General features: G+C 42.7%; 1 protein-coding gene and 1 long non-coding RNA gene across 8 annotated transcripts; both read right to left on the reverse strand.

The window, feature by feature from the left end:
- Window positions 1-9,315: 9,315 nt before the first annotated feature.
- On the reverse strand, window positions 9,316-86,391 carry LOC106580135 (uncharacterized). Of its 2 annotated transcripts, none has more exons than XR_001322811.3 (4): window positions 85,090-86,391; window positions 48,346-48,436; window positions 14,749-14,826; window positions 9,316-9,772 (listed from the first exon to the last, which is right to left on the reverse strand). It is a non-coding gene; the product is annotated as an uncharacterized LOC106580135 (long non-coding RNA). The 2 variants fall into 2 exon arrangements; XR_001322810.2 differs by lacking the exon at window positions 85,090-86,391 and adding an exon at window positions 82,091-82,373.
- Window positions 86,392-95,642: 9,251 nt separating this feature from the next.
- mef2cb (myocyte enhancer factor 2cb) lies at window positions 95,643-194,380 on the reverse strand. Of its 6 annotated transcripts, XM_082966194.1 has the most exons (11): window positions 183,997-184,491; window positions 156,394-156,583; window positions 140,156-140,359; window positions 119,834-119,893; window positions 119,476-119,613; window positions 113,971-114,145; window positions 113,112-113,159; window positions 101,774-101,949; window positions 100,378-100,507; window positions 99,601-99,736; window positions 95,643-99,379 (listed from the first exon to the last, which is right to left on the reverse strand). In XM_082966194.1, exons 2-11 carry the CDS (start codon window positions 156,445-156,447, stop codon window positions 99,037-99,039), a joined length of 1,464 nt encoding a protein of 487 aa, XP_082822320.1. In that variant the 5' UTR covers window positions 156,448-156,583; window positions 183,997-184,491; the 3' UTR covers window positions 95,643-99,036. The 6 variants fall into 6 exon arrangements, with proteins under 6 accessions (XP_082822320.1, XP_082822319.1, XP_045558909.1 ...); XM_082966193.1 differs by lacking the exons at window positions 119,476-119,613; window positions 183,997-184,491 and adding an exon at window positions 194,129-194,380 and having other exon boundaries at window positions 113,971-114,148; window positions 119,750-119,893; XM_045702953.2 differs by lacking the exon at window positions 119,834-119,893.
- Between the last annotated feature and the right edge of the window lie 93,978 nt (window positions 194,381-288,358).

Consider the following 288,358-nt stretch of genomic DNA (forward strand, 5'->3'; position numbering starts at 1 on the left):
AGAGTGCCCCCACGGCTCGCCTGTTCCTTGAAAAATTGTTAATCAGGGTAATTTAATATAGTTTTCAATATGCCTCATCTCTCATCGGGAAAGCATTCACAGGCCCCTCGTACTCCTGCCCAAGAAAAGCCCCCCTTATTCAGCCAGGCGAGACGGGCAGCTGCAGGCCTTCTAGCCCCCTGAATTGAAATGTTCAAACATCAACAACATGGAGACCTGAGAGCCTGTGTGTGTGGTGAGGAGGGGTGATGGGAGGTGTGCTGGTGTGAACTGGTTCTCTGTCTGTCCTCCAAACTTGAACGTGAACAGCCATTCATCCATGTCTAAATCAACACACACACCTTAACTTGGCTGTGGACAAGTGGCAGTGACAATAGTAGCAGAAGTCGTTTGTGAAAATTGTTGCGCACAAAATGTAAGTTTTGATATCGGATTGCGTGCCGTACAATATCATGTAAGCAATTTGGATGAGAATGTGACTTTGGTAAATAAAAGTAGAGGTAGATACCAATTGTCAAACAAATGTATCAACTGAGTAAATATTTTCACCTTTATTGTTGTGTGACTAATAGTATGAAAATACAATCCAGGATATTTTGACCATTATTATAACATTTCTACAGTTCTTAATCTGAATGACTCTTCATCGGCCATCCTGTGTGTTCAAAGTCCTTGATCAGAGGGAAGTCACGTCAACCATGCTACTGCAGCAGTTCCTTGATTGGTTGGGCTGGACCCTTTTCCTATTCTTCTCCAGATGAGGCAGCCTCATTGCTGTCTGCTCTGACATGACACATACTGTAAGCGCAGGCCGTATTTTAGCCTGGCCCAGAGTGATGTCATCTCTCTGGGCAGTAACTCTGTGTGTTCGTCTCATCCTGGGGATGTCATCGCTGGGCTGGCGTGTTCAGTGTAGATGGTGAGTCACTGGACCCCGGACTGCTGAGTTTGACTTACTGTGTGTAGAGGAGAAACCCAGGGCCTACTCTTGACTCTAGCGTCTATAAATACTACAGTAATTGAGGATGACACAGGCCCTCCCTTGACTCTGTGTGTGAAGGACTGGGACAGAGACTGGGCAATGACGGGCCCTTTTGTAGCTGAATAGGTGTGTGGTGTGTGCTTGCGTGCGTGCGTGCGTGCGCTGGTATGTGTATGTTAATGTGTGTGTGTCATGTTCCATTATCATTAGCTTTAGACATGTTTATTTTAATTGTTTTACTTTCCCATCTGCACCTTTAGCTGTCAGTCAGGCATCATCGTTTCCATGACCTCCAACCAAACTATACCACAGCTTGAAAATGTTGGCCAGTTGCATTTTCTGCATTTTCTGCCATTGATACAGTCTTCAAGTAGTAGAGAAGAGTCTTCTGGTTCCCAGCTGATGTAGTAAAGAGACGTGCTTGGTGCGGCAGCCTGTGGGCTTCTGATAATAATAGAGAGGGGTGCATATTTTGCTGGGTTCCATAGAATTTCTGTGAGGATGTGTTACTGGGTCTCGTTGAGTATAGAATACTGCATCTCCTTTACTCATTGGAAACAGCTATGATGATCTCAGGTGTTTTTCTCCACACTGTTAAAATGGTGTGCTTTGTAACACCAAACTGAGCTGGCACCAATGCAAAGAAGACGAAACCTTAACGGTTTTATATCTGTTCAATATGATCCATTACACCTCATGGCACAACAAGCTTAATACTAATGTAGAAATATACTTTTCTTTCTTCAAACATGTATGCAACATTGTGTGAAATAATAAAAAAGTCAAAAGATTTTTTAATTAACCACAATCCTCTAAAATCTGAGTCATGTGGCAAGATATGTTGATTTAAACCTTCCAATGATCAATCACTCAATTTTCTCTCTCTTTGTTTAACCTCATGAAAAATACTTTCATTTTCAGCAACATATTTAGTTGGATCTATTCTTTGATTATTTTGGTAAAAGGAAATGAACAAATCTTTGAAACAACATGCATAAATGGGTGTTTTGACACTTCATTGAGACAGTTATGAATTGACAGAGGGGATACAGATAGGTGGGAGAAACAGATTGAAGGGTTGGAGCGGGGAATTTAACCCCGGTCTTCGGTGGGGAGAGGGTTGACGTGTCCACAGGCTTTGCATGACTTGCATACATTTTTATTAAGTGTATATATATATATATATATATATATTTATTTTTTTGGTAAATTGCAATTCACCCAAGAATAATTTCTTACCAGTGGTTGAGTGGGTAAAATTCAAATGAAATGTACCTTACTGCCACTCCTGTTTTCTAATCTTTTTAAATAATAAAAAAAGGTGGAATTCCCCAAAATATTTTCCATAGGCCCTTATCATAAATCAGTGTAGGCAAAAAACATTTGCATTTATAAACCATTGATTGTATGAGAAACACAGTTTTTGTGTTTTGATGCTACCTTTACATGCACTGAAACCTTCAAAAAGTGTTTTCACAACTCTTAAAAACACCAATGTTAAGGTTGAAGAACCACTTTGGGTGTACTTGGGAGTACTTAATTTATGTCGTAAAACACATTCTGTGCATTAAAACTCTTACATTAAACACCCTCCAAACACCAGATCTACTTTTCGTGGTTTGATTACACAATCATTGTGTTTTGGGACTTTCTATTTTTACGATGCAGGTGATAAGGAGAGAACCGGGAATACACGATTGACTAATGAGAAGATGGGCCTTATTCTATTTGGTTCATCATATTTTACCATTGTTATTACTACCATACTTTCCCCTCATTGCACATTTACAATAAACACTTCCACTTTGGTTCTGGACACTAACTGTCATTGTAGCGTATCATAAACATGGATAGTGTACGGTAAGTGTCAAACTCATTCCACGGAGGGCTGAGTGTCTGCGGGTTTGCGCTCCACCCTTGTACTTGATTTATGAATTACGGTCACTAATTAGTAACTCCCCTCACCTGTTTGTCTAGGTCTTAATTGAAAGGAAAAAACTAAAACCAGCAGACACTCGGCCCTCCGTGGAATGAGTTTGACACCCCTGGTGTACGGCTATGCTATTCAGGCTATTGAAAACACTGTTATATTATTAGAGACCTTTCTAATTTATCTGTCTTCGCAGAGTTTGACATGGGCCCATATCTCAAGAGTGAAAATATAGCATCTGTGAATTTACTGAGATCAAATCAGAGGCAGAGTGTCTATTATTGACTCACATAAGAATTCCGCAGCCGCTAGACGGCAGCTCATTTTGACAGCCATAAATAGTAATGTTGTATATCAATAAAAACATCTAAGCAAGGGGGAGAAGCAACAGTAGAGAGGCGGGTAAGTAGATTGAGAGGAACAGGCAGAGGGACAGAGAGAATGAGAGAGGGGGCAGAGATGGAGGACGAAATCAAAAAGGTAGAGTGAGAGGATGTTCGTCTGTTTCGGCCCTGTGGTCTCGTGCCTCATGGGATACCCGGACACTCTGTCAAGATTCTACACTTCATAATCAATCACTATCCACCGGTTTAAACACACACATTCTCTCTCACACACATACACACACCGAATGTGTTTGAGAATGTCTTGTCCAGCTCCACCTGAGCAGTCTCAGTATGTTATGTCAGTGTGATAACATGAGATGTGATTCCCTGTGAAGACAGAGAGATCTGGTGTCTGGGCTGGCCATGTCCTACAGGCTGTCCACTGTCCACTCATACCTGCATTTCAGAGACACTGAGCAAATACAAGAGGACAAGAAGAGGACATTAAAGGGTAGTAAAGATATATATATTTTTTTAATCTAGTTTCAGTACAAAGTATTCAATACAATTCATTAACACTTTAGTAATTTAGCAGACGCTCTTACCCAGAGAGCGACTTACAGTTAGTGCATTCATCTTAAGATAGCTGGGTGGGACAATCACATCACAGGCATAGTAAGTACACAGCAGGGCCTATACGTTCCAATGTTATGTTCCGTCATATGCATCATACTGCCTGTAAGATGATAGTACAGTATGTCTGTTTACCTCTCTACCATTCTACAAGCATGCTACTTCACATTACCTCTCCCTACAGTTTCTCCTCTTCTGCCTAGTTAAATAAAGGTTAAATATAAAAAGAAATACAAAAATAAGTTTCTCCTAGCAGCCCTGCTTTACTTCTCTTTCTTCTGGGGGAGAATTGCGTGGAAAACACTACAGTACATACAGTTATATGTAATTTTTCTTGCAGAGAAGTTTCCAAACTTAAAGAATTGTGTTTATTATCTGGCCACCCATTGGGATCATGAGGTGGATGGTACTTGGGAGTGTTCTCCCAAACCAAATAAGATAACAAAATCCTGTTAACTGCAGATAAAAGTGAAATATTGTGACTTTAAAAAAAGAGAGGATAAAAGCCTCTCTCTCAAACATAATGGAGTTTAGAAGTTAGATACTCCTCGCCTGCCCTACCAAGGTCAAAAGAAACTCTCCTGAACATTTTTCCTTCAAATGACGTGTCAACAGTGAAATTCTTCACTGTTTACTGGGGATCAATCCTAAGTGACTCCAGAGCAAGGCCGGCAGAGCTTTTTGTGGTTCCCAAATGCTCCTGGCTCAATTCAATTGTGCTGAAAAATGTAGAGCCCAGCATTACAATTCCAGGAAGAACGGTTTACCCCGTCTTCCATGACTTCAAATGTTGCATCAGTCTTCATTGGATTTCAATAGACATTCGTCAAACAATCAGTCTTATAGAATTTGATCCCAGGCATCCATTTTTTATTGCTAATGCTGGATTACGTATGACAAGAAATACTTAATCTGAATGTTTACACTAAACCATTTCTGATGAATAATCAAATTATATTCTCGTCAACTATAGAGTAGTCCACGCAGGGGTATTCAACTCTTACCCTACGAGGCCCAAAGCCTGCGGGTTTTCTATTCTAACTGAAAATGAATTGCCCCCACAAGGTGTGCCAGATCTAAATCAGACCCCGGTTAGAGGGGAACAATGAAAACAAGCAGTGGCTTCAAGGTCCTGAGTTATGATTGATGGAAGGTTACATTTTGTATTCTCTGTTCTATCTTTATATTGGTAATAGTAAAGGTCATGACACATGTCTGGGTCAAATATTTGAAAAAGTTGGTTAAGGATAAAACACACATAATATTAATATACATAAAGTATATTTAAATCTGAGGAAATGTGTTGTGTACTGCGGGAGGAACCCGTGTGTCCCCACTGCCAAGGTGTTATGGGTAGTGTCGTATCATTTTCAGTGTGGCCACTTTCCTCACTTTTTACACCAGGGATGGGCAACTCCAGTCCTCGGGGGCCGGAGTGGTGTCACATTTTTGCCCGAGCCCCAGCTAACACACCTGACTCCAATCATCAACTAATCATGATCTTCAGTTTATAATTCAATTACTTTAATCAGCTGTGTTTGCTAGGGATGGGGAAAAAGTGTGACACCATTCGGGCCCCCAAGGACTGGAGTTGCCAGTCCCTGCGTACACTCATAGAAAAAAAGGTGCCATCTAGAACCTAAAGGGGGTAATTTGGCTGTCCCCAATGGAGAACCAGGTAGAACCCTGTTGGGTTCCATGTACAACCCTTTCCACAGAGGGTTCTACATGGACCCCAAAATGGTTGTACCTGATACCAAAAAGGGTTCTATCTGGAACCAAAAAGTGTTCTCCTATTGGGACAGCCAAATAACTATTTTGGAACCATTTTCTCTATGTAACAGTCTCAAACATATTTTTTGCTTGTGTTGCAACATTGTAGGCTTGGGCGATATATGTTAAATAAAGGTTAAATGAAATCAAATTAAAATAAACCATTTATTCCGTATACCGGGATATTTCGAAATACCGACGGTATGATTTTCAATACTGTAAAAATAATAGAAAAATAATATTAATACAATAAAAAGACATTTTGTAATGCAGAAAAGAGAGACTACATGTGTGGCTGTTTTATGAAAATCTGAGAATATGTGGCCATGTAAACATTTCTGGTGGGTTTCAGGGAACGTAAAACTGTTAGGAAGGGAGACTTTTGAAACAGGATGGAATGAAGTGGCAGTATATACAGTATGTTGAATGAGAAACTAATGAGCATGGAGAGCTTCACAAGTTTTATGATATCTTTCACTCTACCACGCCTATTTACTTACTTTTGTAGCTGGCTCTTCGTCAGAAGCACATTTTTTGTAAGTAGTTAGGCATAACTGTCCTCTCCAAGATTAGCTGGAATTTAGGATTTGAGAAATGGTTGGTTGACGATAGGCCTATGACGTTGGCCTCCATCTCATCTTGCGCTGAGCCAAATATCAGACCTCAACAACAATTGGAGAAGTGTTTAACATCACCAGTACCACATCCTTATATACACTGCTCAAAAAAATAAAGGGAACACTAAAATAACACATCCTAGATCTGAATGAATGAAATAATCTTATTAAATACTTTTTTCTTTACATAGTTGAATGTGCTGACAACAAAATCACACAAAAATAATCAATGGAAATCCAATTTATCAACCCATGGAGGTCTGGATTTGGAGTCACACTCAAATTTAAAGTGGAAAACCACACTAAAGGCTGATCCAACTTTGATGTAATGTCCTTAAAACAAGTCAAAATGAGGCTCAGTAGTGTGTATGGCCTCCACATGCCTGTATGACCTCCCTACAACGCCTGGGCATGCTCCTGATGAGGTGGCGGATGACCTCCTGAGGGATCTCCTCCCAGACCTGGACTAAAGCATCCGCCAACTCCTGGACAGTCTGTGGTGCAACGTGGCGTTGGTGGATGGAGCGAGACATGATGTCCCAGATGTGCTCAATTGGATTCAGGTCTGGGGAACGGGCGGGCCAGTCCATAGCATCAATGCCTTCCTCTTGCAGGAACTGCTGACACACTCCAGCCACATGAGGTCTAGCATTGTCTTGCATTAGGAGGAACCCAGGGCCAACCGCACCAGCATATGGTCTCACAAGGGGTCTGAGGATCTCATCTCGGTACCTAATGGCAGTCAGGCTACCTCTGGCGAGCACATGGAGGCCTGTGCGGCCCCCCAAAGAAATGCCACCCCACACCATGACTGACCCACCGCCAAACCGGTCATGCTGGAGGATGTTGCAGACAGCAGAACGTTCTCCACGGCGTCTCCAGACTGTCACGTCTGTCACATGTGCTCAGTGTGAACCTGCTTTCATCTGTGAAGAGCACAGGGCGCCAGTGGCGAATTTGCCAATCTTGGTGTTCTCTGGCAAATGCCAAACGTCCTGCACGGTGTTGGGCTGTAAGCACAACCCCCATCTGTGGACGTCGGGCCCTCATACCACCCTCATGGAGTCTGTTTCTGACCGTTTGAGCAGACACATGCACGTTTGTGGCCTGCTGGAGGTCATTTTGCAGGGCTCTGGCAGTGCTCCTCCTGCTCCTCCTTGCACAAAGGCGGAGGTAGCGGTCCTGCTGCTGGGTTGTTGCCCTCCTACGGCCTCCTCCACGTCTCCTGATGTACTGGCCTGTCTCCTGGTAGAGCCTCCATGCTCTGGACACTACGCTGACAGACACAGCAAACCTTCTTGCCACAGCTCGCTTTGATGTGCCCTCCTGGATGAGCTGCACTACCTGAGCCACTTGTGTGTGTTGTAGACTCTGTCTCATGCTACCACTAGAGTGAAAGCACCGCCAGCATTCAAAAGTGACCAAAACATCAGCCAGGAAGCATAGGAACTGAGAAGTGGTCTGTGCTTACCACCTGCAGAACCACTCCTTTATTGGGGGTGTCTTGCTAATTGCCTATAATTTCCACCTGTTGTCTATTCCATTTGCACAACAGCATGTGAAATTTATTGTCAATCAGTGTTGCTTCCTAAGTGGACAGTTTGATTTCACAGAAGTGTGATTGACTTGGAGTTACATTGTGTTGTTTAAGTGTTCCCTTTATTTTTTTGAGCAGTATATATATATATATATATATATATATATATATTTTTTTTTTTTTTTTTTTTCGTAAGCGCAACGTGACTGCAAGAGACAGGTTGGATTGTCTGACTGAAATACGGGACATTGGACCTTTTCTTAAAAAATTGTGCTGTTTGAATATGTTAATAAAATATGGGACATAACAACAGTTTATCGCAGCTCCACTCTAGCTTGGTTAGTACACACCGGTGGAGGCTGGTGGGAGGAGCTAAAGGAGGACAGGCTCATTGTAATAGCTGGAATGTAATAAATGGAACGGTATCAGACAGATCATACCATATGGAAACCACACATTTGACGACGTTCCTTTGATTCCATTCCAGCCATTACAATGAGCCCGTCCTCCTATAGCTCCTCCCACCAGCCTCCACTGGTACACACACTGGTGTGTGTGTATGTGTGTGTGTGTGTGTGTAAGGGAAAGATCGAAGCCATCTTTCATCTCCAGCAGTGTCCAGGTACTCTATATGATATGATGATACAGGCCCAATTAAGGGATGGGGCTGCGTGAAAAATGTGATGACAGGGCGAACGGAAGACTAGACTGATCTGCCATCTGAAAGAGAGTGAAAAGAGGGAAGGGAGAGAGAGAGTTGATAAGGGAAATGAAAAGGAGGGAGAGGGTGAGGAAGGAGAAAGAGGGAGAGGGGGAAAGGTTTAATGGGAGAGACAGAGTAAAGAGGTGTATCCAGAGTGACTTACAGTAGTGAATGCATACATTTTTCTTACTTTTTCGTACTACTCTGATGAGACACACTTCTCTCCCTCCTTTCCTCCTCATGGACTGTTGCGCCGTGGCCTTTCAAGCCATGACTTCTCCCTCTCCCTTCCTCTCTGATGATACCTAGATTATGAATGCTTTGTTAATGCCAGTGTTGCCTTAAGCTTATGCCTTGTATGTGATTTAAATGTATGCTTTGTATGTGAATCAATTTATTTTAAAATGTAATTAAATCTATTTGCCTTTAGTATTCCATGTCACATGTGGGGTATGTAGGAGAAACATAGAATATTCAAACACTAACCTGACATGTGGCTATCGTACAAAGTTCTCTCTGGTTGACAAGGTGCTTCGGGTAATGAGCATAGCTAATATCTTATCCATTTTCAATTTTACAGTTGTGTGTAATTTGACATATGCTAACACATTGACAATGTAGGAATACATACTGTCTTTGTACTGTATGCAAGCTGTATGTTTCTCAGCATGGTCAGGGTCCATCAGAAACAACTACAGCCATGTCATCAACCGTTCTCCTTTGATACCACAGAGGACCTAATTATGTCAAAGGTATACAGACAAGGCTTACTGTAGACAGAAGTCATGTGGGGAAAATGAATACTTCTCAAAAATATTACTGAATATACTTTATTCCATTTATTGAGAAAATACAGTGATTTGAGAACGTACAAAAATATCATCTTTGTGTACTGTTTCAATCAATTCATATTTCAGATAAAGAGCAAGTGCACTTTGGGTTCCATTTGGGTTCACTTATATTCAATTCTAAGGACAGATTCACTTGAAATCTAGTATAGCAATACAGACTTTTACAATTCAGAATAAATTATGTTGTACTTTTACAGCCCAGTAGAAGGTAAACAGTTTTGCAACTGATTTTTAAATCACAATGATACAGAAATGACTGGGTGCTGACTATGCATGCTGATAAGAAATAGTAGTTTGCTGTATCCTTCTTCATCAGCATACTGTATCTTGACTGTTGTTGATGATCAGACGGAGATGACAGTCCATGCCCCTCTCTCCACTAGAGACAGCTGTAGAGAGTCACCCAGATAGATGCTCCACCTAGACAAGAAAAACACACACTATTAGTTTAACAATATAAATCTCTGTCCAAGTGATCATTCTCTTCATGTTAAACTCTTGTGTCTTGGGTGAACTTGGAACTTTGAACTTGGAGGGGCATTACTTTCATACCCCAGGCAATGAATAGTCTTTTCCTTTTGTTATCCAATGGACAGCTATGTGTTTACAGTGCCTTGCAAAAGTATTCATCCCCCTTGGCGTTTTTCCTATTTTGTTTCATTACAACCTGTAATTTAAATAGCTTTTTATTTGGATTTCATGTAATGGACATACACATAATAGTCCAAATTGGTGAAGTGAAAAAATAACTTGTTTAATTTTTTTTTATTTAAATTAAAACAGAAAAGTGCATATGTATTCACCCCCTTTGCTATGAAGCCCCTAAATAAGATCTGGGGCAACCAATTACCTTCAGAAGTCACATAATTAGTTAAATATAGTCCACCTGTGTGCAATCTAAGTGTCACATAATCTCAGTGTATATATACACCTGTTCTGAAAGGCACCAGAGTCTGCAACACCACTAAGCAAGGGGCACCACCAAGCAAGCGGCACCATGAACACCAAGGAGCTCTCCAAACAGGTCAGGGACAAAGTTGTGGAGAAGTACACATCAGGGTTGGGTTATACAAAAATATCAGAAACTATGAACATCCCATCGAGCACCATCAAATTCATTATTCAAAAATGTCACCACAACAAACCTGCCAAGAGAGGGCTGCCCACCAAAACTCATGAACCAGACAAGGAGTGCATTAATCAGAGAGACAACAAAGAGACCAAAGATAACCCTGAAGGAGCTGCAAAGCTCCACAGCGGAGCTGCAAAGCTCCACAGCGGAGATTGGAGTATCTGTCCATAGGACCACTTTAAGCCCTGTACTCCACAAAGCTGGGCTTTACGGAAGAGTGGGCAGAAAAAAGCCATTGCTTAAAGAAAAAAATAATCAAACGCATTTGGTGTTCACCAAACGACACGTGGGAGACTCCCTAAACATATGGAAGAAGGTACTCTGGTTAGATGAGATTAAAATTGTGCTTTTTGGACATCAAGGAAAACGCTATGTCTGGTGCAAACCCAGCACCTCTCATCACCCCGAGAACACCATCTTCACAGTGAAGCATGGTGGTGGCAGCATCATGCTGTGGGTATGTTGTCATCGGCAGGGACTGGGAAACTGGTCAGGATTGAAGGAATGATCGATGGCGCTAAATTCAGGGAAATTCTTGAGGGAAACCTGTTTCAGTCTTCAAGAGATTTGAGACTGGAACGGAGGTTCACCCTCCAGCAGGACAATGACCCTAAGCATACTGCTAAAGCAACACTTGAGTGGTTTAAGAGGAAACATTTAAATGTATTGGAATGGTCTAGTCAAAGCCCAGATCTCAATCCAACTGAGAATCTGTGGTCTGACTTAAAGATTGCTGTACACCAGTGGAACCCATTCAACTTGAAGGAGCTGGATCAGTTTTGCCCTGAAGAATGGGCAAAAATTCTAGCGGCTAGACTTGCAGCTGTAATTGCTGCAAAATGTGGCTCTACAAAGTATTGACTTTGGGGGGGGGGTGAATAGTTATGCATGCTCAAGTTCTGTTTTTTTGTCTTATTTCTAGTTTGTTTCACAATAAAAAATATGTTGCATCTTCAAAGTGGTAGGCATGTTGTGTAAATCAAATGATACAAACCCCCCAAAAATCCATATTAATTCCAGGTTGTAAGGCAACAAAATAGGAAAAATGCCAAGGGGGTGAATACTTTCGCAAGCCACTGTATGTTACAATACAGTTTATATTTTGTTTCAAACCAACTGTTCATACAAACATATGACTTACAAGTACAACACAACAAACACACATACTGTAGCTACTGTCAAAAACATGAGGAATAGCACCTTTTCTTCTAAGAATGTACCATATAGAACCTAAAATGGTTCTTCAGCCGTCTCCCTGTGACTAACTCTTTATGGTTCCAGCTAGAACTATTTTGAGTTCCAGGTAGAACCCTTTCCACAGATCCAAAAAGGGTTATCCTGTGGGGACCGCAGAATAACCCTAAAATAAATAAATCTTTGCTTTTTTTTGTTGAGTGCTCCAACTCCTTTCTACCTTGAATTAGTCCTTTTGGAAGTTTTTCTTGTTAAGCCCTCCTTGTGATTTTTGTCATTGTTGTTGAACACCCCTACTGTCTTTTGTTTGCTGAAGCACGAAGGCCCACCTAAACCCTTTTGGAACCTTTTTTCTAAGAGTGAACTTTCTACTATACATTTTGCATACATTTCACCACATACAAACTCCAGGCCTGCAGATGAAGAGAACTCTGAGTTCAAAGTTCCCAAGGTACTCGACAGCAACAAAGGGCCACAACAATGGCTCCTGACATGAGTCTCCCTCATATCACACTGCACTTTCCACGCATTGTTCCCCTGGCCTTCTCACATGTATTGCCTTACATTATGTTCTTAGAAGTGGATAAGACAGCCAGGTTTTGTGCTGGGGACACAAGGCCTGGGAGTGTCTATGTGTTACAGACGCTTATTATTCTCTCATAGGGCGATGGGGCGATGGAGCTGGGGAACGCCTTATCAGATCCCCCTTACACTCACCCCAACCTGGGTTCAGATCCTCTGTGCACCCCCCCCCCACCCCCCCCACCCCCCCGACACTCCCTCCAACAAGGTATTATGCTATCACGTTTCTCAAAACTATAGAGGCTGCTGACAAGCATGGAGACTCTGGTAGCCTTTATGGGGCATTATGAAAGTATATACCATGTTGCTACAGCAGCTGGGGCTACTGGAGTTTCAACAGAAATACCGCTGGTTATTACTTTAAATAGTGTAAAAATGATTCAGGATAAATACATTTTCTATCATCTTGATACTTTGCTGTCCAGCAGTTGACTTTTTGGTGGTAAGCACAGCAGTGTATACTACAAGGTACTTTATGTTTTGTGCAGGTATTTGGAGAGCACTAAAATATATTCTGTAGCTGCTAATACACAACTGGTTTTCAGTGGATGGGGCCCCACATCCAACTTTGCATCTCTCCTTGCCTCGAACAACAAAACCCAAACGGAAGAAAGAACAGAGCAGAGTTCAAAGGGCACACCTCCTTGCTTGCACACAGCACCTTAAGGGCACTCCCTGCCTGCCTGTCACCCTCCCTCCCTGCCTACCTGCCTCCCTCCCTTCTTGCCTGCTTCCCTCCTTCCTTCCTTCCCTCCCTCCCCTCCCTCCCTCCCTCCCTTCTTGCCTGCCTTCCTCCCTGCCTCCCTCCCTTCTCACATGCCTGTCTTCTGGCCGTTTGTGGCAGGCAGGTTCTTTTTTTTCTTTCTTACATCCTACTCTCTGCATCCTACTCCCTTTGAGTCTGCACTTTTACACATCTATCTGGAGCTAAAGCCGCGTCAAACTACACACATGTTTCACGCACGTGTGTGACTGTCTGTGTGTGGGCGTGTACATTTTTGTGTGTTAAACACATCTCTATCCCACCACTGAGTGACTGGGCGTTGCTTATACCTATCCCAGAGTTCTCAGTTACCTCAGATGGGCCCTGTGGCTTTCTATGGTGGTACAGGCGACTTAGTGACACAGCCAGATGGAGGGGGCTAATGGTTGACTACACACACACACACACACACACACACACACACACACAGCTTTGTTCCTTTTTCTGGAATGCACATCCATTTAAGCAGTACCTTTGTCCTCCAAAAATCAACTCGAAAGGTACATTCTTGATTTAAATGACTTTTCAAGGCATTTTAAAAGCAAAGACAAGTATTTAACATATTTCAAAACTCATTTAAAGAATGAGATGTATAAATGCAATTCATTGTCCAGATTTTACAGTAAAAACCAGTCGAGATATTTCGTTAGAACATTACACTGAGTATACAAAACATTAAGAATACCTGCTCTTTCTATGACATAGACTGACCAGGTGAATCCAGGTGAAAGTTATGATCCCTTACTGATGTCACTTGTTAAACCCACTTCAATCAGTGTAGGTAGGGAGGAGACACGTTAAAGAAGCCTTGAGACAAATGAGACATGGACTGTGTATGTGTGCCATTCAGAGGGTGACTGGGAAAGACAAAAGATTAAAGTGCCAAAGGACATCCAGCCAACTTGACACAACTGTGGGAATCATTGGAGTCAACATGGGCCAGAAACCCTGTGGAACGCTTTCGACACCTTGTAAAATCCATGCCTCGATGAATTGAGTCTGTTTTGAGGGCAAAATGGGGGAGGGGGGGATTCAACTCAATTATTTGAAGCAACATATTGCGATTGATTTATTCTGAACTGTTTAGGTAAAATGTAATTAACAAAAATTTCAACAACTTACATACATTTTTATTAAATATGTGTTACTATTTTTTTGAAATGGTAACAATTTCAATTCACCTCAGAATAATTTTTACAGTATAAGGCTATAGAAACCTTAAGGAGACATACTTTTGCATATGTCAGGTTGGATGGAAACAGACATGATCAAAACGCACAACAAAAGCCTTTCCACCAGAGGAGGCTATTTGTTTTGTATGCTTGAAACATTGCATTATCTCCTTCAGTGTTGCAGTCAGAGAGTAAATAATGTATAGTCTCTCCTGCTCTGTGAAAAAGCCCAGTCTTTCACTTCAGGGATCATCCAGGGTTTACCTTTATAAATGGGCTTTCAGGGTCTTCAGAGAAATGGATAGCACCACAGAATGTGGGTCAGACCATTTAATTTGCACAGCGTTTCTCTTTGTCTCATTCAATCAGTGTTTGACAGATGCAATGTCACTCATCACATCTTAGGGACATCTGGGGCCAAAACTATTTCAGACTATGAATTGGTTGAGGTAAGGATTATTTGATCCATGATAAGAGGTTATTGAGACAGATATGGCCCAGCTAACGAGAGGACAAGAACAGACCTATGTGAAATGTCAGATCTCTCACTCACCTCTTCGATATGTGTGCCATACTTAACACATGGACAAATCAGTCGCTATCCTCTTCCTCTCTGTCTGGCTCCTCTCACCTGAAACAAAATAACATAATGGGATGTTAGAAGTGTTTCCCACTGACAATGCAGGGGAAAGTGTTCAGACCACTTGACTTTTTCCACATTTTGTTACGTTATAGCCATATATTAAAATTGATTAAATAAATATTTCTCCTCATCAATCTACACACAATACCCCATAATGACAAAGCCAAAACAGGTTTTTAGAAATACCTTATTTACATAAGTATTCAGACCCTTTGCTATGAGACTTGAAATTGAGCTCAGGTTTATCCTGTTTCCATTGGTCATCCTTGAGATGTTTCTTCAACTTGATTGGAGTCCACCTGTGGTAAATTCAATTGATTGGACATGATTTGGAAAGGCACACACCTGTCTATATAAGGTCCCACAGATGACAGTGCATGTCAGAGCAAAAACCAAGTCATGAGGTCAAAGGAATTGTCTGCAGAGCTTCCGAGACGGGATTGTGTCGAGGCACAGATCTGGGGAAGGGTACCAAAAAAATGTCTGTACCACTGAAGGTCCACAGGAACACAGTAGCCTCCGTCATTCTTAAATGGAAGAAGCTTGGAAACACCAAGACTCTTCCTAGAGCTAGCCGCCCGGCCAAACTGAGCAATCGGGGGAGAAGGGCTTTGGTCAGGGAGGTGACCAAGAACCTGATGGTCACTCTGACAGAGCGCCAGAGTTCTTCTGTGGAGATGGGAGAACCTTCCAGAAGGACAACGATCTCTGGAGCACCCCACCAATCAGGTCTTTATGGTAGAGTGGCTTGATGGAAGCCACTCCTCAGTAAAAGGCACATGACAGCCTGCTTGGAGTTTGCCAAATGGCACCTAAAGGACTCTCAGGCCATGAGAAACAATATTCTCTTGTCTGATGAAACCAAGATTGAACTCTTTGGCCTGAATGCCAAGCGTCACATCTGGAGGAAATCTGGCACCATCCCTACGGTGAAGCATGGTGGTGGCAGCATCATGCTGTGGGGATGTTTTTCAGGGACTGGGAGACTAGCCAGGATCAAGGGAAAGATGAACAGATGAAAGTACAGAGAGATCATTGATGAAAACCTACTCCAGAGCACTCAGAACCTCAGACTGCGGCGAAGGTTCACCTTCCAACAGGACAATGACCCAAGCACACAGCCACGACAACACAGCAGTGGCTTCGGGACAAGTCTTAATGTCCTTGAGTGGCCCATCCAGAGCCCGGACTTGAACCTGATCGAACATCTCTGGAGAGACCTGAACATAGCTGTGCAGCAACGCTCCCCATCCAACCTGACAGAGCTTGAGAGGATCTGCAGAGAGGAATGGGAGAAACTCCCCACATACAGGTGTGCCAGGCTTGTAGCGTCATTCCTAAGAAGCCTCGAGGCTGTAATCGCTGCCAAAGGTGCTTCAACAAAGTACTGAGTAAAGGGTCTGACTACTGTTACTTGCTTTGTCATTATGGGGTGTTGTGTGTGGAATGATGAGGGGGAAAAAACGATTTAATCAATTTTAGCATAAGGCTGTAACGTAACAAAATGTGAAAAAGTAAAGGGGTCTGAATACTTTCCGAATCACTATGTTTCATGAGCGGACCGCAGTGACACATACTTGACTTCTCTTCATATGACTTTGGGTTTGGGATTATTGACCTATTTTTACATCCCTGTTTGGTTCTCTTGTAGAAGCCTTTGACAGTAGAGTCGCATCTTAAGTCTGACTATTGTAGCACCACAACATAACTCTCTTTGGCTCCCTTCCCCTTCTTTCCCACCAGTTGGAGGTACATTGAAAGAGTTTCAAAAACTCAAATATGTATTTCTGTTCACACCTTTAACCCCTCAGCAAATGCGCTGGCTGTTTGGGTTAAAAATATACGCCCCGGGGCTCTGTGTATCTATGTGGCATAACACACACACTTGTGCCTGCGAACACATACACGTGTACTTGGGTGTTTAGTACATGTGTATGTGTTCGCAGGCACAGGCGTGTATGTTATGTCACATACATACTTTTTTGCAATACTTTTGTAAACAAAACAAAAAGAATTATGCGCTGCGGCTTGGTCCACTAATATAGTAAAGGCTCTGTGCACTACTTTTGTGAAGAAAAAATAAATATCTACATATTTCAAAAATACATATTATTATAATCTATGTGAGACACCATGAGGTCCCAGATGGTATTATTATAACACAGCTTGATCTGTGTGTGTGTGTGTGTGTGTGTGTGTGTGTGTGTGTGTGTGTGTGTGTGTGTGTGTGTGTGTGTGTGTGTGTGTGTGTGTGTGTGTGTGTGTGTGTGTGTGTGTGTGTGTGTGAGATGTATTCACCTGCCCTGTCCTATGTTCTGTACTCTTTGCCCTGACTGAATGTGTGTCTGTCTGAGTATACATGGTGTTAGTACAGTCACAAAACTTTGCAAAGCAAGCCATTAGCAGCAACCATTGTTGGGGCTACAGCTGTATAAAACCCCTAAAACACAACTGAATACATGCACCCCCATCCCACACACACACACGCACACACACACCACTACGTCCACCACCCCTTAAACTCAAAATAGAAGCTAAACAAAGACACGACAATGTGATGCTGTTCTAGCAACAATTACATTCTGGGTGAGTGTGAATAAATTGGACCAAATCCGTGTTGAACTGATGAATCAAAGAGCATTGCGGCAGATGAAAGGTGTGGGTAATATATGTATGTCTGCACACAGCTAACTGGCTCTGGCTTCAGTCTACTGTGTGTGAGTGAATATTAATGTCACCGAGATATGTGGTTCTTAAAGGATCTCCATGCTCTCCCCCCTCTCCCCCTGTCTACCCCCTCTGCCCTTGGCCATGTCGCCGTGGTATCTCCCTGGCATGCTGAAGGGTTGTCATGGATACCACCAGACACATCCGCCATACCATGAGTGGGGGACGCTGAGCGCTTAGGTGGGACCGGCGCCGAGACCCCCCCCACCTCCCTTCCCCCCTCAACCCGTCAACCCCCACCCAATCCCCTCTTTCCCCCTTCACATATCACAGCCCAAACCCCCTCTCTATGGCTCTTTTTACCGTTTTTTTTTTTGCTGGCTAGGCCTGAGACTAACAGCAGCTATCCAAACCCCATACCAGGGCCCTGTCTGCCTTTCAGAGGAGTGATAATGAATTCATGGCATTCTGAGTAGGAGGTACAGGGGAGACAGACACATGGCTGAACCAGGAGTAACACAATAATTAAATAAGACACCACAAACCTGCACAGGTGTATCTCCGGGGCCAACGCCTTGAATGAGCTGAATGCGACAATGAAATGTGTGTGTGTGTGTGTGTGTTTGCTTGAGGCCTGGATTCAACTTGAGGTTCATCCTGAAGAGATCCTTTTCATAAGCCACTGTCAATTATTCAACAGTGCACTTGCTTAAATGCTCTGTGTTCAAACTCTCCACTCTGCCTAACATTCGCCACTTATGATCTGGGCACTTTTCTATTGAGGTGTGTTGATCGGTTCAAACGTTCACACTCTTTTTTTTAAACTATGAACATTTAATACAATTGCTGACACGCAACATGGTTATGCACAGTCATAGTTGCGTTAAATATTTACACCAAATGAAATATTTTCCGCAAAAAATGCATAAAATCCAGTCTCGCAAACAGAAGTAAAGGAGTTCATATATTATGACATCTCCTAGCGCTCACCCTACCCTCCCTTTAATATTTTCCAATATGACAGCGCTCTCTTCTTGCACGTATGCTCAGGAAAAATAATCCTCTGTGATTGGAAAGCTAATTTTAAGTGTTAATTATTCTTATGCAAATGCATGTGCAGTTTCTCATGTCTGAAAAGGTTGGGAGCACAGATGGGTGCAGACACAAATCTCCCTCCAAAAAACACAGTGTCTTCCCGTCTGCCTCTTTATTTGTACCTCCAGGACAAGAAAGCTCCCAGACAAAGAAAGCTTGCATAATGGGACCATGATATTTGCATGCTTGAATGTCCATGCTGAACACCAAACATATCGCAAATTGACGATACAATACTGGAACTCTAACTGTGGCCTAGAAGGGCCATTCAACACCAACACAGTAAAGATATTGTAGGCTATGCCATTTCATAAGACGTATAACTCGCCAGATTAACTAGCAGTTGTGTTCTATGTAGTTGACACCTTATCCGAGCCAGAGCCTCCACCAAGAGACAGAGAGACCGAGAGCGAAAGAGAGGGCTAGAGAGAGTGAGAGACAGAGAAAAAAAAGAACGAAAGAAAGAGAGACAGAGATCAGGGGTAGAGCAATACAGGGGGGGGGGGGGGGATAGAGTCTTGTTCCCTGACCCTCTCAGCTGATATGACTTTAAAAAAAAGCCTTTTCAGGCTCAAACAGGATCAAACAACCTGCTGTAGAGTCCGGTTACACCACAACAATGGTCTCCATTCACCCTCCGCTTCAACACAACAGCTTTTTCCCACAAGTAATCTTTTTCTGTATTATTAGCGCAAAGGGTGGAGAGAGAGAGTGGGTTGAGGAGGAGGATGCGGGAGGAAAAGGGAGGGGGGCTGTGTAGCGATATCTTAGACGATAATGGTGTTTCACAGATTAGATGATATCGGTCTGCCTCCAGCCACTGAGATCTATACCTAGAGCTGGACTAATTCACACTCAGAATACACAAGAGAAACTTAGGTAGCCCTTTACACTCGTACAGGTTGAACATTTGGGCACTGATAAATGGCTAGATCGGAATGCATTGGCTGTACAGTAACATGCTATACATGACATCAGAGATTTATAGCGCTGTGTGGGTTTTGACTGACAGACGTTCTGAACACCTCGCGTGACAAGAAGTTGCCCCCATCCCTCCCGCTAATTGAGCAAAATGGTTTGTTGTCTGAGTGAGGGAAATGCTGTAAATTAAGATGACTCTATGTATTTTGAAAAAGGAGACATTGAGGATTATAATAAATACCGCTTTGATGTCATACAAGCAAGCCAAACACCCATGAGTCCGAATGTGCACTTCACATTTCCATATCATAAAACTCATGTCATACACAGTGTCAACATTTATGATCACTATGTTTGATGTACAGTCACAAGATGACATGGTGTCATACCCTGGGTAGTTCTGAGCCTATGTTTGTCTATTGTGAAGAACATTGATGCGTCACATACACCTGAATACACTCATGACTCCTTCATATGCGCACCAAAATGATGATCTGTTTCCCTGAATTGCATTGTGAAAGCATAACACTGTAAGATCGTATGTTATAACTTAGTTAGTCATGTTGGCAATGGAACGGGCTTTCATATTATGCCCACCTGACCCAAATTGAGATTTGTAATGGACCGTTTTTGGATTGTGTAAACAACAACAGTAAATTGTGTGATGGCGTGGATGCAGGGCTGTGTTCCAAACGAAACAATTGCAAGTGTGCTTGCTCTAGTTCCTGTAAAATGCACATGAAATCAACATTATAATGCTTGGATTCCGTCTTGTGTCAGTTGAACTGTTGTGTCCTCCCCTTTGGTCTAATACATTTCCCATAATCTCCAAACTGTTCCCTTTCAATTGCTACAATGGTTGTGTATATGCTTTTCATATTTCTTCTGTAAGACATTTTTCAATTTAGCCCTGTCGATATAGGCCAATTCACACAAGTGTAGAGGGTTGAAGCCCTCAGATAGCTGAAGCTGCCAATATAAACTGGTGAAGAAATATATATTGAGGACAAGTGAATTAATGTCTACACAAAGTACTCAAATTAGTGAAAATACCAAAAACTTGAAGTAGTACGCTTTTAAGTGTATGTATGGTTACTACATCTCTTTTATGATAGGGTTCAGCTTGGTTTGTACACTGAGTGTACAAAATATTAGGAATACCTTACTAATATTGAGTTGTACCCCGTTTTGCCCTCAGAACAGCCTCAAATCTTTGGGGCATGGACTCTACAAGGTGTCGAAAGCGTACCAAAGGGATGCTGACCCATATTGACTCCAATGCTTCCCACAGTTGTGTCAAGTTGGCTGGATGTCCTTCTGGTGGTCGACCATTCTTGATACACACGGGAAACTGTTGAGCGTGAAAACCTTTTAACAGGTGACATCAATGAGGGATCATAGCTTTCACCTGGATTCACCTGGTCAGTATGTGTCATGGAAAGACAGTGTAGATCTCCTAGTCTTCATATAGACATGCTGAGAGAGATTAGTCTTTGGTTTTCTCTGGCTGTTCAACATGATAGCGAACTACATCAGCACTATAAGCAGTCCACAACAGAAAATCTGATAAAAAATTGCCCTACAAAAAACAACCAACACCAAAGCCTCAGTATCTCTTGTCAGATGAAAGAATAAGTACATCACATTGTAGAGGGTTGTCAGGAAAGTTAGAGAAACCTCGTTGGACACATTAGGTGGATCTAAAATCATGAACAACTTTGACAAGGAACTCGATGTAAAGACAAGGAGCAAACAAAATGGCCGTACATATCCCATCGCAAAAAGTAGTTCAACAAACCATGAATGACAGCTGATAACAGACAGGCACTTTTTCTCTCCTTTTTTTCCCTCATTCTCTCTTCCTGAAGTGTGTGTCATAGATGTCAAAATGGTAAGGGGAGTCTTTTTGAACAGGCAGGCAGCCTGCTGGACCACAGAGCGAATAAACATCCATGTGAGGAGAAAGCGATCCGGGCCCTCTCACACTGAGCCTCTCCTGGGTAAAACACTGCTCATACAATTGATAGAAGAGGCCTTTTATTGAGTCCCTGTGGGGCTAGCTCCGGATCAAACACACACATATGCGCACACACACACATATATAAGAACTCTACACACATACGCACCAGCGCACAAACACAGGCATTTTACATCCGCCTAAACTCGGAGTGACTGAGTTAACATCTTCACCCCTTCAAAAGGTGGTGAGGAGAGGAATTTTTGAAATAGAAAAATAGATTAGGTGTCTAAAACAGTCGTGATTGTATGGGTTAGGGTCCGGCTGGTTACCCACAAGGACAAACTTACAACCCTGTCTAAAGCAGATGTGTGTGTGTCTGTGTGTGTGTGTGTGTGTGCGCGCGTATGTGAAGGTACACTGTATGTTGGTGTTGTGTCATCGCTGTCCAAGCACTGTGCTGATGACGGCACGATATGGGGAATCTAGGCACAAGAAGAAAAAAAACTGCAACACCTTTTTCCCTCCCAAGAAACTATTTTAAGAAATGTACATCCCATTGACTGCCTCACTCCAGGCCGGCAGCCCCTCATGTAGAATCTATGGGAATCCTCCTCCTAAATGAGCTCACACGGCTTTGCCTATTCTTCCCCTGTCAGAGACCCTGCTTTCTCTGGGACACCCCCTTTTCCAGTCCTCCATGTTCCATCAGACCCCTCTGTCCCCCACCCCCAGCTCTTCACTCCCTTTACCCCCTCACTTTCAACTCCAATTTGGGCACAATGAAGTTGTTCTGGCTGACAGTTTGGCCAGGAGAATAGGTGCTGTTTGAGCCTGCTGTGTGGCCCTGGAGTGGGCCCATTCTCCCCCTCGCCGGCTCAGTTACCTAGGGCCTGGCTGCCGGGACACATACGGCCCCATCCCCATGCTCCCACCCTGACCCAAACAATTAGCCTCAAACTTCAAGGAGGCAAATAGAGACTCCCCCTCCTACTTCTACCAAACAACCAGCTCCTACCAAACAACCAAAACACCCTCTAGTCCACCTCACTGCACATCATCCCAAATCCCCAAACGTGTGTGTGTGTGTGTGAGCGCGCCCACAGCCAGGTCGCTCAAGATAGACTGCGAAATGAACCGTCCATCCAGGTAAGCAGGAAGTTGGGAGATGAATCAGGGGCAATGGTGAGCACTATTACTTACCATCAAATAGGCTTGGGTTTTGCTAGGGCGTTGTGGATGGGGATGGAGGATTGGCATAAAACGCAAGCTCCAGCTCTAATGTTTCGAACACACCGACTGCGTCGTTGCGTTTCGATACACCAGAAGTACATTCATTTCCAATGGAACGCTGCGTTTGCCTTGCAGCATTGCGTTGCAGAGGCAGTTGCAGTGCGTTCTGTGTGGTGCATACGTTCGATTTATCGAACGTATGCATCAAATTGTATGCGTAGACTTGACAGAAAGTAGCAAAATGTGAATGTTGAATTTTTGTTGCACACATATCCAGTAAAAAAAATGTGGGGATTACATAGTAAAAACAGTTTGACTGGAGAATTTCATTACATTTTTTATTCATTTATTTGCCAAGTATATTACTTATTCGATGACATCCACAAATTAATTGTGAGAGCCTATAATATAATTTCCCTCCAAAATGCAGCTTTGGAACGAAATGCATAATAGTCAAGATAGCAGAGTCGGCTCTTTCAAAAATGAGACCAACGTTGAGGAAGATGGTCTTGATCGCGCTGTTGGGCCGGGACCAGCCCCGCCAAAAGCGCAGGTCTGTGTGGGTCCAGAGATGGTTAAAGTCCCGAAAGCAGGCAGGGGAGCTCCACCGTCTCATTCAAGAGCTTCGACTGTTTGGAGAGGAATTCCGAAGTTACTTTCGTCTGGACCGAAGCCAGTTCGATCACCTGCTCCAGATGGTTGGAGCCAGGATCATCCGGATGGATACCAACTACCGGGAGTCCATCAGCCCAGTTGAACGCCTGGCGATTTGTCTCCGGTAAGATACATTCTAGTACATTTTGAAAGCCTTTGATACCATAATTGATTGATATTTGACATTGTTTTTATGTGCAACCTAGCTAGCTAAAGGGCTCTCTAGTTAATAGTCCCTATTTGACATCAGATGTACTTTTACAGAATGTTCAGTAGGACTATAACTTTTCCCAAAGTTGGTTTAGAATCCTTTTTTAATTATGCAATGTTACCAAATGAAAATAAAATTGGGGTGCCTTCTGCTCTGATGAAGGTAGGCTAGTCTTCTCCAGGACCCATTGTTGTGGGTCACGTTAACTAGCCACATCTAGCACAAGCTCACTACTAAACTGACCTGGCAATCCTACTATCGTGGACACTTGTCTCCAAGCAGCATTTTTTGTGTTTATGTCCCTGTAGCTGTCAGCAGTTGTGTCAAAAAGACACGGTTTTGAGGATACTGCGAAAATGATTCTCTCCTCCATGTGTCCAACCGCATGCGACCATCTGCAAAAGATACCTGCATCAGTATTGTTGCCTAGCTGCGCAAAATGTTACGTAGCAGTGATGCAATAACGCAGTCGGTGTGTTCGAAGCGTAAGGGTCGTATGTTCAATGTTAGGCACTTGCTTAACTTTTTTTTAAACTATGACTGTCAAGGTTAACGTGTTAATCGGCATACGTTTCTTTGCCGCTTTTAATCGCATCTCCATTTCTTCACCACACGGAACCTTTTAAGCGCACGTTTCCATAAGAACACAACACAGAACAAAAAAGTATGACCAGTATTTTTTTTATATATTTTTTTTTTCATTGTTTTTTAAAAACTTTTATTATTTATTTTTTTTTCTTCATTTTTTTGTTTGTTTTTACAGTAACATGCAAAACATAAACATAACAGCCAGAGGGATTCCAAAGAAATGAGAAAAAATCAAATACAGACATATAGCGAAAACATTTTTTTTTACATTTTGTTTTGTAAGACTCTAAATAGTTTTCCAAATCAGATTAAAAAAAATTAAGAAAAGGGTCTTTTTCTTCATAAATTTTGATTTGTGTATGAAATATTTTCCTAATAAAATAAAGAGATTTATGACATACTCACGTTCAATTGTGGAATCAGTGTAGTAAAATAATATGTCAAACTTAGAAATTTCAATGGTTGTATGCAATTTGAGGCCAAGATGTATTTTTACATCAGTCCAGAACACTTCACTATATAAACAATTACAGAATAAGTGTTCAATAGATTCAGTTTCTAGTTCACAAAAACTGCATTCACTGGTAACATCAAGTATATATTTAGAAATCAAGCTATTACACCGATAGAATCGATGGATTCTATCCGTGTATTATCTTAAAGGAGATCTCCTTTACTTTATTGGTCTCCATAAATGTGTGTGGAGTGAGCCAAGCACGGCGCCAGTTTACATCAAACGATGAAGCCCAACAAAATATCGCAGAGGGAATAGACTTCCTGTAGAAAATATCCCTTAATCAACGATTGTTGAATTTCGTATCTAGTAGATCAATGCCATTCACCTGAATATCGCTTACAATCGGAGATATTCCAAAATATGCATTATTCTGAAGTAAAGTTTTTATCCCACTAGGTATAGCTTTAATAACAGTGTCATATTCCTTGCTTTAAACCTCAAAGTTGTATCTTTCCATAAATTCTCTCCGTGTAAATAGATTCCCACTAATATTAACTAATAGGCTGACAAGGACAATGTTTTTCGAGAACCATTTATGGTTAAATAACTTCTTGTTTCTATATAATATCGACCTATTGTTCCATATAAAACATTTATGAGGTGAAAAGTTGTGTTTATACAACAAAGCCCAGCACATTAAAGCCTGCTTGTGAAAATCTGCCAGTTTCACAGTTATGCCCAGTATTACCGGAGCTATTTTTTTTTCTTTCTGCCGCGGATTCATGCGCATGTCGTGGGCTGTTTTAACTACTCGCAATCCGCTATTTTGGTTTGATAGCAAACAACATTGTTTAGCTAGCTAGTCATGTTACCTAACTAGCTAGCAACCTGATAACTTGACCACTGACTATGTTATGCACAGGAAGAACAGAATAAGAATAGGCTACTCAGAGATGCCTCAAAGATAGGCTGCATATGCAAGAGGGGGGGGGTGAATGATTGTGTGTGTGAGAGGATGCATGTGAGAGCGGGAGTAAGTGGGCAAGTTCGTTTTGCATGGCCCGGTTCCCCGGATGGGTGGAGATTTCACATATGGACCAATGAAATGGCCTAAACTGTACAAAACCCGGGGCAAAACGAACTCGCCCGGAGATAGTGTGTGGGAGGGAGGGAGAGTGTGTAGACCTATGTGTGTAAAGTTATCTGAACAGTACAGATGGTCACACTGTTTTCATAACATTGTTGGACAAGTTTAAAAGCTCCTTGTTCTTTGTATCCATAGAGCTGGTTATTTTTCCTATAGTCACACTCATTTAGAATGCCGGAAGCTTTAAACAGTACTTAAGCACTTAAAGTGTGTGTGTGTGTGTGTGTGTGTGTGTGTGTGTGTGTGTGTGTGTGTGTGTGTGTGTGTGTGTGTGTGTGTGTGTGTGTGTGTGTGTGTGTGTGTGTGTGTGTGTGTGTGTGTGTGTGTGTGTGTGTTTAACTATTCTTGTGTGGACCAGAAGTCCCCACAAGAATAGTAAACACATTTTTTTTTTTTTTACCAATGGGGACATTTTGTTGGTCCCCACAAGGTCAAATGCTATTTCTAGGGGGTTTAGGGTTAAGGTTAGAATTAGTGTTAGGGAGGGCGAGAGCGAGAGAAAAAGAGAGAAAGTGTGTGTGTGTGTGCGTGCTGTGCCAAGTGTTAAAGTTCAAGAACATTGATAAGAGGGAGTAGGCCTACTTAAACATTGGAAGCATTAATTGTTGATGGTGAAAATGCTATTAAAACATTCCAATGTAGAGCAATGTATGTTTCCGTCCCTTACAATCAAAGCATAGTATACTGTAACACATATTTCAATGGAATAAGTTTTCTTTAAGGCCAAATTTGAGCAAATAAAAAACTATTGTGATTAATCACAATTAACTAATGCCATTAACTCTATTAATTACTTTAGTCTTTTGACAGTCCTTTTAACCGTATCCCAAACCTTAACCCTAAACTTAAAGGAAAGATTCATCCATTTTGAATTTGATCATTTGATGCAGAACTCGTCATACTGGCTGTATTTCTGCCTGCTTGAACGGCAATAGCTCAGATACACATGAAAACATCAAAATACCCCAGGAATCGATAGAACATTGCTCAGAGATGCAAAAAAAACAATATAACATTCAAAATGGGTGAATCTTTCCTTTAACCATTTGGAAGTAATGCCTAAACTTAATCATTGAAATTTGAAGTTTATGGAGAAACGTCGAATTCTGCAGTGAGACTGTGAGAGCGTGTGTGTGTGTGTGTGTGTGTGTGTGTGTGTGTGTGTGTGTGTGTGTGTGTGTGTGTGTGTGTGTGTGTGTGTGTGTGTGTGTGTGTGTGTGTGTGTGTGTGTGTGTGTGTGTGTGTGTGTGTGTGTGTGTGCTTGCTTGCTTGTGTGAATAACAAACTAATCTGACTGTAACGTTTCATTGTGTATCAGTTATTTCTGTCTGACCGCAGCTTGCCCGATTTTCAGTTATTTGTTTGTTTGTGAATGTATGTGTCAGACATGATTCTGTTTCGTTGAGAGAGGTATAGAGACAATGCCTTCAGCTCTCTTTTCAGCCCTGTGAGAAGGCTTATGTCGCTTTTACTGAGCATCATGCAAGATACACCAAAACATGCACCTCTGGACACAAATAGAAACACATACAGTGCACACACACAAAACAACACACACACACACACACACACACACACTGCAAAGTGCATGTGAGAAAGTGTCTGGGAGAGGTCCTGATGGGGAGGGCACCATATGTCCAGGCGTTGTATATCACCCTGCCAGCCCCCCAGCACTCCGCCGGACCACCATAACTTAGTTTGTCTTCCGCACAAAGTTTGGGACAAGCTTGGCTGGGCTCATTAGGAGCCCTTTCTCTGGAGCCAATGAAGCGCGGCAGACCTCCAACAAAGGAGCTAATCACAGGGGCTCCCTGTCTCTCTCTACCCCTCTCTCTCTCTATCTCGCTTTCTCCTCCGACTGGACCTAGACTTAGTCAATCTTTTCCCAACCACCTCCCATATCAGGCCCCTGCAATCTGACTGGCTAGCAGAGCAGCTAGTGGAGAGGCTAGCTTAGAGAGTAATGTGTTGGTTATCTATGTTTGTGCATTGTAAAACAAAGGTCAAACTATTGTATGTGTTCAGATAAAGGCATGCATTAGATATAGACACATATGTAAGTCTATGTAGAAAAAACAGTTTGGGCACACAATGTACAGGACAATTTACATATGTCAATGTCTTACAATCACATATAAATTCAGGCTACTAATAATTAAAATGAAGAGTTATATTCCGTTATTTTATTGTTTTATGATTTAACATCTGATGTGTGTAGACCTATACTGCAGGTGTGTATAAATGAGTGAGGATGTACGGAAGAAGGTGTTCACACCGATGATTGTGTGTTTTGAGGTTGTGTTATCACCTGATAGACAGTGTACTGTCTCTGTTTAGGCTCTTTAGAGAGAGAGAGAGAGAGAGAGAGAGAGAGAGAGAGAGAGAGAGAATGAGAAGGCAACAGAGGGGGAGGGAACTAGGTATGTGCATGTGGTGTGAATCTGCCCACCTAAGTGTGTGAGGATGTGTGTGATGGGGTTGTTGTGCACAGACAATGAAGAGCCCGAGGCAGCTGAATACTAGCAATGACCTTGAACCTCAGCATTCTCGATTCCCATGGCTGCAGGGACAGTGTGTGTGTGTGTGTGTGTGTGTGTGTGTGTGTGTGTGTGTGTGTGTGTGTGTGTGTGTGTGTGTGTGTGTGTGTGTGTGTGTGTGTGTGTGTGTGTGTGTGTGTGTGTGCGGGTTTGTGTGTGTGTGTGTGTGAGAGATACTTTATAATGTACTGTATCTCAGAATAAACATGATAGGCAGATAAAAGTTAAATAAATCAAGGGAAACCAGTGAAGAATGCCTACGGACAGAGCTACTCTGCCCTCACATCTTAGCTTCCCGTTCAGACAGTTCACTACAGCACATCAGAAGGAGACTGCTGATTGGTGAGTGGGACTATTTGTTCGCCAGTGGTTGACTGGAGCGAGAGTTTGCCTAGGCTTGCTCCACAGTGTGTATCCTGCTGTGTAACAGGCTAGAGAAGAGCTGAACATGGACACAGCCAGGATAAAGGGGCTGTAGCTGGGGGGGATGGGGTTGAGGATCCCAGCTGGGAGATCGGGGAGAGCGCCAGGGCCCAGCAGGAGGTGGTAAAGGCCATGTCAGTGGGACCTGCACAGCCACAAATGTCACCAGCATGGCCACCTTCATGTGGACCTATCAGTGTGAGGCCCTAAGACAATCAGGGATGTAATGAGCCAACGGATGCTAATGATTCACATGGAGACATACCCTCAGTGTTAGTTGCAGGTATATGACCAAAATTATTGTTCAGACTAAAAGAAGCTAATGGACATTAACTAACAGAGCAACAGAGAGCACATTTTGCAGATACAGTAAGAAGCCACTTAGAAACATTATGACTGAACACATGCAAGTAGGTTGTTCTCCAAAGCTAAAGGCTTTTCTAAAAGGGTTTCTGTCACTGAACTATATTCAGCTGGCTGATCCCATACAGGGAGTCTCCAGTCACACATAATCATTAATACACACCAAACCCCCACTCCTGCTCCCACTGTATGAAATATTGAACATTTCAAGTTTCAAGTGCAGAGACTGACAAAGCATTTAGTATTTAGTATTTTATTAGGATCCCCATTAACCACAGCCAAAGCTACAGCTACTCTTCCTGCAGTCCACACAAAAAAAAAAAAACATAGACATTTACAGCTGAAGGACATAACTACATGAAATGACATAATACATAACATTAAACAGGTACAGAACCACATACAGTACATTTCAAATAAGAATAGACACGTTCATATTCTTATGCCTTAGCACACCATGAAACATGTACTCAGAATAACGGCTACACTGCAGTCATCCATTTTGTTACAGTTGCTTACTGTTACAATTGCAGGTCCTGATCCTAATCTCTCAGAACCAGTTGTTCTGTAAACACTAGCGAGAATCTCACAACATTAGGAACCACCCGTGTCCTTGGTTCTCCCGTTTGACGTCAATACTATTCATAATAATAATGTGATTATGTGATTACAATGTGATTACAATGAATAATGATTACAATTAATTACAATGATTACAATTAATAATGTGATTACAATGAAAATGTAACAATTCCTTCTGCCCCACTCAAACACAGACACACGCACACGTGCATGGGTGCGCACACACCTGCACAAACGCACACACACACACTATGGTCGTACTGCCTTAAGATGGTTGGAGCAAAACATGGAGTGTTAAGAAAATGATGGCTAAATGCTGGGTTGTGGTGGAGATGTGAGGCAAGTAAACAACACTAATGCAAACAACACAAATATAGCGTAAATAGTTGCAGAAATACTCATATACGCTATAAAAGAGAAGCAGAGTACGATTCGGGGGTGACAATGAAGGAGATTCAATACATTATAGATCGCTGTAAGGAAACAAAGGCACAAATAAAGAATACATTTGATCATTTTCTAGCTCAAGGGCTATATATAAAAACCTCTCGTCTATGGATCCAGAAGCGGCGCTCCTAGTGAACGGGGACTTTAATGCAGGGAAACTTAAATCAGTTTTACCTCATTTCTACCAGCATGTTAAATGTGCAACCAGAGGGAAAAAAACTACAGACAACCTTTACTCCACACACAGAGAATCGTACAAAGCTCTCCCTTGCCCTCCATTCGGCGAATCTGACCATAATTCTAACCTCCTGATTCCTGCTTACGAGCAAAAATTAAAGCAGGAAGCACCAGTGACTCTGTCAATAAAAAAAAGTGGTCAGATGAAGCAGATGCTAAGCTAAAGAACTGTTTTGCTAGCACAGACTGGAATAGAATCTGGGATTCTTCCGATGGCATTGAGGAGTACACCACATCAGTCACTGGCTTCATCAATAAGTGCATCGATGACGTCGTCCCCATAGTGACTGTACGTACATACCCCAACCAGAAGCCATGGATTACAGGCAACATACGCACTGAGCTAAAGGATAGAGCTGACACTTTCAAGGAGCGGGTCTCTAACCCGGAAGCTTATAGGAAATCCTGCTATGGTCTCCGACAAACCATCAAACAGGCAAAGCGTCAATACAGGACTAAGATCGAATCGTACTACACCGGCTCTGACGCCGGATGTGGCAGGGCTTGCAAACTGAAGCACAGCCGAGAGCTGCCCAATAACACAAGCCTACCAGATGAGCTAAATTACTTCTGTGCTCGGTTCGAGGCAAGTAACACTGAGAAATGTATGAGAGCATCAGCTGTTCCGGGCGACTCTGTGATCACGTTCTCCGCAGCCAATGTGAGTAAGACCTTGAAACAGGTCAACATTCAGAAGGCCGCAGGGCCAGACGGATTACCAGGACGTGTACTCCAAGCACGCGCTGACCAACTGGCAAGTGTCTTCACTGACATTTTCAACCTCTCCCTGAAAGAGTCTGTAATACCAACATGTTTCAAGTGCCATAGTCCCTGTGCCCAAGAACACGGTAACCTGCCTAAATGACTACCGACCCGTAGCACTCACGTCTGTAGCCAAGTGCTTTGAAAGGCTGGTCATGGCTCAAATCAACGCCATTATCCGAGAAACCCAAGACCAACTCCAGTTTGCATACCGCCCCAACAGATCCACAGATGATGCAATCTCTATTGCACTCCACACTGCCCTTTCACACCTGGACAAAAATAACACCTATGTGAGAATGCTTCCCAAGAACACTAAGGTAACACTGACTACAGCTCAGTGTTCAACACCATAGTGGCTTCAAAGCTCATCACTAAGCTAAGGACCTTGGGACTAAACACCTCACTCTGCAACTGGATCCTGGACTTCCTGACGGGCCGCAAGGGTAGGTAACAACACATCTGCCATGTTGATCCTCAACACGGGGCCCCTCAGCACAGTGCGTGCTCAGTCCCCTCCTGTACTACCTGTTCACTGATGACTGCATGGCCAGGCACGACTCCAACACCATCATTAAGTTTGCCAATGACACAACAGTGGTAGGCCTGATCACCAACAACGACGAAACACCATATAGGGAGGAGGTCAGAGACCTGGCTGTATGATGCCAGGACAACAAACTCTCCCTCAACGTGATCAAGACTAAGGAGATGATTGGGGACTACAGGAAAAGTAGGACCGAGCACACCCCCATTCTCATCGACGGGGCTGTAGTGGAGCAGGTTGAGAGCTTCAAGTACCTTGGTGTCCACATCACCAACAAACTAACATGGTCCAAGCAAACCAAGACAGTCATGAAGAGGGCATGACAAAACCTATTCCCTCTCAGGAGACTGAAAAGATTTGGCATAGGTTCTCAGATCCTCAAAAGGTTCTACAGCTACCCATTGAGAGCATCCTGACTGGTTGCATCACTGCCTGGTATGGCAACTGCTCGGCCTCCGACCGTAAGGCACTACAGTGGGTAGTGTGTACAGCCCAGTACATCGCTGGGGTCAAGCTTCGTGCCATCCAGGACCTCTATACCACACGGTGTCAGAGGAAGATCCTAAAAATTGTCCAGCCACCCTAGTCATACACTGTTCTCTCTGCTACCACATGGCAAGCGGTACCGGAGCGCCAAGTCTAGGTCCAAGAGGCTTCTAAACAGCTTCTACCCCCAAGCCATAAGGCTACTGAACATCTCATCAAATGGCTACCAAGACTATTTGCATTGCCGCCATCCCCCCTCCTCTTTTGCGCTGCTGCTACTCTCTGTTATTATCTATGCATAAGTCACTTTAATAACTCTACCTACACTACCGGTCAAAAGTTTGGGATCACTTAGAAATGTCCTTGTTTTTGAAAGAAAAGCATCCCGGAGTTGCCTCTTCACTGTTGACTTTGAGACTGGTGTTTTGTGGGTTCTATTTAATGAAGCTGCCAGTTGAGGACTTGTGAGGCATCTGTTTCTCAAACTAGACACTCTAATGTACTTGTCCTCTTGCTCAGTTGTGCACCGGGGCCTCCCACTCCTCTTTCTATTCTAGTTAGAGCCAGTTTGCGCTGTTCTGTGAATGGAGTAGTACACAGCGTTGCACGAGATCTTCAGTTTCTTGGCAATTTCTCTCATGGAATAGCCTTAATTCCTCAGAACAAGAATAGACTGATGAGCCTGTAATCGAACCCACAAATGCCAATGCCCCAGATGCTCAACTAGTCTAAAGACGGACAGTTTTATTGCTTCTTTAATCAGCACAACAGATTTCAGCTGTGCTAACATAATTGCAAAAGGGTTTTCTAATCATCAATTATGCTTTTAAAATTATATACTTGGATTATCTAACACAACGTGCCATTGGAACACAGGAGTGATGGTTGCTGATAATTGGCCTCTGTACGCCTACATAGATATTCCATAAAAAATCTGCTGTTTCCAGCTACAATTGTCATTTACAACATTAACAATGTCTACACTGTATTTCTGATCAATTTGATGTTATTTTAATGGACAAAAATCTTTTGCTTTTCTTTCAAAAACAAGGAAATTTCTAAGTGACCCTAAACTTTTGAACGGTAGTGTACATGTATATATTACCTTAATTACCTCGACTAACTGGTGCCCCCGCACATTGATTCTGTACCGGTACCCTCTGTATATAGCCTCGCTATTGTTATTTTACTGCTGTCCTTTAATTATTTGTTGATTTTATTACTTATTTTTCTTAAAACTGCATTGTTGCTTAATGGCTTGTAAGTAAGCATTTCACTGTAAGCATTTCACCTGTTGTATTCGGCTCATGTGAGAAATGCAATTGAATTTGATTTGATTCTAGGAATCTGTAAGTTCATAGGGAGCTCAAGTGCACTGATGGAACAATTGCTACAGTATATACTGTACAAATATATATTTCTTGAATACTCATTTCTGATTGGCTTGAAGGGCATTCTAGAGAGTAGAATTCAATGGCTATAGTACATTCTTACATGTCCTATGTTTGAGCTGCTTTTGAAAGCAAAAGTCTTGTTGAATTCGATTTTCATAATAGCAAGCTAGGACAGATAGTTTGGGTAGCTAAACTAGCAAGTCTGTTTGTTTGGTTACCAAGGCAACTAACTACTGTAGCTATCTACTAAACCTGCTAGCCACTTCAGTGGATGTTGAACACATTTCTACCTGCAAATGAAGACATTTCTAGCAGCAGATGTGTTAAATTATAGCAATGGTATAAAAGGGATAATCAACTCGGGGGCTCTATGCGTTCTAATGGAAATAATGCAACTCCGTGGAAGGTCAGTTCCATTCCGCTAACACGCTGTGGAACACACCTTCCATGTTGTTCATTATTTTCCATAGAAAGCATAGCCCCTTGTTGATTATCCCTTACATAATTTGAGTTTTTTTCAGAATCTTCTATTGAAGGCACACACATGCAAATGCATGCGCACACACATGCACACACATTTAAATTAGTCCCTCTCTGTGATGCATATGGGCATATCAGAGACCTGGAGCCATAGCAACCCAGCCTCCTGCCCTTGAACAGGAGGCCATCTCTCTCACTGTATTAATTGTATTTTCTCTCTTTCTTCTTTCTTCCTTTCTTTTGTCTCATTGAACTTCTAAAAAAACACTTAGATCACAGAGTTCCTTTCGTGAAAGTCTATATGTTATACTGATTGCCAACATCCTCTCAAATCCTCCAGACAGACATGATTTGTGCCTGTGTTGGAGCTGAAATGCCCCTTGCCTTTCTGGGTACAGATTGCTACCATTACCGGGGCCATTTCTCTGCATGGCGGTCAAAAAAAAGGAAAACATGAAAGAAGACAGAGGAATTTCTCCAGACTCTGTATGAATCGCTGATGGGACTTGAATGACAATTTTGTATGCAATTGTCATTGTCACTCAGAGACATTGTCAGGCCGGATTCTCATCTCCTTAAACCACAGACTTTCTTTAGAAGTGTCAGAATACAGTTGGAATTCAGGGAAACCAGCCGTCTTGCTTTTTCTCTTTCCTTTGCATAGTTCTGGAGAGCAAGTGAGGGTGTACTAAATAGATTATGGTTGTGTTATCTATTTTGTATTTGTTTGTCCATATGGTTGAGGCTTACCCATATGAACATAAGTATAAAAGTTCAAAAATACATGTAATCTGTTTAATCTGCCGAAATTAGTTTGCATGCTCATGCAGCGTTCACACATGCACGTACATGTATGCATGCACACAGGCACACACACGTACGCACACACACGCACATCCAAACCATTTGTTGTAGAGGAACATGACTAATATTTCCGGGAATGTGGAATGAATGAATGAATGAATGAAGGAAAATGCATATGCAACACTATGTCCTCCTTCACATTAAAGAATCAAATCTGATCTTATGTGGGCATTGGGCATTGAGGGTGGGAAAGTGGCGAGGCGGAAGCATTGGTTTAAGGTGTGAAAAAGATGGTGCCCAAGTGAAGTCAGATGGTGTGCTGTCCCCTAATTGATTGCCTAGGCTAACAAGAGCTTAATGTATTCTATTATGCTCATCATTCGTCCATGTTCATTAAGGCAGGAAACAACATGATCTTTTTTGTTTTGCCCCTTTCTCCCCCCCCCCCCCCCCCCCTCGCTCTCTCTTTCTGCCTCTTTCTCTCTTAGTGGTTGGGGGATATGACAGGCAAGGCATCCTCTACCGCCCCAAATGGCACAGCCAGGATAACAATGGGAGGATGAGAGGAAGAAAAGAGAAAAGGAGGAAATAAGAAAGTGGTAGGAGGATGGAAAGATGAGTGAGAGAAAACAGATGAATACAGCAAGGAAGTAAGGTAAGCAGATGAGAGGAATGTAAGAGAAATAGGTTGGAGAGGGGCAAGGAGGGTGAGAGGAGGTAGCCTAGCGGTTAAGAGCGATGAGCCAGTAGCCGAAAGGTCGCTGGTTCGTAATCCCCGAGCCGACTAGGTGGAAATCTGTAGTTGTGCCCCTGAGCAAGGCACCTAAGAATGTGAAATGTCAGAATATAGTAGAGAGAATTATTTATTTCAGCTTTTATTTCTTTCATCACATTCCCAGTGGGTCAGAAGTTTACATACACTCAATTAGTATTTGGTAGCATTGCCTTTAAATTGTTTAACTTGGGTCAAACGTTTTGCGTAGCCTTACACAAGCTTCCCACAATAAGTTGGGTGAATTTTGGCCCATTCCTCCTGACAGAGCTGGTGTAACTGAGTCAGGTTTGTAGGCCTCCTTGCTCGCACATGCTTTTTCAGTTCTGTCCACAAATTTTCTATGGGACTGAGGTCAGGGCTTTGTGATGGCGACTCCATTACTTTGACTTTGTTGTCCTTAAGCCATTTTGCCACAACTTTGGAAGTATGCTTGGGGTCATTGTCCATTTGGAAGACCCATTTGCGACCAAGCTTTGACATCCTGACTGATGTCTTGAGATGTTGCTTCAATATATCCACATAATTTTCCATTCCTCATGATGCTGTCTATTTTGTGAAGTGCACCAGTCCCTCCTGCAGCAAAGCACCCCGCACAACGTGATGCTGCCACCCCCGTGCTACACGGTTGGGATGGTGTTCTTCGGCTTGCAAGAATCCCCCTTTTTCCTCCAAACATAACGATGGTCATTATGGCCAAACAGTTCTATTTTTGTTTCATCAGACCAGAGGACATTTCTCCAAAAAGTACGATCTGTGTCCGCTTGTGCAGTTGCAAACCGTAATCTGGCTTTTTTATGGAGGTTTTGGAGCAGTGGCTTTTTCCTTGTTGAGTGGCCTTTCAGGTTATGTCGATATAGGACTCGTTTTACTGTAGATATAGATACTTTTTGCTGTTGTTCTGGGATTGATTTGCGCTTTTCGCACCAAAGTACGCTCATCTCTAAGAGACAGAACGCGTCTCCTTCCTGAGCGGTATGACGGCTGCGTGGTCCCATGGTATTTATACTTGCGTACTATTGTTTGTACAGATGAACGTGGTACCTTCAGGCGTTTGGAAAATGCTCCCAAGGATGAACCAGACTTGTGGAGGTCTACAATTTTTTTTTCTGAGGTCTTGGCTGATTTCTTTTGATTTTCCCATGATGTCAAGCAAAGAGGCACTGAGTTTGAAGGTAGGCCTTGAAATACATCCACAGGTACACCTCCAATTGACTCAAATTATGTCAATTAGCCTATCAGAAGCTTCTAAACCCATGACATCATTTTCTGGAATTTTCCAAGCTGTTTAAAGGCACAGTCAACTTAGTATATGTAAATTTCTGACCCACTGGAATTGTGATACAGTGAATTATAAGTGAAATAATCTGTCTGTAAACAATTGTTGGAAAAATTACTTGTGTCATGCACAAAGATGTCCCAACTGACTTGCCAAAACTATAGTTTGTTAACAAGAGACTTGTGGAGTGGTTGAAAAACCTGTTTTAATGACTCCAACCTCAGTCTACGTGAACTAAGAAAACGAGAGGAAGCTAGAGAGTGAGAGAGAGGGAAAGGATGATGCCTCTACCCCCCCACTCCCTGTTCCTGTCAGCTTCCTAGTCTCTCCATCTACCCCAACCACCCCTCCTCTCTCCCTACCTTCTTTGCCCCTCTTGCCCCTTTCTCTCCCTAATGAGAGCTGGCGAGACAATGGTGCCATTGTTGGCAGCATTTGGAACCCTGCGCTGAGAACAATCGCTGTTTACCCAAGCAGTGGCACAGCCCAAACCCTGTCCTCTGATTAAGTCTGCTCCCTCCGCTATGCAAGCTGCTACAAAGGGCCATTGAGCCAACCACTAGGACCCTTCGTCTCCTCCTCTCCTCTCTTTCCATCCCCTTGATCCCATCTCTCTCCCGATATCATCACTCTTTCCTCCATCTTGGTTTGTTTCTCATTCGCTCGGTCTCAACCTCGTCCCTATTTCTGATGTGAACAGCATTCCCTCTCTGATTTGCACATGGTTCATCAAGGTCAGCAAGGTTCATCAATGTCCACACATAACCACACTCATGAGATTGTAGAGGAAGAATGAGAGAGAGGTAGATAGAGACGGGGAGGAAAAAAGAGGGAGTGCAAAAGAGAGAACAATAGAAAACAACTTATGTCGATATATGAAAATATTATGGCTAAAAGAGAGTTAGTGGATATGAAAAATCCTCTCTTTCAGAATGACCTTGATAATCCAGGACAAAGCTAATTTCTTTGATACAGATTAAATGTTGCGGGCATGTAGAGGCTATACCACTACATGCAAAAAGCCTTTCCAAGCGCTCTCGAATCACAATAAAATGTACATGAATGAAGGGAGTGTTATCCAACCTACGCTTGTGAGGAGACACAGTGAATCAGTGGATTCCGAGCCTTTTGCTCTGACACATCGCTGGATCGCGGTGCCTCGCTACAGACCATGATACCTGCGCCATGCAAAGCAGAATCATGAATATGTGTAATTAGGTGGGACTGGTGTAATTTTTCTGGGTTATGGGATGTGACATTTGTGGGGCAGGAGCATACATCAGCGAAAGCATACATGACAAATGAATAATCCATTTCTCCACATTACAGCGTTTTACAGGGCTGTCGCAATACGCAAATACACATTCATACACTCTTAGAAAAAAGTGTTCCAGAAGGGTTCTTGGCTGTCCCCATAGAAGAACCCTTTTTAAATCCCCGGTAGAACCCTTTTTGGTTCCAGATAGAACCCTTTTGGGTTCCTCTGTGGAAAGGGTTTTACATGGAACCCAAAAGGGTTCTACCTGGAACCAAAAGGGTTGAACCTGGAACCAAAAAGGGTTCTTCAAAGGGTTCTCCTATTGGGACAGCCAAATAACCATTTTAGGTTCTAGATAGCACCTTATTGTACACTCATAGACACTGGAATGATGGCTGTCACAACACATGCACATTTCAAATGAGTGTGGCTTTTGACATTAAAATACTAATATTGCATGATTTTCTATAATTGTATTTATTTCATATTAAAATAGTGTGTCACTAACTCCAGCATAACAATATTGACTGATCATATAAAATATATACAAATAGTGTGTTGATTGTTTCTCAAAAAACAACAGTATTTTTTTTTTCACACAAAGAATACAAAAAAAAGATGCACACCGTAAATGAAAGGGACACGTACACTAGACATGAGGATTGTCAGAAGCACCCAATTACTCAATGCAAATAGGGGGGGCTGGGAAAGAAAATCAACAAAACCTCAATGAATATAGCAAGAGTCCACAGTGGCAGAAAGAGACAAAGACTGCCATCAGAAGGCAACACAGAAGCTAGAAATCCTACATGAGAAGCGTTATGGAATATAATAATAGAGCATAAGCATGTTTGAAAGATCACATGTAATGAGTGACATTAGTGATAGGGTTATGTTTTAAATCAGCTTACAGATAGGACACTGCTGATGAGAAAATGCACTCTAAACTGCACATTGCTCTAACACACACTCATGGACACATACGCACAGAGAGACTCACACAGACACACACACAGAGGTCTTTGTGGTCGAGTATGAAGATGAGAGGCTGTGATAATGATGGAACAGTGAGATATCATTAGTTAATGGCCAGGGTCCATGGGTCAGCTCCCTGTAGCTGAAATATAGAAAGATAGCATTCTGATTGGTCCCCTGATAAGGGACTATTCTCCTTAATGAGGGTGGAATGTGCTCCACATGATACCATAACAGGTTAGTTTTGTGATATCATTGGCTGTAGGTGTAGAATTCCAATAGGAAAACACACTTGAAATGATTATTGAAAATAATACTGCTGATAACTTGATAACTTCAAACAGAAAATCCATAAATAACTAAATAATCATGTGGAATAGCATCAGACTGAAGCAAGTACACCTGCAAATACTTTCACGTCCAGAAACAGTTTTAGAAATATAAGTGTTCAAGGGAACACGTGCATGCATACATACACACTCAATGAACACCAAAAACACAACCAGTTACGCTTTGTATGTACACACATACACACAACCCGCCACTCCGGCGCTTCAGAGAGAGCCAATTTACAAACACTAGTATACTGTACTCGCCCCCGCCTCCACACCTCTCCTCTTCTCGCCTCTCTCCTTTCCTCGCAGTGCCCCCTTCCCCCACTCACATCCTCGGTGCTGCCACACACACCCAAGGGGAGGACACACCGCTCATGGCACACAGGAAATTAACTTGACATTTGATTCAGAAATACAAAATACATATTTCGAGTAGGAAAAAAACAAAGTGTACCCAGGCAGAGATAGGGCCTAGTAGGCTATAAACCAAGGCCCCCTCACCTAAGCCCGGAAACGCATTCGGGGGGAATTCAGTGATCTGCAATCCAGATGCCACGGGTGCCCACAGAAAATGACCTTCATTTTTCCCAGTCCTCGTCTGGAGACACTGCCTGTCTTTCCCCATCTCCGTTTTGTATCACTTCCTTCAGTTTTGATATCCAATCCATTATCTTCTGTGTTTATGTATCGTTCTACGTGATGGGAGGTTTAGAGTGATAATAGACATTGGTGAAGAACTTGGTGATGTGTATGCTTACACTCATAATTAAGCCCCACCCCTTTGACACAATCTTAGTAAATATTTAAATGAGATCAAATGAAGGATTTATTCGTAGAAATGCAACCTATTCGGTTTTTACTGTGGATGTCATATAGCTTGCAGCACATTGGTTTTGTTTGGACACACCTACTCATTCTAGGGTTTTTATTTATTTTTACAAATGACTATTTCCTACATTGTAGAATAATAGAGAAGACATCAAAACTATGAAGTAACCTGTGGAATCATGTGGTAACCAAAAAAGTGTTCTTCAAAGTAGCCACCCTTTGCCTTGATGACAGCTTTGCATTCTCTCAACCAGCTTCATGAGATAGTCACCTGGAATGCATTTCAATTACCAGGTGTGCCTTGTTGAAAGTTAAGGTGGGGTTGGTATACAGAAGAAAGCCCTATTTGGTAAAAGACAAGTCCATATTATGCCAAGAACAGCTCAAATAAGCAAAGAGAAACAACAGTCTCATTACTTATCCTCTGCTGTAGAGTTAACTGCACCTCAGATTGTAGCCCAAATAAATGCTTCACAGAGTTCAAGTAACAGACACATTTCAACATCAACTGTTCAGAGGAGACTGCGTGAATCAGGCCTTCATGGGGAATTGTTGCAAAGAAACCACTATGAAATGACACCAATAAGAAGAATAGAATTGCTTGGGCCAAGAAACACAAGCAATGGACATTAGAGCGGTGAAAATCTGTCCTTTGGTCTGATGAGTCCAAATTTTAGATTTTGGGTTCCAACCCGCTGAGTCTTTGTGAGATGCAGAGTAGGTGAACGGATGATTTCCGCATGTGTGGTTCCCACCGTGAAGCATGGAGGAGGAGGTGTGATGGTGTGGGGGTGCTTTGCTGGTGACACTGTCAATGATTTATTTAAAATTCAAGGCACACTTAACCAGCATGGCTACCACAGCATTCTGCAGCGATACGCCATCTTGTCTGGTTTGCGCTTAGTGGGACTCATTTTTTTTTCAACAGGACAATGATCCAAAACAGACCTCCAGGCTGTGTAAGGGCTATTTTACCAAGAAGGAAAGTGATGGAGTGCTGCATCAGATGATCTGGCCTCAACCCAATTGAGATGGTTTGGAATGAGTTGCACCGCAGAGTGAAGGAAAAGCAGCCAACAAGTGCTCAGCATATAGGGAACTCCTTCAAGACTGTTGGAAAAGCATTCCAGTTGAAGCTGGTTGAGAGAATGCCAAGAGTGTGCAAAGCTGTCATGATGGCAAACAGTGTCTACTTTGAAGAATCTCAAATTTAAAATATATTTAGAATTGTTTAACACTTTTTTGGTTACTATATGATTCCATGTGTTATTTCATAGTTTTAATGACTTCACTATTATTCTACAATGCAGAAAATAGTAAAAATAAAGAAAAACCCTTGAATGAGTGCGCCTGTCCAAACTTTTGACTGGTACTGTATATTCATAAACATGCTTAGTTAACAAACCCACACACGCTCACGCACACACATGCAAGATCTTCCATAATTTTTGATTGGATTAATGCTTTAGCCAAAGGTTCTCAGTCACTTCGGCATGGCACCCAACAAATGTGAGCAACCTCTGTAGTACACCCACCAGGCCACAATTAATTAATCTTTATTAACTGTTGCCAGACATACACATGCACACCCACACACACACACACACACACACACCAAGACGACGGCCTAGCCATTGTCTGTCTCAGTCCCACCTCTATTAGACATGCAGGAATGTTAACATCATTATGCATTATTGTAAGTGTCTGTCTATGCCTTCCCCCTCTTCTCTCGCTCGCCATGTTGTGGCTGAAGGGTAGTCCAGTCTCTGTGTGTGTGTGTGTGTGTGTGTGTGTGTGTGTGTGTGTGTGTGTGTGTGTGTGTGTGTGTGCGTGCGTGCGTGTGCGTGCGTGCGTGCGTGCGAGGTGTAATTATTCCAGTGTTCTTTTATATGCTACTGCACACAAATCACTGATCATTGTTTAAATATGGGCAGCTCAGAGCACTATGTAGACATATACACACACACAGTCTATGCCTTTTTCACAGTTATAAATACTATTATAGTATATCTAGCTATATTAAAATACAAAATACTGTTCAAAATTAAAGTAGTCAAAGTTATCTTAAATGTGTGAATTATATTGAAATTAAGTTGAAGGTTGAGTACACCATCCCTGGTTAGATGTACACAGAATGGCATACCTGTAATCTGCCAGCAGGCTATCTCCCATTTGAAAACACTGAGCAGTCGAAAGACAAATTGTATTTCAAATTTTCACTGTAAAAATGTTATTGAAAATGTTTTTACACATACAACCTGCATGACCAGAGTACAATTTCCTCATCCGAAGTATATATAATACATTACAAACAAATCTCAATGTGCATGGTGTACACTGATTTGAATATCCAGGAATATAATGTGAATATGTGATTTGTGAAAAGGGCTAAGGGCAAGAAAAGGGCGGGGGTGGTTGTCAATCCCTAATCCCCCTCGCTTGGGCTTAATGAACGTACTCAGGAAAATGTCACATTTTTGATAAGGTTGAAGTGTCGGCTGGTTTTTAGTGAGCGGATGGGGGATAAGGGGGAGACTTTCATTAGCTGTGGTGTTAGTAATATATGTTTTGCATTTCTCTGATGCTGTATAGGGCCATAGCAGCGTTGCATCAGCCAACACACGAAGTACTGCCCTGCCCTCCCTAACCTGGTCTCTTCCATCAAAACACAAGAGACACATTTTCATTTCAATTCACTGCATTCAGCTGATGAAAAAAAGGATTGAGAATAGATTATCTAATTCTCAAAAAACATTTATGCAAAATGTTGCTAAGGAGTGAAGGGAGGAGAATAAGGAGTAACAGGGAAATGACACATTCAAGATGTATCTTGTTTGGGCTTTGCATTGTCTTGCAACCTTGAAATTGGCATTTGGAGAATCTGAATTCAAATTGGTCCATCTAGGCCCAAAGGAGGGATATTCAAAAACACTTCTGTACAAATCTACAACTAAAAAGAACGGTTTGGAATAAGACAGAGATAAATGAAGCAGTATTTTTTGTCCATCTACCCCTTTTGTCAAAAAAGCTATATCTTAAATTGTGCAGGGCATGAGGTTTGCCTAGCGAGGGTAAGTACCAAGCCTTACCACTCCTCTTGGCTTCTGCATCTCCCCTCCCTCCTTCCACCTTCCCTCTCCTCCTTGCTGCCAGCGATTTGCATTCATTTGCATGATTTTATTATGCGCATATTCTTTGTTCTTGCTGTAAAATGATGATGCAGGAGAAACCCTACCTACGCAGCGCTATTACACACTCCACTGATGGCTACTTGGATATTAAATGGAGAAAAAAACAGCCGTTTTATTCCTTTTAATTATAAATTGATAACTGATGTCGTCAAGCCCCCACCCCACCCCAAATGCCCTACTCCTGGTAATTCCACGAATCAAAATGAGAAAAAAATATGGAAATGTTACGGTTTTGTGGGGGGGAAAATGCCGGAAAGAATGTGCTATCGCTAAGAGGCACAAGCCTCAGCAATATATAGCATGGTGGAAGGATCGCACCCAGGCATGAAATATGGAATTACATGATGAATAGGAAATAGGAAAATTATAGTTGGAAAATAAATAATTTTAATGAAATAGCAGCTTTCATATAAATACATTTAGCAAATGACCTATTTTCTTTGGTTAATGCTTTAACCTTGCTGCTTTATTACCACTATCTACTATTTGTTTATTATGCATTTATTGCATGATAATAAAGACTTAATTCATATTGTAGATTTCTGCTTATGGACTTCTGAAAGCCGTGTTGTACGCTGGCACCTATTGTCATCTGTGTGCCAAAGCACACGCACGAACACACACAGATGCCACACACACACACACACACACACACACACACACACACACACACACACACACACACACACACACACACACACACACACACACACACACACACACACACTGTACCTCTCTTTAATCATGCAAACACATGCAGGGGACTTCATTATGTCCTGTGGCCTAGTGTTAATGACATGGAGGCTGCATGCGGTTATATTCTGAAAGGTCTACTTAAGGCAAACGTAGGCTGTGCCTTGTGAACATCAACACCTAACAACCACTCTCTGTCATATTTCCACAGGTTTTATTTTAGATAAACATTAGTGCTAAATTGTACAAGTAATGCTGTGTCATATAAAAGCAATAGGATATAAACATGCGTGATATTTTGCATTTTCATGGTTGCTATTCTATGAATAAAATGTATATATATGTGTGTGTATATATATATATATATATATATATATATATATATATATATATACATACACACACACACACACACACACACACACACACACATATATATATATATATATATATATATATATATATATATATATATATATATATATACACACACACACTACCGGTCAAAAGCACTTGTTGGCTGCTTTTCCTTCATTCTGTGGACCGACTCATCCCAAACCATCTCAATTTGGTTGGGGGGTTGTGGAGGCCAGGTCATCTGATGCAGCAGATAGTCCCACTAAGCCCAAACCAGATGGGATGACGTATTGCTGCAGCAGAATGCTGTGGTAACCATGCTGGTTCAGTGTGCCTTGAATTCTAAATAAATCACAGACAGTGTCACCAGCAAAGCAACCCCACACCATAACACCTCCTCCTCCATGCTTTACGGTGGGAAATACACATCCAGAGATCATCTGTTCACCCACACTGCATCTCACAAAGACACGGCAGTTGGAACAAAAAATCTCCAATTTGGACTCCAGACCAAAGGACAAATTTCCACCGGTCTAATGTCAATTGCTCGTGTTTCTTGGCCCAAGCAAATCTCTTCTTATTATTGATGTCCTTTAGTAGTGGTTTCTTTGCAGCAATTCGACCATGAAGGCCTGATTCACAGTCTCCTCTGAACAGTTGATGTTTAGATGTGTCTGTTACTTGAACTCTGAAGCATTTATTTGGGCTGCAATTTCTGCGACTGGTAACTCTAATGAACTTATCCTCTACATCAGAGGTAACTCTGGGTCTTCCATTCCTGTGGCTACTGCACTTGAAGAAACTTTCAAAGTTCTTGAAATTTTCCGTATTGATTGGCCTTCATGTCTTAAAGTAATGATGGACTCTTGTTTCTCTTTGCTTATTTGAGCTGTTCTTGCCATAATATGGGCATCTTATACCAAATAGGGCTATCTTCTGTATACCCCCCTACCTTGTGACAACACAACTGATTAGCTCAAACGCATTAAGAAGGAAATAAATTCCACAAATTAACTTTTAAGACAGCACACCTGTTAATTGAAATGCATTCCAGGGGACTACCTCATGAAGCTGGTTGAGAGAATTCCAAGAGTGTGCAAAGCTGTCATCAAGGCAAAGGGTGGCTACTTTGAAGAATCTCAAATATAAATAATATACTGCTCAAAAGAATAAAGGGAACACTAAAATAACACATCCTAGATCTGAATGAAAGAAATAATCTTATTAAATACTTTTTTCTTTACATAGTTGAATGTGCTGACAACAAAATCACACAAAAAGAATCAATGGAAATCCAATTTATCAACCCATGGAGGTCTGGATTTGGAGTCACACTCAAAATTAAAGTGGAAAACCACACTACAGGCTGATCCAACTTTGATGTAATGTCCTTAAAACAAGTCAAAATGAGGCTCAGTAGTGTGTGTGGCCTCCACGTGCCTGTATGACCTCCCTACAATGCCTGGGCATGCTCCTGATGAGGTGGCGGATGACCTCCTGAGGGATCTCCTCCCAGACCTGGACTAAAGCATCCGCCAACTCCTGGACAGTCTGTGGTGCAACGTGGCGTTGGTGGATGGAGAAAATAGTAAAAAAATTGTAAAAATAAATAAAAACCCTTGAATGAGTAGGTGTTCTAAAACCTTTGACCTGTAGTGTGTGTATCTATACATAAGTCATTTGAATTTCAGAAGGCACATGTACCCACTGCCCACTGCGCATGCAGCACATTTAAACACAAAAGCAATTATTGTAATTTGGATATGGTCAGGGGAGTATAACATGGGAGATAGAAATGATAGGCTGCATTAGACCTGTTTCCAGGGGAATGTTTCAGGAGTGTCACTGCACATCTTTATCTGAGAGTTGAAAATAGCCATCCCTTCCTGTTTGGGCTTTAACCCCATGACCCCAACCATGCACTTACACAGGCAATGGCTGATGGGAGGTTAGACACCAATCTGACTCTTAAAAAGCGTAGTGTGCCAGTTATCTTCCATTGCAGTCTACCTAAATGCAACAGTGGATATAGTGGTCTAATGACTAACACAGTGCTTTTAGGATGGTGACATGGATGCTATGGTATTGTTGTAAAACATCCTAAACAAGGTGGATTTAGTATTTTGGAGAGGACCATGGTTAAAGCCCGCATTCATATTTGATAAGCATTTCAAATATAGAATGAACTCAAACCAATGGCCCGATACTGAAAGACTCCAGTTAACAATATCCATCTACCTTCCTCCTGACTTACAAGTCCACCGCACAACGCGTTCCTGAAGACACATATAGTAACATTTACCCACATAATGGACTGGAGTTTTTTTGTTTAGTTTCAATGGAACACCAACCAGACGGACAATAGCGTATGATCTTGTCAACAGCCAACACTGGCAACAGCGTAAATTGCATCCCTCCAGAGAGAGGTATAGTTAGATTTGAATTACAATACACACAATATAACCATGCCAGGGTGCTTCTTACTATTTAATACCAAAACTCTAAACCACATTCTCAGTCTGAGAAATTTGTATTTTTGGTATTTTTTCACAAATCCTTGGCCTTGACTGTATCAATGGTTTAAAAATAAACTAATGATTTGATAACAGTGCTCCTCTCTATGACAGCTAAAGGTCTTGGAGTTTAAATGGCGGGTAGTGACTCTGCTGCTGACTCTCCTGCCTGGCGACTCGGGCTGCCCTCCCTAATTGGCCCTTCAGAGCACTCCACCAATTGACAAAGAGTAGAGGGAGTAATTACAGTGGGTACACTACCAGACGCTGAGGCCCATGGGTGCTGACATCACTCTCACTCTCTTGAACCCTTGATTTCCACAACTTCACACAAGAAATCAGCTTTACTGGAATACCAATACATACAAACAGCCTTTTGGAGTTGCCAGAACATTCGGTCAGAATGGTACTAGGGGTAAGCGCTTGGTATTTGTACTGTTTTGAGAGTGAGTGAGAGGTCGGTATTTTTAGCTATCGGAATTTTTTTGCTGACAGAGTTGTATGTCTACTGATTTAGCATATTGTGCACAGCACACACATTCAATATCCCAGGAAACTAACATCCTGTCAATCTCTCCAGCTGTGTCTGAGATAGTTATACAAAGGTTAAGGTCAAAGGTCCAATCAAGGATAAAATAAATGCTGAGGAAATAGGCCATAAAAATATCACGAAACAAGACCTTCTGCAACACATCACTAAAGCAAGCTAATTGTGTAGTCCTCTGTCATATTAAATGTCATAGACCAACCAATGTGGCAGTACAACTACAATGCTACATCCACACATCATGCACAGATCATGTGATGAATAATAAGGGGATGTTCCAAATAACCTCCCCAAGAACCCTGCCTGTTTGTACATCATTTGCAATGACTATAGCCATTTGTATTACCTTTTTATGGGTTCCACCTTTTAGACTGTGAGGTTGTGCTGATGGCAAACAGTGAACGCAAGCCTCGGCCCCCCTTTGACTCATGTCTTTGGTACGGACCAGAGGGCAGAGGAACGGGTCATTGGATTTGATATTGCCTATGGCCACGTTGTATGAGTTCCCCTCAAACCAGTGTTTTTTTCTGTTTACTGTGTTCCCTGGACCGCTACTAATATCCAAGGGTTTACTCAACACAGAGGCTAACTTTGCTGTGGGCATGCAGAGACACACGCTCAAGCACACATGTACAGACGCTCACATGAACAAGAACAGAGTGCACGCACATGCACACACACACAAACATACACACACACAGCATGGTCAGTTGAGCATTTGCTTCTTTGTGTCTTTTGACCCCTTTGGCTTTCTAACCCGAGCTCACCTCATGTTGGTTTAGCAGTAGGCAAAGTCCCAGACATCTCCATTAGGCCTCTCTCCGATAGCAGGGGAATCAGGGCCATATTCCTCCAACCCTACAACACAAGGAAAAACACACACAGAGGCAAAAGTGTAAATGTAATGCTTTTCCATGCAGCCAGAAACCTTTACATGTCAAATATAGTTTCTAGAATAAATCACAATTAATATGTTCCAGAGGAGAGGCATATCGATGATCACATGACGCTTGCGAGCAGAGGTAGCATTTACCAGCGCTAAGTTTGCTCTACAGAATTCAAATTGGTAATAACTTCACACTGCTGAACCTTTACACACAGCCACAAATAGCAGCTCTAACACCTTGATGTCATATGACTGCTTCGCTCCACTTAGAAACATTTTTTTTTAAATATATTTCAGTGAAATCATTTCAGCAATGTCAATTGACTGAAGATATGTGCTATGTGTGATGAAATTAACCCACAATAGCCTACTCTGATATGTTCAACATTGTTCTTTAGAATGGCGGATAAAAATGAATAGCAGCAGCAATGGTATATGAGTAAGAAGTGTTATCCCAAAGCCTGATAAAATATATTAAAACATATGAAATAGCTAAATACTGTATGGCATGAATTGTAGCCCAGACTGCCTTGTCTAGAGCTGCTTGTAGAGGTGTTTCGGTGCATACCGATGCTCCATGAGCTGCCATGTCCCCCTGATCCCTGACCCCACTCTGTGGACAGAACGGGGCTGTGGTGGGAGAGTGGGGTCTAGACCCTGTTCTTGGGAGGACATGGCCCTCTGGGGTCAAGGGTTAACTCTGCAACCCACCAAGAAGAATCTAATTTTCTTTTCAGAGACAACAGCATCACTAGTGATGGCCTCCACATCACAGAGAATGGATTAGTCCACAACCAATGGAGAACAATATATGAAGCCTTCCAATCCATATCTCTGTAATAGCGCTCCATAGAGAAGGTCACCATTGACAACTGTATCCAGTCAACCAAATGTGTTGACATTCATATTACAATTGAGTGAAGCCAGAGTAACATAACTGGTCCCCTTACTCTTGCAAAGTTAATTTGAGTGGCTACCAATGTTCTGGTTGATCAAGGGACGTGATTGATGAGACGTTGTATAATGACAACACATACAGTGCCTTGCAAAAGTATTCATCCCCCTTGGCGTTTTTCCTATTGTTGCACTACAACCTGTAATTTAAATTTGATTTTTATTTGGATTTCATGTAATGGACATACACAAAATAGTTCAAATTGGTGAAGTGAAATGAAAAAAATTACTTGTTTAAAACCTCTGGGATAGGGGGCAGTATTTTCACATCTGGATGAAAAGCATGCCCATAGTAAACTGCCTGCTACTCAGGCCCAGAAGCTAGGATATGCATATAATTAGTATATGTGGATAGAAAACACTCTGTAGTTTCTAAAACTGTTAGAATAATGTCTGTGAGTAGAGCAGAACTGATTTGGCAGGCGAAACCCCGAGCACAATCCATCCAGGGAATTTGTTTTTTGAGGTCACTGTGTTTTCCAATTGTTTTCTAAGGGAGACCTGATTTATTAGGGCCCAGATTGCAGTTCCTATGGCTTCCACTAGATGTCAACAGTCTTTAGAAATTGTTCTATGTTTTTCTTTTGAGAAATGAAGAAGTAGGGCTGTTCTTTGTAGGTGTCACTCTGAAGGGCTTTAGTCTTTTGTTGCGCGTGAACTGGAGCGCGCTTCACGTTGTTTTTATCTGGTATTAGAAACAGTTTATTCCGTCTTAAATTTTATCATTTATTTACATTTTAGGATACCTGAGGTTGGATTAGAAATGTTGTTTGAAATGTTTGGACCAAGTTTACAGGTAACTTATTAGATACTTTGTAGTCATGTTGGAACTGGTGTATTTCTGAATCAAAATAAAATTAATTGACATTTTGGGGATATAAAGAAGGAATTTATTAAACAAAACGACCATTCATTGTGTAACTGAGACATTTGAGATTGCAAAAAGAAGAAGATCTTCAAAGGTAAGGCATTTATTATATGGCTATTTCTGACTTTTGTGTCGCACCTGCCTGGTTGAAAAATTATTTTCATGTGTTTGTATGCGGGACGATGTCCTCAGATAATTGCATGGTTTGCTTTCGCCGTAAAGCCTTTTTGAAATCTGACATAGCGGCTGGATTAACAAGAAGTTAAGCTGTATTTTGATGTATTACACTTATATTTTCGTGAAGGTTGAATATTGATATTTCTGTAGTTTGAATTTGGCGCGCTACAATTTCACTGGATGTTGTAAAATCTATCCTGCTAACGGGATTCGAGCGGGATTCACGCTTAGGGATGCCTAAGAGGTAAAAAAAATATATAATAATAATAATAAATGGAAAAGTGGTGCATGCATGTGAATTCACCCCCATTGCTATGAAGCCCCTAAATAAGATCTGGTGCAACCAATTACCTTCAGAAGTCACATAATTAGTTACATAGTTAGATTGCACACAGGTGGACTTTATTTACGTGTCACATGATCTCAGTATATATACAGCTGTTCTGAAAGGCCCCAGAGTCTGCAACACCACTAAGCAAGGGGCACCATCAAGCTAGCAGCACCATGAAGACCAAGGAGCTCTCCAAACAGGTCAGGGGCAAAGTTGTGGAGAAGTACACATCAGCGTTAGGTTATAAAAAAAATATCAGAAACTATGAATATTCCACGGAGCACCATTAAATCTATTATAATTAAGATTATGGCCCCACAACAAACCTGCCAAGAGAGGGCTGCCCACCAAAACACATGGACCAGGCAAGGAGTGCATTAATCAGAGAGGCAACAAAGAGACCAATGATAACCCTGAAGGAGATGCAAAGCTCCACAGCAGAGATTGGAGTATCTGTCCATAGGACCATTTTAAGCCGTACACTCCACAGAGCTGGGCTTTACAGAAGAGTGGCCAGAATAAAGCCATTGCTTTAAGAAAAAAATGTGTGAGACTCCCCAAACATATGGAAGAAGGTACTCTGGTCAGATGAGACTAAAATTGAGCTTTTTGGCCATCAAGGAAAATGCATTGTCTGGCTAGTTATGCACGCTCAAGTTTTCTGTTTGTTTGCCTTATTTGTTTCACAATAAAAAATATTTTGCATCTTCAAAGTCGTAGGCAAGTTGTGTAAATCAAATGATACAAACCCTCCAAAAAAATATTTTAATTCCAGGTTGTAAGGCAACAAAATAGGAAAAATTTCGCAAGCCACTATACTATTATTTATACCAGTACCAGTCAAAGGTTTGGACACACCTACTCATTCATGTGTTTTTCTTTATTTTGAGTATTTTCTACATTGTAGAATAACACTGAAAATGATTAAATAACGCATATGGAATCATGTAGTAAACAAATAAGTGTTTAAAAAAATCGAAATATATTATATATTTGAGATTCTTCAAAGTAGCCTTTGCCTTGATGACAGCTTTCCACACTCTTGGCATTTTCTCAACCAGCTTCACCTGAAATGCATTTCAATGAATGCGTTTGAGCCAAACAGATGTTTTGTGACAAGGTAGGGGTGGTATCCAGAAGATAGCCCTATTTGATAAAAGATCAAGTACTTATTATGGCAAGAACAGCTCAAATAAGCAAAGAAAAACGACAGTCCAGCATTACTTTAAATCATTACTTTAAGACATGTCAGTCTAGGTCAGTCTATCTGGAAAATTTCAAGAACTTTGAAAGTTTCTTCAAGTGCAGTCGCAAAAACCATCAAGTGCTATGATGAAACTGGGTCTCATGAGGACCACCACAGGAATGGAAGACCCAGAGGTAACCTCTGCAGCAGAGGATAAGTTCACTAGAGTTACCAGCCTCAGAAATTGCAGCCCAAATAAATACTTCAGAGTTCAATTAACAGACACATCTCAACATCAACTGTTCAGAGGAGACTGCGTGAATCAGGCCTTCATGGTCGAATTGGTGCAAAGAAACCACTACTAAAGGACACCAATTAGAAGAAGAAACTTGCTTGGGCCAAGAAACACGAGAAATGTACATTCGACCGGTGGAAATCCATCCTTTGGTCTGATGAGTCCCACCATGAAGCATGGAAGAGGAGGTGTTTTGGTGTGGGGGTGCTTTGTTGGTGACACTGTCTGTGATTTATTTAGAATTCATGGCACACTTAACCAGCAATGGCTACCACAGCATTCTGAGCGATACGCCATCCCATCTGGTTTACGCTTTGTGGGACTATCATTTGTTTTTCAACAGGACAATGACCCAACACACCTCCAGGATGGGTAAGGGCTATTAGACCAAGAAGGAGAGTGATGGCGTGCTGCATCAGATGACCTGGCCTCCACAATCACCCGACCTCAAATCACTTGAGATGGTTTGGGATGAGTTGGACCGCAGAGTGAAGGAAAAGCAGCCAACAAGTGCTCAGCATTTGTGGGAACTCCTTCAGGACTGTTGGAAAATAATTCCAGGTGAAGCTGGTTGAGATAATGCCAAGAGTGTGCAAAGCTGTCATCAAGGCAAAGGGTGGCTACTTTGAATAATATATTTTGATTTGTTTTACACTTATTTGCTCCCACATGATTCAATATGTGTTATTTCATAGTGTTGATATATCTTCACTATTATTCCATATTGTAGATAAAAGTAAAAATAAAGAAAAACCCTTGAATGAGTCGGTGTGTCCAAACTTTTGACTGGAACTGTGTATATATACCGTAATTTCCGGACTATTAAGCGCACCTGAATATAAGCCGCACCCACTGAATTTAAAAAAAAATATATTTTGAACATAAATAAGTCGCACATGTCTATAAGCCGCAGGTGCCTACCGGTACATTGAAACAAATGAACTTTACACAGGCTTTAACGAACATAAATAGGCTTTAACGAAACACGGCTTGTAACAAAAATAAATAGGCTTTAACGAAACACGGCTTGTAACAAAAAATAAAAAATTAGCAGTAAGCTTTAGTTGTCTTTTTGCACTGAGTCAATTCCTCACGCTGCTGTTTCCAACGTCTTATCATCGACTCATTAAGACCAAGCTCCCGTGCAGCAGCTCTATTTCCTTTTCCAACAGCCAGATCAATCGCCTTCAACTTGAAAGCTGCATCATATGCATTTCTCCGTGTCTTTGCCATGATGAGGGCGACAAAATGACTACCGTAATAAGTTTCAGAGCGCTTGATTTAATTTTAAACAGTAAACAAAAAAGTTGTTTGACCTTAACCCGTTCGGCAATTTCATTGGTCTAATGAAAGCTTCATGCCTCCAAAAAACTAAGCACGTCACAGAATGTGTTTTTTGGAGAAAAAATAGAAAATTGAAAGCGGGAAAAATCCATATATTAGCCGCGTCATTGTTTAAGCCGCGAGGTTCAAAGCGTGAGAAATAAGTTGCGGCTTATAGTCCGGAATTTACAGTATATATAGCCTTTATCTCAATGGCTAAAGATGTCTATTTGGCAAAACTGGAATGGTTATTTTCATCCTGACCTACTGTCTAAACACGTGTCTTGTGTGCACTTGTGATGGTAGGCTTTACAATGCTTGTTATCTTTTTGTCAAGTATCTTTCCACTGTCTCAGAGAGTTTCTGTGGTGTGCCCATGTGTGGCCTTCCTGATAGACGTCAACAGGAGACTGACAGCTGCCACTTCTTATTAAGCCTCCATGTCAAACTAGGATGAACGCACACACACACACAAATACATGTACGCTCGACTGTACACACTTAGATTGTTGACAACATGTACTATATTTAGTCTCCAAATATTTATTGAAAACATAAATACATTTGCACAATGAGCACTTGTCTCAAATACTGTTATCTAGCAAGTTTTAGCCATATTAGCATTGACATGATATCAATACCAAGACAAAACTAGCTGAAACGAGCCACCTTTGATTCCCCAGATTGCAGCTTCTTGCGATTAATGCAAATTTTGTCACCGTTTAGAATCATAACAAAGTACGGCTTCTGGCCCCATCGATGCGTGCGCATCGTTTTCATGAAGTTGTCTGCCAACCAGTCTATAATAAGACCAATAAAAGTGTGAAAGAGTACTACATCCCTGCATCATTGAGTGCACTGAAAATGCTGAATAAAGCATGTAATTTCAGAAAACATATCAAAGGACTGAATCTACACTGAACAAAAATATCAACGTAACATGTAAAGTGTTGGTCCCATGTTTCATGAGCTGAAATAAAAGATCCCAGAAATGTTCCATATGCACAAAAAGCACATTTCTCAAAAATGTGTTTACATCCCTGTTAGTGAGCATTTCTCCTTTGCCAAGATAATCCACCTGACAGGTGTGGCATATAAAGAAGCTGATTAAACAGCATGATCATTACTTGTGCTGGGGACAATAACACACCTCTCTAAAATGTACTGTTTTGTCATACAACACAATGCCACAGGTGTCTCAAGTTTTGAGGGATCGTGCAATTGGCATGTTGACTGCAGGTTTGACCACCAGAGCTGTTGCCAGATAATTGAATGTTAATTTCTCTACCATAAGCCGCCTCCAACGTCATTTTAGAGAATTTGGCAGTACGTCCAACCAGCCTCATAACCACAGACCATGTGTAACCAAGCAAGCCCAGGACCTCTACATCTGGCTTCTTCACCTGCAGGATCATCAGAGACCAGCCACCCGGGAAGCTGATGAAACTGTGGGTTTGCACAACCGTAGAATTTCTGCACAAACTGGCAGAAACTGTCTCATCTGTGTGCTCGTTGTCCTCAACGGGGTATTGACCTGACTGCAGTTTGGCGTCATAACCAACTTCAGTGGGCAAATGCTCACCTTCGTTGGCCACAGTCACACCGGAGAAGTGTGCTCTTCAAGGATTAATCCCGGTTTCAACAATACAGGGCAGATGGCACACGTCGTGTGGGCGAGTGATTTGCTGTGTTGTGAACAGAGTGCCCCCATGGTGGCAGTGGGGTTTATGGTATGGGCAGGCATAAGCTATGGACAACGAACACAATTGCATTTTATCAAAGGCAGTTTGAACGCACAGAGATACTTTAACGAGATCCTGAGGCCCATTGTCATGCCATTCATTTGCCGCCATCACCTCTTGTTTCAGCATGATAATGCATGGCACCATGTTGCAAGGATCTGTGCACAATTCCTGGAAGCTGAATATTTCCTAGTTCTTCCATGGCCTGCATACTCACCAGACATGATGTCAACCATTGAACATGTTTAGGATGCTCTGGATCGACGTGTACGACAGCGTGTTCCAGTTCCCGTCAATATCCAGCATCTTTGCACAGCCATTGAAGAGGAGTGGGACAACATTCCACAGGACACAATCAACAGTCTGATCAACTCTATGCAAAGGAGATGTGTCGTGCTGAGGAAAATGGTGGTCGCACCAGATACTGACTGGTTTTCTGATCCACGCCCTACCTTGTTTTTTAAGGTATCTGTGACAAACAAATGCATTTCTGTATTCCCAGTCATGTGAAATCCATAGATTAGGGCCTAATGAATACATTTCAATTGACTGATTTCCGTACATCAACTGTAACTCAGTAAAATCTTTGAAATTGTTGTATGTTGCATTTATATATTTTTCACGCTATGATTCATTAAAAACGTATTCGACATGCACACATACTGCTCTCTCTCTCTCTCTCACCCTCTTTGTATGTGCACTTGTATGTTCTTGTGGTTCTGTGGTTAACCGAGTCTGTCTGTTCCTAGCCCTACGGCAGGGTTTAGGGTAGCTGCTTGGCACCCCCCACCCTGTTCCCTTTGAGGCTTGTGTGGCTTGTCTCATCGCATCTCTCTCCTGGGCCCCCCATCCCCCTCCTCTCGCTCTGTGGCTTCTGGCCTACATGCAGATAATCACTGTGCCACAGAAGCTCAAGTACCAAGTCTCAACCACTACAGACACAGAGCACAACAGCACAGGTAGACACGAGCTTGAATACAAAACTCAAAGCTCAATTCAATCTGTAATGCTGAAGTGTTACAGATTCTGCAATAGAAATGTACAGATAATTTCCAATAGAGGTGACATAAAGCTAAAATGCTGAATTTCCACGATGCGGATTGAATAGAGCCCATAGTCACATTCAAACTCTTTGTGTTCTGTGGCCACTAATAATTCACTTCAATTAACTTTCTTAATATTATGATGTTGTGTAAATGCTAGTAACACAGCAGTAATGTTATCAGAGTGTGACTTGTGTTGGCTGTCTCACTTCCTCGCGTTAACAGTCCATTATCAGAGGCCAGGCTCAAACACGCAGTTGTTTAATTATCCAGACTTCTCTAGGAATACGCTGGGGCATACCATGCATCACCAGGAAGAAGGGTGATGAGAGAGAGAGCGAGAGAGAGAGAGAGAGAGAGAGAGAGAGAGAGAGATAGAACACATTTTTTATATGCCTAAGTTGTGCAATTTTACATCTAACTAAGATGTTTGGTGCAGTTTTTCTCAAGTGGAAAAATGTGCACGGAAACTAGTCGCCTCTCGTTGAATGTCAACAAACACTTTATTGAAGAATCCCGTACATAGTTCCCACTTCTACTAGGAGTAGTACTGTTGACCAATCACCGACAAAAGAGAGAAGACTTTTCCTGACGAACTTTGACCTTTCTGAAGTCTTGTGCAAACAGCTGAATAAAAAAACACACAAAAACAAACAAAAACGTAATGACATTTCGTGACAATATACAGTGCCTTCAGAAGGCATTCACACCCCTTGACTTTTTCCTTATTCTGTTGTATTACAAAGTGGAATTCAAATAGATGTAATTGTTATTCTGGGTCAATGATCTACACAAAATACTCTGTAATATCAAAGTGGAAGGATTTTTAAAAAATGTATGAGAAATTAATGAAAATGAAAACACTAACATATTGATTAGATAAGTATTCACCCCCCTGAGACAAGACATGTTAGAAACACATTTGGCATTGAATACAGCTGTGAGTCTTTTTGGGTAAGTCTCTAAGAGCTTTGTATAGCTGGATTGTACAATATTTGCACATTATTCTTTTTAGAATTCTTCAAGCGCTGTCAAGTTGGTTGTTCAAGCTGATGTAAGTAAAATCTCTAACTAGGCTACAAGAAACATTCAATGTCATCTTGGCAGTGGTGGAAGAGGACTCAAAAGTAAAGATAACTTAATAGAAAATGACACGCAGTAAAATACTACTTGAGTAAAACTCTAAAACTATTTAGTTTTAAATAAAATTAAGTATCAAAAGTAAAAGTATAAATCATTTAAAATTCCTTATATTAAGCAAACCAGATGGCACAATTTTCTTGTTCTGTATTTATTTACGGATAGCCAGGGGAAAACAACCAACTCTCAGACATCCACCAGATCAGAGGCAGTAGCTATGACCAGGGATGTTCTCTTGATAAGTGTTTGAATTGGACAATTTTCCTGTCAAAATGTAATGAGTACTTTTGGGTGTCAAGGAAAAGTACATTATTTTCTTTTGGAATGTAGTGAAGTAAAAGTAAAAGTTGGAAAAATATAAATAGTAAAGTACAGACCCCCCCCCCCCCAAAAAAAAACCGACTTACAGTTGAAGTCGGAAGTTTACATACACCTTAGCCAAGTACATTTAAACTCAGTTTTTCACAATTCCTGATATTTAATCCTAGTAAAATTTCTCTGTTTTAGGCCAGTTAGGATCACCACTTTATTTTAAGAATGTGAAATGTCAGAATAATAGTAGAGAGATTGATATATTTCAGCTTTTATTTCTTTCATCACATTCCCAATGGGTCAGAAGTTTACATACACTGAATTAGTATTTGGTAGCATTGCCTTTAAATTGTTTAACTTGGGTCAAACATTACGGGTAGCCTTCCACGGTGAATTTTGTCCGGTTCCTCCTAACAGAGCTGGTGTAACTGAGTCAGGTTTGTAGGCCTCCTTGCTCGCAAACGCTTTTTCAGTTCTGCCCACAAATTTTATATGGGATTGAGGTCTTTGTGATGGCCACTGCAATACCTTGACTTTGTTAAGCCATTTTTCCACAACTTTGGAAGTATGCTTGGGGTCATTGTCCATTTGGAAGACCCATTTGCGACCAAGCTTTAACTACTTAAAGGTTGTCTTGAGATGTTGCTTCAATATAGCCACATAATTTTCCTGCCTCATGATGACATCTATTTTCTGAAGTGCACCAGTCCCTCCTGCAGCAAAGCACCCCCACAACGTGATGCTGCCACCCCTGTGCTTCATGGTTGGGATGGTGTTTGTCGGCTTGCAAGCCTCCCCCTTTTTCCTCCAAACATAACGATGGTCATTATGGCCAAACAACAGTTCTATTTTTGTTTCATCAGACCAGAGAACATTTCTCCAAAAAGTATGATCTTTGTCCCCATGTGCATTTGCAAACCGTAGTCTGGCTTTTTTATGTCGATTTTGGAGCAGTAGCTTCTTCCTTGCTGAGCGGCCTTTCAGGTTATGTCAATATAGGACTCGTTTTACTGTGGATATAGATACTTTGGTACCTGTTTCCTCCAGCATCTTCACAAGGTCCTTTGCTGTTGTTCTGGGATTGATTTGCACTTTTCGCACCAAAGTACATTCATCTCTAGGAGACAGAATGCGTCTCCTTCCTGAGAGGTATGATGGCTGCGTGGTCCCATGGTGTTTATTCTTGCGTACTATTGTTTGTGCAGATGAACGTGGTACCTTCAGGCGTTTGGAAATTGCTCCCAAGGATGAACCAGACTTGTGTAGGTCCACAATTTTTTTCTGAGGTCTTGGCTGGTTTCTTTTGATTTTCCCATGATGTGAAGCAAAGAGGCACTGAGTTTGAAGGAAGGCCTTGAAATACATCCACAGGTAGACCTCCAATTGACTCAAATGATGTCAATTAGCCTATGTAAAGCTTCTAAAGCCATGCCATCATTTTCTGGAATTTTCCAAGCTGTTTAAAGGCACAGTCAACTTAGTGTATGTGCACTTCTGACCCACTGGAATTGTGATACAGTGAATTATAAGTGAAATAATCTGTCTGTAAACAATTGTTGGAAATATTACTTGTGTCATGCGCAAAGTAGATGTCCTAACCGACTTGCCAAAACTATAGTTTGTTAACAAGAAATCTGTGGAGTGGTTGAAAAACAAGTTTTAATGACTCTATCCTAAGTGTATGTAAACTTCCGACTTCAACTGTAAGTAGTACTTCAAAGTATTTTTACTTCAGTACTTTACACCACTGCATCTTCGAAATCAGCTAGATTTGGCTTTGTGTTTTAGGTTATTGTCCTGCTGAAAGGTGAGTTAGTCTCCCAGTGTGTAACGGTTGTCGTCGGGGATAGAGGACCAAAACGCAGCAGGAATGTGGATGCTCATCTTGTATTTATTTTTAAATCAAGAGAACACAAAAATAACAAAACGAAGAACTCACAAAGAACAAAACAGTCATGTCAGGCTCATACAGGCAAAACAAGAAACAATCTCCCACAAACACTTAACCAAACACATACATAGGACTCTCAGAGGCAACTAGAAAACACCTGCCTCCAATTGAGAGTCCAACCCCAATAAACTAGACATAGAAATACAAAAGACTAGAGACCACATAGAAATACAAACCTAGAACATAACCCCAAAAACCCTGAATTAACTAAACCAACACCCTACTAAATAAATCACCACCCCGAACCACATAAACAAAATATCCTCTGCCACGTCCTGACCAAACTACAGTAACAAATAACCCTTATACTGGTCAGGACGTGACAGTACCCCCCCCCCCCCCCCCCCCCTAAAGGTGCAGACCCTGGATGCACCTCATAAAAAACAACAACAAAAAAAACAACAACAACAACAACAACAAAATCCCCCTAAACTAAAGGGAGGGAAGGGAGGGTGGCTGCCGTCACCGACGGCACTTGTGCTACACCCCCCCTCCCCAACCCACCTATACAGGAGGTGGTTCTGGCTCCGGCCTAGTGTCCTCCAGAATGCAGACAGACTTGCTCAGTTTCGGGCCGTAGGCAGACTCCCATCGTTCCGGATCGTAGGCAGACCTCTTCCGTTCCACACTGTAGGCAGACTCATTTGATACACAGTTACTCATATTTAGTTCCGGATCGTCAATAGACTTACTCAGTTCCGGGTTGCTGATAGACTCCCTTGGTTCCGGGTCATAGACAGACTCACCCGGCTCTGGGTCACAGGCAGACCCTTCGATTCCGGGTCGCAGGCAGACCCCCTCAGTTCCGGGTCGCAGGCAGACGCCCTCGGTTCCGGGTCGCAGGCAGTCTCCCTCGGTTCCGGGTCACAGGCAGTCTCCCTCGGTTCCGGACTAGACACTGTTGCCGGATACTCTGGACTGGACACTGGTGCCGGATACTCTGGACTGGACACTGGTGCCGGATACTCTTGACTGCACACTGTTGCCGGATACTCTGGACTGCACACTGTTGCCGGATACTCTGGACTGCACACTGTTGCCGGATACTCTGGACTACACACTGTTGCCGGATACTCTGGACTGCACACTGTTGCCGGATACTCTGGACTGCACACTATTGCCGAACTCTCGAGGCTGGGCTGACGCACTGGAAGCCTGATGCGTGGTACTGGTACTGGATGTGCCAGTCTGGGGACAAGCACCTCAGGGCTAGTGCGGGGAGTGGGAACAGGCCAAGTCGGACTGGGTTGACGCACTAGAAGCCTGATGCGTGGTGCTGGTACTGGAGGTATCAGCCTGGGAACATGCACCTCAGGGCTAGTGTGGGGAGCGGGAACAGGCCGAGTCGGACTGGGTTGACGCACTGGAAGCCTGATGCGTGGTGCTGGTACTGGAGGTATCAGCCTGGGAACACGCACCTCGGGGATAGTGCGGGGAGCGGGAACAGGCCGAGTCGGACTGGGTTGACGCACTGGAAGCCTGATGCGTGGTGCTGGTACTGGAGGTATCAGCCTGGGAACACGCACCTCAGGGCTAGTGCGGGGAGCGGGAACAGGACAAGTCGGACTGGGCTGACGCACTGGAAGCCTGATGCGTGGTGCTGGTACTGGAGGTATCAGCCTGGGAACACGCACCTCAGGGCTAGTGTGGGGAGCGGGAACAGGCCGAGTCGGACTGGGTTGACGCACTGGAAGCCTGATGCGTGGTGCTGGTACTGGAGGTATCAGCCTGGAAACACGCACCTCGGGATAGTGCGGGGAGCGGGAACAGGCCGAGTCGGACTGGGTTGACGCACTGGAAGCCTGATGCGTGGTGCTGGTACTGGAGGTATCAGCCTGGGAACACGCACCTCAGGGCTAGTGCGGGGAGCGGGAACAGGACAAGTCGGACTGGGCTGACGCACTGGAAGCCTGATACGTGGTGCTGGTACTGGAGGTATCAGCCTGGGGACACGCACCTCAGGGCTAGTGTGGGGAGCAGGAACAGGACATACCGGACTGGGCTGACGCACTGGAAGCCAGGTGCGTGGTGCTGGTACTGGACGTGCCAGACTAGGGGTTCGCACTTCAGGGCTAGTGCGGGGAGCGGGAACAGGACGAGTTGGACTGGGCTGACAAACTGGAGGCCTGGTGCGTGGTGCTGGTACTATCTTCACCAGACAGCTAGCACGCACCTCAGGACTAGTATAAAACGCTAACTCAGGTGATATCATTAGGACACGCTCTGTAGGGCGAATGTCGTGCCTAATACACCAACACAGTAGCTCTCTCATCCTTTTCTCCTCCAATTTTCCCATCAACTCCTTTATACTCTGTTTCTCTCACCTCCAATTTTACCCCGACTAGCTCTGGTTCCATCCTCGGCTCCGCCGATCTGTCCGTGTGCCCCCCCAAAATAAATTATTGGGGTTGCCTCTCCGGTTTCCTCGCCAGTCGTGTACCCCGGTAGCGTTCCCGGTCCTCACCAGACTTCTTCCATGGGCCCTCTCCGGCCAAAATCTGCTCCCACGTCCATTTCTCCCGCCAGTCCATATCGAATTCCCCTTGCTCCTTACTCCGCTGCTTGGTCCATTTGTGGTGGGAGATTCTGTAACGGTTGTCGTCGGGGATAGAGGACCAAAACGCAGCAGGAATGTGGATGCTCATCTTGTATTTATTTTTAAATCAAGAGAACACAAAAATAACAAAACGAAGAACTCACAAACAACAAAACAGTCTTGTCAGGCTCATACAGGCAAAACAAGAAACAATCTCCCACAAACACTTAACCAAACACATACCCATATATAGGACTCTCAATCAGAGGCAACTAGAAAACACCTGCCTCCAATTGAGAGTCCAACCCCAATAAACTAGACATAGAAATACAAAAGACTAGAGACCACATAGAAATACAAACCTAGAACATAACCCCAAAAACCCGGAACTAACTAAACCAACACCCTACTAAATAAATCACCACCCCGAACCACATAAAGAAAATACCCTCTGCCACGTCCTGACCAAACTACAATAACAAATAACCCTTATACTGGTCAGGACGTGACACAGTGTCTATCGGACAGACGACTGAACCAGGTTTTACTCTAGCATTTTGCCTGTGCTTAGCTGTATTCCGTTTATTTTTATCCTAAAAAAACTCCCTAGTCCTTGTCGATGGCAAGCATACCCACAACATGATGCAGCCACCACCATGATGGGAAATGAGAAGTTCCTTGAAATTCACTGCTCGATTGAAGGACCTTACAGATAATTGTATGTGTTGGGAACAAAGATGAGGTAGTCATTCAAAAATCATGTTAACCACTATTATTGAACACATAATGAGTCTGTGCAACTTATTATGTGATTTGTTAAGCACATTTTTACTCCTGAACTTATTTAGGCTTCCCATAACAAAGGGATTGAATTCCTATTGACTTAAGACATTTTTGCTTGTCATTAAACATTTGTTTTTTATGTTCAACTAACAAAATTCCACTTTGACATTATGGGGCATTGTGTGCCGATCTGTAACACACCATCTCAATGTAATAAATGTTAAATTCAGGCTGTAACACAACACTTATGTGGAAAAAGTTAAGGGATGTGAATACTTTCTGAAGGCACTATATGCATGAAGTGTTTCGACTGGGAAGCATGTGACAGGCTTAAAACCTATTAACCTGTTGGGGCTAGGGGGCAGTATTTTCACGGCTGGATAAAAAAACGTACCCGATTTAATCTGGTTTCTAATCCTACCCAGTAACTAGACTATGCATATACTTATTATATATGGATAGAAAACACCCTAAAGTTTCTAAAACTGTTTGAATGGTGTCTGTGAGTATAACAGAACTCATTTGGCAGGCAAAATCCTGAGACATTTTCTGACAGGAAGTGGATACCTGATGTGTTGAATTACCTTTAAGCCTATGCCATTGAAACACACAGGGGTTTATTAATGTTTTGGCACTTCCTATTGCTTCCACTAGATGTCACCAGCCTTTACAAAGTGTTTTGAGTCTTTTACTGTGAGATCTGACCGAACAAGAGCCATGGAACGGTGATGGCCGATTAGACTCTGGCGCGCGAGTTCATGTTGGGTACCCTCGTTCCAATACGTTATAAAAGAGAATGCATTCGTCCACCTTGAATATTATTCATGTTCTGGTTAAAAAAGGCACTAATGATTTATGCTATACAACGTTTGACATGTTTGAACGAACGTAAATATATCTTTTCCCCTCGTTCATGACGAGAAGTCCGGCTGGCTTAGATCATGTGCTAACAACACGATTTTAGATCTCTCCAACATGGCCGTTTGTCTGTATAGCAAAGCATATTTTTCTGGGCGCAGTGCTCAGATTATTGCAAAGTGTGATTTCCCAGTAAGGTTATTTTTAAATCTGGCAAGTTGATTGCGTTCAAGAGATGTAAATCTATAATTCTTTAAATGACAATATAATATTTTACCAATGTTTTCTAATTTTAATTATTTAATTTGTGGTGCTGACTTGACTGCCGGTTATTGGAGGGAAACGATTTCCTCAACATCAATGCCATAGTAAAACGCTGTTTTTGGATATAAATATGAACTTGATAGAACTAAAAATGCATGCATTGTCTAACATAATGTCCTAGGAGTGTCATCTGATGGAGATTGTAAAAGGTTAGTGCATCATTTTAGCTGGTTTTATGGTTTTGGTGACGCCTGTCTTTGAATTGACAAAACATTACACACAGCTATTGTCAATGTACTCTCCTAACATAATCTAACTTTATGCTTTCGCCGTAAAACCTTTTTGAAATCGGACAACGTGGTTAGATTAAGGAGATGTTTATCTTTCAAAGGGTGTAAGATAGTTGTATGTTTGAAAAATTTGAATTTTGACATTTATTTGGTTTCAAATTTGCCGCTCTTGAAATGCACCTGCTGTTGATAGGGTGCACCACGGGTGGCACGCTAGCGTCCCACATAGCCCCAAGAAGTTAAATGTAAAGTCCCCATATTTGGCGACCCTATTTGATAGTTTTTTTTTTCAATTCAGTTTGGTATGAGAACGGTAGATCCTATCTGCAAAAGCAGGGTGTCTGCGGAAGCTGAGTATGTTGGCTATTGATCGGTGTCTTCAAATGACTTCGTATGACTTACTACATATATATATGGGCATACGAATTTATAAGGGCAGGCCGAGCCGATGACCTAATTTCAAGATGTCTGCTACTTACATTCCGGTTAGCGTTGTGAAGCATAAATGGAATAAACACAGAATACGTTGATACACACTGAAAGCCGGGACTTCGCACATCCTGAGTATAACTTATTTGTTTGCCTGTGACCTATCGTTATTGATCCCCAGCCCTGAGAGTCAAAATGTTTATTTTACTCAACATTTTCACAAAACAGCAAACATCTTACAAGGTAAGCTTCGATTTGGTCTGTGTTTGCGCTATAGCTACATGGGGGGTATCAAATTAATCCTTAGGTTGGTAGGAACAAATCTAGCCCATTGCCAATGTTATCTGATGATGTATGACTTAATGGCAACATCGAATGTCCACTGAGTGACTATATCTTTGCGTATCAAAAATATGATGTTGCCTGCTTACGTGTTGTAGGCATCCATATCCCCTGTTTGTCCCCTGACACCACCACAATGTTTGAGAGAGGTTGGTGTTGTAGAAATTTTGCATTTATAGTGAACAATAACTTTTAGGCACATCCAGTGTGCAAAAATAGCTCAATTACCACATTCGGACACTTTGGAGAGGTTGAAAGAACACTTGAATGTTCCCTGGATACCCCATAACACCCCCACAATGTTTGAGTGAGGTTGATATGGTAGAAATGTTGTTTTTATACTAAAGAAATAGCATTTAGGGATTGCAAATATGTAATAGCGCTAGAATTATCAAATTTACAGACATATGCCACTTTGGAGAAGTTTAGGGACACTTGGAAACGTCCAGTGACCACACCTGACACCACTTACTAAAACATCTGCCCATTTCTTGTTGTACGTCTATCAATCCCATAGTTTTTTCTGATATTGTTTACATGTTGTGGAAGCCATCTGATATGTTCAACGCTGGTCTGACCAATCGGATTCCACGCTTCAAGATCGCTACGATCATGTAGACTGTGATATATTCCACATAACGTCGAACAACAACATTGATGAATACGCTGATTCGTTGAACGAGTATATTAGCAAGTGCATCGGTAATGTTGTACCCACAGCGTCTATTAAAACATTCCCCAACCAGAAACCGTGGATTGATGGCAGCATTCGCGCAAAACTGAAAGCGCGAACCACTGCTTTTAATCAGGGCAATGTGACCGGAAACATGACTGAATACAAACAGTGTAGCTATTCCCTCCACAAGCCAATCAAACAAGCTAAGCGTCAGTATAGAGACAAAGTGGAGTCGCAATTCAACGGCTCAGACACGAGAGGTATGTGGCAGGGTCTACAGTCAATCACGGACTACAAAAGAAAAACCAGCCCCGTCGCGGACCACGATGTCTTGCTCCCAGACAGACTAAACAAGTTCTTTGCTCACTTTGAGGACAAAACAGTGCCACTGACAGGGCCCGCTACCAAAACCTGCGGGCTCTCCTTCATTGCAGCCAATGTGAGTAAAACATTTAAACGTGTTAACCCTTGCAAGGCTGCAGGCCCAGACGGCATCCCTGGCCGCATCCTCAGAGCATGCGCAGACCAGCTGGCTGGTGTGTTTACGGACATATTCAATCAATCCTTATCTCAGTCTGCTGTTCCCACATGATTCAAAAGGGCCACCATTGTTCCTGTTCCCAAGAAAGCTAAGGTAACTGAGCTAAATGACTACCGTCCCGTAGCACTCACTTCCGTCATCATGAAGTGCTTTGAGAGACTAGTCAAGGACCATATCACCTCCACCCTACCTGACACCCGAGACCCACTCCAATTTGCTTACCGCCCCAATAGGTCCACAGACGACGCAATCACACTGCACACTGCCCTAACCCATCTGGACAAGAGGAATACCTATGTAAGAATGCTGTTCATCGATTCCAGCTTAGCATTTAACACCATAGTACCCTCCAAACTCGTCATTAAGCTCGAGACCCTGGGTCTCGACCCCGCCCTATGAAACTGGGTCCTGGACTCCTGACGGGCCGCCCCCAAGTGGTGAGGGTAGATAACAACATCTCCACCCCGCTGATCCTCAACACTGGGGCGCCACAAGTTTGCGTTCTCAGCCCTCTCCTGTACTCCCTGTTCACCCACGACTGCGTGGCCATGCACGCCTCCAACTCAGTCATCAAGTTTGCAGACGACACTACAGTGGTAGGCTTGATTACCAACAATGATGAGACGGCCTACAGGGAGGAGGTGAGGGTCCTCAGAGTGTGGTGTCAGGAAAATAACCTCACACTCAATGTCAACAAAACAAAGGAGATGATCGTGGACTTCAGGAAACAGCAGAGGGAGCAGCCCCCTATCCACATTGACGGGACAGTAGTGGAGAGGGTGGAACGTTTTTTAAGTTCCTCGGCGTACACATCACGGACAAACTGAAATGGTCTACCACACACAGACAGCATGGTGAAGAAGGCGCAGCAGCGCCTCTTCAACCTCAGGAGGCTGAAGAAATTTGGCTTGTCACCAAAAACACTCACAAACTTTTACAGATGCACAATCGAGAGCATCCTGTCAGGCTGTATCACCGCCTGGTACGGCAACTGCTCCGCCCATAACTGTAAGGCTCTCCAGAGGGTATTGAGGTCTGCACAACACATCACCGGGGGCAAACTACGTGCCTTCCAGGACACCTACACCAACCGATGTCACAGGAAGGCCAAAAAGATCATCAAGGACAACAACCACCCGAGCTACTGTCTGTTCACCCCGCTATCATCCAGAAGGCGAGGTCAGTACAGATGCATCAAAGAGGGGACTGAGAGACTGAAAAACAGCTTATATCTCAAGGCCATCAGACTGTTAAACAGCCATCACTAACATTGAGTGGCTGCTGCCACCATACTGACTCAACTCTAGCCACATTAATAATGGAAAAATGTATGTAATAAATGTATCACTAGCCACTTTAAACAATGCCACTAATGTTTACATACCCTGCTTTACTCATCTCATATGTATGTACTGTACTCTATACCATCTACTGCATCTTGCCATCTTGATGTAATAAATGTATCACTAGCCACTTTAAACAATGGCACTTTATATAATGTTTACATACCCTACATTACTCATCTCATATGTATATACTGTACTCTATGCCATCTACTGCATCTTACCATCTTGATGTAATAAATGTATCACTAACCACTTTAAACAATGACACTTTATATAATGTTTACATACCCTACATTGCTCATCTCATATGTATATACTGTACTCTATACCATCTACTGCATCTTGCCTATGCCGTTCGGCCATCACTCATTCATATATTTTTATGTACATATTCTTATTCATTCCTTTACATTTGTGTGTATAAGGTAGTTGTTATGCAATTGTTAGGTTAGATTACTTTTTTGATATTACTGCATGGTCGGAACTAGAAGCACAAGCATTTCGCTACACGCGCATTAACATCTGCTAACCATGTGTATGTGACAAATAAAATTTGATTTGATGTTTCCAGCTCTAGTCATCAATAATTCACTTATAGCTTGTCAATAAAATATGTTTTTTTGTGTGTGTGCTTCAGCTTGTGTATTCTGAACTATGTACCTCCTATCTATCTTCTAATAATTTCCTCATAACCTCCAAGATGTCTTCTTTCCAAATATACAAAGTTTTTGCATGTCAGAATCATGTAATTACACATGAATAGCAGTTACTTTTGGGTATGACTATTTAGGGTGAAATCAAAATTTTGCCATTACATTTAAGAGGTTTTGAAAGGGTAGGAAACATGAGTTTTTAAGTCACCAATGTAACAACACACTGTGGTCTAAAACTTAGTAACTTAGTTGTAGTCACGATCTGGTTACCTTTAAGTCCAAAGACAGTTATGTTTTTTGGTTATTACATGTTTATTAGCTAATTTCCGTATATCTTTTAAACTACCCACAATGCACTAGTTCTCAACCTTATATGGAGGATCTACTCTGTGCTACCGAGTTCGTATGCTAACTCGGTAGTTAGCTCAAACTGGCTAACGCTAGCCACTAGCCATGCTAACATGTAATTACATTCCAGACTAAGTGTTGGCGGTGGTGAGCTACAACCCACCAATCACAGGAAGTGGTATGTAAACAAGAAGCAGGCGGGGCATGTGCGGCCATGCAGTATGCTCTTCAGACTTTATGACGGTGTTATCTAGTTGGAACCCATTAGCACAGCAGGCTCTGGTGCCTTCTTCCCATGGGCTCAAAACTAAAGAGAAAATCATACCTGCTTGCTCGAGTTTTCTAGTACCTCATCTGTTCTCCTTTTTGTTTTGTCAACTTTTCAGCATGTTATTTGTGAAGTAGGCTATGGGAGTTTTGTAACGTTTTCCACCGTGGCTTACTGCTAGCGCGCTAGCTAACGGACATCTGGAATCTATCTATTTAGGATATCCCTGACTCTTCATCGACCGGTGAAGCACCCGCCTCACCCTGGCTTTGGTAGCTAACTCAGACTGCATGCTTTTAAAAGTTTTACTATCCGATGGGCCCAACCATCAATCTGTAAGTCTCTGCTCTGACTTGGGGTTATGTTTTGGTTGTGTTATAGCTGGTCTCCAGTAGTTCAGCTCTAGCTTACATTATAGGTAATAGGCTGGCTTGCCAAGTTCTCCATATTACATCGACCCTAGTAAAAAACGTCATTCTTCGGAATTCTGATCGGTTTTATGTAATAACTCTAAAAATAAAAAAGTGAGATGTAACTTTGCATTGGGAATTGCGTATATTAATGCAACTCCATATGTTACAAGTGGTTATGTTTATGCTACTTCCTCTTTGAGTGTGTAATATATTGAAACTGTTTGCTACCCGCCTTCCTTTTTCCTCCTGCATTGGGTAATTTGATTCTTTGTTGTCTACATGTCTACATTTCTTTGTTGTCTACATTTCTAACAACAATACATAAGCATGAATAATATAGTTTTTTAGTGTCATTACTGCTGTTTGAAATATATAACTGTAGCTATGTTATTTCAGATATAAAGTGAAATTATGTTTTGTTTCTCTGATGTGTAGTGGTTGAGGCTAATGATAGCAGAAATGGGGTATGGCATATGGATGTGCTTTACTTACTTTGCAATGGCTTCCTGTCTTATCTTTGTATCATGGAATTTAGTAAATTAATCCATCTTTGAGTTTTACTTTTGGCCTGCAAGCGAACTGTGCCAACACTTGAATTGTTTAAAAGAATGCCAAAGAGAGAATAAAAATGTTCACATGCAATGTGACATAAATATCTTCTTTGACTATAGCCAAGAATTTCCTTAAAAATGTAAAACTCTAATCCATTCAATATTAACAAATACAGTTCACACTTTGCCGGTGTGACAGTTACGGTCAATACAGTGTGGGAGACCAACATTGGAAAGCAAGACATGAGAAAATCACAAAGGTGACAGTAATCAAAGGATTAATGTATGCATACGAGATGTTTGGCAGGCATGGCTGGTGACGGCGCTAATTGAATAATTGGCTTCAGAGCGCCACACGCACCAACCACACTGCGTGTGTGTGTGCGTATGTGTGTGTGTGTGCCAGCGGACATTTTAGGTCTACCCTCCTCATGTGCTCACCACTGCCAAACGCCTTAAGATGGTGGCACCTTGAGGGAGCGAGACACCAGGCACCTCCTCCTCTCTCTCCTCCTCCTCTACCACAGGTCTTCACAACAACACTGGGCAGGCACCCCTCCCTAACCCCTGCCCTCCTAATAAATATTTAATTCCTCCTTTCTAATAAGGATATAAGGCGCCGGCTCCGGTGCCGGCTCTTGAAATTTGCATAAAAGGTCCAGATGCTAATGCAACTGTGGCGACTACTGGCAGTGCTTACTGCTCTATATGCAGCGTTGCCATCTCCCTAGACAAGCCAAGATCCCACATAATTGAATTGCGAAACAGTACACCGTATTCAATTGGCTCGCTGTATTCAAAACACATTAAGGTACCAAGGAGAACGACTGTCCTGTTTTAATTGTAGCAGCGCAACAGCTGTTTATGCATATTTCATGTCTCCTATAACCCCCTACCATTGTAAAAACGGCAGATAAAGTAGTTGGCATCATGCATTATATAAAACATTCTATACTTATTTGAGCCATAAGAATTGGTAGGTGGGTTCTACAACTATTGCTTAAAAATGTATAAATATATTCACATGAAAGACACCTTGAACTATTAATATTAGATACTGAAACATTACTGTATTTTCAGAGTATGTATGAGCAATTGAAAGAATGCAAGGGAAAATCTACAATTACATTGTGATCTACCACTTTAACATAGCAGAGCAAAATTATATATTTGGCAACATTTAAGGAAAAGTACAGTCAGTGTCGCCATAATGTATGTCAGAACAGTAAAGGCACAAGGTGTCACTTTTGGTTATTTTTAATTAATTGAAAATGAATAATGCAGTAACATGAAATACATTATTTACAAGCTTTCATCTTACGAGAGGATTCAAAGCGTATTTCAGATGCAATTATTTATAGCAGGGGTATTTGCATAATCAAAAGCCAGTGGAGCACAGAGATATCGAAAAGGAAAGGCAGGCAGGCAGTCAGCTTGGTTTAGCCGTATACTGTAAAGCTGCCATTCATCCGTATGCAGCCAGCCTAGCTATTGTTAACGCCAATGCTCACAACATCAGTCATATTAATCTTGTGGCCGACAGAATTTCTGCTGTGTGTTGTTAGCATCAATGGCATTAGCAATTAAGATGACATAAGTGCAATGTAGCTAGCTAGCATTAGCATCTTTGTAGAAGTCTGCTGAACATTATATGGGATGGGTAGAGAGATATGTTGGAAAAACGCAAATCAACAAATGTTTACTATTTTGTCCTTTAATATGTTTGCGCCGATATGTTTTTAAAAATGTATTTTATACATGTAGGCTACAGTATGTATTATCTACGTCCATTATCTGTGTGTAAGTAACAATGTGTGGTTATGAGACAAACTAAAATGTTTTATGCAAGTTTGGATGTTACTGTACAATAGGCTTTGTTCCTCATTCATTTTAGTGTCCTTCAATCCATTCAACGTTTTGCTCAAACAATACCATAATTATATATGTCCCATTCACACTTCCCATTAACAAACAAACCCATCATAAAAACACATTTGGTGTGGGAGCTTACAATACACTGACTGTCATTAACGTCCTATTAAGCCGACATTGATCCAGTCATGTTCAGAAGGTAATGGCATGGACAGTGAGACATAGCTAATGTACTGGTAGGAGTGAGACCATGTCTGTGACCACCTCCATGCAGGCTGCTAAAGGGAGGGGCACTGTGGCAGAGCACAACATGTCCACTCCTCACAACGACGCTCAAGTGGCAATGCATGATTTCATTAAAAAGGGCCCAACCATGACATTCAACAATGGATTATTAGCCCATATTATGGCTGGCTGATCGTTTATCAGCAAGGATGCAGGGGGCTGACCACATCCTTATAAACGGTGAACCAGTGGAAAGAGGAGTCAATAATTATTTGGTGTGTGTATGTGTGTGACATGCAAAAAGCAGGAGATGCACTGAAATGCACTGCAATGTCATATGTTTGATGCAGATTGAAACAGCATCTAAAGGGGCAGGCTGTCGTCACTGTGTAAGATGAGCAGCCATACCTACTGATGTGGTCCACATAGCTTTGGTCACCTTGTGCATTGCTAATAATATCCATCACACCACTGTTAATGGAGAAGTCACCTGACAGGAAATACAATGCAACACCTCAATGTGTGGGATGAATCTAAATTGAGCCCAGGAGACACGGAGAGAGTGGCATTCTAGTCAGTTCCCCCCCCCACACACACACACACACACACACACACACACACACACACACACACACACACACACACACACACACACACACACACACACACACACACACACACACACACACACACACACACACACCACCAATAAAACCAGGAACCTGTCCTGCTCCAGCGGTGCTGATGCCGGCATGCACACCGTGAGCTCACCTCTCGTTGCCACGGCGACACCAACCAGAGGGAAAATCCTGGTGTGTGTGTGTGTGTGTGTGTGTGTGTGTGTGTGTGTGTGTGTGTGTGTGTGTGTGTGTGTGTGTGTGTGTGACAGATGCCTGAGCGGGAGTAAGGAGGGCCTGAGGAATTCACACAGGCTTGTTTAAGCACTAGCGCCTCATTCAGTTACCAGGCCTTAGTTATTAGGGAAACACTAAACCGGCCCTTTCAATTATCAAGGCAATGACTTTAGCACGGCAGCCTGTTTATAATGGCTGGCCTGGGATTTGAAATTAGGTTACTTAGAAATAGTCGGCCGACAAGGAGGAAAATAGACATTTACAAACACACACTTACACACACAAATATGTGTATTATCATGATTATGTTAATTTAATATACACACAAACATATAGAGAATCACAGTCATGAACACACTTACAGGTATGACCACCACATTAAACACGCACAAACACCCACACATACTTTTATTTCCAAAAACCAAAAATGGGACTAACAGCTGAATTGGTGACTGAATTCTGTAAGTGATGAAGAGCTAACTCAGTCTGAGGGTCCTCTGCTCATCAATGGTGGCGCTCCACCTCCATTGAATGCCCTGAATTCATTAGCCATCGAGCACAGATGGTGTCTGGCTGCTTGTCTCAAGTTCAAGTTCATGTCCAGAAGAGACAGAGAGAGACATGGTGAAGCCAGACAGACCAGACGCTACTGAGACAAAACCATTGTTCCTCATCTACAGGCATCTCCCAACGTCCTTGGGACCTGGACGAACGTTGAATACTGCATTGGATCTGGTGTGACCTGTCTCTTCTTGACATAGCTTGACATTTTAGGAAATCAAGCTGAAGGATATGTGGATTTGTGTGAGGTTTTTTTGTGCTTAAGTAAGTATTTACCACGACTATGTAACAGCTTCAGACAAATTACAAAAAAGGATGTACTTGGTCTGAACACCAGTCCGTATGCAATTAAATCCCAGTGTAAAACACATTGTGTTATGACAATACAGTACTATAATAACAGTTGCAACAACATGGTGACTATTTTACATCCTTTGTCTAGCATAGACATGACCCAGACGGACCTCATCATAAGGTCACTGCCTGCCAGATTGCACTTGTATTATTACAACATGAGCCCTCTGCACAGAAAGAAGGCACATAAAAAAAACGGGCACGCTGGGCTGGTGTAAAATATGCTGATTGCTCGTCCAATGAATATGAAAAACCTGCCATGGTCGCCATGGTTATGTTACTCAGCCAATCACATGACAACAATGGCTGCGGAGGACTGTAAGTGTGGGTGGGGAGGGAGTGGACAGCAGAGCCAGAGTTACTGAGCAGAGAGAGGTGCTGTCACCACCCATCTCTATACACATAGTCAAATCACACGTCTATATTTCTCTGTGAGAATGGACCTTTTGAAATGGATGGCAAGGCCTCTCCTCTCCTTCCCACCACCCTGCCTGTATGGCAGTTTCATAAATAACCACATGCATCCTCACAGCCAGGGGCAGACTGGCCATCTGGCATTTCAGGCAATTGTCAGATGGGCTGAACCATATTTAGCTGAGTGTGCCTGTCTAACTAGGTTTTTTGTTGTTGCACAAAATGATCATTATTTGGCTAATAATGTGGGCCTCAAGGGAAAATTGAGCGGTTGTGGAGGCCTTGAGGAAAAAAATGGGCCAGTGTGGGGTCCACAGCGAAAAGAAATTGGCCGGTGTGTTAGAAATACCAGGGCGGATTTCTGGTCCCAGTCCTCCCCTGCTCACAGCCACTCCAAGCACTTCCTACCTACTGTGAGATACACTACTCAGCCAACAAAGATGAGCCAGAGAAAAAGTATGTAGGACTATCTGCTGTCGGGTATTAGATGAATTGTAGCTAAATATACAGCATGATAGAGTATTTACTATATTACCACAGACTCATGCATGATTTGGCAGTGTTCGCTAGAAGACAAAATATGAATGTGATATACACTAATGCTCTGGAGACAGTGTACGCCCAATGCAAACCGTTGCCAGCCAATATCACTGTTACAGTATGCACAGCAGGAATAGTGAGAGTGACTAAGAGAGAGAGATGCAAGTGTGACTTGCAACAGTTTCAGACATGTGATACTGTTCTCTCTCCTGGCAACACTGGGCTACATCTAGCATTGCATTGTGATGCTGCACTTTTTGAGGAGAATGACTGGGGTTAACATCCTCTGTTTGATACAGTGCTACAATATGGGGAAACATAGTGTAATGACAGCCTAGAAAGAACATGAAAGTAGGCTACTGCAAACCAATAAGACACAAAATACAAGACACAAAATAAAATAAAATAGGCTACCATATGATATAGCCTACTGTTTGTGTATTTCAGGCTAAAAAAAATAATTACGCTGGAAGAATAAAAAAAAATGTCTCCACCAATATCAATTGGCTGAGGAATAATTTGGTGAAATGGTAGAGAATTTTTTGGGTCAAAAGTATCAAATTGGGGTTAGGTAAATTTCACACCATAAAACATCTTCAGACTTCCAATGATGAAGAAACCTTTTGATTCAGTTAGTTTAGTGCAGTGGCCTTTTATGCTGTGGAGAATCAACTGATTTATAGTTGCTGGTTTACTTACAGACTTCAAGTTTTTCTTTACACTGTGCTGACATTTAGTATGGCCCCAGAGTAGAAAACAATGCAACCATTCATGAGTCTAGATGGTGATTTCAATCGACTTAACCAGGGACAATGAAACTTGGTTATTCACTGCTTTCCCAAATTGTGTTCTCAAATTAAATTTTGGGCTAATGTATAACGACCCAGTATTGTATACACTCTTTGATAAGGGTCAGAACAAGACACTAGTTTTGTCTGATGGTGTGAGAAAGTCGGCCAGAGACCCTTTCAGCAAGACCGTGTTGAATTCAGCCACTGTGAGCCTATTTAACATTGAACTTGAATAGTACCATGTGCACTAGCCTACCACTGCATACACTGGTGGTTTAGGCCTAGAACTCTGGCGCTTCCACATCGGCCTATCAATTAAAAATACATTTAGGCCAGCACTTGGGCAAAAAAAATGCAATTTCATCAATTAGGCTACAGCTAATCAATCTTTTAATAGGCTTTAAAGTAGTCATAAGACATTACACAATTTACATTAAAAAAAATTTTACATCCATATGAAAAGGCCTACTATTAATAATAATATACTATCTGAAATGTAAAAAATTCACAATAGAAAAATGTAGGCTATGACTCAATTAAAAGCAGGTATCTAGCTTAAGAACAAGTGTAGATAATAAACATCACCTCATCTCCAGACAATAGACTCTTCTAACATCCATGAAGAAAACAAACAGCCTAGGTTACAACTGACACCATACACAGAGGCTATTCTCAAATATAAATAGATCTTGTTGGAAAGCCATCGTTTAGAAACAATGTTTTTTACAACTCTATTGGGTTGCCAACAAAGCATTTAATGTTTATGGTGTTTGTAACATTCTATCCAACTGTGCTACCATCAATAAAGAAACAAGACAACTATCCCACTAGTCACCATGTGCCTAATGCATGCCACGTGCTCCCTTGGTTGTTATAAACAAATCCACTGGTGACTAATATAAGCCTAGTGACCTGTAGCCTATAGCTAATAGCATCCAACATGCAGAATTACCAGGCCAGAAGCTATGCCTGCACTATTAAGCTATTTCTTTCAAATTAATTTTATTCGGATGTACTATATATCAGAATAAAATAAATATGTTGGCTTTAGCTACTTCTATAAACATTCCTTTATATTAATCAGGGCATGTCTTGCAATTAAAGGTAAAATAAACAAAAAAGTCCTGGTCAAGTTCAAATTCAGCACATGAAGTGATATCATCTATTCAATTTGGCAGATTTCTCTAGGCCTATAGTGCATTGTCAAATTCATTGTCATGAGAAAAACAATAGATCAGTGTTAGAGCGCTAGGGCATTAAAGGCCTACAATTCCATAATTATATAACACCGTTGATTGGATTTATAAACGCGTCCAGTTTTAAGATAATTGGCAAAACCGTTGCGTTCAAGACCGTTGCTACTCAAGTTTGGAGGCCGCGTCGGCTGGGTGGGAAACGTCGCCTCTTTCTATGGGGATGCAGATGAGTCTGGCGCACTTGACATCTTTTCATGACCCATGGACCCCCCCCCCCTGTCTGTCATATTTGGACTGAGCATGGCATTGCCACTTGCCCCGAGCGTGGGAATGGGAGCGTCCAGTCGTTCACATCTCCAGCACTGCGGTTAACGGAATCAATTAAGCAGGGCCGACCCCCACTTACATAGACGCCTCCCACCTCCCCCTCCTTCTTAGCCTATACCCCAAACCCCCCTCTCCGTTTTTGTCAGCTCTGTATACGTTCTAATTATTGCTGTTTGGGATGCCAGCGCCGTTTCCTGGTTGGAGTCGATCATGCCGAAATTAAAAAATGGAGAGGGCGCGCATCCTAAATGTCAATCTCATTATCAACGCTATAGCCTACATTAGCCAAACAGATGGAGCATGCATGCTAGCCTAGACTAGAACTCAAACGGATATATTTTCCATATTCTATTTTCCACATTTAATTATAGATAATAACGTATTTCAAGAAAGAATATAGCAAGAAGCATGAACAAGATAGATACAAAATCAGAACTCTCACACTCTGAATCTGTCAAAGGCCTATAATAGCCTAATCATATACTTAAAAAGTGTGTGTGCGTGTGTGAATGCAACATTTACTCATGCTATGATTAGTTATAGTCTAGGCTACCTGAAGTTTTCAAAAGTAATAGCCTGCCACAAACATATAGCCTAATATAAGTAATACATAAATACAACTCTTTCACATTTCCAATAAGTGAAAATGTCTCGTCAATGCTTGCTGTAACAGCAATTATTTCAGATGTTAAGACTTTTTAAATACAATTGGTAACGTCAGGTTATTATTTTGTGCATAGAGTAGGTTTATGGGTCTTGTTATTTCCAGTTTATATTTCCAAGGTCCTCGATGAGTCTGGAAGTAGTTTTTACTTTCGGTTATCTAGCTTTATGACGGCCATCACACTCATACAGCTAGATAACCAAAGATAACAACCCACTTCCCATTCTTCAAAAATATTCCATAATAGTCTTCTGTTCTCCGGGCGTTGGATTATGCACCTGCTTTCAGAAGTGGTCACCCATACTTTGAGGCAAATAAACCAAAATATAGAAGTACGCCTAATATTACTCCCATACATAATCCTATTTTATTTCCATAAAGGCCACTTCCGTGGAACGAGTCCCCCAAACTTCCACACACCAGTTGTTAAAAAATAGAATATCCAAAAAATATAATATAATGTGTTTAGACTGTCATATTCAGATGACATTAGCCAACATTACTGAGTTGAAGTAAGGTGGAGAACTGTGTGGTGCAGTCATCCTTGCACAGGCCCTGATTTGCAATGCAAATTAATTCAATCCCACAAAAGGCTCTTTCGCCTATTAAGTCGTTGTGGCAGGAGCAATAGATATCCTGTGAAGCCAGCGAAGAAGATACGGAGGAGGTGGAAAATCCGTTTCCTGGAGAAAGTGCGAAAATGACACAGGATAAACGTCGCGATTGTTTCGGAATATGGAGAGGACCTTGTTTGTGACCAAAAAAAATTCAAGTTGTCCGCACGTATCCAGCGTGCTAGAGGAAAGAGATGCCGAGGACTCTAAGCCAAGGGTTCCGTTATGTTGGCTAGCCTCTGCCAACCGTCTGAAAGGAGTGGGAAAAGGGCCATCCCCAAGGAAAGGGGGGAAACGGGGAGGAGGGCTGGGCTTCTAATGGCAAAATCTGGACCAACCCGGCGAGGTCAAAGGCCTCAGACCACGGGAGTGTAAAGTAATGATGATGATGTCATGAAAAATCACAAATGCACGCTGATATTCATGCACGAGCAAGTGGCAAATCTCCTCGCGTCATTACCAAGGCACCGGAATAATAGCGTTTTCCGCTAGCGGTCTGCATGCGTTTTGTGGAATGACAAAAAAAAGGACGGAAATACAAAATGATTGTGCTATGGTATGAGCACGATCATCTTGATACATTTTTAAGCCAGTAAGGGTATAATAGCCAGCAGTTTAAACCACAAAATAAAAGAGCTCAAATCAATGGAGGACATATGGCAGCATTCCAGGGCTGAGTAGAGCATTGTCCTGTATTTTCGTCGCTGCTGGTACCGAGTAGGGTCTTTGCTGTAGCATGGAACTGGGCCAGGTTGATCGAATATACGGGTGTGAGAGAGAATGCGAGTCAAGCCACTTTAATTGACTCGATTTGAGTCGAAATCCTATTGGCTTCATGTGTTTTTTCATCGTCGTGACCGATGTAAAAGCTACAATGGTTTCCAGGTAGGCTATACTGGCGATGTCGCATTATCAAATACGCGTTCATTTTTCTACACAGTGACACACCTAAAACGTTTCATCTTGTCTGTATCAAACATTCAATAATTCTATATTCATATTTATCAGACTTAGTAGGAAATATAAATATTAAATAACCTAACTATTAACGATATATGTGTTCAAGCCCCAGACATTAAAAAAATATAAAATAATAAAAGATATGAGCATGGGATGTATGCCAGGACTATTACCCATACTATAGGGTAGGTTACTGTATACGTATTGTTAGCAAGAATTCTCAAAATGTGGCACTAAAAAGCAAGATAGTTGTGTGTGTGTGTGTGTGTGTGTGTGTGTGTGTGTGTGTGTGTGTGTGTGTGTGTGTGTGTGTCAATTGAGAGAGAGCGAGAGGAGGGCGGAAGCAGTGAGGTCCAATTAAGGTTTTGGGCTATATGATACACCAATATTGCGATTTCAATAGGCCAACTAAACAAGATCGATATTTCCATGCTATACTAATTGTGGTTCCAAACTTGGAGTATTTTCACAACGCAGAGATGATCCGCACGAAATGTGACTTTGTAGTCCTTCTTCAGGCTTATTTAATTATCTGTATTTTACAAACAAAGGGTAGGCCTAATTAACTGCATATAGACCCTATAGCCTACGATATTGCCTAATCTTTGCACGTTAACTGAAATGTTTTGCATTTCCATCTATGTCGCGACATGCACCTGTTCACTTGTGTTTTTGCTGCGCGCTATATTAATGTATTGGCCCTATTGAAACATGTCGTTGAGGTGCTAACATGAAAGACCCAAATAGGTTGGAAGGCATCCAATTGCTCAGCCAAAACACTTCTAAATTCAACGTTTATATGATCACGAAACCCGGCCCTGTGCAATTATTAAGCACAGTTATTATTTGGAACGCGGTTAAATCTGACTGCAAGTTAAAGTATTCATAAGTGGTAGCCTTGATATTAACATTCCTTCGAAGTGACACCGGTTGATCCAACTGACTGAGATCCCATTTGAAGGCGAATGAACTAATAAAATGTCCCTCCAAGAATGCGCCATGCACGACTCTATCCAATTATGTATCATTTCAGAGTTTCAGAATTTCCCAATAGTTCTGACATAATATTATAATCTATATGACTAGTATTTCTCAATTTCAACAGAAGTGAGCAAGCATTTCTCCCACCTTGGCCTTTTTGCGCGCCATACTGCATGGAACATTTTCCCTGCAACATATAGACTAGCCTGCAACCGTGATCCTCTATACTGTAGGTTTTATATGTTGTCATTCTGTCACTTTAAACATCAGTAATGCCTTGATTATGCTACACAGAGTATGTCCTGGTTATTTCGGTACCCAATTTATGACACTATAACATGAAGGTCTGACAATGTATATATAACACTGTGACATTCTAATAGACTATCTATGTAATATTGACTGGGTTTTATACAGTATGTAGGCTAAATAAACTCATTCAAACCAAGAATTTTAACTTTCTAAATAGTGGTTTTCTTTCTTTCTTTCTTTTATTGAGTGCTCGTGCGCATTAAAGGGGCAATCAAACAAGTGCAAACAATAACACAGTTGCCAACCCACCACTGTGTTGGTAAATAGCTGAGGTATGGGGCTGGAGCTCTCAAATTCATAGACAGAGCAATGCATGCAAAGACTGACAATCCATGATATCCCAATTATGGTTTTAAACATGTTTTGAGGCTATACAATGTTTGTTTGCAATTACATTGTTTACAAACAATGTAGTTAAACCAGCTTATATGTTGGGCACGATAGTTGAATTAAGTTCATTGGGCAATTCTAATGTATATTCTTCAAGAATCAATAAGTATAATTCATACATTTAAACGTTTTAAAAAATGATGTGACAAACGCAGACTGTCCCTTTAAGGATTGGAGCAGTAAGTAGGCTAACTAACTGTACACAAAACTCCATAAGTACTTTTTCACAACTAGCCCAACAACCGAGACTAGTCTGTACCATAGGCGTGAAATTAAGTATTGTTTACACCATACGATACGGAGGTAGCCTACACAATTTTCATCATGAGGCGATGTGCAACCCAATCTTTACGCATACGTTGTAGCCTACATTCAATTTGACCCGGCATAACACACTATAAACTGATGTTCGGAGCAATTTAAGACATTCTCAGTTAGTTAATAATCACAGCTGGCCGTTTTAACTTATTGCACAAACCATCTACCAATAATTGAACTTGTCATTGCGCTAAGTCTGCACTTTGGCTCAATGCATGGAGAGGCGTTGGCTACTTTTGCACTGTGCATGTGATTGTGGTTGCGACAAGCTCATGCAAACAGTCTGAACAATGCTCCGAGTTTTCATCATGATTATTTATTTTAGCGAATTAAGAAGGCCAACAAAATCTCCAAATGTGACAAAATGTATTTAAGTGCCAGGGAAGAGCACTATAGCCTTACGAAGCAGTATGAACTGCAACTGCTCAAATAGATATGAAAGCTAATCGTAGCCTACATGGTCCTCCTCAGCTAAAACAAATGATCTCTATACATTACGTCCACTAGCCAATAAAAACCAATGAATTTAGTCTATTATTCACCGAGTCATTCAACTTTACTGTAACTTTTACGCACATCAAGCAACATAAACTTTACGCACGGTCAAGGGATTATCACCAACATTGAACTTACTTCCTCAAATTGCGCAAGAAGCATCACAGCAACCAGACACAGCAATCAGAAATCATCCTAGATAGGAGATATGTTCTGTGGGACCCGGTGGACAGTCCCCCAAATATCCAGCCGTCCTCGGCCGTCACTTCATTTAAAATTGCCGCTAATACTCAGTTCATTATGCGTGCTTCAGTTGCTCTGAGTAAAGCCTGAGCATATTCCAAGCACATGATAGAGGGAGGGGAGAGGGAGACCGAACTTTCCCATAACGTCTGCGGCACCAAATAGAAAGTGCACAGTTGAAGCTGTGAGAGTCTGCAAGTTCTCTTTTTTTTGTGTGTGTGTGTGGGGTGGGTGGGGGGGGGGGGGGTGTCCATCCTTTCTCTGTGAGAAAGGACGTGCTCTGAAATTCAAACAAGTTCCCTCGCTCTGTTGTTGGGCACGAACTGAAGAGGCATTGTTCGTCTTTTGGCCTGGACTCCCCCATTCCCAGACCAGGTTATGGAGTGATGGCGGTCGGTAATGAATTTGCTGCAGGCCCTCCTTTAACGCGTTATGACAAACGGAACATATTTACAGTCGTTCAGACAAAAGGGTGAACATAATGTGTTTGATACAATCCCAAACCAAGACTGAAGGAGGCCAGTAATACATCATAGTCTTTATGGGAAAAACATTTTATAACTCCAATCAAAATGTTTTTGGTCGGTACTTTTGCCTTCACCTAAGCATTTAGTTAATTTGTATACACCCCCCCCCCCCCCCCCCTCACACACACACACACACACACAAACACATGATGAGAGGACTTATACAATGTAACAATGATGTACAAATTGACCTTGTGATAATTCATTTCAGAAGATCGCAAAAAGTAGTTAGCTATAAGATGGAAGCAATGTGTGCCCTAACTTGTTCTTTAGCATATGTTGTGCAAGCAGAGGTGTAGTGCCCATAGGGGGCACACAGACCCCCTCCGATGTGTCCAAGCAATTTTATGAAGTTGACTTTAGCTAGCCCAGATAGGTTCCCAATCTCCCAACCTCATAACTAGCTCCTGTACCAAGAAGCCATTTCAGCCTACCAACCAAGTTAGATAGTTAGACAAGCTATCTTAGCTGGCCTGCCCGCTTGCAAGGTTGGTAGACTTTAAAAAAGCAAGCAATTACTAAATGTACTCAATGAGACTCACATTCCTTTCAATCTTTTACCAAGATTTTAGCAGATATGCAGAGAAGCACATTTAGTTTCTTTGAAATAACCACCAGTCAGTAGGATACTTACAGCTCAAGAGGTATGCTTAGATTTACAGAAAAATATACATTCTTTATATAGAATTAAGCGTAGTGATTATGGCTCTAGATTGCAGGAGAAAGCTATTTCAAGTGTTTGACAAATGCTACATTCTCTAACTTCCAACCCCCAGCCATCCTCAGGTACTTTGTGCACCCTTAGATTTTGGGGGTGCATGACACCCCTGTGTGCAAGGACCATGTGCCATGATATGCTTGGGCTGTTACATATCTAGCCTATAGACAATGGTAATAGTGGTATTGTTACTAACAAGTTACAACAGGTAATACAGGTAATGTAATGAATTGCCGTTCTTCTTCTTCTTTTTGTTATTAGTATTATTACTACAACTATTATCGCCTATTTGTAATTACACTATCAACATAGCTACGCTTATTACAGGTTCAAATGCCTTGTTAATAGTTTGGAGGAGATAAAGCATGTCCTTTTTGTGTGAAACACTACATTTATATCAGGGCAAAGTAATTTCTTACAACTCTCTTTCTTATACTTTTCCCTGCTTAATTTCAGGCATATCCATGTGATTTAACCAGATTCACGTTTTGGTTTAACAGCGAGGTCACGTTCAATGACGTAGACAAGCATATCATCTACGTGCAGCCATATTTAAATACATCAAGGAAATTAGTGCATCAAAATATGCAAATCCAGTTTACATAGTCTGTCTAGCCGCTGCCAGAGCAATTTCCCCCAACCGGTTCTTGGGTATTTGATTGCCGTTTGGAAAGCGAACATTGTCCTGTTTGTTTTTGACAAAGCTCCGAGGGTGTGTGAGCGGTGTGCTTTGGAGACATGAAGTGAAGAAACCAAGGGTTCTGCCTGGGAAATCGCACATGCATAATGAGATGAGCCACTCTGCCATTCTCAATGCTCCGATGCTGTGTGTTCCAGCGTGCGTATTATTTTTTTTATATTGATGCATATGTAAAAGGTAGATTTGTATTGCTTTACTTTTCTCTATTCTTCGTTTTCCATGCTATTACTTTTGGTTTAGGTTGTAGTGATTGCAATGGATATTTATGGATGATGACGCGCACCTACAAGCGTTAACCTACAGTATTTCCAATTTCACATAGCCAATCAGCTGAAAAAAAGGACTATTCCGAAAATAATGCGTTAAAATAAGGCAATAGGCCTATAGAAAGTTTGCTAGTTGACTAATGATGTAAAATTGTAAAATATAATATTATTATTGTTCTCGACAAAAATATGTATATGATTCTAGTGGCCAAACAATAGAAGGGATTTAGTGCTATAATAATGCTGAGGATACCTGGACTTATATTTAGCCTATATTCCAGGAAAGGTGCTCGAGATTGTGTTTTACAACAACAACAAAAATATATAGGCTACATGTAGCCTATGGTCATTTGAATATTCAGATTTTTTTAAAGTGTTAACCCACCTTACAGTATGTATCTCTATTGGCTATGTAAAGGCGACATTTCCTCTGTATTGGCTAATGATGCGCACACAGGCCGCGTTTGCGGCAGCGCGCGGGCACACACACATACACACACTGAATGAAACACTGACTTCTTAACCATTGTCTTGAAGTAGCTAATTGTTGTGTTTTTAGTAGACATTATCGTTTTTTAAATAACAAACAATGATTGGTTTAGAATGAGCGTTTTGCTGTATAAAAACGAATTGCAACACATTATATATAGTAGGCTACGCTAAATGAGATACGTTTAACTTACCCTTATATTTTACATCACCATTAAACTCTTCCTGCTGGGCTATGCACGCGCTCTCAATCAAGTCGTCGCCAATTTTCCAGCCCAATTTATTTGTGCGAGCCGTTGGAGATTCCGTAGTCCCTACTCGTAAGTCAGCCTCCTCGTCAAGTGAACCTTTTTCCCGAACTGCTCCTCTTATGTGTCACCCAATAGAAGTGGTCAGACGGGCACACGTAAAGATTTTTTCCCTCCAAACAGGGTACATGCTGTCATCGACCTGCAAGTTGTTTGTTTTGACAAACACGCACAGGGTTGTATGCATAGGCTACAGCATTCTAAGATTATTGCACATCAATTGCTCTTGCCACTTGTAAAACCAAACCACCCTTTTTCGAATTTGTAACATGGAATAGTGTGACGCACTCGAACCAACATGTCAAGTGAGGCATGTCAGCTTTGCGAACTAGATAAATGTGCAGTTCCAATCACACTATAGCACCTATTGACGGTTAGGCTAAAGCAAGATACAGACCCAAACAAGGTCTACAGAAAAGTGTAATCAAAAGAGAGCTGCGTGAACATAAACACTTTTTTTTTTACAAAAGCAATGACGTATTAATAATTTGCATTTGAATTGTCACGGATATTTAAAAAATAGATAGCCATTGCACTTATTATATCAGTGACATATGTAACGGGGACGAATTTGACGACAGAGAAGAAACTGCGACATTTTTCCAATTAGGCTATAGACTATATTGCTTGCTTTTCTGCAAACGATAGAAAAAGTAATACAAATCCATAGTAATCTTAGTGTTGTAATCAATCAATTATCGAATACATATTTATGCCTGACACAGACTTCATATTGGAACTAGATCATTGGTAATACACCGACTGGTGATACCTGTCTTCCACATCGTGGTAGGCATGGACTACCCTCATTACATATCTCTACATAAGTTTAATGAAACATGCACGGTCAGCCTATAGTGAGAAAGAGAGGACAATCGCTTCTAGTCACTCGGTCTCTTTTACATCTTATATGGCGAATAACCAATCATTTCTATTTTCGCCTGCTTTTCAAATTTAGGAATAGGTTACGATGTTGCAGTTTATGCTCTCAGTTTCGAACAAAACTCATCCATAGGCCTACAACATAAACGCGTCCTTTATTGTAAATTATCTTTAAATCTTTAGAAAAAAGACATCTTAAGCATCTCACCATGACGAAACAGGCCTTGGATAAGAACAGCCAATATAGTTCCTTGGTGTGTGTGAGACAGAGAGAGAGAATGAAAGAGAGAGAGAGTGGTTGAGTGCGTTCTTTTGTGCGATTTGATTTATGATAAAAAAAATGTGTAGGGCTATACAATATATATATATATATATATATATATATATATATATATATATATTACACAAAATGTTATACACAAAATGTGAGTTATATAGTTTCAACGTCGCTGCAACTTAACGTCAACCAGAAAAACAAATAGGCTATTATTATTTATATTTGCATTATGATTATTATGATTATGATTATCACAAGTGTTTCAGTAGGCTATTATTTATTTAGTTATTACTATTAAACCCAGGAATATGCTACTCTGTTTTATCAGTATAGGCCACCTCAATTCGACATTGATTAACAAACTATGTCCAGCGTGGTTATTTAGCGAAAACGAATCGATAGTTACCAGGCTGATTGAGATTTGTGGCTTTGATGATACAGCATCTGTGAGTATTGGTGTCTTTTGCGATAGGCTAGCGTTTTGGACTGAGGATGTGAGAGTGTATGTAGTATGTACCTTAGCTAATAAACGGCGACATCTAGTGGTAACTGTGGAGAAAGTATGACGTGCCACGTAGTTATATTGAGGGTCACCAGTTTTTGGAACATTTCGATTATTTCTTGTTTAGAAACAAACGAGATCATGTCAGCAAAAGGTCATGCAAACCTCAAAGTCGGTAGCCTAAATAACGAACGAATTATTACAAAAATAATGCCTATGGATTGACAAAAGAAGAAAGCGATGTCTAGCCAATAACACATCCTTCAAATTTTACATTAGGGGAATGTTTTTTCTTCTTAAATTTAAGGGTAAATACAACGAACATGTTTTGAAATAAACTGCAATGGAATCGCATAGCCTGCTATTCCTCAATTTAATTGTCATTCTTCTTCGCATGTCTGATTTTGAGCCACAGGCCTATACTTTTATTTAATTTATTTCTAAACATGACTCTGTGTTTGCATACTATTATTATTAGGATATGCTATTCTTCGATTTAACACGCTTTGAATTAGCCTACACACGTTTATTATTTTTCTGTCGTGTGATGTATTTGTACAATTTCAATTAATGGTGAAGTATCAATGAACTGTCTAAAATAACAACAGTTCACTTCTTTCAGCATTGCATGCACTTGGGTCAATTGATTTTATTCGATTCGTTATTCCGGCGAGTAACATTTTAATTAGCTTACATGTATATAAAGTGAAAGTAATTCCACATACTAAACTTCAGATCTCATTTCTCTTGTTTATCAAATGAAGAAAATGCTTATTTTAGCTCCAGACTTGAGCGGCGGTGTTCGCCTTTCCAACTTGCCCTCCTTGCACCACTGCACACGCTGTGGCCGCAGCTATCCCGGTTCGAATCTAGGTCACGGCAGTTTTTATGTAACATAAACCATGTGCTTTCAATATCGAATTATCTTATATGATTTCACTCAGTCTTGATCAATGTGAATTCAACGAGGTTACCTAAAGCAAATAAATAGGTTATGAAGAAATGGAATTAAAATAGACTTAGGTCTGGATCTGTCCTTATTTTTTTAATTGATACATTCGATTTATGATAGCATGTTATTGTATTATTGTAGCCTACTCTAAGAGTTTATATTATGAAAATGGGGGGGAAGACATGGCGATTGGGGGCGCAGTTGACAGGAATAGTTGCTTGTAGCAATACTTTCCCACTGGGCACAGACCTCAGTTCAACGTCCAGTTTTGATTTACATTTGGTTGAGTTAACTCATGTAAATTCAGCGCGATATCAACAAAAAATGTCACCCTTTCATTGGATGTAGGGTAAAAGTTGGGTGAAAAAATACGAAATTCTCTCAATCCAATCAGTTTTCCACGTTCATTCAATATCATCAAATTTTTTTGACGTTGTTGAAATGACATGGAAATAACCTTGATTCAACCAGTTTTTGCATAGTTGGTTGCGCAATTGTATTTCAACTGTTTTGTCCAAATGTCATTTAAGTTTAGTTCTCTGCTTCACATTGCGCACAGGTTGCTTAATCCTTTTGTAGCAAATAGCCCAACGACTCTTTCCCTGGTATTGGTTTCACATGTTTCAAATTTCACACATTTGCATCCATTTTAGATCTAGTTTTTCAGGATAAAAACCCCCACATTGATTCTACAAGTTAATTAATCAAAAGCTAAAATGTGTCTTCCTGAAATGTCTTGTTCTTGATATTAAGTTTTCCCCCAACCATTTATGGACATATGTTCTTGTTTGTCAGGCTGATAGGTAAAGGGTGAAATAGTACATTCTAGTTTCTGGGCAGGAGTAGTAACCAGATTAAATCGGGTACGTTTTTTATCCGGCCGTGAAAATACTGCCCCCAATCCCAAACAGGTGAATTAATCACAAGCTAAAATGTGTCTTCCTGAAATGTCTTGTTCTTGATATTACATTTCCCCCAACCATTTATGGACATATGTTCTTGTTTTTCAGGTTGATAGGTAAAGGGTGAAATAGTACATTATTAAGCTACACCAGGAAAATTGATGGTTAGGGCGGCCTATACCATTCTACAACCATTCCACAACCATTATAGCTACAACCATTCTCATTGTAAGACGAACATGATGAAGTACCTTCAATACATGTTTTTTCTTCTTCTTCGAATTAACCGCTCACGTTGTCTGTGATTTTTAGTACTCTGTGACCGTTGTTCCATTGAGTTTGATGGGGGAATTATTTTCAGTCTTCCCGAAATGTGGATAATGCATTTTTTGTTGTTGCATATGCTCAGAATAAATGTATGTTTACTAGAAAAATGTATCACTGAATGTGAAGTGAAATAAACCTTAGCTGTAAATGTCAAATAAAAGTCTGCCATTTGAGTTCCCATGACTCAATGCCATGATTTCGTAACCTTACTACGTTACAGTTGGAAGAAATAAAGCAAGAAACGCCATTGCTGTGTCTCAATGTGGTGTCATCCATATTATGTTATATTACAGGTAACTGCCAAAATGAGGGAAACAGTTGAGTAAATGAGGGATCCAAAGTATATTGAAAGCAGGTGCTTCCACACAGGTGTGGAATATCCCATCATGCATGAATAAAAATGCTGGGCAAGCCATTATTTTGGCTAACATGGCTATGCCCCACAATCCACAGGGCACAAGTGGTCACTGAGTGGTTTGAAAGGCAGTCACCAGATTTCAACCCAATTGAAAACTTGGGGAAGATTCTGGAGCAGCATGAGACAGCGTTTTCCACCAACAACAAAACGCCAAATTACGGACTTTCTCCTGGAAGATTGGTGTCGCATCCCCCCGATAGTCTTCCAGACACTTGTAGAATCTGTGCCAAGGTACATTGAACCTGTACTGGCATGTTTTGGCCCAACGCATTGTTTAGACACTTTATTTGCTGTTTCCTTTATTTTCGCAGTGCAGTACAGTACCTTGCAAAGGTATTCATCCCCACTGTTGTTTTCCTATTTTGTTGCATTACAACCTGTAATTTAAATAGATTTTTATTTGGATTTCATGTAATGGACATACACAAAATAGTCCAAATTGGTGAAAAAAAAAAAAAAAAATGTTTCCAGAAATCCCCCCAAAAATATACACTGCTCAAAAAAATAAAGGGAACACTTAAACAACACAATGTAACTCCAAGTCAATCACACTTCTGTGAAATCAAACTGTCCACTTAGGAAGCAACACTGATTGACAATACATTTCACATGCTGTTGTGTAAATGGAATAGACAACAGGTGGAAATTATAGGCAATTAGCAAGACACCCCCAATAAAGGAGTAGTTCTGCAGGTGGTGACACAGACCACTTCTCAGTTCCTATGCTTCCTGGCTGATGTTTTGGTCACTTTTGAATGCTGGCGGTGCTTTCACTCTAGTGGTAGCATGAGACGGAGTCTACAACCCACACAAGTGGCTCAGGTAGTGCAGCTCATCCAGGATGGCACATCAATGCAAGCTGTGGCAAGAAGGTTTGCTGTGTCTGTCAGCATAGTGTCCAGAGCATGGAGGGGCTACCAGGAGACAGGCCAGTACATCAGGAGACGTGGAGGAAGCCGTAGGAGGGCAACAACCCAGCAGCAGGACCGCTACCTCCGCCTTTGTGCAAGAAGGAGCAGGAGAAGCACTGCCAGAGCCCTGCAAAATGACCTCCAGCAGGCCACAAATGTGCATGTGTCTGCTCAAACGGTCAGAAACAGACTCCATGAGGGTGGTATGAGGGCCCGACGTCCACAGGTGGGGGTTGTGCTTACAGCCCAACACCGTGCAGGACATTTGGCATTTGCCAGAGAACACCAAGATTGGCAAATTCGCCACTGGCGCCCTGTGCTCTTCACAGATGAAAGCAGGTTCACACTGAGCACGTGACAGTCGTGACAGAGTCTGGAGATGCCATGGGGAACGTTCTGCTGCCTGCAACATCCTCCAGCATGACCGGTTTGGCGGTGGGTCAGTCATGGTGTGGGGTGGCATTTCTTTTGGGGGCCGCACAGCCCTCCATGTGCTCGCCAGAGGTAGCCTGACTGCCATTAGGTACCGAGATGAGATCCTCAGACCCCTTGTGAGACCATATGCTGGTGCGGTTGGCCCTGGGTTCCTCCTAATGCAAGACAATGCTAGACCTCATGTGGCTGGAGTGTGTCAGCAGTTCCTGCAAGAGGAAGGCATTGATGCTATGGACTGGCCCGCCCGTTCCCCAGACCTGAATCCAATTGAGCACATCTGGGACATCATGTCTCGCTCCATCCACCAACGCCACATTGCACCACAGACTGTCCAGGAGTTGGCGGATGCTTTAGTCCAGGTCTGGGAGGAGATCCCTCAGGAGACCATCCGCCATCTCATCAGGAGCATGCCCAGGCGTTGTAGGGAGGTCATACAGGCACGTGGAGGCCACACACACTACTGAGCCTCATTTTGACTTGTTTTAAGGACATTACATCAAAGTTGGATCAGCCTGTAGTGTGGTTTTCCACTTTAATTTTGAGTGTGACTCCAAATCCAGACCTCCATGGGTTGATAAATTGGATTTCCATTGATTATTTTTGTGTGATTTTGTTGTCAGCACATTCAACTATGTAAAGAAAAAAGTATTTAATAAGATTATTTCATTCATTCAGATCTAGGATGTGTTGTTTAAGTGTTCCCTTTATTTTTTTGAGCAGTATATATATGGAAAAGTGGCGCGTGCATATGTATTCACCCCTTTTACTATGAAGCCCCTAAATAAGAAATGGTGCAACCAATTACCTTCAGAAGTCACATAATTAGTTACATAGTTAGATTGCACACAGGTGGACTTTATTTAAGTGTCACATGATCTCAGTATTTATACAGCTGCTCTGAAAGGCCCCAGAGTCTGCAACACCACTAAGCACAACAAACCTGCCGATAGAGGGCCACCCACCAAAACTTACAGACCAGGCAAGGAGGGCATTATTCAGAGAGGTAACAAAGAGACCAATGATAACCCTGAAGGAGCTGCAAAGCTCCACAGCGGAGATTGTAGTATCTGTCCATAGGACGACTTTAAGCCGTACACTCCACAGAGCTGGGCTTTACAGAAGAGTGGCCAGAAAAAAAGCCATTGCTTAAAGAAAAAAATAAGCAAACACGTTTGGTGTTCGCCAAAAGGCATGTGGGAGACTCCCCAAACATATGGAAGAAGGTACTCTGGTCAGATGAGACTAAAATTGAGGTTTTGGCCATCAAGGAAAGTGCTATGTCTGGTGCAATCCCAACACCTCTCATCAACCCGAGAACAACATCCCCACAGTGAAGCATGGTGGTGGCAGCATCATGCTGTGGGGATGTTTTTCATTGGCAGGAACTGGGAAACAGGCCAGAATTGAAGGAATGATGGATGGCGCTAACTACAGGGATATTCTTGAGGAAAACCTGTTTCAGTCTTCCAGGGATTTGAGACTGGGACGGGGGTTCACCTTCCAGCAGGACAATGACCCTAAGCATACTGCTGAAGCAACACTCGAGTGGTGGGGAAACATTTAAATGTCTTGGAATGGCCTAGTCAAAGCCCAGACCTCAATCCAATTTTGAATCTGTGGTATGACTTAAATATTGCTGTACACGAGCGGAACACATCCTACTTGAAATGGTGGGAGCAGTTTTGCCTTGAAGAATGGGCAAAAATCCCAGTGGCTAGATGTACCAAGCTAATAGAGACATTCCCAAGAGAATTGCAGCTGTAATTCTTGCACAAGGTTGCTCTACAAAGTATTGACTTTTTTTTGTGTGGGGGGGGTGAATTGTTATGCACGCTCAAGTCTTCTGTTTTCTTGTCTTATTTCTTGTTTATTTCAAATCAAATCAAATGTATTTATATAGCTGATATCTCAAAGTGCTGTACAGAAACCCAGCCTAAAACCCCAAACAGCAAGCAATGCAGGTTTAGAAGCACATCTTCAAAGTGGTAGGCATGTTGTGTAAATCAAATGATACAACCCCCCCCAAAAAAAATCTATTTTAATTCCAGGTTGTAAGGCAACAAAATAGGAAAAATGCCAAGGGGGGTGAATACTTTCACAAGCCACTGTAGCTCAATGATACCAGACATTAATTGAGACTCTCGCAGTCATTGTCTGGGGACCGTTGGTTAATTTTACGTAAATATACAGTACAAGTCAAAAGTTTGGAGACGCCTACTCATTCAAGGGTTATTCTTTATTTTTACTATTTTCTAGACGAATAGTGAAGACATCAGAATTATGAAATAACACGCATGAAATCATGTAGTAACCAAAAAAGTGTTAAATAAATTGAAATATGTTTTATATTTGAGATTCTTCAAAGTAGCCACCCTTTGCCTTGATGACAGCTTTGCACACTCTTGGCACTCTTTCAACCAGCTTCATGAGGTGGTCACCTGGAATGCATTGCAATTAACACGTGTGCCTCGTTAAAAATGAATTTGAGGAAATTATTTCATTGTTAATGCGTTTGTGCCAATCCGTTGTGTTGTGACAAGGTAGGGTTGTACAGAAGATAGCCCTATTTGGTAAAAGACGAAGTCCGTATTATGGAAAGAACATCTAAAATAAGCAAAGAGAAACAACAGTCCATCATTACTTTAAGACATGAAGGTCACTCAATCCGGAAAATTTCAAGAACTTTGAAAGTTTCTTCAAGTGTAGTCGCAAAAACCATCAAGTGCTATGATGAAACTGGTTCTCATGAGGACCGCCACATGAATGGAAGACCCAGAGTAACAACTGCTGCAGAGGATAAATTCGTTAGAGTTACCAGCCTCAGAAATTGCAGCCCAAATAAATGCTTCACAGAGTTCAAGTAACAGACACATATCAATGTCAACTGTTCAGAGGAGACTGCGTGAATCAGCCCTTCATGGTCGAATTGCTGCAAAGAAACCAATACTAAAGGACACCAATAATAAGAAGAGACTTGCTTGGGCCAAGAAACGTGAGCAATGGAAATTAGACCGGTGGAAATCTGTCTTTTGGTCTGATGAGTCCAAATTTGATATTTTGGGTTCCAACTGCCGTGTCATTGTGAGATGCAGAGTAGGTGAACTGATGATCTCTGCATGTGTAGTTCCCACCATGAAGCATGGAGGAGGAGGTGTGATGGTGTGGGGGTGCTTTGCTAGTGACACTGACTGTGATTTATTTAGAATTGAAGGCACACTTATTAACCAGCATGGCTACCACAGCATTCTGCAGTGATACTCCATCCCATCTGGTTTACGCTTAGTGGGACTATCATTTGTTTTTCAACAGGACAATGACCAAACACGCCTCCAGGCTGTGTAAGGGCTATTAGACCAAGAACGAGACTGATGGAGTGCTGCATCAGATGACCTGGCCTCTACAATCACTCAACCTCAACCAAATTGAGATGGTTTGGGATGAGTTGGACCGCAGAGTGAAGGAAAAGCATCTGTGTGAACTCTTTCAAGACTGTTGGAATAGAATTCCAAATGAAGCTGGTTGAGCTATTGCCAAGAGTGTGCAAAGCTGTCATCAAGGCAAAGGGTGTCTACTTTGAAGAATCTAAAACATATTTTGATTTGTTTAAAACTTTTTTGGTTACTACATGATTCCATATATGTTATTTCATAGTTTTGATGTCTTCACTATTATTCTACAGTGTAGAAAATAGTAAAAATAAAGAAAAACCCTTGAATGAGTAGGTGTGTCCAAACTTTTGACTGGTACTGTATGTTAACCAACGATGGGGTTGAGGTCAGGGCTCTGTCCAGGCCTGTCAAGTTCTTCCACACTATTCTCAACAAACCATTTCTGTATGGACCTCGTTTTGTGCCCGAGGGCATTGTCATGCTGAAACAGGAAAAGCCTTCCCCAAACCGTTGCCACAAAGTTGGAAGCACAGAATCATCTAGAATGTCATTGTATTTTGTAGCGTTAAAATTTCCCTTTTCTGGAACTAAGGGGCCTGGCACGAAACATAAACACAACCCCAGACCATTATTCCTTCTCCACCAAACTTTACAGTTGGCACTATGCATTATGGCAGGTAGCGTTCTCCTGGCATCCGCCAAACCCAAATTCATCTGTCGGACTGCCAGATGGTGAAGCGTGATTCATCGCTCCAGAGGACGCGTTTAAACTGCTCCAGAGTCCAATGGCAGTGAGCTTTACACCACTCCAGCCTACGCTTGGCATTGTGCATGGTGATCTTAGGCTTGTGTGTGGCTGCTCGGCGATGGAAACCCATTTCATGAAGCTCCCGACGAACAGTTATTGTGCTGATGTTGCTTCCAGAGGCAGTTTGGAACTCAGTAGTGAGTGTTGCAACCGAGGACAGACGAGTTTTACGTGCTATGCGCTTCAGCACTCGGTGGTCCCGTTCTGTGAGCTTGTGTGGCATACCACTTCGCGGCTGAGCCGTTGTTGCTCCTAGACGTTTCCACTTCACAATAACAGCACTTACAGTTGACCAGGGCAGCTCAAGCAGGGCAGAAATTTCATGAACTGACTTGTTGTAAAGGTGGCATTCTTTGATGATGCCACGTTAAAAGTCACTGAGCTCTTCAATAAAGCCATTCTACTGCCAATGTTTGTCTATGGAGATTGCATGGCGGTGTGCTTGATTTTCTACACCTGTCTGCAAAAGGTGTGGCTGAAATAGCCAAATCCATTCATTTGAAGGGCTGTTCACATACTTTTGTATATATAGTGTATCAGTTTTTATATTGGGTCTACCATGATCAGTTATCAAGGTGAAGGGCATACATGGAGAGAAATGGACAAACACAATAAAGTCACACCAGAACATCAGGGTAACTAAGAAAGCCAGTCATTTTACTGAATTCTCTGCAAAATACAAATATCTTTTCCCCAGCAGAAGAAACTTTGATTTTAGGATCCAGACTTTTTCACTACATACAGCTGAATCAAGTCCTATGAGAAACAGATATGTGGCTTTAATTTAATAATATCTTATCTTCAAGTGGCAACAAAGGCCAGCTTATGCCGCTGAAAGCCGCTTTGCTTTCCAAACACTAACTTCAGACCTCTCCAACGTTTAGATTTCTAGAAGCTACATAAGTTATTACAGACTGTTAAGCATTTTTAGCTACTTATTTTTTCCCACCTTTTTTAATGTGTACAACTAAAATAAAGAAAACTGCAAACATGGTGGCGCAATCAAATAATCCCAAGTGAATAGTTGGTAATAGTTGGCAATGGTATACCACATGACTGTACAAGTGTATGTATACCACATTACTGTACAAGTGTATGGTCTCCCCTTTGCACTAGACGTGACCGATCAAACGGTAGCTGAGGTACTGGGGTGAGTCAATTAGAGGGACCAGTATAGAGGCTAATACAGAATAATGGCATTACAACTGATCAACAGGTGAAGAAATACAGATGCTTCAAATCCATAACCAAAATAAAATATGAAATAAATCAAGCATGCTCAATGTCTTTGCTTACACAATATCAATAAACGCCACCTACACCTCAGAAAACACACCACAGCTAAAATAAAGGGAGCTCTTGGTGTTGTGTTTCTGTAATTCATTAGTGAGCAAGTGGCACAAAACAGCAAAGTAACTCAATCAGCTAAATTAACAAAAGTGGGATTTGGAAAACATACTTTTCCATGATACTCAATGAATCAATGAATATACAAAAAAATTACACATTTGTTTTCTGATTTTAACTGCAGTTCACAAGGAAATTCATTCTGATAACACGACACTATAGCTACTAAGTACTAGCTACTATACCTACCATGTCTCAAGGAGGACATGTAATGGTATTCTCAACCTCTATCAACTATGAACAGTATGACCAAATCAAATTGAAATGGGAAACCAATTCTACATTTTGGAGCAAATGCTTTTATTGTTTTTTTTCTTCTTCAATGCTTGCAATAACCATAAATGAATGTGAAAATAAAAGTTGAATAATATTACAACACAGAAATGCCACTGGCTTTGGTTTTCCACACATATGCTGCCTGAAATATCATGTTTTTTTTTTTACCATTTGTATTGAATAAAAAAAAATAAAGGACACGGCAGGGGCTCTGCCCCTGTTTCTGACTACACAGACTGTATACAGTAACAACATAGTGAACTCGCATAAAATATGCACATAGAAATACCATAACACTTGAGTGACAACAGACTGAGGAGTGAGAGGCAGAGAGAAATGTGACTAGTTTCATGTAAAAAAAAAAAGATATATATATTTGTCTGAAATCAACTGTTGTAGTTCTCCCAAACCAGCATGTACATTTTTCCTACAACATCTTGTTTGAATGCTTCATGTTACACTGCTGAGGAGGTTGTGGAACACCGAGCTGGTGATTGGACAGAGTGGGCTCAAATATGACACAACTCCTTTCTGATTAACAATAGACCACCGATATACTCAACAGCTTGATCATTTGACACAAATACAATTTGGAACTATCAAATAAATATTGTAATCTGGATTTATGTGGTGTCCTGCACACAAGTTTGGGTCTCATTGTAATAATTGGCAAAGGATTTGCAGTGAAAAGATGAAATCAAATGTTCAAAATATACAGAATACATGGGCCAAAGTCCCATCAAGGAGGATGTTTTTGGTGGATGTTGTTGTAGAAACTGTGAGTATCATGACACATGCACAGATGGGCCATCATGGGTGATGTCAAAAACGTTCATTTGGCATGACGCATGTCACCTGCATGGGCATTAACCCCCCAAGTTCCAATCCCCACACAGTTTCCACAAATATGTTGTTTGTCAGCAAAGAGATCTATCACAAACAACTCTGATTTACTCACAAACAACTCTGTTCAACTGGTTCTCAAGGTTAGACTAAATACGCCTCTGAACAGCACTGTCCCAGGCTCAAATAAAACAAAAAACAGACAATATGTGCAATTGCACATAGAAAACTCCACTAAGAAAAAACTCAAAAAACATTATTATATATATTTATATATTAGAAAGCTATACACAAGCATGTTAATTTCACAGATTTTTTTTTTTTAAGATTCTTAATATTATCATTATTATATATAATTAGAAACACGTTTAAAAACGAAACCTCTAGAAAGAGAAAACAGTTCAGCTAAGCATGGGTTCTCAGTCTGTTTTCATGGCTTAGGGTTTTTTAATTTCTCATCGGACTATCCGTCTTATATTAGCAAAGCTATCAAAAAACACATTCTGGCTTATAGAAACTACAAAAAGCCACAAAATTGCTTTGCATTGTATTCCTTTCATATGAAAATATAAGCAAGTCTATCGTACAACAGTTTTTTTTTTTTTACTGAATATTTAATACAAGACCCAGGGTTTCTTGATTCAACTAACATGGCTCTTGGGTAAAAGGATGGTCCTATCAATGTGCTCCATGTTTGATGAAGAGCTTTATGTTTAGCATGGGTTCTCTCATCTTGGTTCCTCACATCTACCAATGGGCCTGTGGGGTATACCTGTACAATCCTTCAAATGTTGCATATTAGCTTTCATTTTGTATATGAATAATCTGTAATGTATAGCCACGTTTGACCCCTCCCCTTTGCCCCTGCCCCTCTATTTACATAAATACGTTGAACCTGCAACATGACATCATCTATCGTAACATACATTTTGCAAGGGAGAACTACAGAGAAAGGTAGCAATGAAATTGACTGTACACATGTATTGGTTGACCAACTCAAGTGCTAGGCTGTTCACTCAGCAACATATGCTCTCAATTTTCCTCTAGTCACTGATTATCACTGAGGCAAGTTGTAAGTACTTTTACAAAACAGAGTACCTGACTTTTTTGTTGTTTATTTGTTGATATGCATATATTTACACATACACACACGTGTAAATATATATGCATCATTTTTTTTTCACACGGCACAAATAATGCATAGCTCCCCACCAAAAATATCCCTAACCCCAACCAACACCCATTTTTATCTTGGATCACCAGTCCCATCCCCATTGCTTTATATAACTTCAATATGTATAGTACACATACTCTGCAAAAAGAAAACATTACAGTTAAATTTAGAAGAGCGTGCCCCCCTTCCTCCAATGAAACAGAGAGAGAGAAAAAGAGAGAGAGAGCATGGGGTCTAGAGGTGAGTGACGTGTCGCGTGGTGATATAGAGGGCGATGGTGTCGAGGCATCATTACGTCGCAGGGCTTGGGCAACAGCCAACGCTGGGCTATCATGTGGCCCACCCTTCGGACAGGCGCACACGTTTGACCGAGGGACTCTCGCGCTCGTCCATGGCGGGCCGAGACAGTCCCAGTGGAGAGTGGAACTCGTTCCTGTGCTCGTCCCGGTCGCTGCCCTCGTGGGAGCTGCTGCAGCTGCTCAGGCTGTCGACAGGGGAGTGGCCCGAGTCCTGGCGGGACGACGGGTTATGTTGCTGATGGATGCCGTAGCACAACGGTGTGCTACTGGTGCGATCTCTAGGAGGAGAAACAGGTTCGGACTTGATGTGCAGGCTTTGAGCAGAAGGCAGGGAGAGATTTGAACTCTGACATAAGTGATTGCTATTGCAATTTCTGTAGGAAGGAAAGGAAACGCAAGGGGTTACAGAGTAAAGAAACATGATCATGCACCCACACGTTTACTCCATATCTTCCCATTCATATCTCATATCTAGTCAAAAAATATCAGTATGTATCAGTATTTTCACTATAGTTTCGCCAACAAGCTTCATTTCAATATCCGTCCCTCTTTTCTTTGATTTGTCTACTGCTTGTTTGTATTTCCATATACTCACCCTAGCTGACTGAGGGCCGAATGCTGCATGTTCTGGAGGTGTTGTTGTTGCCAACCGCTCATGGAGCCCAGGTGGAGGGAGCTACCACTGTTAAAGCCGGACAGGGAGGATAGGTCTGCACTGCTCAGCGAGTATTCTACACAGACATACACAGAGAGAGAAGGCAACCAGTTAAAACCAGTTCAGGCCAGTTCAAACAGGTTTGTAAAGTACATTCGTTTTGAATTATGACTACTGAAATGAATAGTATAACAGTCAATTTCTTTCTCCTTATACATTTTTTCCTGCTGGGCCAACACATGTGCCAATGAGTCACAGTGGGTGTGGGAGTGTTGCATTGAGGGATATATGTGTATCAACAGCACCACCTGCTGTTAGGTTTTTGAAATGAAATGTTTTTAACATCACATTACAATGAAGCCATGTTTCAGGGCCGGACAACTTATTGTTACCTGATTTTGCATTAAAATGCTATATTTATTGGATAATGAGCATGCTTGTATTTACTATCATGTCTGTGAAGTCATGCAAATCTGTATGTATGAGATATAGATCTTATCAAATCAATAAGAATCAAATAAATCCTCAAATAAAAATGTAAATAGCGGGGCGAGTGTGTGCCATGTATAGTTCACTTTCCAGACTCATTGATACCCTGAAAGGACTAACAAGGACACACACTGATGTAGAGTGTATATGTGACAAAGACTGAGTTTGTGTGTATGTGTATGTGCATGTGTGTTTGTGTAGAACATGTGTAAAAGCAGTGGTACTTACCAGTACCGTATGAAGTGGAGATGGCTGATGGGTAACCGCCCATGCCTTGTCCTGGTAGGGTGGGCGTTGCTACTGAAACCACAGGGGTGGCCAATGACTGTGCTGACTGGGAGTTGTTTATTCTCTGGTTCTATGAGGGGAAGAGAAAAAGAGAGTGACGGAAAAGCATGAGTGCCATCACAAATAAAGTCAGCACCAAAGAAAAAAAAGAGAATAAAAATAGACTTAGTTGTTTTGTTTTTTTGCTCCGCAGATGCTAGAAGAATGAACAAGATGCCAGCTTCTTGGAAATTAATCACTTGACACGCGGCACTGCTGAACCCTGCCAACCCTATCATTTACCACCCCTCCTGAGGTTCCGCTGTCTCTATAGTAACCCTGCTGGTCTCCACGGCAACAGAAACAGCAACGGCTGGGAGAGGCACTTTATTGTGGCAGGGTGGTGCAGAAATTATGGCGGTTTAATGCCATATAAAAGTGTTCCTTTTGTTGCCTTTCATTTCCTGGTTCTGAGAGAGGGGAAGCATGTATGCTAAGTTGCCATGCAACGCCCGTCAAGCAGACATAGAAGGAAAGAATGAGGGAGGGGGTTGAAATGAGGGGGATGAGAGAGGAAAGATGATAGGATGCAATGACTCAGACATACCACTAGGTGTCACCCTAGGTCCTGGCAAAAACGCCCCCCCCTTCATTCCAACATGTACAACGCATGCCGCAGATCATGGAAGTTGCCCCTTTGTGGACAACGAGGATCATCTTACTCTTTACTTCAATCCTAACCTTAACATCGTAAAAAGTAATCACTGACCTTCGAGCAGCTCTTGGGAGCAACACAATTACACCCATAGAATTATAAGGCACTGGTTCAGTTAGGGTTGATGTATTTCTATTGTTAAAGCATAATGACTGGTCTCCCTTCTATCTAACTGAGGATGGTGGATGATGTTTAGAGATTGTTATTATTTTTGGTTGCTAGTTTGAGTGACGGGCCAACTTACCAATAGCAGATTGACATCCTCAGACTGATGGCATTAGAGGGGAGGGCGATACATTCAAATTAGTTTCATTGGATGGAAGTAGCAGGTGGGTGTGGTTCTAAGGATGGAACTGCTAGTAGTGAGGCTACTAAACAGAAGCTCATTTAAAAAAGGAAATGTATTATTACTACTGTACTCCACTAACAGTCTATCTATCTTATTAAAATCATAACTTATGACAGCACATATATCGGACAGCTTCAGCCACTTAAAACAAACACTCAAGAAGATAATAGAACACATTGAAAGAAAATCAACTGAAGGGACATATGTAAAAAAGACGAATGACAAACAGGGGTGAGGGGGGATGGGATCAGGACTGGAACTGGGCCTGGGGGTAAAGTGAATGAGCAACTCACCATGGAGGGCATGTTGTTCTTGGCTCCAGGGGGGATGAGCACACGCAGGTCTGGCTTGCGGTTGTTCATACCCAGGTTCATGGGTGGGGGAGACTTGGCCTGCATGCTCTTGTTCATGCTACCCGGAGAGGCCAGCAGACCGGGCGAGTTACGGTGGTGGTTCCCGTAGCCGTTGCCTAATGAGAAGAGAGGGAGACGAGAGAGCGAGGGAGCCATCAATTATACATTTCAAAAGACCGTCATTACTGTATCCTACAGATTGTCCTCAGACAACAGTAGCATGTTAAAGCATGTTCGGCGCATTCGGCGCTGCTGAAGACGGCGCCGAAGAGAATGGCTGACGTTTTACACGCCCATAACCAATTGTGCTATTTTGTTCATTTTTTTGCTTTGTAACTTATTTTAAAACTTATTTTGTACATAATGTTGCTGCTACCGTCTCTTATGGCCGAAAATAACTTCTGGACATTCGAACTGGGATTACTCACCACGAACTGGAAGAAGATTTTTCCTTTAACGAGTTAACGAGGCCCAGATCCCCGTCATTTGCGTGAAGAAAAGACAGAGGAAAAGAGGACGCAGATTGGGCTGCCTTTTGAGAATCCGTAGGTGAGCGAGTAAACTCCCACTGCCATCAATTCTACTTGCTAACATGTAATTATTGGAAAATAAAATTTATGACCTATGATTACAATTATCCTACCAAAGGGACATTAAGAACTGTAATATCTTATGTTTCACCGAGTCGTGGCTGAACGACGACATGGATAATATAGAGCTGTAGGGATTTTCAATGCACCGGCAGAACAGAGAAGATACGTCTGGTAAGACAAGGGGTAGGGGTGTGTGTCTTTTTGTCAATAACAACTGGTGAGCGATGTCTAATATTAAAGAAGTCTCGAAGTATTGTCCCTTATGATAAGCTGTAGACCAAATTATCTACCAAGAGAGTTCTCATCAATATTATTTGCAGCTGTCTATTTACCACCACAGACCGATGCTGGCACTAAGACCGCACTTAACCAACTCTATAAGGCCATAAGCAAACAAGAAAATGCTCACCCAGAAGCAGCGCTTCTAGTGGCCGGGGACTTAAATGCAGGCAAACTTGAATCAGTTTTACCAAATTTTTACAGAGATGCATACAAAGCTCTCCCCCGCTCTCTGGTCAGATGAAGTGGTCAGGACTGTTTTGCTAGCACAGACTGGAATATGTTCTGGGATTCATCCAATGCCACTGAGGAGTATACCACCTCAGTCATCGGCATCATCAATAAGTGCATCGACGACGTCGTCCCCACAGTGACCCTAACGTACATATCCCAACCAGAAGCCATGGATTACAGGCAACATCCGCATCGAGCTAAAGGCTAGAGCTGCCGCTTTCAAGGAGTGGAACACGAATCCGGACGCCTATAAGAAATCCCGCTATGCACTCAGACGAACCATCAAACAAGCAAGCGTCAATACAGGATTAAGATTGAATCCTACTACACCGGCTCTGATGCTCGTCGGATGTGGCATGGCTTGAAAACTATTACAGACCACAAAGGGTAACCCAGACGCGAGCTGCCCAGTAATGCGAGCCTACCAGACGAGCTAAATGCCTTTTATGCTCGCCTCGAGGCAAGCAATGCTGAAGCATTCACGAGAGCACCAGCTGTTCTGGATGACTGTGTGATAACGGTCTCGGTAGCAAATGTGAGCAAGACCTTTAAACAGGTCAACATTCACAAGGCCGCGGGGCCAGATGGATTACCAGGACGTGTACTCAAAGCATGCGCGGACCAACTGGCAAGTGTCTTCACTGACATTTTAAACCTCTCCCTGACTGAGTCTGTAATATCTACATGTTTCAAGCAGAACACCATTGTCCCTGGCCATAGGAAGCAAAGGTAACCTGCCTAAATTCGCATACCGCCCCAACAGATCCACAGATGACGCAATCTCAATCGCACTCCACACTGCCCTTTCCCACCTGGACAAAATAAACACCTATGTGAAAATGCTGTTCATTGACTAGAGCTCAGCGTTCAACACCATAGTGCCCATGACCCTGGGACTAAACACCTCCCTCTGCAACTGGATCCTGGACTTCCTGACTGGCCGCCCCCAGGTGGTAAGGGTAGGCAACAACACATCTGCCACGCAGATCCTCAACATTGGGGCCCCTCAGGGGTGTGTACTTAGTCCCCTCCTGTACTCCCTGTTCACCCATGACTGCGTGGCCAAACACGACTCCAACACCATCATTAAGTTTGCTGACAACACAACACTGATCACTGACAACGATGACACAGCCTATAGGGAGGAGGTAAGAGAACTGGCAGTGTGGTGCCAGGCAAACAACCTCTCCCTCAATGTGAGCAAGACAAAGGAGCTGATCGTGGACTACAGGAAAACGCCGAACAGGCCCCCATTAACATCAACGGGGCTGTAGTGGGGCGGGTCGAGAGTTTCAAGTTCCTTGGTGTCCACATCACCAATGATGGTCCAAATACACCAAGAGAGTCGTGAAGAGGGCACAACAAAACCTTTTCCCCCTCAGGAGACTGAAGAGATTTGGCATGGGTCCCCAGATCCTCAAAAAGTTCTACAGCTGCACCATCGAGAGCATCCTGACTGGTTGCATCACCAGGCTACAGAGGCGCTACAGAGGGTAGTGCGTACGGCCCAGTACACCACTGGGGCGAAGCTTCCTGCAATCCAGAACCTATATAATAGGCGGTGTCAGAGGGAAGCCCATAAAATTGAGAGAGCTTCCAGTCACCTAAATCATAGACTGTTTTCTCTGCTACCGCACGTCAAGCAGTACCAGACCTCCAAGTCTAGGACCAAAAGGCTCCTTAACAGCTTCTACCCCCAAGCCTTAAGACTGCTGAATTATTAATAAAATGGCCACCGGACTATTATATTGACCCCCCCCCATTTGTTTTATACACTGCTGCTAGTGATTGTTTATTATCTATGTATAGTCACTTCATCCCTACCAACATGTATAAATTATCTCTAACCTGTACCCCCGCACACTGACTCGGTACCAGTACCCCTGTATAAAGCCTCGTTATTGTTATGTTATTGTGTTACTTTTTATTATTTTTTACTTTAGTTTATTTGGTAAATATTTTCTTAACCAACAGTGCAGTTCAAGAAGAGTTAAGGGCTTGTAAGTAAGCATTTGGCGGTAAGGTCTACACTTGTTGTATTCGGCGCATGTGACAAGCAAAGTTTGATTTCATGTTGTACTGCGGAAACCATTACCTCAAATATTCAAATTATTCAACTAGTGGAGTGGAGATGCTACTGTCCTAGAGCCAGAGAGAGAGGTCACTTTCACCCAGTGATCCCACACAATTCTCCCATCTCCGCCTGATTTGGCTGGTTTGTGAGGACATATTCTTTCCTTTCTTAGAGAAATGTCCATTTTACCTCTGTCACTGTCATTTACCCTGCATCTAGCCAGTGATAGCCAGTGAGTCGTGTTAAAAACATCAAATTACGGCCTTGGAGACCACAAAGGGACAGGACCCATCATTTGGCCATCAGCGCTAAACACATGTGTTGCGTCTTCTAGACAAAGACCCTGCTTTGGGGTAGACACCCAATCCACATTCCTCCTCCGACAGACTGACTGGAGGACTGAGTTTAGCACCCACGCCACACACAAACCAGTGGGGCACCCTCCCAGCAACATCCCATTAAAAACAAGAGAGAGTGAGCAGTGTATATGCTTTGTTTCTAACCCAATCCCGCAGCCTGCTTTTTCCCCATTCCTAGGGGTAGAACAGAGAGCGCAGTATGGACGTTTCCCACTTGAAAGAGGGGCAGGAATTATACGTTAGACATAAATGAATTTCCTAATCATATACTCCAGGGGAAAATGAGTCGCAGATGTCTTCCTGAGCAATTTCCCCCCGCTGATCTTTGTTTAATTTGAGAGTGAGGTTTTTGTTGTTTGGAAATGAAAAGTCTCGAAAGCTCAATTTGAACAATCTGAAGAGTAAACGACCGCTAGCGGTGAAAGAAAATGAGGCTGTGACAATAAACAACAACTAGAAAAACAGTGTGTGTGCATCCATGTATGAGTTATTGTGTGTGTGTGTGTGTGTGTGTGTGTGTGTGTGTGTGTGTGTGTGTGTGTGTGTGTGTGTGTGTGTGTGTGTGTGTGTGTGTGTGTGTGTGTGTGTGTGTGTGTGTGTGTGTGTGTGTGTGTGTGTGTGTGTGTGTGTGTGTGTGTGTGTGTGTGCGTCTGCATGCTTGGGTCCCTATGTGTAAAATTGTGTTACTATAGTGTCAGAGTTCATGTGTGAGTGTGTGTATCAAATAGCACTTGTCTGTGTGTGTGACTTTGAATGTGTCTATTACTGTACATGTCAATGATGAATGCATGTGTCCATTGAGGTGTGCCTGTCATGACAGTGTACGTGTGCACAGAGCACGTGTATGGATGCACCTGTGTGTTTTGTATGGGAGCCTCTCCTAGAGCCACTCCATCCAGCTGCCTCATCAGCTCTGCTTGCCTCTCTCATCCTCATCGCTGGACTATTGTGCTGTTGAGTGAGCCCACGTGGAGAGACATGAATAGCGAATCAAAATAGCCGGAAAAGACTAGAAAATATCGGAGAATTACGTGTAGAAAACGGAGACTGTCCAAAACATCCCAGACTAAAAAACTTGAACATGACAGCTATCAATGTATGTCAGGTCAAGTCAAGGTAAGGCTGTTACTGTACAGCCCATCTGATTCATAGCTCCCGGCCCAGAGGCTGAGCGTACGGTGAGGAGGGGATTTCAGGCAGCCATTTTAGGACAACAGCTCAGGCTCTGAATATGACTGGAGACTGGCTATAGCCCAGGAGATGGGCTTTATTACCTAAGGCAGGCAATTGGCAAGCGATATGAATGCTAGAGGTCCTCTACAGCTGCTAGTGACTGGTTTACAGTAGGTTGATCTGAACTGAAGATACTTTGGAATATATCATGGATTGGGTGCGTATCTTAACAACTTGGCTACAGATTGGCAAATACAGTAGTAAGCATCTGACTACAGACGTGCAGCAGCTCTGTGAGTCCAAGACATCAAGACATGATCGTCCCGACACTGACACTAACAGTCAAACCTTTATTATTCTCCCTCTACCACCTCGCGCTGCAGAATAGAGCAGTGAGTTGAGGCAGACAAGAAGCAACCGTTTTGAGGAAGTACCAAAATGAAAACTCGCTGCCCAGATAAGAGTCTGCGAGATCATCCGATTTGAAGTGGGGATGCAAAGGTGAAGGCTATTTATGTAGGCAGAGGAAGTCTGTGGATGCCAACTGTGACTGTACGCTAACACACTGGCTGCCTTGCCTAAAGGTGCATCTCTGAACTTTTAACATGTGCCTACTAGGCCTCATGCACATGCACACACGCAGACACACACGCAGACAGACACAGACAGACACAGACACACAGACAGACAGACAGACAGACAGACAGACAGACAGACAGACAGACAGACAGACAGACAGACAGACAGACAGACAGACAGACAGACAGACAGACAGACAGACAGACAGACAGACAGACAGACAGACAGACAGACAGACAGACAGACAGACAGACAGACAGACAGACACACATACACACATGGCTGGTGTGGTTAAACCAATGTACATTTAACTGTTACTGAACAATTTCTGATGTCCTGTTGTGGTCTAACGGGTGTGTTCCATCCCACTTTCGATACGCAGGCACTTCCGTTGAGGTTTGGCCTAACGTGCTTTGAAATCTGAATCCACCAACTGAACTATGGCGCCATGCTAGTTAGCTAACATCCCACCTTCTACTGTATCTATGCAGGCTATGGACAAAGATATAGGGATCATTGAGCTGTTTTTGTAAGAATAGGCCTTGTGTCTTCGTCTCAAGGTTCTTGTCTTGCACGAGAGGATTGGCAAACAGGACAGAGTGCATCTGTTTCTGTAGAGCTGTGTCAGGGTCTATTCTGTGTATTGTATATCTACACTGTACAAAACATTGTTCTTTCCATGACATAGACTGACCGGGTGAATGCTATGATCCCTTATTGATGTTACTTGTTAAATCCACTTCAATAAGTGTACAGTCGTGGCCAAAAGTTTTGAGAATGACACAAATATACATTTTCACAAAGTCTGCTGCCTCAGTTTGAATGATGGCAATTTGCATATACTTCAGAATGTTATGAAGAGTGATCAGATGAACTGCAATTAATTGCAAAGTCCCTCTTTGCCATGCAAATGAACTGAATCCCCCAAAAACATTTCCACTGCATTTCAGCCCTGCCACAAAAGGACCAGCTGACATAATGTCAGTGATTCTCTCGTTAACACAGGTGTGAGTGTTGACGAGGACAAGGCTGGAGATCACTCTGTCATGCTGATTGAGTTCGAATAACAGACTGGAAGCTTCAAAAGGAGGGTGGTGATTGGAATCATTGTTCTTCCTCTGTCAACCATGGTTACCTGCAAGGAAACACGTGCCGTCATCATTGCCTTGCACAAAAAGGGCTTCACAGGCAAGGATATTGCTGCCAGTAAGATTGCACCTAAATCAACCATTTATCGGATCATCAAGAACTTCAAGGAGAGCGGTTCAATTGTTGTGAAGAATGCTTCAGGGTGCCCAAGAAAGTCCAGAAAGCGCCAGGACCGTATCCTAAAGTTGATTCAGCTGCGGGATCGGGGCACCACCAGTACAGAGCTTGCTCAGGAATGGCAGCAGGCAGGTGTGAGTGCATCTGCACGCTCAGTGAGGCGAAGACTTTTGGAGGATGGCCTGGTGTCAAGAAGGGCAGCAAAGAAGCCACTTCTCTCCAGGAAAAACATCAGGAACAGACTGATATTCTGCAAAAGGTACAGGGATTGAACTGCTGAGGACTGGGGTTAAGTCATTTTCTCTGATGAATCCCCTTTCCGATTGTTTGGGGCATCCGGAAAAAAGCTTGTTCAGAGAAGACAAGGTGAGCACTACCATCAGTCCTGTGTCATGCCAACAGTAAAGCATCCTGAGACCATTCATGTGTGGGGTTGCTTCTCAGCCAAGGGAGTGGGCTCACTCACAATTTTGCCTAAGAACACAGCCATGAATAAAGAGTGGTATCAACACATCCTCCGAGAGCAACTTCTCCCAACCATCCAGGAACAATTTGGTGACGAACAATGACTTTTCCAGCATGCTGCACCTTGCCATAAGGCAAAAGTGATAACTAAGTGGCTCGGGGAACAAAACATCGACCTCAAGTTCTCAATCCCAAATCCCAAGTTCTCAATCCCAAATTATGACAAACTCCAAGCATTGATTATGCAAGAATGGGCTGCCATCAGTCAGGATGTGGCCCAGGGCGGATTGCAGAGGTCTTTAAAAAGAAGGGTGAGCACTGCAAATATTGACTCTGCATCAACTTAATGTAATTGTCAATAAAAGCCTTTGACAATTATGAAATGCTTGTAATTATACTTCAGTATTCCATAGTAACATCTGACCATAATATCTAAAGACACTGAAGCAGCAAACTTTGTCGAAATTAATATTTGTGTCATTCTCAAAATGTTTGGCCACGACTGTAGATGAAGGGGAGGAGAAAGGTTAAAGAATAATTTTTAAGCCTTGAGACAATTGAGACATGGATTGTGTATGTGTGCCATTCAGATGGTAAATGGGCAAGACAAAAGATTTAAGTGCCTTTGTACGGGGTATGGTAGTAGGTGCCAGGCGCACCGGTTTGTGTAAAGAACTGCAACAGTGCTGGGTTTTTCACGCTCAACAGTTTCCCGTGAGTATCAAGAATGGTCCACCACCCAAAGGACATCCAGCCAACTTGATACAACTGTGGGAAGCATTGGAGTCAACATGAGCCAACATACCTGTGGAATGCTTTCGACACCTTGGAGAGTACACGCCCTGAAAAATTGGGGCTGTTCTGAGGGCAAAAGGGGGTACAACTCAATATTAGGAAGGTATTCCTAATGTTTTCTACACTTGTGTGTGTGTGTGTGTGTGTGTGTGTGTGTGTGTGTGTGTGTGTGTGTGTGTGTGTGTGTGTGTGTGTGTGTGTGTGTGTGTGTGTGTGTGTGTGTGTGTGTGTGTGTGTGTGTGTGTGTGTGTGTGTGCGCGTGTGTGTCAGGCCTGTGTGCATGTGCGGGTGTGTGTGCATTTGCCTGTGACCTGTGGAGATATAGAGAGAGACAATGAGAGCAGGTCGATGAAGGGTGTCCCACTCCCAGCTTTAGAACACCTTCCATGTCCATTTGTGTATTTACAGTATGTAGCTGTCAGCAGCGGTTTTGATCTCTGCTCTGCCTGCTTGTTTCACCATGTAGGAGAATGAACCAGCCCCTGTCACCTCTCACCTCGATCATTCACATCTTTCTCTCTCTCCTTCTCTCCATCTAACTCTCTCTTTCCCAAGCTGGCCAAGGGGTTGAAAGATGAGACACACACATAGAGATGTAAAAACACACACAGCCACACCGCTTTTACACCAAGGCCGTGACAACTCGACCTTCCAGTATCAAACTGTGTCATGTGTTGCTTATCAATCAAATCTATCTAACAATGTTGGCACCCATGGCATGAGTGGCACAAGGGGCTGTATGTGTGTTTCTCTAAGAACGAGGGACATTTGATAAGAAAATCAAACGTCTGCAGCAAACACTAGGTCAAAACACTCACCACTGACAATCTGCTTTTCAAAGCAAAAGCGAACAAATAACCTCTGCAACAGCGGCCACCTCACACTGAGTCACACATAACCCAGAACATCATTAAAACCTATGACCGGCTTCACAGAACGCTTCCATCTGTGTCTCTCCCTGTTTCTCCCCCTGCACACATGAATGGCTGAATATTCATCATGGGGTTTTTCCCCCTGTAAGATTTAAGAGGGACTTTAATGGAATATTTTTTAGTTCCACATGAATCTCTCTCCATGGCGTGTTTTCACCGCGGCTGAGCGCACTGGGTCCTCACAGAGTGCCTCTATTCATTGCCGCGGCGACACAAAGGCTACATTTGAAGCACGCTCCGGAGCACGCTGCCGACGGAACACACACTACAACAAACGGCTCTGTTGTGTGTGTGTGTGAGTGTGTGAGGGGCCAGACAGAGGGACCGGGCTCTGACCCCTACCAGGGAGCCCTGGGGACCAGACAGGGCTGCCCAGCTGTGCTCCCTTGACCCCCTTACTGAGAAACTAATCCCTCAGACCCAGTCTAATACTCCCCCCTCTCCTTCTGCTGTCTGTGCCCTATCTGTGAGGGCTTCTCCAATTGCCTATTAGCTCACTATAAGACAAACCGTTGAATATCATCTGTACAGCAAATTGTGACCACATATAACCCCACAAACACACATGTAAATCCATTCAAACTCATGCAAATAAATGCAGACACACACAAACACATGGCCTGATTTACTTTCCACAGGAACATTATGGCGAGCCACGCCCATGTTAAATGTATTTTGCTCAAGACATATGATAGTAGATAGCCTATGAATGAGTTAAAATATCCAAACAAAATGAGACGTATGTGTGTTGTCAAGATAGAGGAAATAAACAGTGGTTAAAGGGTCGTATAATGCAGTGTGATGATGCTCGGGTCATTAAGACATAGCGTGCACACACACACACACACACACACACACACACACACACACACACACATTACACATTATAGTGCCCTCAAAGCTCATCAATAAGCTAAGGACCCTGGGACTAAACACCTCCCTCTTCAACTGGATCCTGGACTTCCTGATGGGCCGCCCCCAGGTGGTAAGGGTAGGTAACAACACATCCGCCACGCTGATCCTCAACACAGGGGCCCCTCAGGGGTGCGTGCTCAGCCCCCTCCTGTACTCCCTGTTCACTCATGACTGCACGGCTAGGCACGACTCCAACACCATCATTAAATTTGCCGATGACACAACAGTGGTAGGTCTGATCACCGACATCAACGAGACAGTCTATAGGGAGGAGGTCAGAGACCTGGCCGTGTGGTGCCAGGACAACAACCACTCCCTCAACATGATCAAGACAAAGGAGAAGATTGTGGACTACAGGAAAAGGAGGACCGAGCACGCCCCCAATTCTCATTGACAGGGCTGCTGTGGAGCAGGTTGAGAGCTTTAAGTTCCTTGGTGTCCACATCACCAACAAACTAACATGGTCCAAGCACACCATGACAGTTGTGAAGCAGGCACGACAAAACCTATTCCCCCTCAGGAGACTGAAAGATTTGGCATGGGTTCTCAGATCCTCAAAAGGTTCTACAGCTGCACCATCGAGAGCATCCTGACCGGTTGCATCACTGCCAAGTTTGGCAACTGCTCAGCCTCCGACCGCAAGGCACTACAGAGGGTAGTGCGAATGGCCCAGTACATCACTGGGGCCAAGCTTCCTGCCATCCAGGATTTCTGTACCAGGCAGTGTCAGAGAAAAACCCTGAAAATTGTCAAAGACTCCAGCCACCCTAGTCATAGACTGTTCTCTCTGCTACCAAATGGCAAGTGGTACCGGAGCGCCAAGTCTAGGTCCAAGAGGCTTCGAAACAGCTTCTACCCCCAAGCCATAAGACTCTCGAACACCTAGTCAAATGGCTACCCAGACTATTCACATTGCCCCCCCTCTCCACACCACTGCCACTATCTGTTGTCATCTATGCATAGTCACTTTAATTAACTCTACCTACATGTACATACTACCTCAACTAACCGGTGCCCCCGCACATTGACTCTGTACCAGCCCCCCCCCGTATATATTGTTATTTTTTACTGCTCCTCTTTAATTACTTGTTACTTTTATCTCTTATTTTTATCCGTATTTTTTTAAACTGCACTGTCGGTTAGGGGCTCGTAAGTAAGCATTTCACTGTAAGGTCTACACCTGTTGTATTCGGCGCATGTGACTAATAAAATTTGATTGGATTTAATTTGACACATAGAAAGAGAGAGCAAAAGACAGAAGGATAAATAAAAGCATAGGTATAACACCTCTGATCCCTAAGATCCCTAAAACTCATATACACAGCACCTTCCCTTTTGTCATTGAATGTCTTCCTACCCACTCCAATATTATTTTCTTTCCTTTTTCCACTTGTTAAGAGAATTGCTGAGCCGAGACCAGGATGTACCACGGACCCAGAACTGGACAAACATTCCCTGAGGAACTCCAAGACCATTAAAATCAACACGTCAAGGACAGGAACTCAATTTTAGTTTACGTTCGTATTAGTCATGAGTTTTATGGCCTGGATGGGAGAGTGGGTGCCCTGTGTGTGTGTTTATCTGTGTGTGTGAGAAGGAGGATGTCATCCTTACCAGCACTGGTAACCGCACCAGTGGTGAGGTCAGCACCCATGAGGCCACCTGAAAGATGAAAGAGGGATGAGAGGAAAAGAGGAAAACATTAGAGGAGAGACCTCCCTCCTTCACACCCACATCCCACCAGCTCCCTCCTCCTCTCTTGCCTTTCAGTGACACTCTAAGTTACTTTAACCATCAGCCCTTCTTCTTTTGTGCCAGGGCTGATGTGTGTCTACCTGTGTGTGTGTGTGTGTGTGTGTGTGTGTGTGTGTGTGTGTGTGTGTGTGTGTGTGTGTGTGTGTGTGTGTGTGTGTGTGTGTGTGTGTGTGTGTGTGTAAACCCAAATGCCACAGCTTTCCAAAAAACCATAAGTTCTAGTCAAACGGATGCTGCGAGTGGATACTGGACGATAGCATCCAAGAAAAATGACACATTTGTATTTTTAAGTCGTGCGAGGTGGAGGAGTAGGAGGAGCGTGAGCGTGTGCGGTTAGTGTGGTGGCGGCAGCGCCAAATCTCATATTTACTTTGTGCCGGCGCGCGGTGCATCCAGGCCTAATGACAGGGTGAGGGTGTGGGCAGCAGGCTACTGCCCAGAGGGACAAAATAGAGCCTTCAGACAACAATAACAAACCGACAGGCCTCATGTGCTTATGTCACCGGCAACTTAAAACCTATACATAGGGCCTGACATCCCCAGGACAGCGCCTCACAGTAAATGGAGGGGATTGCTGACTTGGTTTGAATGTAATATTGAGTCACCTTCCCTTAAATGAAACATCAGTCAATAGAGCTGATCTTATTTCCTCTGTGCGTTCCCCTGAATGGTTATGGAGGGGTTCTCTTAAAAGAGTTTGTGTTTGTTTGTGTGTTACCTGCACTGGCAGGTCTGTGTGTGACACCGGGGGACATGCTGTTCCTCTGCATGTGGTGTGCCAGGGGCAGCAGGTTGTGGTTGCCTAGGGAACCTCCTGGGTGGCTGTAGATGAGACTGTTCTGGTTGCTAACGGGGATGGACACCGGCATCTCGTAGTTGGAGGGGGGCACACCCTGCTGAGAGAGAGAGGCAAAAGAGGAAGAACGCATGATTAAACACAATAGAGAGACAAAACAAAAGAACACAACAATAGAATACACAGGCATAGAGATAACTGTTAAACATTACCGTGGAAGAGAGAAACAAAAGAATCCAATGCTAAAGAAATATCATAGCTAGAATGAAACAGTGAGCGAGAGAAAGAAAGCGATAAAAAGAGAAAGAAAGAACAGTCATACAAAAAAGGTCAATGACCAGATAATATCACAACTAAAAGGGACTTTTACTTGTCACCCAGGACTGAGAAAAAAATGTGTTTGTGGAATGTGGACTGTCTCTTCCCACAGTGGCATCTTTAAGGGGTCAACCACCATCTACAATGTGAATATACTTGTCTCTCTATGTCCCCATCGTTGACTCTCTGTGTCTGTTTCACCATTTGATTAACATTGTGACATCCTAACATAGCCGACTTCCAGGGAAAAGAACAGTAAATCCCAGAAAACACAACAACAACTTTTCACTGTGTGGTCATTGTTTCTCATTCCAATAAACAGATCCTTTTGAAGCAGATATGGAAGCTGATATCGCCTACTACAAATGTACTCGTTCTGAATGAGCTCAATTTTGTGGGGCAAGATGTTGGAAATCTGTATATAATTTTGGTAAATGTATATTATATAAACACCATTCTCAGGTTTTTACTAAAATAGAGGTATGTCTCTGTCATGTCGAGATCAAGTGTTTTTTAAGTGGCAGGTAAGACTAGCAGCATGTGGATGAGGTTGGTTGGTAGCTAGGCCCCTAGGCCCCAAGCGACAGATTTGTCATGTTTATCGTGTCACTCCACCATTGGGCTTAACCTTGGGAGTGCCCTGGAAGTGGTCGCTCCTGGATGTTAGCTTAAAGAAGTAGAATATATAGCCCTAATTGTAGCCATGTGTCCCAGAGCGATGGAAGGGCTCATCAGTGGGAACATCAGCCAGGGGAAATCGGACATGAGCTCTACCTCGTCTTCTTTTTCAATTTTCTCTCCCCTCTAACTTTTCCCTTTTAGCCACACAAATATAATTTTTGGGGTCCAAAAGCCTTGACTTTCACCTTGTCTTCATTGCCGTCTCTCCCTCTCTCTCACACTTTTTTTTGGCTTTTGCTGAAGCCCTTTGCAGATGCGGGTTAGCCAGCAGTCTTGGGTGTCTGGTTGATTTCTTAAATTGCTCAAAAGTGAGCACCTCCTATTCTATTTCACGTTTAAAGATTTTCATAATGTCTTTCATCTTGGAACCTTTGTTCCATTCCTCAACATATTTTGCTTTCTGGTTGAGTAAGCTTGGGGGCCAGTGTTTGTGTGTGCGTGTGTGTGTGTGTGTGTGTGTGTGGGTGGGTGTGCATACAGTGGGCCCCCTCTGCAAGCTGTCATTTCAGTGGTGCCATCCTTCCTGTTTTCACTCATCCTCCCCTGCGACCCAGAGGCCCTGAGCTAGGCAGACGTCATGACCACATACTGAACTGCCACTTGTGTGCAGACACCCTTACTGCCACTGCTCCCCCCCACCCAAACCCCAACCCAACCTCACCCCGATCCCGGCCTCTAACCACAACACCCCCTCCACCCCCTCTACTGTACTCTGCCAGAGGTTACTGTTCCCTTTCGATGATCTGTGGAATCATCTCTTTCTCCATGGCTATAATGCAAACCATTCCAATATGGGCGTTTGTATGGAGAGCGGAGCACACTTGGCTTCCATTGAGAGTGGCATTCATTTTGTGGTTGTTTGGGAGTGACTAACTGCTGAGACCTTTAATTACTCTGTGCAGTTGGAGTTATGGTCGACATTGGTCCATCTCTACAGTCACAACTAAGTGATCATTGAATGACAGCGGGGTAATATATTGCTACTGATTAGATGTGATTTTCACCACCTTCATTATTACATCTATATCTTTTTTTACAGTGCTGCACTCCTCACCCTCCCCACTGTAAAAAAAAAAAATAGAAAATTCAACTAAATATTAAGTTACTGGTTCCACTGCCTTTTTTTTAAATATATATATAAACTTGTCGGTCAGTGTTACCTGAACTTTTAAAAAAAATTGTTAGCCCAAACATGAAACATGGGCAAAAATGATGTCAACTTAAAATGATATGTTTGTTCAAATTGTCTCGTGTCCAATCAACTAGAAATGTATATTTGGGCATCTTACCTAAAAAAGCAAAGTGCTTTTAACATACAATGTTTTCAACTTACGTATTTGACACACATGATTACATTGTGTATGTTCCTTTATACATGTCCTCACCTGGGATTTGAACTCAACTTCTTGGTTCACAGCATTCCAATATTCCTGCTACGCCTCCATGTCTGTGTCAATAACTGATTTCATCTGTATTGCTACACTTTGCTCTTCAAAGTAAATCTCAGCTCTGTTAAAAGTACACTCAAGGAAAACTATTGTCAAGGTTGTAGTAAGAACGGGACCAAGGCGCAGCGGATGTTGAGTTCCACATATTTATTACAAAGTGAAACTTTAAGCAAAAGCAAATAAATCAATAAACGACCAACGAAACGTGACTACGTGGTGCACATGCACAAAACAATATCCCACAAACATAGGTGGGAAAAATAGCTACTTAAATATGATCCCCAATTAGAGGAAACAATTACCAGCTGCCTCTAATTGGGAACCAAACCGAAACACCAACATAGACATTTTTAACTAGAACACCCCTTCGTCACACCCTGACCTACTACACCATAGAGAAACAAGGGCTCTCTATGGTCAGGGTGTGACAGTACCTCCCCAAAGGTGCGGACTCCGGCCGCAAAACCTGAAACCAAAGGTGAGGGTTTGTGGGGTGCCTAGTGTCAGTGGCGACTCCGGTGTGGGTCGTAGCCCCCCCCTGACCCCGGATCCGACCATGGCGCCTGGCTGAACGACATGCCTGGACTGGGCATCGGCGCAGAGGAAGTCTCCGTCCATGAAGCTGGGTTGAACGCCGCACCCGGACTGGGCACCGGCGCAGAGGAACGCTCCGGCCTAGGAGCGGGACTGGACGCCGTGTCTGGGCTGGGCCCCGGCGCAGAGGAGGGCTCCTGCCATGGAGCTGGCCTGAACGCCGTGCCTGGACTGGGCACCGGCGCAAAGGAGGCCTGATGCGTGGAACCGGTACAGGTGGCACTGGACTGGTGACACGCACTTCAGGACGAGTGTGAGGAGCAGGCACAGGACGTACCGGACTGGGGACACGCACTTCAGGGCGAGTGCGAGGAGCAGACATAGGACGTACCAGACTGGGGAGGCGCTCTGGAGGCCTGATGCGTGGAGCCGGCACAGGTGGCAGCGGACTGGTGACACGCACTTCAGGGCGAGTGCGAGGAGCAGGCACAGGACGTACTGGACTGGGGAGGCGCACTGAAGGCCAGATGCGTGGAGCCGACACAGGTTTCACCAGACTACTAACCGGATCTTCTGGTCAAATGTTGAGCAGAACACACTTGCACAACATCTCTCTCATCTCTCTCTCTCTCTCCCAACTTCTCATGTGCCCCCCCCCAAAAAAAATAAAAAATATTGGGGTTTCTGTGGCCATGGTCTGACGACACGCTCCTCCAGAGTTTGCCATTCGGGCTCTGGCACTCTCCTCGACCGGCCACCCCTTGTGCCCCCCCCCCCCAAAGAAAACTTGGGGTTGTCCTTGGGCTTTCTGTGGCCGCGAACCCTGGCGTCGTCGCTGTCCTCCATTATTACCTTCCGTCTGCTGCCAAGGAAGGGTTTCGCATCCACCCATCACTTCTTCCCATGTCCAAAACTCCTTTACCCTGGGGAACACGCTGCTTGGTCCTGGTTTGGTGGGATATTCTGTCACGATTGTCGTAAGAACAGGTCCAAGGTGCAGAGGATGTTGAGTTCCACGTATTTATTACAAAGTGAAACTCTAAGCAAAAGCGAATAAATCAATAAACTAACAACGACACATGACTACGTGGTGCACATGCACAAACACAAAACAATATCCCACAAACACAGGTGGGAAAAATAGCTACTTAAAAATTATCCCCAATTAGAGGCAACAATTATCAGCTGCCTCTAATTGGGAACCAAACCAAAACACCAACATAGAAATTTTAAACTAGAACACCCCCTCGTCACGCCCTGACCTACTACACCATAGAGAAACAAGGGCTCTCTATGGTCAGGGCGTGGCAACTATTTTATTTATCATAGTGTTTAAGGAGTAACATTAAAACAGAATAATATGCCATACAAAAATTTGACAACTATCAAAAAGCAAAAATTGCTTAAATAAGTAAAACAAAGCAATGATGAGAGCATAACTGATAATTAACTGATAATTGATACAAACATGGTGGTGTGGCAGGAAGATCGAAATGCCATGAAGAAGAGGTTGTGTGTTCAAATCCCAGGTGCGACATGAACAATAATTACTGTACAAACGAACATGCACAATGCAATTATGTATGTCCACGTGTGTCAAATACTGTATGTATGTTGAAAACATTGTATGTTAAAAGCACTGTTTGTGTAACTAGTTTCACAACCTTTTTTTTAGGTAAGATGCCCAAATAATAATTTGTAGTTGAAGGAATGTATGAGACAAGTAGAGCACGGAAGTTGACAGAATTTCTGCCAATGTTTTCTCAAGTTGGAGCCAGGTTTGGGCCAACACTTTTTGTTGTTGTTCTGGGAACACTTTGACCAAAAGGAGAGTAAACAAAAAAAGTCTGGAACCAGTTACTTAATAATAATGAGTTGAATCAACTAGACTTGTGGGTGGGGTTTTATACAGTGAGGGAGGGCCTTCATTTAATGTTTTATTCACATTTATGTAATGAGGGCTACAGTAGGGTGTGAATTTGCGAATGTGTTTGTGTGTGTGCCTATGTGCCTGTTGTTTTCGAGCCTTAGCATCTGTCCCTCTGTTGTTTCGGGTGACTGAGCTGTGTATAGCATGGGCGCAGGAGAAGAGGAACTGCATGCAAACCACACCACCCCTGAGAGCCAGGCAAGGGATCATGGGTAAAGGGTTAAAGGTGTGATGTCACAGATGGAGCCAGAGGCTAAAGAGTGTGAGAGGCGAAGCGCGCACTATACTTGAACTAAATCACTAAGGTAATGAAGCTTAGATGAGTTAGCTGCTATGAATACACGTATGTATAGGTGCTTCAAAGTATGAGGAAGTCTTATCTTGTGTTTTTTTCTCCAGACGTGCAGTGCAGTGTCACACAATGCTGGGCTAATAGGAGGTTAATTTGGCGGCCTGTTACTCAGCGTCCGTCATTGAGCCAGCTGAGACTGCATGCTGTGTAAGTCCAGTACTTACAGGTATCTTATGAGTTTTGATCATATGATCAAACTCCTCGTTTATCTGTTTGTATTTCTCCTCAGTGCGTGGGGTGAGGGTGAGAGCAGACTCGAGCTCCGGGCTCTCGCCACCTTTGTTCTCCTTCTTGCTTAATGCCTGCCGGGTCCCACCAAAAACCCCATCAGATGGACAGCAGACGTACGGATGGAAAAAGGGAGAAAGAAAGAAAAGAAAGAGAGAGAGGGGAGAGAAGGGTGAGAAGAAAGCTCAGGGAGTGTCGGGCGGTACTTACACACAGTCTCTGTCTGCTGATCATCAGATCAATGTCTTCATTTATTTTCCTGTACTTGTCCTCAGACTCGGGGCTGTGGCCGACCGAGTCGTCTGCGTCGGGGTCAGGGCTGTCACAACCGTTTAGACCCTTCTTTCTCAACGTCTGCAAACAGAGCAGTCGCACAACACAGTTGAAGGGCAGGGGAACAGGACCCAGAGTAGAGCAGGGGAGAGGAAATGTGGGTTGGTCCCTTGTTAGAATGGATCCTGAGAATGGACTCAACTGACCAAAGGAATGAATGAGATGTATACAAAAAGTGTGTGTGTGCCTAAAGTGTCATAGAGGTTAAAGTGGGTACTAACTGGCTAAATGGGATGTGGTCCTTGGTATGGCATAAAGTGCTTTGACAGGATCTATTCCCATGTCCATCAATGTGGGATGGGATGGAGTGGGGTGGGGACATAGCGGTGTCCTTGTCAACAAGTTAACATGTTGCTAAACACTCAGAAGAACATAAATTATTTAATAACATTCACTAACAATACATAACATCCATACTCCTCTCTCAAATGAGGCGCCATGGGGACAATCAACATTGTAATTACACAGAGACACAGTCAGTGATGAACATGGAAATAAAACATATTTCTGACATTGGCAGCTGAGGAGGCCGGAATGGGACTGTTATGGCTACAGATGTATGTGTGCGTTGGGTTTGTGTGTGGCAGGTCTGTGGTAGTGTAAGAGTGTGTGTTTGACAGACTGTGTATACAGGCAGCAATCTCTCTCTTGGCCACCTGATGGCCACCTGATCCTGTTTCAGTGGCCACAGCACTCCCCCCCCCCCCCCCCCCCCCTCAATGCCACCGAAGGAGGAAAGGGAAGAGAAGAGCTGTCTTTCTTTCCCTCGTTAGACCAAGATATACAGTATCTCACTAAAGTGGTAGTGATACAATTATATCTAACACCGTTTCTCTGCAAGTGTTGTTTTTGTGTATCTACAGCACGTGTGTTTTAATTTGTGTGTTTAGGTATGTAAGCAACAAGCTCTCACAGTCTCACTGCAGAATTAGACGACGTTTCTCCAAACAACACTTTTCAAAGTTGCTCCAAACATCACATTTTGAAAGTTAAGGGTTTAGGTTTTGGATAGGGTTAAAACAAAGTTTAGGCACTCATTCTGAATGGATAAGGTAAGAGTTAAGGTTTAGGATAGGGTTAAAACTAAAAAACTAAAAACTAGTGTCCACCACTGTGATGGAACACGGAACCTTCTGATCCAGGTTTTGGATAGGGTTAAAACATTACATTTAAGCACTCATTCTGATTGGTTAAGGTAAGGTTTACAGTTTGGGATAGGGTTAAAACACTTCTTTTTTTTAAATTAGTGTCCTCTGGGAAAAAAACACACATAATTTATTCATATACAGTATAGCATTCATTTATTATATCTGTGTCCATATTGTCCATGAGTCTCTAGTAGATAGACCATATGGTTCAAGAAAATAGCCTAATTAATGAACAAAGCATCTAATCAGCAATGGCATTATTTTCAATTAACTCTGCAATTCTTCCAACTATTGACTTTCTTCACAACTGCTACCAGTTTGATGCCAAAACATTGACAACAAATACATATTGATAGAGTAAAATAAATACAGTTTGTAAAAAAAAAAATCTATAAAGGAAATTTCATGCTGAAACACCAATGGCATTCACTAAGTTGATGGTTTATATTTCGGATAATGTTTTACAGCTTTGTCATTCTATTATTTATTTTAAAATCATCTTATTCAATTATTTCATATATTTTACCTGTGATGATGCCACACAGAGGGCCAGAGATAATTACAGACACCTGTGATAATCGGAAGTACCCAAAAGGGCCACTAGATGTCTTGTGATAGATTACATAAAATCCTTGAAAGATACCAAAATTCCGGTAGTTTACTAGTAAACGTCTAAAGTTTCCAGTAAAATACCCTCCCTTTGCAACCCTACTCTTGAGCAATCTGCATGACGTAAGAGGTTGAGCAAGATAGTGTGTGTGTTTGTTTGTGTGTGTGTGTGTGTGTGTGTGTGTGTGTGTGTGTGTGTGTGTGTGTGTGTGTGTGTGTGTGTGTGTGTGTGTGTGTGTGTGTGTGTGTGTGCATACACACACTGCAGTATTGAGTGCAGAGATGTGTCCCATATTGTGTAGATTAGATTTACAGTGAGTGAAGGAATGAAATGAAAGGTGTAGCAACTGATAGTTAGAGCTTCCATCAAAGACCCACCTCCATCCCCTCCCTCCCTCCCTCCCTTCCTTCCCCTCTCTCTCTCTCTCCTCCACAGAGGCCGGCTTTAATAAAAGGAGATTAGTCTACAGGAGGAGTATCACAGACCCACTCCTGTCTGAGCAGACGGCGGCGCTTCACGCTGCTTTCATCTGGGCCTCCCTATCACACCCACCACTGTAATTACATTATCTTTAATGCAGCTTAGATTTGATGGTGATCATATGTGTGTGTGTGTGTCTCAATGCTAGAGACAAATGGAGAGAGTGAGATAATGGGAGAGAGAGGTGCTAAAATAAGTTAATCTCACCATTTTATTCTCCTCATTTGTGTGACACTCTGCTTGTCGTTGCAAGCAGAGAAGCGCACTACTGTAAATTGATAGAAGTGACTAAGAGTGAGCCGCCTGTTTATAAAACAAATAACACTTCAGTCATCTCTGATGTCAGGAGAATAAAGCTATTTTTAAAGTGTGGTTTTAGTGAACTGAGGGCTTCGTTTGTGAGATCGCTGTTTGATGCCAGAGGCGTCTCGTGGTGAGGTAGTGTGTCAAGATTCACTAGCCTCTCTGTCCCTCTCTGTGTGTCTCTCTCTGTGTGTCTCTCTCTGTGTGTCTCTCTCTGTGTGTCTCTCTCTGTGTGTCTCTCTCTGTGTGTCTCTCTCTGTGTCTCTCTCTGTGTCTCTCTCTGTGTCTCTCTCTGTCCCTTTTTCAAATATTTTGGTACTTTGCTCTGGTCTTTAGTGTAGTTGTGTAGTACAGTATCAAACTGTACTACAAACTTGAGACCCATATGGCGTGACTGATATGGGGCAGTGGGCCTGTCTGGGGGTGTTGATGAGGTAGTGGGACGGAGGGTGGGAGTGTTATATGACTTTCAGGCATGTGGCCTTGGCTTAGCTTTCCACTGGGGCTCAGCAGTTTTTAAGGGTGCCGCGCAAGGTCGCTATGCCACTCATCCCAGACATGCCCACCTGTCAGGGACATCACACCTGTTGCCAAGTGCTGCCATCCAGCCCAGCAGCCAATCAGAGGCAATGCAGCCATGACATGGCCATAGAAGGCCTTCTCTCTCTCTCTGTCTCTCTCTCTGTCTCTGTCGTTGTGCCCCATTGACCTCTCCTTAGTTCCCTGCCTCTCTTACCCAGTCTACTCCGTCATCCACTGCTGCTCCAATCATGTCCTGCTGTTTTAGATCCATTGACATCATCTCAAAAGAGAGGAAATCAGTGGCCAGTGTTTCAAAAACGATAAGTAAAACTATACATTTTCCCGCTAATGGAGTCATAGTCGATATAAAAAGAAAGATAAATACACCATGTCAAGAAATGTCAGGAAAACAAAATAACTGTTCAGGGGATATGTAGATAATGCAAACATAGTGATAAAACACCTCACTCACGTCAAATGCTCAAATTTACGCCGTTTTATTCCCACATATTTTCACTTACATCAAATGTTTCCAGTCTGTCTATCTAAAAATAATAATTGTGAGGGAAAAAAAATACCTCGGTACGAAGATCAAGATGCTGACATCTTAATAGCAGTTGGAGATAAAAGCTCCATGATCCACAGTCCAAAGCTATATTGATGAGTGGAGATCAATCTAACAAAGCAGAAAATAGGCTATCCTGGACACACTTTGAAGTGAGAGAAAGAGAGAGAGATGAGAAAAAGAGGAAGCAAGACAGGAGGAAAGGAGGGATTGAAAGAGAGAGAGAGATCGAGAAAGAAAGCAAGAACGCGAGAGAGGAAAGACTTCTCGGCTGCTTGGCTCTGTGTCTCTGTCCCTGTCTCTCCCTTTTGGAGGCTTGCTCCTAATTAAACTCCTTCCTCATGATGTTCCCTCCTGGCTCGGCCTGTCAGGGGGCCTGTGTGCAGAAGGAGGAGTGTAGACACTGTGTCCTACATACCATACCCTCTTCATCTGTACCCTTCACATCCACACCCCACCTCACACCCTAAGCTGAGAATATATGCTTTTTGAAGGTGCATTACAAAACCATGAATGCAATGCACACTTATGTAATGCATAATATTATTTCTTGGAACATGCTACTTTGTAATCAGGGTGATGTTGGGTGGGTATTTCAAGGGGTATACTACAGTTTATTTTGTTTTCTAGTTTACGCAGCGTGAGGGACAGCTGACGCTAGAGCCCAAGCCATACCAGGGTTCGGCTATTGGGAACTCTGACACCCTGACCATATCTCTCTCTCTCTCTCTCTCTTCTCTCTCTCCTCTCTCCTCTCTCCTCTCTCCTCTCTCCTCTCTCTCTCCTCTCTCGTTTGCTTGTTGGAGACAACCCTTGCCCAGGTGGGGGCTTGGGCTCGTATTTTAGGAGTGTTTAACTGGTGATCATTCCAGTGGCCTTATCCCTGTGTTATCTTGGCAGTGTGGTATGACGGCTAAGGCGTACATTCAATAATGTGTTTATGACCAATGGTGACAGATGGGCGGATGATGTTTCGCAAGGTCCTCAAGACCAACAACATTACCTGCATAGATTTTGGGTGAGAGCAGAGCTTACAAAATTATGGACAATGACTATGGCCTTATCAAGTAAAGATCAGTGAAAACTGAAAGAAATATCCTTTTTTTGTAAACACAGTACATTCGGAAAGTGTAAAATGGATTAAATAAATAATTTTCCTCATCAATCTACACACAATACCGCATAATGACAAAGTGCAAACAGGTTTTTAGAAATGTTTTCAAATGTATTACAAATGAATACAAAAATACCTTATTTACATAAGTATTTAGACCCTTTACTATGAGACTCGAAATTGAGCTCAGGTGCATCCTGTTTCATTTGATCATCCTTGAGATGTCTCTACAACTTGATTGGAGCCCACCGTGGTAAATTAAAATGATTAGACATGATTTGGAAAGCTACACACCTGTCTATATAAGGTCCCACAGTTGACAGTGCATGTCAGAGCAAAAACCAAGCCATGAAGTCAAAGGAATTGTCCGTAGAGCTCCAAGACAGGATTGTGTTGCACGGCCAAACGGAGCAATCGGGGGAGAAGGGCCTTGGTCAGGGAAGTGACCAAGATCCTGATGGTCACTCTGACAGAGCTCCAGAGCTCATCTGTGGAGATGGGAGAACCTTCCAGAGGAACAACCATCTCTGCAGCACACAACCAATCAGGCCTTTATGGTAGAGTGGCCAGACAGAGGCCACTCCTCAGTAAAAGGCACATGACAACCCACTTGGAGTTTGCCAAAAAGCACCTAAATGACTCTGACCATGAGAAACAAGATTTGTTTTGGTCTGATGAAACCAAGATTGAACTCTTTGGCCTGAATGGCAAGCGTCAGGTCTGGAAGAAACCTGGCATCATCCCTACGGTGAAGCATGGTGGTGGCAACATCATGCTGTGGGGATGTTTTTCAGCTGCAGGGACTGGGAGACTAGTCAGGATCGAGGAACAGATGAACGGAGCAGTACAGAGATCCTTGATAAAAACCTGCCCCAGAGCGCTCAGGACCGCAGACTGGGTTGAAAGTTCACCTTCCAATAGGACAACGACCCTAAGCAAACAGCCAAGACAACACAGGAGTGGCTTCAAGACAAGTTTCAATGTCATTGAGTGGCCCAGCCAGAGCCTTGACTTGAACCTGATCAAACATCTCTGGAGAGACCTGAAAATAGCTGTGCAGCGACGTTCCCCATCCAACCAGGCAGAGCTTGAGAGGATCTGCAGACAAGAATGAGAGAAACTCCTCAAATACAGGTGTACCAAGCTTGTAGCGTCCTACCCAAGAAGTTTCGAGGCTGTACTTGCTGCCAAAGGTGCTTCAACAAAGTACTGAGTAAAGGGTCTGAATAGTTTTTTTAATGTGATATTTCAGTTATTATTATAATTTTTTGTGAAAAAATGTCTAAAAACCTGTTTTTGCTTTGTTGTTATGGAGTATTGTGTGAAAAGAACGATGTAATACATTTTAGAATTAGGCTGTAAGGTAACAAAATGTGGAAAAAGTCAAGGAGTCTGAATACTTTCCGAATGCACTGTATGTCTTCTTGTACTTTTGTGGTCAAATTCAGCACTTGCTGGTGGAAAAACACTTGGCCAAACCAGCACATTAAAGGGTTTTAATAACAGGGTAACTTATGGTTAATCATGTTTGGTGTGTGGAAGAAAGGGAAAATCATGAGAGATTGTTATGTGAGATAAACAACTTCTTACTGGTCACGTTTCTGACTGAGCCTAGAGAGTGTCATTGTCTGAGACCAATATGGTGCGCGCATGTGCGCGCACACACACACACACACACACACACACACACACACACACACACACACACACACACACACACACACACACACACACACACACACACACACACACACACACACACACACACACACACACACACACATCATACCAGTGTGTGGCAACCTCTCATCCATGTGTGCGAAAGTGTGTGGGGTGAGGCCACAGGGCGGAGAGCAGAGCTCCCTCACCATTACAAAGTACCATGCTCAATTTCACCCGAGCAGATTGGTGAGAGCAGCCCATTGTGAATGACTAGGAGCTATGGGGAGAAACAATGTCCCTTCCCATCACAGCTAACAAGATAGCAGGGGCCATGAGAAGGGCCCACTGTGGATTCATGCCCCATCGTCATGTTACTGCACTCTAAGCACATTCACAGATGCCTTGTTGGTGGCAGCCAGCGGTGGGATACAGCAATAGAGTGCTCGGACTGCTAGCTCCCCCTCTCTCTATTTCTCTCTTCTCTCTCTATTTCTCTCTCTCTCAGCCACTTGTGCAAGTGGGGGAACATCAGAGGGATCAGCCTGGCTTAGCTTATTGGAAGCAGATGGCAGACCAAAGACAGGAAGGCCACAGTTTCATGAAGCGTGGTCTGAACATGCCAGTACCATGTAGAGAGAGGGGATATGCCCAGAGATAGGTGATGTGTGTATGTGTGTGTGTGTGTGTGTCTGTGTCTCTGTGTGTGTGTGTGTGTGTGTGTGTGTGTGTGTGTGTGTGTGTGTGTGTGTGTGTGTGTGTGTGTGTGTGTGTGTGTGTGTGTGTGTGTGTGTGTATGTGTGTGTGTGTGTGTGTGTGTGTGTGTGTGTGTGTGTGTGTGTGTGTGTGTGTGTGTGTGTGTGTGTGTGTGTGTGTGTGTGTGTGTGTGTGTGTGTGTGTGTGCATCTGCGTGTGCATGTGTGGCAATCTATTGGACCCCGAATTCAGAATCCTTTTTGGTTATAGTTTGTGAATCCCACTGCAATGGGGTTAAGGCGTCATTTAAAAAATGAATAAATGCATCAATGACTTCTCAGTGATTTGTCTGCTTTGAAGCCCCCTGGTCCTGGTATTCTGGAACACTATAATCAGGAATCAAAGGCTGGCAGTTAGAATCCGTTTGGTAATATCGCTCTCCAAAGTGTGCAATTACAGCTGTCTGGGATCACCATACTGGAGGATGAGTTAAACGAAAAGCAGAATACGAAATGGACAGAGTGTGTTTTCATGTGTGTCCTCTGTGTCCCATTCAAACTGGGAAGGGGACATGGATGTGGTGCATTTGGTGGAGTAGTCATGGAGTCCAAAGAGAAACAGGAGTGTTTCAGAGACAAGTCTCAGCCACTGTACAAGAGGACTGTGCTGTCCATAAAGAAGAAGCACTCATGGCCCAAATCATGTCAATATCAGACTGTATCAGACTGTTAGCAGAAGCAGCATCCTCAGTCAGGAGGACAGTGTGACCATTCACATTGAATCACTCATAATGAGCCAGCCACTATAAAGGCACAATGCCAGCACAGTGAAGATGGATAAAGAGGACACTTATACCCCAATCTCTAATGTCCTCCCCTCCTAGCCCCCAGTGTTTAAAAAAAAATATACCAAGAACATGTATTTGACCAGTAATGCTAGAAGAATAACTGGACTTACTGTAGCCCCCCTAGCTACATAAGGGCTGGTCATGAATGATTGGTTCTGGCTGTAATGAGTGAGTCTACTCCCTGTCGTCTTGCCCCCCCCATCCCCTCTGTGGCCCACCAATCTTCAGTTATCGTCTTTTGTCTCTGTGTCGCTTATCGCTTGGTGCCACAACAGGAAAGAGGCCTGGAGGCCTGGTGGGGGCCCTGAGTAACAATGACCAGCCGTTTGACCTCTTCGCTGTGACCTTGAGTTTCCACACCCTCCCTGCCTCCCTCCCTCCCTCCCTGTCCACAGCCACCATGGGAGGGGCATGGCAGGAAACACCAGCTATAAAAATAGATATTCAATATTCAAAGTTTTCCACAAATAGTTTCAAAGAATAAGGCATCATTTCATCTTAATGACTGGCGTGAAGTGTTTTTGGGCAGTGTAGTGAAAAAGCCTGCGCTTGGCAGCGTGGCCTCAGAAGTGGCCTGCCACTGCACTACTACTCCATACCACAGGGACAAAATATTGGCACATTTCAAAAGGTCTATTTTAAAAGGCCTTTTGTTGTTGTGAGTACCTCAGACTTCCGCTTGTATAGACCTTAGAATGTTTGTGATGATCAAAACGCTACTTGTAGTTCCTAGTCAGGAGTTCTGCTTTTCTGGACTGGCTGTCTGTCTGTCTGTCTGTCTGACATGGAACAAAATGCTGAGCTAAGGACTGTAATCAGCATGCGCACACCGTAATTTTGTCTTGTGCTTCTCCCAAAAGAGGAATCTAAAAGCAAGCGAGACTTTTATTGTTGTCTTGTGTGTGTCCCCTCACAGTCCCTGCCATTCCATAAGACATTGTTTCATCCTTTTTTTAAAAGGTCATTTTGCAGTTTGCTTGAGCAATTGGAGATGGAAGGGAGCTCCACGCGATCATGGCTCTGTACAATACCGTGCGCTGCCGTGAGCTCATGGTGAGGAGAGGTTTCAGCTTATCTTTAGCATGCAGGCCTCATTATGGTTCCACCAGCACGTTGCCTTGGCCATGGGGGTGGGTGACATCTCTCAGATTTGTAACTCCTGCTAGGGGTGATTACCTGCCAATTAACTTGTGTGAAAACGACTTGACATTTTCAAGCCCCAATGGAGGTGAAGCTGCCGTTAGTTCCCTTCTCAACCCTTGTGACAAATGTCATTAAGCCTTACTCCCAACAGGACTTTAACTACCCCTAGAACATTTGACTACCTGACACCTGATGAACAAATAATAGAGAGATTTGTCTACGTGTGACATAATGAGGCAGGTAGCCTAGCGGTTATAGTGTTGGGCCAGTAACTGAAAGGCTGCTAGTTCAAATCCTTGAGCTGACTAGGTGAAACATCTGCCAATGTGCCCTTGAACATGGCACTTACTTGCTCTGGATAAGAGTGTCTGCTAAATGATTAAAATGTCTGATGCATAGGAGTGTGTGTGTGTTATTTTCAGTCTGTACGGGTTGAAACAAGGCTGCTCATAAAGCATTATAAACTTCAAGAAAGCTGTGCCTTTCATTTCTCTGAGAGGAGAAGAAAAGGACAGGGAATCTAAGAGAGAAAGAAAAAAGCTGTGAATGAAATCCTTTATCCCAAGGTTCAAATGTCTATTGGCACCACTGGGTCTCTGACCACCCGGGTCATGTGCATGTGGTCTCTGGAGGCAAGTGTTCACGGTCGTCCCTGTGAGAGAGGGAGACTGAATTAACAACCTGGCGCTTTGCACGCACACACACACAGCTTTTCCATGCCTATTCTTCTCCACTCTCATAGCCAGCCCCGCCAACCAAGCACTATATTTAGCTCCGCCACAATCTATTTTTAGACCACTACCGGTTTTTGAGGCATTTATTGGGGAAAAGAATGACAAAAATAGAGAGGGCGGGAGAAGGGAGGAGGAGTGGGGCCTCCCAGTTTGGACATCTGAAACGTACACATTTTAACGTGGTACTGCTTGAACTCCGCAGCTGTTTATAATCGCAGGGAAGTGCGAGGAAAACACAGAGACTGGAGAGGGGGAAAAAAGAAAGAAAAAACATACGCAAATGCTCTTGGGACAGGGGGTTTAGGGAGGGCTGACTGGAAGAGTACAAAGAAATGCCTCAGTTGGCGGAATTCATGACGCGAAACCCTGGGAAGATGTTTCACAAGCATGTAATATGTGGCAGATAAAGATGAAATGGCATCCCAGTCTTTGTTTTGACCTATCCCTATGCCGTTAGCTTGCCAATGTCAGAAGGTTAATTGACTTAGGCAGTCTAAGCAGCTTCCGCCCTTTAATCCTTAACTCAGGTTGAAAAACAAGCAGCGTGGCTGATCTATCCACAGCCTCTTGCTGACACACCCTGTCTCTGTCTGTCTGTCTGTCTGTCTGTCTGTCTGTCTGTCTGTCTGTCTGTCTGTCTGTCTGTCTGTCTGTCTGTCTGTCTGTCTGTCTGTCTGTCTGTCTGTCTGTCTGTCTGTCTGTCTGTCTGTCTGTCTGTCTGTCTGTCTGTCTGTCTGTCTGTCTGTCTGTCTGTCACAGCACCTCAAACACAAGCCCAACATCAACCTGGACAACTGTAAGACAGCGTATCATAACTTCCTTATTTCTCCTGGACGTTGATATGTGTAGAAATGGGGGAGGTAAATTAGTGCAGGCATTTAAACTGGAGGAGTTTACAGCAACTGGAGGAGTTGACAGCAGGGCTCTTTGTTAGGCAGAAGAAGCAGTCATTGAGCAGCAATCCACAGAGAAAACTCCTTAAGGCTAATGTTCTCTCTGCTGTTTAGAATCCAAATAAGTACATAGAATAGCACACATGCTTGAAAATATTTTCACAAGAAATAAGGCAAGAGCACACTGGCACTTTGAAAGGGATATCACATGCTCGGAGTCTGTTGACGTGCAAGAACACGATGGAGAAAAAATGCTTTAATTAAGTCGTAAGGAAAAGTTTGGAGGCAAATTAGACTGAACGCAGATAATTAGTCTCCCTGGTATTTATAAATGTGGGGAAAAAATCACGTTTCTTTGCCAAATGAAATGTTGTGCGAGGCATATAATAAATGTGTGTGGATGTTGGTACATTTCTCTTTTTCTCTCTCACGCTCATGCCCTCCCGCCTCCATTCTCTCCTGCTCTCTTCTCTCCTCCCTCCCTCCGATGGACTGACGCTGGGCTGCAGTCACACCTGTGCTTCTCCTCACACGTCTCGGCACACGGGCGAAACATACGCCAGCGAAACATCGTGAGTGAGCTTTACTGAATCTCATTAGCCAAGCAGGTAGTCATTAACAGAATGACCTTTGGAAATAATTACCAGCCTGCCTCCCTCCCTCCTCTCACCATCCCTCTGCTCCCCTTCCCCCTCTCATTCAGAAGTTCCCGCTAGGTGAGGAGAGAGAGAGTGAGAGAGAGATAAAGGAGAGGGGAGAGGGAGGGAGGGTGGTCAGGTAGGCCCCCGCTGCTGCTCTTTAAGATTAAAGGGTGAAGTGAACTCTCAGATTAGGTTAATCTGGGGTGGAATGGGATTGGCCACTTGCCCTCCTCCTCTCCCTCCTCTCCTGGCTGGGGGCTGTGACACGTGCCTATGTGGTGCCCCATGTGAGGCCGTGGCCACTGCTTCGGAGCGTGGGGCACTAAACTAGGCTGAGGTTATGACCATCATCATGGCCACACCTCCTACCATCCCCTATCAAGCCAACCCCCACCTTCCCTTCTAGGCTGGTACTCAATCTATACCCTCCAGTGCCATCTGAAACGTGCGCTCTTTGTTTCACAGAGGAAAGCCAAACACGTTGTGGAATGGGGATTTGGCACAGGCTGCACAGAGAGTGTGTCGTTGGACTGGGGCTGTTCGATTGCACTGAGCGCTAGCCACATTTGGCTTGGCTCTGTTACCCACTAGAAGTAAAAGGTCTTTCATGTGCACTGGCAATTAAGAATCCCCATATCCATGTCATAAATCTCCAATGAGAACTCAGAGAAGACTCTTGGTGAGGAGGTATAAAAAGGAAAGGATAGATCCATTCTCCTGTCATTTCCCAATACGGCTTCCCATTTCTCCACTAATGCTGCTCACATGTCCAGGAAACCGCCCTGGCAGCTGGAGAGTATAGGAAATCTATCTGTGTGTTGGAGCTTTTCATCTGGAGCCAGTGGCAAACTGCACTATAGACCTGCCAAGAGGAGACTCAGAGGGCCGTTCGGACAACAACACAACCAGATAGCCTAGCTGTGTGTACACTACGCGTGTTTTTTTTAAACATTGATTAAATTAATTAATTCAATAAATTAAATATTAATGTCTTTAACTTTAATTATGTGGACCTTCCCAGCTTTTGTCTAGCATCTGATGCTGTCATGTAGGACTATTTAAATGAGAATCTAATGAGTTTAAGAATACTAGAGTCCACCTAAATCCTTCAATGGAGGCAACTAGAAAATACTCAGAAACAGATGGGCCTATCATGTTCCAATTGAACATCCATTTTCCATTGGATTGGATCATTAATCTCTTGTTACCCTGGCTGCTGTGCTCCAATCACAGTAATTGGCAAGGAGCTGATTTCCTTTGGTTAGACTTTGGTGGCCATCTTGATTCAATTTTCCGCAATGCTTGTTCATGATATTACAGTTTGGAAGAGTTTTTCTCTCCCTCCAATTGATGGTGTCAAAAAGGTTAAAAACACAGAATGTTGCTGAGAACAACATTGGTATCTTGGTCTCTTTGGTTGTACATATATTTGTGGTAGTGTCATCCTCAGCTGAGACAGTTTTCCCTAAGTGAGTCATCTAGCCATTCACAACCCCCTTCTCTATCTCCCTCTTCTCTTTATTTCCCTTTTCCCTTCCTCCCTCTTCTCTCTCCCTCTTCTGTCTATTTCAATCTTCTCCCTCGTGGATTAGCATAAGGCACAAGCACAGATAGGGCTCTACTTGTGTGGAGCACATGTCCATTTGCCCTTCCAGTCTCAAAAGTGCCCTTTTCGGTGGTGGTATAATTTCCCCCCAATTTTGGGGGGGGTTGTAAATAATCTCTGCCTTTGTGGGATCAAGAGATCAAGAAGAGATCAAGAAGAGATCAAGTGAGTCAGCCTTTACCTTGATCTTCAGTAAGGCACTTGTACATCATAGACATCAAATGACTTAAATTAAAGTTAGGAATGTGTCCCTTTGAATGTATCATTCTCTGCAACCTGACTTCAGGCAAGTAAACTCCCTCTGCTGGAATCAGAGTTTTCAGAAGCAATTTGATCAAATAGGTGGCCCGCTGAGGAAAATTGGTTATTAAAAGCACCACAGATGTCCATCTTATCTGTTATGGGACCAGAGGCTGTCATAACCTGCTGGGGTAATGAGGGGTTGGAGTTTTGTTTTAGAGGTTTGACTATCTTCCAGAAGTCATCTGGATTCCCACCATTCTCAGATACACAGTTCAAGAAGTATGCCAATTTTGCTTTTCTAACCAGGCATAGACATCTATTTCTCAAGCACCTGAAGGACTACCAGTCAGATGTAGAACCTGTCAGCCTTAGCCCAAGCTAAATTTCTCTCTGAAGATTATCTGATAGTTCTTTCGTGAACCAGGGATTAGCTCTATCCCTTACCCTTAGTTTTTTTTAACAGAGCATGCTTATCTGCAATAGAGTTGAGCAAAAAAGTTAAACAATTTAGGGCCTGATCCAAGTCAGTGATATCTGACACAACCCCCTTTCACACAATCCCAGATCAGACAAGAATTGTATCTCATTGAAATTCCGATACTTTCTCTTTGTAATAATGTGAGGGTGAGATTTAGGTTGCTTTGCATCTCTTATGCAGGCAATGGGACAATTAGCAAAAAAACCATTGGCTGTATACTTACAGTACAAGGAGTGTTTGTCAAAATATATCTAATATTGTAGAATTTTCAGGGTATTCAAAGTTGGGCTGGGTAGGTTCAGTTATCAACTGAGCAAGATTTAGCTCAATGTAGATATCTTTCAGCCTATCAGAAGCTGGCATCAACCAATCCAGATTAAGATCACCCAAAAGTAATAGTTCATATTTAGCATAGTTAAATAGCAAGTCAGACAATTGACTAAGGGCACATGTTGAGGCAGAGGGAGGGCGATACATTCCCACTGGCATAAGTTGGGCATTATTGTATTTTATTATATACACTGCTCAAAAAAATAAAGGGAACACTTAAACAACACAATGTAACTCCAAGTCAATCACACTTCTGTGAAATCAAACTGTCCACTTAGGAAGCAACACTGATTGACAATACATTTCACATGCTGTTGTGCAAATGGAATAGACAACAGGTGGAAATTATAGGCAATTAGCAAGACACCCCCAATAAAGGAGTGGTTCTGCAGTGGTGACCACAGACCACTTCTCAGTTCCTATGCTTCCTGGCTGATGTTTTGGTCACTTTTGAATGCTGGCGGTGCTTTCACTCTAGTGGTAGCATGAGACGGAGTCTACAACCCACACAAGTGGCTCAGGTAGTGCAGCTCATCCAGGATGGCACATCAATGCGAGCTGTGGCAAGAAGGTTTGCTGTGTCTGTCAGCATAGTGTCCAGAGCATGGAGGCGCTACCAGGAGACAGGCCAGTACATCAGGAGACGTGGAGGAGGCCGTAAGAGTGCAACAACCCAGAAGCAGGACCGCTACCTCCGCCTTTGTGCAAGGAGGAGCAGGAGGAGCACTGCCAGAGCCCTGCAAAATGACCTCCAGCAGGCCACAAATGTGAATGTGTCTGCTCAAACGGTCAGAAACAGACTCCATGAGGGTGGTATGAGGGCCCGACGTCTACGGGTGGGGGTTGTGCTTACAGCCCAACACTGTGCAGGACGTTTGGCATTTGCCAGAGAAATCCAAGATTGTCAAATTCGCCACTGGCGCCCTGTGCTCTTCACAGATGAAGCAGGTTCACACTGAGCACATGTGACAGACGTGACAGAGTCTGGAGACGCCGTGGAGAACGTTCTGCTGCCTGCAACATCCTCCAGCATGACCGGTTTGGCGGTGGGTCAGTCATGGTGTGGGGTGGCATTTCTTTGGGGGGCCGCACAGCCCTCCATGTGCTCGCCAGAGGTAGCCTGACTGCCATTAGGTACCGAGATGAGATCCTCAGACCCCTTATGAGACCATATGCTGGTGCGGTTGGCCCTGGGTTCCTCCTAATGCAAGACAATGCTAGACCTCATGTGGCTGGAGTGTGTCAGCAGTTCCTGCAAGAGGAAGGCATTGATGCTATGGACTGGCCCGCCCGTTCCCCAGACCTGAATCCAGCACATCTGGGACATCATGTCTCGCTCCATCCACCAACGCCACGTTGCACCACAGACTGTCCAGGAGTTGGCAGATGCTTTAGTCCAGGTCTGGGAGGAGATCCCTCAGGAGACCATCCGCCACCTCATCAGGAGCATGCCCAGACATTGTAGGGAGGTCATACAGGCACGTGGAGGCCACACACACTACTGAGCCTCATTTTGACTTGTTTTAAGGACATTACATCAAAGTTGGATCAGCCTGTAGTGTGGTTTTCCACTTTAATTTTGAGTGTGACTCCAAATCCAGACCTCCATGGGTTGATAAATTGGATTTCCATTGATTATTTTTGTGTGATTTTGTTGTCAGCACATTCAAGTATGTAAAGAAAAAAGTATTTAATAAGATTATTTCATTCATTCAGATCTAGGATGTGTTATTTTAGTGTTCCCTTTATTTTTTTGAGCAGTATATATATATTATTTTTTATAGAGGGTAGATGAGCTTTAATATTGCAGATAGATTGTGGCTTCTATCAATTTAATTGTCTGTATCATTTCCAATAACCCATATCATTTTTTGAAATTAAATATATATATATAATTTTAAATATATAGTTTTAAAATATATTTTCCTTCTTTATTATTTTCCACTAACCCTACCACCCCTCCCCTAATTGGAGTTGGGCATTATTACCAAGGCCCACATTTAGGACTAGATAAACAAATTGCTTAGGGACAGAGGTAGTGAGAGATACAGACACATTTACGTTGTCTTTTTTAAATATGGAAACACCTACACCTCTGCCAACTCTGTAAAAAAATCAATATAGCCAGCCAGAGACAGATCAGTATCTGGCACAGTCGGATTATTATTTAGCTAAGTTTCAGATATTACCAGAATGTCCACATTGGTTTGAGAGGCCAGAGTTAGAAGAATATGTAAGAGAATATAACACATTAGATCTGGTAAAAGATTATACAAAGAAAGAAACGTGTTTCTATGTATTTGTTTTGTTCCATCATCTTTGAAATGCAAGAGAAAGACCATTATATCACATAGGAGTCTAGGCGCAATTTAGATTTTTGCCATCTAGATGTGTGAAGGTTCGTGTCTTTTCTGTAGGGAAGCTAATTATCCATCATTTATGACATTTTTGGGAGTGTGTAAACTTACATCTTTTATTACCATATAATTTTTGTATGTTCTCTCTAGTTATGTACTTGAAAATGTATCAATTGACCAATTCGGCACATTTGGGGAGACTTAATACATTTTGAACTGTAATGCAATGGTTCATTGGATCAGTCAAAAACTTTGCACATACACTGCTGACATCTAGTGGCCAAAATCTAAATCGCACCTAGACTCCTAAGTGATGGGGTGGGGTTGGCAGACACACACAGTAAACTATGCTATATTTTATCTCTGGGACCCTCAGGATGACAAATCAGAGCAAGCTTACTGAATGTAAGTACATTATTTACCTTCAGAGGTGAATGTATCAAACCAGTTGCCGTGATAAAAGTTGTTTTGTTGTTGTGCACTCTCCTCAAATAATAGCATGGCATAGCTACTGTAAATTCGACAGTGCAGTTAGATTAACAATAATTATCGTTTTCTGCCCATATAAGACATGTCTATGTCCTGGGAAATTTTCTTGTTACTTACAACGTCATGCTAATCACATTAGCCAAAGTTAGCTCAACTGTCCTGGGGGGGGGGGGGGGGGGGGGGGGGGACGGACCGATCCCATAGAGGTTAAATCCCATATGGACTACAACAACTGAGATGTTTCTCAGCATAGAGCTGCAGATGATAATGGTTGGTGAAATGGCAGACGAGGTCCAGCATTTTACATTTTTTACAGTAATGGTAGGCTACAGTTGTAGGATGGTAATTTGAGCCTGTTTGCTACAGCAGGAAAAATATCCTGCTACAAAAGGAAATGTTAATTATTATATGGATTATAATTCATGGACATTTTCGTAGGGGTTGATACATTTTTCATAAGGGAAAATCAAGTCTGAAATTTCTAAGTGGAAATTACAAACTTTAGAAGCTTCTTTAAACCTCAAAATACACTACATTTTCTCCTGCAACAGGGTGATCAAATGAATATCTTACATATGTACAGTATTTCTTACAATCTTTTATTTTGACTGGAATTGTGTTGGTCATTGTTAATAAGTCCAGCATTTATTCCAGTTCAAAGTAGTTTTTCAAAATACTTTACTGAACAGATTGTGCTGCTTTCCCCTCTTCTTGTAATAATTGCTCAATGAGTCTGCGACCGTGGTTGTGGGAATTTTGTTTTTGGGGGGTGGTGCCCTTTTTTTTGTTTAAGCACATGCACCGCAAAAGGTCTGTGCACGGCTCTGATTAGCTTGATAGCAGCTACTGAACAAAGAGTAAAGTTATGGCCAGATGAATGAAGAATAGAGAGTAGAAAAAAAACAGAGTGAGAGATAAGGCCCTGGAGTCCATTTTAAACATACTGTAGCTGGAGAGGCTGTGCAACCCTCTCAGTGCCACTCTCCCAACAACGCTAATTATCAACCAAAGACATGATAATTACATAGAGCTTTATTGCTAATGTAGCAGGCCTGTCTGCCAGCCGCCCACACGCTGCACTGTGCTCCTCTACCACTGCCTCTCCTCCCACTACACCTCCAGGCACAGCAGCCCATCGCAAAACACTGAGATGCTCTGTTTGTGTGTGTGTGTTTGGGTTTATATCTGAGGAGTTGCAGATCTATAGTCATACACTAATATCAACTACACCACATGGTAGTCTATTGCTATCTGGTCTTTGGCCTACACCCTCCTGCTCCGACCGGCCCTCCCTGTCCTACTGTCCTCCTGTCCCCATCCGCTGCACTTCCTACCCAACAGGAAGTCTCCTTTGTTTCTCCCCCCCTTCACACCCACCCACATCCTCCACCTGTGACGTAACTTAGCAGCGGCACACAAGGCTTGGCAGGAGAGATCCACCCCCCCTCCCCACCTCCCACGTTAAACGTGCTCGCGGGTGCGCTGTGGCCAATCCCTTTAGCACGCCGCGGCTAAGGCTAAGGCCTCTTCAGATCGATTTCTCCCGCTGCGAGTCGGTCTGAGCGAGCGGAACCCATGTCCGCCCCGGGATCAGAGAAGCCAGCGCCGCAGCACTCCCCCACGAGACTCTTTAGCGTGATCCTCAGACACAGCTGTTTACGCGTTAGCCATCCTCCACTCGGCTAATAGAGAGCTTCAAAGCCCCTGCAGGTCTGGTCACGGCGCTTGTTGAAACATGTGACGGCTCTCTTCACGGTCTCTGTTGGAGAGACTAATACACCGACTACAGTTGCTGAAGGGCTTAGATGCAGAGACTGGATATGTAGGCTATGATATGGATAAGAGCGTCTGCTAAATGAGTAAATGTAAAATAAATAACACGGAGAGAAGGCTTGTTATCGTTCTGCGTGTAGTTGGACCTGATTTACATGCCGCTGCATGGAAGGGGAATTAGGGTACTTCATAAAGACACAAGGAGGAATTGGGGATATTACATACAGTACATTATATGTAAATACTATATTATAGATGGGCCGTATCTAGGCCTACTGGATAAAATGTGTTCTTAAAATACATTCCACTAAATTTGAAATGTATAATTTTCCAGTAATTAATACATAGCAATGCATATGCCCAATGCATTTAACCAACATAATCGAATGCATCTGGTACAGTTGCATTTGCAAAGTGAGAGTAGGTTTGAAATAGTAAGCAGAGCACATCTTAAGGCTACCAACATGATATATAGTACATGCCCCCTTAAATGCATTCTATGCTAATGAATACGGTCTGGTGTGTCTATGTTTTCATCATTAATGTGGATAATGCTTTGAGTGCACTATCTTTTGATAGAAGCTACTCTAAATAGCATATATTCCTTTTTTAGTTGACCACTTGAATTGGTAAGGATATGGCCTGTATGCAACATCAACAACAACAACGGAGCATGCATTCATTATTCTGTGTAATCTTAAATACTTTTGAGCGGTCAGTAAACTTCACTAAGAAATAACCCTCTTCTTCTCTTTTATGTCTCCCTAAAACATAGTGATCCTATACTTCTGTGTCAAGGGTCCCTCTCATATGCTATCTTTGTGTGTCTGTGTGTGCAGCCAGGTATGTGTGTTTGTGTGTTCAGGTGCCTGTGTAGGTTTAAGAGGGAACCTTTGTGTAATCATAAGTCACGTGTGTGTGTGTGTGTGTGTGTGTGTGTGTGTGTGTGTGTGTGTGTGTGTGTGTGTGTGTGTGTGTGTGTGTGTGTGTGTGTGTGTGTGTGTGTGTGTGTGTGTGTGTGCATATGTGTTTGTATGTGGGCCACCAGGGTCAGGCAGATCAGCATGGTGACCGTTGTGTAAGCAGGGTCACGTTGGTCACGTTGGAGCATGTTGGCTTGTCCCTGTGGCCTGGTGTGCGGCTCACCTGACACAGCCATTTAATGTCCTACCAGGCTTACATCACCCATGTCCACGCCACGGCGACCTAGGATAACATGTCCCCTGGAGCGCGAGTCACAACAATGCCAAGGGGACACTAACTATGGGCTAAATCTCACAGGGGCTGTAGGGCCTTACCGATGCAAGGGGCCTCACCGATGTCCGATGCCTGGGGCTATAGGGGCCTTACCGATGCCAGGGGCTATAGGGGCCTGTCTCTATAAGAAAGAGCCCAAGGGATAGTTGCCTGTACACTTTGGATGGATGCCTTATGCTTTTGTAGTCTAGATATGAAAGTGTGTGTGTGTGTGTGTGTGTGTGTGTGTGTGTGTGTGTGTGTGTGTGTGTGTGTGTGTGTGTGTGTGTGTGTGTGTGTGTGTGTGTGTGTGTGTGTGTGTGTGTGTGTGTGTGTGTGTGTGTGTGTGTGTGTGTGTGTATGTGTGTGTATGTGTGTGTGAACATGTGTGGTGTGTACGGTGTCCGGGGACTCACCTCCACGATATCAGAGTTGGTCCTGCTCTCGTGGGGCTCGTTGTACTCCGTGTACTTGAGCAGCACCTTGTCCATGTCGGTGCTGGCATACTGGAACAGCTTGTTGGTACTGTTGAAGATGATGAGGGCGATCTCACAGTCACACAGCACGCTCAGCTCATACGCCTTCTTCATCAGGCCAAACTTCCTCTTCGTAAATGTCACCTAGGGAGAGAAAGAGAGAGGGAGAATGAAGAGAGGAGGAGAGAGAGAGTGAGAGAGGTTACAGGGTGAACGTCTGAGGGTGAATTTAGGGGAGGCAGGTTTTCAGCACTGGAATGTGTGTTGTGTTTTCCTTGTTGGGGGTTGGAATGGGGGGATATCAGTTCTTGTACAGTACACCTGACCGGACCAGACCCCACTGTGTCAACACCAAACTGGATTTTCCCTTAAATTTTATTATTAACACATTTCATAAATACATCTAATTATTTTATATTATAGAATAAAACACCGTCTTTGACCTCTTTGTTTTCCTTCATAATGTGTGAAGAAAGAGAAATCTGGCGCAATCAGAGCTTTTCCACTCATAAATCATGAAACTGAAGCTGCATGCGGGAATTTCTCAACAGTCATGGCTGTTCTCCACTGCGACCTCCCACTGAGAGGTTACTGTAACAGTCCATCTACTCTGGCAAGAAAAAAAAAAGAAGCTGAATAGAATTTTAAGGAACCGAGAGTGATCTGTCTTAAAGAGATAATGAGCCAGATCAGTTTATCATCTGTGGGCGACATCAAAGCATACTGCACTTTATTATAGAACATCTGAGTCTTTATATCGACCCTTCATATGATTGGAGCGTATCAACCGCTCGCTCACAAACACACACACGCATACTAACTTCATTGTGCGCTTGCGAGAGTACAGCTAAGACTTCTAACAGTCTTAGAGATACAACTTTGTATTGGTAAAAATAGCCCAGGGGTTTGCTCGCTGAGTTTTGTTTTATATAGCGCCTGAAGCACCAGGTAGATATAAATGTTGCTCCACAGAAACCATGCAGGCAGTCTTCACATATAGGAACCTTTGTGTGTGTGTATGTGTGTGCGTGTGCGTGCCTGCGTGCATGTTTGAGGCCCAGTACCTCAGCACATCATCTTGAAACACACACACACACACACACACACACACACACATAAAAGGTACCTTTAGGTTTCCAAATAGAACCATGCAAGTTGTTTAATTCATGTGTCTGTTACCTGGCCCTCCGTGATGCGATAACACTGTTCAAATCAAATGAAATTGTATTAGTCATACACCGAATACAAAGGGTGAAGACTTTACCATGAAATGCTTAATTACGAGCCCTTTCCAAACCTTGCAGAGTTAAAAGGTAAGAAAAGGGGGGAAAACATGAATGATTCATGGTGCCCTAGCCTGGTAGGGACCCTAAATGTTAAGAAAATTCTTTGTTTATCATTTATAAAAATGTTAGACAAAAAAATCTGGGATGACAATTTAAACATATAACCATAATTAGATCAGGCATCTTTCTGCTTGATAGCTTGCTAGCTACAGGTAGCTGCCTACAGTGGACTCACTCGGCTCAGTCAGAGCAGTAATTATTAACATGATGATGAGCTACCAGCTATGTCTAGCTAATTAGCTATTATTTAGATATTATTATAACTGTATTCCCCAATATTTGCGTGACATTTGTTAGCTAGCTAGACTAAAATTAAAACCTAAAATGTAGCCTACCTACCCATACTGTAGATGCTACTACTACTACTGCTGTAGACAAAAATCCCAACGTGTGTCTACTACATGAAGTTGAAACAGCGGACCTTGGAGGTGAGGCAGTTGTTTTGGAGCAGCAGCAGCATAACTAGACCATTTTTAAATTGTAAAGTTAGGCACATGATGACTTAGACACACTTAAATACGTATTCTATTTGATATGTATACTGTTCAAAAGGTTTTTCTTTCAGTAGTAGATTTTTAGTATGGTAACCTTTTGTAGGAGCGAACATTAAACCTAAAATTCCCTTTGTTTACTCACTTTCTAGTGCCAAGAGAGCCCCAGGTAGGCAGAATCTCAGCAGAAAGCTGTCAGACAGACTCTGATGCAGAGGAGAGCAGGGAGGAGGAAGAGGAGATAAAGAGTAGCAGCAGTGCCAGTGAAGGAGTGACAGAAGAGATTGAACAAGCAAGCAATAAAAGAAAGGAAGAGTATGGACAGTTTCGAAGTGAGGAAGATGAGGTTTTAGATGATCCAGCACTGTGGCCAGAGAAGGCAATCTTCCTGCTCACTTTCTGGGTAAAAGCTTTGCAGTGTATTGAGAATAGAAGCCTATTTCTTCAGTCAGGAAATATTTCACTGGACACTGAAGAAGCTCACATTAAGGCACTACAGGAAGAAATACAGACTCTGCGTAATCAATGGGACGCTCTTCTGGCAGAAGCCTCCATGGTGGCAAATGAAATGGGTGTAACTACTCAGTTTCACAATGAACAGAGGAGCCGCCAGAAAAAAAGAAAACGTTTCCCTGATGAGACTGAAGATGACATAGCAGATGAACAGAAGTCAGACACTGGATTTCGCAACACAGTGTTTTATGTGGCTCTGGATAGTATAATCAGTCATTTGGACATGCGGTTCCACACGATTGCAGCTATACGCGAGGAGTTTTCACCAATATTTACATTTAGGAAAATGACTGAAAACCAAATTAGTTTATCTTGCCACATATTGAGAAGCAAGTACTCCAAAGATCTCACAGATGGATTTGAAAATGAAGTGCGACATATAAAGACGATATATGGTGCCACTTTTCAGATGGTATTTTTTCCTGTAGAGCTCCTAAATGCCATCCACGAGATGCAGCTACAGAGCATTTTTGGAGAGGTGTGCATTGCACTTCAAATCTTCTGTACAATGCCTGTAACAGTTGCTGGAGGGGAACGTGCCTTCAGTAAGCTGAAGCTTATAAAGAACTATCTAAGATCTACAATGTGCCAAGACAGGTTGAACAGCCTTGCTATCCAGTTAGCAAGAATACCAGTTAGCTAGTAAATTAAACTTTAAAGACATTATAAATTAGTTTGCTCACAAGAAGGCTCGACGCTGGGCTCTTGGTGCAGTGAAAGCTCTGAGTTTTGTTAACAGGGAATAAACACAACGACAAATGTCTTAACCTGTTCTACCCAAGCCTGCCCGGGGATGGGCAAAATACTGTTTCAGAGTGTTTTCTGCTATGGTTTATCTCCTGTTGAACTTACTCAGGAAGGCCCACATAATGTCTTGACACTACAGTTGCAGTTTCACAGAAGCTTGTTCTCTGTAGGTACCACTTTTATGCCTGCAGTCCACATAGTTCAGGATTTTTTTAAATTTAGGGTATGTTATTTAGGCATATATTTATGAATTATGCATAGGGCAGAAGAGGATTAGCCTTGTTTATAAGAATTGGTAATAGATTCTTAATCTGAAACATGGAGCATTGGTAATTTCTTCATTAAAACTGACTACAATACCATATAGTAAAAAATAAGTCACCAATTGTGTAGTTATTTATAATAAAGCATCATAAAACTCTCATGACACAAACAGCTTTTGTTAACATTAGGAACCAAAAATGTTTGCAATACTGTTAATATAGGCAAAGGATGACGGTGGAAACTAGAATCTGCACAATTGTAGTATAGAGCAGCAGAAGCTTATAGTTAGTACATTTAATAACACATATTGTTCAGTACGTTATTTTAATCTGAAACATTCTGATTTCTATGTTAGGGGCCCGGTAGTTTTTTTTCATGTAGATATGGGTAAAAGTGACTAAGCAATCAGGATATATAATAAACAGAGTAGCAGCAGCGTATGTGAAGGGTGTGAAAGAGTGTGAAAGTGTGTCTATGTGTGAGTTGTGTTTGTGTTTTGTCTGTGTGTGAGTGTATGTAGTGTGTGTGTATGTGTGTGTGTATATGTGTGTTGGAGTAGAGTATGTGTGAGTGTGTGGGTAGAGTCCAGTGAGTGTGCATAGAACCAGTGCAGGATAGTTAGTGCAAATAAAAAGGGGATTAATGCAAATAGTCAAGGTAGCCATTTCATTAACTCTTCAGCAGTCGTATAGCATGGGGGTAGAAGCTTTAAGAGACTTTTGGTCACAGACTTGGCTCTCCGGTACCCCTTGCCGTGCGGTAGCAGAGAGAACTGTCTATGACTTGGGTGGCTGGAGTCATTGACAATTTTTAGGGCCTCACGACCCATACCAGCGTAGTAGGTGAAACCTACTAGGTGTCTGCTTCATAAACACTATCCTGTGCTTTTACATTGGTTCTCTGCATGGAGGAGGAATCTGATTGGTTCACGACCCTGTGATAACCTGATAATTACCTGGGGTCTAATAGGACAATAAGAAACATTCAAGTGTCGTCTTTTCTGGTACCTCTCCAGATCACCAAGACTATAGATACTCAATTAAATCTCTATCTCTTCCTCTCCTTTATCTTTGACTGGAGCAGGAAGCTGATGAGAGTGGAGCGAGAGAGAGAGAGAGAGAGAGAGAGAGAGAGAGAGAGAGAGAGAGAGAGATCTCCAGAACAGTGCCCAGCTGGTTGCTAATGATCGAGGCATGTTGATTAACTGAAGCGTTTGTCTCTTCTGTTCTCTACTGACACCTTACACGAGCCACAAACACAAGAGCTAAACCTCCCCAATAACAAACCAATTACACACGTCCTGAATACAAATTACTAGGAAGAGATTAGGAGCACTGCCAACTGTTTCGGTCTACTAGTGTGAAAGTTCTGGAGTCAAAAACTTCAGATATGGATGGACCAGATCAATGTACCAGTGAAGGAATAATTGAACGTATCAATACAGATCTTTCCTACAGTGTCCTTCAGTGTATCATTGAGGTCTTCAGCAGCTGAGAATCTCTCAGGACTGAAAGAGGAGAAGAAGACGGATAGATATCAATAGAGTTTTGCCTTTCCTGAAATGAAATCTGACAGGATGCACCACGGAAATCGAATATCAAACGACATCCTCTTCTCTACGATGATATGAGCAGCGCCGTTCTGTATAGGCCAACCTCAGATGAACTACAGACCCTGTCCCAGCCTTCCCTCTGAGTTGGGGAATGATGTCACCACACCACAATGAGCTCCATATCGAATGGCCACCAAGGCTCAAGACAACAGAGGTTGAAAGAAGAGACAGGACATGCTTTCAACTCCCCTACAATGACGTATGAAAAAGGCTCTAGACTTCAGTACAACTCAAATGATTCACCACAGAATGGCTCCGCTGGGCTTTAAATACCATGGTGACATTTACAGTCATACCAAAATGCTAAAAAAACAAACCCCCGTTCAGACGCAAGGACCAAAGGCAGGTAGCGACTGGATGATTAACTGTCATAACAAGCCCACTGGAATCTATAATGCAGTGGGACAGAAATACAAACACCAAGGCTTAACTAGGCCTGCTGCTGCTGGCTACTTGCTACATGACAAACTCAACAAGACACCACTAGAAGGTCATGTGAGGCTAGTTTGGAACACGTCCTAAGTGGTGTCTTCCTCAGGTGGCAGGAAGTTGAAGGAACTTACAGGAAGTTGAAGTTCTGGTGCCAGAGGCTTTAGGGAAAGGTACATTCTACCGGAAGAACAGTTGCTGAGCGAACATGCAGGCCCAGAGGTGGCATCACCCACTCACTTTAAACTGACAACTTTTGTTTTTTTAAAGTGGTTGGCAGCACACATGGCACAGTGGGGGTCTATGTCTCCAGCTCATATTATATCCTAGAAACAAAAAAAATCTGATCAAATGACAAGTAACACCTACATAAAAATAACAACCCAACGCCATTCCATAATCTTAACACCTACACCTAAAAAACCACACACACACATATAAACAGTACACGCTGACACCCTTTCAAAGTCACATGCACCACAACCTCACAAGGAACAATGTTTTTTTTTTCTTCACATGGAAATAGAAAATACAAGTAATGCATCTGATCAATCATATGTGCATGTGAACACATCTACTACAACATGGAGAAGGTAGGCCTAGTTAGTTCTCTGAGTGGTGGTGCATTTCACTGGTTGGCTTAGCGAAACGCTGCCCTGTGAATCGCTGACCTCACATAATGCCCACATGTGAACGCAATTAACCATCTGACACGACCCTTGTGCTGGTGATGTAACCGCAGGCACTTCCTGCCGCTATGGGATCTTGAACCAATGTTCTGGTCCCCATTGCCTTGAATGGAGTGTCCAATGGAGGACTAGCAATATCTCCTATCCTATTGTCAGCAATATCAAAACATGCTAATAACAGAACATTGTTGTAGCACCTTTGCTGCTATCAGGGCTGGAGGTTTGGTGGGGAGAACATTGTAAACCAAACAAATTGTGAATGAGTGTGTTTTCCCAGCAGAATTCTCAGGGGCCCCAGAGTTAGAAACCTATTGTTGCACAGAATGGTTCATGGTCATGCACAGTGAGAAGATACAGTGTGCAATAAAACCCCCAAAGGCCTCACGATTTGGCATTGTCTGCTAGAGCACTTCAACGGGTCAGAGGCTGAACATCCTGCCTCCTCACATACTATACACCCTCCTTCCCTGTCCCCTCATGATGGACAGCATCAACAAAGAGGACAAACATGTTTACCACAAGGAGCTCCATTTACCTACATGTACAAATTACCTCAACTAACCTGTACCCCCGCACATCGACTCGGTACCGGTACCCCCTGTATATAGCCTCGTTATTGTTATTTTATTGTGTTATTTTTATTATTTTTTTACTTTAATTTATTTGGTAAATATTTTCTTAACTCTTCTGCACTGTTGGTTAATAAGGGTTGTAAGTAAGCATTTCACTGTAAGGTCTACACTTGTATTCGGCGCATGTGATAAATAAAGTTTGATTTGATTTGAGTGGCTGATTCTGCGCCACACATGGGGGAGGATGAAGGGGGGGGGGGGGGGGGGGGGCACAGGAAGCACATTTGTATGCATTTCCTCTCATAACAGGAAGAGCCCGGTGGCTTCCCCTTCACAATGGCTTCGCTTCTGCTTCCCACCTCCTGCCTGCACTTCCCTGGGGGGGAGGAGGAGAAAGACAGGGACCGAGAGCAGGCATTTAACAAAGCAAACACACACACAACATTTTGTTAAGACTCATGCACAGATACAGACACATGCAGGCCAGCACTCATTACCATGGCCCTCCTAGGGCTGTTACGGTGACCGTATTACTGCCACACACGAGTCATGACAGCAGTACAATTTCACGTGACCATTGAGTCACAGTAATCTCCTCTTATGCACTCAGGACATGTTTTGGAAGTACCCTAACAACCATTAGGTCACTAACGGCCTGGTAGTCAGGGCTCTATTGTCCCTCTAACCACTCTGACGTCAATGCAAATACAATTGAAAATCACATCAAACACATCATCAAAACAGTACGCCTATCCTACTTTTAAAACTCACCTCGCTGTGACGATCAATTTGAAGAAAGAAGTTCAAAAGCAGGTTCAAAGTCTAACACAACAAAATGGACAGCACTTTCTAAGGTGATGATTCATTCAAACACCCATATGCATATTTGAACTTATACATATGCATAGGCTTATGAGTCCAAGTTCGAAAAAAATACCTGAATTAAAATTACGATTGCAATACAATACAATACATAGCCTACCTTACAATTCTGCTTACAATTCTGTTGAATTTGTATATGATTTTGAATAACCAAGTAATAGGGATTTTTTTATATTTTCATCATTAATAGGCTGAAACATTACCTTTAGCTATACAGAATATCTCACCGCCATAAGTTTCCATCTCCTCCTCTCTTTGTTCTTTATTCCTTTCTCAAGTGTGCAGAAGGGCTGTCAACAGTTTAGTGAAATATGTTTCGTTGTAAAAACTACCGATGTTTCCGAACCGATTTCCCTTGGTTTCTCAAATGAAGCACTGGCTAGCTGCAGGAACAGGGTTGGAGAGCCCGTGGCATACAGAGTTTGGGCGGAATATCACCTGTCGCGTAGCGAGAGCATGCTCCGCAAACAGTGGTTGATGGGTGGAGTAAAATAAGTGTTCTTATATTTATATCTCAGCTGCTCTTACACTTAACATAGCCACTTCATTTGCACACTTGCTCCGGAATGAGAAAAATAATCTTTCTATTTTATTCAGCTAAGTTAAATTATATTCTTCTGACTATAAAATCATATAATATAAAATAATGTAATGGGACTTATAAGCATATCTGGTCTGCTAAAAGAACAAACCTACAGACTATGGCATGGAGCATAGCCAGATAACATACAGTAGGCTAACTCATATTCTGTTCTTCTGACATACATTTTCTTCATATCATAATGTTTCTTTAGACCTGACTAAAATAGATAATGGATTTATTGTGTTGGTGTTATTACATTTATGCTTTGACTTTTTAATCGTAGATGTTCCAAAGGCGCACAACAGCGGCTTGAATGCAGCTTGTATGCGTGGAAGCCTGGAGATGCTACATTTCATGACCGCCACAGCCCTACGCCCTCCACACAAACACTCATTGTCAGAAGCCAAAGCAGGAAGAGATGGACTCCTCACACTCACACAAAAGGATTAAGGAGAGGAGACCAAGACCTGGGCTTGAACTCTCCTTCTGGGCCATACAGGCTTCTGGAGATGCATGATGACAACAGGAGCTTTGTTCCAGCTCACATCTCTAATATATGCTTACTCTACTCCCCTGCACCACCCAGCACCCACCCACTCCTAATAACCTTTCCTAGACTTTCTGAATTCAGCAAAAACAAAGGTCCTGTGCAAGAGATTACATTTCAACTGAAGTTAATCAATTAAAGTCTATCAATAAGTAATGTCTGAATTTTGTTTCGACATTACAATATGAAAAATGGCTAATGCAGAGACTGCATTGGCTTTTATTTCCCCAGAGGCACTGATTTCTGAGAAAAGCACTCCTGTCCGAGTATGGTCGTGCGCTGTATGTCCCTGCTTATTCTGTAAAACCACAAGTGGAAAGTAATATATCCACTGCCCGCTGTGGATGTTACTCTGCAAGGGCCTAGTTGGTGGCGAGATTCACCAAAATAGGTTTTCCTTTTCATTCATTTGTGAGGGTGAAAATGTCTCGTGGCACAGAGCGCAAGTTGAACGATAGAGGGGAAAGAAGGAAAAAGGGAAACACCAATAATTATATTTTTACTTTCATGTGAATCGTAGAGAAACAAAATGCATGAAAAGAGGACAAAGTGGAGAATAGCAGTACGAGACGAGTATAGAGAAACAAGATGCATGAAAAGAGGACAAAGTGGAGAATGGCAGTACAAGAGGAGCACAAGAGGCAGATAAAAGAGATAAGAAGACAAAAGAGGGCATGAAGTGGAGGAAAGGTGAGGTATTTTTGCGAGCGCTCTCTGGGTTGAGCATGCTGACACAGAGGAGCCTGGCTCGCATAGGTAACGATCACTAAAAGAAGAAGGAGAAGAGAAAAGGTGGGAAACTGGGGAAGAGAGGAGGAGCGCAGGGGTGACGAAATACCCTGAGGGCCTCATTATTTTCCTGCTGTTAATTTACCTTGCAAGCTTTCTCACCACACCACTGTTGATTGGAGACACGGCACAATTGTCGTGAGTGAAAGAACCATGTCTCGTTCTGCGGTGCTGTGGTTGTCTCGATAAGAGAAAAATAAGAAAGAAGATAAAGATATATCATTGTGTTCGCTTCTCTCTGAGTCCTGACTGGGGGATGTGATTGGGGAGGGATGTGATTGCTGGGGTTCAGCGGTCTACTTCCTGTGACTAATGACCTCATCCATGTTTAACCTATGACCCCTCCAAAAGGGCTCTTCCCCTTTGCAACCCACCACCCCCACTGTCACACACACACGCACGCACGCACGCCCGCACACCACACACACACACACACACACACACACACACACACACACACACACACACACACACACACACACACACACACACACACACACACACACACACACACACACACGGCTGAACTGTCACTCTGCATTACCCTCAATTATACCCAATTAGCTGGAATCCATGATGGCTGACCCTGGACATTAACGACAAGACGAGCGGTAGATGTGTTTACCTCAGTGCTTCTACTTAAATGTATGTGTGCTTGTGTGTGTTAAATACAAATGTATGTAAGTGTGTGTGTGTGCGTGCGTGCGTGCGTTCGTGCGTGTGTGTGTGTGTGTGTCTGCTCTCTGTCTGCGGCCCATGCGTTTATGGCACAGGGGGCTCTTTCATGTGCCCAGGGCTGGGAGAGGGTCTGAGTGGCCGGGGGGGTGGGAGCCAGGGCTCAAACACTGCTGCCCTCTGTCCAGAGCTCTGGGCAGGCATTCAACGCCAGGGAGGCCTGGCCGTGGTGCCCCTGCTCAGAGGAAGTGTTTCGGGGCCTGGGGGTGGCAGGCCAAAGTGGCCGCCCAGAGAGACGGAGGTCCCGTGCCCGCGGTGATGGCGCCATGGTGGGCTGCGGAGCCCGGTGGGTGGCAGGGTGGTGCTGACAGCCCTAACAGAACGGTGCCACTCAATAAAAGGCAGGGAGAGCAGGGGAGCGGACGCTTCTAGTGAGTAGAGGTGAAAGGCTCCCATAATGTCTACATTGCGCCGCAATAGCAACGATAGTATGAAATGAGATGTCAAATGTCGACAGCCACATCGGCCTGATTCCCCACATACATGTCAGAGTGAAACTAAGATCTACCACTTCAAACAATTTTTGATCTATTCCTTCATGTGTATGGATTGATTGTGATTTAGAGAGCGTTACGTAGATTTTAAGTCATAAGAGTTTTGTTCAGGGCAGGCTGGGAGCTCGTTTGCGTGAAAATAACACAAACATGTGAAGAATGTGGAGGCTAAAGATAACACCTCTGATGTGTATTTGGCTGAAGCGCACAGAAGTTTCCTCAAAGGGGAAGTGAAAATATGCAAAGGCCAGGCAGCCATTTAGACAAAAAAATTATAAATAAATTCTGTGTGCCAAAGGTCCCTGTCTGTCTTGTGACGGTCACCTTCATATCCTTGTTGCTTGGCTCAGACATAAGAGAACTGATGTCATTTTACCAACATTGCCATGTATGGCAAAAAGCAAAAGAGCTTATTCAAAAGTTGTTTAAAAGGTTTATTTAAGGATTTTGTATCAATATGAATGCAAATTAATGTGTAAAAAGGCTGGTGTAAAATGACTTACATGAGACCTCAGTTATAAACTGTTATATGCTTGTTCACTTTCTTTCTCTCTCAACCCCCTCCTCTTTCTCCCTCCTTCCCTCTCTCTCTGTAAGCGAAACCCGGATATCTGTGGCATCGATTCCCCTCAGGTGTCCTTCCTGTCTCCCTCTCTCCCCTCCTCATCCTTGGGAGCCGGAGTGCCTGGTGCGACCGGTGAGCCCGGTCTGCGGTGGGACAGGGAGGGAGGGAAAGGAGACTGAGATAACAGCAGACAGGAAGTGTGCACTGGTGCAACGTGATAGCCTTCTCCACTGAAACTTCCTGACCTCCTCCACACTCCCTATCTCTCTCTCTCCTCCTTTTGACTACAACACACTGACTCAATAACCTGTCACTGATGTCTGGCAACAACTGTACTGGTCCCCCCCACGGGGGACCAGTTCGGAATAAAACATTTTTTATGAAATGTATGCATTCACTACTGTATGTCGCTCTGGATAAGAGCGTCTGCTAAATGACTAAAATGTAAAATGTAGATCTCCCAGAAACTCAAGTAGGAAATAACAGAGTTTATGACAGCTCCACTCCCCTCCTTCTATTTTCACCAATCTCTCTTTTTCTCTTATTTCTTTTGTCTCACTAATGAGCACTCAGTCCACCCAGCTGCAACAGCCACTTCAGGGGAGTCCACAATGGCAGTGTGAAGAGAGCCCAATGACAGTGTTTATGTGGAGATATCATACTGTCAAAGGTTAGAGGGGTCAGTGAGCAACTCTGTTAGATGTTAGCCATACAGAATGACAAGCACAGTAGAAGGATCTAAGAGAGTCTTTCAACAACTGTGCTGGATGTAACAACCATTGAATGTTGTGACAGTAAGTTGCATGGGATAATGGTTCACAGAGTGGTGAGGACTGGGGAGGGAGGGACAGCCTGGGTGTGTGTGACCTGTGAGGGGAGGGGGCACGTTAGCAGCATATGGATCGAATTGGACTGACAGGGAGCTGACAGAGTGGCGGTGGTCACTGGTGCCACAGGAAGTGATGGATTGGGGGCCTGGAGGGCAGAGAGAGAAGTTTTTCTCCATCCATTTCCTGGGTTGTGTGGCTGATGTTCCGTCGTTTTTCTTTTCAATTAACTGTCCATTGAAAATCTCACCTTTAAAAGTTAAATTCTGTTAACTCATAGCCAAATAATGTTGTTGACTCATCCTATACTGGTTTGTGGCCAAAGCATAAATTGGAGAAAAAAATACTTCAAAAACCGCACCTCAAACTTGTATCTCAAACAGACTGTTTAAAAAATGCTTGTTATTTACTCATAGAGGATGATATCATCCTCCTGAGCAGGATGAGCTGGCCAATATTTCTAATGACGCCCACACCATTTTCTGGAAGGAAAACTATTTCACTCATATTGTAATGAATTATTAGTAATAATATTTCAGAGAAATCTAGAAGCACTGGACAGTTACTTTAAGACCTGGCCACAAATGAAGCAAGCTGTGTGATATTGATGGTAAATACTTTGCCTTTATCTACATTTTTGCCTCATCTTCTAAAATGTATTGAACATTAAATCTAGAATCTTGGGTTTTACATACATTTTTGGACTTATAAATTAAAGATATATATATTCTAAAAAATACAACTTGTAAATGCCTCATGAGCTTAGTTCAACTCTCGTACCCCACCAGAACTCAAAATATAAGCTTGTTTTACTCCAATGGTTGGAAACAAAGTACATTTAGTCAAACACTGTATAGCCTCAAAACATGGTTAAAACTATAATTTTGATATCATGGATGGTCAGTCCTTGTATCCATAGCTCTGTTTATGAATTTGAGAGTCGTTACATTTCTCTAGGCCCATCCCTCAGACTTCTGCCAAAACAGAGGTGGGGTGACCCTTTGTTATCACAAAGTATAGACTACCGATTGCTGTCCATGGTGCTGAAATTGCGACATGTCTATGCGGCTGCATGCCTGTTGAATCGATTATAGGCTTTCTGTGGTACCAGGGTATGTATAGCATTGCATTAGCTAATAGCTATACAATTATTGGTAGGCCTATTTTATCGTCATTTTCTCAAGTCTTAACATTTCACGAAGCTATACACAGTGTTGCAATGCTGCCACTTTTTGCCTGCTGGCTGGTGGCAATAATGTAATTAGGTGTTCTGTAATTAAAGTTGGAAATTCAAACATTTCAGATTGTTAAATACATGTTTGATGCAACAGCATACTAATCAGCTACAATAGATTTGTTAGAATATACAACTGTCCTGTATAGACAACATGAACCTGCATGACATGAGCCATCCTCGCGTTCTCTCCCAGCTTGGATAGAAAGTTGATGTGCGTAAAACCAGCCTAATGCCAAACAATACAGTCAGTCCACCCTTAAAACACTAGCTTACTAGGGATTGTTTAATTATGCAGTGTACTATCTATATGCCGTATATAGTTGCTATTTAGCTGCTATTCATGAACTTTTTAATAAAAAAATTACACATCAAATAGCTTAACAATTTTTAAGAGTAGTCGGCTTGAGGATAAATTCACCCACTATTTATTGTTGAACTCAGCAGGTTTTGTCTGGCCAATACCCTGGTCTCCTTAAGTCCTCCATTTTTGTTTGTAAATGTTTTCACCACGGTCTGTATGTAGGTCCAGGTTGCGAGCCTGACTGTTTTCTCCACTGAGTATTTCCAACCCAGACAGTCTTTCCAGAGACATTGTGCATTATATTTCCATTGTGCTGCACACAATTTAAACTTTAAACTGAATGATGCATTCTAAGATATACCAGAGATAAGGGACTGTTCATATTGCAACCATACAACTCAAAAGCCGGTTCACCAGTATGAACAAAATCGGAGACTGCGTTTTTTGTTCAAGCCCTCAAGAACTGTTAATGATAATCTGTTTGCATCTGCCAATTTATTGGCTGTCCAGTATCCAGACAACCTGTCCCCAGAGCTTCCTATACATGTAATCTCTTTACGTAATGTGTTGTTGACGGCAATTAAGGAGAATGAGAGGCTCAATTAAAGATGTTGCAGAACTGCTTATTTGAAGCACCACTCCATTCTTCTCAGTTTCCCTGATGTTGCTATGGAAATCAAGCTGTTTTTACCATCCCTGTAACTATCGCTTTGCATAAAGGACTACCTAAGAAGCATTAGGCTCTTGGTCTGATATGCACTTTTGAACACCTGAGGAAGCTCCACTCATTGCACTGGTGCCATCATTGTCTTGACCACGGCATTTGTTCACCGATATCCCTTATACTTTCAATCAGTAAAAAAAAATATTTTTCAAGACCTGAGTCACATTCCTGAAGCCAAAGAAACAAACACTTAGCTTCATAGTACACATGGAAATTAAAAGGTTTATGAATGACTTTTAGGAGGGTTACTGTCAAAATGATTTAGAGCTTGTGCCCGCCCTCCTGAAACATTTCAACTCACCACACTATTAAAAAAGGCCTTCTTCAATTGTGCAAGGGGTGACACTTCAGGCTGAGTTGTAAGTTTCACAGATCCCCATCTGCTACACTAGTGCATGTTTTCAAGATCCAGCAAGGTTACTCGCATGGTTTGGTGATCCATGCTTATGTGATGAGAACCTTGCCTGAGACCTGAAGACGTGTTAGTTTGATGTGTCAGTTTGTGTTTGACATAGTTTAGTTTCAAGCGGGGGCGGACTGGCCATCTGGCACTTAGGGCAACTCGCGAGCGGCTGTGATCATCATAGAGGGGAGCACATCCATGCTCCAGAGAGTCTTAGCTTTCAGGAATGGGGTCATAATAGCTTATAGCCAAAGCGGTTCAAATGCTAGAGCCAAATTCATAGAAGGTAAATAAATTCAACATGGCTTCAGAAACCACCAGAAGCTTCTGTTTACCACAGAGAGCAGTTGATTCTATCTCCTCTACTTTCCTGGCTGGCAAAGTACCAGGATGTTGTCACTGGTTTTGAATCTGAATTTAGAGAACTGAATTTGTAAACTGAATCTGAATGCATCTGAGAAGCTGAATATTTGAAACTTTGATTTACTTGAAATGATGGTTTGTAAACTTGATACACAGACAATTAATGCAATATGTATGTATACCATTTTGAAAATGTATGTATAAATATTGAATTTGAATATTCAATTAAATAGACATAATTTTAAAACTGAATGCAAATATTCATTCAATTCAGTTGAAATCATGAAATACAAGTTAAAATTGTGACTTCAATGATTCAATCTGTGCATTAAACATTCCAAAATATTACATTCCAATTCAATATCCTAATAGAAATTATAAATTATAAATTTCAAATACACTTTTGGTTGGCACTGAAATTGCTCCGTAGATTATTTTCCTGCTGTGAAAAACAGATCAAATTAAGATAGTGCATCTGTACCTTGAGAGGAAAACTACAGAAGCCCCAATAACCAGCTCAGCCACAGAGGGAGCATGTCCGCCTTTCAGCGCTCTCTCAGCTCCACGCACCTCTCTCGGGCTCAGCAGTGTGTGGTAAGTAAACGCCACCTTGGACCAGCCCGTCTCTGTTTGGTTGTTTGTTTGTGTTTTCTACCACCCTTCCCCTCCCTTCCCACCCCCATGCATAGTAATATTCCACTGCCAGGACCTAAAGCGGGTGGCATGGTGTGATAGGGTATGAAAGGGTGCCACCAGTGTTTGTTGCCCGTTAGCCTCAGAGTGGGCCGCTAGATTTAACAAAAACAAGACCCACTACTACCCCTATGTAAACTACTACCCCAAGGGTACCCAGAACAATCATCCTGCTATCCCACCTACACCCTTCTGCCTCCCCCCACCACCACCACTAAGACACCATCCTATCCAGACTCCCTGAAGACTTCAGTCAGCACACCTACCGTCCTCTCTCCCAGGCCCACAATAAGGTGTTTCCCCACCCCCTCCTATACTCCTCCTCCTATCCACCCCTCCACTCATCCATCCTCCCTTCTCCATGGGGCTTACCTGTCTGTTGCGTTCATCCATAATCCGCGTGATCTGAATCTTTTTCCTCCCCATCGTCCCGTCCTTTTCTTCTCTCCTCTCCCTAAAGAACGTTACGCTTTCTTCCCTCGCTCTTCTTCTGCCTTTCCTCAAACTGCTCTTTCTTCTTCTTTACTTGCTCCGATCAATTCAAAGATTCCAGCATCCGTATCTGCATGAGAGAAAGAGACAGATAGAGAGAGGGAGAGAAAAGGCGAGAGAGAGAAGGAGAGAGAGGATAAACATTAAGTGAAATGAAATATGGCAAAAAAAACGGGGTGGAGGATGGGGGGGAAGGCACATCATCGCAGCCACAAGGGAGGGTGAAGAAAGACAAAGAATCCGTCAACATGTTGTGAAAGCAGCGCTGTGTTTTTCACTGTTGATATCATGCAAATCAGGTTTGTTGCATTTCCGTGCCGACTATGAGGAGAGACAGTGCTGTCAGGCTCTTGCCTCGTTCACAGAGAGTTTGACAGTGTTTTGAAAGTGCCGCTAACTTAAACGCTCTAATCACCTACAGTGTAACAACACCTCCAGCCTAAGAAATACAGTTTGTTCCTCCCGAAAAACAGCAGTTTGTTGACAGAACGACAGCAAGGTATGACTAGTCTAGTCTACCTCCAATACGGTTCCAAAATGGGTACCATGGAGACTGGCTTGGATGCAGATATAAAACCTAGCCTTGCCTTGTTCAGACAAAAACACTATAGATTTTACCTTTAAAATCACAGCAATAGAGCTGATTCCCTACAATGGAAATGGAACCAAATTCCATAAAGAACAGAGCTTAAACCACTTGGACACTGTGTGTGTGTGTGTGTGTGTGTGTGTGTGTGTGTGTGTGTGTGTGTGTGTGTGTGTGTGTGTGTGTGTGTGTGTGTGTGTGTGTGTGTGTGTGTGTGTGTGTGTGTGTGTGTGTGTGTGTGCATGAGTGCGTGCGTGTGTGTGTGTTGAACCAAAGTCTGGGATATATGTGGGGGATTTTTTTATGTATTGTCATACTTGTGTAAAAGTAAAGCTTCCTTAACAGAAAAATTGCCCAAGTAAAAGTGAAAGTCACCAAGTAAAATACTACTGAAGTTCTGTAATTCTCATTGAAAAGCATCTACACAAGAAGCGGTAGATCTGTTCTAGGTACGCTATTTCTATGCTTCCCATTCTTAAATTTAGTTTCTGCATCTTTTACTTTTTGGTTTTGTACACCAGCTTCAAACAGCTGAAAATACAATAGTTTGGGAATGGAAAATATATTTCACAGCGGTTTAGATGGTACAATGATTCTCTACACTATACTTGCTTGCTTTGTCACATAAAGTGAAATTAGGCGTACTATTAGAATTTTAGCAAACAGGAAATGGTAGAGTGATTTCTGCCCAGTGTATCTTTAAGCAAACCAGACGGTGTAATTATTATAATATTTTTTTTATCTATTGACAGACAGGGGCACACTCCAACCTCATTTACAAATGCAGTTTTTGTGTTTAGTGAGTCCACCAGATCAGAGGCAGTAGAGATGACAACGGGTTATAATGATAGGTGTGTGAATTGGACAACATTGCTGTCCTCCCTGAGCATTTGAAATGTAACGAATACTTTGAGTGTTAGGGGAAACGTATGGGAGTAAAAAGTACATATATTTTTCAGGAATGTAGTGGAGTAAAACAAAAAAAAATAGAAATAGTAAAGTACAGATACCCCAAAAAACTACTTAAGTGGTACTTTAAAGTATTTTTACTTAAGTACTTTACACCACTGTCTGTGTGTGTGTGTATGAGCGTGCGTGCATGTGTGTCCGTCTGTTTGTGCGTGCGCTTCTGTTTGTGTTTGAGCGTGTGTGTGCAGTGCATGCACTCGCATTTGTGTGTGGGCTGAGCTGGACCGATGGTGTGTGTGAGAGTGAAATAGCTGACTTCCAAAGAGGTTGTGCATGTGTGTGTGTGCGCTTGGGTAAGCCAGATCTCTGGTGCTTCTCTCCAGAGTGCTAAAGTAGGCCAACCCAATCTATCTCAGGGAAGAGCAGAAGAGCTGTTGTTGTGTTTTCTTTTGACAGTAGAGGTGATAACGTCCCTCGTTATGCAAATGAGCATCCCATTATTTAAGCTCAGTGCAATGCAGAGAGCTGTCAGAGCCGTCGTATTAAAAACCCTCCATCTACCTTGCTTTTTTTCTCCCCCTTTCCTTCTTCTCTTTTCTCTCCTTTCTGAACCAGATTTCCAGCACCTGGCAGCATGAGCCCGGATACATTGATGTGGAAGACAACACCGCTTCACCAAAAGACATGTCAGTCTTTCTCACTCTCTCTCTCCCTCTCTACTGCTCACACACACACACACACACACACGCATGCACACACGCACACACACACACACACAGGCACACACACACAGTCACACGCACGCACACACACTTCCCTCCCCCTATCTTTCCTTTCCTGTTTGATCTCCCTCTAACCTGAATCCATGTGTTTATTAAGTGACATAAAGCACAAGAAAGCCCCTCCAAACCCCCACTGCTGTATATTTGACCCTTCACTTGAGCGGAAACACAAGTCTTCCCTGTAACACTCCCATCTGATCTTGCTTTATGAGCACAAGTGAGAATTATCCGCAGTATTGGAGAGCACAGGTTCAAAACACCTGTTCTTCTGTATGCCACTGGTGTGGCCATCTCTCCTGAGAGGTGGAGTGAAGGGTAATCAAGCCAGTTAGATATAGCCCATAGCCTGATGGCTCCTAATGGTCTCCAGGTTGACAGTTTCTCAGGTTTCACATGTTCATTCCAACATGGCGATCAAGCTTGCCCCCTTGATTCGATTGGCGTGCCCACGTGGAAATGTAATTAGCTTAATAAAAAAAATCCATAAAAATCTGTCTGTTTAAGGTATAGACTTCTCGTTTTTGCATGGGTTAGGTCTAAATCCACCCAATTCATCAATGTCAGCGGTGTTTGTCAGATCAGGAGACATCCCGAAAATCGGTCTTGTCACAAAAACATCTGCAGAGTCCAAACGGTTCATGCTAGAAACTACGAACCCACTATGGAAAGCCGAGACTCCCATGAACACGATGGTGTTCTCTGTTTTGCTCTACGACCCCCACAAGTGTCACAGGACTTTTCTGAAGTCAGTCCAACAGATGTGCCAACTTCTACCGGTAGAGTCGAACGGTTTGAGCTAAAAACTTATATGAAAGCTGAGACTCTCACGCACACGTACATGTTGGTTGTTTTGCTCTACGGCACCCACAAGCTTCACAAGACTTGTCTAAAGGTAACCCGTTATGGGGCTGAAAAATAAATGGAAGTGAACGGGGTAGTTCCACATCAAAGGTATACACATCATTCCATGGTAAAATTATTATAAAAACATTTCCTGAGCTTTCTTATATTTTGTTGATCTCTCTCTCTCTCTCTCTCTCTCTCTCTCTCTCTCTCTCTCTCTCTCTGCATAATGATCCCATTAACGCCTCAACAAAGGCATGCTCTTCTTTCGCACCCTTGTGACAAAACCGTACTCATGTGATGATGGTTTGGAGCACCACTGCGAATGACACGGACATGGAACACTGGAAACAAGACCACTGACTGCATAAGCAACCATAGGAAACAACGGCACTAAAGATAATAACATAACAAATCAGACAGTGGTTCATTCTTCCCGAAACACTTTCTATGGTTACACTGAACAAATCTTAAGAAGTCTTCACAGTAAAAACAACAAAGTGCTTTCAGGAAGATGAAAGTGTCATCAGACAAACTAACACTAGAGCCTAACAGTGGTGCTCAACACTCCACAGACAAAGACACAACAACTACAGTACATGTACAACAACATATAAATCCCCCAGTCAGGCCAGCATACCTCAATCAGAACCTGACAGTGTCTTGAACATTTCATCTGGGCTTTGACTCCAGCAACCAACGCGGCTGATGTGAGGTACGACTGCTTAGCCCCACGCCGGTGATCCCCCTTCCTCCCTTTTCCTTCCCCTCCCCCCTCCCTCAAACACGAGATCCCCCCCCCCCCCGCCAGCTCCTTAACGCTCCCTCAACCCTCAACCCCCTTCCCCACACACCTGCTACCATCCCATTTGAGTGCAAGGCAACTCAGTCCTCCCTGAGATCGCCCACTGCCTCCCCAACATCAGCTCACTCTCTCTCTCCCTCCCTCCTACCTCCTCCAGGCCTGGTGAGGAAGGGATGGCTGGCGACAGTAATCACCCACCACCCTGACAGATTACCACAGAGCAGCTCAATCCAATTTACCTCTCTGATGGCGTCCCACCATGAGACGCTGCGGCCAGAACGAGAGAGAAAGAGAGAAAGAGAGAGAAAGAGAGCAATCCACCCCAACAAGGTAGAACTAAACTCAGCAAAAAAAGAAACGTCCTCTCACTGTCAACTGCATTTATTTTCAGCAAACTTAACATGTGTAAATATTTGCATGAACATAAGAAGATTCAATAACTGAGACATAAACTGAACAAGTTCCACAGACATGTGACTAACAGAAATGGAATAATGTGTCCCTGAACAAAGGGGAGGGGGGGGGGGGGGGGGTCAAAATCAAAAGAAACAGTCAGTATCGGGTGTGGCCACCAGCTGCATTAAGTACTGCAGTGCATCTCCTCCTCATTGACTGCACCAGATTTGCCAGTTCTTGCTGTGAGATGTTAACCCAATCTTCCACCAAGGCACCTGCAAGTTCCCGGACATTTCTGGGGGGAATGGCCCTAGCCCTCACCCTCCGATCCAACAAGTCCCAGATGTGCTCAACGGGATTGAGATCCGGGCTCTTCGCTGGCCATGGCAGAACACTGAAATTCCTGTCTAGCAGGAAATCACACACAGAACGAGCAGTGGCTGGTGGCATTGTCATGCTGGAGGGTCATGTCAGGATAAGCCTGCAGGAAGGGTACCACATGAGGGAGGAGGATGTCTTCCCTGTAATGCACAGCGTTGAGATTGCCTGCAATGACAACAAGCTCAGTGCGATGATGCTGTGACACACCGCCCCAGACCACGACGGACCTTCCACCTCGAAATCGATGCCGTTCCAGAGTACAGGCCTGGGTGTAAGGCTTATTCCTTCGACGATAAATGCGAATCCGACCATCATCCCTGGTGAGACAAAAACGCGACTTGTCAGTGAAGAGCACTTTTTGCCAGTCCTGTCTGGTCCAGCGACGGTGGGTTTGTGCCCATAGGCGCCGTTGTTGCCTGTGATGTCTGGTGAGGACCTGCCTTACAACAGGCCTACAAGCCCTCAGCACAGCCTCTCTCAGCCTATTGCGGACAGTCTGAGCACTGATGGCGGGATTGTGTGTTCCTGGTGTAACTCAGGCAGTTATGGTTGCCATCCTGTACCTGTCCCGCAGGTGTGATGTTCAGATCTACCGATCCTGTGCAGGTGTTGTTACACGTGGTCTGCAACTGCGAGGACAATCAGCTGTCCGTCCTGTCTCCCTGTAGCGCTGTCTTAGGCGTCTCACAGTATGGACATTGTAATTTATTGCCCTGGCCACATCTGCAGTCCTCATGCCTCCTTGAAGCATGCCTAAGGCACGTTCACGCAGATGAGCAGGGACCCTGGGCATCTTTCTTTGGTGTTTTTCAGAGTCAGTAGAAAGGCCTCTTTAGTGTCCTAAGTTTTCATAAGTGTGACCTTAATTGCCTACCGTCTGTAAGCTGTTAGTGTTTTAAGGACTGTTCCACAGGTTCATTAATTGTTTATGATTCATTGAACAAGCATGGGAAAGAGTGTCAAAACCCTTTACAATGAAGATCTGTGAAGTTATTTGGATTTTTACAAATTCTCTTTGAAAGACACGGTCCTGAAAAAGGGACATTTCCTTTTTTTGCTGAGTTTATTGGCCATTTATGCACTCAAAGAGGACTCCACAGAAGAACAAGACTGACACTTTTGAGGGCAGAGTGAAAAGAGAGGAAGAGAGAAGACTTACAAGACTAACACGTTTTCTACGCCACACTAAGCCAATTCACTAATCCAAAACCAAACCATATTGGGAGAGGACAGAGCAGACAAATAAAGAGATGAGGAAGGAGAGACCAAAGGATTTCTTTTCTCTCTCTCCTTTACAAAGTTCGCATCCCAACACAACTGGGGGAGGGCCAGTGTGGGTAAATGCTAAAGTCATTGTGGACATTGGGAAAGCAATGATGGGCTGAGGGAGCGAGAGAGCAGGATAAAGAATGATGGCCATACCTATACAGAATAGTCTGGACTCAAAGTAGCAGAGCCTAGAGAGAGCTGACAGAGGGAAAAAGAGAGAGGAGAGAAAACGAGAGAAAAGCAGAAAGAGGGATCTATGAACAGGCACCAGACCTCTCAGGGGGGAGGGGAAGAGCTCTAACCACAACCCTCCCATCTGTTAGGCAGACGGAGGGAGAGAGAAAGGGAGGGAGAGAGGGAGATTCAGCACATAGATCTAATGAACACTAATTAACACTCTTTCTGTTTTCTCCAACTCTCTCTCTCTCTTTCAGAAGTGAAGCTGGGAGGGTGATGGGAACACATACACTCAGTACACCATGAGGCTTGATTCTAGGTCGCTTCACTCCCAAGTGTTTAGTCACCAAAAACCAATATACAGCACGTCGGCAGCGTTTCTTCTCGCCTTAATAGACACTGTATCCACTGAGTGTGCAAAACAGTAAGAACACCTGCTCTTTCCATAACACAGACTGACCAGGTGAATCCAGGTGAAAGCTATGATCCCTTATTGATGTCACTTGTTAAATCCACTTCAATCAGTGTAGATGAAGGGGAGGAGCCGTGTGTATCAAGAATGGTCCACCACCCAAAGGACATCCAGCCAAGTTGACACAACTGTGGGATAACATTGGAATCAACATGGGCCAGCTCAATATTAGGTAGGGTATTCTTCATGTTCTGTCGTAGAGGACTGCACCAGAGTTAATCAAAGAGTGAAGAGAAAAAATAGGAACATTATCTAGGCTGGTCCTCAGCTCTAATTCCTGGTGCAAATCAAGGCTTTTGGGAGAGGGAGGAAAGAAAAAAAGAAAGAGAGAGAGAGAAAGATATGTCGACAACATATACTGAATGATGAGGGACAACAACTCTGAAACCCAGGTCCTCTTCATGAAGAACACATTCACCAACATATGCTGACATTTGATATTTTTCAACCGTACTCGAGGTAGGCCTATGTTGCTGAGAATTGGAGAAATACATTTATCATGACAGGATTGGTGGTGCTTTTCCTAGAACCCCACCTCGGCGGCGAAGCCGCTCTCTCCCCATAGCACATCTGATACACATTTGGTAATAGCATGTGTATTGAAAAAACGCCAGTATCCTCTATCCTCATAGGAAATTAGGTTGTGATGATTTGAAATAACATATTACACTGCAGTAAGTAAACCTTTTAGGAGGTCTATGCTACATTAAATAAACCCTCTCTCTTTTAAAATAAACTCCCATTTCCTTGAAGAGGAGGGAAAAAACTGCTTTAATACAGTTTCCGAACAATCTGAATATGAGTACACACACACACACACACACACACACATATTCTCTTGGCTCCGTTTCGCTTAATAATCCCTGTCATATATCTTCTCTTAATCCCCCCCAAAAAACACAAAAAAATGTCATACTGTACGCAGGGCTAGTGTTTAGAGTTGTGTACTGTTTGTGGAGGTGCAGCTGTTTATCTGTGTGTTGCCTGGTTGTGGGAGGGAGAGGGGAGACAGTGGCCAGGGGACTGTGTATTGCCTCTCTCATTGTGTCTCTAATGTCATTACAGGCAGTGACTCCTCTGTGTGGCACATCAACCAGCGCAGCGCTCTCCGTCTGTCAGACCCAGATAGGCACGGTGACGAATGGCTATCAATTCCTCTCCCTCCCTCCACGTCCCCATGTCCTTTAGGAACATACAGGAGAGAATGACCTAAACCTGGGCTGTCGCCCATGCGTAGGTGGGCCTCTGTGCTGGTGGTGAATCACACCAAATATTAGGGCTAATTTAACGCGTTAGCAGCTAAAGAGATTAGCAGAATGTACATCTGGGATTAGCTTGATAGCAGTGTATCATGGTGTAATGTGTTCAAGCGTTCTTCCAATTCAGAGGCTGTGTAGATTGTGTGTGTGTGTGTGTGTGTGTGTGTGTGTGTGTGTGTGTGTGTGTGTGTGTGTGTGTGTGTGTGTGTGTGTGTGTGTGTGTGTGTGTGTGTGTGTGTGTGTGTGTGTGTGTGTGTGTGTGTGTGTGTGTGTGTGTGTGTGGTACATGCCTCTTTCTATTTACTCATGTTACAGTTGGATCATTAGCAAACAGAGATGTTTTTGAGGAGAGAGAACTGTCAATTGTTAAAGGTGCAATATGCAGAAATTTGAATAGCTTGCCTAATTTCAGTTTATGTGACAAAACAAGCACTTATAGTGTAGAGAGTCATTGTACCATCTAAACCGCGATGAAATATGTTTTCCATTACCAAAAAGATTGTATTTCAGCTGTTTGAAGCTGGTGTACAAAACCAAAAGTAAAAGATGCAAAAACAAAACTTAGAAATAGAAATAGCTCACATAGAAGAGATCTACCACTTCTTAGACTTGCTTTCAATGAGAATGACAGATCTATAACTCACATTTCTATGTGAATTTGGTCAGGTCGCCCAACAAGTTAAATATTGCAGCTTTAAGGAGAGAAGGGAGGCAAGTTGCCTCTTCATTTTCACAAAGTCTATTCTATCTGACATTGATTGGATTAGCTGGTGAACTGGATCTAGGCGTATCATTAAAGACTAACGTCATATTATACCTCAATTCCACAGCCCTGTATCCACTCTAAACCCACCCCGAACCCCAAACCCCGAACCCAAACACTCGCCTCATGGCACACCCCAACCCACCATTAGACCCTCTACCCCCTGTTCACTCCCCCTACCCCACCCCAGTCGCCCCCAGGACCTCAGTGGACAGAAAGGCAGGAAACACACACACAGCACACTCAGCGGAAGGATGTGACATCAGCAGCCACAGACAATTAAAGGTGTAAAGGTGCTTCCTTCCCTAAACTCCTTGCGCTTCCCTAGCCCTCCGCCGGAGAGAAAGAGATGTCCGAGTCTTCTGCCCACCTCAACCAGTCAGCGTCTTACCCTTGGGAAGACCATTGGGAAGACCATCAGAGGTTCCCTCCATGTCCCATGTCATGAAACAAGGCACTTCTGTGGCAAGAAGACTTCTGGAAGAAATCTCTCCAGCTTTTAGCCATCAAGAGAAAAAAATCACCACAACCGCACTGCCCGCCATCAGATCTGGATTTCCTCATGATGCAACAGGACACATTGTTGTGATTGTGAAACCTAAACCGAGAGGACTAAAGCCCTTTTTTCCTACTGTATAAAAGTTTTCTCAAAAACACCCGTTAAGCCTTCTCTAAATATCCTTTAGAAAAAACAGGATGGAAAAAAGACCAAACTAAAGGCTTTATAAGCGATCGTGTGACATTATAGATGAAGTGCATATTTGTGTGGCAGTGTTGGGTGAATAGAGGCCTTTTGAGTTACTACGCTAGATTAAAACCTTATAGGAGAGAGGAGCATTTGTATTTGTGCATTACAGAGCATCCTTTCAGCACCTCAACTGCAATTGCTTTCCTCCACAAAAACTGCATCAAGTGGAAATTGGTTTTACAGCTCCAAACAGTACCCTGCCCGCCCACGATGAGTTTTGAGTAGAAAAAAAAAACTGAAGCCTTGAAATTGCTTTAAATAGAAAACAAAACATATATGAGGAGGTTGATGATGTGTCTCTAGTTTGTTTCTGATGTGTAATGGACAATAAGTCCGTTTTTCAGTCAGACAATATTTATATACTTTTATTAACACACAATAAGAAAGTGGCATATGCAAGTAATTCAATTCAAATAACAGAGGCTTGGTTATTGACTTACCTAAAAAAGCTACAAGAGGTCTATGGTGAAACCTCATCCAATCAATGAACCTCTGCATTTCCAACTAGCATTCTGTTGCCATGCATTTTTATTAGACCAATGGAAATCCATTCAGCACACAGTGGTCTCGTCTTTCATCTCTGTGTGCTTTGAGAGAAAAATAAAACCTTTTTAACTCCTCTCAACTCCTCTCTCAGTGGAGAGGCTGTGAGGTAACAGGGGCTTTTAAGTCCAGTGCTGATTACTACAGTATTGTGTTCTGACCTGGTAGAGCAGGGGGGAGAGGAGGAGGAGACAGAGGGAAACAGGGTCCGAATGGCAGACAGGTAGCCATCTGTCAGAGCCAAAATGGAGACAGGTGAGAGCTGTCTTTCCATAGACCATTGCTGACTCCCCCAAGGACGAGGGGACTTGACACAATGCGTCAACCCCCTTTGAAAGCAGGCCAATAGCTGTAAAACTGCAGCTGCTTCATGGGCCCAATGGAAGCAGCGAGTGAGAGGGAGAGCTGCCGGACAGCTGAATACTGCTCCCTGTCGCCTGCCTACTTGCCTGCCTGTTGGCTTTTGCTGCATCAGCGGCCATCAGGACTAGCGACGTGACTTGGGGACAGTAGCTACAGTACATGCATGCAATAGCTGATATGATTATCATGGATTGAGCGGGTGATTAAAACAACAATCAAAGCAGTCACAATACCTCAATGGACAATATGTTGGGTTTAGAGGCCAATGATATTATTTGGAAGGGCATTACGCAATAATGTAATGTTGTGAATGATAAAGTGTTCATGTAGAAGCTGGTTCTCTGGGTGCTGTGGCAGATTATTGGATGAACAGTAGCTACTCATCAGAGTGAAGTAAGTGGGCAGACTGGCGAATCTGACACACCAATGTCCGTGTGCCACGGTGGACCAAAGTGCAGCAGCGAAGAGCAGAAAAACAGAAGTAGAGATAATCATGATTTGGGAACGCCCCAGAAAGGCTCTGATGAATCACTGCTGTGGTGTGAGCATTTAGTTTTTCCATGGCATGAGTAAAGATGAAGAGGGCGATGGAGTGAGTAAAACAATCCTTGCCACACTGAAAAGACATCAGGGTCCAGGGGCCTCATTTATCAACCCGTGCGTCTTATTCAATTCTGGTGTATGTGTAGATTCAAGGGTTTGCGTGTGCCACAAATGATTGGGATTTATCAAACTGTTGCATGCAACATATACACACGTTTTCATGAAACAAATCTGAGCCATATCTGTGCGCTCGTGAACTAGTGCTACAACCTTGCTCGGAAAACGCCCTCCGTTCATCTTTTATGGTAACAAAAATGGCCTCATTTGCTGTATAATTTGGAGATATTAGAATAGGGCCATTACAGTTTCTGGATAAACGGTAGCCTAATATTTGTTGTGTAGCGGGAATAAACCAGTCATGTCAGAAACGGAGAGACATGTCCTGTAATATGATTATGATTTAGGCCTATATAATAAAAGTTCAATAAATATATTAGGCGACATGCTGCTATGCGATCTTCTTTCCATTGGCAAATGCATCTGATTTATCATTAAGTCTACATTTGAATGTTTTCATTAGCCTACCGTTATTATAATTCCAGTGCATCAAAAACCTCAATTTCCCCCAAAAGCTTGCAATACAGTTGATCAACCAATAGAAATTGGTCGTACGCATGGTCTGAAATTTGTGTGGAGATACGCACACTTTCCCAGTTAAAAATGAATAAATACTAACCTTTGCGGGAAAACTGCCGCACGCAAGGTATAATCTTTTTTATACCTTTGATAAATGAGACTCCAGGTGGGGGATGATGGCAGGAGGATGAAGGTGTACAAGAGTGAGGTGGTAGTGGTGGTGCAATGGTTAGGGACATGAAAGCGATTTCATTTGTGGTGGAGAAAGCAACCATTGTTCAACGCTGAATCACATTGCTTTAGTTTCAGCTGATCACCGCAGCTTCTCCTTCTTCCTCTCTCGCTCTCCACCTGTCTCTCTCTCACGTTGTTTTCCCCACAGTCTGTGCAGTACGTTCACCTCAAGCATACACATCTGTGAGGGGTAATGTTTTTCAGTAAGTGTCCAACCACTGCTTAACATCACATGGTGCTACGTAGGTCTATAGGCCACAGGTGCAACCACCATTTAGACACAGACTGCTGGACTGGAACATAAAAAATAAAAAAAACACAGACTCTCGTTTCTCACACACACACACACACACACACACACACACACACACACACACACACACACACACACACACACCACACACACACACACACACACACACATTATCCCTACAGTCACAAAAGATTTTTGACTTGCTTCAACTCATAAAGATGCTGATGAAGTAAACCAACACCATTTATGAAACTATGTTATCGTACTAAGACAGAGAAAGGAGGAGGGAAAACAAGCCATAAAGAATAAAAGCATTTCCCTTCAATAACTACTACCCCACCCCCATGATAACAGCCCACGGCCATGTCACTAAGAACAAACAAATCACTGACATATTCCCCCAATTATGTTCTCCGCCAAGGATGACAATGTCTGTTGATATAGTTAACAATGTTCAGCAGCTCGGGGGTGGGGGTTGGGGTTGGGGTTAGGGCGGAGGGATAGGGGGTGGGGCCCGCTTTGTCTCCTTTTCAAACGCTGCAAACTTCCGTGACGTCTCGTGGCGGTGGCGTCTTCTAACACCAGACAACGTGGTTAGACGACGATGATCCGCTGATGATTCCATCGCACTTTCTTTCTCTCTTTTTTGCTAATTCTAAATTAGCCTAATTCAAAGCTTTGTTCATTTTGAAATCTCTGATGACAATTTGTTTCACTCTACCCTACAGCAGTGGCTGTGAAGAAGATAATAAAATGTGATCTTCTGACAGCAATTATTAAATGCTCCCTCCTGGCCCCAATTAGAGACACAAGCTAAAGCTAACATGGCTAACACTCCTGCGCGGGTGCCAGCTTATTTTCTATTCACTTTTCACCACCTTCTTTTAGCACTTTCTGTCTTGTATGCGGTATTGTGTTATTGTGTACAGTAATCTATTTTGCATACTCCATTATGGGACTGACTTGCCAAAGTTGCTTCCTTTTTCTTCCCCCTCTGTTCGCCATGGCCGATCCAGAAAGACAGACACAGAGAAAAATATGGGGAAGTTGAGGGATATATTTTATATATATATATATATATTGGGATCCATCAGCACACAAAAGTTGCATCATGAGCTGTCTTGGTGTCTATACTAAGTTCTATATGCAAGTGTTAATAGACAATAGACCTACTAGCAGCGTCTATGAGGAAACACTAAAACAAGTCATAGGTGCTACTGAAGTGTGACCTCTCTATAACCTCTTCTCTGCTCTAGTGTTCACACATACAGTACCAGTCAAAAGTTTGGACACACCAACTCATTCAAGGATTTTTCTTTATTTTTACTATTTTCTACGTTGTAGAATAATAGTGAAGACATCAAAACTATGAAATAACACAAGGAATCACGTAGCGACAAAAAAAGTGTTAACTTATCCTCTACAGCAAAGGTAACTCTGGGTCTTCCTTTCCTGTGACGGTCCTCATGATAGCCAGTTTCATCATAGTGCTTGATGGTTTTTGCGACGGCACTTGAAGAAACTTTCAAAGTTCTTGAAATGTTCCGTATTGACTGTCCTGAGCTTGTTCTTGCCATAATATATAGGGCTATCTTCTGTATACCAATCCTACCATGTCACAACACAACTGATTGGCTCAAACCCATTAACAAGGAAAGAAATTCCACAAATGAACTGTTAACAAGGCACACCTGTTAATTGAAATGCATTCCAGGGGGACTACCTCATGAAGCTGGTTGAGAGAATGCCAAGAGTGCGCAAAGCTGTCATCAAGGCAAAGGGTGGCTACTTTGAAGAATAAAAAATATATTTTGATTTGTTTAACACTTTTTTGGTTACTACACTATCCCATATGTGTTATTTCATAGGCTTGATGTCTTCACTATTATTCTACAATGTAGAACATAGTAAAAATAAAGGAAAACCCTTGAATGAGTAGATATGTCCAAACTTTTGACTGGTACTGTATGTTGGTTGTGCTATGAAAGGGGATGGGGTGTTTGGAGGCAACGACGTAGGCACGGATTGGATCGGATCGCAGACTCTAACTCTGGAGTGTGTGTGTGTGTGTGTGCACGTGTGAATGTGTGTGTGTGCAATTGGGGAGGGGTTTCGGGTATACTAGGTCAAGTCAGCCTTAAAAAAAAAAATGGCATAGCAACCCTTCACATCAGGCTCCCATGGTAACATTTAGGCCACTAGAAGCTAAATGCTGAGTATATCTACCAGAATAGGCAGGCTAGACTGCTACTGTAAATGGTCCAGGATATTTTTACCAGCCTCCTAAATGTACAGAGCCTTGAGCCAAAAAGCTTCCTCTCTGTGACTTCGGATCGAGGCTTGATGATTACCTGTTGCTTGTCTTGTATTGCATAAAGCCTGAATTCGGTATAAATACGTCAACCATTCCTTTGCAAGAGTAATGTGGTATTATTTTAACACACTTTGCTCAAAGTCCAGCAATGATGAACAACAATGCTTTGCATTCCTATTTGTGTAACATTACAGTGGTATTGTGTATCTCTCTCTAACAGTCTGGCTGATCTAAAGCGAGAGCCACAGCCTTGTACCGAGACTGTGCACAGCGTGGAGGTAATTTGCAAAGAAGTAGAAGGTTGCATACTTCAACAAGGATGTCCTTCATAAATTCAACCTTCAGTTTTTTTTTTTAAGTCCCTGTGCTCCATAAGGAAACCGAGTAACCTAGATCGCAGAGTGGAGACAGAGAGAGAGTCAAGCAGAGAGAGGAAGACGGAAGAGAGTCGAGCAGAGAGAGAGAGAGAGAGAGAGTCGAGCAGAGAGAGGAAGAGGGTAGAGAGTCGAGCAGAGAGAGAGGAAGAGGGTAGAGAATTGAGCAGAGAGAGAGAGAGCTCTGAAAAAATACTGGTTCTGATACCCCACGACTCTGATCCCTTGTTCCCTCCCTGGCTTATCGGAAAATATGTGATCCAGTCTGCTAGCATGATGTCACAGTTCCTCTTATTTTTTCTGCCTACCGCAAGCTGATTGGGTTGATTATTGGCCAGCATTGTTGCCCTGTTGACGTTGCACATCATTAAACTGCGAATGTTCCAGTTAGCGTCTGTTTAAACAAGACTGGTGTAATGTTTCCGGGTAGTATCTCTGTAACACACACACACACACACACACACACACACACACACACACACACACACACACACACACACACACACACACACACACACACACACACACACACACACACACACACACACACACACACACACACACACACACACACACACACACAGAGTTTGAATGTCCCCACATCAGTAATTTAGGTTGTACTACAACATATTGTTTCAGTTCAGAGTTGGCCAGAATATAGAGTAAAACATACAGAGAAACAAATACAAAATTGACACTTTTAGCTTATCTAATTGAATGAGTATGTGTTTAAGTATATTTAACTCTCCCCACAATCATATCAATTACATCATAAACAGGGTGGATCGAGCCCTGAATGGTGATTGGCTGAAAGCCGTGGTATATCAGACCGTATACCATGGGTATGACAAAACATTTATTTTTACTGTTCTAATTACCTTGGTAACCAGTTTATAATAGCGATAAGGCACCTAGAGAGTTTATGGTATATAGCCAATATACCATGCCTAAGGGCTGTATTCAGGCACTCCGCGTTATGTTGTGCATTAGAACAGCCCTTAGCCTTGGTATATTGACCAAACACCACACCCCCTCGAGCGTTATTGATTAAGTATATCAATGGTATATCAACAGAGTTTGAAAGAAAAGCTTAATCCATGCCCAGTAGCTGAGCTGCAGCCTGCTCCTACAGCCCTCTAAGCAACAGTGGTGTGTGTCTGTGATGGAGGGAGGGTAAAGTTTGTGTTGAGTGCGGAGGGCGGGCGGGCAGGCGGCGTACCTACAGATCATACTTTGTTAGTGGAGCTGAATGAGGCTGGGAGGCGGCCCCTCCAAGCCCAGACCCATGCCAGAGCCAGGCCAAGCCTCTCATTAGACGGCGGCTGGGTGCCGCGCTCCTGTTTGGAGTGGTTAGGGGGACCAGCGAGGGGCTGGCAGCTCCACCGTACTCCACTCCCCGCACCATCACAACCCGACCTCATCAAAGACAGAGCTCGTAATTTGTCACAGAAAGCAGCGAATTAACATATGTTAGGGGAGGAGGGAGGACAAGAAGAAGAAGGGACGAGAGGAGAGCAAGTGAAAAATGATAGCGTATGATTAAAGAGCCCGCACAGCTGCACAAAATCAAAAAGGCAAAAAGAGGTTTGAAAGAGACCTCAGCCCGGGTGATCTGATAAAGCTTACTGCTACTTAACCCCTGCTAGAGAGGAGGAGGAGGAAGAGAGAGAGAGAGAGAGAAAGAGAGAGAAAATGAAAAGAGACAAACAAATATTAAATTACTGCCGCATGGCTACACGTCTTGGCAGAGACACTCGTCTCCTCTCTGTACGTGACTATAGCAAAGGCCACTGTATCACACAAAGATGGCCCCTCTTGCCAAAAACCCTACTGCCGCTTTGGCCAAGCCCTATTTTTAGCCCACAGCGCGCCATGAGAAAATCTGTCAAGGTACTCCCCCTCCTTTTCGCCTCACCAAGTGATACTGTATATGCTGTGCCATGTAGCAAGGCAATTTTTAGTTAACTCTTGCTCTCAACATACAAGCGATTTTCTTTCTCTTTTAATTTCCCCGCCAGAAACTTCCATACAACTTCTTTCACATTATATCCACCTTGCTTGCTTTCATCTCCTCGGTTCTTGAGCTAGGTTTCTTTCTGTGTGTGTCGTTGTTGTAGGAGTAGCGTGTGATGTGAAGATGTGTGATATTTTGCCTTGTTGTTGGATACCGTGGCAGGCTGAATCCATTAGCACAGCACAGTGAGGCTTTGCTCTGTTCTCTCCCCCTATCCCTCTCTTGTCTCACTGTCGCCGCTCTAGCCCTGTTTCTGTAGCATGTGATCAGAATTGGTGACAGAGAAGTTTGGTCTTTCTCTGACGTTCCGCTGACGATCTGTAGATTCAATCGTATCAAACTAAAAAGGAAACATTTAATAGTGCTTTCAGAAACGTTCATTCATGTATTTTGACTGTTATTCTGATCCTAATTTCCATCTGCACTGAATAAAAACTGTTTCTTGAGACCAGAGATAAAAAGAGATAAGAAAACAGCAAATGCCTAGAGAGGCATATATAAATCATGTCTGTGTTTTTTCACCTCTGCAGTCTTATCCTTGCCATCAACATTTATTTGTTTCTTATTTGGGAAGTGAATAGCTAGCTGAGTAGGGGGGATTTGGTTCACAAGGCTCAGCTCTGGTCCGACTGTACAGTACAGTGAAGAACCTGGATGCTTAGCTGGAGTTCCCCCCTCAAATCCCTCAGCTCGGAGCACAGCTGCACCGTTCACATAACCTCGCACCCCCCACCCTCGGATAATGATAGAGAGCACGTCCCTTTCACTAACCAACGGCTTTTTCCACTTCACACACTCACACTGGTGGGCACATATCTCTCTCTCACTCTCTCCCTCTCCTTCTCTATCTCCGTTCCCTCCCTTAATTTTCTCATAGTTTTGAGGTTTTTTTCTCCAGCCTGAGAAAAATTTCCAGGCCACATGACCTCAAGAATGGGCTGAGAATGATGAAGGACCCTCCTCCCCCTCTTCTCCCCCTGACCCACCCAGTCCAGTAAGCGACCTGTCCCAGGGCTGTGTGTGTGTGTGTTTGTAGGGGGGAAAGGCAATTCTGGGCCCCTGCCGCTTCTGCTGCGCATTATCCCAAATAAACAACTCATTACATGTGTACTTAACCGAGGGGAGCTAGCGAGCATCGGAAGCTAATCCCTGTTATCGTTCCCAGCGTTTCTCTTCCGATTAGACTAGAGGGAAGAGGAGCCCAGGAAGGTAGGCAGCTCAACGGTAGAGGAGGAGGAGGAGGAGAAGTAAAAATATGGAGGAAGGGGAGGAGGGGAGTCAGAAAAGGATTATGAATTTACTTCCGGCAAAAATTATCAAGAGCTTTTCCTTCTTACTCTTTCTCTCTTCCCGCCTCTCCCTCTTTGCTCTATCGCTCTCTCTTCCTATCTCCCTGTGGAGTTTTGCTCTTCCTTGTTTTCGACCATCTGAGAAGTGGGTCATCGACAGGCTGCATGGCATCATTTTGAAGAACATAAAAAAAAAAAACGGTCTGTTCTCTGAGAATAATCATAGCCCCATTATCATATTAAGCTGTCAAAAGCACATTAATAACAGTCAGTACTATTCCCTTCAGAAAAGAAAACACTGGTCTATTACTTGATTATAACTAGTGAGGCTTGCCAGCCCTGGCACTCTCTCTCTCCCTTCTATCTCTCTCTCTCTCTCTCTCTCTCTCTCTCTCTCTCTCTCTCTCTCTCTCTCTCTCCCTCCTTTCTCTCTCTCCTTCGCGCCCTCTCTCTCCATCCCTCCCTCTAGGTCTTCACAAGGATGCCCTAGTTAATATAATAATGGGCCCACCATTAAGAGGACCACAGTGCACAGTGCTGCTCATTTAGAAAGAGAACAATAACCGGAGGTAAGATGCCAAAGGCAGGGATGGAATGTGTAATGGAATTACTCGCATTGCGTGTGTGTTGTCTATCTAGCTCTCTACCCTCCCTCAGAACTGAGTTAATTACTCAGAGGAAGCCAATTCGCTCCTCTATAAAAGACGTCCTGTGGATGCCTTTTGCAGCTGGGACAGGGTGAAGCCCAGGCCCCTCTCTCTGCAGCCAAGGGAGGGGTTCAAGGCCTCTTTCTCTGGATCCTAGGGAGGTTAAGATGGGTGCGTGAGGGTAGGACCTCGGACCTCCAGGGATAACTGAGAGGCAGCAGGAAAAACCAACAGAACTAGTATTTATCCACTCAGATCACTCAACATCATTAATTCAAATTACGCGAGGGTACATGCAGCCCTGCTCTTACTTCCACCTCGACTGCTGCATAACCAAACTGAACCTCACCAGCAGTTAACAGAAGCGTGATAAATATTAATCAAATCAATTCAAAGATTGATTCCATGTGTGTCCTATATATGGGAGGAATTTCAATAAATGTAAAATCATTTAAAAACGCCCCACTACATTTGAGACCTGATCCCCCAATGACTGAGTGCAGTGTGAAAACAACTATTTCTAAAGGGAGGCAAAGAGTGTCTGTGAAATGAAATTAACATGACAGGTCTGCATATAGACGGCAAAGAACAGTGAGGACATCGCGCCTCCAGTTTACACACACAGACGCAGTGGGTGTCAGAAAAGACTGCTCCAGCGCAACCCATTTTACACTCCTCTCACAACACCACCCTCACAGCCCAATACTGTCATCACTGCTGATAGTCTCAACAATCAGAGAGACATGCAATTATCACCAATTCACTAGCCTCATTTTCCAAAATGTCACCTTATTCGACCACACTCAAATCTACACTCTAAGACGACAACAGCAACGTCTTCTACTGTAGAGGAATTTCTCATTGGCTTGACTTTTCTCACACCCTCTATGTGAGTCCTATCCTGTTTGGTAGTCCCCCAGGGGGCTGAACTGGAGTAGCCCAGCGAAAGAGCACTGTAATGGGGAGGGATGTGACGTAGAAGCCCTCAGAGGGCCTGTGAAGGAGGGCGACCAGCACGGTAGGTATCCCCCCACACTTCCTCAACTATTTATAAACCATGAGCCCAGCACAGTGCCAAAAAAAAGACCGGGGCCATTTTTATCCCAAACAATACCGCTCACTCACACACACAAAAAACATAAACATGCTGTATAGAAAGATAGATAGGTACAACGATGCCAAAATCAAGAGAATATAACACTACGACCCTAACTGTTAGACCATTAAACAAAGCGATACACTCCCCAGACAAAAGTCAATAACAAGGCAGGGCTATTGCTGTAGGGAGCACTACTTAGGAAGTGTGAGCTGGGTGCCAGTATTCTCCTTAGTGGAGCCTGGGTGTCACTGCAGCTCTGTTCCTATACAAACACTCATTGCTCTTCACCTCCTGCCCTCCCTCTTCAACCCTCTTTCCTCATCCCGTTTTATTGTCTGAGCTGACACAGAGATACACAAAGGCACCGTTATCTATCCTGTTGCCTAGTCATTTTACCCCTACCTATATATACACATAGCTACTTCAATGACCTCGTACACTTGCACATTGACTCCCTGTATATAGCCATGTTATTTTGAATCTTTATCTTTAACTCTGCATTGTTGGAAAAGGACCCGTAAGTAAGTATTTCCTTGTTAGTCTACACCTGTTGCTTACGAAGCGTGTCACAAATAAAATTTGATACACACACACACCACACACACACACACACACACACACACACACTCACACACATAGAGGAGTTATTTGTTTTTCCACTGGGCTGGTCCACAGTGGCAGCCAGGTGAAAGCATCCATCAGCAGAGCCCAGAGGGAGGTTGGTGTTGAGCACAAGGCCCCACTCTGCCCAGCAAAGCTTGAAGTGAAGCGCCAGGCTGAAGTTTCAAACAAAGTGCCCCTCATTCATTATACATGAAACACCGCACTGCAAATCTCCTTTCCCGCAACTCTCTCTTTCCATCCATCTTTTCTGGTCTCTCCTTCTTTCCTTGTCTCCTTTCTTTCGCTGTCACTTTCTCACTTTCTCCAGACATTGCATCTACAAAGTGTGAATAAAACGAATGACATCACGAGCCGCACTTTGGAAGAGCCACTGTAGGAAAAGTCAATATATCAAAGCAAACAGCGAGCTGGACAGAAAAGCCTTAAAAAGTGAATAGATATAGAGAGAGACACAGAGAGAGAGGGAGAGAGGGAGAGAGAGAGAGAGAGAGAGAGAGAGAGAGAGAGAGAGATAATGTATTTATATAAGTCATTTTCCCTGTCCGTTCCTACCCCTCCATTCCAGGCGGTGACACCTACACATGTTACTCTGTAGACTTGCACAGGAAAGATACACAATTTCATATGATGGAGCACACTTATCCTAAATGCATATTTCAGTGGCACAAATTCCTATTTGGCACTATGAAAACTACCTGAAATTTAGCTGATAAAGTAGCTTTATTAAATGTAAACTAAAGCTTCTAAACATATTGTTGAATTCAAGAATTATTACCGTAGTATAGAAAATAATAAAATAAAACGTGTTTCATTTAATAAAGAAAATGAAAAACATTATTAATGTACCTTATAGCATTCTGAAATATTGACTTGCTGAAATTCTCATTTCACTCTGAACCAAATTAGTTTCTGAAGATGTACCTTTCTGCGTGGCACAGCTCAATAAGTTATATTTACCTGTTATTATTAATATGTTGTGAAGTTTTTTACATTTTTCGAATGCAACAAAAATCTACCAAAAAAACCTGGAAACATCCTAAACGACTTCAGACAATCAAAGCGTTAAACTCCTTTTAAAAATGGAAACACATTGCCAATTATTTAGAACATGGCAGTAGAAAGGGTACATTCTTCAAGACGGACAGTGTTGTCTAACATTGAGCAATACAAATAGACTGCCTTCACAGCTATATAACACCCAGATGAAGTCAGCTTTAGGAACGTGTCTGTCTCTCTCTTTTATTCTCTCCCCCTCTCAGTCTCTCTGCGTCTCTCCCTCTCTGTTCCTTTTTTCACCCCGGCACTGAGTGTTCGAGACAGCCCTGTACGAAACATTCTTTCAAGGCCGGGCCCTGGTCTGGGAATGGCACAGATGACAGTGGAAAGCAACAGTGTTGTGGACTTTGGCAGGACACTGCCTGGGTAAAGCTGTGTGCTCTGCAGAACAGAGGACTCCAACTGAGTACTTCCTGCTTAGAGATCTAGTGGTTACGGAGCTGTGGCTTGGGGACATAAAATAACCTGGAGCATTAAAAAAATGCACACTTGATAATCAGCTTGGATCCAATATTATTAACATTTATATATCAGTCAACGATTACAAATCAACTATTATAACAACATCTATTTTTTTTGTAACTGCACAAGGTGCATATAAGGACCTACACCTCTGGCTCCATTGTGAACACTGAATCTTCAAAAAAATACCCATTAGTGAGCTGTGAAGCATTGCGGCAGGCAGAAAGCAGTGGCGGCAGGCAGGCAGGCAGCATTGGTGGCAGCGGTGGGCTTTCAGATGGATGTTAGAGTATGTGAGGCAGGGCACAGAGGAACCTCTGTGTGTCTTACCAGACCATGTTTCAGAGTGACTCGGCTATATTGCAGGGGTGACAAAGATAAACTACAGCCACTGGAAAATATATGTGCACTTTTTTTAACCCCTCCTCTTTTTTTCTTGTCATTGGGTGAATTCCAACAGCATGCCACACCAAAGGGGGAGGTGGGACTTGCGTCTGAACAGTGAGGGAGGAGTCGTCCCTCGCTATGCCACACCACACCATGGCAGAGACACAGGTCAGCCACTGTGTTTTATCATGGAACATGCCTTCCATCTCAGAGTTTATGTGCACCAAGAGCAAACAACTCACCCCTCTGACCCACCCCAAAAAAAGGATTTGGAGTTAATTCCAGTTTTATTTCACACCACGTCTAGGGCAGGTAAAATAGACTCTTCCAGATACAGGCAGGCTATATTTGTTTTTTTGGGAGACTAGCTACCCACGTACAGTATGAGGTGTCTGGATTTCGTCTGCAATAAGTCAGCTATTAAAAGAATACGTACCACAGGGAATCTTTTATTGAAAGTAAACATATAAAATTGAAATAAAACGTGAAGTCTTTAATGCCTTATGTCTGGCTTTTCTAATTCCTGAAGACTACATTTTACTGACACACTTACATATATGAATACAGTAAAAGCCATTCATATCTACTCTATACGAATACCTCCCAGGCTCATAATATAATTGTCAAACTTACAGGATGCATCGCGTACTGTTTAAAATAAATTCCCTATCCTTCTCTAAATGTTTCTCTCCCTCTTATCACATCCAGTCCTACTTTCTCTGTTGTCTTCTTTCCTCCTCTCTCAATCCAAATATTCAAGGGTGGAGGTCTATATGGTGAGCTCCATATGTGGGTGTTTAAGGTGTATCTTAGCCTGGCCTGTATGCAGTTAAAAGCTAGAGCTGGTGACATGATTAGTGTACGTGGTCAGTAGCGCTAAGGTCTGTCCATCCTGGTCCTGTCCTGCCCAGACCACCCAGCAAGCAGCTGCCATGATGACCAGGCCTGACAGGAAACAGGAAACAGGAAGAAGCAGGCCGGAAGTCCTGTTAATCTAGTCTAGTTGACCGTTTGGATCCCAACACAACATCTCTCTCACACGTTATGAGATGAATCTACTGACATATTTCTGCCCAACGGACAGAAACACTTATTCTTTCTCTCTCCTACACGCTCTTCAACCGTGTCAATCTCTTTACCTTTTCAATTCTGTCTCCTTACTTTCTCTTCACAACTGTTTGTTTTTCCTCAGTTTATCTTTCCAGCCCTCACAATGACAGTTTCTTCTATACCATTCCATCTTTCCAGACATCAATTCCTCCATGTGAGAATGAAAGAAAACAGAAATACATACATTTTTATTTAAATGTGTACCAACAGACACAAAAAACATAGACAAACAAACACACACACACACACACACACACACATACACAGACTTGCACACAAAAGGAACACCAAACACAAAGCACAGCACAGCTAGAATTGTACTTTATGCTGAAATATTCTAAAATGTGTTTTACAATACAATTAAACATCAAAGCATGAGCTATTCCTCTGTGATCTTTAACACCCTAGTGAACAAACCCCACACACCCTCTTCCACTTACAGCGCTGAGGAAAAGTTGCTGAACGTCATGGCTAATTACTAGATAGAGACAGAGGACTGCATTGTTATGTGAACCAGGACACACTCATATCTGCATTCAAATACATCATAAACCATTCAAGGACTACATTATTTTCTTGTGCTTATTTCTTAACTTTATTAGTAATTGCATCTTAATAAAGATACTGAGACAATGCTTGTAAAAAACACAAACACTGGGGAAAATATGTCTAACACGTACAGCAGTTAGGAAAATAAAAGTGAGTTCTGCACTAAATTACTAAATAAACAGATGCTGAGGTCGGCTCGGATACTTTTCATGAGCTATAAAAATTTTGCAAAAAGGGAAAAGAGAACAATATTCCTGCCATACCTAGCTATAGAGGGAACACCTGCCGTAAAATAAACACAGGCTCATACTGAAACCCGGCGAGTTACCCGGCGAGTCCTGTGTACTGTACGATTGAGTTTCTAGGTGTATGAACGTTACATTTAGAGTGGAAAAAGAACCCACAAATACAAAGTCATTTGTGAGAATATGATGTAAACTTTAATGTGCCCTCCACATCTGAAATAGAATTGCTTCGTATATCACTCACTTCTTTAAGCCTAAGGGTTTAAAGATTACTTCAGTATCTACCACCAGATCTTGCAAACCTGCAATCTGCAAATGAAAGTGTTTTACTGATGTTTAACTGAGCAAACTCGGCAAACCCCTTCCAAAACATTTGCAACCATTGCAACAAAAAGAAATACAACTTTAAAGTACGGCAATACGGGCTATTAAACTATTTGCTTAAACGTAAACGCATGTGATGTTTCTATTTATAAAAATGTTTTCATAGATTAACTTTTTCCTTCGTTAGCATGGTAGCCTATTTTGAACCATGCCTTACGCTCATAGGTACCAATGTCGAGACCATTCCCTTCAAACCTAAGCGACCAAATTTAGCAGTCCTTTTTAGAGTTTATGGAGCATGCGAGTGTACTCCTTAAATTAAGCACTCTTTGACAGATTCCCTTATTTCACTGAATGCCAACAGAGAGCTGAACTCTCTCAGGTCATGCTGTTGAATATCAACGGGTAAATCTTCTCTTTATTCATAAATTACTACTAAAAAGCAAAATTATAACTACACTGGCCACTCAGAGGAGGCTGAAGCTACTTTTTGGGATTATTGCAAAAGCATTGATCCTGGCTCAAAAGGTGTCCCTTCACTTGGATAAAGCTTTAATGAGGCCCTGGTGTACGGCAACGTGCCCCGACAATTGGCTCAATGCGCTGGCCAATCAGAGTGACACGTGACCCCCTAATCCCTCTTATTGAGAAGGGTAAGAGCGTGTTGTCACTGTTGGTTTTGTGAATCGGCAGCCAAAATCCCCAATGATTTGTTAGGAAGGACAGGTCTGAGAAGAGTAAGAAAAACAAAGCAACGCCGGGGAGAGAGCGAGAAAGAGAGGGAGAGAGAGAGAGAGAGAGAGAGAGAGAGAGAGAGAGAGAGAGAGAGAGAGAGAGAGAGAGAGTATGTGTGTGTCTCTGAGATTACAGAGCTTGGCTGAGAGAGTCCTCTGTGTGTAATCGTGTGTCCACATGCGAGCGCTCACCTTCCCTCTGAGCAGATTAACCTAACGCTCAATCCCAAGAGAGCAACAGGCGAGCGACACACAGAACAACTTCATTGATGGTGGGGGTGGGAAGGAGTAGAGTATAGGCGTGAGCGTACGTCCATTACTCCTTGCCAAAGACAATTTCACCTCTATTATTTCACAACAGAAAGTCAAGAACATTGAGTAATCCAAAATACAACGGAGCCTCAAATCAGCCAAACAAATCACACTTTATTGAAATCTAACTAAGCTAATGTAACTAATAAAATCATAGACATTAGCCTTGCACTGAGCTGTGCTTGTATTTACAGTAGTCACAAAACAACCCAGAGGTGGTAGCAACGCTAAATGCCTCTGGATGTGGCTGTAATTTTCCAGGATGACTTCACAATCACATCCTTTACTCAATTACTTTTCACCAAAAAAGTACTTAAATAAAGTTGAATAATTTGCAGAAATTATGACATTGAGTAAATAGTTAATTTGCATCTCAAATCATGATACTAATTTACAGTAGCATATAAAAAAAGTTGTATTATATTCATCTTAAATATACGAGTGAATACAATTATATTGTGCATACGATCTGCATTTGACACACTCAGTCTTAGCTATAGCCTATACACACTGTTTCCCTATGGTAACAGAAATGAAAAGTACAGAGCCACAATCTAATATGTGAAACATGCCTTACTCTATGTGCAAATATCTACAAGGGGTTCTATGACAAAATATGAATGCAAATGTATTTTACACTTCTTAAAAGCAATGGCAATTGCCACAGGTTATTTGAGGTTGTGTTCCCTGTCCCACCCTTTATGGCAAGCTCAATTTAGTCTGGTAAAGAGATGGACACATTTCAAGAAAACGGTCTGAAAAAAGTTAACAGAACATGTCTACTGTACCAAAAGCTATCAATATCGATATGTTATGTATAATATATATTTTAAATATATTTCTTCAATTAATATAGAGCCCTGATTTACAAACACCATCTACACTATACACATAGCTGAATAAGTACTTATATTTCTGATGGGTAGAAACGGCCGCGTACTATATCTTCCTTAACCCCCAAGAAAACAGACAAGCTTCAGTTTGTCAGAATAGTCATCACTAAGCTATCTTTCCTCCACAATTTAGCTACATTGCTTGAGAGCCTTACTTTGCACCAATAATTAATTTCCAGAGACTGAGTATAATTCCACATGGACATTGTATGACTGGATATTTTATTAGACTGTAAAACTACACATATAAATACAGTAGGGAAGCTGAATCGTTTGGCCTGGCAGTAATGTAAGTTAACAGGTGTGAATGTGACGTATTGTACACTGTTTAAAAAAACAGTAAGGTATAATAACTAACCCTAATGATAATACGCCAGAAAAACATGTAATGTTGAGTTAGATTGATTCAGAATTCTTTGGAAAACTTTGTCGAAATGTAAAATGTGTTTATCTAATACAAGCCTAACTTTTGAGAAGTTGAATTCAATCTAGAAAATGAGCCGCTCATATAGGCCTACAATTATTTAATTATTAACAGTCCATACTTTCCTAATTTGTGGGACCCGCAGAAATTGTGAATGTTATTCTGGGTTGTGACCCGTTATAAATGCATAGGCTTCAGTAGATTCACACGCGACTACCGGTACATATATTGAAACTAATAAGACTATACGAATATTTCAGAGTAATCATTTTAAATACTACATAATATAAGTCATATACCGAGAATATGAGTCGCCCTAGTAGCCCATTGTGCGCCTGTTGATACGGTGTTTCGATATTGTGGGAAATAAACACTTCAAGGTCAAAGCACACAAACAAAACCACAAGACAAACCTTGACTCTCGTAAATAGACTCCGTAAAACGCTACTTTGTTGCGTGTAGCCTATAGGTCTGGAGATACAATGGTCATGGTTACATTGTATAGTTTGTTGGGAGGGCAACGCGCTTCAAAATCGCGCTCAAGTTTACCGGTGATGTCAAACTGACACATACGATTATAAATAAAGAGCCCTTGCTGCTCGAAATACAACGAGTCCTCTGGATATGACACAAATAATTATAGATGTAGGAGCACGTTACTCACTTTATTATGCATGAAATCTGTCCGGTAAGTGCGAGATACCACAGGCAGTCTCCGGCTGTGTCGTCCGGCCGAATGACAGCGTAGAGGAAGCCGTTGCGTGCCAGGGATGGACTTCGCAAAGACGCACTTAAATCCAGCACGGGCAGGAACTCAACATGAAAAACAACCGTGCCGAAAAGTCGCCTATGTGTGTCTAAAATGACAACAACAAAAAACTAGTCGGTCTCTCGTCTGAAAGTGTATTTGAGGACAGTGAGAATGGTTGCTTGGTCTCCAGTGATGTGTCGGCGAAAGGAATGGGATGGTTAAAGCCGTGGACGTCTGTAGCTGATGGTGTTGTGAGGGCTGTTTCTGATCGCTCCCACAATCCTGGCCGAGTCTCTCCCTCACCCTCTCTTAGCGCGAGGAGAAATAATCGGTTTTACTCCTGAAAGGGGGCGGGCTCACATTTCCCAACTACTTTAATGAAAGAGGCATAGCAATAATGCATTACTATCTCAAACCTGATCAAGAGGACAGACAATTAAGCACTGTGAAAGGACTGTCAGTGTATGATTATGCGACTATCTAAATAACCGTGGAGGGTGCGTTTTCAACTACTTGAAATTCAAGTGACCAAACTGTTGTTGTTGTCCTTGTAATATATTCTATTAACTTTACGCACTGACATTAATTAAGCGTTAAATATAGTTGACTTTAATCCGTTTTTTTTTAATCAGATGCAGCATAGCCTATAGGCTTAGATGAAACAACCACAATACCACTACTACTACTACTACTACTACTACTACTACTACTACTACTACTACTACTACTACTAATAGTAATAATAATAATATATTGTTTCAATTTGTCAAAGGATATTTTCTAAAAACATTCAAGATCTTTTCATAAGTAAATGTTTCTGTGAGAAAATGCAATGTTCTGGATCTACAAGAGCTGTCCTGCATCTGCCAATCATTCTCCAGGCCCCAGTTATCTCCCATGATAAGGCCTGACACAGACAGTAAGCATGAGGAAATTAGCAAGTGCTATCCCCCAACCAAATTATTTGAAAACATCCACTTTATTAGTGTGAAGATAACAATAAAAACAGCAAGCATGCCTCTTCAGATAAGACAGAGGAGCCAAACCTATTTGTGAGATGATCCCAGATAGGCCTAGTAATACCAGGACTCTATTATATTCAAATGATATGCATCTCAGCCTCAAGTTTCTTGAATAGTAGTTGGAAAAATAATAATCTTAATTTCCCCTTTGTGTCAAAAGTCTACCTGGCCATAGACAAGCTTAGCATTATTGTAACCCCTGTATAGGCCTTTCACCTCAGTACAATACAAGGCAAGTCAGAGAAAAAGGAGAAACATGAAATCAGACATAAATAAATCAAGCTTGCTAATCTGCTTGACGGGCGGACATTACTGCCTGCAACTGAAGCCTGTGGTGTCCGATAACTCGGGATACCACCTTCACATCACGTGACCCTTTCATCTTTAAATGCATTTCCTCTGGCTAAACCCCAGAATAATTGATAGGCTAGAATGTGTTAGACATAGTAGGCCCGTCACAAAACATGACAGTTATCAATGGCAGGCCGTGAAGCTCAGCATGCTGAAACAGTGTGACCCCCCCCCCCCCCCCCCCCCCCCCAACCACACACAGGTCACATAGTAACTTTAACATATCATATCACTTTGTATAAGATAGTTGAATCTGAGTGTTGTGATGATCATTTGTGGAGCCTTGCTCACAGGGTGGTGCCGTGTATTTTTATTGTGTCGTGTGTTGGGGGTTGCTATGGATTGACAGACTGTACAATTTATGGGAGATTGTACCCACCACATTCACTATTCCTTCGTTTTCAGTCGTCAAACTCTATGCCCTTTGTGGTGTGTGTGTGTTGTTTGTAGTCTGTCAGTGATTCATCAGAATTCATCAGTGTTTGAGGTTGTCTTCGGTTGGTTGGCACTTGGAGAGATCAGAGGATGGTAATCAGACTGGGAGAATGCTGGGTAAACCAGTCACTTATAGAAGAGTGTGTGTGAGATGCAATGACTATATTGAAAGTATAAAATTATTGGGAAAGGTGACCTGAAGTGGCAAGGATCTAGAGGGAGGAGTCTACGGTAAAGAGACTTGCTGACTCAACACACACAAATGACTGAACTTACTCGAAGGTGTTGCAAATTAGATGTCACTATGGCTGCACAATGTATAACTCAATGGCCTCTGGACAGTATGAAAATGGTAATACAATAGTCCGTGCTCTGCATCATGTGTATGTAACGTTATCATATAATTTATATTGGATCACTTTATATAGGGATTTAGTTATTATAGCACTGATCATATTGCAGAGAGGCATGAGACTGACCGGGCCAGCACATCTAACTGAGTCTGTTTTGTCTTGTGGGTATACAGTTACTGACAAAACGTTACAAATCTGAAGACATTGTTGTGCCACCCTGTTTTCATGTGAACAGCAGTTCCAGGACATTGTTACATCTTCTCATCTCCCATTCTCCTCATAGTCTTTGTCCTGCCTTGTAAATAGATTGACTTGCTAGTTTCCTAAACTAGCCTGACATATCATTATGGTACGCTGATAGCAACCCCTACACCCTCTTTTATCTTGCCACCCACTGGAATGTTGAATGCTGTCCGTTAATCAACTGACCATATTTAAGTAAATACATTTAGCCCACCTCTGGATCCCACTGTCCCATCCTGACACACTTTTAGTGTGGCTCCCCCCCCCATTATGAGAAATTCCCAACCTGTACATGTTTAGCACTTTAAGGGAATTGACAGTCACATGAATATAATGTACTGTTTGCCAGAATGATTATGCAATTTCAAATATGTCACTTTGTATATACACACTGTAGGCTTTTGGTCGAATGCAATTTCATGAGGTTTGGCATGAATTGTGCATAGAGGAGATGAGGAAAACGATGACTGGTTGTGAGTCAAACACACAAGTGCGGTTACGGATATTGATCTTACTCAGATAGTTTTTAAAGAATTCTCTGGCAGTGACTTTATAGCATGTGACACATAATAGGCTGTCTGATGTGTGTGTGTTTTTGTAATGGGTAGAAAAAAGGGAGCCGGTCTGCCTTTCATAAGAGCACTGTAAACACCAACACATTTCCTGGGCAAACAGGAACAGCCCAGGCCAGGTGTAATCTGTTGTCGATCATGCTCATGTGAAAACACAATCTGCCTGTCACATTTGATAAGGTTGTCAAGCACTCAGTCCCACTCCAGAGAATCAGCTTAGCGCTGCAGTGACATATTTGAAGAGGCTTCCCATTGTTGGTGTGCAACAGTCTCTCTCTGTCTCCTATTCCGTAATGAATTGGAGAGAGACAGGTGTTATTTTGACATTGGCTTGATTTTACATGATGAGGCCAAATGCAATGTAGTGACCTACAGCCCAACTTCACACAGTGTGTGTGTGTGTGTGTGTGTGTGTGTGTGTGTGTGTGTGTGTGTGTGTGTGTGTGTGTGTGTGTGTGTGTGTGTGTGTGAGTGAGTGCTTATGCCTGTGTGTGTGTGTGTGTGTGTGTGTGTGTGTGTGTGTGTGTGTGTGTGTGTGTGTGTGTGTGTGTGTGTGTGTGTGTGTGTGTGTGTGTGTGTGTGTGTGTGTGTGCGCGTGTCACTGCGTACCACACTACAATCTTCGTTACTGTGCTTAAACAGTAGTGGAAGTGCCAGAGATCTCTAGATCACTCCACCATATGTACTGGCTATTGATCTCATGGATACACCAGTACAATACTCACTGCACAGTGCACAGGAGAATATTCAGAGACAAAGATATACACTGCAGGATCTTTCTCTTCCCCTCTTCTGCAGTATTTGTGTAAGTGATCCAAAGCATTACATTACATATAATTTTGTCTGCCTTATTAATAAAGCCCATAATGAAACTCTGAAGGCAATATCATTAGTAATTACAGTTGTAGAATGATACCACTGTACAGTATAATTAGAAAAGCAACGGCAAGAAAGCCACTTTTTAATTAACAGATTCCAATATGCCCTTATGCAAGACAATTGTGTTTAATATATATTTCTGTACACAATGAAAATAGTTTCCCACATTTCCAGGGTGAGATTCTGACAACATCGTGCAACCAAGTGCATTTGCATGTGGTGAATTATGAAAAGGTTGTGTAGCGCTCACTGTATACACAGTAGGAATTGAAAAGTCAAGTATCAGCCAAATATCTAAATATATTTTGGTTTGGGTTTTGCCCCTCTCTACAGGAAGTGAGAAATGGTTCAGTACTACTAATGGTTCAGAACTACCAATGGTTCAGTGATACTAATGGTTCAGTACGGCCTAGTGGTTTTCCAGTCACCCTCTCTGGCCCGAGCCACTGAATTCACCCATAAAAGCAGTGTAACGTTAGCAGGAGACACATGGTGATTATACCGACCTGTATAACCCCCAGACCGACAGGCCAATACAGGGCTCAACCAGCATTACTATCTTTCTTTTACTGTCCGACCCCCTCACTATTCCCCCCCACCAGCAGTGGATCAAGAGCACTGTAAAATATTCCTCCATACAATACAGACATCCAGTCTTTTCACTATTCATTGTGGCAGTATTTTATTTCCCCCATAAAGTCCTAAAGAGCGTTCATTTAGCTAGAGGCAATTTTCTGGGTGAGGCATGTATAATAAAAAAATGTTGTAGGCCAAAAGCTACAATACCAAGACGTAAAGCACATACAGTGGTAACATGTTCACAATTGTACTTCTCAATGCTAAAAGCTTATAAGATGTCTAATTCATTTGATATAGTCGACTGACTATCATAACTGCACGGGAAGGTTTTCCACAACTTTTGCTTGACGATTGGTGAATTGGTGGTCAAATCGTTACAGAGCTTTGCCACGTGAGAGATACTTTTGGTAACTTGCATGTTGTCTTGTTCAAACAGCGTCCGAACACTACACCTCTGATACATTATGGATGAGGCACAAGCAGCAGGACAAGCTCTCCCTTTATTCTGCCTGACACTTCTGTTACCCCACAGGAAAAGGCCCACGGTCGTGTGACTGTGTTCGCTGGCTGAACTACTGCTATAGGTACTGAAGGGTGAGGCCACCATTGGGGACGGGTTGGGTCCTCAACTTGAGATAACCACCACCTACCCTGCTCTGCCAAACTGTTCAATACTAAACATACGCCACAAGACTTGGGCTGGTGATTATATAGATGCACTGATTAATTATTCTAATAATGATAAGATAATCATATGGGTTTTCCCAGGGTTTGATGTTCAAAGCTCAAAGTATTGTTATACCCTCCACTGTATGTTGAGTTATTATGCAGTTATAGGTGCTGTCTATAGGGGAGCCATAGACCCTTGTCAAAGCTGATTCAATTGGCTTAGCAAATGAGCTATGCGTGGCATTGGCCAGAGAAACTTATGATGACTCATTGTTCAACTATCTAACAAGAAACTACAAATCAAATTATCCCACACAGTTTTCTTGTTAATGAAAGGTTTACATGGCATTGCTACATCTTTGTTTCAATGGATTGTAAAATATTAAGAATACATTCCTTTGTAGATAGCATCACACAGCCTCATTAATAGTGCTGAATATTTAATCGATACATGAAGAGTTTTAATATTCACATAAACTTCCATTTGCTGTAGCCCCTCAAGCTGCTAAAATTACAAATGCTGACAGGGACAGTCGTCTCTGCTTCCTAAACTCCTCTTTTCTTCTCTTCAGAGAACGCAGGATTGCTGTGGTTTCACTCTACATTTCAGTCTTTCACTCAAAGTTCCCTTTGTCTCCAGATTACTTCATGTGAGAAAAAAGAATAGCTTCTCCCTCGCTAATGATTTTTCCTCCTTTTGAATGGCTGGAAAGTAATTCACTCCTAACTGCTCAGAAACGGGCATAGTTATTTTATTGTTTCAGCCCCTCTATAACAGAGCCTGTATAGTGGGGATGCCAACGTAACATTTTCTTTCTCCAGTGGAGGGGTGCCAACCAGTGTTTCCTGAGGCTGAGCAGAGGCTGTACCTGACAGATGTTGTGTGTTACCTTGTGGCAGTGGAAAGATCACACACGTGATCTGACATTTCAGCAGTCATGGTCATAATGTGAATATTTCAACGATCAAGGTAGAGTATTGTCATTGTTGACATAAATCCTACTGCCGTAAGGTAAATCATATTTAAGAATCTGACATGATCATCATTTGTAGTTTGAGCTGTAATTATACAGCATATACAAGAAGTTTACACAGTCTGAGTGCTCTTCACCAGCTGCTGAATTCATTTATATTATAAAATGATATATTTGCCCCTGAAGTATACATGCAATTAGGCATGCTGCACACACACACACACACACACACACACACACACACACACACACACACACACACACACACACTCACACACACTTGTGTACAGTACATGCATACACTTACATAACACAAGTGCACACCTTGCTTTAGCACCATAAGAGCTGGTATAATGGGCAGAAGAAGAGTGGTGTAACAGAATTGGTTGATAGGTTAGGGGGTGTACAGTATGTGTGTGAGTGGGGATGGGTCCTGTGGCGATATCGCCCTACTCTTTTGGCACGCTACAGGGGGAAAGAAATCCAATCATAAATTATTCAAATGAGAACTGAGAGTCCAGGCCACTTGCGTGACAAGGATGTCCTTCCACCTAGGTCTTGTTCAGCCTGGGCCCCAGGACCTCTCAATACTGTACCCAGACCTGATCTAGGGTCAGTCCATACGCAAGGCTTTGGGCCTTTCAGAGACCTGCATGGCTTGTAAACCACCAGGTTAAAGTGGTACAGCTGTTTGTGCATCAGTAAGGCTGGGGCCTAAAATGAGGGCATGAGGTCTGGGGACGGGAGAATAGAACTGATCATTCCCATGACAACCATTACACAGCACAACTACTTACAGCAGCGGTGACCTCCACCCATTTTCCTGACTACTTAACATCACTCGGCAGAACTATGCAGCATGTATCTCCCACATACAGCAACTGACGCTGATAACATCTAGCTGTGAAGCAAAGCAAATGGAAGTCGATGTGCTTTAATGTGAAACGCAGACCTAACATGATCCAGTAGGCCCGGCGACCCCCGGCAAAGGAAGACACAGTGTGGCAGACGTGAGGCGGCGTCTAAATCTCTCTGTGCCTCCAGCGTCACACTTATTCTTATTCAGACGCCATCAGACAGGAGGCAAGCCACTGAGATTAGCTGCAGATCAAAAGACTTGCTGCCTCGCGTAGTGCGAGCACCATTAATGTTTTGTAGATTTAGGCAGCCCCAGTGCACTGGCACTCTATAGGGGCGGCAGAGAAACCGAGCGGCGTACTGTACAAACGGCACCGACACTGCTCAGGGGGGTAGACTTAGACTGGAAAGGTATTTTTCATAAACGAGGCCTGACTGCCGCTGGGACGTGGAAATTTGAAATGAAATAATAAAGCGAGTAGAAGAGAAAGGAAAAAAATACTAGGCCCGTTACTGCAAGCAATTACAGTGGAACAAAGATACTTGTCCTTTCTATGCCTTTGCGATGAAACTGCTTCCATGTGTATAATACGTCTTGGTTAAGTGATAATGTATTTTGAATATGAAATGCACTTTCTACGATAACATGGCTTGTGTATCCAAAGATCATGGCGTCTGGATCAACAATATCCAGCATAACCATGACAACTACTGCAAAGCCATATAACAAGAGCAATTAAAACACAACAGTAGCTATGGACGCCTATAGATCCTGCTTTCTCCGCAATCTATTTTCTACGTAAGGCTTAATGTAAATCCAAACAAGCATATCAATTGCACCAGACTTATAAAATGACCAGTATAATGTGCTCAAGTCTAATCTCTGTAATCAAGGTAGCCAAGTTTAGATACAAACAAAGACCTAAACACATGGTTATCTTTTTTCTGTGATTGTCAGGTGTACTACTGACCCCACAATAAACATAATTTGTAGTTACTGATAGAAGGTCAATTTGGAGTGGATCAAGACTGTGAGAAGGTTCCAAGAGGATGGGTAGGTACAGAAAAGCGACACAGGAAATGGTACAGGGTGGTAGAGAAGCGACAAGATGGAGGTGGTGGTTGGAGGTTCAAAGGGAGAGAGATGCCTGCATAAGAGAGCTCGCCACCCTGCAGAGAGGGTTTCCTCAACTCCGCTTCCGATCAAAGCGGTGGAATTTGGTGGTAAAAAGTTTGTAAGTGAAGAGAGATTTTTGTAAACTGGTTTGAAGAGATGTCTCCTCTCTTCAGGGTTAATGTTAAGAGGAAAAAAGGTTGTGCCTCACAATGTATGCCTGAACCTACTACTAAGCTATATGAAATTGTTTTAAGAAGGTCATACCAATGATAATTTTTTTAATTTGATTTAGAATTTTAAGATCCCTTGAAGTATCAAAAAAATATATGAAAAAAGTATTTGATAGAAAATCATCTGTACCAACTTCAGACGAGTCCCAAACATTTTTGGGGGATCGTAGAGCAAAACGGAGAACACCACATCGTGTTCATGAGAGTCTCATATTTCCATAGAGGGAGAGTCTCATCTTTCCATAGTTTGTAGGCAAAACCGTTCAGACACTGAAGACAGTTTTGTGAGAAGACCGATTTTCAGGATGTCTCATGGTCTGACAAACACAGCTCTAGCTCTGTCACCTTTCACTGCCGATGCGGAAATGCGATGTCCTAAAACAGTTGATTGATGCAAAAGAAAACAGATATGTCTAGCTTAAACTGACAGATTTTTGTGGGGATTTTTATATTATGCTAATTCGATTTCCGTGGGGGCACGGACATCGACTCTAGGTTAATACACTATATGACTCTGGGTTAACCCAATCATCTTTGTGGGAGAAATAAGAATGGTACAATGTATACCATTATACAAATGTGCATTTGTTCATTTGCAGTAATTGTGTTATTATTATTATTATTGTTATTATGGATATTATTAAATTGTTATAATAGATATTACTGTTACTGAATTGCCTGCTGATGGGCCATCAACAGTTGTATTTAAACTGGTTGCTAAGTTAGGCTCCCAGAAAATTCTGGGAGCCTAATCATGCCCAATCGGCATACAAAAATGACTTCCTTAAATCAAATGTCCGAAGAAAAAGTTTAACAAAGCCATTCAGCATCCATAAAAATCTAACTAAACTTTTGTTTGGATATGGAATTCTTCCTGGTTGTTTTAGGACGTTTGCCTGCTATTGAGTGCATTTGTCTACCCCTGCCTTCAGAGAGGCAGTTGGTTCAATATCAACTCCCTTCAGTTGGTGTAATATGACACATTTCCTCTTTGTTTCACAGTTCAGCGTGTAATATCTTACTTAGTGTTAATCTGTGTGACAAAAATGGATATTGAAGTCTGCAGCAGCCATTTAGGTAGCTACCTTGCAGGTGTAAGCCATTTGTAAGGAAAACAGCATGTTGAAGCCAGGCACACGAGTATTTCAGATTGCGCAGTGAGGTGTTATTAGCAATTAACCTGAGGAAGATCAATAACCCAAACTGACTGAAGAATTAAAACAAAAAAAACAACACAGTATTATTAAGTTCTTCTTTAGATAGTCAAACCTTTTCTCATGCCTTAGAGAAGTAAAAAGTAGACATATGTAGCTACAGGAGCCTCGATTGGCCATTCACTCGCACAGAAGTGATTGGCAACAGCTGTTTGTGACTGCCCGATCTCCAACTTCAGCATAGCTCAACCCTTAAGATTTTCCATCCACTTGGTTCTCTGTCACGCACTAAGTGTAAGTACCTAAGGTAAAACAACCTAGCGTCAATTATCTGCCCTTGTCTGTCCATATGGGTTTGATAACACAACAAAATTATTGTTTCACTTTTCAATAAAGTCAAAATGAATAATTTACTAACAATATGCGAATACTATATTACAAGAGAGTTAGTTGTTTGACACATTTATGGCTGGTGGCTTGGAACATGCCATCATCCACTCTATGGCAAAAAGAGTACCACTGCCAGAACCTGATTTTTTCACAAGTAGAAAGTTACAGTACACCATGGAGAGGGAAAGGGAAAGGTGGGATTGTGCTCTGTAAACTCACCCGTGCCGTTCTTTGCTTCTCCAGGAAGTATCACCCTACAGCACCAATTGAAGGCTAGCTCAATCAAACAGTCACAAGTGGGAAAAAAATAGATAAATGTTAGAGATAAAAGTAAAAGAAGAGTAAAAAGTTAACTGAAAAACAAAACAAAAAATGTCCTGCATGTATAAAAGCCAGACCAGCTGGCTTTGAACAGAAACCCCAGTTTTGGGTTGTGTTTTGCCTCCGATCTCTTTCTACACTGAACTCAGGAGTTGTTCTGGCCAACCACCCACCCCCACCCCAAGTCCCCCTCTCCCCTCCAGCCAGTCCACCTGCCTCAGTCACTCCTGAGTATATTTAGCCCTCTGAGGGATCAGTGACACCCAGACCTTTGTCAGCGGTGGCATATATTTGCTAGATTATTGCCCCCAAAATAATATTGCCGTCCAATAAGGGGCACAAAAAATAAAACAAATTACAGTCTTCTATTTTTTTAAATAACCACAATATACAGGAAATAGTTAAATTAATACCTGATAAAATCATCCAAAGCAGCAAGAAGAAAGTTTAAGAAATGAAATTTGCCTTAGTATCAACTAAATAATCACAAAAAAAGAGTTCAGAAGAGGAACTTATTTTTACGTGGTTATTTTCCAGTGATGAAATATTACAATCTCAAAATCTAACAATATTGAATGGTACTCCTATATTATTTCATGCTTCCACTGAAATCAATAAAACTGATGTACAGATGGATAATATTACATGAGCGGTGATATGTTGTAAATATTAGTGAAATATGGATGAATATTTTTCCTGAACAGAAAGGGGGACACTGTTATTAAAGATTGGGTTGAAGCACTGGCGTCCTCTGATGTTTAGGGAATCACGCTGTTGTCTTTGTGCAAACACATTAGTATTGATCTGATTCTGTTATATTGTTTACATGATTCTGGACAATGGAAATTCACTAATCTGTTTTTTTAAGTGAGGGGATCTCTTTGTCTACAATCTTTATACTAATGTATGATACAGTCCATATGAGTCCAGAACAATACCACTACAGGATGTTGAATCATCACAGGAATTAAACAATATTATTTACAAACTTTTACAAGCTTTTCTGTGTTCAAGAGTGTATGCTCTTTCCATTGGTCTGCAAGGCAAAGCATACTCCCAGAGAGTACAAAACACACGCATGCCTGTACGCACGCAAACACTAACTGGTGTCCTGCCGTCTTGGTTTTGGCTGGGGCTCCCCCCCGCCGTGATTGGGCCAGGCTTTGGAGGCCTGATCCTGAGCTCTCTCCCCTGTCTCTCTCCCCACAGGAGTCTGCTCCAATGAGGGGAGACCGAGCCCCGGAGCCTGGCTGTCTGTCTGTTGGTCTGGGCAAGGTGGAGGAGGAGGAAGAGGGATTGGCACTCTATGGCAGTTTTGCCTGGTACAGTGTACAGTGCTGGATCGCAGGAGCTAGTAGGGCTACCAGCAAACGTACTGTCCCTCTTAAACAAAGACGTGTCTGGCCTGTCTGAAGACTCTGTCTGTCCACACCATGGCCCTCTGTGTGAGAATGTGTTTCTTTGAGTATTTTGTGTTTTATAGTGTGTGTGTGTGTGTGTGTGTGTGTGTGTGTTTAAGTTATACTATCCTTGTGGGGACCAGAAGTCCTCCCAAGGATCGTAATACAAGGAACATTCTGACAAGCAGGGACATTTCGCCAGTCCCCACAAGGAAAAGGCTATTTTAGGCTTAGCGGTTAGGTTTAGTGTTACAGTTAGGGTTAGAATTAGAATTAGGGTTAGGGGTTAGGTTTAGGAGTTACATGTAGGGTTAGGGGTTTGGGTTTAAGTTAGGGTTAAGGTGAGGGAAACTAGGATTTTGAGTGGGAATCAATTGTTTGGTTCCCACAAGGATAGTGTGTGTGTATGTATGTATGTATGTATGTATGTATGTATGTATGTATGTATGTATGTATGTATGTATGTATGTGTGTGTGTGTGTGTGTGTGTGTGTGTGTGTGTGTGTGTGTGTGTGTGTGTGTGTGTGTGTGTGTGTGTGTGTGTGTGTGTGTGTGTGTGTGTGTGTGTGTGTGTGTGTGTGTGTGTGTGTGACAGAGGGTGTGGCTGGATGTCCGTGCCACTACTCTAGAGACTGCAGGCTGCGCCAGAGGTGGAACACAAAGCGTTCTGTCGAAGACAAGGTGACAGAAGATCGATAGGAAACTCGGCATGGCGCCTCCCCTGAAAAGTCCTTTCACCGTTTTCTTTCTCTTTTTTTCTGTTGCTTTATCGTTAAATCATCAACAGCAAATTAAAGTAATTATGAACAATAATAATGAAACCACTGACAGATTTGTGGAAGGCCGGCTGGATTTATACATGTTTTTATAACATCACTACCACTGTTGGCCAGCCGGGCTGAGAGCTACTGATGAAAAACACAAAGCCACCGCTGATCCCCCCCCTGTCTTTCACACACACTGTACATACACAGATGTGTCTGCACATCTGCGTATGTACAGTGTGTGTGAAAGACAGGGGGGGATCAGCGGTGGCGGTGTGTTTTTCCTGCGTTTGTGCGCTGTGTGGCGTGAGCTGACTTCAGCGTGTCTTCTCAGCCCTCTGCTTCACACAAAGTCTCTCTGTGTGTGTTCGGCCCTGGAGACAGAGGGCAGACCGCGGCTCACAATCACCACCTAGCACATACCTCTTCCCCGCAGGCAGCCCCAACATCCCGGCCCGGCTCAACATGGACCAACCAGACCCCTCCTCATAAGACCTATTCTGATGAGCACTGTTGGTTTTCTAAGAAGGCCCCTGTGACATTGGCTGATGAAACACAGCACAGGAAAAGCAAAATAACTATATATATATATATATATATATATATATATATATATATATATATATATATATATATAGTTAGAGAGAGAGAGAGAGAGAGAGAGAGAGAGAGAGAGAGAGAGAGACAGAGAGAGAGAGAGAGACATAGAGAGAGAGACATAGAGAGAGAGAGAGAGACATAGAGAGAGAGAGAGAGACATAGAGAGAGAGAGAGAGACATAGAGAGAGAGTGAGAGACATAGAGAGAGAGTGAGAGACATAGAGAGAGAGTGAGAGAAAGAGAAAGAAAGAAAGAAAAAAGAACGAAAAGGAAGAAAGACATGAAGTGGGAGGGCACAAGGGAGTGTGCACACCTCAGTCCAAAAACAATATTTTGACTGAAACTTTATCCCTTCCATTTGGCTCTTTTGAAAGATGGATTATGACTGGTGCCATGGCTAACTCTTTATTCAGCACCTACAGTACACACGACATGAAGCGAATGTTATGGGTTTCTTTTGCCTGTTGAACTTGCGGTAGAAGTGTGAGACTGATGCTAAATTGAGTATGCTGACTAATAAAATGTACCCATTTTAAAGTTGTAAAAATACTGCAGCAAAGAATACAACATTTCTAATTGTTTTAATAACGATTAATATTTAGTTGTTAAATATAAAAAATATATATGTAAAATAAAATAGACATTCAGGCATCAAAATGTATGTTTTCTACAGTTCAAGGTTGTTGGTGGTCACTCTGAAGGGCTTTCCCCCTCTCTCGATCTCCAGAACCCTCTTTCTTCCTCTCCTATATTCTCTACCCCATTTTTCTTAGTGTGAGCTCTTATTTTCTAATTGTCCAAGAGGCCCTCTGCCTCAGGCAGGGGGGAAGAAGGAGGATCCATATTGCCCCTGTTTATTACTACGGCAAATTCTAACATTAACTTTTGTAAATCTAGAGTGTGTTTGAAATGTAGGGATAATCCCAGTTCTCTGATAATATGAGCCAGATGTATGACATTGGGATATGCTAATCGGGGAAGAACCAATCACAAAACATCTGTTGGAGAAAGACAGGTTGAGTGGCAAGTGAGGTGAGTCCATCCCCTACTTATAAGGCGCCACTGCCCGCCCTCTGGTTATTCTCGAACATGCTTCTCTTCCTTGCGTTCCCACAAGCAGGGAAATGCGGTGATACATCTCACTCATATTATCAGAGAATCGGTGTTACGGCAGTAACACTAAGTTCTCTTTTAAATACTTGCTTCAATGTATCACATTGCCATATGGCCAAGTACCATATCGCAGACATGCTCTCCGAAGTCAGGGCAATCCCAACATAAGCAACTCTCACTGGCTTCGACATTGAGGCCAGTATGCAACAACCAAGGTGCAGGGACATCTAGTCATTAAAAAACTCATAAATGTATGCGGGGAGGCCCAACATGTCGCATCGCAACTCTCTTGTAAAGAGATGAAGTGCCCAAAAGGTAGCCACACCTCTGATGGAGTGAGCCCTCAGGCCATCCAAGGGCTGTAACCCCTGCTATTATAAACCAATATAAAAGCCTCCACTATCCATCAGGAGAGTCATTGACGAGGGAAGGGCATACCCTTGCAGGGAGGCGCTCAAGAAACAAAGAGTTGGTAGCGCTTGCGTAAAGCTCTTGTTTGATCCAAATAAATGTGGAACAATGGAGACGCTGTTCTTCCGTAGTAGTAAAGGGCGGCATAGGGCCAAGTGGTTAGAGCATTGGGCCAGTAGCCGAAAGGTTGCTAGATTGAATCCCTGACCTGACAAGGTAAGATAAATCTGTCGTTCTGCCTCTGATCAACGCAGTTAACCCACTGTTCCTAGGCCTTCATTGTAAATAAGAATTTGTTCTTAACTGACTTGCCTAGTTAAATAAAGGTAAAACAAAGAAAAGGGGGCTGTGGTGGTCATGACATTTTGTCAGCCAGTTATTCTCATGCAAAATACTGATGGTCTCACGGCAATTGACCGTTAATTAACATTAACACGTTTAGCATGAATATTAACACGTTTAGCATGCCACTGATGCACACCTTTGGACATTTACATTTGAAAAAATCGAACAAATAAATGTAATATAGACAATCACAATAAATTCATTATTTATTTTGGTCAGGTCTAAAGAAACATTATGATATGAAGAAAATCTATTTCAGAAAAACATAATATGAGTTGGCCTACTGTATGTTATCTGACTATGCTCCATTCTATAGGCTGCAGGCTTATTCTGTTAGTTGGCAAGATATATTCATAAGTCCCTTGCCATTATTTAATGTTATAAACTGTGTGGTTCCAGCCCTGAATGCTGATTGGCTGACAGCCATATATATCATACTGTATACCACGGTATGCCCCCAAAAATGTTTTTACTGCTCTAATTATGTTGGTAACCAGTTTATAATAGCAATAAGCCACCTCAGGAGTTTGTGGTATATGGCCAATATACCACGGCTAAGGGCTGTGTCCAGGCACTCCGCAATGCTTCGTGCATAAGAACAGCCCTTAGCTGTGGTATATTGGCCATATACCACACCCCCTCGTGCCTTATTGCTTAATTATAAAATTTCATAGTAAGAGGAATATAATGTAACTTAGCTGAATAAAATAGAAGGGATATTTTCCCATTACGGCGCGAGTGCGCATATGAAGTGGCTATGTTGAGCGTAGAAGTGATAATTTGTGATCCGTTTCAGGAAACTAGGCACTGCTTCACAGGAGAGCCGTTTGAATGTAAACGTAAAAAAAATAAATCAAAATGCGTTTTTTGGCAGAAATTCCTTCTCGAACATGTGCCTTAATAACAAACGTGTATGCCATCTGTAAATATGAATACATTTTTTTTAATTATGAGCCTAGTTGGTTTAGGCACAGAAAAAGTCAGCAACCTTTCCGCTAGCCATGATTGTCTGAGATAATGAGTGAGCTGGACATGTCGAGAGATGAGTTCGGATTGGTCTGCCATATAGCTTGCTTCTGTCTACTTGTGCTGGTCAGTATGTCTAGGTAGTCCTTTCTAATGCTGCTTTAAAAATGTTTTATCTCGTAGAAAAACTACATAAGTGTTGCTCTCCACTTTCTCGAGGACCGAGTTTTGAAATCAGTGGAATTCTAATATGATAGCTAAGGAGATGGAAAAAACACGTCTTCCTTCAAACTAAAGGCAACCATGGCATCCGATAGGAGACACGTCCATCCATGATGTATAGGGGTAAGAAAGTCTAACTACCTACATTTTCAGATATTACACATTTCTAATTTTGACAGAAAGTGGTTTCATTTCTATTTAAAGTCAACTGTTAGCTAGCTAACATTAGCTGGCTGGCTCGCTAACTAATGTTATGTGTATGATCTTATTATTTGTATCTCAGAGCCATTTGCTGGGCTAGTTATAGCCTAATGTTAGCTAGCAAACATTGAACCTGGTAGGTTAGTGACCTGCAGATTCATGCAGGGTAGTAACATCATGAGTTGGAATTATGGTTCATTGTTTATCTAGCTAGCTAGCTACATGTCTTAACAAAGGACTCCACCATGCAAGTAACCATGTCAGATGTGTTCGTAAATTCAATCTGGCCATACCTCTAAATCTAGCATATTGGACCTATTTCAAACAAGCCCAATATGCTAGATTTAGAAGTATTTGGCAACTGTTATTTGCCTCAGGCTGCACAGCTATTCTCTCATCAAGTGATCATATTTTCACCCATTAGACTATTTTCAATTTAATCTTGTATTTACTAATATGTAAATTAGTTTCAATTCAGAATGGTCCATTATCAAATGGGCAAGATGAGGGGCAGGGAAAAAAATACATGTCATCTGTATGCACTCCAACCGGTCCGTTTTTCAATGATACAGGTTAGGTTACTTCGGTTTTACAGCTGAGCATGTGGATAATACGAGCAATATGAGAAATAAGTGTAAGAACACTTATTTCACTCCATGCATCAATGAGGAGCATGCTCTCGCAACGCGACAGGTGATATACCGCCCGAACTCTGTATGTCATGGGCTCTCCAACCCTGTTCCTGCAGCTACCCAATGGTTAATTTGGGAAACCAAGTGAAATCTGTTAGGGAACTTCAATAGTAACATGTTTATGCAACAAAACATATTTAAAATAAAGAAGCGAGAGGAGGAGATGGAAACGCATGGTGGTGAGATATTATGTATAGCTAAAGGTAAGGTGTCACCCAATTATGAAAATAGAAAAATGTCCCTATTACTAGGCTATTCAAAATCAAATGCAAATTGGCTCACAAGCAAACAGGCAAGGGAATAAAACAAATATTGCTAGAACCTATTTCTTCAATTCTAAATATCAGACATTTGAAAGCTCTAGTTTTGACCTTCATAATACCTCTGATGGCAGTAACTTTACAAGCACTATGGTCAATTTAGACTGAGAATAGTATCTAGTTATGGTGAAATAAGGGGTAAAATAAGTATAGCCAGTTATAATTGTAACGCTTTAGCAGATTATAAAAAAAGAAGATCAGTCTTTACATTGCTAAAAGAAAAGGAATATAACATATACTGTTTACAGGAAACTCACTCTACATCCTTAGATGAAGTTGCGTGGAAAAAGGAATGGGGTGGTGAAATAATTTTCTGTCATGGACAAAGGAACTCAAAGGGTGTGATGATATTAATTAACAAAAATGTTGATCTGAATGTGCAAATAGTCAGGAATGATTCGCAAGGAAGGTGGATCCTTTTGAATATGAAAGTGGACGATAAATACATTTGGCTCATTAATCTATTTGGTCCAAATCAGGATGATCCACACTTCTTCGGAAACATTTATACCAATTTATTGAAGTTACAGGCAACAAATGATCTAATCATTATGGTAAGAGACTATAACACAGTGTTAAGTACCTCAATGGATCGTAAAGGTAATCACTCTACAAACTATTATCACAGTGCCCTTAAGGAAATCACACATATTATGAACACATTAGAAATAGTGGATATTTGGAGACTAAAAAACCCGACCTAGTGAGATATACATGGAGGAGACTTAATCAAGCTAGTAGTCTTGACTACTTTCTTGTCTCTTTCTCTCTTGCATCAAAGGTTAAAAAAGTCTTAATAGGAGACAGAACGTGATCGGATCATCATCTAATTGGCATTCACATAACTCTTCTAGATTTTCCACGTGGACGGGGTTATTGGAAATTTAAGCAAAGTCTACTGGAGGACAAAATAATTTATAACAGAATTTTTCCAGTATAGTATAGGTTCAGCAAATCCCCTTATTGTTTTAGATACCTTTAAATGTAACTTCAGGGGTCATTCAATTCAATATTCATCAATAATAAAAAAGCAGTTTCTGGCTAAAGAGACAAGACTAACAAGAGAAATCCATGAACTAATAGTACAGGTAGATAGCAATAAAAATGATACTACAGAGATACAAAATAAGTTAGAGGAAAAACAAAAAGAACTTCAAGAACTTACTCAAGAACGATCTAATGTAATGTATTACAAAAATAAAGCAAACTGTATGGAATATGGAGAAAAATGCACAAAATTCTTCCTGAATCTCCAATACAGGAACGCTAACAAAAATAATTTGCAGAAACTCGTTACTGAAGATGGAGTCATCTATGATTCTCTGAATGATATTTTAAAAGAGAAGCTAATTATTTTATGCAGACGTTCTCTTTTCCGTCTCATCCTTTCCCACTGAATGAAGATTATGGTAAGGAATTCTTTCCAAATAATATAAAATATTGAAAATTAACAAATGTACAGAACGATTAGTGCAAAGGCGAAATTACAGAGGAATAACTTTTTGAGGCAATTAAATCCTTTCAGTCTGGAAAAACCCCAGGGCTTGATGGCATACAGGTAGAGATATATCAAGTATTTTTTTATATACTAAAAGCTCCATTGTTAGATTGTGATAACTACTCCTATAGCAATGGTAGTCTGTCAGGTACTCAACAAGAAGGTCTGATTTCTGTATTATTAAAATGAGAAAATAAAGATCCAGTCTATCTAAAAAACTGGAGGGCCCTTACACGTCAATGTTGTGATGCAAAAATACTAGCAAAATGCATTGCACTCAGAATTAAAAAAGGTTTTACCAGGAATTGTTCATCCTGATCAGACAGGTTTTTTACATGGACGATACATTGGAGATAATATACGACATCATTAAACATATAAGATGCCAGGAATAGTATTTATAGCAGATTTTGAAAAGACATTTGATAAAGTAAGCCTGGATTTGATTTATAAATGCCTGAATTTTTTCAATTTCAGTAATTCTCTTATATAATGGGTAAAAATAATGTATAGCAACCCCAGGTGTAAAACAGTAAATAACGGATACATCTCAGAGAGTTTTGAATTGTCAAGAGGAGTTAAACAAGGGTGTCTGCTGTCACCATATCTATTCGCTATGGCCATCGAAATGCTATCTATTAAAATCAAATCCAATAACAACATTAGAGGATTAGAAATCCAAGGCTTAAAAACAAAGGTGTCCATCTATGCCGATAACTCAAGTTTTATATTAAGTCCGCAAGCTGTAAGATCTAGATAACTTTTCTGTACTCTCTGGACTAAAACCTAATTATGATAAGTGTTCAATATTACGGATTGGATCCTTAGAAAATACAACTTTTACATTACCCTGCAGTTTACCTATAAAATGGGCTGATGGTGAAGTAGACATACTCGGTATTCATATCACAAAAGACATAAATAAACTCTTCACAATGAATTTCAAAAGAAAACTTGTAAAAATAGACAAGATCCTGCAACCTGTCTATTTATGGAAAAATTGCCCTGATTAACTCCTTAGTCATATCTCAGTTTACTCACTTACTTATGGCGCTGCCTACTCCTGATGATTTGTTTTTCAAATCAAATGAGCAAAAAATGTCGCTTTATCTGGGACGCTAAACCAGACAAAATAAATCATGCCTATCTATATAATGAATATGAATTGGGTGGGTTGAGAGTATTAAATATAAAAGCACTACACCTCTCTCTAAAAGCTTCACTCATTCAAAAGTTCTATTTGAACCCTAAATTCTCAAGTAGATTACAAAGAAAAGCTCATCCATTGTTTAAAAATGGCCTTTTTGCATTTGTGCAAATTTCCATGTCTCATTTTCAATTAATTGAAAATGATACTTTTTCAAGGTATCTCTATTTTTCAAACAAGCATTGCAGAGCTGGCTACAATTTCAATTTCATCCCCCTGAGAAGATAGAACAAATATTACAACAAATATTATGGCTGAACTCAAATGTGCTGGTTGATAAAATACCTGTATTTATGGGAAAGATTATTGAAAAGGGTATTTTGTTCTTAAATTATATTGTAAATTGGAATGGTAGAGTTATGTTCTTTATGGAGTTATCAGAATTTTACGGAATGGTCTGCTCAATCCAAGAGTACAACCAATTGATTACAACATTACCCCAAAAATGGAGGAGGCAGGTGGCAGTGGGAGGAGGCAGGGAACTGGTCTGTCTGCCCAATATAAAGGATCAAAACTGGCGGAGGAAAAAAAATAAAAAAATAGCATAAATAGGAAAGTATACCAGTTTCATTTGAGGACCAGGATGTTGACAACTGTGCCATACAGATTGCAAAATAGTTGGGAAGAGATTTTTTATGTACCGATTCCATTGTACAGGGTGTATGAGTTGATATATAAAACAACGCAAGATTCAAGACTTCGTGCTTTTCAGCTAAAATTAGTATATAGAATTCTTGCCACCAACAAAATGTTGAATATTTGGGGCATAAAATCATCAAAGCTCTGCAGATTTTGTTGTGAGGATACAGAATCAATAAACCATTTATTTTGGTATTGCCCTCAGGTAGCCTGTTTCTGGTCTCAGGTTCAGGAATGGCTGAAAATGCATAGCATTGATCTAAAATTGACCTTAGAAATAGTACTGTTCGGAGATCTGGAGAGACCGGGTCAGTCAATTACTAATATACTAATACTCTTAGTAAAAGTATTTACCTTCAACTCGCAATCTGTGGATTCTATTCGATTAGATAGGTTGAAATTGTACGTTGAACATCACAGCATAGTTGAAAGATATGCGTTGCGTAGAAACCCGAAGTGGGTGGCCAGCAGAGAAAGATGAGATGGGCTGAGGGAAGCTGAGGCTTAGTATGTGGAATTGGAGACAAGTGGGAGTGGAGTTGCTGTGTGGGAAATAGAATGATGGTCAAAGATAAAAGTAAAAAAAAAAAAAAAAAAATAATAATTATAATTGTAAAAAAAAATCTAAATAAAGCATTATAAAATGTAGTATTTTTGCCATGTAGTGTATATCCTCTCCAAGCTTTCCAGCGGCTCAAAAGGCTGCTGTGAAAGGTCTCAAGCACAATAGACAGGTCCCAAGATGAGGCTAAAGGCTTGGAGACTAGGAGTAAGCGACATGCTCCCTTCATAAAGCGTCATAACAGAGGATTTCCCTATTATGTTAATGTTGAAGCTTATATGACAGGCAGAGATAGAGGCTAAAAAGGACGTTAACCTGTTAGGGCTAGGGGGCAGCATTTGCACGTCTGGATAAAAAAAATGTACCCGATTTAATCTGGTTACTAATCCTACCCAGTAACTAGAATATGCATATACTTATTATATATGGATAGAAAACACTCTAAAGTTTCTAAAACTGTTTGAATGGTGTCTGTGAGTATAACAGAACTCATTTGGCAGGCAAAACCCTGAGACATTTTCTGACAGGAAGTGGATACCTGATGTGTTGTATTGACTTTAAACCTATCCCATTGAAAAACACAGGGGCTGAGGAATATTTTGGCACTTCCTATTGCTTCCACTAGATGTCACCAGCCTTTACAAAGTGTTTTGAGTCTTCTGGAGGGAGATCTGACCGAACAAGAGCCATGGAACGATGATGTCCCATTAGACACCTGGCGCGCGAGTTCATGTTGGGTACCCTCGTTCCAATATGTTATAAAAGAGTATGCATTCGTCCACCTTGAATATTATTCATGTTCTGGTTAAAAAAGGCCCTAATGATTTATGCTATACAATGTTTGACATGTTTGAACGAACGGAAATATATTTTTTCCCCTCGTTCATGACGAGAAGTCCGGCTGGCTTAGATCATGTGCTAACAAGACGGAGATTTTTGGACATAAATGATTAGCTTTTTTGAACAAAACTACATTCGTTATGGACCTGTGATACCTGGAAGTGACATCTGATGAAGAGAATCAAAGGTAATGGATTATTTACATAGTATTTTCGATTTTAGATCTCCCCAACATGACGTCTAGTCTGTATCGCAACGCGTATTTTTCTGGGCGCAGTGCTCAGATTATTGCAAAGTGTGATTTCCCAGTAAGGTTATTTTTAAATCTGGCAAGTTGATTGCGTTCAAGAGATGTAAATCTATAATTCTTTAAATGACAATATAATATTTTACCAATGTTTTCTAATTTTAATTATTTAATTTGTGACGCTGACTTGACTGCCGGTTATTGGAGGGAAACGATTTCCTCAACATCAATGCCATAGTAAAACGCTGTTTTTGGATATAAATATGAACTTGATAGAACTAAAAATGCATGCATTGTCTAACATAATGTCCTAGGAGTGTCATCTGATGGAGATTGTAAAAGGTTAGTGCATCATTTTAGCTGGTTTTATGGTTTTGGTGACCCTGTCTTTGACTTGACAAAACATTACACACAACTCTTGTAAATGTACTGTCCTAACATACTCTAAATTTATGCTTTCGCCGTAAAACCTTTTTGAAATCGTAAAACGTGGTTAGATTAAGGAGATGTTTATCTTTCAAATGGTGTAAAATAGTTGTATTTTTGAAAAATTTGAATTTTGACATTTATTTGGATTCAAATTTGCCGCTCTTGAAATGCACCTGCTGTTGATGGAGTGCACCACGGGTGGCACGCTAGCGTCCCACCTAGCCCATAGAGGTTAAAGGCCCAGTTATTTTCCTGTGTTTTATATACACTTAGTGCCCAGGTTATTAGGTACACCACCCTGTTCATGAAAATGGTTAGCTCCAATAGGAGACACGTCCATTCATTATGTATATGGGTAAGAAACGTGGCTTGCTATATAAATCAGGCAGACAGGCATCGAGGCATTTCGTTACTGTTAGATTGAATATTAGAATGGGCAAAACGGGTGACCTAAGCAACTTTTAGTGTGTCATAATCATCTGTGCCATGCGCCGGTTCCAGTATCTCAGAAACGGACGGCCTCCTGGGCTTTTCACGCATGACAGTGTGTAGGGTTTACCAAGAATAGTGCGACAAACTAAAAATATCCAGTCAGCGGCAGTCCTGTGGGCGAAAACAGCTTGTTGATGAGAGGTTGAAGGAGAATGGCAAGAATTGTGCAAGCTAACAGGCTGGACACAAACAGGCAAATAACGGCGCAGTACAACAGTGGTGTGCAGAACCTTTTGGACCCTTGATACCAATTGACCCTTGATACCAATTGAACCACATGTCTATGACTCTAAGAATTCAGGCTGTTCTGGAAGCAAAAAGGTGTCCGACCCAGTACTCGATGGGAGTACCCAATAAACTGTCCGCTGAGTGTATATTTCCACACTATGAGGTTGGAATAATACTATGAAATTCTGAAAATTATAATAATTCATTTTAGTGCTAGAGCTGTTTGAAAATACATAAAATGTCAGCCTGCTTTGGTGGGATGGAGTTTTGGCCTTCTATGGTGATGTCACCATGCGGTAAATCATTTAATAGACTAATAAGAAAGAGAGTTCGAAATCTCTCTGCCAATAACAGCTAATTTTCCATTTTCCCCTCCCCACTCAGACCACTCTTGCATGAGAAATTGCTCTTTCCTCTTTCCTTTGTACATTTTAATTTAAAACAATCTCTGGACTTTCTGATGGGCCGCCCCCAGGTGGTGAAGGTAGGAAACAACATCTCCACTTCGCTGAACCTCAACACTGGGGTTCCACAAGGGTGTGTTCCCAGCCCTCTCTTGTACTCCCTGTTAACCCACGACTGTGTGGCCATGCACGCCTCCAACTCAATCATTAAGTTTACAGACGACACACGAGTAGTGGGCCTGATCACCAACAACGACGAGACAGCCTACAGGGAGGAGGTGAGGGCACTCGGAGTGTGGTGTCAGGAAATCAACCTCTCACTCAACGTCAACGAAACAAAGGAGATAATTGTGGACTTCAGAAAACAGCAGATGGTGCACCGCCTATCCACATCGAAGGGACAGCAGTGGAGAAAGTGGAAAGTTTTAAGTTCCTGGGCGTATACATTGGCTTGTCACTCAAAACCCTGACAAACCTTTACAGATGCACAATCGAGAGCATCCTGTCGGGCTGTATCACAGCCTGGTACGGCAACTGCCCTGCCCTCAACCGCAAGGCTCTCCAGAGGGTGGTGCGGGCTGCACAACGCATCACTGGGGGAAAACTACCTGCCCTCCATGACACCTACAGCACCCGATGTCACAGGAAGACCAAAATGATAATCAAGGACATTAACAACCCGAACCACTGCCTGTTCACACTGCTGTCATCCAGAAGGCGAGATCAGTACAGGTGCATCAAAGCTGGGACCGAGAGATTGAAAAACAGCTTCTATCTCAAGGCCATCAGAATGCTAAACAGCAATCACTAACTCAGTGAGGCTGCTGCCTACATTGAGACCCAATCACTGGACATTTTAATAAATGGATTACCAGTCATTTTAAACAATGCCACTTTAATAATATTTACATATCTTACATTACTCATATCACATGTATATACTGTATTTTATACCATCTACTGCACCTTGCCTATGCCGCTCGGCTATTACTCATCCATATACAGTGCCTTGTAAAAGTATTCATCCCCTTTGGCATATTTACTATTTTGTTGCATTACAACCTGTAATATACATTTATTTTTATTTGGATTTCATATAATGGACATACACAAAATAATCCAAATTGGTGAAGTGAATTGTTTTTTTTTTTCAAAAAATGAAAAAATAAAAATATAATGAAAAGTGGTGCATGCATATGTATACACCCCCTTTGCTATGAAGCCCCTTAATAAAATCTGGTGCAACCAATTACCTTCATAAGTCACATAATTAGTTAACCTGTTAGGGCTAGGGGGCAGTATTTACACGGCCGGATAAAAAACATACCATATTTAACCTGTTAGGGCTAGGGGGCAGTATTGACACGGCCGGATAAGAAACGTACCCGATTTAATCTGGTTACTACTCCTGCCCAGTAACTAGAATATGCATATAATTATTGGCTTTGGATAGAAAACACCCTAAAGTTTCTAAAACTGTTTGAATGGTGTCTGTGAGTATAACAGAACTCATATGGCAGGCAAAAACCTGAGAAGATTTCATGCAGGAAGTGGCCTGTCTGACAAGGTGTCGTTCTTCTTGTCTCTGTTTATTGAAGAGTGAGGATCTTAGCTGTCCCGTGACACTTCCTACGGCTGCCATAGGTTCTCAGAAGGCGGCAAAAAGCGGAATCGTGGCTTTGCAGGCTCTGGCTGAAACAAAGTAGCGCGTTTGGGTAGTGGCTGGTTACAGTACTGTGAGACTCAGGCTCGTGCCCGCGTCGACCGAAAGGTTTGTTTTCTTTCCTCTGTTTAGCTAAATGGACATTCCCGGTCAGAATATTATCGCTTTTTTACAAGAAAAATGGCATAAAAATGGATTTTAAACAGCGGTTGACATGCTTCGAAGTACGGTAATGGAATATTTAGATTTTTTTTGTCACGAATTGCGCCATGCGCGCGACCCTTCTTTACCATTCGGATAGTGTCTGGGACGCACGAACAAAACGCCGCTATTCGGATATAACGATGGATTATTTTGGACCAAACCAACATTTGTTATTGAAGTAGCAGTCCTGGGAGTGCATTCTGACGAAGACAACAAAAGGTAATCAAACTTTTATAATAGTAAATCTGATATTGGTGAGTACCAAACTTGCCGGGTGTCTAAATAGCTAGCCCGTGATGCCTGGGCTATGTACTTAGAATATTGCAAAATGTGCTTTCACCAAAAAGCTATTTTAAAATCGGACATATCGAGTGAATAGAGGAGTTCTGTATCTATAATTCTTAAAATAATTGTTATGCTTTTTGTGAACGTTTATCGTGAGTAATTTAGTAAATTCCCCGGAAGTTTGCGGGGGGTATGCTAGTTCTGAACGTCACATGCTAATGTAAAAAGCTGTTTTTTGATATAAATATGAACTTGATTGAACAAAACATGCATGTATTGTATAACATAATGTCCTAGGTGTGTCATCTGATGAAGATCATCAAAGGTTAGTGCTGCATTTAGCTGTCTTCTGGGTTTTTGTGACATTATATGCTAGCTTGAAAAATGGGTGTCTGATTATTTCTGGCTTGGTACTCTGCTGACATAATCTAATGTTTTGCTTTCGCTGTAAAGCCTTTTTGAAATCGGACAGTGTGGTTAGATAAAGGAGAGTCTTATCTTTAAAATGCCGTGAAATAGTCATATGTTTGAAAAATTGAAGTTTTTGTATTTTTGAGGAATTTGTAATTCGCGCCACGCCTATCATTGGATATTGGAGCAGGTGTTCCACTAGCGGAACGTCTAGATGTAAGAGGTTAAATAAAAAAATAAGCAAACATGTTTGGTGTTTGCCAAAAGGCATGTGGGAGACTCCCAAACATATGGAAGAAGGTACTCTGGTCAGATGAGACTAAAATTGAGCTTTTTGGCCATCAAGGAAAACGCTATGTCTGGCGCAAACCCAACACCTCTCATCACCCCGAGAACAACATCCACATAGTGAAGCATGGTGGTGGCAGCATCATGCTGTGGGGATGTTTTTCATCGGCAGGGACTGGGAAACTGGTCAGAATATAAGGAATGATCGATGGCGCTAAATACGGGAATATTCTTGATTCTTGTCTTAGTCTTCCAGAGATTTGAGACTGGGACGGAGGTTCACCTTCCAGCAGGACAATGACCCTAAGCATACTGCTAAAGCAAAACTCGAGTGGTTTAAGGGGAAACATTTAAACGTTCTGCAATGGCCTTGTCAAAGCCCAGACCTCAATCCAATTGTGAAGCTGTGGTATGACTTAAAGATTGCTGTACACCAGCGGAACCCATCCAACTTGAAGGAGCTTTGAAGAATGGGCAAAAATCCCAGTGGCTAGATGTGCCAAGCTTATAGAGATGTACCCCAAGAGACTTGCAGCTGTAATTGCTGCAAAAAGTGGCTCTACAAAGTATTGACTTTGGGGGGGTGGGAGGGTGAATAGTTATGCACGCTCAAGTTTTCAGTTTTTTTGGATGATTTCTTGTTTGTTTCACCCCCCAAAATATTTTGTATCTTCAAAGTGGTAGGCATGTTTTGTAAATCAAATGATACAAACCCCCATGGCACTCTGGGTAGTTCAATGACCTTGAGTGGCAAGCCTGTCACATTCAGATTCATCCATTCACAGGCCAGGCCCAGAGGGCCATGGTCTCTGTTTATGGGTGTAAAACCATCTTGTTCGCCATGGTCAAAATATCCTTGCATAACGATAGCTGCCAGGGCTGGTTGAAAGGCAGGAGAGGGATCTCTGCCCACCAAAACGTTCCTGGTCATTGAGGGGCTTGAAAAGCCCTGTTCCTTCACTCCGTTAAATGGAGAGGGGAGTTTAGGCATAGAAGAGTAAAAAGTGGGAGGCATCAGCCTTCAAGGTGCGTTGTCACCACTTCAGGATGGAGTTTCCAGAAACCCTCACAGGGTTGTTGCGTCTAACAGACTGGGATTCAGTTTGGATAGATGCAAGAAGCGGACTCTCTTGAGACTGCAGGCGTTATGTGCACCCCAGGGTGCAATAACGCTAGAGAGGGGGCAGACAGTACATCCCAGTAACTGGGGTATCTCGTAATGATCATACTACTGCGACATACAACATTTACAAAAATGTAGGCCTATCTGAAATGTAGCCAAATACACAACAACTGTCATTTTGCACACAAGAAAGCATACGATGTTGAAGAGAAGCCCCACGAAGACTGGTAGCCCAAGATGCGCTCACCCTGACATTGATTCAGTACCATGGACAGAAGGCTACCGCCAGTCAGCGTGAGGAAAGGACAATTAGATGCACTACCAATTTCAGCACCACCTGAGTGGACAGCTGAATAACAAGAGCACCGAGCCAGGGCTCACCTCAGAGCACAACCAAAAGGCTAAATTGGTCAATGTCCCTACACCCATACATTGTTCATTGTCCCTATACCCATCAAATAATGCAAACCTGTATATCTATCAATGGCAATTGGGCCTGCAAAAGCAAGCAATGGCATTAGGAATCACAGATAAACCTAAAAGATGCATTGAAGTAAAAAGCAAAGGCCTAAACTATACATTCAAAAATCTGCCAAAAAACAGTAGGCTTACATAAAGGTTGTAGCTTACCATTTAGAAGTGTTGCAGCCTTCTCCATGCTGTTTTGAACATCATGAGAAGTTTCTGATTCCATTCTCCTTCCTGGCAAAATTGACTTGTCAGGTCCCTCTCAAATGCCAGCTGGACTAGCTGGGCTTTTCGTTGATCTGACATAACATGCTGCGTCTGTGTTCACTGAATATGTTCATCAGGGTGGAGAAAGAATTTTCGCACATTGCTATAGACGTCCCAAATGTTAATCAATGTTTCAGTGCCAACAGCACAGTCGGCATCGGTGACAAAGGCATGCCGTACCTGTCACGTCCTGACCCTTGGAAGAGGTCATTTTCCATAGTAGAGTGGTCAGGGCGTGACTGGTGGTTGTTTTGGGTGGTTTTGGGTTTTCTGTTTATATGTGGGCTTTTTCTAGATTTCTATTTCTATGTTTTGTTTTCTATTTTTTGGCCGGGTATGGTTTCCAATCAGAGGCAGGTGTCTATCGTTGTCTCTGATTGGAAGCCATACTTAGGCAGCCTGTTTTTCCTTTGGGTTTTGTGGGTAGTTGTTTTCCGTTTTGTCAGGTTACCTCACGGAACTGTTGGCTGTCGTTTTTGTTATTTTGGTTTAAGTGTTTTCATTAATAAAGGAAATATGAGCACTTTACAAGCTGCGCCTTGGTCCCCTTTCGACGACCCTTGTGACAGAACTACCCACCACCAACGGACCAAGCAGCGTGCATTCTCCAGGAGGAAGAGCAGGACCAAGCAGTATGGTTCAGAGGAGTGGACCTGGGAGGAGATCCTAGATGGGGCAGGACCCTGGACAAGCCCTGGGGAGAATAGCCGTCCGCAGTGGGAGATAGAGGCAGCGAAGGCAAAACGACAACACTGGGAGGAACGGCTAGGCAAGCAAGAAGAGGCCGAGAGGCAGCGGCAAAATCTTTTATTGGGGGGGCACACAGGTAGATTTGCGAAGGCGAGGTTGAGACCTGAGCCAACTCCCCGTGCTTACCGTGGGGAGTGAGTGACTGTAGAAGCACCGTGTGATGCGGTGGTGCGCACGGTGTCGCCCAGGCACACTCACAGCCCGGTGCGCTCAGTGCAAGCTCCTTACCGCTGCTGTGCTAGAGTTGGCATTCAGCCAGGAAGGAGTACGCCGGCTCAGCGTTCCTGGTCTCCAGTGCGTCTCCTCGGCCCAGGTTATCCTGCGCCAGCTCTATGCACGGTAACCCCAGTTCGCCAGCTCAACCCAGTGCGGCCTATTCCAGCTCCCCGCCCTTGCTGGGCTATGGTTAACATCGAGCCAGGACAGGTTGTGCCAGCTCTAAGTGCCAGACCTCCAGTGCACCTCCCAAGGCCCAGTGTACCCTGTTGCTGCTCCGCGCACTCTCCCTCCAGTGTGCCACCATGGCCCAGTACGTCCTGTGCCTGCTCCTCGTACTCTTCCTCCAGCGACGCTCCTCAGCTTGGAGCCTCCAGCAACGCTCCTCAGACCGGAGCCTCCAGCGACGCTCCTCAGCCCGGAGCCTCCAGCGACGCTCCTCAGCCCGGAGCCTCCAGCGACGCTCCTGAGCCCGGAGCCTCCAGTGATGGTCTGCAGCCCGGAGCCTCCAGCGGCGGCCTGCAGCCCAGAGCCTCCAACGGCGGCCTGCAGCCCAGAGCCTTCAGTGGCGGCCTGCAGCCCAGGGCCTTCAACGGCGGCCTGCAGCCCAGAGCCTTCAGAGGCGTCCTGCAGCCCAGAACCTCCAGTGGTGGTCTACAGCACAGAGCTTCTGGTAATGATCTACAGTCCGATTCCTCCGATAATGATCCACACGCCTGTGTTACAGAAGCGGAGGGATCTGTGGGCGGAATGGGGGTTACGCCCTGAGCCGGATCCACCTCCGTTGCTGGAGGATCGGAGGGAGAGGAAGGGTCTGGGTGTAGCACATGAGCCGCCATAGACGTTTGTCACCCTCCGTTCCCTCCCTTTGTGTTTGGGGTTGTTCTTGTTGGTTTTGTTTGGGTGCAGTCGGGGTCTGCACCTTTGGGGGGGGGGGGGGGGGGGTACTGTCACGTCCTGACCCTTGGAAGAGGTCATTTTCCATAGTAGAGTGGTCAGGGCGTGACAGGTGGTTGTTTTGGGTGGTTTTGGGTTTTCTGTTCATATGTGGGCTTTTTCTAGATTTCTATTTCTATGTTTTGTTTTCTATGTTTTGGCCGGGTATGGTTTCCAATCAGAGGCAGGTGTCTATCATTGTCTCTGATTGGAAGCCATACTTAGGCAGCCTGTTTTTCCTTTGGGTTTTGTGGGAAGTTGTTTTCCGTTTTGTCAGGTTACCTCATGGAACTGTTGGCTGTCGTTGTTATTTTGGTTTAAGTGTTTTCATTAATAAAGGAAATATGAGCACTTTACACGCTGCGCCTTGGTCCCCTTTCGATCACCCTTGTTACAGTATCTTTGAAGAACACTGAGTAGGGTTCATTTGTTGCTGGCTGTGGTTGCGATTTCACTTTACAAGATCAACCGGGTCAGCTTTCGGTTAGATCCAACAGGTTGTCGTGTGCTAGTGGCTGGGGTAACGGAGGTGCAGGTGCTTGTTGTGATGTTATACTCGTGCTGCTGGTGTTAGACCCTGGCTGCTTGGTGAGCTCGGCATCGCTCTTAGCTTGGCAGTGCCCAGTCATTTTTGAATGTCCATGCTGATCAAAGCTTAGCCAGCTAAAATTATTCAGCGTACTGCTACCAAAACTTAACGAAGCTAGTTGCTTCTAGCTAGCCTATTATAGCTGTAGCTGTCTGCAAAAGTGAACAACTTTTTTTCCCTCTCTGTGAGAAAGAAAATGATCAACTTGATCCCACCCTGGCTGGGATCCAATGAGCTTCTTAAACAAGGTAATGAAGGCGGTACCTTATGACATTGCTTGGCTAGGTGCCCAATCACAATGCATTTTTTTTACTACTAAATATTACATTATTACAGGAATTACGGGACGAACAGAGGTTAAGGTCTGTAATCAAACAGATCTCATCCCAAGCATCTGGATTCAGGGTGTCCAAATACAGTTGATTCCCCACCTTCTCCATTAACTCGGCCTGATAAGCCATCAATAAAGAGGTTAAGTTTAATGCTCAGATTGAATGGGCTGAGGTTTTGTACATCTTCTGAAAAACGGAGTCAGGAAAGCGCTCCATCTTTCCAGTGAGGGAGGTACCTTCGGTGTTAGTAACACGGCGTGTGGGGTTGAGATGGTCGGCCAGCGACGGCTCCACTGTGGGGGGGTTGCAAAACCCAGATTCCTCCATATTTTGCATGTCCAGGATATTGGAGCCCCTATTTATTTATTTATTTGTATTTATTTTATTTAACCTTTATTTAACTAGGCAAGTCAGTTAAGAATAAGTTCTTATTTTAATTGACGGCCTAGGAACAGTGGGTTAACTGCCTGTTCAGGGGCAGAATGACAGATTTGTCAGCTCGGGGATTTGAACTTGAAACCTTTCGGTTACTAGTCCAATGCTCTAACCACCAGGCTACCCTGTCGCCCTGCTCCTATAAGGAGCATTGGTGGCAAATCTGATGGCCGTCTGGTAAAGAACATCTAGTCACTCAAGAGCACCCTTACCAGCCGATCTATAAATGATGCCTCCGTAATCTAGCATGGGTAGGATGGTCATCTGAATCAGGGTTAGTTTAGCAGCTGTGGTGAAAGTGGAGCGATTATGATAGAGGAAACCAAGTGTAGTTTTAACTTTAGCCTGTAGCTTTACTCCCAAGTACTTGTATGAGGTGACTACCTCAAGCTCTAAACCCTCAGAGGTAGTAATCACACCTGTGGGGAGAGGGGCATCTTCTTACCAAACCATATGACCTTTGTTTTGGAGGTGTTCAGAACAAGGTTAAGGGTAGAGAAAGCTTGTTGGACACCAAGAAAGCTTTGTTGTAGAGCATTTAACACAAAATCCAGGGAGGGGCCAGCTGAGTATAAGACTGTATCATCTGTATTTAAATGGATGAGAGAGCTTCCTACTGCCTGAGCTATGTTGTTGATGTAAATTGAGAAGAGCGTGGGGCCTAGGATTGAGCCTTGGGGCACTCCCTTGGTGACAGGCAGTGGCTGAGACAGCAGATTTTCTGATTTTATACACTGCACTCTTTGAGAGAGGTAGTTAGCAAACCAGGCCAAAGACCCCTAAGAGACACCAATCTGGCCCACAAGAATGTAATGGTCTACCATATCAACCGTATTAACTAGCTAGTTAGAAGCCTCACTGCCAATGGTTAGCTAGAATGAACACAGTATGAACACTAAAGCCACTAGGTTAATAAAGCGTTAGCTAGCTAGCAGCTAGCACAGAGCTAGCCGAAGGGAACTGTGTGGGGGCAGAGTTTGACTTCAACTGTGGAGCTGTGAGGCTAAACCGGTTGGTCTAATTGACACAAACAAGTGAACATAGGTTAAACTCAACAAGAGAAGGGAGCTAGGGAGCTAGCTAGTGAAGGGAGCAATGTTACCATTTGTGCAGGTAGGAATGCTAGTGTCGTTAGCTTAAACCTTGCAATGAGGGCTAAACAAGTCGTGATAACTAGCTGTGTGATGCTAGCTACCACCAGAGACTGAGAAGTAGGAAACAATTTCTACACAATGCAAAAACTTTCTTTTTGGGCAGTACTAAACACTACCAACAGGGTCTGAGGTCCCATGTTAGGCAGCGTTAACCTCACAGTTCGCTTGGAACATTTAAGCAGGAAGACAAGGATCAAGACCTGCTGAGGAGAGCTTCAAGAGAGTAGTGCTCTTCACAAGGAAGCGAGGCGGGAATAACCAAAGGGCAGGGGAGTGGCACCTTATAAGGAAGGGAGAGACTCACCTCATTAGCCACTCGTCTTGTCTGTCTCCAACAGACACTGTGTGATTGGTTCTTCCCCGATTAGTGATTCTGAGCGAATCCCAATGTAATACATTGAAGCGAATATTTGAAACAGAACTTCTTTCACAATGTTATGTTCATCTGTGGATGTGTGACTCATAATAGAAGACCATCCTGTCACTTTTACATTTACATTTACATTTATGTCATTTAGCAGACGCTCTTATCCAGAGCGACTTACAAATTGGTGCATTCACCTTATGATATCCAGTGGAACAACCACTTTACAATAGTACATCTAAATATATATATATTTTTTTGGGGTGGGGGTTAGAAGGATTACTATATCCTATCCCAGGTATTCCTTAAAGAGGTGGGGTTTCAGGTGTCTACGGAAGGTGGTGATTGACTCCGCTGTCCTGCGTCGTGAGGGAGCTTGTTCCACCATTGGGGTGCCAGAGCAGCGAACAGTTTTGACTGGGCTGAGAGGGAACTGTGCTTCCGCAGAGGTAGGGGGGCCAGCAGGCCAGAGGTGGATGAACGCAGTGCCCTTGTTTGGGTGTAGGGCCTGATCAGAGCCTGAAGGTACGGAGGTGCCGTTCCCCTCACAGCTCCGTAGGCAAGCACCATAGTGTTGTAGCAGATGCGAGCTTCAACTGGAAGCCAGTGGAGTGTGCGGAGGAGCGGGGTGACGTGAGAGAACTTGGGAAGGTTGAACACCAGACGGGCTGCGGCGTTCTGGATGAGTTGTAGGGGTTTAATGGCACAGGCAGGGAGCCCCGCCAACAGGGAGTTGCAGTAATCCAGACGGGAGATGACAAGTGCCTGGATTAGGACCTGCGCCGCTTCCTGTGTAAGGCAGGGTTGTACTCTGCGAATGTTGTATAGCATGAACCTACAGGATCGAGTCACCGCCTTGATGTTAGCGGAGAACGACATGGTGTTGTCCAGGGTCACACCGAGGCTCTTAGCACTCTGGGAGGAGGACACAATGGAGTTGTCCACCGTGATGGCGAGATCATGGAAAGGGCAGTCCTTCCCCGGGAGGAAGAGCAGCTCCGTCTTGCCGAGGTTCAGCTTGAGGTGGTGATCCGTCATCCACACTGATATGTCTGCCAGACATGCAGAGATGCGATTCGCCACCTGGTTATCAGAAGGGGGAAAGGAGAAGATTAATTGTGTGTCATCTGTGTAGCAATGATAGGAGAGACCATGTGAGGATATGACAGAGCCATGTGACTTGGTGTATAGCGAGAATAGGAGAGGGCCTAGAACTGAGCCCTGGGGGACGCCAGTGGTGAGAGCACGTGGTGCGGAGATGGATTCTCGCCACGCCACCTGGTAGGAGCGACCTGTCAGGTAGGACGCAATCCAAGAGTGAGCCGCGCTGGAGATACCCAACTCGGAGAGGGTGGAGAGGAGGATCTGATGGTTCACAGTATCAAAGGCAGCAGATAGGTCTAGAAGGATGAGAGCAGAGGAGAGAGAGTTAGCTTTAGCAGTGCGGAGAGCCTCCTTGACACAGAGAAGAGCAGTCTCAGTTGAATGACCAGCCTGGAAACCTGACTGATTTGGATCGAGAAGGTCATTCTGAGAGAGATAGCAGGAGAGCTGGCCAAGGACGGCACGTTCAAGAAGGGATACTGGTCTGTAGTTGTTGACATCAGAGGGATCGAGTGTAGGTTTTTTGAGAAGGGGTGCAACTCTCGCTCTCTTGAAGACGGAAGGGACGTAGCCAGCGGTCAAGGATGAGTTGATGAGCGAGGTGAGGTAAGGGAGAAGGTCTCCGGAAATGGTCTGGAGAAGAGAGGAGGGGATAGGGTCAAGCGGGCCGGTTGTTGGGCGGCCGTCCGTCACAAGACGCAAGATTTCCTCTGGAGAGAGAGTGGAGAAAGAGGTCAAAGCATAGGGTAGGGCAATGTGAGCAGGACCAGCGGTGTCGTTTGACGTAACAAACGAGGATCGGATGTCGTCGACCTTCTTTTCAAAATGGTTGACGAAGTCATCCGCAGAGAGGGAGGAGGGGAGGAGGGGGAGGAGGATTCAGGAGGGAGGAGAAGGTGGCAAAGAGCTTCCTAGGGTTAGAGGCAGATGCTTGGAAGTTAGAGTGGTAGAAAGTGGCTTTAGCAGCAGAAACAAAGGAGGAAAATGTAGAGAGGAGGGAGTGAAAAGATGCCAGGTCCGCAGGGAGGCTAGTTTTCCTCCATTTCCGCTCGGCTGCCCGGAGCCCTGTTCTGTGAGCTCGCAATGAGTCGTCAAGCCACGGAGCAGGAGGGGAGGACCGAGCCGGTCGGGAGCATAGGGGACATAGAGAGTCAAAGGATGCAGAAAGGGAGGAGAGGACGGTTGAGGAGGCAGAATCAGGAGATTGGTTGGAGAAGGATTGAGCAGAGGGAAGAGATGATAGGATGGAAGAGGAGAGAGTAGCAGGAGAGAGGGAGCGAAGGTTGCGACGGCGCAATACCATCTGAGTAGGGAAAGAGTGAGTAGTGTTGGAGGAGAGCGAGAGGGAAAAGGATACAAGGTAGTGATCGGAGACTTGGAGGGGAGTTGCAGTGAGATTAGTAGAAGAACAGCATCTAGTGAAGTTGAGGTCAAGCGTATTGCCTGCCTTGTGAGTAGGGGGGGACGGTGAGAGGGTGAGGTCAAAAGAGGAGAGGAGTGGAAAGAAGGAGGCAGAGAGAAACTACATGAAACTATTGTGCATGATCAAACATGGTATAATCCTATAACAGTGTTATAAAGGCTTTGTAACTGTCTTACCAGTACAAAGTTTAACCTCTTGGGGCTAGGTGGGACGCTAGCGTGCCACCCGTGGTGCACTCCATCAACAGCAGGTGCATTTCAAGAGCGGCAAATTTGAATCCAAATAAATGTCAAAATTCAAATTTTTCAAAAATACAACTATGTTACACCATTTGAAAGATAAACATCTCCTTAATCTAACCACGTTTTACGATTTCAAAAAGGTTTTACGGCGAAAGCATAAATTTAGAGTATGTTAGGACAGTACATTTACAAGAGTTGTGTGTAATGTTTTGTCAAGTCAAAGACAGGGTCACCAAAACCATAAAACCAGCTAAAATGATACACTAACCTTTTACAATCTCCATCAGATGACACTCCTAGGACATTATGTTAGACAATGCATGCATTTTTAGTTCTATCAAGTTGATATTTATATCCAAAAACAGCGTTTTACTATGGCATTGATGTTGAGGAAATCGTTTCCCTCCAATAACCGGCAGTCAAGTCAGCGTCACAAATTAAATAATTAAAATTAGAAAACATTGGTAAAATATTATATTGTCATTTAAAGAATTATAGATTTACATCTTTTGAACGCAATCAACTTGCCAGATTTAAAAATAACCTTACTGGGAAATCACACTTTGCAATAATCTGAGCACTGTGCCCAGAAAAATACGCGTTGCGATACAGACTAGACGTCATGTTGGGGAGATCTAAAATCGAAAATACTATGTAAATAATCCATTACCTTTGATTCTCTTCATCAGATGTCACTTCCAGGTATCACAGGTCCATAACGAATGTAGTTTTGTTCAAAAAAGCTCATCATTTATGTCCAAAAATCTCCGTCTCGTTAGCACATGATGTAAGCCAGCCGGACTTCTCGTCATGAACGAGGGGAAAAAATATATTTCCGTTCGTTCAAACATGTCAAACGTTGTATAGCATAAATCATTAGGGCCTTTTTTAACCAGAACATGAATAATATTCAAGGTGGACGAATGCATAGTCTTTTATAACGTATTGGAACGAGGGTACCCAACATGAAGTAGCGCGCCAGGTGTCTAATGGGACATCACCGTTCCATGGCTCTTGTTCGGTCAGATCTCCCTCCAGAAGACTCAAAACACTTTGTAAAGGCTGGTGACATCTAGTGGAAGCAATAGGAAGTGCCAAAATATTCCTAAACCCCTGTGTTTTTCAATGGGATAGGTTTAAAGTCAATACAACACATCAGGTATCCACTTCCTGTCAGAAAATGTCTCAGGGTTTTGCCTGCCAAATGAGTTCTGTTATACTCACAGACACCATTCAAACAGTTTTGGAAACTTTAGAGTGTTTTCTATCCATATATAATAAGTATATGCATATTCTAGTTACTGGGTAGGATTAGTAACCAGATTAAATCGGGTACATTTTTTTTATCCAGACGTGCAAATGCTGCCCCCTAGACCCAACAGGTTAAAGCAGCTGTGGTTCCAGTGAAGGCTTGTAGATCATCTCAGTCTGCTGTTATCTTCATCTTGCGTGAGTCAGGCTGAGGCCTCAGGCACAATCTCTGAAGTGATGGCTAGGCCAATCTGAGCGCCAGCCCCTATATCTCTGGTTTAACCTCTTGGGGCTAGGTGGGACGCTAGCGTGCCACCCGTGGTGCACTCCATCAACAGCAGGTGCATTTCAAGAGCGGCAAATTTGAATCCAAATAAATGTCAAAATTCAAATTTTTCAAAAATACAACTATGTTACACCATTTGAAAGATAAACATCTCCTTAATCTAACCACGTTTTACGATTTCAAAAAGGTTTTACGGCGAAAGCATAAATTTAGAGTATGTTAGGACAGTACATTTACAAGAGTTGTGTGTAATGTTTTGTCAAGTCAAAGACAGGGTCACCAAAACCATAAAACCAGCTAAAATGATGCACTAACCTTTTACAATCTCCATCAGATGACACTCCTAGGACATTATGTTAGACAATGCATGCATTTTTAGTTCTATCAAGTTCATATTTATATCCAAAAACAGCGTTTTACTATGGCATTGATGTTGAGGAAATCGTTTCCCTCCAATAACCGGCAGTCAAGTCAGCGTAACAAATTAAATAATTAAAATTAGAAAACATTGGTAAAATATTATATTGTCATTTAAAGAATTATAGATTTACATCTCTTGAACGCAATCAACTTGCCAGATTTAAAAATAACCTTACTGGGAAATCACACTTTGCAATAATCTGAGCACTGCGCCCAGAAAAATACGCGTTGCGATACAGACTAGACGTCATGTTGGGGAGATCTAAAATCGAAAATACTATGTAAATAATCCATTACCTTTGATTCTCTTCATCAGATGTCACTTCCAGGTATCACAGGTCCATAACGAATGTAGTTTTGTTCAAAAAAGCTCATCATTTATGTCCAAAAATCTCCGTCTCGTTAGCACATGATGTAAGCCAGCCGGACTTCTCGTCATGAACGAGGGGAAAAAATATATTTCCGTTCGTTCAAACATGTCAAACGTTGTATAGCATAAATCATTAGGGCCTTTTTTAACCAGAACATGAATAATATTCAAGGTGGACGAATGCATACTCTTTTATAACGTATTGGAACGAGGGTACCCAACATGAACTCGCGCGCAAGGTGTCTAATGGGCCATCATCGTTCCATGGCTCTTGTTCGGTCAGATCTCCCTCCAGAAGACTCAAAACACTTTGTAAAGGCTGGTGACATCTAGTGGAAGCAATAGGAAGTGCCAAAATATTCCTAAACCCCTGTGTTTTTCAATGGGATAGGTTTAAAGTCAATACAACACATCAGGTATCCACTTCCTGTCAGAAAATGTCTCAGGGTTTTGCCTGCCAAATGAGTTCTGTTATACTCACAGACACCATTCAAACAGTTTTGGAAACTTTAGAGTGTTTTCTATCCATATATAATAAGTATATGCATATTCTAGTTACTGGGTAGGATTAGTAACCAGATTAAATCGGGTACATTTTTTTTATCCAGACGTGCAAATGCTGCCCCCTAGACCCAACAGGTTAAAGAACACAGCACAGAAAGACAGGAGAAATTGGATGATTGCTTGATTAACGGAATCTCATAAGCTTTCATGAGTAAACTAGACCAAACTCGCAATATCAAAATTAAAACCAGTAAATAGGGTAGTCAGTCATTGTAAAATAAGCATTTGTTCTTAACTGATATGCCTAGTTAAATAAAGGTTATATAAAATACATAAATAAAGATAGTGATAGTGCTGATGTCATCCACGTATTTCTATGTAAAACTCAATGAAGCTTAATGAAGACGGAAGTATTTGAATTTAAAGCGCGTCATGTTGCTGAATGGCACCAAAAAAAATCGCTAAGGATCATGGTTGATGATCGGCCCGTGGTTGGTATGTGTCAGCACTTGGTCCTGTGTGAAGACAAATGTAGTAGTCAGAATGGATCACTATTTATTAAATATCTCGATTTGTAGCTAATTATTTTATAATTAGTCGTGGGGATCTAACGTGATCATAATAAACTGATTTTAGAGCCTAAAATAATTAGTTTGGTTGTTCTGCCGATTGTAATTTTACCTTGCAAAAATTTTAGAATCACTGCCAAACTATCAACTAAGAAAGATTTTAACTTCAAATTATATTGTTAATGTGTACCCGTCTGTTTATAGACCTTGACATAGTACCATTTCAGCAGCTACGTTTGTCTTAAATTATATATTGCATTTCTTAGATCATAGGAGTCACTGTGCTGCCATATTTATAGACCTATCCAAGGCCTTTGATAATGTCGACCATCCCTTACTCATTCAACGATTGTCTGAAATGGGCCTCGACCAGGTGTCTTGCAAGTGGTTTTGGGAACTATTTGTCAGATAGGACATAATGTGTGCTTTCTGATGGTGTCAAGTCTAGCCAAATTACTAAAGGTGTCCTGCAGGGATCAATGTTGGGACCTGTCCTCTTTACTATTTATTTAAATAATATTGGTCTACCTGCAAAAACCTGCAACATTCATCTGTATGCAGATGACAATGTTATGTATGCTATTGGCCGTACGTATAACCAGGCTTGGAGCTGAAATCTGATTTTGTTGCCCTGCAGAAAGTCCTCGTTGATTTAAAATTGGTACTTAATGCAGGAAAATCTAATGCATGCTATTTTATAATTCTCATAGAAATATTTATTTTAGATGGGTTACACATTTATGCAAAGGATGTTTCTTTCATCAAGCAGGTTCCTGCCTATAAATAACTGGGCTTTTGTAACGACTGTTGTGAGAGAGAGTGGACCAAAACGCAGCGGAGTTAGTGTTCATCATATTTAAACGGAACACTATACAACTACAAAACAAGAAACTGACAGCCAAACAGTCCTGTCAGGTGAAACACAATGACAGAAACAATTACCCACAAAACCCCAACGGAAAAACATGCACTTATGTGTGACTCCCAATCAACAACAACAAACTTCAGTTGTGCCTGATTGGGAGCCACACACGGCCCAAAACAAAGAAATACAAAAACATAGAAACAGAACATAGAACGCCCACCCAATGTAATACCCTGGCCTAACCAAAATAAAGAACAAAAAAACCCTCGTTTTCTTGTTTTGTTTAGTGTTCACGGTTAAAAAATAAAAGTATAAGTATGGACACTTACCACGCTGCGTATTGGTCCGATATTTCTTACTCCTCACAAGACGAAGCTGATGACAGAACCACCCACCAAAAGAGGACCAAGCAGTGGAGGAAGGAGCAGCAGAGGAGCTATGAAGAGTCATGGACCTGGGAGGAGATCCTGGATGGGGCAGGACCATGGCACCAGGCGGGGGAGTACCAGCGCCCTAAGGAGGAGCTGGAGGCAGCTAAGGTGGAGCGGCGCCATTACGAGGCGTTATACGCAAGGATTGGCAAGTGTGAGAGGCAGCCCCAAAAAATGTTTTGAGGGGGGGCACACGGGTAGTATGGCTAAGTCAGGTTGTAGACCTGAACCAACTCCCCATGCTTATTATGGGGAGCAACGGATCATGAAGGCACCGAGCTATGCGGAAATACGCACGGCAGCCATCATGCCTCAGCACAGCCCAGTTTGCCCTGTGCCAGCACTCCGCCCGTGCCAGGCTACGGTAACAATCCAGCCAGAACGGGTTGTGCAGGTTGTGCGCTCTAGACCTCCAGTGCATAGTCAAGGCCCAGTGTATCCAGTTCATGCTCCTCGCACTAGCCCTGTGGTGCGCGTCCCTAGTCTGGCGCCTCCAAAGCCAGCCCCACGCATCAGGCCTCTAGTGCACCTGCCCAGTCCAGTACGTCCTGTTCCTGCTCCTCGCACTAGCCTTGAGGTGCATGTCACCAGTCTGGTGCCTCCAAAGCCAGCCCCACGCACCAGGCCGTTAGTGCGCAGTCCCCGTCTAGAGCTTCCGGCGACAGCTGCCCCCGTCCAGAGCTTCCGGCGACAGTGCCCCGTCCAGAGCTTCCAGCGACAGTGCCCCGTCCAGTGCTTCCGGCAATGTCCCACAGTCCGGAACCGACAGAGTCGGCCCGCCAGTCCGGCGCAGCCGGAGTCGGCCCGCCAGTCCGGCGCAGCCGGAGTCGGCCCGCCAGTCCGGCGCAGCCGGAGTCGGCCCGCCAGTCCGGCGCAGCCGGAGTCGGCCCGCCAGTCCGGCGCAGCCGGAGTCGGCCCGCCATTCCGGCGCAGCCGGAGTCGACCCGCCAGTCCGGCGCAGCCAGAGACACACCTCAGCCCGAGGTCTCCAGAGACGCACCTCAGCCCGAGGTCTCCAGAGACGCGCCACAGCCCTAAGCCTTCAGCGGGGGTGGACAGGTTAGAGTGGGGATTAAGCCCAGAGCCAGAGCCACCTCCGTGGGGGGAGGTTTGGGAAGGGGGGTGTAGCACAGGAACCGTCGGTGACGGTGGCCACCCTCCCTTCAGTTTGGGTTTATTGTTCTGGTAATTTTTTGTTTCAGGTGCATTCGGGGTCTACAGCTTTGGGGGGGGGGGGGTACTGTCACATCCTGACCAGTAAGGGGTCATTTTGTTATTGTAGTTGGTCAGGACGTGGCAGGGGTGTGTTTGTTTTGTGTGTTTCGGGGTTTTTGGTTTATGTTCTATGTTTTCTATTTCTCTGTGGATTTTCTAGTTCTTGTGTTTGTTGGTTGTTGTTTCTTTGTATTGTTGTGTAGCCATACAGGACTGTTGTTCGTTTTCTTGTTTTGTTTAGTGTTCACGTTTAAAAAGTATAAGTATGGACACTTACCACGCTGCGTATTGGTCCGATATTTCTTACTCCTCACAAGACGAAGCTGATGACAAGGAGGCAGCTTGTACAGTTTTTGGCTGCTGCATTCCAAAGCAGCCACTACTCTTAAACCTTTGGATGCCATTTACCATAGAGCCCTTCGCTTTATCACAGGTGATGTTTTAATACACATCACTGCATCCTGTATCAAAAAGATGGCTGGTCCCCATTAAAGTCCCGTAGATCACTTCATTGCTCCCTTTTTGTTTTTCAAAGTTCTACTATACAAGCTTCCGGCTTACCTAACTTTGTTGTTAAAGCATAGAAACATGAGATACTGAATCCGTTCACAGGGTTGGTTAGTGACACTTAAGATTCCTCGGGTCTCAACCGAACTAGGTAAATCCACTTTCAGTTTTAAAGCTCCACATTTTTGGAAACACTTACAAAATTCTTTACATTTGGATTCCCTGTTGCTGCTGGGGCAGTTTAAATCGCTGATGAAAAATGAGGTCATCGAGGTGTGTAATTGATGTCATTGATTGACTTTAATAATGTGTTTATGATGCCTGTGATGTTTGTTATGTACTAATGAAATATACTTGTTATTGTATCTTGTTATTCTATCTTGTAGTTGCACCTTTCATTTTATGTCCTCAGGGCACCATTGAAAATGAGACCCTGCTCTCAATTGGGCTCCCCTGATTAAATACAAGTTCATAATGAATAAACATAGGCTTTCTAGGGCAGACCAGGGCTTTTGGCACTGCTAGGTTGCTATGTAGTAGCCAACCAGCAGAGCTTGTGACTTTACGCTCCAGACTGGACAATGGGGGCCTGGTTCATTCTTGACTAAACCTTTGTGGCAAATACTTAGGTTTGAAAGCCATCAGGAACTGCTATGGCGATGACTTATGATGCCAAATGAACTTAACTTAATGATGTACCACATTCAATAATGTAAAATTAAACCACATTAGATGACTGTATGATCCTGACTGCCTTTGAAATGGTGCCAACCAAGAAATTGGCTGTTAGTATCATTTCGTAAGGAGTGATATTTATAGCATTGGTGGAGACACTTACGTTTGTGGCATCTCACTGGAGAAGATGAAGTAGTTCCATAATGTGTTGAAGATGAAGTATTTCGTTTTTAGTGGATACATGCAAAATATGAAGATACAGGATGCATGCATATTTCAAAAAATGTCTTCATTCACAAGACATGTAAAAACTATTACTGCACTTGATTTTATATACTGAACAACAAAAAAATGCAACATGCAAGGTGTTGGTCCTATTTTCCATGAGCAGGAATAAAAGATCCCAGAAATGTTCCATATGCACAAAAAGCTTATTTCTCTCAAATGTTGTACACAAATTTGTTTACATCCCTGTTAGTGAGCATTTCTCCATGATACATTTTGCCATGATTATTAATTTACCTGACAGGTATGGCATATGAAGAAGATTATTAAACAGCATGATTATTACATAGGTGCACCTTGTGTTGGGGACAATAATAGGCCACTCTAAAATGTGCAGTTTTGTCAAACAATACAATGCCACAGATGTCTCAAGTTTTGAGGGAGTGTACAATTGGCATGCTGACTGCAGGAATGTCCAACAGAGCTTTTTCCAGAGAATTTAATGTTAATTTCTCAACCAATGTCGTTTTAGAGAATTTGGCAGTACATCCAACCAGCCTCACAACCGCAGACCATGTGTAACCACACCAGACCTGGACCTCCACATTCGGCTTCTTCACCTGCGGGATGAGGAGGGGGGGTGCTGAGGAGTATTTTTCTACGTAATAAAGCTCCCTTTGTGGGGAAAAACTAATTTTGATTGGCTGGGCCTGGCTCCCCAGTGGGTGGACCTGGCTCCCAAGTGGGTGGGCCTATGCCCTCCCAGGCCCACCCATGGCTGCGCCCCTGCCCAGTCATGTGAAATGCATAGATTAGGGCCTAATTAATTTATTTCAATTTACTGATTTTCTTCTATGAACAGTAACTCAGTAAAATCATTGAAATAGTTACGTTTACATTCCTTTTATGTTTAAGACCTAATAGTTAGAGCAAATTTATTCAACATTCTGTACAGTAAACCAAGGTCAAATGTTAGACCTTTGTTTGACATGATGTACTTACTCTTAGTGTGCCAGTGTCCGTGTGTACCACTAAATATGCATTAACATACAGTGCCTTCAGAAAGCATTCACACCCTTTTGACGTTTTCCATAAATTGTTGTGTTACAAAGTGAGATTAAAATGGATTTAATTGGCATTTTTTGACAACGATCTACACAAAATACTTTGTAATATCAAAGTGGAAGAAAAATGTGATTTCGTTTTTATTAATGGAGAAAAAAGGCTAATATATTAGATATGTAGGAGGTAGGGCAGTAGTCAATAACCAAACTCGAGGTTGGGTATCCTACGCCTCCCCCAACTACCAAGAAGACTAGGATGGGTGTAAATACCTTAACAATCGCCTCAGGGTCAGTAGACCTCAATGATCAGAATTTATCCTGCACACAGGAGAGATCTGAGGTTTTCCTCATTCAGTCTGTCACTGGCCCCATGGACATTCACTAAGTGTGCCAAAGCCACCCTAACCCACCTTACGGGAGAGATGCTTAAGAGTCCTGGCTTAAGTCAGTCGTAAGAGTCCTGACATACATTGGTTGATCTGCGCCGACACTCGGGCTCAGACAACGGAGTAAACAGCCCAACTGCTGTTGCATCTTCTCGCTCTGGGCTTCAGGATAAATTGGGCTATGAGCTCGCTATTACTGACCCAGAAGCAAATCTATGGATTGTCCCTGGTCTTTGTAACCTGTCAAGCAGCCCTCAATGTGGAGAGAGTGACGGCTTTCACCACTGCCTCTCAGTGTTTTGCCAAGCAACATCAGTCAGATAATGGATGTTTGTCTGAATTGTCTTGGGCTCATGGCCTTCATGATTGTGATAATCCCCTTTGGACTTCCAGCGTTGGGTGACCTCACTCCGCTTGAACACATCTCTCCACTGGCACAGATGTGTGATTCCCTCTGTCTATTGGCACTTCAATGCTGAAGAGACCCACGCGCAAAGTAGTGATGACGGATGCGTCACTACAGGGATGAGGGGCAGTTTACGAGGGGCTTTTGGTGAATGGCATTTGGTCAGACTCGCTGAGTACAGCCCATATCAGCGTTACTAGCACTCGGGCACTTCCGTCCGTTCCTTGCTGACCTTGGCCACTGCCAATCACGTTAGTGACCTACATGCGCTTTCGGTTCATCCTTCATTCACTCAATTTGCCCCTGACCACTCCAAGGTTAGGAGACGTAATAATGCCACCTTCGTTCCTAAAGTCATTACCTTGACGTATAGTAGTCTAGCCACTGATCTCTTTCCCTTCCACCTTCCACCCTCCACCATTCTCTTCCCATTGTGTCCGGTGTGTGCCCTGCACATCTACATGGACAGGACGAGGCCATTCCGGAGGTGTGACCAATTGTTTATTTGCTTTGCCAACCCATCTTGGGGTAGGTCTTTGTACAGACAACCCCTCTCCCACTGGGTAGTGGAGGCTATTGCCAAGGCGTACAGTTGTAGGGGATTGCAATCTCCCCTGGGTATCCGGGTGCATTCCACTAGAGAAATTGCTACGTCATGGGCACTGTTTAGAGGCATGTCCTTCTCTGAGATTTGTGTGGCGGCTAATTGGGCTAATCTCAGACCTTGTGAAGTTATATCGTTGGGCAAATAACCGAAAGGTTGCTAGACTGAATCCCCGAGGTGACAAGGTAAAAATCTGTCATTCTGCCCCTGAACAAGGCAGGTAACCCACTGTTCCTAGACCGTCATTGTAAATAAGAATTTGTTCTTAACTGACTTGTCTAGTTAAATAAAGGTTAAATAAAAAATGTAATAAAAATATCGGCTGGATGTCACTGCGCCTTCTCTGACCTGAAGTGTAGGTTGCTCCTTCCTACAGGACTTGCTACACGAGGGCAAGGCTATTGGCAATTGGGGCATTTTGCAAGTGTCCCACAGTGAGATGTCAAACCGAGAGCTATGAGCTATGGGTTACAGTATGTAACCCCGGTTTCCTGAAGGAGATGAGGGAGACGTCTCACCAGATTTCCCCTCTTGTATGACTCGTGTAAGAAGTATTTCTTAGACTGAGAAAACCAGAGCATTGCAGGGTGCTATATAGACTTCAAGGTTCACACACACAAAGCTCTGATTGGTCTTTTAGGTGATAGAATACGGCTTCAACCAATGAAACTCTACAGAGGCCGTGTCCCATGGTGAGATGGCTCCCTCATCTCCTTCAGAGAAGCGGGGTTACATACTGTAACCCATAGTTATTTTTTGCCTTGAGAAAACAAAGTCTCAGACCAGAGGTTTAGGGTGTTGGCTCTACTGTCAACTTAATTTAACATGATAAAAAACAACTCACAATAGGGGAAAACAGAGAACCAACCTCTTACTATGTAAGGGGAAAATGTCAGTTGTTTTGCTGTGGCAAGTATGACTGCCAGAAATGTAATTAGATAAAGTCATTCTAATTACAAGCATGATGTGAAGAAAAAAAACTATCTGTCTTAGCAGAGGTTCGACATGAACACATTTGCAAAGGTAAAAAAGTATTATGATAAAGCTTTGACGTATTAGTTAGAATGAAAGCCTTCCTATTTACCTTTAGACAACTAAAAGCATCAAGATATCAAACGACTGTGCCTCCTTTTCTGTCTTCTTAGTTGTGTCTTAGCACATAGTGATGTGTTTCTTAAATAAGCATCTTCATTAAGAGGTGTCTTGTTTCCTCCATTAGCTCATGTCATGGTGACAGCGAGGAAATCTTGCTGATGAAACTCCACTCTTGTTTTTCTTCACCCAATTTAAAGCACTTCTACAGTAGGCCTACTCGTGTCCTAGAGCTACATGAGAAACTCACACAAAATCACAAACACACTTGTACAAGCATGCATGTGTACACATGCGCACGCACACACACCACACACACACACACACACACACACACACACACACACACACACACACACACACACACACACACACACACACACAATTATAAATATACACACACACACACAGTGCCTTCAGAAAGTATTAATTCCTATTGACGTATTTCACATTTTGTTATGTTACAGCCTGAATTCAAAATGGATGAAATATGTATTTTTTCTCACCATCTACACACAATACCCCATAATAACAAAGTGAAAACATGTTTTTAGAAATGTTTGCAAATGTATTGAACATGAAATACATACATTTCTCATATACAGTACATAATTTTTCACACCCCTTAATCAATACATGTGAGAATCACCTTAGGCAGTGATTACAGATGTGAACCACTCTGGGTAAGTCTCTAAGATCTTAGCAAACCTGGGTTGCACAATATTTGACCAATATTATTTTCAAGTTTCTTCAAGCTCTGTATAACTTGTTGTTGTTCATTGCTAGACAGCCATTTTCAAGTATTGCCATAGATTTTCACGCAGATTTAAGTCAAAACTGTAACTTGGCCACTTAGGAACATTCACTGTCTACTTGGTAAGCAAAAACAGTGTAGATTTGGCCTTGTATTCTAGGTTATTGTTCTGCTGAAAGGTGAATTCATCTCCCCAGTGTCTGGTGGAAACAGAACAAAAAGTGAATTCCTTTGCCATTTTTTTTGTACTGTTGTAATACTTTAGTGCCTTGTTGCAGACAGGATGCATGTTTTGGGATGTTTTTATTCTGTACAGGCTTCCTCCGTTTTACTCTGTCAATTAGATTAGTATTGTGGAGTAACTATAATGTTGTTGATCCATCCTCAATTTTCTCATATAACCACCATTAAACTCTGTAACTATTTTAAAGTCACCATTGGGCTCATGGTGAAACCCATTAATGGTTTCCTTCCTCTCCGACAACGGAGTTAAGGACACATGTATATTTGTAATGACTGGGTGTATTGATAAACCATTCAAAGTGTAACTCATAACTTCACCATGCTCAAATGGATATTCAATGTGAGATTTTTTTTTTTACCCATCTACCAATAGGTTCCTTTCTTTGCGAGGCATTGGAAAACCTCCCTGGTCTTTGTGATTGAATCTGTGTTCACTGCTTGAAATTCACCGCTCGACTGAGGGACCTTACAGACAATTGTAAGTGTGGGGTACAGAGATGAGGTAGTCATTCAAAAATCATGTTAAACACTATAATTGCACAGTGACTCCATTCAACTTATGTTTAATAAAATAACATAATTCACTTTGAGATTATGAGGAAATGTGTATAGGCCAGTGACAAAAAAATCTAAAACCATTCCTTCCATTTTAAATTTAGGCTGTTACCCAACAAAATGTGGAAAAAGTCAAGGGGACGCACACACACGCACCACACACACACACACACACACACACACACACACACACACACACACACACACACACACACACACACACACACACACACACACACACACACACAGTGACTTCACAGTTGTCCCGGGGCCCTGTCAGGAACAGTAATCATTTCAAAGTGTTCCCTCGGAGGCCTCTGCCACACGAGCTGCAGGCTTAATAGCACCAAATTTAAATGTCTCCCATTCAGCCTTATGCCATTTTCAATTACACCTTTCCACCCCAGTGTTTGTGTCATTTTCTAATCTGGCTGAGAAGAGGACCTCCGACACAGCAACCGGCAGAAGAACAGCAGAGAACTCTGCCACAGCGTGACAAATGTAGGCATCCAGCCGCAGTGACAAAACACTAGACCTCGGTGCTGGGAGGTCAGAGTGCCAACATGCTGGATTTACAATTTCATCCCATAGAACACTGTTGCCTATGCTGGTGCTACTTATACCTTTCAGAGTCATTAGACTTCTAAGGAAACTGATCAAATGAAACCAGGGGCCCTCAGTTCCATCCCAAGTGTTGGAAATACAATAATATATATATATATATATATATATATTTTTTACCATGATAACAAACATGTTAACACAAATTGACTTGTAACACAACAAATGTATTCTACCATCTTTGCTATCACAAACACCTGAAAAGCTAGTTTGGAGTGCCTTTTGAGTTCCTAATACATGTTTCAAATGTGTCGGAAACAGGTTATCGTGTCATTTCACATGCCATGGAACATGTTAGAATTGCAAACGGAATGTGCTAGTTTAGTGTGAAATTTCTGGTATGGTGAGTAGGTTTGGCAGTAGTTTTAGATGTAGGGGTTCCTGTAAAAGCTTGTATCTTTGTATTGATTTTCCATCATTTCTGAAGTCCACTACCTATTGTGCGCACAGATAGGAGAGACTGAGAAGTAAAAAGCAGCTTGAAAGGGCACCACTGGGCCCGGCTTAGGTTCTGCTGCGCTGTGGAGGGTCAGAGCAGATGGATCAGGAGTGCCATTACACCCCCTGGGGGGGGGTTATCCATTATTGTGTGTTAGGTTAAAGTGCCCACCACTCAAGGAACAGAAAGAGAGTCAGGAAAAAAACTGCCTAAAAAACAGTCACAGAGAGAGGTTGTTAAGGTCACACACTCTCTTTTTGTGTTAAGCACAAGAGATGCACAGCCTCTGGTGCTACAGAGATGGTTTGACACCAGGAAAAAACGACTGCAGACAGTATGCAGGCCTTCATTGAGCCAGGTTTATTCGACAAAAGCAATGTTGCAAAAAAAATATGTGGGAAGTGCAATGGATTCGGCAGATTTAGGAGAAAGTTTGTAAAGATTGACAAAATGTTAATATGTTCGACAGCGGTGGATTTTTATTTTGTCTAACTTTAATTGTTGTGGCAAATGATAATGGAAACAGTGTTTTTCAAATAAATTATGATTGCCGAATTATGATTTCATCACAACTATAAAGCACCACTCCACATTTAATTCTAAATGACTACTGCTTCCAAAATAAATAAATAACAAGGATTGTCCTGACTTTCAAGAATGCCTGAATTAGTTCACCTTGCTTTTCTGGTTGGCTGGATGCAAGTTTCACCATCCAATTATTTTAGATCTACAGTAGTGCACTTACCATGCCATGGACCGTGGCGATACGTTGGCAAATGAGAATTATTAGAATATGGCAAGTATTAGTCTATTCTTGCATTCATCCATGCTGAGATATGAAAAGGATAAAAAAAAAAGGGCATATAGGTTGTCAGCAACTTATTAACGCTCATTTTGCCTAATTAGATATGGAATGGAAACACTTCGACCACATAATTTTTAGTCAGCATTGTAGGTTTTTACTGATTATATATATATTTTTTTGGTGTGATGCCTTTACGCCCACCTGTTTTTATCGACACAACATTTAATTGGAAACGCACCGTTTCAGGCAATTCTAGCATCTATTTTCTATGCAAACTCTATGCCCACAAGAAAATCACTGGGCAATTTGGAAATCTAACTACTGATGTCTGTATTGTATTGTCAGGGACCATAATCTGATAGAAACTTCTGTTGCCGTACAGGGATATGTTTAGATGTGCATATGACTTTTGAAAATAAAAATTCCAGTCTTATATTTAAGCTTGACTCACCCTAAGGTTGCCTTTTCCCAACTCTGAGTAGCTATCACTTTGGAACCTGGAGTCATGTAGACAATGCATTTTGAAGCAGTCAGTCAGACACACTAGACTATAGACCTACAGTATACTGTATATACCCAACCATAAACACAGTTACATGACCACACCAGTGTCTCTCTCTTAACGGAGGTCTATCTGATTGCCTGGTGAGGAGCGTGGCGTGGAGAGTGTTTTTAGGCTGCTGCTCCAGGAACGGAAATGAGAGAACAATTGGATTCTAAGGCAGTTACTCTGCTACAGTGATTCACTCACTCACCACATGTGGGGGTCCACAATTGCCTCCTCTCTCTCTTTGCACACACACACTCGCACATGCACAAACACAAACACACACATGCACATTTGAACACAAACACACACATGCACATTTGCACACACACATGCACGCACGCACACACACACATTGTGATTAGGTAATGCAGCTTGTTACTAACAAATGTGATGCTTCATTTCCGCTGGCAAATCAAAAAGCTTTGGATTGTAATGTTCAGCATCATTAGACTTCTAAAGAAACTGTTAATATGAAACATGTGTCCTCAGTTCCATCCCAAATACCTGTTCCAATCCATCAGCTCTCAAAATGATCCCACGCCAGAGCTAGCAGATGAGGTGAGCTACAGTAGACCCGAAATTGTCAGATGCCTTTGTTTCCCTCAAGTTTGCACAAGCTTTTACATGTTTCTTGATAATCTGATTTAGAAAAGAAACAGAATATCGTGCTTTATTTGAACCTCATGCATATTCATAAAGTATTGTCATATCCAGGCCTTCTTGTAGTATTCGTTGGAGTTTTACGAGACGTATTTCAGAGCACTTTATCTCCTGAAGTGCGTAGGACATTCACTGATATCATACTTTCATCTCTCACCTCTTCATTTCACTTTCCTGTGAGTTTGATAGGATTCTAGGTAACAGGTTTGGTTTGTGATTTACAACACAGATGTGACAATTTAATAACGTAAACCGGGGTCCCTCCATTCCAAAACAAGCTTTCTCTTGTAAGCCATCTGTTTGGTGTACTTTAAACCTACGCACGGCATTATATTTAGTGTCATCCTCCAAGAGTGTCAATATGCAGTGGAAGGATCCTCTTTGGTTGTAAAGTACAATAAACAGAACACGCTTGTATGATGACTGGCATAGGCAGAGAGCATAGGCATAGTCCTAAATCAGTTCAGAACTGATCAGTTCTAGCTTTCAGACAGGAAGATGATGATAGATTGTAAAAAAAATTGCCATGTGAATGAACAAGTTTAGCTCTGGATTTGTGTTTTCACTGATCCCTATGTTCGAGGAAAAGTGTGGCGGTGCAGGTTTTCCCAACTGGACTTCTGACAAATACACACACAAACAGAAATGCAACACCTCCCCATCAGATTCCTCACTATGACCGTAGGAGGGAGGGAGAGAGAAATGCAGAATGAATGTCAGGTGTTTGAGTGACTTGAGATATCAGAATATCAGTCTGGTCTCAGATGTACAGCAGTGTGATCTGGGTCACTTACAGTAGCTGCACAAATATACAGTACCTTAAATCCCCAGTGACAATCAATGTCACTCATCTGTCAACATCTGTTCAAGCACACAGTGCTCCAAAAGGACACAGAAATGCTGCACACTTCTCCCTTGCATTTAACTCCCAATTTGTTTTCCTTTTCAAAATTGGGATGGAAAATAGACACCAGTCATAGAATGTAATCTTTATATTGACAGACAGCTGAAGTAAATCCTTAATTGAAAGTGGAAATCAAATGTACCATGAATTATCATCTTTACAAGTTTAGGATGCGCGCAGAAATGTGGAGTAATCCAATGGAGCTGGCTTACATGTTAAGGCGTAGCAAAATGCTGTCATGCTTTCGTGTAATGTAAAATGACACTGAAACAGCAAAACCAATGTTGAACATTTAGGATGTGGTTCGTGAAATGTTATTCATGTGTAGTTGCGACGACTAAACTTTTCATCAGCCATGAGGACGAAAAAGAAAAACGATTACGATTCAGTAACACAACAACAACTAAATTTAAAGTAGGCTGCATATACTGTATGTATATATATATATATATATATATATATATATATATATATGAGAGAGAGAGAGAGAGAGAGAGAGAGAACGAGAGAGCGAATCCTAAATCTGTAATTGTAAAAGTTCTTGTCGAGCTGTAAGTGCAGGGCTTGGACCGTCACTGTAGCTGATAAGTCAGTGCCGCATTATTTAGGCAAGTGCAACTCGACAGAGAGACTTTATTGATTCAAATTAATTAATCCACTTACCAAGGGGGGATTTTGTGGCTCTGGAGTGACTTATATAATCCACACAAATTAAACTGGAAATTTGTTGCCTTTAATGATATTCCCAAGTAATTGAATTGCAGGAATGTTTCAAAACATTTGGCATTAGCATGCAAAAAAAAACTGTGTATTAGCAATGGATAACCCAAATATAATTTGGCATTAATTATTTTTTGATACGGTTCAAGCCTATTTAGCATGGTTGTAATTATGTGCTGTATGGAAAGGCTGTAGTGAGTGGGATGTAGTGCGAGGCTTGTAGATAAAGCCAATGTACATTTTCATTTGAGATAGCTAATTATAATAAATGGAGAAATATAAGTGGTTGCAAACAGTGTCGTTAGAGCTCTTACAGGAGCAGTACCCTATTTCAATGTATGCCATCAACGTGGTTGTTTGGAAATGTCTAAACATTTGGTTTGTATGACACAGTATACAGTATAACACAGTTAAATAAACCTGTGAAAGGTGTCTATGTTATTCCAGTATGGCAGTGAAGTTGTCCCAAATGGCTCCCATTCCCCTATTCTCTGTAATAATGCCACAAGACAGCCGTGCCACAGCATCCTCTGGTAATCCCAACAGGCAAAGCACAGATTAGACAGTTTATACCTGCACATATGATTTTACATGCCCTCGTCACCACTGCCAGTACCTATGCCAAAAAGTAAGAGTGAGAAAAAGACAGAGGCAGAGGGAAAGCAGTAAGATATTGCTAACCTTTTCTAAATGACTCTCTCAGTGAGTTGCTGGGATAACTCATGCAGTGTTGTTGCTCACACATCTGTTTGCTGTGACATACAGGTAACTGCTAACATAAAGGAAACACAAACATAAAGTTAGCTAAGGGCACCTGCAAAGTCAATATACTTTGCATCCCTCATTTACACAAGCGTTTCCTTTATTTGGCTGTTACCTGTATGTCTCTGTCTGTGTATGACACCCCCGGATTTGAAACAGGTGAGAATATACCTGACATAGGCCAATGAGCAGTGCAGTTCTCTGCATGCATGCACACACACGCACACACACTTCTGTGTGAGCTTGGCCGAGCACCATTGTTTGCACCATCCAGGTACACATCAAGCAGTTATGCTAACACAGCACAAAATAGTCTGCCGTTACCACACACAATTCTCCCATGTCCTTTCACTATTCACCCTGTTCTTGGCACCAAATGTGAGCAAACTTATCTTTCTTGCAGTGAAAACCTACATTCAATGTTTTGTTGACAATAGAGCAATGTGACATTTCTTTAATCCCTGTAGGTCTAAGACCTTAGATAGAAATACCTACAAAACTAGCATATTGAATTGTTTTAAGTTGGTCATAAAATTGATAATTTAGCCATTTGATTTTTAATTTTAGGACCCCCATATGTAGAAAAAAGATACATAAAACAATTATTTGAAGAAACATTGAATTTGGCCTTTAATGCTATAGCCCATATGTCACGCTCGTCGTAAAGATGATTGGACCAAGGTGCAGCGTGGTTTGGGTTCATCCGCTTTTATTAATGTGAACCAGCAACAAAACGAATGTACAGCCTTGTAGGGCTCAACAGCAACAATACAAAAACAAGACCCCATAAAATAAGGTGGGAAAAAAGGTGCCTAAGTATGATCCCCAATCAGAGACAACAATAGACAGCTGCCTCTGGTTGAGAACCATACCCGGCCAACAAAGAAATAGAAAACATAGATTTCCCACCATAGTCACAGCCTGATCTAACCAAAAGGAGAATAAAAGGGATCTCTAAGGTCAGGGCGTGACAATATAAACACACTGAATAACACATTTGTTAATGGCAAAACAGACAGTCCAAAAATAAATCATAAGGAATAAGGTTTTGACATGTCTGTCCTATATCTGAGAGATTTTTAAGTTTGGTCACGTTATTCGTGGCACATTTTACACCCTATGCACTTTTTGCTATTTTTACAGCACGGTACTGGGTTACCTTCAGATGAATCCCCTGAAGCTTGTGTGCAATTTTACAGTCCCGTACTAGGTTACTGTTTGTTTGCATCGTAGAGCAGAACAACCGACACCTTTGAGTTCATGAGAGTCTTCCCTTTCGATTTTGGTGACATTAGTTCCTATTAGCTCCTATGGTTCGGTCTGTGAGAAGACCACTTCGAAATGAGAACGACCCTGACAGAGAGTTCAGATGACTGCCGTAAAGCTTGTGGATGTCATAGAGCCAATTAAATTGACACTGCCGTGTGCGTGAGAGTCATATCTTCCGATGATGGTGGTGACTTGTAGCTCAAATGCTTTGAGTTTGACAGATATCTTCACGATTTTCTGGTCTGGATCCTCTCATGTGTAGAAAAAGACTGCGGAAAGAGAGCATTGAGCTGCAGCCACTAGAAGAAACAGTAAGTGTGCAGCATAAACACGCAGGGAGATAGCTGTTCAATATCAAAATGACCTCACCGTGTGACACACGGGTGCGTGAATCAACTCTTTAATAACCATTTGATTTATCCTTTTACCCCTTCAATTATGTTGTTTATAAAGGAGAGGATTCTGACAAGGTGTCAAATTCCTCGCTGCCTCGTCAACAAACTCTGGACCTTTCATGGTGGCAGCCAGAGAGTGGCAGGCTCTGTTAGATGGAACAGTCCCAGGCCAGGTACTTTCAGAGGATGGAGCCGCTAGCTGGGCATCCTGAAGTCCACGCTCAAGTGTTCACTAACACTTTATGGATGCACCATTGCACACTTGTGCACCAAGACACCCTTTCAAAAAGCACTCTGATTAAATACCTGTTTTTTACATGTAATGTTTGTCATGTTCACTGTACATCCCTGGATACCAAGGCAACAGATTGAGCTGCCTGTTCTAAGCTGAATGAATGTCATTGTAAAGCCTGTGGTGAAACTAAATAACTGCATCTCTTATCTTCTCTCCACCTCTGTCTGTTAAGGAAGCTTTCTGAGAGAAACCTTCCTGGAGGTGTCTTGCTTGGTTTGTGAAACGTTGTAATTAATGCAGGGGCTCTCTTCCCTCTGTGTTTGTGGGGGCTGAGTCGCGTTCACTCCCGCTCCGGGGTTCTCCCTCAGTTCAGCACACTTAGGCCCATCTAATTAGGGTCTCTGCCACGTCTGCTCACTCCTGTCTCAGCGCACAGCTGGGGACGACCCTCCAAATCAACTGCTAGCGAACGCTCACCACCAGACGCTCCTCTAAAACAGGCAGCGCCTCGACAACGCAAGCAAGCAAGCGTTCCTCCCTCCTCCACAACTCTCATTTCCTTTCCTCCTTTTTTTAGCCCTTTGTTTGCTGCCGAGCTCAGGCACTGCGGCTGCAAAGAGCCCAGCATAAGAAGATGAGAGGTATCACAGAGCTGTGTGTGTGAGTTCACATGTAGAGAGGGAGCGTGTGTGTGTGAGTTCACATGTAGAGAGGGAGCGTGTGTGTGCGGAGCGTCTGTTTTTGAGATGGTGGGAGATCACCAGGGTTGGGAGAGAAGGTAGCATGCCCAGGGGCACTAGAGGAGAACACACTGAACACCCCCCCCCCCCCCCCCCCCACCTCTCTATCAGGAGCAGTTGTTCACCCCTTGGGCAAAGGGATGGAGGGGGGGGGGGTGTAGGAGAAGTGAAAGCTAGTCAACTTTTTGTCTTTACTTTACAATTCTCTTCTCCCTATTTTCCCATCCTATCACTAACCCCCTATCGTCTCATACAGTTTGGTGTTGATTTCTATTGTGTTGTTCTCTTGCTTCCAGGTAAAGTTTCAAGCACAGCAGTTGCTCTTTATTATTCCTTCCAATCTATAGGGTACACTAGTAAGGTGTCACTCTGCATTAGAAGGTGATCAAAATCAAAGTGTATTGGTCGCATACACATATTTGCTGATGTTCTTGCAAACGCAGCAAAATGCTTATGTTTCTAGCTCCAACAGTGCAGTAATATCTAGCAATACAATAACACGACACAAAAATATATGAAATATCAGAACGAGCAATATCAGATTGAGCAATGTCCACAACATATATGTATAAATGGTGTGTATAGACAGTATGGACAGTATATGAGTAGAAAATGTGTGTACAGCAGTAGTTATATAGGATGAGCCATGACTTGAATACAGTAAATACATATAAAGTGGGTAAAACAGTATGTCAACATTGTTAACGTGACCAGTGTTCAATGTCTCTATCTACTGTACATGGGGCAGCAGTCTCTAAGTTGCAAGGCAGAGCACAGGGCGGTATCCGGCTAGTGACAGTGTCTAAGGTGCCGGGCAGAGTGCCGGCGGTGGCCGGCTAGGGATGACTGTTCAACAGTCTGATGGCCTGGAGATAGAAGATGTTTATCAGTCTCTCGGTCTCGGCTTTGATACACCTGTACTGTCGCCGTCTGCTAGATGGTAGCAGGCTGAACAGGCTGTGGCTCGGGGGCTGAGGTCCTTGATGCTCTTCTTGGCCTACCCATAACACCGGGTGCTGTAGATATCCCGGAGAGCAGGCATTGTGCCCCCGGTGATGCTTTGGGCTGACCGCAACCACTCTATGGAGGGTTCGGGCGCTGCAGTTGCCATACCAGACATTGATGCTGCCCTACAGAATGCTCTCGATGGTGCATCTGTAGACATTTCTGAGGGTCTTAAGGCCCATGCAAAATTTCTTCAGCCTCCTGAGGTTGAAGAGGTGATGTTGCACCTTCTTCACCACGGTATCGGTGTGGTGGGACAATTTCAGTTCCTTGGTGATGTATAGTACATTGGGAAAGTATTCAGACCACTTCCCTTTTTCCAAAGTTACAGCCTTCTTCTAAAATTGATTAAATAAAAAATGTTCCTCATCAATCTACACATAATACCCCATAATGACAAAGCGAAAACAGGTTTTTAGAAATGTTTGCAAATATATTCAAAATAAAAACAGAAATACATTATTTAAATATGTATTCATTCCCTTTTCTATGTGACTCTAAATTGAGCTCAGGTGCATCCTGTTTCCATTGACTTTCCTTGAGATGTTACTACGACCTGTGGTAAATTCAATTGATTGGACATGATTTGGAAAGGCACACACCTGTCTATATAAGGTCCCACAGATGACAGTGCATGTCAGAGCAAAAACCAAGCCATGAGGTCGAAGGAATTGTCTGAGACAGGATTGTGTCGAGGCACAGATCTGGGAAGGGTAGCAAAACATTTCAGTGGCATTGAAGCTTCCTAAGAACACAGTGGCCTCCATCATTGTTAAATGATGGCTTCCCTGTCCTGTGGCTCAGTCGGTAGAGCATGGTGTTTGCAACGTCAGCATGGTGTGTGCAATGCCAGGGTTGTGGGTTCGATTCCCACAGAGGGCCAATACAAAAAAATGAAATGTACGCATTCACTACTGTAAGTCGCTCTGGATAAGAGCGTCTGCTAAATGACTAAAATGTAAATGGAAGAAGTTTGGAGCCACCAAGACTCTTTCTAGAGCTGATAGTCTGACCAAACTGAGCAATCGGGGGAGATGAGCCTTGGTCAGGGAGGTGACCAAGAATCTGATGGTCACTCTGACAGAGCTCCAGAGTTCCTCTTTGGAGATGGGAGAACCTTCCCAGAGGACAACCATCTCTGCAGCACTCCACCAATCAGGACTTTATGGTAGAGTGGCAGACGGAAGCCACTCTTAGTAAAAGGCATATGACAGCTCTCTTGGAGTTTGCCAAAACAAGATTCTCTGGTCTTATGAAACCGAGATTGAACTCTTTGGCCTGAATGCCAAGCGTCACATCTGAAGGAAACCTGGCACTATCCCTACGGTGAAGCATGGTGGTGGCAGCATCATGCTGTGGGGATGTTTTCAGTGGCAGGGACTGGGAGACTAGTCAGATCGAGGGAAAGATGAACGGAGCAAGTACAGAGAGATCTTTAAAGAAAACCTTCTCCAGAGTGCTCAGGACCTCAGACTGGGGTGAAGGTTCACCTTCCAACAGGACAACAACCCACACAGCCAAGAAAACACAGGAGTGGCCCTCAGGACAAGTCTCTGAATGACCTTGAGTGGCCCAGCCAGAGCCCAGACTTGAACCCAATCGAACATCTCTGGAGAGACCTGAAAATAGCTGTGCAGCAATGCTCCCCATCCATCCTGACAGAGCTTGAGAGGATCTGCAGAGAAGAATGGGAGAAACTCCCAAAATACTGGTGTGCCAGGCTTGGAGCGTCATCTCCAAGAAGACTCAAGGCTGTAATTGCTGCCAACGGTGCTTCAACAAATTACTGAGTAAGGTTCTGAATACTTATGTAAATGTGATATTTCAGTTTTTTAAATAAAAATCTGCAAAGATTTTTTAAAATATATGTTCTATTGTCATTATAGGGTATTTGGGTAGATTGATGAGGGTAAAAAACGATTTAATCAATTTTAGTATAAGGTTGTAACGTAAAAGCTTGGGGGTCACTATGGTATTGAATGCCAAGCTGTAGTCGATAAACAATATTCTCACATTGGTATTCCCTCTGTCCGTGGATCTGTTGGAGTGGTATCCAAATCAAATCAAATCAATTTTATTGGTCACATACACATATTTAGCAGATGTTATGCCGGTGTAGCGAAGTGCTTTTGTCCCTAGCTCCAACAGTGCATTAGTATCTAACAATTCACAACAATACACAAATCTAAAAGTAAAAGAATGGAATTCAGGAATATATAAATATTAGGATGAGTAATGTCGGAGTGGCATTGACTAAAATACAGTAGAATAGAATACAGTATATACATATGAGATGAGTAAAGCAGTATGTAAACATTATTAAAGTGACTAGTGTTCCATTTTTAAAGTGGCCAGTGATTCCAAGTGCATGTATAAAGTGCAGCGGCCTCTAAGGTGCAGGGTTGAGTAACCGGGTGGTAGCCGGCTAGTGATGGCTACTTAACTTTCTGTTGGGCTTGAGATAGAAGTTGTTTTTCAGTCTCTCGGTCCCAGCTTTGATGAACTTGTACTGACCTTGACCTTCTGGATGATAGCGGGGTGACCAGGCCATGTCTCAGGTGGTTGATGTCCTTGATGATCTTTTTGGCCTTCCTCTGACATTGGGTGCTGTAGGTGTCCTGGAGGGCAGGCAGTGTGCCCCCGGTGATGCATTGGGCATACCGCACCACCCTCTGGAGAGCCCAGCGGTTGCAGGCGGTGCAGTTGCCATACCAGGTGGTGATACATCCCGACAGGATGCTCTTAATTGTGCATCTGTAAAAGTTTGTGAGGGTCTTAGGGGTCATTCCAAATTTCTTCAGCCTCCTGGACCATTTCAGAGGAACTTGAAGCATTCCATTTTCTCTACTGTGGTCTCGTCGAAGAGAATAGGGACGTGCTCCCTCTGCTGTTTCCTGAAGTCCACAAGCTCCTTCAGCTCCTTCATTTTGTTGACGTTGTTGGAGAGGTTATTTTCCTGCCACCGCTCCGCCAGGGCCCTCACCTCGTTCCTGTAAGCTGTCTCGTCATTGTTGGTAATCACGCCTACTACTGTTGTGTCGTCTGCAAACTTGATGATTTAGTTGGAGACGTGGATGGCCACGCAGTCTTGGGTGAACAGGGAGTACAGGAGGTGGCTGAGTACGCACCCTTGTGGGGCCCTTGTGTTGAGGATCAGTGAAGTGGAGGTGTTGTTTCCTACCTCCTGGGGAGGCCCATCAGGAAGTCCAGGACACAGTTGCACAGGGCGGGGTTGAGACCCAAGGTCCTGAGCTTAATGATGAGCTTGGAGGGTACTATGGTTTTGAAGGCAGAGCTATAGCCAATGAACAGCATTCTGACGTAGGTATTCCTCTTGTACAGATGGAGCAGTGTGCAGTGCGATGGTGATTGCATCGTCTGAGGATCTATTGGTGCGGTAAGCAAATTGAAGTGGGTTTAAGGTGGCAGGTAAGGTAAGGTAGACACGATATGATCCTTAACTAGCCTCTCAAAGGCTGATGATGGAGTGAGTGCCACGGGGCGATTACTTCAGTTACCTTTGCTTTCTTAGGTACAGGAACAGTGGTGGAGATCTTGAAGCAAGTGGGGACAGCGGACTGGAATAGGGAGAGATTGAATATGTCCGTAAACAGTCCAGCCAGCAGGTCTGCGCATGCTCTAAGGATGCGGCTAGGGATGCCGTCTGTGCCGGTATTAACACGCATAAATGTCTTACTCAGGTCGGCCATGGAGAATGAGAGGCCACAGTCCTTGTGAGTGGGCCACGTCATTGGCACTGTGTTATCCTCATAGCGGACGAAGAAAGTGTTTAGCTTGTCTGGAAGCAATACGTCGGTGTCCACGACCTGACATGTTTTCAATTTGTAATCCATAATTTGTCTGTAGACCCTGCCACATACAGTTGAAGTAAAATCAAATCAAAGTTTATTTGTCACGTGCGCCGAATACAACAGGTTTAGACCTTACAGTGAAATGCTTACTTACAGGCTGTAACAAATAGTGCAAAAAAGGTATTACATTTACATTTACATTACATTTAAGTCATTTAGCAGACGCTCTTATCCAGAGCGACTTACAAATTGGTGCATTCACCTTATGATATCCAGTGGAACAACCACTTTACAATAGTGCATCTAAATCTTTTAAGGGGGGGGGGGGGGGGGGGGTTAGAAGGATTACTTTATCCTATCCTAGGTATTCCTTAAAGAGGTGGGGTTTCAGGTGTCTCCGGAAGGTGGTGATTGACTCCGCTGTCCTGGCGTCGTGAGGGAGCTTGTTCCACCATTGGGGTGCCAGAGCAGCGAACAGTTTTGACTGGGCTGAGCGGGAACTGTGCTTCCTCAGAGGTAGGGGGGCCAGCAGGCCAGAGGTGGATGAACGCAGTGCCCTTGTTTGGGTGTAGGGCCTGATCAGAGCCTAAAGGTATGGAGGTGCCGTTCCCTTCACAGCTCCGTAGGCAATCACCATGGTCTTGTAGCGGATGCGAGCTTCAACTGGAAGCCAGTGGAGAGAGCAGAGGAGCGGGGTGACGTGAGAGAACTTGGGAAGGTTGAACACCAGACGGGCTGCGGCGTTCTGGATGAGTTGTAGGGGTTTAATGGCACAGGCAGGGAGCCCAGCCAACAGCGAGTTGCAGTAATCCAGACGGGAGATGACAAGTGCCTGGATTAGGACCTGCGCCGCTTCCTGTGTGAGGCAGGGTCGTACTCTGCGATTGTTGTAGAGCATGAACCTACAGGATCGGGTCACCGCCTTGATGTTAGTGGAGAACGACAGGGTGTTGTCCAGGATCACGCCAAGGTTCTTAGCACTCTGGGAGGAGGACACAAGGGAGTTGTCAACCCTGATGGCGAGATCATGGAACGGGCAGTCCTTCCCCGGGAGGAAGAGCAGCTCCGTCTTGCCGAGGTTCAGCTTGAGGTGGTGATCCGTCATCCACACTGATATGTCTGACAGACATATTATATATTATATATATATTACGTATTAGGTGGAAGTTTACACACACCTTAGCCAAATACATTTAAACTCAGTTTTTCACAATTCCTGACATTTAATCCCAGTAAATATTCACTGTCTTAGGTCAGTTCGGTTCACCACTTTATTTTAAGAATGTGAAATGTCAGAATAATAGTAGATAGAATGGTTTATTTCAGCTTTTATTTATTTCATCACATTCCCAGTGGGTTAGAAGTTTACATACACTCAATGAGTATTTGGTAGCATTGCCTTTAAATTGTTTAACTTGGGTCAAACGTTTCGGGTAGCCTTCCACAAGCTTCTCACAATAATTTGCTTTGAATTTTGGCCCATTCCTCCTGACAAACTGGTGTAACTGAATCAGGTTTGTAGGCCTCTTTGCTTGCACATGCTTTTTCAGTTGTGCCCACAAATTTTCTGTAGTATTGAGTCAGGGCTTTGTGATGGCCACTCCAATACCTTGACTTTGTTGTCCTTAAGCCATTTTGCCACAACTTTGGAAGTATGCTTGGAGTCATAGTCCATTTGGAAGACCCATTTGCGACCAAGCTTTAACTTCCTGACTGATGTCTTGAGATGTTGCTTCAATATATCCATATCATTTTCCCTCCTCATGATTCCATCTATTTTGTGAAGTACACCAGTCCCCCTTGCAGCAAAGCACCCCCACAACATGATGATGCCACACCTGTGTTTTACGGTTGGGATGGTGAACTTCAGCTTGCAAGCCTCCCCCTTTTTCCTCCAAACATAACGATGGTCATTATGGCCAAACAGTTCTATTTTTGTTTCATCCAACCAGAGGACATTTCTCCAAAAAGTATGATCTTTGTCCCCATGTGCAGTTGCACACCATAGTCTTTTTTATTGCGGTTTTTGAGCAGTGGCTTCTTCCTTGCTGAGCGGCCTTTCAGGTTGTGTCGATATGGGACTCGTTTTACTGTGGATATAGATACTTTTGTAGCTGTTTCATCCAGCATCTTCACAAGATCTTTTGCTGTTGTTCTGGGATTGATTTGCACTTTTCGCAACAAAGTATGTTCATCTCTAGGAGACAGAATGCGTCTCCTTCCTGAGCGGTATGACGGCTGTGTGGTACCATGGTGTTTATACTTGCGTACTATTGTTTGTACAGATAAACGTGGTATATTCAGGCGTTTGGAATTTGCTCCCAAGGATGAACCAGACTTGTGGAGGTCTACAATTCTTTTTCTGAGGTCTTGGCTGATTTCTTTAGATTTTCCCATGATGTCAAGCTATTTGAAGGTAGGCCTTGAAATATCCACAAGTACACCTCCAATTGACTCAAATTATGTCAATTAGCCTATCAGAAGCTTCTAAAGCCATGACATCATTTTCTCGTTTAAAGGCACAGTCAACTTAGTGCATGTAAACTTCTGACCCACTAGAATTGTGATACAGTGAATTATAAGTGAAATAATCTGTCTGTAAACAATTATTTGGAATAATATCTTGTGTCATGCAGAAAGTAGATGTCCTAACCGACTTGCCAAAATTAACAATACATGTGTGGAGTAGTTGAAAAACGAGTTTTAATGACTCCAACCTAAGTGTATGTAAACTTCCAACTTCAACTGTACGTCTTGTGTCTGAGCTGTTGAATTGTTGAATCCACAAGTCAGACCAGTGTTGAAAGGGAGGAGCAAAAATGGAATCGTGATCTGATTTTCCAAACGGAGGGCGGGGGAGGGCCTTGTAGCCATTGCGGAAGGGCGAGTACAGTGATCAAGTGTTTTAGGAGCGTGAGTACTACAGTCAATGTGTTGATATAACTTCAGTTGCATTTTCTTAAAAATGTTCTTTGTTAAAATCCACAGCTACAATAAATGCATTCTTAGGATATGTGGTTTCAAGTTTGCACAAAGTTCCAGTGTAGTTCCTTGAGGGCCATCGTGGTTTCGGCTTGAGGGGGAATATACACGACTGTGACTATAGCCGAATAGAATTGTCTTGGGAGGTAATATGGTTGGCATTTGATTGTGACGTATTCTAGGTTGTGATTGTGAGGTATTTCTGTACATTATCACAATCACACCATGAGTAGCTTATCATAAAACATACATCACAGCCTTTCTTCTTCCATTAGAGTTATTTATTTCTGCCTGCGCGATGTACTGAGAACCCAGCTGGCTATATGGACTGGGACAGTATATCCGGAGAGAGCCATGATCCCGTGAAAACAGAGAATCTTTATAAATAACCATTGAAATTTAGCGCTAAATAGCAAAACATTCAGTAATTTGGGTAATTAACATAGAATTTATTACAATCTATTATAACTTTGGTCATTTATACTTGAACAACAAACAAAAATGTATTCATGTATAGTATTCATTTTTTTTTATGAACACCTGCTCGTTCCATAACATACTGTAGACTGACCAGGTGAATCCAAGTGAAAGCTATGAACCCTTATTGATGTCACTTCAGTCAGTGTAGGGGAGGAGACAGGTAAACAAATGACTTTTAACCCTTGACACAATTGAGACATGGATTATCTATGTGTGCCATTCAGAGGGTGAACAGTTTCCCGTGTGTATCAAGAATGGTCTACCACCCAAAGGACATCCAGCCAAATTGACACAACTGAGGGAACTGAGGGAAGCATTGGAGTGAATATGGGCCAGCATCCCTGTGGAACTCCTCTGACACTGCTTGGTATAGAGGTCCTGGATGGCAGGAAGCTTGGCCCCGGTGATGTACTGGGCCGTACGCACTACCCTCTGTAGTGCCTTGCGGTCGGAGGCCGAGCAGCTGCCATACCAGGCAGAGATACAACCCGTCAGGACGCTCTCGAAGGTGCAGCTGTAAATCCTTTTGAGGATCTGAGGACCCATGCCAAATTTGTTCAGTCTACTGAGGGGGAATAGGTTTTGTCGTGCCCTCTTCACGACTGTCTTGGTGTGCTTGGACCATGTTAGTTTATTTGTGATGTGGACGCCAAGGAACTTGAAGCTCTCAACCTGCTCCACTATAGCCCCGTCGATGAGAATGGGGTTGTGCTCAGTCCTCCTTTTCCTGTAGTCCACAATCATTTCATGCTTATATTAAACACCAATGGTATTTATTAAGATGATGGTTTTATTTAGGATAACGTTTTACAGGTTTGTCATGACATTTTTTATTTTTAAATCACATTATTCAGTTATTCAATATATTTTACATGTGATAAGGCCACACAGCGGCCCACAGATAATCACAGACCTATGATAATCTGAAGTACCCTAAAGGGCCACTAGATGTCTTAAAAGTTACCGAAATTCTGGTAGTTTACTGGTAAACTTAGAAAGTTACCAGTAATACACCCTCCCTTTGCAACCCTACTAAATACAAATGTACACCGTGATGTTATGCAACATCAAATAGTGTGATTGACACCAGATATAATCGACGGTCCTCATGTTATGAGGACCTCATGTTATGAGGACCGTGTAACTCCTGCAAATAATTCCTATTACAACATCAAACATGTTTACTTGGTTATGTTTAAACCAGCCAGATCTAGTTTGGGCCAGAGACATTGCTGTCATGTCTCTCAAGCTACTGGGCAACAATAAATGACCATGTATCAGCTTCTGAAATTCATACTGGTCTGGCTATTTTGATCTGGCAGAGAAGGTCAATGTATAAAAATAAGATGGCAGTTTTCCAGGGCTGTGACTTCCAGGGCTGTGACCTAAACCGTACAGACGGTTGTGGCCACAGTGTTTCTCTCCTACGTTTAAATACAGATAGTGACACGGTTAGGTTTGTTGGCGAGGGTACCACTTCTAACTTTCTGTTTCTGTTATTCAATGTAGTGCTTTGAAATTGCAAAATAACTTTTCAACACAGTCTAGATTTTGATACTTGTAATATTTCCCCTCATGATTTCACCAGTGGACTTACTGCCATTAACAGTGTCAAAGAGACACCTTTTTAATGTGCTGTTTTTATTGTGCTGTGTGTTTTCCCCTCAGCTCCAGATGTGCGGATGGGGTTGTCATCGATTCAGTTCTCGACCCTTGTTTTAACGTATCTATGGATTCCTGGTTTGTGGGCAAACATTAACTTGTTTCACACTGGTCTTTAACTTGTTTCTTGACAGGTAGGCCTTACAGATCAAGTTTGTTGCAACACTACCAGTTGAGTTTCATTCAAATGCCTTATTATTGGTTTCAGTCCCAGAGAAAAGGACCACCCCATCCCTGTGACTGACTTTACAGTATGTCTTATTCACACTCTCAAGCAAATACAAAACCGATTCAGTCTGTTTTGAAGCACAGTCATACAGGAAATTGACCAGTTGAGAAATGAGTAATTTAAATGGAATATACTGTAAGTCAATGGTACTTTGTCTTCTAAATAAGAACAGTCCTTGTCTATTACAGTGAGAGGGAGCCAAATTGAAACAGTGTGCCGGCTAATATTCCTCTTTGTTCTGTCCACGATTTACCAAGGTTTTCCTTCCGGTGTCTAAGTGGGGATGTGAAGGGCTCCTCTGTCTGTATTGAGATTTACATGTGGAGCAAATGATGGAGGAGTAATTTGAGGGACAAGGCCAGCTGTGGAACACCCTTCTCAGAGAGAGAATAGTCTGGAAGAGCAAGAGAAGAGGAAGAGGGAACGTGAAGATTCTCTCTCTGTGGTGCGCCTCAGGGTTCATTAGCAGTACTGCTCACAATCAATGATGGATTTATGGACTTAAGTAGGTACTCCTGATAATGGTGCTTAGTCTCTCAAGGTTAGCTGAATCGAGAAGATAATCTAACCAGGGCTTCTCAAGAGCACACAATCCATAAGAGGATCCTAATTTGGCCTTGTCCACAAAATTAAACAAGCATATAAACAGTCATTCACATGAGTCTGAAGACTGTCAGCAGAAAGACACACATTGTAAAACACACACACAAAGCATAGAGTACAGAGCATAAAAGCCTAGTCCAATAGGCACTACCAATGCCACAGAGAGAGGAAAAGGAGAGAGAAAGAGAGAGATATAATAACTGAGAGATGAAGAAGAAAGAGAGTGCACAAGTGAGTTTAACCGAGGGGATGTGGGAGGTGGGCGGGTGGGTAGGTGGGGAATTCGGGGTGCCCATCCAAACCCATTTTCAAAATCAGAACTTCTTTTTTAATGTCAGCATTTCGAATTGGAGCGTGTCCCCTCTCATTTAATGCATCATTTTGCGAAGTGATAAATTTGCGAATTAGACATACATCCTTTTTTGCTCTTAAGATACACAGCCTCATAAGGGAGGGAGCAGTGTGAAGGATTTAAGAGCGTTTCGCTGTGTCAAACATTAAATCCCACGGGATCTTCTGCACAATTAGACTGGGTGAGAGCAAGAGAGAAAAACGCAGGCAAAATCAGGATCTTAAGAGCAGCGACGTTATTCGTCTGTACAGTAACGCGGTTATCTGTCACGGGTGATCCTTTTAAACGCTTCGTTTGCAAGGATAAAAGTAGAGCAGAGGAAATAAACTTAGTTCTGCCTCCAATCTGCAAATCCTTGGTGGTCATGGAAGATGATCCCAATTTGCTTCTGAGCAGCACTGTCAGATTTCACAATAATAAATAATTGAAGACTTTAAGTGCCAATTATGTTCAATAAATGCGAAAGCCTATGGACCACTTGCTCTACCCAGACTACATGTGGCTCCTGCATAAAGATACCAGTCATACTTAATGTAAAAGGTTAATAATAGTTGTTGATGTCTGTTTGCACTTCATTCTGCCTTCACACAAGCTAAATATCAACTGATTATAAAGAATGATATTAAACTGTGTGATTTTTTTCAAAACCATTGATTGCATTCTTAATTTGCTTTCAAGTGTTACCGTTTAGGTCAACATAAATATTGACACACTAAAACATTGAAACACAGCACAATCAACAATGAGTCGTACTGTAATTGACCGCTATCATTGCCAATAGCTGTGTCTGACTCTCTAATGCAGTTATCCAACCTACCATAGACACAAGCACTTTGGTTTCTCCCCTCTCCTTTCCCTGTCTACAAGTTTGCCCCACTATTTCAGAAGTTGAACAGTGATGTCTCTTTGTGATACGGAGTCGCTGTGGTAATGTGAGAAATGTGGGTCTCACCAGTGGGTCTTACCAGGGCTGCCTATCTCCCAGAGAGACATACGGTACTGCCTGTAGTTACGCTATCAGCAGCACTGCTGCACTGCTGCACTGCTGCTGCCACCCTGTCCAACATACCAGTCCACACTGCTTTATAATAGTACAGTGGGACAAGGCAGAGCAAAACCCTGAACCAATCAGATTCTGGATTTGTACCCACCTCTGCCTGGGCTACAGTACAGGGGGGGAATCAGACCACAGCTTTATTCCTTCCCGTCACATTGAATTAAAACCCATTTATACTATAACTATAATCATAAGTAAACAAAACTGACAAATTTGAAGTAATGGTGGGAATCAAACTAGGTAACTATGACATACCCAGTAATGACATGAATACTCATAAAACCACTTACTATAACATATTATTTCACATAATTTCCTTCCAACCCCCCAGTGATGGGGGGTAACAATCATGCAAACAAACAAAAAGAGAGTAATTGAATGCATAGAGATTATGTGAGCCTGATGCGGAAGGAGGGAGGGCTGCATGCATGTGGTTGTGTTTGTTTTCACTGCCTGTGGTCGGGGTTTGTTTTCTCATGGACTGTTTGCTCTCTCCAAAGCCTCATGTTTGCCCTTTGTCTCTGCCAAGAATATCTCAAAACATGAAGCCTCCTCCAGTCTCCTGATTTATGGAGGCCAAAACTGGATCAATAATTTGGACAAATGATCACTTATAGAGGTGAAGTCCTTCTACTATCATCCAAAATTATTAGCATAATGTAGTGTCTGTTAATCAGAGTTGATTTCCGGTTTCTCTGCACAGAAACAAAGTGCCAACACAGCTTTGAATGTTTATTACAGGCAATATTCACTTCAATTTAATATAGGATGAGAGTGCTGTGAAACAGAAATTTACTCATTTTCATTATTTGGGTAACAAAGCCGGAACCAGAAATAGACTGAACACTAGACTCGTAGAGGCCTCTGCCGGTCAGGGCTGTGTTTTTGGCACAACTCTGTATTTACCTAGAAGAGCCACCATGTCTGTTTGGACTGGATATTTCGGTGGCCGCTGGATTCCTGGACTGAATACCTGTATTCATCCGTTTGGGAGAGGCAGGCAGGCCATTGAGGCCATGGACAGTTAGGAGCCGAGAGCAGCCACAGTTTGAATATGATGTCCTCAGAATGTGCCCCCCTCCTCCGCCTGACCACCTGTGTGTTTGCTCATGCAAGGATATGAAATAGCAGCAAATGTGATGTGATGTGTGTATTTATAAAGCATCCTGGACTGATGGACATCATGCACCCTCCAGTTTGTCCATCCAGTTTCTGTTTAGGTGAACACTAATCGCACATGTACAGTATGTAGTATTTATGTTAAATTCAATTGATACGTTGATATACAGTAGAAGTGACGAAAGATTATGCATAATGTTACGTAATTACATTTTGATACGTCTTCAAAACATATGCTGCACAAGTGGAGAGTAGACAGTCACTGAATGTTCTGCACAGAATGAGCCAAGTGGTTTTGACTAAAATGCTAAAATCATGTGTACCTTATTTTGCAGCTGGGAAAGACAAATTAGAATTTCATATTTAATCGAATCAAACTAACTGGTGTAACAAATGTAATGTAACCCTTATCAGAAAGCCAGGGCCTTTCTCCAGGTCTAGATCTGGTTTAACAACGCCAAATTGCAACTCAAACTTTATCATAAATCATGCTTTAGTGGAATATTTCAATCACAACGTATCTTCTGTTCATACGTCTACACTAAAAATGTGGACACAATAAGAATGTGGACACAGAACAATCACAGGATGCACCCCAGCTAACAATTCCAGGTAGAGATAATGATTTTGTAATGCTGCTGTCACGTATTCCCCCGGAACTGCTGCTCATTCCGAGCACCAGTTCCGGAGGTCTACGTCACCGGCCTCTAGGTGTCACTGAACTGTCTCAGTACGCACACCTGATTCCAATTTCCCTGATTAATTATATAATTATATAATATACATGTGCCCTCTGTTTACCATTGTCTAGTCAGGTTATTGTTCCCATGTCCGTTGGTCTTGTGAGTACCTGTGCTTTGTTTCGGCTTTCGTGCTATGTGTATTGTGTACTTGCTATTACGGGTCTCGTCCTGTGTAGTATTATGCAATTGTTATTAAGGGTCTCGTCCCGTGTATTTATTAGAGGCTTAACCTCACTCTTTTGTTTGGGTTACATCCCTGTGTTTTTGTATAGGTGTTTGTTTTGGGCTTCGTTCCCGTGCATTTTCATGGCATGTTGTATTTTGGGTGGAGTATTAAAACCCCCTATTACATACTCTTGAGCCTGTCTACAATAATTTATAGAACGTGACAGTTACACGTAATGGTCCTTTGATGTTTGAGTGTCCAGTTTTCCATTAGTTAGGGGAACATTCTGTGTATTTTAGGAAAAACCTCCTTCGAACCTAAACTATATTTTCAACAGTATGTGGACACCCCTTCAAATTAGTGGATTCAGCTATTTCAGCCACACCCGTTTCTGACAGGTGTATAAAATAGAGCACACAGCCAGAGCTCAGTGACTTTTAACGTGGCAGCGTCATAGGATGCCACCTTTCCAACAAGTCAGTTCGTTAAATGTCTGCCCTGCTAGAGCTGCCCCGTTCAACTGTAAGTGCTGTTATTGTGAATTGAAAAAGTCTAGGAGCAATAACGGCTTAGCCGCGAATTGGTAGGCCACACAAGCTCACAGAACGAGACAGCCGAGTGCTGAAGCACATAGCGCGTAAAGATCTTCTGTCCTCGGTTGCAACACTTACTACTGAGTTCCAAACTGCCTCTGGAAGCAACGTCAGCACAATAACTGTTCATCGGGAGCTTCATGAAATGGGTTTCCATCGCCGATCAGCCTAAGATCACCATGCGCAATGCCAAGCATTGGCTGGAGTGGTGTAAAGCTCGCCGCCATTGGACTCTGGAGCAGTGGAATCATGTTCCCTGGAGTGATGAATCACGCTTCACCATCTGGCAGTCCGATGGACAAATCTGGGACTGGCGGATGCTAGGAGAATGCTACCTGCCATAATGCATAGTGTCAACTATAAAGTTCGGTGGAGGAGGAATAATGGTCTGTGCTGTTTTACATGGTTTGGGCTCCTTAGTTCCAGTGAAGGTAAATCTTAATGCTACAGCATACAATCAAATTCTAAACGATTCTGTGCTTCCAACTTTCTGTACAACAGTTTGGGGAATGCCCTTTCCCGTTTCAGCATGACAATGCCCCTGTGCACAAAGCGATGTCCATAGAGAAATGTTTAGTCGGGATCGTTGTGGAAGAATTTAACTGGCCTGCGCAGAGCCCTGACCTCAACCCCATGGAACACCTTTGGGATGAATTGGAACACCGACTGCGAGTCAGGCCTAATCGCCCAACATCAGTGCCCGACTTCCCTAATGCTCTTGTGGCTGAATGGAAGCAAGTCCCCCGCAGCAATGTTCCAACATCTAGTGGAAAGCCATCCCAGAGGAGTGGAGGCTGATGTCGCAGCAAAAGGGGGATCAACTCCATATTAATGTCCATGATTTTGGAATGAGATGTTCGACAAGCAGGTGTCCATATACTTTTGGTCGTGTGGTGTATTTAGCATGTTTTTGCATTAGGAGAACATTCCCTTAATGTCAAACAGAAGTTACACAGAATGTGGTAACCATGTTCTCAGATTGTCCAATATTAATGTTCTGGACAAGTTTCATGGGACGTTGCAAAAACATTCAGTTGTACAGTTTTCTGAAGGTTAGGAGAACATCCAACCAACGTCACACCAAACATACACAAAACATGGCTGCCATGTTCTCAGAACATGTAAGCATTCACACATGACAGAGTGTGCATTACCAGGGAATTACCGCACACCTCGCCGGTGTCAGAAGCCACGAGGCCAAATGACTGACTGTTGCCATGTCACTAGGCTACAAAAAATAGTTCCCCCAATCCACTTACTGACATCATGCAGCCACGGCCATTCACTGGCCATGGCGAGAGGACCCGCATTAGATCTCAGCTCACCACATGCTGCAGCAACCACGAGTTGCCACCACGAGTTGTCAAGACAGCTAGATACGCATTTACAACCACCAATTAGTAACTAATACATATATTTGTAATTTGACTGGTTTTATTTAAATTTCTAACATTATAGTTTGCTAGACGTGATGCTAGTTGTTGAACTTAAGCCATGCAGTATATGTGTGTTATCTAACATAGCTAGCTAGCCTCGCTAGCGCTAGCTAATTACAGTTTAGCTAGCTGTGCTTTGTAGGTAGCTAGGTAGCTTAGTTGCATTGTTGCTAGTCAAATTCGCCAGCTGACTCACCAATTACTGTGTGCTTTGTAAGTTAGCTAACCAAGTTAAGCAATAGTTTTCAAAATCATTTGAGAGTCAACTGACACTACAATGTATGTTTTGTTACTGCCCTAAATCAGAAGAGCATCATGGGTGAACACCATGGGGCAGTAACAAGAGCAGGGACCAAATCAAATGTTATTGGTCACATACACGTGATTAGCAGATGTTATTGTGGGTGTAGCGAAATGCTTGTAAGATCAAGTGTCCTTAAAATGATTTTTTTTGTTTCTGCATTTTAGACCAAGTTGAAAACATAACATGGAATGTACACCTAATTACCTTCATGCATAGATTGACATAGAAAACAAGGAAAATCAGTTTTAGAGTTGTTTGTCTCAAGATTGATGCATATGTGATTGATAATATTGCAGAACATTGCTCTTGTTACTAAATTCAGTGGCGTTCTGGTTCCTATAGCAGCCTATGGTTCCTGTAGTAGCCTAAAAATACTCTGTTCATGGTTGGTTACTATTTGCCAGTAGACAAGTATGATAGCTAGCTAGCTACATTTCAGCATAGAGGAAGAGGTGAAGCCTCTAGTCAATATAGTAGATTATCTTTGGTTTTAGTCAGTTATCCTCTGAAATGTGGACTGTGAAAAAAGTAGTTACAAGTTGAACATACTGTATTTGTCTGAAAATTAACTAGTCAGCAGTTGTTGATCATGGTGTAATCATAGCTGGCTAACCAGCTGCATAACGGCAAGCTCTGAGTACAGCTAGCTACGTTTAGAAAACTGCTGAGAATTCAAATTCTGTAGCTGGCTAGCAAGTCCACCTCAGCGACAATGTTATTGGACTGCGGGAATGTTAGATTAGTCTTTACCTTCTCAAATAACCTTCATTGAAGTTTATTTACTACTGGTTACGGAGGCGAGATAAATTGTCTGCCATGTTTTTTTTATTTTGGTCAAGGCTTGGAGTTGGCGTCTTGACACTTTGACGCCACTTACTACTTCAGTAAGTGATTATCCTACTTCACAGTGTGGATAACAGGGAATTGTCAAAGACTTAGAAACCCAATTTCAGTCAATCAGATTGCAGATTTCTCCGAACCCATATTATAAAATATATTAATGTTCTAGACATGTTTCATGGGAACGTTGCAAAAACATCCCAATGGGCACACACTGGTTGAATCAATGTTGTTTATACACGTACTTTCAATAAAATTACATGGAACCAACATGGAATTGTCATCTGTGCCAAGTGGGATTTCTGTGTATCAGTTGTCAGGAGATCGCCTGATAGTTCCAAAGAGACATTCTCCCCCCACATCAAGCCTTGTTTCTTTTGCAGAGCCAATCAAGGCCATGATTGGTAAACCACTGAACCATTCACAGCTCTTTGTCTGTAGGCAAGGTTAAGGACACACACATCTTAATAAAGTGTTTTTAACCTACATTCTTTACACACATTGCATGTCATTTATACAGTAATTTTTATTCAACTTGTCCTCACCTGGGATTTGAACTCAAACTCTTGGTTCATGATACTCCAATCTTCCTGTTACGCAACCATTTCCGTGTCAGGTATCAGTTCTTCTGACTATACTCTCATCATTGAGTTGTTTTACTTATTTCAGCAATTTAAAGGCTTTCTCTAAGAGCTTTCTGAGCAGAGATTTACTTCAAAGTGCATTCACCCTTTTGCTTACACCTATCCAGATGTTTCTGATCGACATGAGTGCTTAGTAAGTTGAAAACACGGTATATTAATAGGTGGTATATAACCGAGGCTAAAGTCCACCCAAAGACAAATCTATAATATTACTATCCCTTGCCTGACAGCCATAGTTCCATGGACGGTGTTGGTACCTCTACAAACGCAGATTAGTGTTCAGGATTTCATGCCAGCAGAGAACTGCCACCACACCAGGGGATTGGAAATGACCATGAGGGGAAAGAGAGTGGGGAAATAGAGAAGGGGGAGGCAGTGAAGGGGTTGAAAGAAAGGGAGTATGAGTCCCCAGAGATGAACCTCGAGACAATTGAGAGCATCCTGTCGGGCTATATCACCGCCTGGTATGGCAACTGCACCACCCGCAACACCAGGGCTCTCCAGAGTGTGGTGCAGTCTGCCCAACGCATCACCGGGGGCAAACTACCTGCCCTCCAGGACACTTACAGCACCCAATGTCAGAGGAAGGTGAAAAAGGACATCAACCACCCGATCCATGGCCTGTTGACCCCTTTATCATCCAGAAGGCAAGGTCAGTACAGGTGAATCAAAGTTGGGACAGAGAGACTGAAAAACAACTTCTATCTCAAGGCCTTCAGACTGTTAAATGGCCATCACTAGCCGGCTACCACCCAGTTACACAACTCTGCACCTTAGAGTCTGCTGCACTTTATACATGAACTTGAAATCACTGGCCACTTTAAAAATGGAACACTAGTCACTTTAATAATGTTTACATACTGCTTTACTCATCTCAAATGTATATACTGTATTCTATTCTACAGTTTTTTAGTCAATGCCACTCCGACATTGCTCAATCTAATATTTATATATTTCTTAATTACATTCTTTTACTTTTAGATTTGTGTGTATTGTTGCGAATTGTTAGATACTACTGCACTGTTGGAGCTAGGAACACAAGCATTTTGCTACACCTGCAATAACATCTGCTAAATATGTGTATGTGACCAATACAAGTTGATTTGATTTATCCTCCCTCTCTTTTCAACGCAAATGAGAATCCCATGTCTTCTGTCATTACAGAGGCAGTGATTTTACAGTAGAAAGAAATATAAAATGGCGTTATAAAAATGACATGACACGTTGCACTGTCGAGAGATTCATTCTCCAGCCCTGTCCCAAAGTGCTATTAAAAATTCTCCACCCCCTTTTCTTTCCTTCCCTGAGGGTCGGGGTTAGTGGTGGAGGGGGTTGTGGGGGAGGTGAAATAAGCATATTATCAAATGTTGCTCTCAAACGGCCTCATTTCTTGGAAGCGTGAAATGCCTTGTCTCTTCTGGGTGTGCCACTGGTAATGCTGAGTGGCAGGTACTCCAGCGTAGTAGCCAGAGTACTGGGCCATCGCCAAGGTGGTGACGTTATGACAAACGTCGGCCGCCTGGACAACCGCTGTCGTTGGAGATGCTCACCAGACCCAGATGCTGGTAACATTTCCACCAATCATGACCGGGGCGGCTGTCTGACCAAAAGGAGAGCAGTGACAAATGGAGAGAACAATGCAGTCACTGTCAGACACGGGCCCGCCGACGACTGAGTGACAACAGAGCAGAGAGAGGGAGAAAGAGAGAGGGAGAAAGGGAGTAAGACTGAGAGAAAAAAAATACTGGGGCTGTTGCGTGGTTACTGGAGAACTGATTGATTCAGGAACTTCATCAACTTGTTCCAAAAGAGACAGAGAAAAATAAAGAAATGAAAGGTATTCTACATCTTTCTTCACTGTAGTTTGGCTCAGAATGCCTCTTGCAGAGTGCTCCTGGAACACAGAATCCTTTCTGTGACAGTCTAAAATGTCCCTTCTATTTCCTGTCCTGGAGCCAGGGTCGACTGCAGGCATAAGCGACATAAGCGGTCGCTTAGGGACACAAGTCGCTAGGGGACCCCAACCCATAAAAACAAGTTAGGATAGTAGAATACATATTGTGTAAGTTTGAAATTTGGTTGTGCATCAGCAACTTTTCTCTTGTTAAGTAAGGCACTGACAGTCACTCAATTAGCCATGTAAAAAAAAAAAAGAAGCCAGCTATCTAAACTTGTAGTAATCATGACCGAATACCGACCAAGAATGCAAGGTACGAGGCACGCAGAGCACGTGCCCAGGGGCCCTGGCCTCCAGGGTCCCCATTGATTTTGTTAGTCACTCTCACGCAGATATCATTAACATGGCATAAGCCATGCCAAAATGTATAGAATAGCAGGAAATTAGCTTTAAAACTGAAAAAACGTATCTTCACCCTATGGCAAAATGGGTCAAATTGCAGGGAATTAGCTGTAAAACGGACATTTTTCTCCCTCTGCCCGCTGGCTAAATTAGTTGAGTTGCATGAAACTTGTCATAAACTTGCAACAACAAATAATCTCTGCTCCATGGACCACCAAATCTCGCTTATGATCCCCAAAGGGCTAGAGCTAGCCCTGCCTGAAGCCTCTGACACGTGGCTCTTCCAGTAAGCTGGAAGTACTTATTTGTCATTTCCTCCCTGGGCTGAGAGAGCCTGGTTCAATTCCCCTGAAGTCCTCCCAGCTGGAGGGAAGGAGGGATAGAGGGATGAATAGTGCCACTAAGGAATTTACTCGTACAGAGTATTTGTCTATCACTCACAAGTCTATCAACCCTCCCCATAGATACTTTTTATTAAAGATATTCTTTCCTTAAACAATTTATGAGTAGGCTAACTGTTTAATTATTTAATTATAAAAAATGTAAGCAATTTTTGTAAAAATGTTTATGCTCAAAATGAGATTAATGTTTCTCTCGCTCTCTTTCTCTGTCTCTCTTGTTCTCTCTTTCTTTTCTCTCCCTGCTCTGCATCTAGATTTGACATTGAATTGAGAGGTGTTGCCAACAAGGCCATAGTCATTCTGTCACCATCACCATCATCATCACCATCACCATCATTACATGGCCACTAGAGTGGCATGTGGGTAATTAGAGAGCAGAGAGAACATAGCACAGGAGAGGAGAAGAAAGGCTCCTAGCCAGGGTTTAGCAGGGCAGTCAATAGTAGCTCGGCTGTCCACAGTATATCAAGTGCCTTGTTGTCTAACAGCACGTTCTGAATGGAGAGTAATTTCATGTCCTTGTGTAAAAGTACACCATATTGTTTGGGAAATAAGTACAGCATAGAAGGCCTGTAATTATATGTTCACAATAAAGTTTTTTTAGAAAGGGCCTGAAAATAGCTTGGAGGGTTCCGGTCTGTGTTTCGCTCCAGACAAACTACAGAGCAATGGGCTGACTGGCTATAAAATGGCAGAGCGTCTCAGAATAGCAGCAAAGTTCTCCCATTTAATTGCTAGTGGATTTCTAGGGGGCTGGTACCATTGTCCAGTGGCTTCCTGATTTTCACTGTGGTTTCAAAATGTGGGTTCTAAGCACCAAGAAAACATTGTTATAGAGGAGAGAAAATTGCGATTAACGGGTGGGGTATAGGAGGGGAAAACACATTTAAAGAATGAAGAACAGAGGAAGAAGAGAAAAGAAAAATAAGGCAATAGGAGGATATGAGAGAAAAGGTGATAAGTGAAGAGGTGGTGTAAGGGATTTTGATTATTAGTGGTGGATAAATAAGAAAAGACAAGATGCCAATCTTTTCATTCAAAGACTCAGTCATGGACACTCTTACTGACAGTTGTGGCTGCTTTGCGTGATGTATTGTTGTCTCTACCTTCTTGCCCTTTGTGCTGTTGTCTGTGCCCAATAATGTTTGTACCATGTTTTGTGCTGCTACCATGTTCTGTTGCTACCATGGTCTTGTCATGTTGTGTTGCTAACATGGTGTGTTGTCATGTGATGCTGCCTTGCTATGTTGTGATGTGTGTTTTGTCCTATATATATATATATATATATATATTTCTATACATTTTTTTATCCCAGCCCCCGTTCCCGGAGGAGACGTGTTGCCTTTTGGTAGGCCGTCAATGTAAATAAGAATTTGTTCTTAACTGACTTGCCTAGTTAAACAAAGGTCAAATAAATAAGGATAGGATACAGCATTTACACTTTTATTATGACTATACATTTTAGAGATACCAACTTGCCCATACTACCTGGTATAAGGAAAAATAAGACAGAGGAGGGAAATCCCTATGTTGAACACAGCCCGGTTCAGCAGTTGTCTGACAGGACCAGCATACAGAGAGGAGGAGGAGGAGGGGAGAGGTAGGGAGAGGTAGGAGGGGAGAATGTGGTGTAGCGGCCTAGGTCTGTGTTTTTGTCTCAGTAGTTGTCGTCATTGACTTTGGCTTTCTAATAGGCTCCCTGGGCAGTGCTATACCTGGGACTTACTGTAATCAGTCAGAGGGTGATGGGAGGGGGTTGTAGATGGCTATGCTGAGCAGAACAGCATTTTGGAAACTAGCCCAACCTCGCCTCCTCAGCTCCACAGCACACGGCTCTCTCTGACAGACCACAGTCAAGGTGATCTTCTGCTCAGTAGTACATACCCATCTGTAGTTTCACACACGCACTCCTAGGCACACACACCTAGATTACACAGACACTGCAAAGAAGCACTCAACCATACAATGAACAGACACAGAGATATAGAGAGAGTACAGTATACAGGCCTACATATGGATGTAATGAACCAAATAATGGATACAATTGCACAGACCACACACACCCACACACACACACCCTCCCTCACACAATCCGTTCAATAGTGGTAAATCAATTTGGGTCTAAAATTTTAAGCAAAATTTTTTTAAAAAGGGTACGATCTTTAAGAGGTTTTAAACTTTGAAATAAATGTTTTTTGTTTGGCATAACCTACATTTTAAAGTGGACAATTTGAGTCAAAGCATAATTCCATTCCAGTAAACCAAGGGATTTCCTAGGTTTCCTTTCCTAGGATGTTGGGACTTGCCAGAGAGTGATGCTAAATTCAGTGACTCTCATCTCGTCAATCAGTGTAGCCTATCAAATGACTTAGGTGAGACTACTGACTCACATAGGTGAGAGAGCTGTTCATATGGCTCCCTAATTTGCGTAGGCTACTGGTAGGCCTAGGCTTTTTGGCGATTATCTCAAGATAAATTATGAAAACATTCAATGGAGATGTTGAATAATCACTGCAAGAACAATAGGTAGTGGAGAGCCTTATTCTGGTCCAAATATGATCATTATGGCCCTCATGATATCCAGGCATTAAAATGGAATTCAACAATATACAATTTTTTATTGACCTTAATTCTATTAATTTGCCCAAGTTTATCATAAGACATGAAAAGAAAGCATCAGTGATTCTTATTTCCTGAAGAATCAACAAGAATGCCCCTGCAGGTGTGTGTGTGGTGTGTGTGTGGTGTGGTGTGTGTGTGTGTGTGTGTGTGTGTGTGTGTGTGTGTGTGTGTGTGTGTGTGTGTGTGTGTGTGTGTGTGTGTGTGCAGTGCAGTGCATGCGTCTACCACTTTGTGTAGCCGTTAGCAATGCTGCTAATGAAAACATTATTCTGGTAGGTGGAAAACCTTGCTTAAATGTTAACTACAAAGTAGCCTATGCTTACTTGGCAGAACGATATCATGATTATTGTCAACAATTTATTTTTGTGCCATACAAAAACACAGCTAAACAACAACCTCTTGCTAGGTGTACACCTGAAATATTTTTCTTACATATATATAAACTCAGCAAAAAAAGAAACGTCCTTTTTTCAGGACCCTGTCTTTCAAAGATAATTTGTAAATATCCAAATAACTTCACAGATCTTCATTGTAAAGGGTTTTAACAGTTTCCCATGCTTGTTCAATGAACCATAAACAATTAATGAACATGCACCTGTGGAACGGTCGTTAAGACAGTAACAGCTTACAGACGGTAGGCAATTAAGTCACAGTTATGAAAACTTAGGACATTAAAAAGGCCTTTCTACTGACTCTGAAAAACATCAAAAGACAAATGCCCAGGGTCCCTGCTCATCTGCGTGAACGGGCCTTAGGCATGCTGCAAGGAGGCATGAGGACTGCAGATGTGGCCAGGGCAATAAATTGCAATATCCGTACTGTGAGATGCCTAAGACAACGCTACAGGGAGACAGGACGGACAACTGATCGTCCTTGCCGTGGCAGACCATGTGTAACAACACCTGTAACAGGATCGGTATATCCAAACATCACACCTGCAGGACAGGTATAGGACGGCAACAACAACTGCCCGAGTTAAACCAGGAACGCACAATCCCTCCATCAGTGCAAAGACTGTCTGCAATAGGCTGAGAGAGGCTGGACTGAGGGCTTGTAGGCCTGTTGAAAGGCAGGTCCTCACCAGACATCACCAGCAACAACGTTGGCCTATGAGCACAAACCCACCGTTGCTGGACCAGACAGGACTGGCAAAAAGTGCTCTTCACTGACGAGTCGCGGTGTTGTCTCACCGGGGGTGATGGTCGGATTTGCGTTTATTGTCGAAGGAATGACCGTTACACCGAGGCCTGTACTCTGGAGCGGGAGCGGTTTGGAGGTGGAGGGTCCGTCGTGGTCTGGGGCGATGTGTCACAGCATCATCGGACGGAGTGTGTTGTCATTGCAGGCAATCTCAATGCTGTGCGTTACAGGGAAGACATCCTCCTCCCTCATGTCTTACCCTTCCTACAGGCTCATCCTGACATGACCCTCCAGCATGATAATGCCACCAGCCATACTGCTCATTTTGTGCGTGATTTCTTGCTAGACAGGAATATCAGTGTTCTGCCATGGCAAGCAAAGAACCCGGATCTCAATCCCATTGAGCACGTCTGGGACCTGTTGGATCAGAGGGTGAGGGCTAGGGCCATTCCCCCCAGAAATGTCCGGGAACTTGCAGGTGCCTTGGTGGATGAGTGGGGTAACATCTCACAGCAAGAACTGGCAAATCTAGTGCAGTCCATGAGGAGGAGATGCACTGCAGTACTTAATGCAACTGGTGGCCACACCAGATACTGACAGTTACTTTTGATTTTGACCCCCCCTTTGTTCAGGGACACATTACTCCATTTCTGTTAGGCATATGTCTGTGGAACTTGTTCAGTTTATGTCTCAGTTGTTGAATCTTGTTATGTTCATACAAATATATACACATGTTAAGTTTGCTGAAAATAACCGCAGTTGACAGTGAGAGGATGTTGCTTTTTTTCTGAGTTTATATATATGTATATATATTTAACCTTCAATTAACTAGGCAAGTCAGTTAAGAACAAATTCTTATTTACAATGACGGCCTACACCGGCCAAACCCGGACGACGCTGGGCCAATTGTGCGCCGCCTTATCGGACAATCGCGGCCGGTTGTGATACAGCCTGGATTAGAGATGTTCGAGGTAAAGACACACAGATTTTTCCCAGACCTCAAAGTGTTCTCCTGATGTGGTTTATTAAGCATGGTTGTGGATTTATAACGTACAATTTAGTTGTTTAAAAAAAAGTGATTTTTAAACTGAAAACATAGGATAAACGGAAACATGGAGAAACTAAATGGAGAAAATATGGGAAAGAACAAAATGGAATCAGGCAAAACATTTGATTATATAGGGCCCTATGTAAAAGTAATTGGAAATACATTTAGGAAAGATATAATTCTTAAGACTGATATAGCACTTTTATTATTTCAATTTAACCTTTAATTTATTTTTCCAAGATCATGTGGGTTATTTACTCCATTTTTGTGTTTAAAAAAAAATACGTAATTTGAAGAACAAACATCATTGTGGCAATTCATATCTTGCAGCAAAACAGTACATAAGTGTCACGCTTGTCGTTGGAAATGGAGGACCAAAACGCAGCAGGTATGTGTATGCTCATCTTGCTCTTTTAATAAATACAAAATGAACACCAAAATAACAAAGAACGAACAATCGACAATAAACAGTCTGGTCAGGGACAAAAGGATATACACAGAATAATCACCCACAAATCACACACACAAACACACCCTAATATATGGGACTCTCCATCAAAGGCAGATAGACAACACCTGCCTTCAACTGAGAGTCCCAACCCCAATTAACCAAACATAGAAACACACACACCAGCACTAACCATAGAATACAAACACATAGACCATCAACCAAAAACCCGGAAATACTAAATCAAACACCCTTTACACAAACACACCACCCCGAACCACATAAAACAAATACCCTCTGCCACGTCCTGACCAAACTACAAAAACAATTAACCTTATACTGGCCAGGACGTGACAATAAGACTGTAATCTCAAGAGAACACAAATTAAATGTTAAAATATAGTCCTGATCACAAAACAATTAACAATACACTGAATTCATACATTTTCAGAAATTTAAATTGTAAGAATCTTTCTATACAATACCAGAACACTTTTTTCCAATCTGGGAGGTAAACTAAATAAAGTATTTAATCATTTCGCTGTGTATTTTGGATGGAATCAAGGCATTAGAATGTACCAGAGGCAACCAAAGTAGAGCTCCTTCGGCAGAAATGTAGCTTGTGTACCCAGTTGCTGTCACCTTATCCCATGACAACAGATCGCATGACAGACACTCACCCAAACAGGCCATGTAGCTCTGGGGCCTCCGCAACTGGCAGGCAGCTCCATGCTGTCCTGAGGTTTGTCTCCATGCAGTCACTGGTGAAGCGAAGCCCACAGCCCATGAATATTTGACTGGTGACCCAGTTCCCCTCAAAGGGATGTCCTGTGCCACAGTAGATGTGGTGTCATATATTCCAGGTGGCCCTGTGAGTCACTGTACAGTAGAAATGTGACATTTCAGCAGACTTCCATATGGATATCTGATGTGTGTGCTTGAAAGACGTACATACTGTAACTGTATTATTCACAGTTATTTACATATGAAGTGGAAATATTAATTCTTTATTTGCCTATATTCCACCAACCTTCAGGCCTTTCCTGAGCTAAAAGGCTGCAGCTTGAAACACAAACACACACATACACAAACATTCACACAAACCACACACACACACACACAGCTCATATCCCCTGTGGTCCATCCTGTGTGTGTAGAAACTCTTCCTGGATAGAGGAAAACTCCTGATGCTGCTAGGCTTGCTACTCCAAATCGATACAGGGCTGCTTTTTCTCCTGTTTGTGGGCACCTCATCTGAACTGTGTTATTCACTCCTCTGTTTTGCGCCGTTCATTTGTTGTTGTTCTTTTTTCTCCACTCTGTTGGTTCAATACATCGTATCATCTTTATTTTTCTCATTACACACAGCAGGCAAGCCTTTCTCAGTGTCTGAGTGTTGGCTTGACATCAGTTGTTGTGTCTGTCCAGTCTTTGCCCAGCACATCGTCAAACCCATTTGTGTGAATTCAGACATGATTGGGCACACGCGCACACACGCGCACACACGCGCACACACGCGCACACACACACACACACACACACACACACCACACACACACACACACACACACACACACACACACACACACCACACACACGCACACACACACACACACACACACACACACACACACACACACACACACACTGCCAGTACCCCATTTAGATGCAGTCTGGCCTGCCACAGGTGGTCTTCCTGTCTCTGAGTGTGACAGCCAACGGACGTTGACAATCAGGATAGAGGGATAGGAAGATGGGTAAGCTACAGGAGGAGGGGAAGTGTAAAGAGACAGCCATAGATATTTGGTAGAGAGAGAGGGGGAGAAAGGAGGGGGTGAAAGAGGAGGGGTGTGTAATGTCCTTGACGCCCACACTACCACCACAATAGGCTCCAGAATCGCCAGCGAAGCTATCAACCTCTCACATCCAACGACCCAGCTCCCACCCGCCTCTGTTTGTGTTTTCCCCTTCGCTTCCTCGTCATGGTAACTCACTACATTTCCTCTCTTTGTCCTTTTCACTTCTCTCTCTCCGTCTTGGGCAAAGTGATTTTCAAGGTGGAGGCCTGTGGACTGGCAGTGTATTGACGAGTGGTTGGTCTCTGAACCCTCTCTAACCCCAGGGGCCTTATAGGCCAAGCGTGGCAGACGTCCACATCTCCTCATCGGGTAAGACTGCTACTTCGCCACCGCCGTTGTTCCCACTCACAGACTGGGACTGCCAGTGCCAGTAAAATTGTCAGAAGCATTAAGGAACTACAGTGAGGCCTGATAAATTTTTACTAGCCAATTTCCTCGCTTTACAGACGGGGTCACATTTGACTAAGCAATAAAGATGACCTTATTTAACAAATCATACAACTCTATGCACAAGGACTACTTTGATCAATTAACACAGACAATTTCACAAAAGCAGATTTACTGGAATAACTCTGAAGAAGAAAAGTTTGGTAACAGAACTATGGTAAAATCTCTCTCAGTATATTATGCGACCACGTTTCCCAAAATGTGAAATATCTGCTCCGGATGAAGATTCAAAGATGTGTGTAGAAAGATGTCTTTTTTGAAAGCTATGAAATGTCACCTTGAGTTTGACAAAAAAAATGGGTTATTGAACTACAGTAGGTGAAGTGGATTTACATTCGGGTAACGGAATACCAGTAACACATCATGGGTCCCTGATCTGTACTATACAGAAATGCATATCTATGGACATGAATATAATTCACTTCATGGTGACGTATTCTGAATAGGTATGCAAAGGTAGAAATAAACATATTTGCATATTTAGATATTATTATACACACTCGCTATTATTATAATGAGCTCCGCCCCCAAACAAGACCACATTTGGTTGGTTGGGACCAGACCACATCTGAAACCATCATAGCTGTCTATGTTTTACAAGTTTGGACATCACAGTACAGAACAGTACATTTAAATTTTTGTAATTAAGCAGATGCTCTTTTCTGGTCCCCCATGGGAATCAAATCCATAAGCTTGTCATTGCAAGTGCCATGCTCTACCAACTGAGCCACACGGGACAGATACATTACAGTAAAGTCGATATGTTCAGTACAGTATAGTAGAGTACACTACAATGCAGTACATTACACAGTGCTCTACTCTAGTGTGCTCCATTCTACTGTACTGAACTCTACTGTACTTTTCTTAACTTTAAAGTACTGTTCTCTCCTGTGCTCTACTGTACTGTACTGTCCAAACTTGTGAAACATAGACCTCTGCAGTGGCGATTTTAGCACGTAAATCTTGGTGGGGCAAACTACACAACACTACATTAATTGCATTATAACAGTGAAAAATGGTGCCCACAAACTGTCAGAGCCTACATAAAGCTGTCCCAAAAGCAGTACTTTCTTTTTAGCACCATGGAGTGAATCCACTTCTACACTCGGCTATCAACGTAGCCTTGTATGGCAGCAAAAAAGTTAATTCAGCCTCATTTACTGCCTTTAAAAAACATAGCTGATATGGCTGACTTGCTTAAACAAATGTGGTTTCAACAAACAATTGAGATTTACAAACTATAGCATCAGGGGATGACGAGCGTATAAGAGGCAAGCCATAATTGCGATTAAGACATTAAAAAGTGAGCTACAGTAGGACGGACGTAATCAATATAACTATTTGTTCAACACTTTTGAAATGTACAGCAACAGAATTCAGAACATGGGCCAATCTTACAGTTTTCTCCCTGTACACCAAGTCAGAACCGTAGGATAAATAAAGGGGCATATAAGCAGACAGTTAAAGCTCTTACAATATTTGATGACTACATTTCTCTAAAACAGCTATAGCACCAAGTCAGGACGGTAGGCTAAGTTATGAGGGGGAAAGGAACCAAATTATTAAGGTGAAGCACATGGGCTATTAACAGTTTACTACAAAACATACACTTAGTAATACTTTTTTCGATACAGTATACAGTGGGGGGGAAAAGTATTTGATCCCCTGCTGATTTTGTACGTTTGCCCACTGACAAAGAAAGGATCAGTCTATAATTTTAATGGTAGGTTTATTTCAACAGTGAGAGACAGAATAACAACAAAAATATCCAGAAAAACGCATGTCAGAAATGTTATAAATTGATTTGCATTTTAATGAGGGAAATAAGTATTTGACCCCCTCTCAATCAGAAAGATTTCTGGATCCCAGGTGTCTTTTATATATGTAACGAGCTGAGATTAGGAGCACACTCTTAAAGGGAGTGCTCCTAACCACAGCTTGTTACCTGTAAAAAAGATACCTGTCCACAGAAGCAAGCAATCAATCAGATTCCGAACTCTCCACCATGGCCAAGACCAAAGAGCTCTCCAAGGATGTCAGGGACAAGATTGTAGACCTACACAAGGCTGGAATGGGCTACAAGACCATCGCCAAGCAGCTTGGTGAGAAGGTGACAACATTTGGTGCGATTATTCGCAAATGAAAGAAACACAAAATAACTGTCAATATCCCTCGGCCTGGGGCTCCATGCAAGATCTCACCTCGTGGAGTTGCAATGATCATGAGAACGGTGAGGAATCAGCCCAGAAATACACAGGAGGATCTTGTCAATGATCTCAAGGCAGCTGGGACCATAGTCACCAAGAAAACAATTGGTAACACACTACGCCGTGAAGGACTGAAATCCTGCAGGGCCCGCAAGGTCCCCCTGCTCAAGAATACATATACATGCCCATCTGAAGTTTGCCAATGAACATCTGAATGACTCAGAGGACAACCGGTGAAAGTATTGTGGTCAGATGAGACCAAAATGGAGCTCTTTGATATGAACTCAACTCGCCGTGTTTGGAGGAGGAGGAATGCTGCCTATGACCCCAAGAACACCATCTCCACCGTCAAACATGGAGGTGGAAACATTATGCTTTGGGGGTGTTTTTCTGCTAAGGGGACAGGACAACTTCACCGCATCAAAGGGACGATGGACGGGGCCATGTACCGTCAAATCTTGGGTGAGAACCTCCTTCCCTCAGCCAGGGCAGTGAAAATGGGTCGTGGATGGGTATTCCAGCATGACAATGACCCAAAACACATGGCCAAGGCAACAAAGGAGTGGCTCAAGAAGAAGCACATTAACCTCTTGGGGCTAGGTGGGACGCTAGCGTGCCACCCGTGGTGCACTCCATCAACAGCAGGTGCATTTCAAGAGCGGCAAATTTGAATCCAAATAAATGTCAAAATTCAAATTTTTCAAAAATACAACTATTTTACACCATTTGAAAGATAAACATCTCCTTAATCTAACCACGTTTTACGATTTCAAAAAGGTTTTACGGCGAAAGCATAAATTTAGAGTATGTTAGGACAGTACATTTACAAGAGTTGTGTGTAATGTTTTGTCAAGTCAAAGACAGGGTCACCAAAACCATAAAACCAGCTAAAATGATGCACTAACCTTTTACAATCTCCATCAGATGACACTCCTAGGACATTATGTTAGACAATGCATGCATTTTTAGTTCTATCAAGTTCATATTTATATCCAAAAACAGCGTTTTACTATGGCATTGATGTTGAGGAAATCGTTTCCCTCCAATAACCGGCAGTCAAGTCAGCGTCACAAATTAAATAATTAAAATTAGAAAACATTGGTAAAATATTATATTGTCATTTAAAGAATTATAGATTTACATCTCTTGAACGCAATCAACTTGCCAGATTTAAAAATAACCTTACTGGGAAATCACACTTTGCAATAATCTGAGCACTGCGCCCAGAAAAATACGCGTTGCGATACAGACTAGACGTCATGTTGGGGAGATCTAAAATCGAAAATACTATGTAAATAATCCATTACCTTTGATTCTCTTCATCAGATGTCACTTCCAGGTATCACAGGTCCATAACGAATGTAGTTTTGTTCAAAAAAGCTCATCATTTATGTCCAAAAATCTCCGTCTTGTTAGCACATGATCTAAGCCAGCCGGACTTCTCGTCATGAACGAGGGGAAAAAATATATTTCCGTTCGTTCAAACATGTCAAACGTTGTATAGCATAAATCATTAGGGCCTTTTTTAACCAGAACATGAATAATATTCAAGGTGGACGAATGCATACTCTTTTATAACGTATTGGAACGAGGGTACCCAACATGAACTCGCGCGCCAGGTGTCTAATGGGACATCATCGTTCCATGGCTCTTGTTCGGTCAGATCTCCCTCCAGAAGACTCAAAACACTTTGTAAAGGCTGGTGACATCTAGTGGAAGCAATAGGAAGTGCCAAAATATTCCTAAACCCCTGTGTTTTTCAATGGGATAGGTTTAAAGTCAATACAACACATCAGGTATCCACTTCCTGTCAGAAAATGTCTCAGGGTTTTGCCTGCCAAATGAGTTCTGTTATACTCACAGACACCATTCAAACAGTTTTAGAAACTTTAGAGTGTTTTCTATCCATATATAATAAGTATATGCATATTCTAGTTACTGGGTAGGATTAGTAACCAGATTAAATCGGGTACATTTTTTTTATCCAGACGTGCAAATGCTGCCCCCTAGACCCAACAGGTTAAGGTCCTGGAGTGGCCTAGCCAGTCTCTAGACCTTAATCCCATAGAAAATCTGTGGAGGGAGCTGAAGGTTCGAGTTGCCAAACATCAGCCTCGAAACCTTAATGACTTGGAGAAGATCTGCAAAGAGGAATGGGACAAAATCCCTCCTGAGATGTGTGCAAACCTGGTGGCCAACTATAAGAAACATCTGACCTCTGTGATTGCCAACAAGGGTTTTGCCACCAAGTACTAAGTCATGTTTTGCAGAGGGGTCAAATACTTATTTCTCTCATTAAAATGCAAATCATTTTATAAAATGTTTGACATGCGTTTTTCTGGATTTTTTTGTTGTTATTCTGTCTCTCACTGTTCAAATAAACCTACTATTAAAATTATAGACTGATCATTTCTTTGTAAGTGGGCAAACGTACAAAATCAGCAGGGGATCAAATACTTTTTTCCCCCACTGTACATATCTCCCTGGCATATTACATAATTTATGCAGCAGCATAGAATACATTTTTGGACTCACCTTGTTGTGCTCTGCTCACTTGAACAGGAAGGAGGTGCGGCGGTCCTTCTTGTGGGCAAATTTTGTCATCAAACTCTGTCATCAAAGTCTGGCATTGTCTGGATTTATGGTGCCTTCAAGGCAACTGGGAACTTTGAAAAAAAACAAGGCCGAATCATGACGTTAGAGATCTTCAGGTCAGAGCTCTAGAAAGAGTGTAAAATGACGGTGAATGACGGTAAAACATTTATTTTCCTGTTCAGAGCTCGTTTTTTCACCAGTTGTCTTGAACTCACTGAAGTCTGAGATTTCCAAGTTCAGAGTTTCCAGTTGTTTTGAACGTGGCAGAAGTCATGCTGGTTTGACAGCATGGCCAATGTAGTTAACCTTTTCTGGCCCATGGTGTTGAATGTTTATCCTTTTAAGCTTGGAAAAGAGACCTTTAAACCCAGATTTGAACCACACAATGCTTGCAGTTAGCCACTGATTCCTTCCAAATCACTCGTTGTTGAATTTTTGATTTCCAACTGGTTGTGTGATGTTTATGTCCAATGGCCGATGAGCACCGATACGTTTTCTATATAATTTATTTTCATATGACAAGGTTTGAAAAGGATTTGCCAGTAGATTGTCGACTTAATTCATAAGAATGACTGCTTGTCTGGCTTGCTAGCTAAGATTTTGAAATTATGATGTTGATATCAGTCTAATCAAAGCTACTGTAGATATAATGTGATTTGACATCATTTTATCTGTGGCCAATGACCTTCAGCCTTCTTGGATGGGCACTTCTAATGTAACTCTATGGCAGCACCCAAGGGGCATGAATTTTCAAGCTCTCCCCGAAGATTTTGTAGTGATGTAGTGTCCCCATGAGTGACAGAACACTGAGCCAATCACAGTGCAACTAGAGAACATTACCAACCCCTACGCTTCATATTTTCCCGCAGGTTGCCCACTGCCACAGAAAGCAATGAACTAGGATGAAACACCTGTATTTTGGAGCTGCCTTACTCAAGAAAGCAAAAAAGTGAGCATGTTTGTATGCAGATTTATTATAATTTTTTACATTGTGTGCAAACTGATATGTGATACGCATTAATGCCAAAATAACATGCAAAACAGGCATTCGGAAAGTATTCAGACCCCTTCCCCTTTTCAACATTTTGTTACGTTACAGCCTTATTCTAAAATTGATTAAATAAATGTTTTCCTCATCAACCTACACACAATACCCCATAATGACAAAGCGAAAACAGTTTTTTTTTTTTAAACAGAAAGAGCTTATTTACCTAAGTATCCAGACCCTTTGCTATGAGACTCAAAATTGAGCTCAGATGTATCCTTTTTCCATTGATTCACCTGTGGTAAATTCAATTGATTGGACATGATTTGGAAAGGCACACACCTGCCTATATAGGGTCCCACAGTTGACAGTGCAAGTCAGAGCAAAAAAAATTGTCCGTAGAACTACCTGCCCTGAAGAAGGGGTCGCCACTGAACTTTATTTTTAAAACATTTTTTATTTCACCTTTATTTAACCAGGTAGGCCAGTTGAGAACAAGTTCTCATTTACAACTGCGACCTGGCCAAGGTAAAGCATAGCAGTGAGACAAAAAGAACAACACAGATTTAAACATAAACAAACATACAGTCAATAACACAAAATAAAAGAAAAATAGAAAGATCTATGTACAGTGTATGCAAATGTAGAAGAGTAGGGAGGTAGGCAGTAAATAGGCCAAAGAGGCAAAAATAATAACAATTTAGCATTAATACTGGAGTGATATATGTGCAGATGATGATGTGCAAGTAGAGATACTGGGGTGCAAAAGCGCAAGAGGGTAAGTAATAATATGGGGATGAGTTAGTCGGGTGTGCTATTTACAGATTGGCTGTGTACAGGTACAGTTATCGGTAAGCTGCTCTGACAGCTGATGCTTAAAGTTAGAGAGGGAGATATAAGACTCCAGCTTCAAAGATTTTTGCAATTCGTTCCAGTCATTGGTAGCAGAGAACTGGAAGGAAAGGCGGCCAAAGGAAGTCTTGGCTTTGGGGATGACAAGTGAAATATACTTGCTGGAGCGCGTGCTACGGGTGGGTGTTGCTATGGTGACCAGTGAGCTGAGATAAGGCGGGGCTTTACCTAGCAAAGACTTATAGATGACCTGGAGCCAGTGGGTTTGGCGACGGATATGTAGTGAGGGCCAGCCAACGAGAGCATAGAGGTCGCAGTGGTGGGTAGTATATGGTGATAAAATGGGTGGCACTGTGATAGACTACATCCAGTTTGCTGAGTAGAGTGTTGGGGGCTATTTTGTAAATTACATCGCCGAAGTCAAGGATCGGTAGGATAGTCAGTTGAGGTGTAGAGATGGATCAGAGAATCACCAGCAGCAAGAGCGATATTATTGATATATAGAGAGAAAAAAGTCGGCCAGAGAATTGAGCCCTGTGGAACCCCCATAGAGACTACCAGAGGTCCGGACAGCAGGCCCTCCGATTTTACACATTGAACTCTATCTGAGAAGTAGTTGGTGAACCAGGCGGGGCAGTCATTTGAGAAACCAAGGCTATTGAGTCTGACGATAAGAATGCGGTGATGACAGAGTTGAAAGCCTTGGCCAGGTCGATGAAGACGGCTGCACAGTAATGTCTCTTATCGATGGCGGTTATGATATCGTTTAGGACCTTGAGCGTGGCTGAGGTGCACCCATGACCAGCTCGGAAACCAGATTGCATAGTGGAGAAGGTATGGTGGGATTCGAAATGGTCGGGAGAGGTGACATTAACTGGGGGTGAAAGAGAGAGAGAGAGTGTGAGAGGGAGAGTGATGGCATGTCCAGACTGTTTTCAGTCTTGCTTTGACCACCAAAAAGAGATGACAGAAAGAGAAAAAAAAGTTATGAGCTGAACATAACAGTATGCAAGTAGAAGGGAAAACAATAGCAGGTGACCCAACTGTGGCTTGTGTTGTGACTACTATTATTTCCCATTGTAGCCAATTGAATTGCATTTATTCCGTTACAGATGCTTCTGTAATTCCATTACCGATTTGGTAGCAGAATCACAGATTTTGAACAACATCTACCAGAAAAAGTATTAAAAGGTTGTCGTGTCTTTGGCATCATTAAAACTGAAGACTTATTTATCAAATAACTCTCTGTAATTATTATTACGGGATTAAACTGATTAATCATGTAACTGTAATTAACTAGGAAGTCGGGGCACCAAGGAAAATATTCAGATTACAAAGTTATAATTTTCCTAATATAACTTTCAGATATTTTAATATCTGATCAATTAGTCTTTGATTTAATGAATTATTATTTACCTCACGTTAGTCTCATTCCAAACGTCGTACATTTTTGGTTATCTGCACGAACCCAGTCTTCACTATGAGTCATCCATACATCAATTGTCTTAAAATCATTTATTTACTAACTAGGTAATTCACAGAAATGCATAACAAATAGTAGATATGGTTACAAGGAAATGATAGGAGAATATGTCCTAGTGGGCTAAACCGGCATGGCGGCTTGTTAGGCAAAAGGGGAGTGGGGGTCAGCTGAGAAGGCACTACAGAGTTGCTAATTATAACAATTGAAATGCTAATCATTTGCACCTGAATGCTCACTCATTCGGGAATAATTGCAATCAATATACACTGCTCAAAAAAATAAAGGGAACACTTAAACAACACAATGTAACACCAAGTCAATCACACTTCTGTGAAATCAAACTGTCCACTTAGGAAGCAACACTGATTGACAATACATTTCACATGCTGTTGTGCAAATGGAATAGACAACAGGTGGAAATTATAGGCAATTAGCAAGACACCCCCAATAAAGGAGTGGTTCTGCAGGTGGGGACCACAGACCACTTCTCAGTTCCTATGCTTCCTGGCTGATGTTTTGGTCACTTTTGAATGCTGGCGGTGCTTTCACTCTAGTGGTAGCATGAGACGGAGTCTACAACCCACACAAGTGGCTCAGGTAGTGCAGCTCATCCAGGATGGCACATCAATGCGAGCTGTGGCAAGAAGGTTTGCTGTGTCTGTCAGCGTAGTGTCCAGAGCATGGAGGCGCTACCAGGAGACAGGCCAGTACATCAGGAGATGTGGAGGAGGCCGTAGGAGGGCAACAACCCAGCAGCAGGACCGCTACCTCCACCTTTGTGCAAGGAGGAGCAGGAGGAGCACTGCCAGAGCCCTGCAAAATGACCTTCAGCAGGCCACAAATGTGCATGTGTCTGCTCAAACGGTCAGAAACAGACTCCATGAGGGTGGTATGAGGGCCCGACGTCCACAGGTGGGGGTTGTGCTTACAGCCCAACACCGTGCAGGACGTTTGGCATTTGCCAGAGAACACCAAGATTGGCAAATTCGCCACTGGTGCCCTGTGCTCTTCACAGATGAAAGCAGGTTCACACTGAGCACATGACAGACGTGACAGAGTCTGGAGATGCCGTGGAGAACGTTCTGCTGCCTGCAACATCCTCCAGCATGACCGGTTTGGCAGTGGGTCAGTCATGGTGTGGGGTGGCATTTCTTTGGGGGGCCGCACAGCCCTCCATGTGCTTGCCAGAGGTAGCCTGACTGCCATTAGGTACCGAGATGAGATCCTCAGACCCCTTGTGAGACCATATGCTGGTGCGGTTGGCCCTGGGTTTCTCCTAATGCAAGACAATGCTAGATCTCATGTGGCTGGAGTGTGTCAGCAGTTCCTGCAAGAGGAAGGCATTGATGTTATGGACTGGCCCGCCCATTCCCCAGACCTGAATCCAATTGAGCACATCTGGGACATCATGTCTCGCTCCATCCACCAACGCCACATTGCACCACAGACTGTCCAGGAGTTGGCGGATGCTTTAGTCCAGGTCTGGGAGGAGATCCCTCAGGAGACCATCCGCCACCTCATCAGGAGCATGCCCAGGTGTTGTAGGGAGGTCATACAGGCACGTGGAGGCCACACACACTACTGAGCCTCATTTTGACTTGTTTTAAGGACATTACATCAAAGTTGGATCAGCCTGTAGTGTGGTTTTCCACTTTAATTTTGAGTGTGACTCCAAATCCAGACCTCCATGGGTTGATAAATTGGATTACCATTGATTATTTTTGTACGATTTTGTTGTCAGCACATTCAACTATGTAAAGAAAAAAGTATTTAACCTCTCTAGGCTAGGCGGGACGAATTCGTCCCACCTACGTAACAGCCACTGCTATCCTGTGGCGCGATTTTCAAAACCTTAAAAATCCTATTACTTCAATTTCTCAAACATATGACTATTTTACAGCCATTTAAAGACAAGACTCTCGTTAATCTAACCACACTGTCCGATTTCAAAAAGGCTTTACAACGAAAGCAAAACATTAGATTATGTCAGCAGAGTACCAAGCCAGAAATAATCAGACACCCATTTTTCAAGCCAGCATATAATGTCACCAAAACCCAGAAGACAGCTAAATGCAGCACTCACCTTTGATGATCTTCATCAGATGACAACCCTAGGACATTATGTTATACAATACATGCATGTTTTGTTCAATCAAGTTCATATTTATATCAAAAACCAGCTTTTTACATTAGCATGTGACGTTCAGAACTAGCATACCCCCCGCAAACTTCCAGGGAATTCGCTAACATTTTACTAAATTACTCACGATAAACGTTCACAAAAAGCATAACAATTATTTTAAGAATTATAGATACAGACCTCCTCTATGCACTCGATATGTCCGATTTTAAAATAGCTTTTTGGTGAAAGCACATTTTGCAATATTCTAAGTACATAGCCCAGGCATCACGGGCTCGCTATTTAGACACCCGGCAAGTTTAGCACTCACCATAATCATATTTACTATTATAAAAGTTTCATTACCTTTTGTTGTCTTCGTCAGAATACACACCCAGGACTGCTACTTCAATAACAAATGTTGGTTTGGTCCAAAATAATCCATCGTTATATCCGAATAGCGGCGTTTTGTTCGTGCGTTCCAGACACTATCCGAAATAGTAAAGAAGTGTCATGCGCATGGCGCAATTCGTGACAATAAAATTCTAAGTATTCCATTACCGTACTTCGAAGCATGTCAACCGCTGTTTAAAATCCATTTTTACGACATTTTTCTCGTAGAAAAGCGATAATATTCCGACAGGGAATCTCCTTTTCGGCAAACAGAGGAAAAAATCCCAAAGGCGGGGGCGGTCGGGGTCACGCGCATAAGCCAGTGTCTCTTGATCGGCCACTTGAGAAAGGCGATAATGTGTTTCAGCCTGGGGCTGGAATGACGACATTCAGGTTTTTCCCGGGCTCTGAGCGCCTATGGACGACGTGGGAAGTGTCACGTTAGAGCAGAGATCCTTAGTAAATGATAGAGATGGAAAAGAAGTTCAACAAATGGTCAGACAGGCCACTTCCTGTAAAGGAATCTCTCAGGTTTTGACCTGCCATTTGAGTTCTGTTATACTCACAGACACCATTCAAACAGTTTTAGAAAATTTAGGGTGTTTTCTATCCATATGTAATAAGTATATGCATATTCTAGTTACTGGGTAGGAGTGGTAACCAGATTAAATCGGGTATGTTTTTTATCCAGCCGTGTCAATGCTGCCCCCTAGCCCTAACAGGTTAATAAGATTATTTCTTTCATTCAGATCTAGGATGTGTTGTTTAAGTGTTCCCTTTATTTTTTTGAGCAGTATATATATATTTACGCTCAGGGTGTCGTCGGGATCTCTGTTGAAAAGTTTGTTTCTGTTGGAGAGTTTGTCCGCTCTCTCTCTCTCGTGGTTAGAATGGATAGTTCAGAGTGACATTCATTCATGTCGTTATAGAGTAGGTGTTTCGGCGGTTGTCGGTCTTCGCGTTCAATGATACCGAATTCCTAGCTGCAGACTAGTAATTAATATCAAAGACTTGTTCTTATTCTGTCGGTATCGATAGTCTAAGAGTTTAACCACGTGGTATGGTTAAAAGTTCAGCAAGAGAAATGCATGGTCTGCAACCTTTAGCCATCTCGTAATTGAGGTAAGCTCGGTCTGGTCTCATACCTTGGCCCTCTTGTTATCGAGGTAAGCTGGTCTGAAGTGGGAAAACCTAGGTGGGGGTTTTATTCAAGACATAGAAAAAGGCTGTCTCATGACTCCAGGTCCTGTCTGTGCCCCTGGGGGCGTGCCAATGACTTAGTGAAACTTTAAACAGAAATACAATTCTCTCACATTAACATCATTACATAGCATCCCATCATCTCACAAATAGCTTCATCATTCATTCATTTTATACAACCATTAGATGTAAGTCTCATACCTGAGACTCTTCTATAAACATGGTTATGGTAATGTGGCGGTATTGTCTCTCATGAGTTTCACAAAATCGTACCAAACGGACCAGTTCATAGCTGGATTCTTCACCGATCTTTTATACCTTCTCCAGAACATAAATGTCGTTCGGTTCTCCAGTTCTGTGAGGTGGAAGAAATTCCTTTGTTCTCTTTATGAAAACTCACTCTCTCACTATACTGTGGCCATGAGGCGTAGTCTCATCCAGGAATTTACGACCTCTCTGGCCACAGCAGCCTGGGTGTAGGAGACAGAGGGAGATGGTGCAGAGGTAGGGGGATGGTGCTCACTGTGTCCAAAGAGGGCAACGTCATGACAAGGTATAAGAAATACATTAAAACACAATTATGTTGAAGTAAAGACCCCTGCCAAAGAATATCAACATTTCCTTTTGGAGAAATGATTTGTCTTCTGTAAATTTAAGAAACATTGCTTGCAATTCTGTTACCAGAAACCGACATATAAGATATTTTCTCATTTCTCTCCCTCATGAGGAGGGGGGATTATAGTTCACAGAAGTAACAAGTAAAGATAAACCTACCAATTAGTTAGTGTTTTTACTGATATCAAGTTTGATTATTAATTATTAATTGATTAAGACCCCTTTTCCGTCTGTTTAATCAGAAATCAAAGCTTATTACACATTTTTAGGATTGAAATGGTTAAAGATTGAATACTGTATATGCCTAAATTTAATATAATATATACAGTAGACTCTTATCTTTGACACCGAATTTTCCATGCTCCGATGAACTTCACATGTTGGTACTCATGGGTCCTTTTAGATGGAACTCCCCTTGTCCCAATGCAATAGCATGGACATGTAACCACACTGCATAATTTATCAATGACAAAGGGATAAAAGAGATTTATTCAGTCAGTTTGACACCTTTAATAAATGTGTCAACACTTGCTGTTGAGTTGTCAATCAAAGCATAGTAAATAGTCTACTACAGTATGCCCCATGACTCCACGTGGCTGGCTATGTGAAACACGCAAAAGAAAATAAGTGAATGTGCCAGAAAACAATAATTAGGTTAAGGCCTATATTCAATCAGATCAAGCGTTAACTGTGAATAGCAGACACCCGCATAGTAGATGATTTGGCTGGGTCAGAGGTGGAACTGTGTTGGAGCCCTCAAATTGGTGAGCAGCTGCTCTTGCGATCATTGTCACAAAGCCACACCTGCCCCACTCTCATTAGAAGTTCAGAACGAGAATGTGTGGGCTGTATATAAATAATTATGCTCACATTTAAAAATCATTCAATGAAATAATGATAATCCTAATCAAGGTACAGATTACAGCTCACATTCCAATGATCGAACTTGTAAACAAGGCTGCATGGGATTTGTCGTTATGCAACTTGTTGCAGCCAGTGGCATTGTATACATATAATGACAGGAGCCGCTTATGGATTTGACAGCTCTAATGCAGTTCCATCTCCTACACAGCCAAAACAACCACTATGCGGATGTCGGCTAAAGCGGATCTGATTGTCTAGAGCCCTAAGTCGTCAATTTCGATTAATCGTTACAATTTACATTAGGCTTACATGGGACGTGCAAATTCACAAGCATCATTCTCTCTCCCTCCTCGGTGTGAAGAAATTTGACTTTAACCAACCATATTGTACTGGGATGCAGGACAGACAGCAGACTGCAATCCCTTGTTAACGCTTGCATTGTGACTGACTGGTGACTGGTGCCAATCTTATCAATAGCTTGCTAGACGATGCATATTGTTCATTCTAGCAGGAGAGGGCTCGACGTACTAGCAAATTTAAACTTTTAAAGGAAAAGTAGACTATTTAATATGAAGTGGAAAAAGAAGCCAGCTGAAAATGAGTCTGTAACCGGCTGATTAGCTGACGGCCAGCGCTAATGGAAAACACTGTGCATTAATTTGTGGTTTCCATCATTCAATTCGTAAGATAAATTACGAATTACAATTTGTATGATATATTACGGATTAAAATTTGTATGATATGTTACGAATTCCAATTTGTTGTGGCTAATGTTACCTAGGTGGCTAGGTGGCTAATACTAACATTAGCTGGGTGGCTAACAGTAACCAGGCAAGGGGTTAGGGTTAGGGCTTAAGGTTAGGGTCAAGGTTAGGGCTAGGAGTTAGGTTAAAGGGTTAAGGTTAGGGTAAGGGTTAGCTAACAGTAGTTGCAAAGTAGCTAAAAAGTAGTAAGTCATTGCAAAGTTGCTAATTAGCTAAAATGCTAAAGCTGTCCTTGATGAGATTCGAAAATGCAGCCTTTGGGTTGTTAGACCTTTGCGTTATACGTTAGGGGATGTTTTTCTGTTTCAGATAGTCAATTAAAAAGCATTCTCAGAGGATGAGAGACCTGGGTCAGGGGTTGTACGTGGAAAGAGAGGGAATCAACAGAGCAGGAGCAGACAATGTCACATCAAGTTTCTACAGTATGTGTGGAAAAACACCACATCCCACTTGGGAGGAATGTATACCTCAAAGGTTTTCCTCAGATAATATACTGTAGATAAGACACAAATTCCCCTTTTGTAGTTGGTTTTATAGGTTCGGGGCCATGCCATGCACAGCACAGCAGGCCTGTGTACCATATCGTTTCACAAAGCATAATGTTCAACATGGCACACGGATGCTGTTGTTATACTGGGAAAAAAAGTTTTTGGGTCGCCACAGTGGAACAGAGAGGATGAGACTCAGCACTTTTCCGATACTTCTGCTTTACACCACACATGCTAGACACAGAGAACACAGCCTGCACAAACAAACACACTAAAAATACAAACTAGGCATATCCAAACATTCCCCCTTAATGAGCTAGCACTTTTAAGAGACTCCACTAACTCCAGCGACTGAGATACCACACACTGATACCTTGAGGAGAAGTGCGATCGGAAGTAAAGAAGAAAAGCACCCTGGAATATGAAAGGAGGAGAAAAGGAAGAGGTGAGAGAAGAAATATAACAGTGCCGGGAGAGGTAGAGAGGAGAGCAGTAAGAGAGGTAATGTGCTGCTCCTCGCTCATCATATCTCAGAGGAAGATGATAGGGCAGAGGGGAGGATGGAGGGATGGGTTGTCTAAGTGGAGGGGGGGGCGGTTCAGGGGATACTGTCGCTGCTGGCGAACAAGCGAATGAGTAAATAGACTCATGGGGGTTGTGGTTGGTGGAGGTAGGTGGGGTGAGGTAAGGTGGGGGGAGGGGAGAGGTAAGGGTTGGGTAGGTAGAGCACAGCTGTTTGGGATCTTTCCAGAGCCAGTGCTGATGGGGGGGGGGGGGGTTAGGGGGGTTCTGCCTGTTCTAGGCAAACCAAGCCCTTATACACCCTTCCCCAAAATCTCCCCCTCACCCCCTCCTCTCACCATCCTCACTATCCTCAGCCTTCAGGCCCTTACCCCAGCTCTCATCCCTCCTTCCCTTTTACACCCCTCCCCTAATGCTTTGGTGCCAACGCTTTGATCCAGTGTAAGCTGATCCAGCCAAGCAGAGCCACTGGGCACCCAACAGAGTTGCAGTAGTCTAGACGGGAGATGACAAGTGCTTGGATTAGGACCTGTGCCACTTCCTGTGTGAGGAAAGGTCGTACTCTACGGATGTTGTAGAGCATGAACCTGCAGGAGCAAGTAACTGCTTTGATGTTTTCAGAGAACAACAGGGTGTTGTCCAGGGTCACGCCAAGGTTCTTTCCACTCTGGGAGGGGGACACTGTGGAGTTGTCAAAAGTGATGGAGAGGTCTTGGAGCGGGCAGGACTTCCCCGGGATGAAGAGCAACTCCGTTTTGTCAAGGTTGAGCTTGAGGTGGTGGGCCGATGTCTGCAAGACATGCGGAGATGAGCAACACCACCTGGGTGTCAGAAGGGGGGAAGGAGAAGAGTAGTTGAATGTCATCTGCATAGCAATGATAGGAGAGACCATGTGAGGATATAACAGAGCCAAGTGACTTGGTGTAAACAGACAAGAGGAGAGGGCCTAGAACCGAGCCCTGGGGGATACCAGTAGTTAGAGCACATGGTGCAGACACAGATCCTCTCTATGCCACCTGGTAGGAGCGACCTGCCAGGTAGCATGCAATCCAGGAGTGTGCAGTCTTGGTGTGACCCTGGACATAGCAGGGTCACACCAAGACTGCAGTTTTAGCACCAGCTAATTCGGGCAGAATTGTTCCCAAAAATTATTTTCTAGAAAAGTAAATTAGTAAATGATAGGTTGAAATGTTAAATACTAAATTAGCTGTAAATGTCTTGCTCTCCACCATTGATATTATATACATTTAGTTTAATATATTTAGCAACCACAGATTTGAATATGCTTCCTGTTTTGACAGTGTTCCCATGAGTTCTCGTGGTAATTGGGGCCGATCTCGCGGGAATACAGTCAGGTTTTGCGGTAACACTGCCAGAACAGGAAGCAAATTTAACCTAGCAAATTACAATTCTCAAAAGACTAATTTAAGAATGGAGAACAAGACAGTTTAGCTTAGGATTTGATATTTGAGCCTATCATTTGCTAACTGACTTTTTTTGTGCCAAGTTTAAGTTGTTTTTAGGAACAATTCTGCTAGAATTTACTGGTGTATTTTTTTTCCGTTCCTTCTGGGAATCTTGCCTAATAAATAATAAATATAAATCAGACAACCAGTAGATCAGACTGTGTTTCCAGCTTTCCTGGTACACAATCTGTATTAAAGTACTGCAAAAGCCAGAATGTTTAATACAATTACAAGTTCAAATTACATTTGAACTTACATTTGTCTGTGCGGCTAATCCTTATTTGGGTCAAAAAAGTATTATTTACCTGACTTTTTAGAGCGCCGGTACTGCCGTTGAGATTGCTATCACCAGAGCCATATATTACAAATGAGGTTTGAGGAGTTAGCGAGTAGCTTTGGTCAACTCTGAGTTCAACTCGGGATAACCAGTGACACAAAAGTGTCTCACCTTTTAGCCAGGTAAATTTCTATGGAATCTAATCCTTCAGAACTAACTTTCTCCTAAGCAGGCTAAATCAAGGCTAAATCTGAGCTGTAAATTGAGTGTCCCAGCCACAAATTGAGGACCAATTAAATCAGATTCCCTTCCTCTTGCACTGGTTGTGTCATCATCCTCTTTGCATCATCATCCCATTCATTTGAGGAAGACGACTGATTAAATATTTGTGTGTTCAAATATAGTAATGTTAACATACATATCCCATTACACATTTAGTAATGACAGGATGCATTTAAAACTCCATACACAGTAATCAGTAATCATTTACTGATAGGAGTGGGAAAAAGGTACTTGTGCAGTGATAAGGACACCAAAAGCACATGTAGCCTGGCGAAAGTAAACCCAGCGCAGGACACAAACTAATTTCGGATTGTTTATTCTGTCGAAGTCACCATAAAGTAAAGTTCAGTCAATCACAATCACGTGAAATAAATCTGTTAGTACAATGCATAAAAACAATCTGAGTACAATGAAATGCATAAACGGTACTGGCTCTGCGTTAAATGTGTATTTATACCTGTGTTCTCTGTTTGTCTGTTACCAGTTCGTCTTGTTTGTCAAGTCAACCAGCGTTTTTGTCGCAGCTCCTGCTTTTCCCAGTCTCTCTATTTCTCGCCCTCCTGGTTTTGACCTTTGCCTGTCCGATCACTCTGCCTGCCCCTGACCTTGAGCCTTTCTGCCAACCTGTATCTTTGGATTATTGACCACTGCCTACCCTGACCCTGAGCCTGCCTGCTGTCCAGTACCGTTGCTCATCCTCTGGTTTACTGACCCCTGCCTGCCTTTACCTGTCTATTGCCTGCCCCTGTTGGATTATTAAACCATTGTTAATTCAACGTTGTCTGCATCTGGGTCTTACCTTCATACCTGATAAAATCCTCATCTCACCCATAAAGCACTGGGGAAATGTCTTAACAACACATAAATTACAATAAAAAATTCAACAAAATACAATACCCTGAAGCTTTACTTGAAATAGAATGTCATTCTGATAATTACTCACGATTTAAACAATGTTATCAACTCTACAACATGGTTCTGAGAGCACTGGTATTCAGCTAGCAAGAAGCTAAGATCCTCATGTCAATCTGAAAGTATCAACAGGCTATCATGACCATCTGGCATAAATATTACAAAACAAACTCTTATACACTGCAGATGATGCAAAATAAGATATATTCCGGTACAGTATAAATTACCCATCTAAAGTAAGGTTGGACCCAAGAGAGATTTCAACAGCTGTAATTGCTTGCTCTCACTCTTACACACTGCTTTTACCACCTGGCTACATACACTTTTAACAACCTATTTCACACCATAGCCTGCTGAATTTGCAAGAAAACTTGTCTTTCTTTTGTGAAAATGTGGCACTGACTTGCCCATGGATATATGTTTCAGCATTGTCTCAATAAAGAGTACGCCGCACTACTAGCCACATGCGCATGCAGTCACAAGCCCAGCTAGAGCAGGCTTGAGTAAGCGGCAGGTGCACGACACCTTTTGTTACGTGGATGAAGCCTGAGCTGGAACGTGATGCTAACTGTAGCTGGATACCTTTAGAAAACCCTGAGTTGATCTAGCTTGCATCATAGCATACCCTTCTGGCACATAGCAAAACCATGTAAACAACTACAAGCAGAGGCCCTGACACCAGCCCATTTTCTGACTTGAGGCCCCCTTTATTAGTCAGTTGTTGATCAATTTGCGTAAAAAAAGAAAGTTACACAGGCCCACTGGGCTAAAACTGGACCAGCCTATCTGGAATTTTGGGCCCGTCTGCCCCTGGCTTCAAGACTTTGGCAGAGAGCAAGAGGCGAAGTGAGAGATTTTTTTGTGTGGAGATCAATGAGAGAGTGTCAAATTCGGTCAACAAAAAATGTAATTGCTAATTTGCTATGTGAGGCTTATTTGATCGATTATAAGTTTTGTAATGGTTAGGTTGTTACAAATACACTGAGGTAAGTGGACGCATGTAGCATTTCGGGAACAAAGAAAAATAAAGACTTTATATCAGAGTTGTGACTGTTGTCATAGAGAGGACTCAGTACAGATATAACTCATTTTAGCATGGACATTGCCATTGAGGGCTTCCGCCATTTTAAAAGTAGTCAACTGTTTGGGAATTCCTATGAGTTGGGAGCAATCAGCCAATGAAGAAGAACATGTACAACTTTAAATTGGAGATCGCCTCAATGGCGCTGCCCATGCTATTAACAATGCTATAATGGCACAAATACAAAGATGATCTACATATCTATATGGCCTGTTGTTCATATGCGTATCTGCCCTTTCTTTGGCTAGAATGGTCCCACCTGATCTCAATCTTTAATGACATGTATTTCCATTGTTAGAGTGGTCACTCAAATATTTTTTCAATATAATAGATAATCTTTGACTTCGGTTAGTATGCATGCGTCACGTTCATATAC

This window comes from Salmo salar, chromosome 20 (genome assembly GCF_965601325.2).
Source record: "Salmo salar chromosome 20, fSalSal1, whole genome shotgun sequence".
NCBI lineage: Eukaryota > Metazoa > Chordata > Actinopteri > Salmoniformes > Salmonidae > Salmo > Salmo salar.

What these genes read in the sequence shown, in the direction of transcription:
- mef2cb (XM_082966194.1), bottom strand. Translation starts at nt 156,447, where the DNA reads ATGGGGAGGAAAAAGATTCAGATCACGCGGATTATGGATGAACGCAAC. An exon ending in TGGATGAACGCAACAGACAG is followed by an intron (nt 140,360 to 156,393) that starts GTAAGCCCCATG and finishes TTCTCTCCCTAG; the next exon opens with GTGACATTTACGAAGAGGAA. An exon ending in CCAACTCTGATATCGTGGAG is followed by an intron (nt 119,894 to 140,155) that starts GTGAGTCCCCGG and finishes CTCTGTTTGCAG; the next exon opens with ACGTTGAGAAAGAAGGGTCT.